Genomic DNA, 219,441 nt, shown 5'->3' with positions numbered 1-219,441 from the left:
TCCACCATCTGCAGAATTCCTGTTGTCAGCATATACCATCATATATATGCCGATGCCACAACTGTTGTTGGCAGAATGTCAGATGATGACGAAGAGGCATTCAGAAGTGAGACAGACTGACTGGTTGAGTGATCTCACATCAACTACCTTGTACTGAATATCAGTATGACCAAGGAATTGATTTCGTGATTAAAAAGAGGAAGCCCAGAGAACACTTGGTAGTTCTCATTGAGGGGTCAGGAGTAGAAAGGGTGAACAGTTTCTAATTCCTTGGTGTCAACAACTTAGATTATTTATTCTGGGCCTATCATATTGATGTAATCATGAAGGCACATGGCAATAATTCATTAAGAATTTGAGGAGATTTGATATGTCACCAGACTCTAGCAAATTTCTGCAGATGTACTATGGACAGTATTCCGACTAGTTGCATGACCACCTGGTATGGAGGCTCCAGTGCACAGGATCAAAAAAAGCTGTAGAAGGTTGTAGACTCAATCAGCTCTATCACAGAGACAACCCTCCCTACTGTCAGAGACATCTTCAAAAGGTCATACCTCAAGAAGGTGTCATCCATCATTAAGGGCCCTCACCATACAGGACATGCCCTCTTTGCGTTACTACCATCAGGAAGGAGGTATGAAGACTCACACTCAATGTTTTAGGGGGTGGGGTACGACACCACCTATCTGCTACTTACAATGCAGTCCTAATATCTCTACCCTGGCATCTCCACAACTGTTCACACCTCCATTCATGCAAATATAAGAGTAATGATCCTCTCACTAACTCTACGACTCTTAATGACCCTCATGTGATTGCTATAACTTTAAACACAGAGTTCATAAGCTGGAAAACTACCCACCATGGATCAGAACTGAAGAAGCCTTTCAGATGAGTGGTGAATTGGCTTCTAGACAACACAGCAAGTTCAGTTGCCTTGATTTACTACTGCTTGGTATACAATGATCTGGATGGCCGAGAACCTTCATAGATATGCTTTAGGAACAGTTTTTTCCCCCTCTGCTATCAGATTTCTGAAAGAGTCATTAACTCTACAAACTTGACGGTCTGGGTAGGCCTGTTGTCTCTGCCTCCTCGTGACCTCATGCCTCAATTCCATTTTATCCAGCTTGGTTCCGTCCCTTTCCACCTTCATCTATGACGCTTCTCATGCTCTTCATCTCCTCAGTAACTTCCAATTCCCTGGCCTAACCGCCTCATTTTCACCATGGACCTTCAGTCCTTGTACACTATTATCCCCCATTAACAAGGTCTCAAAGCTCCCATTTCTTTCTTAGCAAAAGAACAAACCAGCCCCTCTCCATCAGCACCCTACTCTGTTTGGCAGAATTGGTCCTCACCCTTTTCCTTTATTTCCTCCTACTTTCTCCAGACTCGAGGAATAGCCATGGGTCCTGGATATGCCTGCCTCTTCCCAGGCTACGTGGAAATGTCCATGTTCCAAGCCCTTCCTGGTAATGCTCCCCAACTCTACCTCCACTACATTGACGACTGCATTGATGCTGCTTCATACACCAATGCTGAGCTTGTCAATTTCATTGATTTTGCCTGTAGCTTCCACCCTGCCCTTAAAGCCACTTGGTCCATTTTTTGTCACCTCCCTCCCCTTTCTCGAACTCTCTGTCTCCACCTCTGGAGACAAAGTGTCAACTGACATCTTTTATAAACCTACCACAGTTATCTTGACTATACCTCTTCCCACCCTACCTCCTGTAAAAATACTATTCCCTTTTCTCAGTTCCTTAACTTCTGCCACATCTATTTCCTTTTCAGGACATCGGAGATGTCCTCCTCCTTCAAAGGTCGGTGTTTCCCTTCCTCCACTATTGTTGCTGACCTCACCTGCATCTCCTCCATTTCCCGAACATCTGCGCTCATCCCATCTTCCCGCTGCCTTAATAGTGATGGAGTTCCCCGTGTCCTCACCTACCACCCCATCAGCCTCTGCCTCCAACACATTCCACATTTTGGAAAGAAGTGGGTGACAATCTTTCCCCACCTCAATTATCACAAGAGTAAAATCTGCAGGACATTGTGGTCAAAGGTGCTTGCTTGGAAAAATGTTTCCATAAGGGACAGGTATTTGGCAATGTCCAGCTGACTGGGACTAGACCTACCTTTCACAACTCCAAGGGCAGATAGAACCTCGGCATGAAGTGACAATTGCCCACATACTTTATTTCCATGCACAACCTGATGCAGCCATATTTGAAGGTCACCAGGATGAATGCAACATTTGGAACACTTTTGTGTTCTTTGGGGACTTCTGAATCATGACCCATAGCACTCAATAATTGAAGAGATTGTGGAGGCATTAATAGTGATCTTTCAAGAATCACTAGATTCTGAAATGGTTCCGGACGAATGGAATATTGCAAATGTCACTCGACTCTAAGAACTGAGGGAGGCGGCAAGAAGGAAATTATAGACTAGTTAGCCTGACTTCACTGGTTGAGAAATTTTGGAGTCCATCATTAAGGATGAGTTTCGGGTTATTTGAAGCAGCCACATGATAAAACAGGCCAATGTTGGGACCACTATTCACTTTATATGTAGGTGATTTTGATGACAAAATTGGTGGCTTTGTTGCCAATTCTATGGATGATAGGTGGAGGGGCAGGTAGTACTGAGGAAGAAGGAGTCTGCTGAAGATTGGGGGAATGGGCAAAGAAATGTCAGATGGAATATGGTGTGGGGAAGTGTATGTTCATGCACTTCGGTAAAGTGTACATTCATGCAATTCTCTAACCAGAGAAAATCCCAATATCAGAGGTGCAAAGGGACTTGGGAATCTTCATACAGGATTCCCTAAAGATTAATTTGCAGGCTGAGTCGGTGTAAGGATGGCAAATGCCATGTCAGCATGTGTATTGAGAGAACTAGGGTATAAAAGCAAGTTTGTAATGTTAAGGCTTTATAAAGCATTGGTTAGACTGCACTTGGAGTATTATCAGCAGTTTTGGGCACCTTACCTAAGAAAAGATGTGCTGGCATTGGTAGGGTTCAGAGGAGGTTCACGAGAATGATTCTGGGAATGGAAAGGTTAACATTTGAGGAGCGTTTGATAGCTCTGGGCCTGACTTGCTGGAGTTTAGAAGATTGAACTCATTGAAACCTATTGAAAATTGTAAGGCCTAGAGTGGATGTGGATGGGATGTTTCCTATAGCTGGAGAGTCTAAGACCAGAGGGTTTAGCCTCTGAATAGGGGGATATTGATTTGGAACAGAGATGAGGATGAATTTCTTTAGCCAGAGGGTGATGAACCTGTGAAATTCATTATCACAGACAGCTGTGGAATTCAGTAATGGGGTATATTTAAAACAGAGGTTGATAGGTTCTTGATTAATCAGGGCGTCAAAGGTAACAGCGTTGAAGGCAAGAGAATAGGGCTGAGAGGGACAATAAATCAACCATGATGGAATGGCAGAGCAAACTCAAATGAGCCAAGTGGCCTAATTCTGCTCTTAAGTCTTCTGATCTTGGAACCCCAGATGAACCAGAATATGGGCCAGATGAACAAAGTAGTACAAAGTCAGCATGGTTTCCTACAGGGAAAGTCCTGCCTGACGAACCTGTTGGAATTCTTTGAGGAGATTACAAGTCAGATAGATAAAGGGGATGCAGTGGACGTTGCATATTTGGATTTTGACAAGGTGCCACACATGAGGCTGCTTACCAAGTTAAGAGCCCATGGTATTACAGGAAAGTTACTAACATGGTTAGAGTATAGGCTAATTGGTAGAAGGTAGCAAGTGGGATTAAATGGATCCTTTTCTGGTTGGCTGCCAGTGACTAGTGATGTTCTGCAGGGGTCAGTGTTGGGACCACTTCTTTTTAAGCTGTATATAAATGATTTAGATGATGGAATAGATGGTTCTGTTGCCAAATTTACAGATGATACAAAGATTGGTGGAGGGGCAGGTAGTGTTGAGGAAATGGGTAGGATGTAGAAGGGTTTAAGACAGATTTGGAGAATGGGCAAGAAAGTGGCAAATTAAATACAATGTTGCAAAATGGATGGTCATGCACTTTGGTAGTAGAAATAAATGTGTGGACTATTTTCTAAACGGGGAGAAAATCCAGGAATCTGAGATGCAGAGGAACATGGGAGTCCTTGTGCAGAACACCCTGAAGGTTAACTTGCAGGTTGAGTCGGAGGTGAAGGCGGCAAATGCCATGTTAGCATTCAGTTCAAGAGGTCGAGAATACATGAGCAAGAATGTGATGCTGAGGCTTTATAAGGCACGGGTGAGGTCTCACCTTGAGTATTGTGAACACTTTTGGGCCCCTCATCTTAGTAAAGATGTGCTGGCATTAGAGAGGGTGATTACAGGAATGAAAAGGTTATCATACAAGGAACTGGGTCTGTACTTGCTGGAATTCAGAAGGATGAGAAGGGGATCTCATTAAAACCTTTCAAATGTTGAAAGGCCTAGACAGAGTAGATGTGGAAAGGATGGTTCCCATGGTGGGAGAGTCTAGGACAAAAGGGCAAAGCCTCAGGATAGAGGGATGCCCTTTCAAAACAGATGTGGTGACATTTTTTTAGCCAAAGAAGGATAGAGGATTGAAGAGCAAGAGGATATGACGTGAGAGAATAGCACCAATCAAGTGCGACAGTGAAAAAGTGTATACGGAACTGGAGGAGATGGCAGAAGTACTTAATGAATACATTGCTTCAGTATTCACTACAGAAAAGGATCTTGGCGACTGTAGGAATAACTTACAGCGGATTGAAAAGCTTGAGCATATAGACATTAAAAAAGAGGATGTGCTGGAGCTTTTGGAAAGCATCGTTGGATAAGTCCCCGGGACTGGATGAGATGTACCCCAGGCAACCCTGGCTAGCGAGGGAAGAGATTGATGAGCCTCTGGCAATGATCTTTGCATCATCAATGAGGATGGGAGAGGTCCCAGAAGATTGGAGGGTTGCAAATGTTGTTCCCTTATTCAAGAAAGGGAGTAGAGATAGCCCAGGAAATTATAGACCAGTGAGTCTTACTTCAGTGGTTGATAAGTTGATGGAAAAGATCCTGAGAAGCAGGATTTATGAACATTTTGAGAGGCATAATATGATTAGGAATAGTCAGTATGGCTTTGTCAAAGGCAGGTCGTGCCTTACGAGTCTCATTGAATCTTTTGAGGATGTGACTAAACACATTGATGAAGGTAAAGCAATAGGTGTAATGTATATGGATTTCAGCAAGGCATTTGATAAGGTACCCCATGCTAGGCTTATTGAGCAAGTAAGGAGGCATGGGATCCAAGGGGACCTTGCTTTGTGGATCCAGAATTGGCTTGCCCACAAAAGGCAAAGAGTGGTTGTAGATGGGTCATATTCTGTATGGAGGTCGGAGACCAGTGGGGTGCCTCAGGGATCTGTTCTGGGACCCCTTCTCTTTGTGATTTTTATAAATGACCTGGATGAGGAAGTGGAGGGATGGGTTAGTAAATTTGCTGATGACACAGGGGTTGGGGGTGTTGTGGATAGTGTGGAGGGCTGACAGAGATTACAGTGGGACATCAATAGGATGCAAAACTGGACTGTGAAGTGGCAGATGGCGTTCAACCCAGAGAAGTGTGAAGTGGTTCATTTTGGAAGGTCAAATACGATGGCAGAATATAGTATTAATGGTAAGACTCTTGGCAGTGTGGAGGATCAGAGGGATCTTGGAGTCCGAGTCCATAGAACACTCAAAGCTGCTGTGCAGGTTGACTCTGGTTAAGAAGGCATATGGTGCATTGGCCTTCATCAATCATGGGATTGAGTTTAGGAGCCAAGAGGTAATGTTGCAGCTATATGGGACCCTGGTCAGACCCCACTTGGAGGACTGTGCTCAGTTTTGGTCGCCTCACTACAGGAAAGATGTAGAAACCATAGAAAGGGTGCAGAGGAGATTTAGAAGGATGTTGCCTGGATTGGGGAGTATGCCTTATGAGAATAGGTTGAGTGAACTCAGCCTTTTCTCCTTGGAGCGGCGGAGGATGAGAGGTGACCTAATAGAGGAGTATAAGATGATGAAAGGCATTGATTGTGTGGATAATCAGAGGCCTTTTCCCCAGGGCTGAAATGGCTAACATGAGAGGGCACAGTTTTAAGGTGCTTGGAAGTAGGTACAGAGGAGATGTCAGGGGTAAGTTTTTTTTTAATCACAGAGAGTGGTGAGTCCGTGGAATGGGCTGCTGGTGATGGTGGTGGAGGCGGATACAATAGGGTCTTTTAAGAGACTCCTGGATAGGTATTGGAGCTTAGAAAAATATAGGGTTATGGGTAACCCTAGGTAACTTCTAAAGTGTACGTGTTCCTCACAGTATCGTGGGCCAAAGGGCCTGTACTGTACTGTAGGTTTTCTATTTTCAATGTTGCAAAGTGTGGTGAGTTTGTGAAATTTGTTGCCACATGCAGCTATGGAGGCCAGGTCGTTGGGTGTATTTGAGGCAGAGATTGATAGGTTCTTGATTGGACATGGCATCAAAGGTTACGGGGCAAAGGCCAGGAACTGGGGTTGAGGAGGAAATAGGAAAAAATGATCAGCCATGATTGAACGGTAGTGCAGACTCGATGGGCCAAATGGCCTCATTCTGCTCCTATGTCTTATGGTATTACTGTCTTATTTCCAAGGCAGGGAACAGGCCATTCCTGAGCCAAATGGTTGAACGTTGTGGCAGTGTGCAACTTGGATTATTACTCATTGTGGGAATCAATTCTAAATGAAAGTGAATTCCAACACTAAATTAAATCACAAATTTAATTCAGAATTAGCCAAGGCAACAGGCATGAATTGGTATCTGTGGCTTTAAAAATCTGAAAGTATAAAATAAAAATATTAATAAGAACTTGGATAATATGAGGCTCTGGGATAGACAAATTGCATATAAAACACTGTAAGTAGTTAAATAGGGTAAGATGATAAAGTCAAGCCGTACTGTTCATTTCAAAGATATAAAATTGAAATCCTAAAAAGGTTATGTTAATCGTAATCCTACTTACAAACTAAATCTGGTCAAGTCTACTTTACAAAATGGTCATTAAGGGGCACTAGGAAAAGTACAAACATAATTCATTATAGCTTTGATAAGGGGTTCAGCAGATTGGTGGGCAGGTAGAAGTTGTATGTGGAGACAGTATTAATACAAGAAAACACCATGTTCAGCTGCCAGTTGTAATCGGAAGATTTCCTGAAGTTATGATACACCGTCAGGTCTGGATTCAATGTTTAGGTCACCTGGAGCTCCTCCTTTCCACCTGATTCCCTCTGTACTGTCATTTCTGGTGGGTGTTTATTTCTAAATCTCTGCGAGTTAAACATACACAGGGATCGTGATGGAGGAGTATAATTCTGTGAGGATGGCCTCATTAGGATGCTGGATGACTAGTCTGAGATTACTCTTTCAATGTGGGGTAAGTATTCAGGTGTTTACAAGGAGACATTTTTGAATTAGGTGTTAATGTTGATGCAGGTGACCTGCCTGCTGTCATCCCTTATCTGCTGCATTGTTGTGTTTCAATACAAGTGAGAAGGTTATTAGTCCAGCTCAGAGAGTATTTAAGATTTAACCACATTGCTACCTTTCTGGGGTCACATTAACCATAGGACAGAGGTGGCCAATTACCTTTGAAGTGTATTATTGAACCAGACTGTCATAAGTGGGCGTTGATGGCGGACCCAAATGCAAGACAGACACTGAAGTACTAGGAACAGGACTTGGTTTGTCAAGAAAGCAAGGGAAGAAACGACGCCGAACATTGACACAGGCCATGGACGAGACTAGGATTCAGGGCCTGGGCTAGGACTTGGGCTAGAAGCATGAGACCCAGACGTGGAACTAGGAACAAGGAGCCTGGACTAGGAACTCGAAACTCCGGAACCAGAGTCTGAACAAGGACCCAGAACCTGGGTCTTCACTCAGAACCAGAACCCGGGCAAGGACGCGGGAACAGGATTTTGGCAAGGACTCGGGACCAGGATCTTGGCAAGGACTTGGGACCAGGATCTTGGCAAGGACAGGACGAGGTACTCCAGCAAAGGACGAGGTACCCCAGCACAGGACGAGGAATCTCCAGCACCGGGCTGGGCAAGGCACCACAACTAGATGAGAACACAAAGCTCAGATGTGGATAGGGCTGGAACATGGCGCCTGGACTTGGTCTTGGAACACAGGAACACAGAGCCTTGGACTTGGACTGGACACTCAGAGTCTTGGACGTGGACTGGGCGAGGTACTCTAGGGCAGAATGAGGCTCTTGGACTAGGTTTGGCTCGGCTTGGTTAGGCTCTTGGGTATGGAGCCAGGACTCTTCCTTGGAGCGCAGGGCCGGGACCCTTTCTAGGACGCAGGGCCGGGATGACTGCCGAGGATTCGGATGGGGCAATCCAGCACAGGATGAGGAGTCTCCAGCACCGGGCTGGGTGAGGTACTCCTTGGCTGGGTGAGGCACATGGACTGGAAGAGGACACGAAGTTCAGACTTGGACAGGGCTGGAACATAGAACACAGAGCTGGGACCCCTCCTTGGAGACAGGGCATAGGGCCAGGACTCATACACGGAACACAGAGCCAGGACCCCTCCTTGGGAACAGGACCTAGGGTCAGGACTCTTCTTTGACATGGATACTAAACACAGGGACACTAAGAGACAGTTCCAAACTCAACGATAGATAGTTCCTTATCTTGGCGTGGCAAGGTTCCGGTCTCACTCCGGCAGTTGAACTAGACGGCGATACAGGCAAGGATGCAGGTGAGGTTGCAGGCGAAGGTAACAGACGAAGTAACTGTTGAGATAAACTGCCAAAGTAACTGCCAGGGATTCAAATGGGGCGGGGAAGGGAACAGTCCAGCAGGTAATCCTTGGGTTTGAGAGGTATTTATGTGCCATCCCAAAATGAGGATCAGAAGCCTCAATTAAGGCACCCAATGGAAAAAGGGAAAACAGGACAACCCGGAATAAGGAATCGACAGACCGGACCGTGAACTGGAATGCAGGCTTCACGGACCAGACCATGACATAGCCAGGATTTCACAACTAATTTTGTCTTCAGTTAAGACTAGTATTTGATAAATTAATGGAATTGAAATTTAGGATTTTAGCTCATATCCCTAGAGAATTATTCAATGTTCTGTTTTACTAGGCTGGTAAATTAACCACTGTATCATCATTGTACCCTTATGTGGTCCTGTCTATAACATGAGAACCAGAATTAAATGAAGCCTCATCAGTGTATTGTCCGGTTCAAGAATGATCTCTTTATTCTCACACTCTGTGCTTTGCTAATAAAAAAAATATCCAGTATGTCCTCTTGGCACTCATCTAACATCCAAAAAAATTATTTTTGCTTCACCTTCCAAAGATGCTGCCACGGCTTCTGGTGTTTACAACATATTCTGTTTTTATTTCAGTTTTCCAGTAGTGACATTTCATTTCTGATTTTCAATTCCTTCACACGTCTCCTTATTCTTCCACTCACTGCACATTCACTTATCTTCATTTGCAACTTATCTGTCCACCTGACCAGTACATCTTTATATTCCATTGGTTTTACCTATCAATATCATTGATATCAAAGTGTATATGTGCATATCAAATAGTTAAATTAAATAAGTAATGCAAAAACAGAAATAAAAAAGTAGTGAGGTAGTGTTTGTGGTTGCAATGTCCATTCAGAAATCAGATGGCAGAGGTGAAAAAGCTGTTCCTGAATTGCTAAGTGTGTGGCTTCAGGCTTCTGTACCCCACTCCTGATAGTAACAATGAGAAAAAGGCATGTCCTGGGTGGTGGGACTCTTAATGATAGATGCCGCCTTTTTGAGGCACTGCTCCTCAAAGATGAGAAAGACCAAATATACTTTCAGTTCTTGGCCCAAGCCAATCTTCCCTTTCCTTAGAAACTGTGTGAATCAGAACCAAACTGCCATTTTGAAATTTGGTTCATATATTTATGCATTCACTGAGTCTATGTATATCATCTTTCATAATGTTAACTAACTCTGAATCCTTGCTTCAGAATCCTGATTACTGCAATCCTCTTTGATGCTTTTCTTATCTCAAGACTTGACTTTTTCAGTACCCTAGACTGGTCTCCACTCTTACAATGTCTTCCACTATGATGCCAGCTAAAATGAGCTGCTTCACTCAGCATTTCTGAGGAAGTCTTTGACCTGAAATATTAACTATTTCTCATTCCAAAGATGCAGTTTGATTTGCTGAATGATTGCAAAGTTTTCCACTTCTATTTCACAAATGAAGTCCTAATGATGGATCGCTGCCAAAACGTCGACTGTTTATTCTTCTCCATAGATGCTCTCCGACCTGCTGGGTTCCTCCAGGAGTTTATATGTATTTTGCTCTGGACTTCCGGCAACTGCAGAATCTCTTGTATTTATTATAAGAGTAGATTATTGGAAAAGGCAAGTCCAGCGATAACAAAGGCAATTAAAGGTATTACAGTAGCGGATTGTCAAATGCAGGAATTAAGAGTTAAGTAATATTATGAAAGTCGAAATAGGTATTCTCAGTGAAGGCATAAATAACGCGAAGGAAATGTCAAAATGGTGTTCCCGCCAGTTAATATCTCATACTTATTTCACAATCTCTTCACAGCTTCACTTACCCATCTCTATAAACTCTCCGTGATGCCCACAATTCCTCAAATTCGTACCTCTTGCATTTTCATAATTTCCAACGTCCCATCGACCTCAGCTATTGGTTTTTAAGCTCTAGAATTCCTCCCTACATCATTCTTTTACCCCCATTCCTCTTTGACCAAACTCTTGGTTCTCTCACGTAATTTTTCCTGTATTATTCTCCACTCTCCTATAAGAAGTCCCGGGAATATTTAACCTTCCACACCTCAGGAAGGAGTGAGGGCGAACTGCAGTACGGAACGTCGTTTGGGCCGGAAAGCACGGTGGCCAGTTGAAGCCTCGCGCGTGCGCGGTGGCAGCATCGCGGCCGGGGGCCTGAATCGGGGGAGCAGCGATAATAAACCGTAACCACGATGAGTTCAGCGCTGGAGAAGCCGCAGATCATAGCGCACATTCAGAAGTCGCTTAACTACACCCTATTCGACTGCAAATGGATCCCGTGCAGCGCCAAGTTCGTGTGCATGGGCAACTTCGCGAGAGGCACGGGGGTGATGCAGATTTACGAGGTGTCTCACGGGGATCTGGTGTTGGTGAAAGAGGTTGGTGATCAGCCGTCCAGGCCTGCCGTTGTCATGGAGACGGAACAGCTTCTTCGTTAATTACAGTTCTCATCTACGACTTACTTTAAGTTGTATCTTGTTATTTCTGTGAAAAAAAACCCTAATATTTCGAATTAAATTTCGGTCTTAGCTGCAGACACAGAATTATGGTGGTTGAGGCAGGTACAAGAACATATTTAAAAGACAAGCAACACACATCAAAGTTGCTGGTGAACGCAGCAGGCCAGGCAGCATTTCTAGGAAGAGGTACAGTCGACGTTTCAGGCCGAGACCCTTCGTCAGGACTAACTGAAGGAAGAGTTAATAAGATATTCGAAAGTGGAAGGGGGAGAGGGAGATCCGAAATGATAGGAGAAGACAGGACGGGGAGGGATGGAGCCAAGAGCTGGACAGGTGATTGGCGAAGGGGATATGAGAGGATCATAGGACAAGAGGCCCAGGGAAAAGGAAAAGGGGGAGGGGGGGGGAACCCAGAGGAAGGCCAAGGGGTATAGTCAGAGGGACAGAGGGAGAAGAAAGAGAGAGAGAGAGAAAGAATGTGTGTATATAAATAAATAATGGATGGGGTACGAGGGGGAGGTGGGGCATTAGCGGAAGTTAGAGAAGTCAATGTTCATGCCATCAGGTTGGAGGCTACCCAGACGGAATATACGGTGTTGTTCCTTCAACTTGAGTGTGGCTTCATCTTTACAGTAGAGGAGGCCGTGGATAGACATATCAGAATGGGAATGGGATGTGGAATTAAAATGTGTGGCCACTGGGTTTCCCCCCCTCCCCCTTTTCCTTCTCCCTGGGCCTCCTGTCCCATGATCCTCTCATATCCCTTTTGCCAATCACCTGTCCAGCTCTTGGCTCCATCCCTCCCCGTCCTGTCTTTCCTACCATTTTGGATCTCCCCCTCCCCCTCCCACTTACAAATCTCTTACTAGCTCTTCCTTCAGTTAGTCCTGACGAAGGGTCTTAGCCCAAAACGTCAACTGTACCTCTTCCTAGAGATGCTGCCTGGCCTGCTGCGTTCACCAGCAACTTTGATGTGTGTTGCTTGAATTTCCAGCATCTGCAGAATTCCCTGTGTTTGCATATTTAAAAGGCAATTGGATAGCGGCATGGATATGAAAGATTTGCCCGGCCAAGCGAGACTAGATTAGAAGGAAATTTGGTCAGCATGGAACATTTGGGCTGCAGGGCCTGTTTCAGTGTTGTGTAACTATATCCATTGCTTCATTGAGACTGAGTCAAAACCTGGGGGCTCAAGAGGCAGCAGAATAATGGAATTTTTTATGTATTCGTATATTGACGCTTACAGGTTACTGACAAACTTCCCAGTGTCTTACTGAATGTAATGTGAGTGGGTATTCTGGGTAGATATTTTACAAGCAAAACAAACAGATTCATGTTTGTTTCTCACCCCTCTCTCTCACGTGTGTTATTCATGGCCACCAGGCTTCCCAATACCACAAACATAACAATTGGCGACGGTGTCACGTCCTTAAGCAGTATTTATTGTTTTGTTCCCTTTGGCATGAAAAGCCACGAGAAAACAGCGGCAGAAGCGTGATGAGTGAAGAATCCAAGGGGAGAGAACGAGAACGGGACGGTTAAGTAAAACAAGTAAGAGTGGGAGAGCGCGATGGATAAGGCTGGTTAACTTTTCTGGAACATGATTGTGTTTGAAAGTGGCGACAATGTTTCGGAAGTGTGAGGCCGCATGACGAAACGACGGAGCAGTGGAGTTCATGGTGCGAAAGATTTGAATATTTTGCATTGGCAAATCAAATTTCAGATGATATTCGTGTTCCAACTTTTCTGTCTGTGATGGGTGCAAAAACATTTGATTTATGTGCCATCTAGTGCAACCTGCTAAGCCTGGCGATAAGCCTTATGAGGACAAAGTTGAAGTCTTATAGGACCACTATTCACAGAAACCATTGGTTATTGCTAAGAGCTTTAGATTTCATAAAAGGAATCAAGATGAAGGTGAGGCTATTTTAGTTTATGGCAGTCCCTGAATGAAATGTTGTTTGTATGTGATCTGCCTAGTGAGGCAATCTAGAAACAGCCGCTTACAGAAGACGGAGACGGCAATTGAGATTAGTACATCTATGGAGATGGCAGCTAAAGAAACACAGCTGTTAAATGCATCTTCCCAAGTTTGTAAAGTTTCTACTGACTTTAAGAATTGGCAATCAGTGTTACTGTTATGACACAACTGGGCATTTGGCAAAAGAACACTGGTATAAGGGTGTGGCAAACAGGGACATTGAATGTACCTGTAAAAGTAAACTTAAAAAAGACTAATAAAGTAAAATATGAACAAAATGAAACATGCTAAGGACGAACTGAGTGACTCTCAGTCTGCGGTTGAATGTTCTTTCTGTTTCAGTACACAGAGATGGCTGTTTGGTGACCCTGTGGTTGGATGGGGCCATAGTGAGAATGCAGTAGACACGAGTGCTGCAGTATTGCTGGTGTCAGACACAGTCTACAAGGACAAATTGCAACATCTCCCCCAGAAGGGGCAAGGTTGACCTTAGAGACATTCATTCATGAGGCTGTTCCAGTGAGAGGTGTAGTACATTTTATGGTGGAGATTAATGAACAGAGAAAGAAACTTCCACTGTACAAGTTTAAAGGTTGTTATCCAGCGCTTTTGGGCTGATCATGGTTGGAGCAACTCAAACTCAACTGACATGAAGTGCACTTGTTTGGTGGGAGCACTGGTCTACAAGAGTTATTGAAGAAACACACAGAAATAATCAACAGTGAACTGGGCTGTATAAAAGAAATCACTGTTAAGCTGGCCGATAAACCTGACACAACATCCAAATGCTTGAAGACAAGACCTGTTCCATACTCTCTCAAACAAAAACTAGAGGCTGAATTGGAAAGTCTGTCCAGAGTAAGGTATTGGAACCATTGTGTGTAAGTAAAGGGGCAACTCCAATGGTTTCTGTACTAAAAGGGGATTGGTCTTTTAAGGTTTTGTGGAGATCTCAAGGTAACCATTAACTCAGTTCTTACAGCTGAACAATACCCTCTTCCTCTCATTGATGATCTTTTGCAGGATTGGCCAGAGGACAGACATTTCGCAAGCTTGACTTGTGTCAAGTGTACTTGCAGTTGCATGGGGAGCCAGAGTCACAGGAACCATTGACCATAGTGACTCACAAAGGGATGTTCATGTCCCGGAGGCTTCCATTTGACATCACCTCGGCTCTCGCACTTTTTCATTGAGCAATGGACCAGATCCTGAGTGGGTTGATAGATGCAATGTTATTTGATGACTTATTCAGTACTGGGAAAATGAGTATGAGCACCTACAAAACATGGATGCTGCACTACAAAGACTGAGTTCTTTCAAACTTAAATTCAATATTTTTGGCCATTTGATTGACAATTCGGGGCTTTACATGGTACCATCAAAAAAGAAGTCAACATAGAGACTCCATGACCACAGAATGCAAGTCAATTAAGATCTTTCTTAGGACTACTAGCATACTATGTAAAGTTTGTTCCTAATCTAGCTAGCACACTGAACCACTTCATGAGCTTTTAAATAAATCAACACACTGACAGTGGTCAGATTATTGTGAGGAGGCTTTTTAAAAGGCCAAAACAGCTTTGTCGCATTCTGAAGCGCTCAAACACTTCAAGCCATCATTGCCCATATAGTTGGCCAGCGACGCATCACCCTGTGGTGTGGGGGTAGGTATTTCACACATACCATCGAGGGAAGAGCATCCAGTCGCTTTCGCATTAAGGGCATTAAGCAAGACAGAAAGCCACTATGCCCAGATTAGCAGGAAGCACTTTCAATTGTCTTCAGAGTTACGAAATTCCATCAATTATAAACATTTGTATTTTTTGGTTGATGATTTACACTCCTGACAGATCATTGCTCCTTGATGTCAGATTTTGGTCCACATGTGGGCATGCCTTCCTTGGTTGCTAGTTGAATGTCATGTTGGCCTCTGTTACTATCTGCACATCAGTATGACATACAGTAGATCATTGGAGATTCAAGCACCATTCGAATGCTGATAGACTATCCAGACTGCAAGTGCTTGATGAGCTACAAGCAGAAAACTGGCGAAAGAAATTGCACGTGCCTACTTCTGGTGACCAGGACTGGATGTAACCATTGAAGAGAACGCAAAAGCATGCCATATTGTCAGTGAGTGAGAAATGTTCCTCAACTTTTTCTTTTACACCCATGGGAATGGCCTGAAAAACCATGGCAGATGATTCTCATTGATTTTACAGGACCTGTAGAAGGTCACATGTTCTTGGTCGTAATGGATGCACACAGCAAGTAGCCCGAGGCTGCCATCATGAAGAGCACCACATCTGAAAAATGCAGATGTGTATTAATAAACAATTTGTACAAACAATGGAACAAGCCCTTGACTTCAGTGGGAAGTGGATCGCTCAACCAGTGTCTTAGCACTTTATTGCTGACGTGCTGCGACACACCTCACGCCACCAATGAAATGGCTCAGTCACTTCACTGATGAAAAGACAGCTTTGAACCTTGTTTGATCTGCTTAGACCCGCAAACATAAAACAGACTGTGCTAAACGAACAGAAAACCCAAGAGAGGTGTGCCAAAGCGAAATACAGAAGCTTCACAGCAGGAGAGAGATACTTGCCTGTAACTGCAACTCTGGAACAAAGCAGATACTTGCGATGGTGGTGGTACAAACTGGTCCTGCATCACACACAATGGAAACTAGTCACCACAACATCTGGAGAAGGCATGTTGATCAGCTGTTGCCCACTTCTGAGGCTACTGAAAGCCAACACAAACAGACCAATCCAGATCCAGTTGTAGAAATGAGGCAGGATTCTGAAATAATGACTGTAGAACCCCCATTAACATCAAATGACACAGCCAATGTTCCTCTATCTGTGCCTTCTGAGGTGCCCCCTACTGACAATGCAACACCCAAGCCAAGATCTTTCAATACACCACCAGGAGATAAAATGACTTTGGTGTCATCCACAGTTCGTCAGTACCTTCACAGGAACAGGCGGCCTCCAAACAGATTGAATCTCTAGTTTAATGATTAATCCTTAGCACATGGGGCAGAATAATCTCCAGGATTACATCTGGGAATAGAGGCAGTCTACCCTCCTTCTCTAGTTTAGACAGAAGTTTTTAGTTGAATTTGATGATTACTCCATTGAATGTTAATAGTTCTGTGGCTGGTGTGTGTGTGGTGGGGGGGAGGGGAGGAATATATTATGTATTCAAATATATTTTGACTCTCATGGGTTACTGTCAAGCTTCCCTGTGTGTTATGTGCTGAACATAATGAGAGAGGACTTCCAACCAAAATAAACAGCAGCACATTTGTTCTTCACTGCTCTGTCTCTAGTGTGTGTTATTCACAGCCACCTAGCTTCCCAATACCATAAACATAACAGAATCTGAGGAACTCAGTGTGTCAAGCAGCATCTATGAAAGGAAAGGGATGGCCATTTATTGATCCACTCACCCCCCCCCCCCACCCCCAATGCTTCTTGACCAGTGAATTCCTCCAGAAGTTTCTTTTTCTGCCTCTGGAGCTCCCCAACAGAAAGGCTACCTTCTGCCCATGTTTGTCATCCATTTAAAAATATGCCAAGTTGTAGATTTTGCTAATGCATTAAAAGTTATTCTTTGAATAATAATTGTCTCTAATATCTCAGTTTTTTTGAAACCCTACTCTTGAATCCTGTAATTGAAAAATTACTACTAATTTTTATAACATGAGAAATATGTCTAATTTCAGATTGAGAAATCAAAACCCATAAAATGTGGCACCTTTGGAGCTGCCTCTTTGCAGCAACGTCATCTGTCTACAGGAGACTTTGAGGGAAACCTCAATATTTGGTAAGGGCTTTTTTGTGTGTGTTCTAATTTTGGAAGAGGAGTGAGAAATATTTTTATTGAAATGACTGCATTTCTGAACATTATCAATGAAATATTGTATAAAGTTATTTTGAAATCTGTGAGGCAATCCCCCTGGCCACCATAGCAGTATTTATCTAAATTCTAAACTCTCTGATAAAACTTGATTAGTATTTGTTCATCATTCAATGGATCAATTTTTCTCAGTTTTAGTTGGAGGAAAAATTCAATTATATGCTTCAACTGTGATCATCGATAAATACATCATAGATATTAACTTTGTCTTTTTAGAACTGTTTTTAAAATTGATAATGATTAAACCTTAATAAATGAATGTAATTTGGAAAAAAAATAGCAAGAACTAATCAGCAGGCCAGGGGCCAACTGTGGGGAGAGAAATGAAATTAACTTGGTACGTCAAAGACTTTTCATCAGAACCAGATAAACTAAAGTTTATGGAAACTATATACAGACAAAAACTTTGGAGCAGAAATGCAGAATGTAGCTATGGCCTTGAACTCTGCCTTTAACACTATAATTCCATGCAACTCATCACCAAACTCTAGACCCTGATAGTCAGTAGTTCCCTCTGCAATAGGCTTCACAATCAATAGACTGCAATCAGTATGAATAGGCAACAACAACATGATTATTCTGAACACTGGTGCTGCACAAGGTTGCGTCCTCAGCCCCCTATTTACACTCATGACTGTATGGCCAGATTCTGCTCCAACTCCATCTACAAGTTTGCAGTGGGCTGTTTCTCAAATAGCGATGAGTCGGGAGTACAAGATGGAGATAGAGAGCTTAGTAACCTTTACCCTCAATGTCAGCAAAACAAAAGAGCTTCAGGAAGGGAGGCGGTGGATACATCAATGGTGTTGAGATTGAGAGGGTTGAGAGCTTCAAGTTCCTAGGAGTGAACATCACCAATATCCTGTCCTGGTCTAACCACGTAGAGGCCATTGCCACAAAACCTCACCGACATTTCTACTCCTTCAAGAGGCTAAAGAAATCGACCTTTACCAAGACTATTAAATGGTTCTGCAGCACAATGGACTCTTGACCTTACAATCTACTTCGTTACGATCTTGCATTTTATTGTTTACCTGCACCGCACTTTCTCTATTGATATCTCACCGTATTCTGCATTGTTACTGTTTTACTTTGTTCTATTCTGTGCACAGTGTAGTGATTTGATCAGTGTGAACAGTATGCAAGATACCCTCTTCACTCTGTCTCAGTACACATGACAATAATAACCCAATTCCAATTTCAGTGTAATTAAATGCTGGAACAGGCTTGAGTTATCCAGAGGCCTATTCTATCTTATGTTCCTGAATTCTGATTTTTACATTTTATAAATGAAATGAGCAACCTGTACCTTGTAGGCAGGTTCTGATAACTTGCTACCAAATGTGTTTTTGATGTTTTTGAGGCTGACTTGGGCATAGAATTACAAGAATGGTGCCCTGTGGTAGTTGGTGCTGTCTGTGATACTAAATTACTAAATGTACTTCAAAGTTTATCAGTATTTCTTAACTAGGTAATCATTTAAACTGTAGAATATGTTATGGTGTGGTTAAATTATTCATTTGTACAAAATAAGCATAGTGTTCTTGATTTTGTTGAGTTGAGATCTTACCTGCTGCACGGATTCCTCATTCCTTGCCTTTAAGTGGTTTGGATGTTAGACTTGAGAACTTTCTTTACCTACTCAGCATGCTGTCAGGATTTTGTGATACAATTAGGTTACGTGGGCAAACTAAAACAAGCTCTGTGAATTAATCTGCTGAGAAAACCCATGACAGCAAAGCCAGGCACTCAGCTGTCTAGGTTTTGGAATGTTTCTGGAGGTCCCTGACAGCAAGCATATAATTCATTATAATTAATCATAAATGTAACTTCCCTCAGTTTGGCCTTTCTTTCTGTACTTGTGGATCCTGCACCAGGACTATCCAGGCAAGGGTCTATGAGGGGATTCTACCCAGCAGAAGTTGTACGGACTCTTTTTTTTTCACTAGATTACTAATGCTGAAGGGTTGTTTCCGTTCTGTTCACATCAAGTCTACTCATTTTAAATATACTTGCTCTACTCACTTTTCTTATTTTATTTATCCAGGAATCTAGAGGCTCCAGAATCGCCGGTCTACTCAGTAAAAGCTCACAAGGAGATTATAAACAGCATTGATGGAGTAGGAGGCTTGGGAATTGGGGAAGGAGCTCCAGAAGTGGTTACTGGCAGCAGGGATGGTAAACTGCATTTAAATTGTTCCTTACTTGTGTTTCCTGATCTATTTTCTGCAGAAATGTTGCACTAGTGTAATAATTGAATCTATTAACATACGATTGCTTAGGTGTCAAATCTTGAAACTTTTATACATTGGTATTTGAAAGTTTAGAAATAACGTGGTTCTTATCATAGAAAAAATTACATGGAAAGAAGCTATTCACTCAATTTCTTATGTCAGATTTTTGAAAGAGCAACAGAAACATCTTTCTTTCTTAACCTGAAAGCTTTTTTTCTTCCAGTTTTTATCTTAACTCCTCTTTGAGAGTTATTTCAGGCACTGCATTCCAGATTACAGCTGTTTACTGTGCAAAGTACATCCTCTTCTTTCCCCCTTAGATTTGTTGCTGGTTATTTTAAATATATGTTTTCAGATTACTGATCCTCCTACCACTTCAAACAGTTTCTTATTAATTATATAAGCTCTCAGAATTTTGAGGACCTTCAATTGCAGACTGTTGTCTATATGAAGTTCTTGACAATCTAATCATCAAAGCTATTTTCCCTATATTTATCATTTTCTCCAAGGTAAATATTGTGGCCAACCTGATGCTTTTTCTCAATACTGGATAAATGAAAATTAAGAATACAAGATCAGCAACTTGATGTACATGCTCTACCTTTATCGATTAAGAACTAAATATTAGTACAAATAAAGGCAGTGCAAGGTATACTTACCAATGTCTTGGATTGTTTCTATTGTCTATGGTGGTAATTATGTGCTACAGCTGGTCTTTGTATTCTGGGGCTTATAGATAATGAACTTTCTCATTTTTTTCAGTTTACCTCTTAATCCCTTCCAGAAAGTGTGTGTATAGTTATTGGCATCCTATTGGTTAGAATTCAGTATGATGTTCTCAATGATTGAATCAGTGTTTGATCTTGCTCTTAGGGGTTTAATGTTTTGAGTAAGGATAGTTTGCAGGCTGCTCTGAGGAACGAGTCAAATTTTCTCACCTGGAAGTTACTGACAACCTGAAGCCCACATTGTGTTCTGAATGCTGGCTGTAGATAATATTGCATGTTTGTATCTGTTACATATTAAATTACATTTATTGTGTTTTGTGCTTTTTTTTTGAAAGGAATGGTAAAAGTCTGGGACCCCAGACAAAAAGACACTCCTGTAGCCAATATGCAGCCTGCAGATGGAGATAACCAACGGGATTGTTGGACTGTGGCGTTCGGTATGTTTTGTTTATGACTATATTGGAGCCACTCATATAAGCCAATATCTTCTGTAGTCTATACTTTACACTTATACTTTGTACTTTATTGTCGCCAAACAATTAATACTAGAACGTACAATCATCACAGCGATATTTGATTCTGCGCTTCCCGCTCCCTGGATTACAAATCGATAGTAAATATTACAAATTTAAATTATAAATCATAAATAGAAAATAGAAAAATGTAAAGTAAGATAGTGCAAAGAAAAACGAGAGGCAGGTCCGGATATTTGGAGGGTACAGCCCAGATCTGGGTCAGGGTCCGCTCGGCAGTCTTATCACAGATGGAAAGAAGCTGTTCCCAAATCTGGCCGTATGAGTCTTCAAGCTCCTGAGTCTTCTTCCGGAGGGAAGAGGGACGAAAAGTGTGATGGCTGGGTGGGTCGTGTTCTTGATTATCCTGGCAGCACTGCTCTGATAGCATGTGGTGTAAAGTGAGTCCAAGGACGGAAGATTGGTTTGTGTGATGTGCTGCGCTGTGTTCACGATCTTCTGCAGCTTCTTTCGGACTTGGACAGGACAACTTCCATACCAGGTTGTGATGCACCCGAGAAGAATGCTTTCTACGGTGCATCTATAAAAATTAGTGAGAGTTTTAGGGGACAGGCCAAATTTCTTTAGTTTTCTCAGGAAGTAAAGGCGCTGGTGGGCCTTCTTGGCATTGGACTCTGCTTGGTTGGACTAAGTCAGGTCACTTGTGATATTGACCCTGAGGAACTTAAAGCTTTTGACCTGTTCCACTTGCGTACCACCGATGTAAATTAGGTCGTGCGGTCCGCTACTCCTTCTGAAGTCAACAACCAATTCCTTCGTCTTGCTAACATTGAGGGATAGGTTATAGGTCTACTGAGAGGATTTTAGAGTGATTGAATAACCAAGAGAATGCAGCACTCCATATTTAAATCAAATGAAAAATCGTGGACCCAATTTTGAATTTGTGGATGTCCTTCACAAAAGATTCAAATACTTTTATATTCATTCTTTAAGATTCATCAAATTGACTTTGTTTTCTGTGTTTCACTATGTGACTTTTAAAAGCAGGTGTTGTTTGCATGTGTTTTCTGAATTTGGGGAACTTACAATCCATAGATTCTGAGTTTTCCCTGGTCTAGAGGAGGCTGAGGAATTTATAAAATCACGAGGGGCATAGCTAAAGTGAATGGTGATTATCTTTTAGACCCTAGCTATGTTAGTCTAAAGCCAGAGGATACAGGGTTAAGGGGAGAGAAAAAAGATTTAAGGTAAATCTGAGGGGCAGGTTTTTCCATACAGAGGGTGGCAGGTATATGGAATTTGCTGCCAAAATAAATTGTAGAAGCAGATACAATTGCAATGTTTAATAGATGTTTGGATAGGTTAAGAAATTTAGAGGGATATTTTCAAATGCAGCTAGCTCAGGAAGACACCTTGGTCAAACTGCACAAGTCGATTGAAGGGCCAGTTCTGTGCTGTATAGCTCTATGATTCTATGAGAAGGGGTAGCTTGTTACACGATTTAAGTCTTGATATAAGGTCTTGACCCAACACGACAACTATTTACTCTTTTCCATAGATGCTGCCTGGCCTGCTGAGTTCCTCCAGCACTGTGTGTGTGTGTGTGTGTGTGTGTGTGTGTGTGTGTGTGTTGCTTGGATTTCCAGCATCTGTAGATTTTCTCATGTTTGTGATTGGACTTGATACATCAATCTGTTTTATTTGTAAATAAAGTACAGCTTTTTAAGTCTTTGGTTTAATCCACTTTCATATGTCAATAAACCTCCATTAATGTTTCATAATATTTTTCTTGTAAATGTCATTACTGAGCAATTATTGGTCAATGCTTCTGCCAGTTTTTCTCTTCCAGATCAAAACTTGAGAGAAATTACTTCTTGAGGTTCTGAGGTTTATTTGTGTCTCTGCTCTTATTTTAACTCATTAGCATAAAATGGGTGAACATTTTGATCAAAGTAGCAGACAAAAACTTAGTGCACTTTCTCAGACTTTCTGCAAGGATATGCCCAGAGGTTTCAATTTTTTTTTCTAATGTGCTCTGGGAGAAAGGGGATTAATCATACATATTTTGCAGATGGTAAGTTCAAGTTCAAGTTGAATTATCATTCAGTCATACACGAATACAGCCAAATGAAACAGCGTTACTCCAGAGCCAAGGTGCAAAACACAGTACAGGTTTCCCCTGCCATCCGAAGGTAGAGCGTTCCTATAAACGGTTCGTAAGCTGGAATGTCGTAAAGCGAAGAAGCAATTACCATTTATTTATATGGGAAAAATTTGTGAGCGTTCGCAGACCCAAAAATAACCTACCAAATCATGCCAAATAACACAAAACCTAAAATAACAGTAACATATAGTAAAAGCAGGAATGATATGATAAATACACAGGCTATATAAAGTAGAAATACTTTTTCACAGTCATTGCCGGCACTTCTCCGTAGAGAAAATCTCACGCAAGTGCTCTTGGCAGAAACACTCTCTCCAGTAACCTTTAAGCTAGGAAGCTGCCAAATCATACCAAATAACACGTAAAAATACACAGCTGAAAAAACGTAGAAATAATGTATGTACAGTGTAGTATCACTTAGGGGAATCAGGAAGACATCAAGCACACTGATGATGGTGTGTTAGGCTGAGTCGTTGGAAGTTGGGGTGGTGCAGTGGCCCCCACCCTCCTGGCAGTGACCCCATACCGATCTGCGAAGCATGCAGGGGTACAGCGGTAGCCGGGAGGCACACAGCACATCTTTAAGAAAAAAGCTGAAGTAAACATGCTAATTAATTAGGTGCCGCCCGGCCCGTAATTGTCGGCCCAGATCAGAGGCAATTGCCGATTGCATCGCTTCTGATCTGGGCCGACAATTATGTGCCAGGCGGCACCTAATTAATTAGCATGTTTATTTCGGCTTTTTTCTCAAAGATGTGCTGTGTGCCTCTCGGCTACCGTTGCATTCTCTGCGAATCGGTATCTGTCCGCGCGGCCCGGGGGTTGGGGTGGTGGGACACTGGAGTGTCATCTCATCGTCGTCTGTTTCCATTAGGGTAGGCAGCTCATCTTTTCCTATGACTGCCCACCTTGATGTCGAAGGTCGAGGTTCGTCATCTGCTGTGGCTGATGTGGAAGGTTTGAAAAACAAAAGTATGCTTGACTGCTGAGCCTCACGCATTTTTCTATCATACAGTTCTTTGTAAGCACTCAAACCATCTTGCAAATTTGCACACAATAAAAGTATAGTCCAAGACCCTGAGTCTGTGAATGTTGCAGAAATATTGCAATGAAATAGTTATGTTTACTCATCAAGCAAGCTAAACAGTCAATCATATTAAAGAATATCATAGGCAGAATATAAACTTTTATATCAATATTGCACATGTTTGAGCCCAAAATTAGCAGTTAGTAAGCTGCTGAGGATTGTAAGCTGTTTTATCATATATATTTTAATAAACAAAATTTTTATTGTACTTTTAAAATTAATCATTTTAATGCATTCTGAGCTTGAGTATAAACTAATTTATTTAAGATCAGAGTTTGCTAATAGGTGATTATGGCATAGGACATTAAAAACCTACTTTAGCCTTGTGCAATATTTCTCAGTATTTTACAATGAGAACAGTTGGTGTTCTGATCTATTCCCATCAGTTCTGTGATTCTGTTCAATTCTGTTCAAATTATTTTAATGCTTTATGTATTTTGATGAAAAACATTTGTTTTGCTGTGTTGTTGCATCCTTCTGGCTCAGTTCTGTGATCTCAGTCTTCCTGAACTTATTTTCCATAGAAGTTGCATTCAGGTTATTTACTGTTTTCTCCCCGTTCTGTTTGTTTACCATTCATTATTTTTTTTGCCATTGTTTCTGCATTAAGGTATTTATTTTAAAGCCACATAAATAAATAAATGGCAGTCAGTAAGATTACAGAAGTGAAAGGGATTAAGAATTACACAGCAGATGGCCATGCGCACAGGGCTAAAAAAGTAGTGCTAGAGATTTTGCCATGAGTCAAGATGATTTATTTCTCTTTGTCCTTCCCAACATTTGAATCTGGATGTAGGAGTATTGAGTAAAATAATCTGCATTATTCTTACTAGCTGTATTAAGAGTGAGCATATTGGGTGGGGAAAGGAGCCAAGGAAGAATATATAAGTTGCTCAGTGAAGTGAGATCATTGCTGCCTATAAATAATCACTGCATGTATTTGACCATAAACAGAAACACATATGCATTTATTATCATGGATCTGTCATCATTATCAAAGAGCTTTCATGCACCTTTAAAAAAAAATGAATACAATGAAGTTCTTCATAGCTGAAGAACACCAGATGCTGTATGCTGGCAAGTGTACATACTGTATATGTTAGATAACAGATACATAGATTTAAGAGTTCAGATAAATTCTTTGCTTTTTAAAATTCTTTGTACTACTCTGATCTCCTGGTAAGATCCTAAATGTTCAGTAATAAAGCAAATATATGCTTCAGTTTACAAGCACCAGTTGTGTGCAAAATGTTGCCATTTGCACATAACTGGGGAACGGCTAGGAGAAGGAAAGGAAAGTGGGATGCCAGTGCGGAGTACCCCTGTGGATGTTCCTCTCAATAAGTATACAGTTTTGGATGCTGTTGAGGGCGGGGGAGTGGCGTCATGGCTCAGAAGAGAAGAGAGGTGAAAAGGGCTGCAGTAGTGATGGGAGTTTCCATAGTTAGAAGAATAGAGATGAGTTTCTGTGGGCGTGATGGAGACACCTGGATGGTATATTTCCTAGTTGCCAGGGTCAGGGATGTCTCTGGTCTGGTCCATGGGGCATTCTAAAGAGTGAACAGCCAGAAGTCTTCATACCTATTGGTATCAATGACAGGAAGGAAAGATGAGGAAGTCCTGAAGAGAGATTTTAGGGGGCTAGGTTGAAAGCTGAAAAGCAGGATTGTTTGGGTAATAACCACTGAATTGCTGTCTATGCCACATGCCAGTGAGGGTAAGAGTAGGGGCATTTGGTAAATAAATACCTGGTTGAGGAACTGGTGCAGGGGGCAGTGGCTTAGATTTCTGTATCATTGGGATCTCTTCTGAGGAAGGTATGACCGTACAAAAGAGATGGGTTACATCTGAACCCAAGAGGGTTCAATATCCTTGTGGGCAGGTTTGCTGGAGCTGTGTGGAAGGGTTTTAATTAATTTGGCCGGGATGAGGACTGGAATGATAGGGCTGAGGATGGGCAGTTGGTTTACAAAGAGAGGCAGTGCTAGCAAGGACGGACTGATGACAGGGAAAAATTGAGTTCAGGATGAGATGCAATGTAAAGGGGGGACAAGATTGAAAAGGGTAATGAGTACAGGACTGAAGGTGTTATATTAGAATGCACACCGTATATAGTATATGATCTTGGAGTACAGTTAGAGATTGGCAGGTATGATGTGTGGCCATCACTGAGTCGTGGCTGAGGGAAGATTATGGCTGGGAGCTTAATATGCAAGGATACATGTTGTATTGAAAGGACAGGCAAGGTAGGCAGAGGGGGTAGGGTGGCTGTGTTGGTAAAAAATGAAATCACGTCCTTTGAATGACGTGACATAAGATCGGAGGGTATAGAATCCTTGTGGGTAGAGCTAAGAAACAGCAAGGGTAAAAATACCCTGATGGAAGATGTGTATTGGCCTCTGAACTATTGCCAGGATGTGGGCTACGAATTACAATGGGAGACAGGAAGGGTTTGCCAAAAGGATAATGTCATGGGGCACTTCAATATGTGGGTTGATTGGGATAATCAGATTGGTGCTGAATCCCAAGAGGGGGAGTTTGTAGAATGCCTACGGGATAGCTTTTTAGAGCAACCCTTGGTTGAGCCCAGTAGAAGATCAGCTATTCTGGATTGGGTGTTGTGCAATAAACTGGAATTGATTAGAGAGCTTAAGGCAAAGGAGGGCAGTAATAGTAATATGATAGAATTCTCCCTGCAACTTGAGAGGGAGGAGCTAGTCAGATGTATCAGTAAAGGGACTTAGAGTCATGAGAGGAGCTGGCCAAAGTAGATTAGAAGACGATACTATCAGGAATGACGGCAGAGCAGCTATGGCTGGAATTTCTGGGAGCAAGATGCAAGACAGATACAACCTAATGAAGAAGGTGCTTTCTAAGAGCAGGATGAAGCAACTGTGGCTGACAAGGGAAATCAAAACCAGCATAAAAATCAATGAGAGGGTAATGGTAGAGCAAAAATTAGTGGGAAGTTAGAGGATTGGGAAAGTTTTAAAAACCAACAGAAGGCAACTAAAAACGTCATAAAGAGGGAAAAGCTGACTAGCTTACCTTCATATTCCAATAATATTAAATGGATGCCAAAAGTTTCAGGTATATAAAGAGTAAAAGACAGGCGAGAGTAGATATTGGACTGCTGGAAAATTATGCTGGAGAGGTAATAATGGTGGACAAGGAAATGGCGGACAAACTGAGTAGGTGTTTTGCATCAGTCTTTACTGTGGAAGACACTAGCAGTATACTGGAAATGTAAGTGTGTTGGGGGCAGAAACCATTACTAAAGAGAAGGGGCTTGGGAAACTGAAAGGTCTGAAGGTAAATTACCTGGACCAGATGGTCTACACCCCAGGGTGCTGAAAGAGGTGGCTGATGAGATTGTGGAGGCATTAGTAATGATTCTTCAAGAATCAATATATTCTGGCATTGTTCCAGAAGACTGGAGCATTGCAAATGTCATTCCACTACTCAAGAAGGGGGAGAGGCAGAAGAAACAAAATTATACGCCAGTTAATCTGAGCTCAGTGGTTGGGAAGATGTTGGAGTCAATTGTTTAGAATGTGGTTTCAGGATACTCTGAGGCACATAAGCCGAAATCAGCATAATTTCCTTAAGGGAAAATCTTGCCTGCCAAATCTGCTGGAGTTCTTTGAAGAAATAGCAAGCAGGATACACAAAGGAGAATCAGTGGATGATGTGTACCTGGATTTTCCGAAGGCCTTTGACAAGGTGCCACAAACGAGGTTGCTTAACAAGTTAAGAGCCCATGGTATTGCAGGAAAAATACTAGCATGGATAGAGTATTGGCTGATTAGCAGGAGGCGATGAATAGGAATAAAGGGAGCTTTTTCAGCTTGGTTGCTGGTGACTTATAGTGTTCCATAGGGGTTTGCCTTGGGACTGCTTTTTATGTTATATGTCAATGATTAGTTGATGGGACGCTCTTCCCCGCCCCCCCCCCCCCACCTTTCAGATCTACTCCTCGTTTTTTTTTTTCTCCAGTCCTGCCGAAGGGTTTCGGCCCGAAACATTGACTGTACTTTTTTCCATAGATGCTGCCTGGCCTGCTGAGTTCCTCCAGCATTTTTTGTGAGTTGATGGCTCTGTGGCCATGTCTTTGAATGATAGGAAGATAGATGGAGGGGCAGGTAACATTGAGGAAGCAGAGGGGTTGGAGAAGGACGTAGGTAGATTAGGAGAATGGGCAAAGAAGTGGCAGAAGGAATACAATGTCAGGAAGTGTATGGTCATGCATTTTGGTAGGAGAAATAAAAGTGTAGACTATTTTATAAATGGAGAGAAAATTCCAAAATCTGAGGTGCAAAACGACTTGGGAGTCCTAAAGGTTGATTTGCAGACTGAGTCTGTGGTAAGGAAGGCAAATGCAATGTTAGCATTCATTTCAGGAGGACTAGAATATAAAAGCAAAGATGTAATATTGAGGGTTTACAAGGCACTAGTAACGCCTCACTTGGGGTATTGTGAGCAGTTTTGGGCCCTTTATCTAAGAAAAGATGTACTGACATTAGAGAGGGTTCAGAGGTGGTTGTCAAGAATGATTCCCGGAATGAAGGGTTACCATAAGAGGACTGATTGATGGCTCTGGGCCTGTACTGACTGGAAATCAGAAGAATGAGGGAGGATCCATTGAACCCTATTGATTGTTGAAAGGCCTCAATAGAGTGGATGTGGAGAGGATGTGTCCTGTGGTGGAGGAGGGCACAGCCTCAGGGTGGAGGGACGTCCATTTAGAATGGAGATAAGGAAGAATTTCTTTAGCCAGAGATAGTGAATCTGTGAAATTTGTTGCCACGGGCAGCTGTGGAGGCCAAGTCATTGGGTATATTTAAAGCAGAGATTGCTAGGTTCTTGATTAGCCAGGGCATGAAGAATTATTGGGAAAAGCCTGGAGATTAGGGCTGAGAGGGAGGTGGATCAGCTGTGATAAAATGGTGGAGCAGATTCGATGGGCCAAATGACCTAATTCGGCTCCTAAATCTTATGGTCTATATACAGTTCTTGGCAGATGGGTTGTGCACCAAGTTCAGACTTTCCTGACTTCATATACATAGATGGAGGAGTTGTAGGCTTCCAGACTGCAGTCTAGCCTGGACCCAGTGAACCTGACCAGCCGGCAAGGGCAGGTTTCTTGAGATATGGAACCATCTCAGGATATTGTTTGCCAGGTGTACAATGCCCCATCCAGAATATATGGTTGCCCCATAGTTAGAATTTTCTCTAACTTGAAGAACTCTTAAGTCTTAATTAAATTCTGATGATTATGATGCAATTCCTCATTGGGAAGGTGTACAAGTTGAGTTCATGTTTTTAAGTACACTCGAATTCTTTTGTGCCTCCTTGGACAGGTCATGCATACAATCAACAGGAGCGGTGTGTGTGTGCAGGATATGACAATGGAGATATCAAGCTATTTGACCTAAGAATGATGTCACTCCGGTGGGAGAAGAACATCAGGAATGGGGTAAAGAATAAATTAATCTTATAGCAGTGTAAACTCCAAGAATGATTTCCTTATGGAGTGGAAAATAATAACTACACGTTTGTATACAAGCTTTCTACACAAATACTAGCAGGTTGTTGAAGAAATATGTGAGGATTTTCATGGTTTATTTGAAATAAACTTTTAGAGCAGTACAACACAGGAACAGATCCTTTAGCTCTTGATGTTATGCTAAACTGTCCCTTTTTTCCTCCTACCTTTTAATATCTCCGTCTTTCATTTCTTGACTGCACATTAATTGCTTAGTTTTTGGCAGCACTTCTCTTACTCACATTTCGTCCTCCAGGGCCCAGGGGAGCATAGAAACTTCACACTTCCTGCTATTTGCAACAAGAAAATCAACTGACAAGACATTTGATGTCCAGAGTGACTTTTCAGATTGATGGACTTTGTAAACTGTTTTCAGCAGAGTACACTGAAAGTTAATAATGTCTTTAATGCTTCACTCTTTGCATTGCTCTGGAAACTGCAAGGGAACTTTAATTCTATGTATTGACCAAGAGCATCTGTTTCTAATTGTAGTAAATGCTGGAAAAACAAAGCAGGGCAACTTCATGTTCTGTGCATATACCCTTCCATAAAGGCCCTTTGATATTTGTTGAGAAGCAATATTTGAGACAAAGGCCGTGTTTAGTTGCTTTGTTTCTAATATCCCCATGCCATATCTTTGTGCTAGTGTTAAATGAGTTTGTTAGAACACATTATGAAGCATTTTTGAGGAAGAAAATTCTAATGTATTTTGCATTAATTCCATGATTAAATTAGTGTGATGCAGCATTTAGTGCTGCTTTTTGTCATGTCATGTTCAGTTCTGACCTTTGGTTCTGTCTCTGTGGAGTTTGCATTTTATCCTTTTAGTTGCCTGGATTTCCTGAGTGCTCCAGTTCCTTTGTACATTTCAAACATGTGCCACTGTAATTTACTCATTGTGTAGGGTTGGAAAGTCAGGATGGATTTCGTGGACATGTGAGAAAATACAGGTTACAGAGAAAAAGGCTGGGAAATGGGATTGAGGGGATAAATCCGAGAGCCAGCATAGGATCAGTTGCTTCCTATGTTGTAAAGTCTTAGGAATATGCAAAATCAAAACATGGGGACTTAGTATGTAACTCTTGTGATGTTAGAATATACTCCTATTTCAACACAGACATTTAACTCTTTTTTGCAGGTTTGTTCTGTTGAATTTGACCGAAAAGATATTACTATGAATAAGCTGGTGGCCACTTCCTTAGAGGGGAAATTCCACGTGTTTGACATGCGGACCCAACACCCAACTAAGGGTTTTGCTTCAGTTAGTGAAAAGGTATTTAATTCACTGTTTCTGTGCTTTATAACAACTGGTGTGGCAGGTTGTATTTTGTTGTAATTTAACTGCTAAATAACCCAGGGTGTAGGTTGCCATGGAACCCTCTTATCAAATAGCTTGAGTAGCTATTCTGATAGCAGTCAAAGTGGAATCCACTCTCAGCCAGAAGCGTTGTATTGAAAAATCAGCTTATGGAACAGTCACCTAAACTGTTGTCTGAACAGAATATCAGATATCCAGTTAATATTGCTATTCAGAAGGATCATATGTCGACTCTCCAGTTAATTCATGATTGCTCAACAATACATAATCTCAAGTAGTAGGTGTTGGGTAAGCTTCAGTTAATAAAGGTACAAAAATTCTTTAAGTAGCCTATTAAGTAAGTCCTGAAGAAATATTTAAATTGTGGGTGTAACTCAAATTGATGTGGATAATATACAAAATGAGCAAATGATCCATGTATAGTATATGATAGCACATCTGAATTTTTATTTACTTTCCAGAGCAGATTTGGGGATTTTGTTATTTTTAACTGCACTATTTGAAAACAAATTAAATGAGCACATTTGGAAAGAATGGTCAAAGGCTGCAGGAACTGAAAATATAGAAGCATAGGAAGCAGTACAAAGGAGATTCATGTTAGCTAATTCCTGCATTGAGAGGGTTGCTCTTTGAAGAGTAACTAAACAGCATGAGTCTATATTCTTTGGATCTTTGAAGAACGAAAGGTACAAGATACTAAGGGGGCATGACAGGGTAAATATCAAGAGTTTGAGATGTCAAGGGAGCAGTCATTTAAAGTGAGATGTGTAAAAAGTTCTTCTCTCAGAAAATAGTTAACCTCTGGAATTCTATCTATGAGGATGGTAATGTTGAGGATCATTCGATATATTTAAGCTGGATATTGATAAATATTTGAAGGACTGAGCAATTAAAGATTATGGAAATCTCACATAGAAGAGAAGTTGAGGCCAGTAGTAGATCAGCTATGATCATGTGGAATGGTGGGGCAGGCTTGAGGGTCTTGGTAGTCTATACCTATTCCTATTTTCTTCTGTTTTGAAGGGGTGTTGGAAATGCAGTATATGCAGTAGAAGAAGAGGTTTTATAAGTTGTGAGTCCTAGGGATTTAGGGGAACAAATTTGTAAAGAGATTGCAAATTGTTGCAAGTAACATGAGGTTGTTATAGTTGGTGATGTTAACTTTCCATATATTGACTGTGAGATAGATAGATATATATATATATATATATATATATATATATATATCCCATACTGTGAAAGAACTAGATAGGATAGAGATTGTCAAATGTGTTCAGGAAAGTTTCATTCATCAGTGTGTAGAAGTCCCAACGATACTCTGCATGCGATACTAGATCTGCTGTTAGGGAGTGAGATAGAAATTTGTGTCGGGCAACACTTTGCATCCAGTGATCACAATGTCATTAGTTTCAAAGTAAATATGCAAAGAAGTACGTCTGGTCTGTGGGTTGAGATCCTAGATTACAGGAAGGCCAATTTTGAAAGTATCATAACTGATCTGGCAAGTGTGGATTGGGACAGTCTGTTTTTTGGCAAAGGTGTACCTGGAAAGTGGGAGGCCTTCAAAAATGAAATTTTGAGAGTACAATGCTTGTATGTGCCTGTCAGAATAAAAGGTAAACATAACAAGTGTTGTGAACCTTGGTTTTCAAGAGGTATTGAAGCCCTGGTTAAAGAGAAAAAAGGGAGTGCATATCAGGTATAGGCAAGTAGGAATAAATAAGGTGCTTATGGAGTACAGGAAATGTAAGAGGATACTTAAGAAAGAACTCAGGAAGGCTGAAAGAAGGCATGAATTTGCTTTAGCAGACAAGGTGAAGGAGAATCCCAAGGGATTCTACAGGTATGTTAGGAGCAAAAGTATTACTAGGGACAAAATTGGTACTTTGGAAGACCAGAACAGTAATCCACGTGGAGCCAAATCTGATGTTGGGAGATCTTAAACAAGAGAAAATCTGCAGATGCTAGAATTCTGAGCAACACACAACAAAATGCTGGAGGAACTCAGCAAGTCTGGCAGCATCTATGGAAAAAAGTACATTTGACGTTTTGGCACAAAACATCGACTGTACTTTTTTTCATAGATGCTGCCTGGCCTGCTGAGCTCCTCTAGCATTTTGGAGATCTTAAGTGCATTCTATGCACTTGCATGTACTTGGGAGATGGATACAGAATCTATAGAAATGAGGCAAAGCGACATCAACTTCATGAACCCTGTACAGATTACAGCGGAGAAGGTGTTTGCTACCCTGAGGTAAATCAGGGTGGATAAATCCCCAGGGCCTGACAAGGTGTTCCATCGGACCCTACGGGAAGCACGTGCAGAAATTGCCAGGGCTTTAAAAACAGGAGAGGTACCAGAGGATTGGAGAATAGCTAATGTTGTTCTGCTGTTTAAAAAAGGCTGTAAACATAAACCAGGAAATTATAGGCTGGTGAGTTTGACATCAGTTGTGGGAATGTTTTTAGAAGGTATTCTCAGGGACTGGATACATACATATTTGGATAGACATGAACTGATTAAGGATAGTCAGCATGGCTTCGTGCGTAGTAGGTCATGTCTAACCAACCTCATTGAGTTTTTCGAAGAAGTTACCAGGAAAGCGGATGAAGACAAGGCAGTGGATGATGTCTACATGGGCTTTTGTAAGGCATTTGACAAGGTCCGGTGTGGGAGGTGGTCAAGAAGTTACAGTCACTCGGCATTGAGGATGAGGTAGTAAATTGGATTAGACATTGACTTTGTGTGAGAAACCAGGGGGTGGTAGTAAAGGTTTGCCTCTCTGACTGGAGGCCTGTGACTAGTGGTGTGCTGCAAGCATCGGTTCTGGGTCCTGTGTTGTTTGTCTTCTGTATCAATGATCTGGATGATAAGGTGGTTAAATGGATCAGCAAATTTGTGGATGACACCAAGACTGGGGGTGTAGTGGACAGTGAGGGAAGGCTATCAGGGCTTACAGAAAGATCTGCATAATCTGGAAAAATGGGCTGAAAATAGCAGATGGAATTTAAGACAAATAAGTACAAGGTTTTGCACTTCAGTAGGACTAACCAGGGTAGGCTTTACACAGTGATTGGTTGAACAAAGGGATCTGGAAATACATGAACATAATTTGTTGAAAATGGCGTCACGAGTAGGTAGGGCTGTAAAGAAAGCTTTTTGCACATTGACCTTCATAAATAAATGTATTGAGTACAGGAGATGGGATGTTGAAGTTGTATAAGATATTGGTGAGGCTTAATTTGGGTATTGTGTGCAGTTTTGATTACCTACCTACAGGAAAGATGTAAACAAGGTTGAAAGAGTGCAGAGAAAATTGACAAGGATGTTGTCGGGTGTGGAGTACCTAAGTTGTATGGAAAGATTGAATAGGTTAGGATTTTATTCCTTAGAATGTAGAAGATTGAGAAGAGATTTGATAGAGGTATACAAGATTATGAGGGGTATTAATAGGGTAAATGCAAACAGGCTTTTTTCACTGAAGTTGAGTGGGACAACAACCAGAGGTCATGGCCTAAGGGTGAAAGGTGAGAAGTTTAAAGGGAACATGAGGGAAAACTGCTTCACTCAGAGGGCTGTGAGATTGCGAATGAGCTGCCAGCACAAGTGGTCTGTGTGAGCTCGATTTCAATGTTTAAGGGAAGTTTGGATAGGTATATGGACGGTAGGGGTACAGAGGGGCTACGGTCCCGGTTCAGGTCAATGAGAGTAGGTAGTTTAAATGGTTTTGGCATGGACTAGTTGGGCCAAAGGGCCTGTTTCTAAACTGTACTGCTCTATGACTATAAGGAAAAGATGATTTGGCAATGGGGGATTAAACCTAATCGGATACTTTCAAAGCTCATATGGAAAGATAATAAAATCTATAATATGACTACGGCAATAAAATTAAGTGGACCCAGCACAGGTAAATTTCAGTGGGTTTACACAAGTCCTGCTCCTTTGCTTGGCTGGACCTGAAGGATCCCATGGTGCAATTTTGAAGATATGTAGGGCCAATATTTATTCCTTTGCTAATGCACAAAAACAGATTATCTAATAATTAGAGTTGTATTTGGGGTACTTGTGCACAGGTTGGTTCCTATGTTTCTGGCAGTATAACACGTGTATGTCCTTGGCTTAAATGTGCTTTGATGTATTCTGAGATAAAGAGTTCTTTATGAATGAAACTATACGCTTGTCTTTTATTTTTATTGCATCTTTTGTATTTTGAAAGTAGATAATTTGAGGAAGGTATGTGACTCAACTCTGTAGTTGTTATTAAGTGGAGCAGCTGGTGTTGCTCTCTCACTTGTTTTTATGAACACTATAAACACTATTTATGTGTCTGCTTTTCTCAAGGCGTATAAATCTACCGTATGGCAGGTCCGTCACTTGCCACAAAATAGAGATATCTTCATGACAGCAGGAGGAGCTGGCAATCTGCATCTTTGGAAATAGTGAGTAACTTCGTTTCATTTGTAAACATAGTAGGCTGCATAAATATATGTGAAGCCCATGCTTTGTGATTGCTTCCAAAGATTAATGATTGTGTGGTACTATATCAGAGCTAAGTCATTTTCTGCCTAAATCTGAGACCACTTTCACCTGGCTAATCTCTTCACAGAAGACTACTTTCTTCAGTGTTTGGTTAATGTCATCGGAAAACTAAATCGGTGAAAAAGAATAAAGATAACACCAGACAACAAATTTTTTTGAAATGTTATTTACCCAGAATTTTTTTTATGGTAGACAGCTTAAAGCTGAACACAAATATTATTTCAGACTACTTGTATCACATAAGAATTTGGAGAAACATGAAATTAACTTTTATTGAATATAATACATTTAATTGTATAATGATGTTGATGCTTTGCAATAGTTCAATTAAGCTAAAAATGTTTTGTTGATGATTTTCATTTGTTCTCAGTCTCTTAAGGCTTCTTGCTTAAGTGTCAAATAATAATCAGCCAGCATTGATGAATTCCAGTTGCTCTGATACATTTTCTCCGTGACAGCAGTGTCCTGGTAAAACCTTTCACCATGCTTGTCACTGACAGTGCCAGAATTTGCAGGGAGGAAGTCTAAATGGAAATGTAGAAAATGAATCTTTAGTGACATGTTGCACTTCATGGTTTTGTATGTTTGAAGCATATTGTCAACAGGCTGCACGTAATTTGGAGCTTTGTAGTTGCCAAGAAAATTTGCAACAACATCCTTGAAGGCCTTCCATCTGATTTTCTCCAGTCCCACTAGATGTCTTCGAACTGCCTATCATTGATGATCTTTTTGATATGTGGAAGAATGAAAATGCATTCCTTAATCTTGGCGTCAGTTATTCTAGCTTGAATTATGAATTGAAATGACAAATATAGGCGATTTCAAAAAAATTGTGCGTGATAGGGAAATTTCATGGTGATTTAAATGATCAGCAGCCCCAAATCCATAAGATTACACTCAAAAGAATTCAGGAAGCAAAATCTTTGTTGTTCAGTGTATGTTTTCTGAAATAACTATTCTGCATTATATGATTAGTAATATTTTGATTTTATATAGTTTTGATACGTATTTACCTCACAACCTGGTTTCCCTCATGCAATTGGAGAGTCCATTTTGAATAAAGTCAGCAAAATTTCTGGGTTTACTTTACTTTATTGTCGCCAAACAATTGACACTAGAGTGTACAATCATCACAGCGATATTGATTCTGTGCTTCGCGCTCCCTGGAGTACAAATTGATAGTAAATAGTAAAAATTTAAATCATAAATCATGAATAGAAAATAGTAAAGGGAAAGTAAGGTAGTGCAAAAAACTGAGAGGCGGGTCCGGATACTTGGAGGGTACAGCCCAGATCCGGGTCGGGACCTGATCAACAGTCTTATCACAGTTGGAAAGGAGCTGTTCCCAAATCTGGCTGTATGAGTCTTCAAGCTCCTGACCCTTCTCCCAAAGGGAAGGGGGACAAAAAATGTGTTGGCTAGGTGGGTCGTGTCCTTGATTATCCTGGCAGCACCGCTCCGACGGCGTGTGGTGTAAAGTGAGTCCAAGGACCGAAGATTGGTTTGTGTGATGCGCTGGGCTGTGTTCATGATCTTCTGCAGCTTCTTCTGGTCTTGGACAGGACAGCTTCCATACCAGGTTGTGATGCACCCTAGAAGAATGCTTTCTACGGTGCATCTATAAAAATTAGTGAGGGTCTTAGGGGACAGGCCATATTTCTTTAGCTTTCTCAGGAAGTAAAGACGCTGGTGGGCCTTCTTGGCAGTGGACTCTGCTTGGTTGGACCAAGTCAGGTCATTTGTGACATTGACCCCGAGGAACTTAAAGCTTTTGACCTGTTCCACTTGTGCACCACCGATGTAAATGGGGTCGTGCGGTCCGCTACTCCTTCTGAAGTCCACAACCAATTCCTTTGTCTTGCTGACTTTGAGGGCTAGGTTATTGTCTTCGCACCATGCCACCAGTTTTTTTAATTTCCTCTCTGTACTCAAACTCATCATTACCCGAGATACGGCCTACAATTGTGGTGTCATCAGCAAACTTATACAGGTGTCCCCCACTTTTCGAACGTTGGCTTTACGAAACCTCACTGTTACGAAAGACCTACATTTACCCTGTTCTCGCTAACAGAAGGTGTTTTCACTGTTACGAGAAAAAGCAGCGTGCGGGGAAAAATCAGCGCGCGATAAAAGGCAGTGCGCGTCCCGAGCAGCCGCTCTCCCCCGGATTCGGAACTGCATTACTTTAACACGTGCCTGTGAGCAGCCATTTGCAAGATGAGTTCTGAGGTATTGGAAAAGCCTAAATGAGCTCGTAAGGGTGTTACACTTAGGGTAAAACTAGACATAATTAAGCGTTTCGATCGTGGTGAACGAAGCAAGGACAAAGTGAGTTTGGCTTGTGGAAGCTGATGAAGATGATGTTGAAGAGGTTTTGGCATCCCATGACCAAGAACTGATAGATGAAGAGCTGATGCAATTGGAAGAAGAAAGGATAACAATCGAGACCGATGCAGTAGCGAACTGAACGTGAAGCAACTGCGTGAGATTTTCGCTGCAATGATAAAGTACGACTTTAATTTTGAAAGGGTACGTAGGTTTAGAGGATATTTGCAGGATGGTTTGAATCCTCACAAAGAACTGTATGATAGAAAAATGCGCGAGGCTCAGCAGTTAAGCAAACCTTCCACATCAGCCACAGCAGAGGACAAACCTCGACCTTCGACATCGAGGCGGGCAGTCATAGAAGATGAGCTGCCTGCTCTAATGGAAACAGACGACGAGATGACACCCCAGTGTCCCACCACCCCGCGACTTGTGGAGAATGCAGTGATAGCCGGGTGGCACACAGCACATCTTTAAGAAAAAAGCCGAAATAAACATGCTAATTAATTAGGTGCTGCCCGACATGTAATTGTTGGCCCAGATCAGAGACGCTGCAATCGGAAATTGGCGCTGATCTGGGCCGACAATTACGTGCCAGGCGGCACCTAATTAGTTAGTATGTTTATTTTGGTTTTTTTCTTAAAGATGTGCTGTGTGCCTCCTAGCTGCTGCTGTACCCCTGCATGCTTCGTGGCAATGTATCGCTTGGCAGCCTGGAGGGTGGGGACCACTGCACCACCCAACCTGCGACGACTCAGTCTAACACACTATCATCAGTGTGCTCGGCGCTGTCTTCCCAATTCCAGTGAGTGATACTACACTGTACATACATTATTTCTGCTTTATATAGGCTGTGTATTTTTACGTGTTATTTGGTATGATTTGGCAGTTTCATAGCTTAAAGGTTACTAGAGAGCGCTTGCGCCGTGATTTTGCCGAGAGAGCTTGCGTGAGATTTTCTGCCGACGGTGCTTGCGTGAGATTTTCACTACGGAGAACAGTGCAGTAATGATTGTGGAAAAGTATTTCTACTTTATATAGGCTGTCTATTTATCATATCATTCCTGCTTTTACTATATGTTACTGTTATTTTAGGTTTTATGTGTTATTTGGCATGATTTGGTAGGTTATTTTTGGGTCTGCGAACGCTCACAAGTTTTTCCCATATAAATAAATGGTAATTGCTGCTTCGCTTTACGACATTTCGGCCTACGAACTGTTTCATAGGAACGCTCTACCTTCGGATGGCCGGGGAAATCGGTATATTGAATTCGATGGAAACTTGGCTACACAATCATGGATGTACAGTGAGCACAGCAGGGGGCTGAGTACCCAGCCTTGTGGGGCACCGGTGCTCAGAGTGATTGTAGAGGAGAGCTTGTCCCCTATTTTTACAGCCTGGGTCCTGTCTGTGAGGAAGTTGAAGATCCAGCTGCAGATCTGAGTGCTAAGGCCTAGGTTCTGGAGCTTAGGAATCAGTTTATTTGGAATGATGGTATTAAAGGCAGAGCTGTAGTCAATGAAAAGGAGCCTTACATATGTGTCTTTATTCTCCGGGTGTTCTAAGGAGGAATGTAAGGCCAGAGAGATGGCATCTGTCATTGACCTGTTGCTCTGGTAGGCGAATTGCAAAGCGTCGAGGTTGACCGGTAGGCTGTGGTTGATGTGTGCCATAACCAATCTCTCGAAGCACTTCATAGCAATTGATGTCAGAGCCACAGATCGATAGTCATTCAGGCATGCCACCTTGCTCTTCTTCGGCACTGAGATTATTGTTGCCTTCTTAAAACACGAGGGGATCTTAGACCAAAGCAGAGAGCAGTTGAAGATGTCAGCAAACACTCCAGCTAGCTCGCTTGCACAGGCCCAGAGAACCTGTCCCGGGATGCCATCTGGGCTCGTCGCCTTCCTTGGATTTATCTTCGGGAAGGCCCTTCTAATGTCCTCCTCGGTGACAATGAATCTGGATGCCACCAGGTCCGGTTCATCCGGAGGGAGCAGGACGCTCCTCTTCTTTTTGAATCTTGCGTAGAATACGTTTAAGTTCTTCAGGAAGAGAAGCGCTACAGTTATTGATATTTCCAGCCTTTTCTTTGCGCCCAGTGATCTCATTTAGACCCTGCCATAGTCTACCGGCATCCCTCTGGTTAGCCTGGGCTTCCAACTTGGCTCGATATTGCCTCTTGGTGCCCTTAATGGCTTCCCGGAGTTCACGCCTGGATTCTGTGTAGCGACTGGTATCCCCGGACCTAAAAGCCGCAGCTCTAGCCTTCAAAAGGGACTGGACCTCATAATTCATCCAAGGTTTCCAGTTAGGGAAAAGTTATATTCAAAAGGTTCAAAGGAACATCTAAACAAGCCTGATGCATTTTAGAAACAAGTCCTGTGGACTGATGAAGTTAAAATACAACTTCTTGGCTGCAATGAGCAAAGGTATGTTTGGAGAAAAAAGGGTGCAGAATTTCATGAAAAGAACCCTTCTCCAACTGTTAAGCACGGGGGTGGATCGATCATGCTTTGGGTTTGTGTTGCAGCCAGTGGCATGGGGAACATTTACTAGTAGAGGGAAGATAGAATTCAATTAAATATCAGCAAATTCTGGAAGCAAACATCACACCGTCTGTAAAAAAAAAAGCCGAAGGTGAAAAGAGGATGGCTTCTACAACAGGATAATGATCCTAAACACACCTCAAAATCCACAATGGACTACCTCAAGAGGCACAAGCTGAAGGTTTTGCCATGGCCCTCACAGTCCCCTGACCTAAACAACATCGAAAATCTGTGGATAGACCTCAAAAGAGCAGTGCGTGCAAGATGACCCAAGAATCTCACAGAACTAGAAGCCTTTTGCAAGGAAGAATGGGCAAAAATCCCCCCAAACAAGAATTGAAAGCCTCAGCTGACTACAAAAAGCATTTACAAGCTTTGATACTTGCCAAAGGGGGTGTTACTAAGTATTGCCATGCAGGGTGCCCAAACCTTTGCTTCGGGCCTTTTTCCTTTGTTGTTATTTTGAAACTGTAAAAGATGGAAATAAAAAAGTTTTCTTGCTTAAAATATTAAAGAAATGTGTCATCTTTAACTTTATGCCTTTTGGAAATCAGTTTATCTTTTAATCGCTTAGTTATTCACAGTAACATAAATTTTGACCGGGGTGCCCAAACTTTTGCATACCACTGTACATATGTATTTTACTTTGAGCCTTTAAGTTCAAGGTTACCACTGGTACTAATAGATTTTGAAACCTGTGCCTGGAGATACTGTTAGCAATGTCCTTTCAGATCACTTGTGTTTAGAGCTTGGATGTCCACTAGTTTTAGTGTCTTTATTGAACCTGATTGTTGGCAAAGTCCGGGCTGAACATGCAGGACTTGGCTGGGAGAAGGCAGCATGTTTCTGGCGCAAGGCCTCGAAGATAGAGAGGAAAGCCATGGTGGTGGAGGAAGTAACAAGGACAGAGCAGGAGCACTACAGGATGAAGGCAGTGGCACAGGGCTGCCAGGGAACATGATCAACATGGGAAGGCACCATCAACAGGTCATTCAGCTGGTCTGGCCTGTGGAAGGTCCCACAAGCCGGAGTTTTCTCATCAGGGCAACCTATGATAATAGACAATAGGTGCAGGAGTAGGCCATTCAGCCCTTTGAGCCAGCACCGCCATTCACTGTGATCATGGCTGATCATCCACAATCAGTATCCAGTTCCTGCCTTATCCCCATAACTTTTGATTCCGCTATCATTAAGAACTCTATCCATCTCTTTCTTGAAAGCATCCAGAGACTTGGCCTCCACAGCCTTCTGGGGCAGAGCATTCCATACATCCACCACTCTCTGGGTGAAAAAGTTTTTCCTCAACTCCGTTCTATATGGCCTACCCCTTATTCTTAAACTGTGGCCTCTGGTTCTGGACTCACCCATCAGCGGGAACATGCTTCCTGCCTCCAGCGTGTCCAATCCCTTAATAATCTTATATGTTTCAATAAGATCCCCTCTCAGCCTTCTAAATTCCAGAGTATACAAGCCCAGTCGCTCCAATCTTTTGACATATGACAGTCCCGCCATCCCGGTAATTAACCTTGTGAACCTACGCTGCACTCCCTCAATAGCAAGAATGTCCTTCCTCAAATTTGGAGACCAAAACTGCAGACAGTACTCCAGGTGTGGTCTCACCAGGGCCCTGTACAGCTGCAGAACGACCTCTTTGCTCTTACACTCAATTCCCCTTGTTATGAAGGCCAGCATGCCATTAGCTTTCTTCACAGCCTGCTGTACTTGCATGTTTGCTTTCAGTGACTGATGTACAAGAACACCTAGATCTCGTTGTACTTCCCCTTTTCCTAACTTGACTCCATTTAGATAAAAATCTGTCGTCCTGTTCTTACCACCAAAGTAGATAACCTCACATTTATCCACATTAAACTGCATCTGCCATGCATCTGCCCACTCACCCAGCCTGTCCAAGTCACCCTGCATTCTCATAACATCCTCCTCACATTTCACACAGCCACCCAGCTTTGTGTCATCGGCAAATTTGCTAATGTTACTTTTAATTCCCTCATCTAAATCATTAATATATATTGTAAACAGCTGCAGTCCCAGCACTGAACCCTGCGGTACCCCACCAGTCACCGCCTGCCATTCCGAAAGGGACCCATTAATCGCTACTCTTTGTTTTCTGTCAGCCAGCCAATTTTCAATCCATGTCAGTACTCTGCCCCCAATGCCATGTGCCCTAATTTTGCCCACTAATCTCCACTAATACTTTGCCCTGCCCCCTGTCTGATACCACCATTGCCAACCTCCACCACATTCTGGCAAGATGCAAGACTGTTCTGTCCCAAGAGCGATATAGATGGCACATGACCAGGTCCTAAAGAAATTGGCATAAATCCACAGAGACCTATAGGAGGGATGCGAGAGGCAGCCTTTCCTCAGTGGGACGACAATTCAGCCCATTTGTTAATGCTGGTAAGAGCACAGATTGCACCCGCGCAAGGGCTCCTTCAGGACTCCTCTCCACAGGCAAGGAGTGGAGCATGAGGCAAGATCTCAGCCGATTTCTGTCCTTCCTCTTCAGCCAGACCTCAACCTCCTCAGCCAACTCACTAGTGACCCTCCTGAGCCTTGCTCCAGTCACTGCCGTATCACGGAGTAACCTTGTCGATGTGCTGATGAAGCCCTGGTATCCTACAAAAGGGTAGATGTTGGTTCTCCGGCTAGCTTCCTTACACTTACCTGCCAGGTCTGAGTATACAAGCCTCTTCAGCTCGTGGGCAGTCTCCACTCCTTCCTCTCATGGGGTAGTTAACTCAATGAGGAGGACTCTGTTGGTGACCATGGATCACAGTACTATGTCTGGGTGGAGAGATGTGGCGGTGATTTCCTTGGGGAACCGTAGCTGAGGAGGAAGGACAGAAATTAAAGGAAGAACTAATCCCATTGAAAGCTGCAGGATGTGGCAGGGAGACCACTGCTCCACCACCAGGAGATAAATCAGAGCCAAGGGAGTGAAATATCAATGAATGGTGGTCCCTGGCTGATGACCCTGCAGCTTACCTGTGGGCACTGTTGGAGGTGTGGTGGCAGGCAGCAGTGCCAAGCAGGAAATTTCTTTCTGTAAATCTCATTGAATATTAAACAGATACAAGGCATTTAAATGGTTCTTATCTGCTCCCATTATCTTCTCTTCTCCATTTTGGATGGGTTAGGGAGGGATTGGGCTGGGAGATCGTAGCTCCCATAAGCAGTAGTATGCAAGAATAGCTATTCTGTTTTTGAACGTAATGGTCTAAATCACAAAAGCAAACACCTCACTTCTGAGATATGTTGTCTTGAAATGCAACTTAGCCTTATTTTGTGTAGATGAATTTCTGTAAGCTTTCTTTTTTTTCTGTTCTTTGTTAACAAGGATGGAGGAATATAATAGTGTTTGATAGATATTGGATTTAACTTAATGTTGCTAAGCTAAAATTTGCATTGGCATTTACTGTCAGCTACAGAAAACTCCTTAGTAATTAAGATATGTGTAGAGATAATGGAGTGAAGTTAATTTGCTGGAGGAACTCAGCAGGGTCAGGCAGCAGCTATAGAAAGGAATAAATAGTCGATGATTTGGGCCAGTACCTTTCATTGGGATTGGAAAGGGGAAGGATCCAGAATAAATAGTCGATGATTCGGGCCAATACCTTTCACTGGGATTGGAAAGGAAGGCGGGAGGGAAGAATCCAGAATGAGAAGGTGGGTGAGGGGAAGGATTGCAAGCTTGCACCTGATACTTGAAGCCAAGTTAAGGTGGGTGGGTGGGGGAGAGGGATAAAGTGAGAAACTGGAAAGTGATAGGTGGAAAAAATAAAGGGCTAAAGAAAAGAAATCTGGAAGGAAGAGAGTGGACTATGGGAGAAAGGGGTTGCACCAGAGAGAGGTGATAGGCAGGAGAGGAGGAGAGAAGGGGTAAGAAAGAAGCCAGAATGGAGATTGGAAAGAAGAGGGATGGGGGAGAAATTACAGGAAGTTAGAGAAATTGATGTTCATGCTGTCAGATTGGAAGTTACCATATAGAATGAGCTGTTCTTCCTCTAACCTGAGAGTGGCCTCATGGAGTTGTTTATGAAGTTAATTTATTTCCTTTGTGTGTGTGCACAAACTGAAAAATAATCTAATCTGAAGTACTACTTCTTCTAAAGCCTTATGTTTTTTGCCTTGTGTTTTCCAGTGAATATCCAGCCCAACGCTCAAAGAAGGACTCTGAGAACGTGGATTTGGGAGTTGCTGGCACAGTCACACTGCTTCAAAATGTCACCATCTCCACCCAGCCCATTTCGAGTCTTGATTGGAGTCCAGACAAGCAGGGCCTATGTGTGTGCACTGCATTTGACCAAACTGTGAGAGTTTTAATTGCAACTAAACTTAACCGAGTGTAAGATTATACTAAGCTATTGCACAAATTATTATCCATGCAAAGGTGAAATATGCCCTTTGTGGAAATAAAGGAGGATTGTATAGAGAATAATAGAGGGTTCTTTTGTCTTGGAAAACATAAAATAGGCAGTTTAATTTATTTACTTAGTCACAGTCCTTTGCATGATAATTGAACCAATTTCCCACCACCTTTTGATGGGGAGGGTGCTATTGTACTGCATCATCAGCCAACAGGAGTCACTGAGGTGAATCATCCACATGTTGTTATGGATTAACTGTTTTCTTCTCATGGCACTCCATCTAGTGGTCTCAAATAAAACGTGTTTCACTGGAAGCTTAAATTCTAATAGGTAATTATCACTTGAGTCTCTTGTAGAATATGCTTCCAGTTTTGAATATATTTGATTTACATTACAGGAAAACAATACTATATAATGTACAGTTTTTAAGTAAATACTTTTCTGAAAAGTCCAGAAATATGGTGTGAAAGCAAATATTATCAATTATTAAATTTTCAGTAAAAAAAAACTTAAGGTTTGGAATTTTTTTGTGTAACATGTACAATGAAATGGTGTGGCAATACAGGACCATTTAGCTTTGGAGACTGTATTAAAATTGAATCTGAATACGCAATAGTGAAAGCTTATATATATATTTATATATATATATATATATATATTTTTAAAAAGTACAAACACAAACCTGAGGCTTCCTCCTCCCAAGCACAATAAAACAAAGCCCCACTCTTTCTCCCTTTTCTGAAGTTAGAAAACTGGCAAACTTCATGAAAGGATTTTGATCTGATTAGAAATTGTGTAATTTTGCTGAAATATTGCATAATTTGCCTTGTGTACATTATAAAACCAGTTTTCTGTTGATGCTTGATTGTTACTGGTGAAGGCTTGGATAGATCTAAATTCTTCAATGTTTTTCACTGAGGGAAATAAACTCTGATAGAATATTATCATCTCTTATTTGGGATGATTTTAAAATTTATTTTATCTACAATTGTAAATAATTCAAATCAGAAAAATATATCTTGTTATTTTCCTACTTTTCATTTAAAGGTTTTAATTTGATAATATTTTGTACAGTTTGGAAGTTTTCAATAATCTGTTACACTTCATAACTAAACTATGTGAAATGTAAAAATGTATTAAAATGTCTTTTGGATTTTTGGTGAAGTAATACCTCATATGTTACCTGCATTACTTGGTCAGCTGAGTATTTAACATGGATGGCTGTCTTAAAGTATTGCGCAAAAATATATTACTTTCAAAGTATACTGTCGTCATCATTATTGATATGGGGTAGGCTACAGCAGTAAATAAATGACCAGCTCTTTTGTTTTACTGATCTCTGATGTATGTATCCTGGCTGAAATTCATTGGCTTATTTTGTCATTGAGACCTGGAGACACCAAAGAGATACTTGAGGAAGGACAAAGAATTCTGTTAGATTTTGGTACAAGTATACTTAAGAAACGTACCCAATTGCCAAACGACACTTTATTGGAAGTAGCATTTGCAGGGACTGGATCTATTTTGACATGTGTCCATTGAAATCAGTAAATTTTCATGCTAGCAATTCTTACTTTAAAGTACAGCATTGGTATGAAGTTTCACGCATGCCAGTCACTCGTGTAATGATAATGACATGGATGGAATTTTAACCTAGATATTTCACCATTATTAGTTGGTGCTTTGACCAATTCAACCATGGGACCTCCATCATTATTTTAAAACCTGTTTAATTTAGTATTTACCACTTCTAAACAAAACATACCAACTTGGAATACTAATGCTTTTCTCAAAATAGATATTGCCTTTTACACATGGAAAATGCATTTCTTTTTTCTGCCCATTGCAGGGTTTCGAGCACTAAGTTTGATCTGATATAAGGATCTATCAGGACTTTATTCAGAGTAATCATAAAGGAAAATTATCTTGAGCACCATTACTGAACAAACAAATGAAGAAAAGACAGATTTGCAGTAAGAATCATCCATTTAGGCAAAAGAAGGTCTGCTTTCCAACTGGCCACATGGAAGGTAGTAAATAATGAAGACAGGCCAACCAGATGATAAATGAAATGAGGTACCATGTATAGTAATGAACAGATCTGCAAGCTTCCTCCTTCACAAGGCTCTAGTGTAGGATCCATGTGGATTGCTGTACCAAAAGGCAGTATTAGCATTGGATGGCTGACAAGTATCTCTTGCTCTCCAGATGATTGCACCATCAGTTACCCAAATCTATGAAAACACAACGATCAAAACAAAAACTACAGAGGCTCAAAATCTGAAATTAAAGAACAGGAAATGCTGGATCAGCTCAGTAGGTCAGGTGGCACCAAAGGAAAGAGAAGCAGTTAATATTTCAGGTCAAAGCTTCATCAGAACTGAGAATGCCCAGTTTTTATTTCAATGATGACATGCCTTTAAGGGGATATGACATTTTTCATAACTGTATCAATTAATAAAACTGAAGACTTCTTAAAATGATTGATATTTTAACTATTTAATTCAAGCCCATAGCAGATTAAACATCATGAATTATTTGTTTATGGAAATAAAGCAGAAGTGATTCATTATCAATTAATTGTAAGAGGTACTGCAGCTAAGTGGCATAACGTAAAATGAAAAGGCATCACCTGATGTACAGAGTATTTTGTATAAACCGAAGGAAAACTCTTAAATTGGTGCTTGTTTGGACTTACACAAACTTGAACACAATTTTCAAACTTTTGAAATGTTTGTCTTCAGCAGGATGCATATTCCTGCTCTGCTAACATGTTACTTTATTACTAATAGCAAGAATCCTATATCCAGTGCTTGAATGTGAAGAATGCTTGAAGATCTGGATCTTGAATAGGTTTCTCATGGATTCCTGCATAGACATTCATCAGAAGTTCAGTCTTCATTTTCTGGTCAAGAATGTTAATGTAACCATCTATGGAAGCTGCAAAACAATCTATATGTTACATGAACAGTACCAAAAATATATATGGAATAAAATGTAGAAGAATATTGTTTTCCTCCTACTTTCTAATGAACATATTAAAAATGGGTAAATGTTAAATTTTAGTTGTTTTAAGCATTTCATTATATTTACCATTGATGATTCTCTTCCTTTTGCACATATTAGTTCTGTACAATTTTAATTTCATTATTTATTTGCTTTAAGTATTAATATATTTTACTAAAATGTTACATAAGTGGATTGCATTGGGATATCTTGTATTGTGCTTTAAAGACAACTTAGGTCTGGAAAAAGGTCTTCAGCCTCTTTCACAGCCCCTGCCTGACCTGCTGGTGTTTCTAGCATTTTCTGCTCTTGTAGACCATTTCACAAAATTCCTGTTGATGTTATTTTGAATGTTATGAAATGATAGAACCAGCAGTTGACATATCACTGTAGTGGACCATATTACCAAACACTAAAAAAATTGTGCACAAAATGTCTGATTCCCATCTATCTAGTCATAGTCATACTTTATTGATCCTGGGGGAAATTGGATTTTTGTTACAGTTGCTCCATAAATAATAAACAGTAATAAAACCATAAGTAGTTAAATAGTAATATGTAAATTATGCCAGGAAATAGGTCCAGGACCAGCCTAGTGGCTCAGGCTGTCTGACCCTCCAATGGAGGAGTTGTAAAGTTTGATGGCCACAGGCAGGAATGACTTCCTATGACGCTCAGTGTTGCATCTCGGTGGAATGAGTCTCTGGCTGAATGTACTCCTGTGCCGAACCAGTACATTATGTAGTCAATGGGAGACATTGTCCAAGATGGCATGCAACTTGGACAGCATCCTCTTTTCAGACACCATCGTCAGAGAGTCCAGTTCCATCCCCACAACATCACTGGCCTTACGAATGAGTTTGTTGATTCTGTTGGTGTCTGCTACCCTCAGCCTGCTGCCCCAGCACACAACAGCAAACATGATAACACTGGCCACCACAGACTCGTAGAACATCCTCAGCATCGTCTGGCAGATGTTAAAGGACCTCAGTCTCCTCAGGAAATAGAGATGACTCTGACCCTTCTTGTAGACAGCCTCAGTGTTCTTTGACCAGTCCAGTTTATTGTCCATTCGTACCCCAGGTATTTGTAATCCTCCACCATGTCCACACTGACCCCCTGGATGGAAACAGGGGTCACCGGTACCTTAGCTCTCCTCAGGTCTACCACCAGCTCCTTGGTCTTTTTCACATTAAGCTGCAGATAATTCTGCTTACACCACGTGACAAAGTTTCCTACCGTAGCTCTGTACTCAGCCTCATCTCCCTTGCTGATGCATCCAACTATGGCACAGTCATCAGAAAACTTCTGAAGATGACAAGACTCTGTGCAGTAGTTGAAGTCCAAGGTGTAAATGGTGAAGAGAAAGGGAGACAAGACAGTCCCTTGTGGAGCCCCAGTGCTGCTGATCACTTTGTCGGACACACACTGTTGCAAGCACATGTACTGTTGTCTGCCAGTCAGGTAATCAAGAATCCATGACACCAGGAAAGCATCCACCTGCATCGCTGTCAGCTTCTCCCTCAGCAGAGCAGGGCGGATGGTGTTGAACGCACTGGAGAAGTCAAAAAACATGACCCTCACAGTGCTCGCTGGCTTGTCCAGGTGGGCGTAGACACGGTTCTGCAACTACTAGCTCCCAAAAGAGACTGAGAGACATTCATCTACCTATAGAGTAAAGAATCATTAAATAGTGCCAAAGAAGCTTTTTTTAAAAAAATTGTATGGAAATAAAAGGCAGAATTAGATTATTGGATGGAATATTTTATGTTTTACATTTTTTCAAAGCTCATGAGTCCATTATGAGTGGTCGGAGGAAATTAGTATATTGACAAGTTGCTCGTTTAACTGCTAGTGGACTATACTGCTTGGAGAGTAACATGTGCTGTAGTAAGTACATTTTAAAGATAAAATTGACATTCTCCAAAATTTCTACTTAATGTCACTTGCCTTTCTGCACTTAACAAATTAATAATTTTATACGGGAGAGATAATTAATACACATACCTATTCCCATTACTTTTCCATATGCAATCAGGTTTGGGGCCAAACGGGAGTCGTCATATTTTTCAAATTTCATTAAAAGACGAACTATTTCTCCAGTAATGAAAGCGTCATCATAAGTTTGCTCATTGATGGGTTTCACAGGAAATTTGGAATAAATATCCACAGCCCGCAAGGGGTCAGATTTCAGGAGAAGGTTTGCTAACTCAACGTAGGCATCATGAACCTGAAATCACATGTCATTACAGTAATTATAGTCACAAGTTTAGATTGGCATTACATGCTCATAATCTTGGTATATATTTTCTCATACACCAAGTGAAATCAATCTTATTGGTTAGTAAACTCTTGAAATCATTTGCTAAAGCGGATTCAGAATTTTTCTGGGTTAGCAGGAAGTTCATTTGACTTCTGAGCTTTAAAAAAACAGAGGAAACTTATCACAATCATGGGGTGGTGGTAAGCTTCTTTTTATCACTGCTTATGTATCAGCACACATTCCAGATCTTTCTCATTGTTTGTAAGAGGCTTACTTGAAAACCTCATCTGTGTGCCTGATAAAAATTATGTCCATTTCAGGTGGGCACTGTGCGATGTCAACAGATGTTATGACTATTGGATTTTGGGAGGGGTCAAGGTTCTTGCCAAAATAGTCAAAGACTCCCACTGAAATCCGTAAGTTGAAGCTTAAAATGTAATTCAGACGTTAATGCCTATTCTATGTCGCCTGTTGAAAGGTATACAAACTTTCACAACACCTTACCCTACCTCACTCCCCCAACACCAGTCTATTGTTCTCATCCAATGGCTTCAATGAGCTTCCTACTGTTTTGAGCAAGGAAGTCATAACGTGCCCTAGGATTTAAGATAGCTGGTGATTTCTTGTACTATGCCTCCCTGAATCGATGTGTTTGGCTTCCAAGGATCCTTTTCTGTCAAAGGATCTTATCAAAATGGTTGAACTACAGAAAAGAAAGAAAGAAGGAAGAAAAAAAGAAATAGAAAAGGAATTCTTGAACTTATTTGTCACCTTTAATATCCTCTTCAGATCATCTTAAAATACTTAGAGCCAAAACAGTATGTTTGAAATATAGTCACAGTTGTAAAGAAGGACATCAGTTGCAATGATAATGATTAAGTAACCTGTTTTAGTAATGTTGGGTAAGGGATAAATACTGACCTTACATACTGAGGATAAATACACTGCTTTTCTTTAAAATGTCATCATGGATCATTTATATTCACTTAAAAACTGATAGGCAAGGAAGTCTCAATTTAGGATTTCATTTAGAAAATGCCACATCCAGAGCATGGCACTTCCCCACATTGTACTGGAGCATCAACTTTGAGTTTTTAATCCAAACTCCAGGTAGGATTTAACTTTATGACTTTTTAAACATAGAAGCAAGAATATTAAATGAATCACTCATGCTTCTCAGGAAGACTCACATACTTAGGTTTCTTGACTCCAGTCAAATGTAGAATCCATAGACTCTGCCACAGGAGGGGCAGGAGATGCAGATGTGTGGCTATTTTACACTCCTTCCACTATTTTGTACGGCCTCTTCATGTTACTGTTTTGGAAGACTGCCTTTGTTAAATGCTTCCCCATTTTGGGCTGTAATGAGCTAGGGCTTCCATGTGCTAGCAAAGAATTATTTATTTTAAGGATGCTTTCAGACCATACTTGAATAATTCTCTGTTTCATTTTGGTAATCTTTCTGATACCAGAGCTTGGAGCTGACTGCTTGTTTTGGGAATGTGGTTTGGGAAGATCTTGCTGCTTACTGGAACTGGTTGAGTGTGACTGAAGCTTTGATGTTGTGAACATTGTTTTGAGAGAAGATACTGGCATAGCCTTCCCTATTCTGCCAGGTGATTTGAATGTTCCAAGCATTGATGGCATTTCTCTCATACTTGAGTCCATGTGATATGATAGCATTGTGAGTCAACACTCCCAATCAACCAACCATGTCATTCCCTCACCAGGTCCAGACAGATGGACATATTTATTGGATTGAAACTCACAAGATCAAGTCAAATGTAATGTGGGTCACTGTGTTCCCTATTGATCTGGCATCCCATTTAATTTGGAATTAGTAAAGATACCTTGAAATATGTGGTACTGCATGATCTTTGGACATCCGGAGATTCAATTATTGAAAACATTGAAAGGATAAGCTTGTACTACCTCTGGCGCCATTTTAATTACTTCATTGTAATAACGTTGAGCATCAGCAGATGTTTCATCAATGCGTGTTAAAGCGCGAGCCAATCCTAAACGACTTGCAAAGGAAACTCGATTTATGCCTGAGGAAATCTGTCGTGAATGAGCAGTCTGAGCTGCGTTACTGGCTAGACAACGTAAGAGAAAGAAAGTTGTTACTTGTTTGATTATTTTTATCAAAGACGCTTATTTGTCTTAATATCTTTATATTCAGATTGTAAATAAACAATTGACTGATAAGGAGCAATTTCACATTTACCATGTATGTGTTAAACAGCCATTCTATTTTAACAAGAGAGATAAAAATTTATGCAAATACATAACAACATAGATTGCACCTCACAATAGAACATTTCATAGACTCTAACTGAAAAGAGTAGAGAAAACCTGAAAGGAGTAGTGGAAGCTAGCAGAGAGGAAAATATAGTGGTAATATTTATGGTCTGCTCAAATGTAGCAAGTGATTGAATCTACTTTACATTTAGAATTCTTCTTTGGAAAAAAGAATTCATAATATGCTAGAGCAATTATTGTCATTTAAATGCAATCAGATATAGCACAAATAGTTATACTTCTGGCATACAATTTGTAGCCTGTATCCACAGATATAGTTCTAAATGAAGGTAGACTGAACAGATTATTTACTCTCACTCAACTATCAATCCTCTGTTGTTAAGTTTGGGTTCATATATCAAGAACAATAGGCTGCACAGATGCTAACTATGTACATGCCATGATGAATCTGAACAGTCAGATTTTTAACTTCAAGATGAACAAAATTCAAAATCATGGATAAGCAATGTTTTATGATATAATTTGAAAAGTTGTGGATACTTGAAAATTAATAAATGCAATTTGAATATTTTGCTTCCATACACATGAATATGCATACATACTGCATATAAATATAGAGAAATGTAAAGTAAACTATGTTAAAGATCACAGTTAAAATGAACATTAATGTAATTTGAGAAAGAAGATACATAGGAAGGTTTATCAACAATGAATCAATGAGATTTTCTGAGCTAAAATTAAGCCTTTTTTTAGTTCAAAGTTGATAGTGCATTTTTTCATTCTCGACCAGATGATTCTTCGAGCACATCACTACAATATGACTATATGTGTTGAGTCCCAAGTACAAGCTCTCTATAAATCAAATATGGATGAAATAATAGGCAGAAATATAAAAGGTAAAGTGATTCTCCTAAGAGTTCTTTCATAATTTCCTATCTATCATGAGTATTTTGGAAGGACCTGTTTCAAAAGAAGAAATCAGCGTGCAGAGAGACTGGTGGCAACAATCCTGATGAAGGGTCTCGGCCTGAAACATTGACTATTTACTCATTGCCATAGATGCTGCCTGGCCTGCAGAGTTCTTCCAGCATTTTGTATGTGTTGCTTGGATTTCCAGCAACTGCAGATTTTCTCTTGTTTCTGAGGAACTCAGCAGGCCAGGCAACATCTATGGAAAAGAGTACACAGCTGACATTTTGCGCCAAGTTTCAAAACTAGTGCAAGTGAAATTGAAACTCTTCCCTCACACAGAATGGCAATTTGAAAATTACATGCAATTTCCATTTATTGATCACAAATGCAAACACAGGCTGAATGTACATAGTCTGGACAGAACATAGCCAAATTCTTTAAAATATTATCTATGGTTAAGTGAACTCAGCCTTTTCTCCTTGGAGCGACGGAGGATGAGAGGTGACCTGATGGAGGTATACAAGATAATGAGAGGCATTGATCGTTGGAATAGTCAGAAGCTTTTTCCCAGGGCTGAAATGGCTAGCACGAGAGGGCATAGTTTTAAGGTGCTTGGAAGTAGGTACAGAGATGAAAGGGGTACGTTTTTTTTTACACAGAGAGTGCTGAGTGCGTGGAATGGGCTGCCAGTGGCAGAAACAATAGGGTCTTTTAAGAGACTCCTAGATAGGTACATGGAGCTTAAAAAATTAGAGGGCTATGGGTAAGCCTAGGTAGTTCTAAGGTAAGGACATGTTCGGCACAGCTTTGTGGGCTGAAGGGCCTGTATTGTGCTGCAGGTTTTTTATGTTTCTATGTTTCTATTTCAAATATTAAAAATTAATAAAGTAAAACACCAAATAGTCTGCAGGAAGAACTCAGCAGGTTGAGTAGCATCTGTGGGGGTGCGGAAGGATGTATGAGCCTTTGGGTTGAAAGCCTGCATCAGGACTGATATGTTGACAATTCCAGCATCTGCAGTCTGTAGTGTCTCCACCTATCTTCGTATCATCAGCAAATAGATGGCTTTGTGGCTAAGTTTGCTGATGATACGAAGATAGGTGGAAGGGCCGGTAGTGCTGAGGAAACAGTGAGTCTGCAGAGAGACTTGGATAGATTGGAAGAATGGGCAAAGAAGTGGCAAATGAAATACAATGTTGGAAAGTATATGGTTATGCTCTTTGGCAGAAGAAATAAACGAGCAGACTATTATTTAAATGGGGAGAGGATTCAAAGTTCTGAGATGCAACGGGACTTGGGAGTCCTCGTGCAGGATACACAAGGTTAACTTCCAGGTTGAGTCAGTGGCGAAGAAGGCGAATGCAAGGTTGGCATTCATTTCTAGAGGAATAGAGTATAGGAGCAGGGCTGTGATGTTGAGGCTCTATAAGGCACTGGTGAGACCTCACTTGAAGTACTGTGGGCAGTTTTGGTCTCCTTATTTAAGAAAGGATGTACTGACGTTGGAGAGGGTACAGAGAAGATTCACTGCAATGATTCCGGGAATGAGAGGGTTAACATATGAGGAACGTTTGTCCGCTCTTGGACCGTATTCCTTGGAATTTAGAAGAATGAGGGGGGACCTCATAGAAACATTTTGAATGTTGAAAGGCATGGACAGAGTGGATGTGGCAAAGTTGTTTCCCATGATGGGGGAGTCTAGTACGAGAGGACATGACTTAAGGATTGAAGGGCGCCCATTCAGAACAGAGATGCGAAGAAATTTTTTTAGCCAGAGGATGGTGAATCTATGGAATCTGTTGCCACGGGCGGCTGTGGAGGCCAAGTCATTGGGTGTATTTAAGGCAGAGATTGAGTAGCCAGGGCATCAAAGGTTATGGTGAGAAGGCGGGGGAGTGGGACTAAATGGGAGAATGGATCAGCTCATGATAAAATGGCAGAGCAGACTCGATGGGCTGAATGGCCTACTTCTGCTCCTTTGTGTTATGGTCTTATGGTGTCTCCCTAAAGTAAAACATAATCATTATATTATTCCAAAGACTCTGTTATAAATGCAAGGCATTTCTTTTAAAGTTCCTTTTGCTTCTTACAAGTCATGGCAGTCTGGTTTGTATCTTTAGCAGATGTCTTTTCAGTTGTTTTGCCAGCAGGAGCAGGAGCAGGAGCAGGAGCAGGTTTGGTAATGGCACGCCCCCTGGTGGAAAATTCAAAACATATTTATCATATCAAACACAACACTATATTAATAGAGTAGGCCCTTCTGGCCCTTTGAGCTGCACTGCCCAGCAACCCCCAACTTAACCTTAGCCTAATCATGGAACAATTTACAATGACCAACTAAATTACCAATTAGTACATCTTCGGACTGTGGGAAGAAACTGGAGCACCCTGAGGAAACGTACAAATTTCTTACAGACAGCGGCAAGAATTGAACCCTCATTAAATCAAACCTATTATACACACACATATCCTGCCTAGTTTAATCACACCCATTCTATAGTTATGGCAACCAGAAATGCACCCAGTATTTCAAGAATGGTCTAAGCAACATCTTGTAAAGCCATAACATGATATTATAATTCATTTACTCAATTATCTTACCAATGAAAGCAAGCATGTTCTACACCTCCTTTACACCTTGTCTATCTATGATACCACTTTCAGGGAATAATGCACTTGTACCTCTAGGTCACTTGGTTCAATAGCATTTTCCATGGCTCTGCCATTCACTGAGTATGTCATGCCCTAGTTTAACTTCCCAAAGTTAAACTTTGTACTTCTCTGCATTAAATACCATTGCCGTTCCTTTGCAATGGTTGATCTTGATATTGATGTAACTTTAGATAATATTTTGCATAATCCATCACACCACTAAATTTGGTGTCATCTGCAAAGTTACTAATCATGACACTTAAGTTCTCAAGCAAATAGTTAATGCATATGAAAACAACAGAGAACAGATTCCTGTGACGTACCACTGGTCACAGGCCTCCAGCTGGAAAAACAACCCTCCTTTACAACCCAGTGTCTCCTTCCACTAAGCCAATTTTGTATCCAATTAGATAGCCTGGATCCATATGTTCTAATCTTCTGGACCAGCCACCATACAGGACCTTGTCAAAAACCATACTAAATTCTATGTTAACAATGTCTACTGCCCTGCTCTCAGTAATCCTCTTCAAAAAAATCAATCAAATTTGTAAGACATGATTTCCCATGCACAAAGCCATCCAAACTATCCCTGATCAATCCTTGCCTTTTCAAATACAAATATATTCTGTCTCTCCTACTACTGTTGAATTTTGGCTGCCTCCTCCTTTTCCCTGACCAGAACCTTGTCAGCCAGGTTTCCCTAACAGGCCCACCTTACCTCTCCCTCAAACAAGAGCAGGATGACCTTGAACTCTCTCTATCACGTTTAAAACTCCCCCCTCCCACTTGACAGGCATCCCTCGAACTTCTAACAGCTGTCCAAATCTATTTTTGCAAAACACCCACCTGGTCACCCCTACAGTAGCCAAGCTGCATTTGGCAGCTTTGGGCCTGAACTCACTGGAATTTAGAAGAACGTGGGGGGGGGGGGAATCTCATTGAAATCTATTGAAAGTTGAAGGAACTAGATGAAGTAGATGTGGAGAGGATGTTTCCTATGGTGGGGGTATGCAGAACTAGAGGGCACAGCCTCAAAATTGATGGGCGACCCTTTAGAACAGAGATAAGGAGGAAGTTTTTTAGCCAGAGAGTAGTGAATCTGTGAAATGCCCTGCCACAGACAGCTGTGGAGGCCAAGACTGTGGATATATTTAAGGTGAAAATTGATAGTTTTCTGATTGTTCAGGGCATCAAACATTATGGCGAGAAGGCAGGTGTATGGGGTTGAATGGGATTCAGGATCAGCTATGATGGAATGGTGGAGCAGACTTGATGGGCTGAATGGCCTAATTCTGTACCTCTGTCTTATAGTCTCTAGAATAGCAATCTTGCCTGTAACAAAATGGAGCCCGTACTCTGCCATGCAACATTATGCTAATGAATCCCGAGTATATGACAAATTGCAGAAAAACAAGCGGATTTGGTTACTGGAAGAATATCAAATACACTGATAAAGCAAACGAATAGAATGCACCCTGTCCTTGAACTGAGGCACAGGTAACCAACACTTATGTATAAAGGAGTGACTATGCTGTCTGTTAATTTGAAGCCATCACTGTCTCTTGTGCAGTGCTAGTCTTCCCTCACTGCAGGTAAAATAAACAGGCTTATGACCAATCCACACTGAATTAATTGCTATTTGTCATAAGATGTAGCAAAAAGGTGGTTGACAGTGCCTATAGATCTACATAAGTTAGATCAATAACTTAGAGTGGTTTTCAAAGCTATACATGCTCTTGTCTCTGCTTACCTCTGCAATCTTATTCAGCCCTGTAACAGCCTGTGATGGCAGTGCTCACCTAACATTGGCCTTATGATATCTCCAAATGTAATCACTCCACTGTGAACAGCTGGGTCTTTAGCTATCAAGCTTGTAGCCAACTGTCATATTTGTGTATCTGACCTAGCATCAGTTTTTTATCTGATAACACCCCTCTGATAAGCCTTTCTTTGTAAAAGGTGTTTTATAGATAGAAGCTATTGTTAAAAAGCTTTTAAACAATTTATCCACAAACTCTGAATAAAATGATTACATATCGTCTAAATAGCAGATAGATTATATTTTTCAAATGGGTATATTATTTTGCCTCGTAGGCATGCTTAATGAATCTGTGAATCACTTGAAAATTCTACTGAGGCCACAATCAGGAAAGCAGTTCCTGTCCAAATGCAGCAAGCTCTTACCATTGTGTGTTCTCAAAATTTTAAGAAGCAGGTTACCTTTGTGTCACACTTGTTACCTTAATTTGTTTTGCCTAGAAAGACAAACATAGATGTCACTTGGGTACTTTGATACTTTCCAGATGGATAACAGGCCCAACAAATTCCTTATTTAAATATACCTCTTCCACTTTCTGTACTGTGACTCATTTCCCCAGTAAATCAATCTTGGAATTCCCTAACCAAAGATTTCTCATGCCTCTTTCCACATTCACCACTGTGAATAAAAAACACCCAACATATGAAATTTTGAGAGAACAAAGAAATGTGTTTCAATTCCCTTTCAAATGGCCAGGGGAAAACAACTAAGAATGAAAAAGGCATTTGAAAGAGATGGCATTTTAATCAAACTAGATTAGGAAAAGTGAATTCATGTGAACATTTCTGGTCAGAGAACGGGAATATGTTTAGTTATCTGAAAGGTGTATAGAATATTTATAATATGCAATAATATTAACGTTAATTCTTGCCTCTTTTTTCTTTATATACATACGCAGAAGTCTTAGGTACATGTAAAAATATCCATAAATCATAGATGCTTTCAAAAGTATTGAAATGAAAAGCTTCTGAATATCACCCGAATTACTACAAAGTGAAGTAAATAGTAAAAAACTAAATCAAATCAATATTTGATGTGACTGCCCTTTGTCTCTAAAACTGTATCAATTCTCTTACGTACACTTGTGTAGTTTTATAAGAAAATGGCTGGTAGGTTGTTACAAGCATCTTGGAGAACTTGCCACAGTTCTTCTGCATACTTTAGCTGTCTCACTTGTTTCTGGCACCAGGTAATCCCAGACAGCTTCAATGATGTTGAGATCAAAGTATATTTATTATATAAGTATGCATATGTTATTCAATCTTGTCATTTGTCTCTCTACAGGTGGCTACAAAAGCAAGAATCCTAAAAGAACCCACAAAAGAAAAATCAAGCACCCAATGTCCAGAGAGAGAAAAGACAATTTGTGCAAACAATGAAAGTAAGCAAATAGCATTTAGAACAAAAATGAGTCCATAGACATAAAACCAGGAGCAGCTGGAGCAGATCACAGCTTGGTGCAGAGTGGAGTAAACGACACAAAGCCCTCAGACAGGGAACCCAGAGTAGTTGGAGCAGGCCACAGCCTCAGCTCAACACAGAGCCAAGTAAACATCACAGAGCAGTGAGCAGAACCAGCCCAACCCTTGCTTCTTGTCCCAGCACTCTGCCTTTTCAATCCAAATGGCCTGCTGTTTAAATCATCCAAACACTGGGTCGTTCCTCGCACTAGGATACGAGCCCTGTCGTATTGATATGTTCTGGGCTTGGATCCTGCCACCACTTTTCAGCCTGTACCTGACGTTTCCAAATTGGCCTGCCACTTAAATCGACCAAACCTCATCCTTTGGTTTCGGTGGACTGGCTTTGAATCTGTTACTCCTCCGCTCCAACTTTGCTCTGCTCTGTTCAATGCAGCTTTGCTTTGACCTTGCCCTGACTTTGCCTCGACCAGCACACATTGGCCCTCAACTCAGCCTTGCCTTTGCTCGCTTCTCCATTGTTTGCAGTGATTGTTTACCATAACTTTTACAAAAAAAAGTGTTGTTAATAAGGTATTTGTATTCTTTGTTTTGTTTTCTGCCAGTAATCAGTCGATGGGCTTCACCAGCACCATCTTAATCAGGGCTCTATGGAGGCCGTACCATCTGTTGCAGGACTCAATGTTCTTCTTTTCACTGAAAATAGATCTTTATAACCTTGGTCGTGTGTTTGAGGTCATTGTCCTGCTGCAGAATGAAGTGTGAACCAATCAGACTCCTCCCAGATGGTACTGCGTGATGGGCGAGAATCTGCTTGTACTTCTCAGCAATGAGGATTCCAATACTTCCGACCTGATCACCAACTTCATTCACAGAAATGCAGCTCCAAACCTGCAGGGAACCTCCACCGTGCTTCACTGTTGGATGCAGCCACTCATCCACGAAATGCTCTCCAGCTGTTCTACCGACAAACTGCCTCCTGTTTGAGTCACTCAGTTTGATTCCTTCTACACCCATTTCTGCTTCACTTTAATCAGTTTAGTTCACTCAACTCATTGATCATTAGTACCTGTTTGCTATCTTTGTTTAATCATGCTCTGGGCTATATACCTACAAAGTAATCAAGTTTTTATTTGAAAAGTGGTCTATTACTTAATATGTTACTTTCTTCAATGAAATTCAAAAATTTCCACGTAACATTTAATCTTTTTGAAAAAATGAATGTTTGGAAATCTAAAATTTGCTCTTTTCTACTAACGCGGGAAAGACAAAAAAATCTTAAACAAAATTTATACAAAAAAATCTGGGCAGCCTAAGACTTCTGCACTGTACTATCTATGTATACACACACACACACACACTCAGACCGTTTACCTGGCACCTTTGGGCATCTCGCTTGCTCTACCACGGCCTGGAAGGGTTGTTTTTGATGGTACAGTGGATCCTCTTGTGGAAGTGCCTGTGCCTCTGCCTCTGGCAGATCCACCTCTTGCAGCAGCAGTAGGTGTAATGTTTTCACTTTTTACTCCTGGCTGCTCCTGCTCCTCCTCGACCCTCTGCTTTTCCTGTCGGTCCTGCTGCTGAACCTTTTGGCTTTCTTCCAGTTTAAAATCCTGCCACCATTTCTGTTCTGAAGGAGTGAAAAACAAATGTTCAGTCATGTCATGACACATTATTATTTAATATTGTTATTTCTCCATGTTTTCTTTTACTTTGCATGCAATTTCAGTTTATGATCCCATGTCTAAATATCGTCTAGGTCTTCTGCAAGCTGGTGTGAATTAGTTCTTTTTCTAAGGGATTGCAAATAGAAAAATACATTCAGAAAGCATCCTGCTTGCGATTTTATTTTGGAAAGAAGGTCATTGATGAGGCTGAAAATGGTTGGGCCTACAGTGTTGTCACTAGAAATTCCTCTGGGACTGAGACAATGGACTTCCAACAGACTCAACATTACAGGAGGTATGTTGTCAACCATTTGAGCTTTTCTCCTTGATAGTGTCATACACTGTACTGCAACAGCTAGAATTGCAGCCGTCTGTAATACTACTCCATCCCAATGGAGCACACCGGCTACATCAGCCCTCTCCTGTGCTGTAGACAGTCGACACCATGGCTTGAGGCCTCGTCCTTGCTATGACCAAGGCTTTGCTCCTGCTCTCTTCCAATGAATCAGTAAATCAAACTTACTGCATTCCACATTAACAATGTTCAAAAGGGTCTTGCCATCACAAGAAGAGAGACCAAGGCTGTCAGTCACCATTACTATAAGCTTCCTTCGACTCAGGCAGTAGCATTCTGCGCAGCTCCTTCATTTTTTCCGCTAGCGAGCAACTTGTTGATGGGGTGGACTTGCAGTGCTTTAAATTCTTAATATCCAGTAGGACCTTGTGATCATTAGAAATACATTTAAATATGACAGTAGCACCTTTTGGATACCCCATAGAAGCCACTGTGATCAAACGCGCCGCCATCTTACTGGAAGATGTATAAACTCTCGACACCATCTGAGATATTGCCAACAATCGTTTTATCATCACCAAATTTATAGATGGCATTTAAGCTGTGCCATGCCACATAGTCATTGGTGTAGAGAGAGTAGAACAGTGGGCTAAGTCCACATCCCTGAGGTTCACCAGTGTTGATGGTCAGTGAGGTGGCGATGTTATTTCCAATCTTCACAGATTGTGGTCTTCCAGTTAGGAAGTCAAGGGTCCAGTTGCACAGAGAGGTACAGAGGCCCATGTTTTGGAGCTTTTGATCAGAATTGTAGGAACGATAGTGTTAAATGCTGAGCTGTAGTCAATGAACAGCATCCTGACATAGCTATATGTGTTGTCCAGGTGATACAAGGGCACGTGGAGAGCCAGCGTGATCGTGTCCACTGTTGCCTGTTGTTGCAATGGGCAAATTGCAGTGGGTCCAGGTCCTTGCTGAGGCAGGATTTGATTCTAGCCATAATCAACCTCTCAAAGCACTTCATCAATGTAAAACGTTTGTAGATACGAGTGCTACTGCAGGAGAATTATAAATTTTTCCAGGTTTGCAACCAATCTTTCATATTGATGTCCTGTACCCTCTGATTTGGTTTATGTGCATGAGCAACTCCCTATTTTTCATGAACAGAAATTCTGCACATCCACTGTGTTAACAGAGAGTATATTGTGTGAACAGATCCCTTTCCTACAGGAAAACAGAAATAGCACACAAGAGATTCCTTCATGTCCAGAAACAGAGACAGAGCAATTTCTGGATGGTATTCAGATTCATTGTATCAACCTTTAAACCTGGTGCTGAGACACTGACAGACACAGAATCACAGGATCTGGTCCCTTCTGTCTTCACTCCTCCCTTTGGAGACAGCAGTCGACATAGTCAGACCAGAACTCTGCCAATGATAAAGAAGTGTATGAGGAGAAGTGCATGATAATAGAAAAAGCATATTAATCCTTCATTATGTGTCCTTTTGTGGGATTTTACATCATGCAAATAAATGTTATATATATATGCCACAAAAGATTTCTAAAGTTGGCTGTTTGGGAAATCAAGGTGCATAATTCCAAGTTCCTTCTTTGCCATTCCTTCAAGCTTTATAATATATTGTATTCTCATCATATCACATAAATGTATAGAAATGTAGAACTATTGACTTACTAGTTAGTTCTACTGGTGGTTTCCCAGATATTGGTTTGTTCTCCATGCTAATACTGGCTTTGAAGCTTAAGCAAGCATCTTCAATCAGTTGTTTGGCTTTTGCTGGAGAAGACTCATTGTCATATTCAACCATCTGTGCCAAGCCAAGCATGTAGAGAGCATTACTGTCACAGGGAGTTGTTTCTACTCTTAATTGGCACACCTATAAAAAGAGGATTTCGTTATTGTAGAGATCTGCCAGCCTTCCACCAAACTTCAAGCAACTGAGTGGTAATGTTGATCTTAACATTTCATAGATCGCAACATGGATATCAAATATTACAAGCAGAGTTATTTATTGGTACCCTACTGATGGGAATTTTATATATGTATCGCAAATGTTTGCTCAGGCACTAATTAATGGCCACAGATACTAAATATATTAATTTGGATCATATTCTATTGTTTCATGTGGTTATGCAGCACCATAAGTTAAAACCTTTTGCTAAACAGAATTTAGGAACAAATTTTTACACAGAGGAATTACTAAACCTAAAATGTTCTTGGAACTTTCTTCTCCTGTTTAGCTCTTTAATTGTCCACTATTCGTGAGTAAACATGGCAAAATTGCAGAGGTTTGATATGACATTTTGGTTATGGATCATTACCTCTGGTTATAGTAAGCTGGTTATGTTGCTTACCTGGTAAGTACTCCCATTTTGCAACTTTGTCAGGTTATTTTTAAGACATGCTTGTTGCTACTTCTGGCATAGTCATCTGAGCCGACCCCCTGGCTTGACTAAATGGTTGAGTGAGGAACAAGCTGGGCCACAAGGATACAGGTTGTAGGGATATATATTTCTGCTGCTACTGATCTACAGAGCATCCTAAAGGATCTGTCAGATCGGTTCTGAGCTAATGCCATTTGGTATATTGAAAGTGCCTTTGATAGAACAATACCACAAGAAGTCTTCGGAAGTCATTCACACATATGCTGTCATGCAAAAAAATATATGTGTAATAGGTAGACTGGTGAGGATGTTATGGAATAAGTTTATCCGTCAGGATGGTTGCTTTATCTGCTGCTGAACAGTCTGGCAGTTACTTATCACACAATTCAGCCAGCAGTGGTTGACCGCCCAAGCCACTATTTTCTTTCAATGTATTACTTATTCATTATTTATTATTAATTTTATTTACATTCCACATTTGTCATAGTGGGATTTGAAGTCACATCTTTATGTTATTGGTCCCAGGCCCACTGGGTGAGTCATCTGGCAGTTTAACGACTAAAACATTATTACCATACTTTTAACATAACAATGCAGAATATATCAAACTTAATTATGGAAATGGATGGTTGTATGGTAAATTAATAATATTAATATTGCATTAATATTTATAAACATTAATATAATTACCATAGACAATTTATCTTACATTGTGAAATTATGGGTCATATGAACAGTGTTATATTATAAATATATTGAAGTGAATTTCAGTAATTCCTGATGGTCCATACCATTTGCTGCATCTCTAGTAGTTCACTGCAGATTGGAATATTGGTATTTTTTAATAGTGAAGATAAATTCTGACATCTTTTACTGATCATCTCTTCATTCGGATTTGATTTTTTGGAATGCAACTCTAAAAGGGTTAAATGGGATTCAAGAAGCAGCCATTCCAATTTTTGACTTAAAGATCCACGATATGGATATTTACACAAAGCCCAGGCAGCTAAATCTACAGAACTGATAACAACACAGAAAATTAATTAAGACTTCGTCAATTAAAATTTTAAAAAGTTAAATAATATTTCCTTAGCCTTTCTTGTATGAGGTGAGTGTCATTAACTGACTACAATGAAGTACAAAGTCATCAAGGAGAATTCAATATTGTCTTTCAGAGTCTCAGGATCGTTCAAAGCATATTAATGCCAATCAATTATGCTGAGGCATAGTTACTGCTGGAATGTAGAAAATATAGCCAATTTGCATACATCATGCTCCAACAGCTTACAATAAAATAAATAATTAGATAATCTTATTTTTATATAGATAAAAAAGTTAAGGGGTAAACATTGGTCAAACTTGTATGCTATTCTGCACAACTTCACTTTCAACTGAGATAACAAACAATTTAACAGTGCATTGGATAAGTGATACCTCTGATGTTGGGCTTAGCATTCATGTTTTCTGAATTTAAATAAGTATTGAGTCATACAAGACTTTCATTCAAGAATCTTAGATGAGATAGTGATGAAAGATTGTAGCTCAAGCAACTTACTGAGGTAACAATTTAGACATGACCTATTGCTTTAAGGTGAAGAAGGAATAAAGCAGCAAAAATAGTATTATTTATTTCCTTTTATGGAATGTTGTATTGTAAATGAATTAAATTTTAAACATATCCTTAATGGAGGATGCTTTCAGCTCTCTATTAAATACATTTCTAAAAGCAATGGTATTCAATCATTTTGGATTCTTTTCTATCCTTTTAGTACTTAACTATGTTGTAGTGCAGATCTCAGATAACTCTTGTGGGCAAATGGCCTATATGCTTGACAACCTAACACAGATTTGGTTACATGTAAACAGTGAACAGTAAACACTTAGAGATAATTTTAGAATTTATGCTTTCTCCACAAGATCTCCTGGTCCTCTGAACTGATAAAGGATCACATTGATTTTTCTATTAACCATATATAAATGCATTTAATAAAAAATATAAACAACTAAAACAACAGTATGATAATTAAACTGTATATTTTCAGTAGAATGTGTGTGTTAAACTGATACATGGAAAACAAATAGAATCTCATGAAATGCCATTGCTTATTTGCCAACATTTACATAGGAAGTACAAAGTAATAGGCAATTCAACCCAGTTAGTCCATACCACAGTTTACAATCTACAGGAGCCTCTTCCTACCCATCCAATTATACTAATACTTTATTTGTATAATTTTCTATTTATTTTCCATGTCTTATGAAGTAATTTCTAAAAATGCATTAACTAAAGGATCTCTAATATTTTTCTTCTAACATCAATAGCAGTGAAATTAATTATGGTAGGTCCTCTGCATTCTGTACTCTAATAAAACATTGTTTTGTAATTCCCCCCAGCATCCACCTTTCTTATTTAGCCATGCCTCTTAATTGGAATATGTACAGTTCAAAAACTCGGATAATCTTTCCTGTCCATAATATCTTTAACATGAATATTGCAATCAGATGTATTTTCTTCCACTAATTCAGGTTTATGAAATACTTCAGCAATATATTACACATTTCCTTGATGCACAAGCCTTGCTTGATTGTGTTACCATACTTTTTGCTTTGATTTAGTATTGTTACTATTGTCAGTAAACGATCCAGTGATGTACTTTTGGGGTGTTACTAGATTATACACCATTAGAAATATGTACAAGTTGTTATCTGATACAATTGCAAAACTAATGATATATTACTACTTACAAGTGAAGCACTTGCTTAGGTGCCATTGTTTTTTCTGGCAGTCCAGCAGGTGGATTGAAGAGAAATGTTCCTAGCCTGAATATTCCTCTGAGCAACTGAATATTCAGAAGAGAAAATGTATTTAAAGCTCGAAGAAATGGTGCATCTTCACTGGAATGAAAAGAATTGATAAAGATATTATATACAATATACCAAAAAATAGTTATAATTAATCAGCTACCACATTTTTGACACTAACATTTAGTAATTGAGGTTATATAAAATAAATCAATTTGCTGTCTGGGAATAACATGAAGAATAATTGCTTAACAGAACTTGGTGTAGCTGGAAAACATTTCTTAGAAAAAATACATCCTCATTATTTCATTCCAGACACCACTGTCAGTAGATGTGTAGTGTGGAATGGCTCCTAGGTAGCGCTAGGTACTTCTGTAGTGTCATTTAGATTCCTGCTCATGTATGCACACGAAAGATGACTGAACTTTCTGCTAGAACTCCCAATTTTCATAATATTTGCCACTGAGTTTCAGAACCACAGAACATTATACATAAGAATATAAGAAATAGTAGGAGTTGTCCCACCATTCATCAAGATCATTGCTGATCTTCTACCTTAGAGATATTTTCCTTAAATCCCTTAATGCACAGATATTTATCTGCTGCTGTTTTGAATGAACTAACAATTGACCCATCATAGAACACCGGGTAGAGAATATCAAACACTGATGAAGGGTGATCATTTTGACTGGTATAGATATTCAAAGTCCATGGCCCTCCTAGTAACATTATGGCTCACACAAGATTCAGAAATCACTTTTGTAGAGCACTGAAGAAGAACAAGCAGTTAAATAGTATTCTAAAAGACCTGACACTAGCTTTATGTTGCCTTTTCTATTTGATTTCTTGCATTGATAAATCTGTTCTGAGCATGTCACGTTGCCACTTGTGGAGCCTTACCAGGTGTACAATTGGATTTGACATTTACCTCCATTGAAAAACTTACCATTTGGTTATTAAGTACTTGTCAACATCCTGTTGCTGTGAAACAACTTGCAGAAATGCAAACTCTTAGTATTTACTTACTCAGCTGAGCACTAAAGGCAGCTTATAGTGGATTCTTCCTCTAGTGCTTAAACAGGTTTTTGCATCATGCAAGTGTTGAAGCACTTTTACAGGTGATGCAACTCTTCATTTGAAATCAACATTTCTTTGTTTCCTATTTACATGGGAACATTAATTATCCTGTTGCCATGTTAAAGTTCTTAAAGGTATGAATATCAAATTCCAGAAACTGCGCATGATGTTGGTAATAATTAGATATAGGAAGTGATTAGAATCATTTATGTATGGTGCTTTTTGGGACTTCACAAAGTAAAAGCATCTAATTTGTATATGTTATAGCATTTTGTCCAATTGCAACTACCTTACTTTGGGGATATGAAAGGTTTGAAGAGGATGCAGTAGCATATAATTTGTGGACCCATGGATGAGAATTGTGGTTACTGGATAGACTGAAGTTTGATGGAGGAGTTTAAAATGATTAACTGTGTAGATAGAGTAAATACATAGACATTTCCATAGGCTGAAATGCTATAACAAGAAGGCACTGATATAACATGATTGGTAAAATACACCAGACAATTTAGTGCCTATAAAAAGTATTCAACCCCTTTTAAGTTTTCATATTTTATTATTTTACAACATTGAATCACAGTGGATTTAATTTGGCTTTTTTGACACTGATCAACAGAAAAAGATTCCTTCGTGTCAAAGTGAGAACAGATCTCTACTAGGTGATCTAAATTAATTACAAGTATAAAACACAAAATAATTGATTGCATAAGTATTCACCCCCCCCCCCCGCTTAATATGACACACTAAATCATCACTGGTGCGGCCAGTTGGTTTTATAAGTCATATAATTAAATGAAGGTTTCCAGCATTTGCAGATTTTCTCTCATTTGTGATTGGACAAAGTTGCATGGTGCCCTGAGTCTGGTATCCATTGTCATTTCAGCCATAAATATATCTTGTTGTGGAATGCGGGATTCATCTGTTTCTTAGGAGAAATATTGTGTCATTGTTTCATGATAATGGTCAATTGATCTTCCGTAACTAGTTTCTTCAATATCTTTTTTACCATGGAAACTGATCTTTTTGCTTCTCCATCTAAGGCAAGGTGGGTATGGAGAGGTAAACTGGCACCTTATTCCATTGTGGTTTATGAATTGTTTGAATGGATAAAATAAAACTGCAAAATGTTATTTATCTAGTGAAAATACATTTACGAGTATGGCAAAAAGAGGTTGGATGCCTTTCACTGTCAGCCTAGGGCGCTTCACAGCCCTACATACTTATAACAACTTCCAAATGGCTATCAATTATTGTAAGAAGCTGTTCGTCCTTTTTCTTAACAAAATAATCGATACAAAACTGCTGAGGTGGTCTTGTGTGTTATTTCCATAGTTGAAATGTCAGGTCTTCTATACCTTTGTCAATACTGAGCCAATAAACAAATCCTCTGACAATTGTCTTTATATTTACTATATGGGAATGGAGTTCATCAACAGCCTTCCTTTGTATTCTCTCTCAATCTATAGAAATAGGTTCCAAAGTTACAACTTTCCAAAATCTTTGTGGAACTTTGTTCAGCTGATTTTTTTCCTTTCCCATTCTTGTGATAAGTGGGTTTCAAATCTCCATAAGTAGCACTATATACACCAAAAATTTTGCTGCCATGCTTTTGACTCTTCTTGTGAAATTCAGTTCCATTCACTTGACAGAAACCACATTTCAGAAGTGGAGTAGAATGTAAATCAGGTTACTACGTCAAAATATGGAGCCTTACCTTGCTGGGTTCTGATCTAAAGATTCAAGGTCAGTCAGTAATTGTTCTAAACCCTGCAGTAGGTATTGAACAGCATATCGTGTCTGAGGACCTAATCCTTTATCCCGATCCAACACAACCAGACCTGCATAGAACCTGATGATAAATGAGGAAGCAGGAAGTTTACATCGTTTGTACACAGATCAGAATGTTAGATTAAGTTACTTGGCCTAAGATTGCAAAAATCCTCAAATGTTGGTAAATATTTTACATTCACTCACAATAGTTTGCCCCACCAAAATTTTCAAGAAATAGTAAAGGGGGGGGGGGGAGAGTGGGGGAGAGAATTTATACTGCATGAGCTCCTTCGTTTTCCTTTGTTCCATCAAGAAAATTTTGTCATTTACATGGAGATGTCATTGGCTGGAGGGAAAGCCTTAGCAGTTTTCCAACTTAAGTGCTCACATATTCAATTTCTTCCCCTTAAAAAGTACAACAATCCATTTAACATAATGCGCCAAAGCAAGAGAACTTCTCTTCACTATTTCCCTTACTGTTTGTTTTACCCATATAATTTAGCAAGCATGGAAATATCAATTCCCAAGTTGAGGATATGGATATATCACCACTTGTTCACTGTCTATCTCTAGCCTATTGCACTCCACACCTAGCATCTTTCTTTTTTCTTTCACCTAGAGATTTATTATACCTTGCCTAACTATGTCAAACTATTTCAAATCACCCACAGCATTACATAAACCATGTATTTATTCTAATTAACTTTAAAAATTAATTCTCTCAACTTCAAATCATCTTGCCATAAATAACTTCTAATTACTTTTCATAGTTGAGTCTTGATAAATTTAAGGCCAAGTCCTCTTGCACTTATTGGATAGCACTGCTCCAGTTAATTCTTACTTGTAATAGATAAAGGGAAAACTATGACTTGCCCACAACATCAAAAGCCCTTGATGGATAAACTTGGCATGCTTCGTTTCCTTACCAGTCTCCATTAATTTCCATCTACTGAGTCTCAGCAACAAAGATGGTTTTGTGTAGTTGACTCACATTTATGATGATCAGACTTAAAATATACTTCAACCCTTTTAAATATCATTGAGCATTTTCAGTTTTTGTTTAAATCAATGCATTCACTGCTAAGTAGATTACAGATTTATTCATAGCTGTACCCAAAATAAAATATAACAATATGCCTAATGAACTGAGCTACACAATTTCCAACCTGCTTAAAGAAATATTTTGCTGAGTAACTTACCTTAATTGCATTTCTTGATGAATAATTAAGAAATGCCCAGGTGTTGGTCTTAATCACACTCTTAAATGATAATTATATTGTTTTTTGTAATTGCTTAGAATCTACAACACAGAAATGGTTCATTTCACCCAGCTAGACCACAATTTCTGGTAAGATGGCAGCCTGCTTGGACACAGTGGCCACTCCAGGTCCAATCAAAGGTATATTTGTTAATCTTGTACAATTTTTTTAAAATAATCACAAGTTACTGCTGGATACTTAGGTACTGCAGGACTATCCCATCAGCGAGTCGCTCCATAGCAATGGAGCTGCACTGAGTATGTACCATTGCTGTGTTGTCGCCTGGACTTGTTGTGTACCATTGGACAGTGCACGGTGCAAGCGATTGACTTAGATGTATTTTATTGTGATTGCAAGAGCCTTTCGGACGTTGGTAACAGAATACTACAAGTCCGGTTCACTGGTTTGCTGGAGAGACTAACAGCGGAGGAGCTGCATTGCCGTGGTTGTGGAAAGGACTAGGCCCTCCTGCCAAGGAGGGTGGCCTGTTGCAACTGCTCAGTGGAGGAGACACCAACGCGGTGTGGGAGAGACCAGTGGCTTCTGTGGGTGCCCTGGAATCAATATTGTGTTGGGGGCTGGCTTCTTTCATCAATGCTGCTCTCCCGTTTTCACTCAGGGCTGCCCTCCAGTGCTCATTTGGTGGAAGAACAAGTTGTCGCAGGCCAACTTACTATGGGATAGTAAGGTTTGTATTGTCCTCATCTACCTCCCCAGCAGCCTCCGTGTCCAGCACATAATTCTCCATAACTTCCACCAACTCCAGCGGGATCCCACCCACCAAGTGCATCTTTCCCTCCCCCGCCCTCAACTTTCCACAGGGATCAGTCCCTACACGTTTCCTTTGTCCATACATCCTTCCCCACTGATCTCCCTCCTAGTATTTGCCCTTGCAAGTGGAACAAGTGCCATACCTGCCCCTACACCTCCTCCCTCACTACCATTCAGGCCCCAATCAGTCCCTCCAGGTGAGGCGACACTTCACCTGTGAGTCTGTTGGGGTCATCTACTGCATTTGCTGCCCCCAGTGTGTCTTCCTGTATATCGATGAGACCCAACGTAGACTGGGAGACCGCTTCGATGAGCACCTACGTATGCTCTGTCCACCAGAAAACGTGGGATCTCCCTATGGTCACCCACTTCAATTCTACTTCCCATTCCCATTCCAACATGTCAGTCCATGGCCTCCTCTACTGCCGCGATGAGGCCACACTCAGCTTGGAGGAGCAACATCTTATATTCCGTCTGGGTAACCACCAAACTGAAAGCATGAACATCGATTTCTCGAACTTCTGGTGCCTTCCCCCTTCACCATTCCCACTCCTGTTACCCTCTCTCACCTCATCTCCTTACCTGCCCATCACCTCCCTCTGGTGCTTCTTCCTCTTCTTTTTCTTTCATGGTTTTCTACCCTCTCCTCCCTCTTCTCCAACTCTTTATCACTTTCACTTATCAGCTTCCTGGCTCTTTACTTCACTCCTCCCCCTCTCCCAGTTTCATGTATTACCCACCACCTTGTACTTCTTCCTCCCCTCCCTCCACTTTCTTCCCCTAACCTCATCTTTTTTTCCAGTCTTGATGAAGTGTCTCGGCCTCGACTGTTTACTCTTTTCCAAAGATGCTGTCTGGCCTGCTGAGTTTCTCCAGCATTTTGTGTGTGTTCTATAACAGTTTGTGTATTTGTGTTATGGCTATGTGCAGTGTGCTATTGGCAATGTGTTTTGTACCTTGGCCTCGGAGGAACACGGTTTCATTTGGCTATATTCATGTATGGTTGGATAATAATTAAACCTGAAGTTGTGTTGATGCTCCAGATGAGCTTCCTCAAAGTCCATCTGTTTCTCTCTAATGTACTTTTCTCGCTCTTCCATTAATGCATCTGTTCCATGTACAATGTTTATAAGTCATTCTACAGTTTTGGAGTACTGCACAGCTGGAAACAGTGAATGGATGTAGAGATAAAAAAGTTATCGATTGAAATAATTGTAATTGTAGATCACAAAGGAAGATTAAAGAAAATCTAACTAAAAGGGTCATGGTCAAAGCAACTTATTCTAGCTGGAGGTCTGTTATTAGTGATGTTCTGCAGGGATCTGTACTGGAACTTCTTGTGTTTGTGATGTATATAATTGACGTGGATGAAACTGCACATGGGTGTGTTAGTAGGTTTGTAATTGATACAAAGATTGATGGTATAAATAGCATAGAAGACTGGCAAAGAATACAACAGGATATAGATCAGTTGCAGACATGGCTAGAGAAATGGCAGATGGAGTTTAACACAGATAAACGTGAGGTGATTCACCTTGGTAGATCAAATGTAAAGAGACAGTACACTGTTAAGTGCAAGCCCTTTAACAGGATTGATGAGCAGAGGGATCTTTGTGTCCCTGAAAGTGGGTACACATGCTGATACGCTGGTTAAGAAGGCATACGGCATGCTTACCTTTATTAGTCAAAGCATTGAGTGCAAAAGCCAAGAAGTTATGCTGCAGCATTATAAATATACTTAGGCCGCATCTGGAGTATTGCATACAGATCTGGTCGCCCCATTATAAGAAGGCTTTCGAGGCTTTGGAGAGGGTGCAGTAGAGGCTTACCAAGACGTTGCCTGGACTTGAGAGCATGTGCTATATTGAGAGAGTGGACAAACTTGGGTTGTTTTCTCTGGGGTGACATAGGTTGAGGGGGGAGATCTGATAGAGGTTGATAAGAATATGAGAGACATAGACTAGAGTAGACAGATAGTATCTTTTCCCCCAGGTTGAAATGTCTAATACCAGAGGGCATAAAGTGAGAGGGGGCAATTTTAAAGGAGATGTGCGGGTTAAGTATTTTTTTACATAGAGGGAGGTAGGTGCTTGGAATGGCATTGTGTAGGTAGAAGAGCTTTGTTTAGTTAGCCATTTGATTACTAATTTAATTGGTTTGGCACAACATTGTGGGCCAAGGGCCTGTCCTGTGCTGTTCTGTTCTATGTTCTATGTTCCATTTTCCAAAGCTAATAAAAGACAAAAAAAAACCATTGAAACAGTTACATAAGTAAAAAGTGTAATCAGGAATCCTTACCCAGGTTTCAAAGGCAAGTTTAACTACTCACCTAGTAGAAGGTTCTGTTGGTTTCTGTGCTAGTGCGGTGTGCAAAAACTTCAATGCTTCATTATTCTTCTTTTGAAATAACAGCAAACGTCCAACATGGAAATTATATTGCCATTTTTGAGGTTGCAGAGATGAAGCATCCATGTACTTCAGAAAAGCCCAGTCCATGTAATTTTGCCCATCAGATTGTGTTGGTTTCTTTTGACTGTCCTAAATTATATGTCCATCAATGTTAACAGACAGCATCAGTCATATGTCAAAAGCATATAAATTTGCAGTAAAAATATGAGAAGATATGGGGTAAAATCACGGTGGAGTAAGTATTATTTAATGCTATGCTTGCATTTCTGACATTACAGGCAAAGCTATATTCTGTATTCTTTCAAGTTATAAATATAAATATAATATTTGCTTATGAGATTTAAAAGAATATTTTACATTTAATCCTATTTATGATATACTTTGAACACATTAGCACAATTTCCACGGCTGACATCTTACCCCCAGTCTTAAATATTTAAAACTGAATTCTCCTCCGAATTATCATCTATTTTTGGAATAATGAATTTTAAAATCTGACCCCTACAAATTGCTGCTGGAAACTGCACTAGAATTATCCACTTGGAATTTTACCAGTTCTTAGAAACCATAGAAACCATAGAAACTACAGCACAGAAACAGGCCTTTTGGCCCTTCTTGGCTGTGCTGAACCATTTTCTGCCTAGTCCCACTGACCTGCACACGGACCATATCCCTCCATACACCTCCCATCCATGTATCTGTCCAATTTATTCTTAAATGTTAAAAAAGAACCCGCATTTACCACCTCGTCTGGCAGCTCATTCCATACTCCCACCACTCTCTGTGAAGAAGCCCCCACTAATGTTCCCTTTAAACTTTTCCCCCCTCACCCTTAACCCAAGTCCTCTGGTTTTTTTCTCCCCTTGCCTCAGTGGAAAAAGCCTGCTTGCATTCACTCTATCTATACCCATCATAATTTTATATACCTCTATCAAATCTCCCCTCATTCTTCTATGCTCCAGGGAATAAAGGCCTAACCTATTCAACCTTTCTCTGTAACTGAGTTTTTCAAGTCCCGGCAACATCCTTGTAAACCTTCTCTGCACTCTTTCAACCTTATTTATATCCTTCCTGTAATTTGGTGACCAAAACTGAACACAATACTCCAGATTCGGCCTCACCAATGCCTCATAACATTCCAGCTCTTACACTCAATACTTTGATTAATAAAGGCCAATGTACCAAAAGCTCTCTTTACGACCCTATCTACCTGTGACGCCACTTTTAGGGAATTTTGTATCTGTATTCCCAGATCCCTCTGTTCCACTGCACTCCTCAGTGCCTTACCATTAAACCTGTATGTTCTACCTTGGTTTGTCCTTCCAACGTGCAATACCTCACACTTATCTGTATTAAACTCCATCTGCCACTTTTCAGCCCATTTTTCCAGCTGGTCCAAGTCCCTCTGCAGGCTCTGAAAACCTTCCTCACTGTCTACTACACCTTGTTCAGAGTTATCTGTATGCAAGCCACTATATGCAAATGCAGAAAGGTTACCACTTCCAATGTGACCCCATAACTTCTAATTCTTTTGCTAGTTTTCAAAGGCACCTCTGGAACATAACCCAGAGATATTTAACATGTTGAAGATACTGTATGTCTTCTCAGGCAGTCTCCTAAGATCAAGAACTACTTAATTCCATTTTATTTTTGTAGATTTGGCAGTGGCTAATAAAGCTAATGTGGGATCTACAGAGTCTTCCACAAATTAAGCACAGGATAGTTCTTGAGATGGTCTGCTCCTTCTGCCACTTACAAAGTGTCTCTTTCTTCTTCCAATTTGTGGCTTTAATATCTCAATATCATCTGAATATTCCTTCTCCACTGTGAGACATCATGGGCCAGAGAATCCCAGTGGTCAATGGAATATTGCATTTGTCTTGAACATTTTCCATTGTTCCCTTGGTTTTCTTTCCTGAACAGAGATTAGAATAGTGTTTTGGGAGTCTGGAGTTGGACATAACCAATGAGGCCAACTGAGTGTAACCAGCATCTTAATGAAGAGGATAATTGCCTGGGACAGAACTTTGACCTTGCTTCTATTGTCTTTCCAGTGATTTTAGAGGATTTTGTGCAGTTAGCCAATGTTTTGAAAAGTTTGCAGTAGGTAGACCAGGTCTGTGCTGGTACATTGAAGGAAATGGTAAATTTCATCATTAACGTCGTTTGATGCTGAAAGGTGGCTCTTGAGATATGGTAAGTGGTTCACATTTTCTACTGTGAACTATTCTAGCCTGTGTGGTGCTGTGGTGGCAGGTAGGTAGAGATCATTTATTTTATTGGTGTTGAATGTAAGATCTGTTCTCTTGAATACCTTAGTGAAAGTGTTGGATGATCTTGAATCCTGATAGCTGAGAATAGACAGATATGAGTACCCTCTGCATACTGCAGCTTGACCACTGACATCTGTACAATCTTAGTTTTGGAGTAGAACTTCTATGGGTGAAAAGCTTCCTAATAGTTCTGAAGTTAGCTCCACTTCTGTGGGAGGTCTGTTGGAGGTCAAACAACTATAAGAAAGACTGAGAAAAGTATTGGAACAATGGTGCAGCCTTGTTTGACACCAGTACCCACTAAGAATGGTTCTGTTGTAGACCTATTGATGAATGTCACAACTTATATGCTGTTGTGGAGACAGAGACAAACTTTTGCGGGAAGCTGAATTTGAGGAGGTTGTTCCAAAGCCCTTTGCAATGATGGAGACAAAGTCTTTGGTGAGGTAAATAGAAATTACATATGCTGTTTACTGCATTTTTTTTTGTTCTTGTCACATGGTGAAAATCTTGTCCACTGAGCTTCTGGATGAATAGAACCCACACTGTGGTTTGCAGACCATATCTTCAGCCATTAAGGAGTGGTAAAGGAGATCCTGGTGATCACTTTTCCAGTGGCAGGCAGCCAGGAGCACCTCCCTTTACCAGACTTTTTTGAATTTGGTCATGGTTACTGCATTTCTGAAGTCTCTTGGAATATCCCCTTCCTTCGTATGATGAAGCAGCAATTAAAAAAAAAATTACTTACAGATACAGCATAGTTCCTGTCCAATAAGCCTGTGCCATCAGTTATATCCAGGTAATCAATTAACCTATTAACTCATATATCTTTAGAACGTAGGAGGAAACCCACACAGTCACGAGGAGAACATACAGACTCTTTACAGACAGCAGCAGAACTGGACCCGGGTTGCTGGCACTGTAACAGTGTTAAGCTAACTACTACACTACCATGGCACCCCAAAAATCCTAATTCCAGGAGTGGGATTCCAGCACACTTGGATTTATGTCCACCTAAGTCCAACACCTTAACCACTTGGCCATCATGGCTTTTTGTGACTAGTTTTTCACTGCTGAGTTTCAGGATTTCAGGGGAACTCTACTTGACCCAAATTGTGTCATTTTTAGTTGTGCTCTGTGACTGGTAGATTAAAATAGCCTCAGCCTATAGTTACACTTGGCAATGTCTCCACAAAAATTATGGTAATGTTTGTTTGCTTTGAAGTCCGGAGCAATTTTTCATCTCTCGGGATGACTGTGCATGAGAGCATCCTCTTGCAAAAGATCCACATTTCCACTTGTTTTGGAGAATAGCCATTTTTATCACTGATCTTGTTTCAGCTCCTTTGGAAAATTTTCTGTTGCCACTGTATCTACACTTGTTGTTTTCCCTGTAAAGTGAATATTATGCAGGCTTGAATGTTTCTTAAAATGTTCAAAGCAGCATTGGTGGCCTTTTCAGATCTATCAGCCCTTGTATACTTGTTCAAAACTTGATATAATAATCTTGTCGTTCCCTTGATTATCTTCGAACTCAGGAGCACATGCTGTTGATTCAGATCTAATCAGATTTCATTTCTTTTCCCCCGCAATATATCCACCACAATGTTACATAACAATCAATGGTCATTTTGGACACAATTTTTTTTGTCACACTGTTGACCCATTGAATGATCAATGTTCACCAAATGCTCATTTCTGTCTCTGCCCTTTCTATTAATTAGACTTAACATTCTGTGAACACAATAGTTTGCAGTGATGCCCCTGAGGAGTTGCAATACTCAGAACCACTGGTTCATTTCGAAGCCATCTTGGGGGATGTATAAAATGAATTCTGATGCATTCCGCAAGAAAAGCAGTGTGATCGCAATGAAATTAAAATGGTATGCCATAAAGTTTCGCACAAAATACATCATGGGCAGAAATTGATATACTTTTGTTCCAGGGACGAAACATTCTTAACATATGTGTCCTAAATAGTCAACAGCAATAATTCATAAATTGAGAAATAACTTGCAATTTAACTGTACATAGCAAAGAGCATATCAATATCAGATAGTAATAAAAAAGTGCAAGTTATCCCTGATAAGGGCATTGTTTTAGGTTAATAATCGATAGTTAAGGGAAATAAATTAATCATACAATGAAAGAGAGGGACATGGCAAAAGATTTCGGTAAGAAAGGATGAAAGGAGGCTCAAGTGGACTACAAGCTCTGACATGGATGGACCAAATAGTTGTTTCTGTGCTATACATATGGTGCAATTTTATGCATAAATGCCTGGGCTGATTTGATTGACTTATCCAAATGGCCACAGTCTAAATTCATGGCTGATGCACTGTTTATAACACAGCAATATAAAATATCTTGTTACGTTTGGAGGCACTGATGAATACTGTACATTCCCAAACCAAAAGCCGTGGATGAACCACGAGGTACGTCGTCTGCTGAAGGCCAGATCTGTGGCATTCAAGTCTGGCAATCCAGGCCTGTACCAGAAAACCATATATGATTTGTGGAGGGCTATTTCAAGGGTGAAGGGACAATTTCAAACGAGATTAGAGGTGATATCAGATGCACGGCAACTCTGGCAGGGTCTGCAAGACATTACTTCCTACAAAGCGAAACCCAATAGTATGAATGGCAGCGATGCTTCACTACCAGATGAACTCAATGCCTTTCTTTGCATGCTTTGAAAGGGAGAACACAACAAAAGCTGTGAAGATCCTGCTGCACCTGATGACCCTGTGATCTCTGTCTCAGAGGCCGATGTTAGACTGTCCTTAAAGAGAGTGAACCCTCACAAGGCAGAAGGTCCCAATGGAGTACCTGGTAGGGCTCTGAAAATCTGTGCCAACCAACTAGCGGGAGTATTCAAGGACATTTTCAACCTCTCACTGCTACAGGCAGAAGTTCCCACTTGCTGCAAAAAGGCAACAGTTATACCGGTGCCAAAGCAGAATGACGTGGGCTGCTTAACGACCATCACTCACATCGACAGTGATAAAATGCTTTGAGAGGTTGGTTATGACTAGACTGAACTCCTGCCTCAGGAAGGACTTGGCCCATTGCAATTTGCCTATCGTCACAGTAGGTCAATGGCAGACACAATCTCCATTGCTCTTCACACGGCTTTAGCCATAGTCATAGTCATAGTCATAGTCATACTTTATTGATCCCGGGGAAAATTAGACCACCTAGACAACACAAACACCTATGTCAGGATGCTGTTCATCGACTATAGCTCAGCATTTAATACCATCATTCCCACAATCCTGATTAAGAAGTTGCAGAACCTGGGCCTCTGTACCTCCCTCTGTAATTGGATACTCGACTTCCTAACCAGAAGACCACAGTCTGTGTGGATTGGTGATAACATATCCTCCTTGCTGATGATCAACACTGGCACACCTCAGGGATGTGTGCTTAGCCCACTGCTCTACTCTCTGTATACACATGACGGTGTGGTTAGGCATAGCTCAAATACCATCTACAAAGTTGCTGACAATACAACCATTGTTGGTAGAATCACAGGTGGTGACAAGAGGGTGTATAGGAGTGAGATATGCCAACTAGTGGAGTGGTGCCACAGCAACAACCTGGCACTCAATGTCAGTAAGACGAAAGAGCTGATTGTGGACTTCAGGAAGGGTAAGATGAAGGAACACATACCAATCCGCATAGAGGGATCAGAAGTGGAGAGAGTAAGCAGTTTCAAGTTCCTGGGTGTCAAGATCTCTGAGGATCTAACCTGGTCCCAACACATTGATGTAGTCACAAAGAAGGCAAGACAATGGCTATACTTTATTAGGAGTTTGAAGCGATTTGGCATGTCAACAAATACACTCAAAAACTTCTATAGTTGCACCGTGGAGAGCATTCTGTCAGGCTGCATCACTGTCTGGTATAGAGAGGCTACTGCACAGGACCAAAAGAAGCTGCAGAAGGTTGTAAATCTAGTCAACTCCATCTTGGGCACTAACTTACAAAGTACCCAGGATATCTTTAGGGAGCAGTGTGTCAGAAAGGCAGCGTCCATTATTAAAGACCTCCAGCATCCAGGGCATGCACTTTTCTCACTGTTGCCATTAGGCAGAAGATACAGAAGCCTGAAGGCACTCACTCAGCGGTCCAAGAACAGCTTCTTCCCCTCTGCCATCCGATTCCTGAATGGACTTTGAAGCTTTGGACACTACCTCACTTTTTTAATATACAGTATTTCTGTTGTTGCACATTTTTAATAATCTATTCAGTGCATGTTTATTTATTATGTTTTATTTATTTTTTTCCTTTCTCTGCTAGATTATGTGTTGCATTGAACTGCTAAGTTAACAAATTTCACCTCACATGCCGGTGATAATAAACCTGATTCTGAATAAGGGTGAGTGGATGGAGCTTCCACTCAAATCATACAAAGTAGATCAAGAGGAGGAGAAGATGGCAGCGCGCAGTGGCCACTCCGGTGAATATCTGTAATCTGTCAAGTAGGGTGCCGTGCACAATCCCGATTTGATGGAGACAGATGTGAGAGTACAGTGGAACATCTGGAGAAACTTCTGAAATGCCTTCTTCGCTGCCGCTGCTACTGTGTGATCCAGAATCTCCGGAGCAGAAGGCCCCTAGTCCTTGGCTTTGCCTGTTGCTCGGCAGCCAGGGTGGGCTCAAAGCGCTTGGCGGAGATGGTGCTCGGTGCTTGGTGTTGGAGGGCTGGTCAGAGGCTCAAAGTTTTCGGATGGACTCAGAGTCGGCTGTGGTCGGGTGCTTCCAATGCATCGGCAGTTGTCGGCGCCTGGAGGTTTATGGCAGGGAGAGTTTCTCCCTTTTGCTGCCTGCTATCGGAACTATCGGGAGTCAATTGGAACTTTGAGACTTCTTTTTACCGTGCCCATGGTCTACTCTTTATCAAATTATGGTATTGTTTTGCACTGCTGTAACTATATGTTATAATAATGTGGTCTTGTCAGCGTTAGCCTTTGGTTTGTCCTGTTTTTTTTGTGATATGACTCTGGAGGAACATTGTATCATTTCTTAATACATGCATTTCTAAATGACAATAAACGAGGACTGAGTGTCCTCATAATCTAATCTAAGTAGATTAGAAATTTCTTTACTGATGGTACAAGAACATTGAGGGCTACTCAAACTCTGTTCGTGAAAATCACAAAGATAGAGATTTATATTTGTGAGGATCACAAAATGACATTTCTCTAAGTAACATTGCTGAAATTGTCATTTCCCTGTTAATGCTTTGCAAGTTAATTGCAACCACTGCTATTTCTCACAGATGATGCCATCACCGCAGTGAGCTCTATAAAGAACATAGCATATAACACTCTTCCAGTTGAAGAGTAATGTTGCTTTGAATGATATTGCAATGATGTGAGGAGAGTTGGAGATCTTGGAGTAGGAGGCTGTGTGATTCTCGCATGGTTGGGGCCAGAACAAAGTGGTAAACAAAACACTGCAGGAGGTATGTTCTTTGTCTATGTGAGCCACAGAGATGCTCCTGGACCATGGTCAGGTACTCCCAGCAGTAGATTACCAGAGAAGTCTTTGCAAAGATATAGGTACATTTAGTGAATATATGCACTTTGCAGAAGCTTGTATGCAGGCAGATCTTTGTGTTTACTCTATCCGTTCCTGTGGGATTGAGGAAAAGCAAACAAAATCTTCTCTGCTTTAGTATGGAATTTAGTGACCTCCTTTGTACTGCAGGGAGTAGCAGACTCTGAGATGTGGCAGAGATCGACAGCAGCAGCCTAGAATGATCCTATGGATAGGAGGCTGAAGGCAACCGTCATCTCCATATCCACAACCATCCAGACACCTGTAAGTCTAAACTTGAGATCAGAAGTATAGAACTCAATGAATGTTGTTTGAGTGTTGAACTTTTAACACCATGGTTTTACATGAAACAAGGTTAGTTAGTTAAAGCTGGATGTTCTAAGAATATAAGAACTATTGCCTTTAGGGCAATAAAGTTGAAAGCTCAAAGCAGATAACTTTGTGGGTTGCATTTCCGCTGCCATTATTTGTAGGTTTTTTACTGGTAAAAAGGTGCAGGGGCAATTATAAACCTTAAAATTTGCATCAAAAAGTCAGGAATTGAGATCCTTGGCAAATGTAAAGGTATCCAGAAATATGTACTACTCCAAATTAAGCTAATGTTCAATGCAACAGCCTTTACTTATGTTCTTAAGGTTATGTTATAAGTTCCATATTATTGCATCCAAGACAAGATTTATAATAGGGAAGACAACAGCTAGGAAAATCACAGCGGATAGCTCTATACTGTTAAATACAGGCTATGTCAACAAGCAGTGCTGTTCCACACATGCCTATTCTCCTCTGCCCTACTAAGTTCATGTATTAAAGACTTCTGTCAAGTTGCTTGTCAGGCAAGACCTCTCTGGACCTGTTCTCTGATGACATGCCTTTTACAGCCTTTTACATTGATTGTGCGGAGGGTGATTAAACTAGCATGCCCACTTGGGCTATCATGGATGGGCGCATACATTGACAGAAAAATAGTGAATAAAAATCTTCAAAAAGTGATATTATATGATTCATTAGGTTTATTAGCAGATGACGGTGTATTTCTGGAGATTTATCATTCAAAATATTAGCATTTGCATTGTAAATGCTGCTGTTATACAGACTTTCAGACAATGTTTATACTTACTGAATATAGGAGACCTGCCAGGAATCGCTTTGAATAATAATGTATTGAGATAACTAAAACACGGATGAGGCTTTTAACAGCAGGTAAGTTGATGCTAATATAGAGGGAACTGATGCTACATAGGTGGAAATAGGTAAGCTTAATGAATAGTTTAAATAATAAATCAGGATTTGATATGACACAAAAACGGTTAAAAGTCTGGTTCAGGCTCAGAGTCAGTGACTGGGGAACAGGATCTGTTTTGAATACCAAATGCAATAGGTTTGATATTTTCAATATTTAGGTCAAATCTGTGTTGGACAAAAATGTGATAATATAAAACAGCACAGCATTTGAGTAAGTTGTAATGTAGCAGAGCTGATGGAACCTAAAATATGGAATTGATGTGAAACCTAAAGTCATAGCGCTACACAGCACAAGAGCAGGCCCTTCACTTTCCCCTGAAATCCTGTTCATATTTTCTCTCTCATCATAAACCCATGTCCTATTTTTTTTTGATACCCCAGCTTTGCAGTCATTACAGAATCAGAATCAAGTTTGTTATCACTGTCTTACATGATGTAAAATTTGTTATTTTACAGCAGTACAGTGCAAAGATATAAAATTACTATTCATTAAAAAATAAGCAGTGCAGAAGGTTAGATAAAAGCCGCTGGTGAACGCAGCAGGCCAGGCAGCATCTCTAGGAAGGGGAACCCTATTCCTCACCTACCACCCCACCAGCCTCCGGGTCCAACATATAATTCTCCGTAACTTCTGCCACCTCCAACAGGATCCCACCATTAAGCACATCTTTCCCTCCCCCCCCCCCCCGCTTTCCACAGGGATCGGTCCCTACGTGACTCCCTTGTTCATTCGTCCCCCCCATCCCTCCCCTCCGATCTCCCTCCTGGCACTTATCCTTGTAAGTGGAACAAGTGCTACACATGCCCTTACACTTCCTCCCTTACCACCATTCAGAGCCCCAGACAGTCCTTCCACATGAAGCGACACTTCACCTGTGAGTCGGCTGGGGTGATATACTGTGTCCAGTGCTCCCGATGCGGCCTTCTATATATTGGCGAGACCCGACGCAGACTGGGAGATTGTTTCGCTGAACACCTACGCTCTGTCCACCAGAGAAAGCAGGATCTCCCAGTGGCCACACATTTTAATTCCACGTCCCATTCCCATTCTGACATGTCTATCCACGGCCTTCTCTACTGTAAAGATGAAGCCACACTCAGGTTGGAGGAACAACACCTTATATTCCATCTGGGTAGCCTCCAACCTGATGGCATGAACATTGACTTCTCAAACTTCCGCTAATGCCCCACCTCCCCCTTGTACCCCATCCATTATTTATTTATATACACACATTCTTTTTCTCTCTCTCCTTTTTGTTCCTCTCACTATATCCCTTGCCCATCCTCTGGGTCTTTTTCCCCCCCTCCACTTTTCCTTCTCCCTGGACCTCCTGTCCCATGATCCTCTCATATCCCTTTGCCTATCACCTGTCCAGCTCTTGGCTCCATCCCTCCCCCTCCTGTCTTCTCCTATCATTTTGGATCTTCCCCTCCCCCTCCCACTTTCAAATCGCCTATTAGCTTTTCTTTCAGTTAGCCCTGACGAAGGGTCTCGGCCCGAAACATCGACTGTACCTCTTCCTAGAGATGCTGCCTGGCCTGCTGCGTTCACCAGCAACTTCTATGTGTGTGTTGCTTGAAATTCCAGCATCTGCAGATTTCCTCGTGTTTGCAGAAGGTTAGAAGTTGTTTCTGAATCCTTGGGTGTGTAGTAATGAGAAGAGGGTATGCAGATGGTGATGAATGCTGCCTTCCTGAGGCACTGTCTCTTGAAGAGGTCCTTGATGGTGGGGAGGATTGTATCAGTCCTGGATCTGGCTAGGTCTACAATCCTCTCCAACATCTTGCAGTCCTGTGAATTGGAGCCTCCTTACCGGGCTGCAGTGCAACCAGTCACAATGCTCTCCACTGTAGACCTGTAGAAATTTGCAAGAGTTTTGGTGACACACCAAATTTCCTCAAGATTCCCAATGAGGTATAGCTAGTGCCGTTCCATCTTCATGACTGCATCAATGTGTAGGGCCCAGGACAGGCACTCTGAAATGCTGACACCCTGGAACTTAAAGCTATCTGCCCTTTCCATGGCTGAACCTCTCAATGAGGACTGGTGTGGCAGAGCATGTTGGAGAAAAACAGGAGGAGCAAAGGATTAAGGGATCAGAAAGGGTAGACAAATCATTGGAGGTAGTTCTCTAGGTATGACTGGACAGATAGGATTGGGCCAGATGGGTTTAGTTCCACTAGGTCGGGCAATGGTACAGAGATGACAGAGGACAAAGATATCACGAATAAACAAATGAATGTTTATTTATCATACACACCAGGAAAGCAGTAGACCCTTTTTGACAAAGATATTGTTAATCATGCCAAAAAATGTGGATTGGTAGAGAATGTTAAGGCAAGTTAGATTATCACAGTTATACAATAACTCTTTGTGTCATTCATTAGGAGAAAGTGTTCTAAATAAAATTCTGTTTGTGTTGATCTGATTACTTTATTCTTTGAAAATATCATGTTATAGATTCATACCTTTACAGACTTTTGGGATTTCCAGTTGTAAAGTGTTTGAATGTAGTCAGCTCTTGCAGACTGTCCTTGTTCCTTCAAGTAATGATATTCCAAGTCTAATGCCTTCAGTTGTTCTATTGTGGTTGTTCCCTTCTTGCCATGAAGTTTACATATTGCCAAGATTTCATCATCTCTCCCAGCGATCTCAGCAGCACTGAGCTTTTCTGGATCGTCTTCTTTATCCTGAGGATAGTTACATCTCACTGTCATGTTGAAATATATAATATGCATGCTGTTAACAAAATAGTAATGCTCCTGAACAATAGGAATATCGCTATTTTTTGAATGGCTGTTAGCATGTTAGCAGCCCAAATCAGGATATGGTATTGAGATTTCCTGGCTAGAAAATGCCTCTGGGAATGATATTAAACAGCTTTGAGAGTCACTTTTAATACTGTGAAAAAAGAAATGAAAATTGAGAACTTCTGCAGCAAGATTTACTGACCATATAGTGCTGTTTAACTGCTTAATGCCATGCTATTAAAAAACATTGTTGGTTTCAGTGGTTCTCTTTTAATATGTATTGCAAGTTCTCACAGCTATCAGTATGTAGCTCAGAGGATGCAATCTATGGAACTGGGCCTAAAGAGGCACATCAAATTACACGCAATAAACGTCCAGATACAGGACAGGTTTGCTCTAGAATTATATATGCTGTGATAATGGGTGGAGAGGTTGGGGGTGGGAGTGCACCTGACGGTTGAAACTGAAATGAATAGCCTGAATAGGAAAATGCCTGTGCGTGTTCTGTCTTCTTCTGTGGGCTGAATGAAAAGTAGATGAAGTTTTGCTTGCTTAAGCTTGGCTGACCTTACTCATACAATAGTGAGCAGCAAACTGTGAGATGTTGTAGAAACCAGCAGTGTTAGCCTAAAATAATCCTGAGGCTAAGAAGATGAGAGTGAAAATAAACTTGCTTTCCATGGAAAAAAAAACAGATCAAGCATACATAAGGCAATATTTAAGGTTGCAGATGGTGATAGATTTTAGGGCAAAAAATGCAACAAGAATATTAGTCCTTCAAATATAATGTTCTTATGAGAAACAGGGTTATTAAAACTTAATTGTTCTGTGAATAAATGAGAACTGTCCTTTTTCAGACTCATGAGTTTTGTCTTTTACTCTACTAACTAAATCACTTGGGGAATTTTACCTCGAACTTAACTGGAGTGCAGAGGCAAATGAAAATACCATAACAAAATGTACGTATACAATTCTGTTTAATTGGGACACATTGGGACCAGTACATTTTGGCCCAATTAAGTGGCTGTCCCAATTAGCTGAAGTTTCATGAAAATAGTTAAAAAGGTATAAAGAACACAAACTACCATTTAACTAGGTAACAAATTCCGTAATTAAATAAAATACAGAACAAATTAGAACACTACAAATGCTATTACAGCATGATAAAACTGTTTATTAGTTCCTAATAGTTATCGACAGAGGAATTAATTCAATGTACGCTGCCGTGTTCTTTTGGTTGACTGTAAATGAACAAAATCAGTGCAGACACTTAGTGCAGATAATGCACTGCCTTCTTACAATACATTCAACAATATCATGTTGCAAATCTTCATTTTGATTGTAACATTCAAGATGACTGTTGATCCCTTCAAACTCTTCATTGTTCCTAACTTGTTGAAGTAGTGAAATAATTTCATTTTCACCCATGCCCATTTTTGGCATCTTCAAGCATGATTGCATGAACCCACAGTGAGAAAAACAGTTCTGAATTGTCTTCCTGTTTATTTCTCACCAACTATCAGTGACAAAAATCACTGATTTTTGAACACAAACATACACAACTGACACCACTTAAAAACCGTTGACTCTAAGCACAGTGTAGTGTGTAATAGCCCTGCAAGTGCATGCCACTGGCGCTAGCTAGAAACTATTCGGCAATAGTCTTCTGTCCATTTTAAGCAGTTGAGTGTCCCAAATAAATCCTGGCCTTTCTGTCAATTAATTTCTGTTCTTTGAGAGTTGTCCCAAATAAGCGGCTGCCCCGTTTCGCTGATGGTCTAATTAACTGGAATTAATAAGCAATAAGCTTCTAAAAAATGCACAAGATCACTCTTCATATTAAGCCAATTTTCTTGGAATGTATTTCTAGGACCTTATGTACGAAAGCGATGGGTGCTCTCCATCAATTACTCCAAAAGTTGTGTTGGGGCCTCATAACTAGCTTAGGATATAATTTAAATAATCTTAATACTACTTATCTATTTTAGATGTGAACTCCAGTTAAATCATTTGAAACCCATCACCTTGGACAGGCATTGGTCACGGAAAGGTTTCCAAGGAAAATAATTGGCTTATAACTACCAGAGCTTATCATGAGCATAATGGCTAGAAGCTGAAAGAAAAACAATCAAAAATTAGTCCACCCTTTTTACTGGAGGAATGCTATCAACAATTAGTTCTCTCACATGAAAATCCATTGTTTTTAAGCTATTGAAGAGCAACTCTATATTTTAGATAACAAAATATTCACTTTTTATTTTAAAAACAACTTTTAACAATATGCCACCCCCAGGCACTTCTCCTTCCCTGGAAGGGCTAATCTCTCTATGACTCACTGCATCATGTTTCCATCTTCATCAACACCCTGAGGTAGCGAGCATTTCCAAAATTCTCCTTTATTTCAGATTTCCAGCAACTCCAGTTTTACATATACAATTGTACTTTGTTTCCTTTCTTTCTTCATTCAGTTCTTGTTCCAAATAGATCAGCTGTAACTAACAAGCTTTGACTGCATTCACTCTGCCAGAGCTATCACCATATTCTCCACATAACACAGACATTTCCTTATTTACTCCATCCTTGCTCACCTCTGCAATCTAAAACATGTCTGATTTCTAGCTCTTCCTACTTCTGATGAAAGTGTTGACTCTGTTTGTCTCCACATATGCTGCCTGACCTGTTGAGTACTTTCATAAATTTCCATCTTTATTTCAAATTTTCCCCTTAATACTTTGTATAGTCATAATAATGACGTCTTGAAGAAATGAATATATTTTTGTAGATTATGGAACTTTAAAAAAATGGAGTCACTTCTTTTTCAAACATGCAACAACTGGGATTGGGTTTCCAGGTACCAGCTTTTCCAGATTTCTATCTTGCACCCAGTCTCTTCTTTTTTTGTCCTTGATCTCGTAAACTATTCTAAAGAAACTCAAATGTAGACCTGAAGGACAGTGCCTCATCTTCAACTGAATACATTATTTTTTTCGTGATTCAACCACAAGTTCAACAAAGTTATGTGACTCTGTTCCCTCATTTACACTTTAGAGCAACCTTTTCTTCTTTCAAGAGAAGGTAGGCCAGTCTTTTTTGGAGTTTTGGAGAAGTAACCGTATTCAAACATATAAGATCCTGAGGAAGTGTGACAGTGTCAATGTTAAGAAATTTTCGCTAGTGGTAGAGTCACAAACAAGCGAACATAACTAGGAATAAGGGACCTGCCATTTAAAACTGAGGTGCAAAGTAATTTATTTCCTCCAAAGGTAATGAGTCTCTAAAATTCTCTGCCACTTAGAGTGATGGAGGCTAGACCACTTAGATATATTTAAGGAGGAGATTGCAAAATTGAACATTATGGCAAACTGGCATAGACAAACCAAAGATCGCATTGTTAGGCAGGGCAAGGTTGAGGCACGTGGTGCTCTGCTCCAATTCCTATTTACTTTGTTTTTGTGCTTCTTTATTTGGCCCATTCACTCTTTCATTCTGTGTCATTATCCCTCTTGTAATTTAACTTTTCTGAAATTCTGTCCAAACATTGACCCCACTTGTTCTTTCATCACTTTCCTTAAATTTAGAACTTTTCTAACTTTCTCCATTTCTAATAAAAGGGAAACGAATCTAGAATGTTAGTGTATAGTTCTTGTGATTTTCAGTCATTACTTCAAGTTTCAAGCATCTATTGCATTTTGTTTTGGTCAATTTGGATTGTATGGAATTAAACAATATAGCAGCCTTACCATCTTCACAACTCCATATATCACTTTCACATAGTAATGTTCCTCCAACACCACACCCAGCTGGAAGTGCAATTCAGGGTCCTTTGGTTTCAATTTTATAGCCAAAGCATAGTTCACTGCTGCCCTATGTAGTAAATCCACAGGGGATTTCCCATCTTCATAGTAAGACACTGTGACATATTAAAAACAGTCAAAGTACATAAATGCAAGCCAATTACAGTTTTGAAACAAACCACAGCTAATTGAAAAATCTGCACTTTGAACACGATTTGTACTATCAGCCAAAATACAACACTACTGAGAAAAAAATATTATGTAGAATTCCACCCTTCTGGAAAGTAAATAGGCCCTTTTTAAACCTCAGTGATTTTCACAATAACCATTCTTATGGATAAGTTTCAGGATCATGAAACAATACAGCACAGGAAGTCATCACTTAGTTTATCACGCAGACCCAGGCTCTTTGGTAGAGATATCCAAACAATACTCACCTTCCCAATAGCTGTATCGTTTTTATTCCCCTTCAAATATTTATCCAACCTTTAAACTAAATCAGATTTCACTGTTCTTTGAGTGTATGCTACAGAATAATTCAGTGCATTCAAAAGGTTTCTTCATATTGTTTAATTCAATTGGAATCTTTTTTTATTATTTACTTTATCAAAACCATTCATGACTTTTAATACCGTTATCAAACTTCCTCTTGCTCTTCTATGCTCTAGGGAGAATAAACCCAGCCTCTCCATTCTCTCCAAATAAGTGAAGATTTTTAACCTTTGTGCCTTTCCAGTAAAAGGCATGTGCCTTATTGTTATGCTTCTCAACTGTTGTTTGGACCAGTTTTAATGAAGCCATTAGCCAAAGGAGGAGACACAAGCCTTTGTCACCCATTGGGCCGAAATACTGAGCGGAATTTTAATTGCCTTGATTGGGACAATTGTCATCAAATCTCAATATTGGCATCTGGCCTCCCTTGCTTGTTATGGCAGACCATGAACTTGCGTTGAAAATTTAAGAGTTTTATTAAAACATGGAAAGCAATATGATGGGATGTATTTTCCAAAAGTACTTAGGGATGTGAACAACCCTGTAAAATATATGATCTTTCACTACTGCTCTGATGTCATATGTCGAAAAATGATGTGTTTCTTACTTCTCTGGTAAACTTCATTCTTGGGCCCAATTATGGTCAAACTGCAGCAAGAACTATATTATGGAGATTAGCATGTGGCTCACTGAAAGACCTAGCTGCACTATATATGGTTATCGTTTACATGATGGGAATTCCAAGAATATCAAAGGCAGAAACAAAAGTAAAAAAAAAGATGCTGAGCCAAAGAGATACATATTCAGATTGATAAATAAAAGCTTTTTCTAAGGAGATGAGTGTTAAAGGGGTTGGTAAGGGACATAACTGAAAAATGATGGGGTTTAAGAAAGGAATTGCTGAGTATGGAGTTTAGAGTTATAAAAGGACTGTCGTGCAATGAAAGAAGGGGAATGTACCAGAGATAATAGTCTAGTGAGTTTTTGAAACAGGATTACTATAGGTGCAAATAATTTTGTCACGAAGTAAACTACTTACGGATGAAGTCTATAAATTGGGATAAAATAAATTCCTGCAGAATGATGAAGGAACTTTGAAGAAATAATCTGAGCAGGACCCAGTAGTTTGTTAGACTGGAATTATCAAGGAAATAGAATTTAAATAGTAAATTAGTAGTTTGAGGAGCAGAGGGAGATCCAGCAGCACCTGGATAAATAGGTAATGGACATCAGGTACGTATATTCAGAAAGGTTATGAAAAAAATTGCAGTAGCACAGTGGTTTGCATAATCGCTTTACAGTGCCAATGATCATTCATCTGGGTTCAATTCCCGCTGCTGTCTATAACAAGTTTATATGTTATCCCCATGACAGCGTGGGTTTCCTCTGGATGCTCTAGTTTGCTCCCACATTCCAAAGATGTACAGTTAAGGTTAGGGTTAGCGACACTTTCAGGCTGTTCTAGAACAAATCTTGGACTGTGTTGGTCGTTGATGTAAAACAACACATTTCATAGAAACATAGAAAGCCTACAGCACAATACAGGCCCTTCGACCCACAAAGCTGTGCCACACATATCCTTACCTATGAATTTACCTAGGGTTACCCATAGCTCTCTATTTTTCTAAACTCCATATACCTATCCAAAAGTCTCTTAACTGACCCTATCGTGTCCGCCTCCACCACCATCGCCGGCAGTCCATTCCACACATTCACCACTCTCCGTGTAAAAAACTTACCCCCCACATCTCTTCTGTACCTACTTCCAAGCACCTTAAAACTGTGCCCTCTTGTGTTAGACATTTCAGCCCTGGGAAAAAGCCTCTGACTATCCACACAATCAATGCCTCTCATCATCTTATACACCTCTATCAGATCACCTCTCATCCTCAGTCACTCCAAGGAGAAAAGGCCAAGTTCACTCAACCTATTTTCATAAGGCATGCCCTCCAAACCAGGTAACAGCCTTGTAAATCTCCTCTGCACCCTTTCTATGGTTTCCACATTCTTCCAGTAGTGAGGTGACCAGAACTGAGCACAGTACTCCAAGTGGGATCTAACCAGGGTCCTATATAGCTGCAACATCACCTCTCGGCTCTTAAACTCAATCCCACGATTGATGAAGGCCAATGCACTGTATGCTTTCTTAACCACAGAGTCAACCTGCACAGCAGCTTTGAGTGTCCTACGGACTCAGACCCCAAGATCCCTCTGATCCTCCACACTGCCAAAAGTCTTACCATTAATACTATATTCTGCCATCCTTGAATCACCTCACACTTATCCGGATTGAACTCCATCTGTCATTTTTCAGCCCAGTTTTACATCCTATCAATGTCCCACTGTAACCTCTGACAGCCCCCCACACTATCCACAACACCTCCAACCTTTGTGTCATCAGCACATTTACTAACCCAACCCTCCACTTCCTCATTCAGGTCATTTATAAAAATCATGAAGAGTAGGGATCCCAGAACAGATCCCTGAGGCACACCACTGGTCACCGGCATCCATGCAGAACATGACCCATCTACAACCACTCTTTGCCTTCTGCGGGCAAGCCAATTCTGGATCCACAAAGCAATATCCCCTTGGATCCCATGCCTCCTTATTTTCTCAATAAGCCTTTATTGGAGTACCTTATCAAATGCCTTTGTGAAATCCATAGACACTACATCTACAGCCCTATCTTCATCAAAGTGTTTAGTCACATCCTCAAAAAATTCAATCAAGTTCATAAGGAAGACCTGCCTTTGATAAAGCCATGTTGACTATTCCTAATCATATTATGCCTCTCCAAATGTTCATAAATCCTGCCTCTCAGGATCTTTTCCATCAACTTACCAACCACTGAAGTAAGACTCATCGGTCTATAATTTCCTCGACTATCTCTACTCCCTTTCTTGAATAAGGGAACAACATCTGGAACCCTCCAATCTTCCAGAATCTCTCCTGTCCCCATTGATGATGCAAAGATCATCACCAGAGGCTCAGCAATCTCCACCTTCACCTCCCACAGTAGCCTGGGGTACATCTTGTCCGGTCCCGGTGACTTATCCAACTTGATGCTTTCCAAAAGCTCCAGCACATCCTCTTTCTTAATATCTATATGCTCAAGCTTTTCAGTCTGCTACAAGTCATCCCTACAATCGCCAAGATCCTTCTCCGTCGTGAATACTGAAGCAAAGTATTCTCTGCTATCTCCTCCGGTTCCATACACACTTTTCCACTGTCACACTTGATTGGTCCTATTCTCTCTCATCTTATCCTCTTGCTCTTCACATACTTGTAGAATGCCTTGGAGTTCTCCTTAATCCTGTCCGCCAAGTGCTTCTCATGGCTCCTTCTGGCTCTCCTAATTTCCTTCTTAAGCTCCTTCCTGCTAGCCTTATAATCTTCTAGATCTCTATCATTACCTAATTTTTTGAACCGCTGGTAAGCTTTCCTTTTCTTCTTGACTAGATTTACAACAGCCTTTTTACACCATGGTTCCTGTACCCTACTATCCTTTCCATATCTCATTGGAATGTACCTATGTAGAACGCCATGCAAATATCCCCGGAACATTTGCCACATTTCTGCTGTACATTTCCCTGGAACATCTGTTTCCAATTTATGCTTCCAAGTTCCTGCCTGATATCCTCATATTTCCCCTTACTCCAATTAAATTCTTTCCTAACTTGTCTGTTCCTATCCCTCTCCAATGCAACGGTAAAGGAGATAGAATTGTGATCACTGTCTCCAAAATGCTCTCCCACTGACCAGGTTTATTTCCCAATACCAAATCAAGTACAGCCTCTCCTCTTGGAGGCTTATCTACATATTGTGTCAAGAAACCTTCCTGAACACACATAACAAACTTCACGCCATCTATACCCCTTGCTCTAGGGAGATGCCAATCAATATTTGGGAAATTAAAATCTCCCATCACAACAACCCTATTATTATTACACCTTTCCAGAATCTGTCTCCCTATCTGCTCCTCGATGTCCCTGTTACTATTGGGTGGTCTATAAAAAACACCCAGTAGAGTTATTGACCCCCTCCTGTTCCTAACTTCCATCCACAGAGACTCCATAGACAATCCCTCCATGACTTCCTCCTTTTCTGCAGGCGTAATGCTATCTCTGATCAGCAGTGCCACGCCCCCACCTCTTTTGCCTCCCTCCCTGTCCTTTCTGAAACATCTAAAGCCTGGCACTTGAAGTAACCATTCTTACCCCTGAGCCATCCAAGTCTCTGTAATGGCCACAACATCATAATTCCAAGCACTGATCCACGCTCTAAGCTCATCCACTTTGTTCATAATACTCCTTGCATTAAAATAGACAAATTTCAAACCATCGGTTTGAGCGCATCCCTTCTCTATCACCTGCCTACCCTCCTTCTTGCACTGTTTACAAGCTTTTTCTATTTGTGAGCCAACCGCCTCTTCCTCCGTCGCTTCAGTTCGGTTCCCACCCCCCAGCCATTCTAGTTTAAACTCTCCCCAATAGCCTGAGCAAACCTAAAATTTCACTGTATTTTTCAATGTTTCAATGCACATATGACAAATAAAGCTTATCTTTCATCTTTAAATGTGAGCCGTTAGGTGTCCATGGTGGGGTCAGGAAAAGCCCTAGCTTCCCCTATTCTATGTCTGCATAATTTAAAAACATGCACAGCTTTTTGGTGGTGAGCTACAGTGGTCTGTTTTGACACTGAAAAGCAAGAAGCTGCAGATGCTGTGAATCTACACACAGAAGAAGCATACAGAAGAAACCTACTATTTTCAGTAGATTAATCCAAAAACACTTCTTCCAAATATTACCCCTTTCTGGCACTTGTTGCCTAAAACCTGGAAGGAATGAGGAAAGAGGATCAACTTCATTTCTTTATCATGAGCTTGATTTTGATTTTGTGCAACAGGGTGCTAGCATAGAAATACACTCAGTGGCCACTTTATTAGGTACACCTGTACACTTGCTTGCTAATGCAAATATTGAATCAGCCAATCAAGTGGCAGCAAATGCTCAATGTATAAAAGCATGCAGACATGGTCACGGGGTTCAGTTGTTCAGACCAAACATCAGAATGAGGAAGAAATGTGATCTAAGTGACATTGACCGTGGAATGATTGTTGGTGCCAGATGGTGTGGTTTGAGTATCTCAGAAACTGCTGATCTCCTAGGATTTTTGCACACTAGGGTTTGTAGAGAATGGTGCAAAAAACAAAAAGAAATCCAGTTAATTGCAATTCTGTGGGGAAAAATGCCTTGTTAATTAGAGAGGTCAGAAGAGAATGGCCAGATTGGTTCAAGCTGACAGGGAGGCGACAGCAGCTCAAATGATCAAGCACTACAACAGTGGTATGCAGAAGAGCATCTCTGAATGCACATGTCGAATTTTGAAGTGGATGAGCTACAGCCGCAGAAGGCCACAAACATATATTCAGTGGGCACTATATTAGGTACAGGAGGCACATAATAAAGTGTATAACAATGATGGGAGGGGGTCAACCCACTTCCATACCAATAAATTAAAATTTCATTGTGTGAAGTTAAATTCAACAAAGTTGGAAATTGTGATTGATGTTGAGTAAAAACATCAGGAAAATTCTTTGTACTCCAAATCTTCAGAGAAGGAAATCCTATCTGACTTGGCTCACAGAACTTCATTCTCAAACTTTGCGGCTGATTCTTACGCTCTTTTACAGGTTTGGGATGGTTGATAAATCTATTTCAGATATTGACCACATTACAATAATGGATACAGCTTTCACAACTATTATTGTTTTCTTTAAACAAGTATCTCCCATTCTTTTTTTCTAAATATTTAGTTTTTTTAGAATTCAGTCCATCGAAAAATGCTTAGATTGCTATCTCCTGATTAAGCCATTTTTGTAGTCTGTTCCAGAATTACTGTGTCACAATATATTTAGGAAACTAGTCCTCTTGCTAGCAGGATTGAAGACAGCCATAATACTATTATTCCAGTTATATTAAAAAAGAGGGAATATAGTAAGACCATTACTTGGTAACAATGCATAGTCCTTAACTCAAGATAAAACTTACATTGCCACTTTGTGCAAAATAATTAAATAATCCTACAAAAGAAAGGTAAAGTACATGGAACATACAATCCACTGTCATAAAACATGCCTGATTTGGAAAGAAGTTCTCTGTACATTTTTATTTCATTTGAAGCATTGCTGCAGAGTTTCTCAACATTCCCATCATTATTAGATTGGTCGTGAAGATTCTTCTCCCAGGAACGCACCTTTTGCACAGCACAGAAAAAAGAAAATTATTGTGGTCTACTAAACAATGCAAATGTTCACAGAGTATTATCATCATTTCTTTATACATATTAAAACATATTGAACCACAGTGATATTGACTTTCCAAATGTGCTCCATTTGGGCATTACATTTATATCAATGAGGTAATTGACACCTATATATTTACAATTTATACCCAGTAAATTGGTGGCACAGGTAGAAATGGCAAAATGGAAATGAATTTTACAGTAAATTCATATTGTTGCAATGTATTTTCATGACAAAATTACAGAATGCCAAAGTACTGCAGTATGTCAACAAACCATGTCCATCAGAAAGTTGGAATTCATATTATCAGATATAATGAAGCATGTTAGCAACTTTATGCAAATTTTCACAGACATTACTGCAAGAAAAGTGCTTGCTTTTCACCTGTACAGTATGGTTGAGATGAGGTTTTGGCTTTGATGTAAGACCAAAGTCTGTTTGATACCATGAAGTCCCTGTGACGTCCTATAGCAAATCAAAGACATTATGAAAGAATAGCTATGAATATCCAATTCTTTAAAGTGAATCAATTATTAGGAGGAAATCTACAGTGATATTTCAATAAACTAAAATAAATAATTCCCATTTATTTCTGACTGTGTTTATACAGCAGAATACGACTGGCAAGATTGTATGGCCATGATGCATTTAGACTAAAAATATTGCTATGACATTATACATTCTGTTGTACTGTACTTATTTCAATGTTACAGTACAATGTTACAATATCCCATTTCTGCATGTTTCTTCCACCTTTCAATGTACTCATTTCTAATCATTTCCCGTCTTCAATAAAGATCAGCATCATTAGTATGGACCATTTGCTTCTGCAGCAGCAACCTGCATTTATATAGCGTTAACTTTAAAAGTGAGTTATTTGTCAAAATTCTGTTAAATATTGAGCCATGTATGAAGAAATCGGCTGACCTAAGCTAAAATGTTTTACAGAGACTCAAAAATGTTAAAAATGTCATATTTGTAAAATTGACATGAGTTTAATTTGTCTACTATAGTTAACTTTCTGTTATCTCAGGGCTATAAAACTTGTGGCCTTTTGTATTTTCCTCTATAGAAATTGTATTTTATGGTTACAAAGGACGGAAAAAGCTTGGGAAAGGCAGAGGAGTGATAAGTATTGATTGTCTTAGTGTCATAAAGAGGGATGAGCGAAGCTCATAAAAACAAGATGCATAAATATAATAAGAAATGATAAAGGCAAGAAGTCACTTATAGGAGTGGTATACAAGCCCCATAACAACCAACACATTTGCTTAGAGCATAAAAAAGAAATGATGAGAAATTGTCTACAAGGTATAGCAATAATCATCTGAGATTTTAATCTGTATAGAGACTGGAAAAGTTAGATGGATATAGTCTCATATATAGAGAGTTCATATACTGTTTTCAGGATAGGTTCTTTAAAAAAAATGCAACCTAAAACAAACCAGAGAGAAGGCTACACCTGGCCTTTTATTGTGCAATAAGATAAGATTAACTAAGAATCCCATAATGAAGGGGCCACTATGTGACAGTAATCAAATTGAGATTCAATTTTACATTCATTTTAAGGAGGAGAAAAATTAGTACAAGATCAGCATTTTAAACCTAACTAAGGGTAATTAAGAGATCTAAAAGCAGGGAAAACGTAAGTGATATGGAAAGTTAGTGTAACACCGGTGTAGCACTTGTTTTGTCCCATGTGACTGGTCACCGCACTCTTTATGAGAAAAATCAAATGACATAGTACTACACTAGGTGCTAGTAGGCCATCAGAAGCTCTAGATATCAGGAGGCAGTGAACAGAACACACACAATTCTGGAGGTAAGTTTTGTTTCTAAAAAAAAATATACAAAATATTTACATGAGTAAGAACAATTCAAAATTCCAACATTCTGTTTAGGTTCTAAATCTCAGATATCAACAAAAAACAAATTCCTGTTTCATTAGAATCAGTAATATTCATTAGAATAACCTTTGTTACTCCAATTTCTCTAGCTAATTAGATCTAGTGTTATTCCCTATTTAAAGGTTTGCAGACTAATATTTCCTTTTTTTTATCCCTAGTTAGAAAACTAATTGAATACCTATTCTTAAGTATTATGGTTAACTTCAATTTCAGTTCAAGTCAGTATGTCTACAATATCAAATTCAAAAATTATATATCTATACAGCTTAACTCCTTTCACAACAATTCTCCAACATCACAACTTTTAAATAAAGTAAATCTCATTCAGTAACTTATCAAAGTCTTTGCAAAAATAATCAGTTATTGCAGAAAATCCAATTCAGATCCTTCGAATTGAATTGACTTTATTACTTACATCCTTCATATACATATGTACAAATCTTTACGTTACCTCTCCATTTAAATATGCAATTTATCATAATTTGTAATAAATAGTATGTACAACAGGACAGTCAGTATAATATAGGAATACAATTGTGTCAGCATGAGTTACTCAGTCTGATGGCCTAGTGGAAGAAGCTGTCCTGGAACCTGTTGCTCCTGGCTTTTATGCTGTGGTACCGATTCCCAGATGGTAGCAGCTGGAACAGTTTGTGGTTGGGGTGACTCGGGTCCCCAGTGATCCTTCGGGCCCTTTTTACATACCTGTCTTTGTAAATGTCCTGAATTGTGGGAAGTTCACATCTACAGATACGCTGGGCTGTCTGTACCACTCTCTGCAGAGTCCTGTGATTGAGGGAAGTACAGTTCCTATGCCAGGCAGTGATGCAGACAGTCAGGATGCTCTCAATTGTGCTCCTGTAGAAAGTTCTTAGGATTTGGGGGCCCATGCCAAGCTTCTTCAACCGTCTGAGGTGAAAGAGGCTCTGTTTTGCTTTTTCACCACACAGCCGGTATGTACAGACTATGTGAGATACTAGGTGATGTGTATGCCGAGGAACTTAAAGCTGTTCCCCTCTCAACTCCCCAGATCCATTGATGTCAATAGGGGTTAGCCTGTCTCCATTCCTCCTGTAGTCTACAACCAGCTCTTTTGTTTTTGCAACATTGAGTGAGAGGTTGTTTTCTTGACACCTCTGTGTCAGGGTGATGACTTCTTCTCTGTAGGCTGCCTCATTATTATTTGAGATTAGGCCAATCAATGTTGTATCGTCAGCAAATTTAGTTAGTAGACCGGAGCTGTGGGTGGAAACAAATTTATACATCCAACTGTATTAAATGTCATGAAACATTTCATTCCCGTGCTGGTTCTTTATCTTGGGCGGTTCGTCTTTTTGTTTCCTGTTTCCTTGGATGAAATAGTTGATTATCCACCGAAAGTTGATTCGCAACATTTACACAAAAAAATCTTGATCAAATCTTGGTGTGATTTAACAGAACTAATTCCTGGTTACAGGGTAGAGATGTTGGACACTTGTCTCTGGTGATATTGTTTTATTATAGCTGCTACTTGTTACAGCTGTAGCTTTAATATATCTTTTATCGCTATTGTCTCTCCTCCGGGGGTTTCACTCTGAGGTTTTCAATTAAGTAGGATAGAGACACTCACTACTAATTCCACTTTTAACAGTTTTTTCTTAGTTTCTAATAGTTAGCTGTGTTTCTCTCCCTTTCCCGCGCTGCATCAGCCAAGCCTTGTTCTCGCATAGCATTTTTTCTCAAGTTATTTTAAAAAAATTCAGTAAACCTCGTTTTCATCCCTCCACAGGTGGAACTTTCTGACATTATATCCTTGGGTTTAATTAACCTGGATCACAGTAGGTTAAAGAACACTCTTGGGATCCAATGGGAAACATTTATAAGGGATCTTTCTGAATTCACAAAATGCATAGATTACAGTGAGACTAACAAATTCCAAGGGTGAACCCACCGTTTGTGGTTAACTTAATAAATTAAAGATAGCACCAAAATGAAAGAATAATTTTAAAAAATCATATAGAGTACACACGGAGTGTCTGAAACAGAATGTAGACCAAAGTTGTCAAAGTAACTATTACTTTAAAAGGCTACTTTGTAGCTTCTGGAGTTTCAAAGAGTAAGAAAGAACTTGACTGAACATATAAGAAGGGATCCTGACTCAGTGCATGCTGATACTTTGTCTTAAGAAAGAATCTTAAACTGGAGATATCTATTTAAAAATAAGGGATTTTCCTTAAAAGAATTGAAGCATAATTATTTCAATCAGAGGATTGTGGCTCTTTGGTGCTTTGTTCTTCAGAGAGCAGAGGAAAGACACTTTTTGAATATTTTTAAGGCAGTGATAAAGATGATAATCAAAGGTGAAAGATAACCATGATTTGATGGGAATGAGAATTTCTGGTTACAGTAACTAAAATCTTATTAAATGGCAGAGTAGCTTTAGCAGTCTACTACTGCTCCTAATTTGAATGTTTACATAAATTACTTGCTATATTGAAAACTACATCTTTATCTATGCAGGTTATAAAATTATTGTTTTGTAAAACTTAAGTCAAAATGATGAGGCATCAAGAAATTAAGGTTTAATTTCCACAAGTACTAACCTTAGAATCCAGTTCAGCTGGTGGTCGGTTAGGACACTGCTTTATATGGGGTCCAAGTTCCCCCAGTGGCATTACATTTGGACAACCTTAAAATCAGGAGTAAAATTGTAATCATAGGTTTAGACAAGGGTCTATATAAGCCTGATAGCCTAAAAGCAATTGCAATTTTAATGTTCAAAAAACAGGCAAGGACTTTGGCAGTGAGATTCATTAGAAACTAAAGTATACAAATATTTTCCTATGCTCATTTGTTCCATGTACTGAGGTAAAATGCAATTTCATTCCGTGATTCCAAACATGTTCAGTTCTCTTAATTTGACCTGCTGCTGGGGAAAGCATAGTATGCATAAATTATTGAAGTACTCATATAGACACAACTGCAAATTTAAATGTCATAGAAAAAAAACTTCTAAAGTGAATCAGAATCAGAATGATTGTCATTGAAATATGTTGTGAAATTTGCGGCAGCAGTACAGTGTAAGGCATAAAACAATACTATCAGTTACAAAATAAATAGTGCAAAAGATGACAAACGAGGTGGTATTAATGGGTTCCTGGACCATTCAGATATCAAATGGTGGATGGGAAGAAGCTGTTCTTAAAATGTTAAGTGTAGGTCTTCAGGGTCCTGTACCTCCTCCCTCATGGTAGTAATGCAAAGAGAGCATGTACCGAATGGTAAGCATGATTAATGACAGATGCTGCTTTTATGAGGTACCACATTTTGAAGATGTCCTTGATAGTAGGGAGGGTTGTACCAGTGATGGAGCTGATTGACTCTACAACCTTCTGCAGTCTCGTGTACTTGTGCATTGGAGTCTCCATACCGGGTTGTGATTCAACCAGTCAGAATGTTCTCCACTATACTTCTGGGAAAATCTCCTCAAATTCCTAATGATATATAGCCACTGGTGTGCGTTCTTTGTGACTGCATCAATTATTTGGGCCAAGGATAGATCCTCTGAGATGTTGAGGCCCAGGAACTTGAAGCTACTCACATAAAACATGACTTAAAGCTAAGATGAACATAATAAACTTTCAAATAAATTTCAGTAAGGTGATCAAGGTGCAATCAAAATATCTGACATTCTTAGAATATTTTTACAAATTCAATTATAATTTTTTTATATTTTCAAATTACCTTGATTTTCAGACCAGGGGAATGCAGGGAGGAGGTACAGGAACACTCAATATTTTAAGAACAGCACCTTTCCCTCTGCCGTCATATATCCCAATGGTCCATGACCACTAACTCACTATTTCACTTTTACTCATTCTATCAGTCTACTTATTGTAACTTATAGTAATTTTTTATGTCTTGCACTGTACTGCTTTTGCAAACAATAAATTTAATGACATATGTTACTGGTAATAAACCTGATTCTGAGGAGGCAGTTATTTATTGACTGATTAGAAGCAAAATAGTCTTGTTTTAATCACTTGGTTTAAAAATAATTAAAATACTGATTTTCTGCCTTTTACAAATTTGCTTCCAATTAATTTTCCATACAGCTCAGAGGCAGCATTCATATTGCTTTATTTTTTTTATCAGCAGCATGCTTTCAGTGACTTATTTCTTCACTTCTCATTTCCAATGCTTTCATTTAAAAAAGCATTTTCATTTAATGCTTTCATTTAAAAAAGCAAAGGGAGAAAATACAATGAATTACCAAGCTTAGATTCTTTTAAAATAATAATAAATGAGATTATTTGACCCCTGGTAACTGCAGTTGTCTTTAATTTTTCCTCCTTCCTTTTTTTTTGGATTCCATTTTAACAAAAATATTTTAAAAGCCACCCCTTGTTCTTTTCTGATTCAGCAAGAGAGATTGCAAAGAAGGGAGGCACTGTGCACATATTCAAGGTTAGGAGAAATTACTTTATTAAAGTAATATAAAGAATAAATACAGAAAGAAAATTTGTTAATGAAGTAGTAAAAGAAACAAATAATATTTATCAACCAATCATTTAGCCATGCTACACAGTGCACTGCCAGAGGGAACTACAAATGTCCAACAGCTTTTATATTTTCTCCCTCTCCTCACCCCCCCACCCCCACAACTCTTAGCACTAGTTATGACCCAGCTTAAGAGAAGATTTCCACTTGCACAAAAGAAATTTCCCCTTCAAGTCTGCTTACTCTAATACTTTCCCATGGAGCAGTACTAGGCGGTATCTGCAGAATCATTTTCGCTTACCCAGGCAAACATGTTTTGCACCATTATCTACTTTCAGGGGCTGTAAATAAGTACTCACATTAAGTTTTCAAAACATTCTCATATTCTTGACTGATACCACATTGCCTTACAAGCTTCCATTTTATGTCACATGTTTCAGCATGTATCAAGGAGAAATCAGATTTAACTCTTTCTTTACACTGAGGATTTCATGCATTTTTGTTTCAACAGTGTGGAATATCCCTATCTGTACTTTATTTGCAAGTTTATTTGCTGAGTATTATGATCCTCAGCACAATTAAACAATTAGACTTATGGTTGAATTAAAAAAAAATTCAGTGTCACTCTTCGTATAGTAGCTCAGAATTATGGGGACTGATTGGTTTCAAACAACTTCATTGGATGCACGCTGGCACAAACAATTCTCATGTCTTGATTCTATGTTGGCCTTGGATGGTGACTGTATGTAAAGATCTTAATGCAGGGAATGCCAGACTGACACTCATGTAGGCCGGCAAATAAAGCATTTCTTGACATTTGTAAGTATTATGTCTCCAGAACTCCACAAAATACAAGCTTTAGTTGGAGATAGCTGGTGCTATTTATCAAAGAAATGAGTCAGTATTATATCACACAAGATATTGAGCATGTTTAAACCCAGGATTTTTGAAATCTGAATTTTTGACCATACCAGCAATTGTGGAATTTTTGACCTCCAGGATATATGCTCATTTCTTCTTTTTCAATTTGAATATGATTGAACCCATTTAAGGTCAAGATTCCAGAAGCGAAAATCGATTGGGTGTTCTACACCCAAAGATAATGGATGTGAAATGACTGCACTGATTCCATAGATGAATACATCACAAGTAAGTCTCAGAACTTCTCCAAATTGTGGTGCATTAGCTATTTGTATTTCAAAAGTCAATGCTTGTATTGCTAAACTGCCTCTTCACTTTGTAGAGACCAATTCTGTATGGTCACTGCTTCCACAGCTCATGCAGCCAGGTTGAAAGGTTGGTAATGAAATATCTTAAATATGTTCAACAAGATTACGAATCCCCTAAGCTCAGCCATGTTGATGGTGCAGTAATTAATTAATTTAGAGATACGGTGTGGAACAAGCCCTTCTGGTCTAAGCACTGGACTGGCCAGCAATCTACTGATTTAACCCTGGCCTAATCATGGGACAATTTACAATGGTCAATTAACCTACTAACCAGTACGTTTTTGGAATGTGGAGGGAAACCAGAGCACCCAAAGGAAACTAACATGCTCACGGGAAGGATGTACAAATTTCTTACAGACAGAGTCAGAATTGAACTTGGAACTTTGATGCCTTGAGCAATAATAACGTGCATTAACTGCTACGATACAGTGGTGATAGAATTCATTTTGCTCTGTGTCAGATGTAAACCTTGTGCAATAATTCATCAGTCCATGTGTTTCACTAATCTTTGCAGAAAATTTGCCAGCTTAACTTTAGTTCTATATCACTGCTATCTGGACATGGCATCTCTAGGGTTGTCCGATATTGTAGGTGCTGAAACCAAAATGTTACCTGGGAAGCAGATGACATGGCCCAGCCCTTGAAAACCCTGGTCCACTGTGTGCTGAAAAATCACTGTGCCTTTGAAACTCCATATGCTAGGTGATGATATCTGTACAGCCCTTTGTGAGTACTAAAAGTGTGATATGAATCCAATTCTGGATCCAACACTATATGCTGGAATACAAGAGAAAACCAGTTTATCAAAAAACCTATTATCTGCATATTTACAAATAAATCCATTTGGATAATGGATAGCTTTTATCTTTCAAACAGAGATTAACCGTGACCTTGTAGTTGCCACTTTACTTTGTCACATGGTGTGAGCAGAATTATCAGCAGCTTAATGTGAAAAAGACTAAGGAGCTGGTGGTAGACCTGAGGAGAGCTAAGGTACCGGTGAAGCAAAGTTTAGAAATTTCTAGGTAGCTGCTGAAAGCTGTCTTCCCATTAATCAAATTGTTGACATGGAAGTATTGCATTATATGGGCACAGAGAAAGATACACAGGGAACAGCAGGATGTACGTATAGCTTTCAGACAATAACTATAAGTTGAAACTCTCTAGACTGGCCTCTCCTGTGGTCCAGCATGTTTTTAATCTGTAGTACAGTTCCACGCTATTTAACTAATTCCAACTATGATCAAACCAAGATCTAAAATTAAGATCTGTATTAAACTGTAACTAATCCAACTTCCAGTTCAAACCTTACTCAACAGTGATCTTAGCCGAGAGCATTTCTGACTCATGAGAACTTTGGATTGCGGACAGCTCTCAGAATCCTTTAGTGATCTGGGTGGTGTCCATACTTAGAGAGAATAGATTTCTTGCACAAAGGAAGAATCTTGGGGGCAATTTCTGTAGTCCAGATTTTCTGTAGATCAGCACCAGTCAAGTTCCAAGAATACCAGACTAGAGAATTTAACCTCTACTACCCCATTTTTTTTGGACCATAATAATTCCGCTGCAGTATTTTTTTTAAATTTTCAGGCACATTGCAATTCTCTTGCACCTTCAAGCCTTTAAATTTAATATCCCTTGCCTTCCATCCTACAACAGACCTTCTGTTTTATTCTCTCCTCTACTTGCCAACTTCCCCCACACATAAACTCGCTTAAAATTAATTACTTCAGGTTTCTTCACTGCCAATGAACAACATCAACATAGAATGTTACAGAAGCAGAATACATGTTGAAAATTTGGAATAAAGTAGAAAATGATGGACATATTAAGCAGACTAGGAAGCGTCTGTAGAGAAAAGAGCAGCCAGAAACCTTAGATGTTAACTATGTTTCTCTCTCTAGAGCTGGTGCTGACCTGCTGAGTATTTTGTAGCAGCAAAAATATGGCCACTGGAAGCCAGGAAGTCTACAGGTTCTGATATGAGTTCAGTCAAATCTTTACAGAGATAATTTTAAATTTATCACAAATGAATTAGAAACACAAGTTAAAAAGTTGAGAAATGTCCTTGGCATTATATATTTAGTTATTAAGTGGATGATTTGATTAAATTTTTACTTTTGTTTTCCTTAAATCTTGAAAATATTTGGAAAATATTGCCATAAGAATATGTGTACCTCGATATTTGAAGCAACAATAAACAGTAGCAGCTGACATTCTTTTGTCCAATTCGTATTCTGGAACACACCAATCTTGATCAAAGGGAGTTTCATCGATGGGATCACACATTGTCTTTCGAGTGAGGAATTTAACTCTTGATTCTGAGAAAATGTGCTTGGGATCACTTTGCAATAAGAAAGAATATCATGAATTAAAATACTGAACAATCACGATTATTGTATAGACATCAGAGTAGCATTGTGAGAGGAACAATATAGCTGATTATGATACCATAATCTAGTCCAAACTTCAATTTTCTTTTGGTCCAGGTGGCAACATAAAAATATTCAAATTTCAAGTTGTTGCTGCTACTTTTGTAAACTATTTACCCATAAAGCGAAAGATATGTTGATTCTTATTGCCCTTAACAACCTCTAAAATAATTCAATGTTCTGACTAAGTCGGTGAAATAGAAATCCTCCATTTGGGATTCTCAACCCGTCTCCGACCATGACCTATTCCTTGAAAGGTGAGCAGAGGTTTCAATCTTAGAAAAATCCATGGACTGATAGATATCTGATGCCTCTGATTCTTTACTATTTTTAGTATGCTAGCTTCTCACAACGATTACAACAAAGCTTAGAAGAACCTTTAAGGAAATTTAATGTCATTAGTTCTTTCAAAAAAGCTTTTCAAGTCTACTTGCTGCATTTCTGAAGGTTCACATGCCTTAATTCATTTTAATTTTAGAGTTACAAGGTGCATTTATGTACCTCATCTGAAATCACACCATGTATGGGTGTAGTATCTTGATTGAGTCTGATCACATCTCATAATGCATCAGTACACGTAAATTAGAACCCCATGCTTTTCATTTGCAAGTACTTTAAGGAACAATGGTGAATTGACTAACCAATTAATTATTTCATTCATAATTATATTATTTTGTGGTATCAATTCAGTAATATAGAATTAAAGTAAAAGTTATTTGTAATACAACTATTAATGTACAACCATGATTAATTAATTGGTGTGAATTCAACTTAATTGCTATAACACTGCCCAAGTCTAATCATCTATAGCTTCAGAAATGGGAATGTTCACTGATGATTGAATAATATTTAGTTCAATTTACAATTCCTTGTAAAAATGAAGCAGGTTACACCTGCATGAAGAAAGACTTAGATTTCATCCAGGTGTGGTCCAATCCAATACATGAAAAATGATAGCGGTAAAATAAAAGTGCCAGGCAATAACCATTTCCACAAAAGATAACCTGCCAGGGGTTCCCAACCTTTTTTATGCCATGGACCAATACCATTGAGCAAGGGTTCCATGAATCCCAGGTTGGGAACTCCTGCCTGACGCAATGGCACCACCGTCACCAGAATTCCATCATTAACACAATTGTCATTGACTAGAAATTCAACTGGACTATCTAGATGCACACATGCAAAAGGCAGTATAATAGTTGTCCAGTGGTTATTATCCTGTCTTGATCAATGGATTCACCTCCTAACACCCCAAACTGTTCACAGCCATTTACAAGACGCAAGTCAGGAGAATGATGGATTACATTCTGCTTTTCTAGATGAATATAATTCCAAAAACGCTTAAGAAGCATTATGCCATCCAGAACAAAGCAGCCTGCTTGATTGACTGTGATTTCAACATCCTTAGCATTTGTTTTCTCCAGCAATAGAACATAGTGACTCTAATGGGTGCCATTACAAAATTTTCTGCAGTTCTCCATCTAGACTATTCCAAAAGCACCTTCCCAACCTGTAACTGCTTTCACCAAGGACAAAAATAACTAGCACATTGGAACACCACTACCTTCAGATTCCCCCCCAAAGTCACATGTTCTGACTTGGAACCGTTTTTATTCACTGGGTCTAAATCTTGATCTCCTTCTTAGGTAGTCCCTAGGGTGTGAGACATGCCAATTTTCAGGCTTGCAGCTTTGTGACTTGGGTCTCAGCGCTGTGCAGGCTGGCTAGGGATAGAATTTTGACATTGGCTTACTTACACTTCCACTGACTTTAGAGGATTCTGCAGAGAGATTGTTTTGGGGATTAAGATGCATTACTACATGTCTCCAAAGCAAATAGGAGAGCAGGAATCACAACTACTTTATAGACTATGAGCATTATGCCTAGCTTGATCTTTTTTAGTTAACTAAAAGCTACAGTGATGTAATGAAGATAGTGGTGAATATCATCAATGAAGTCTGCCTTTGTGAGGGATGGCTCACAAAAAACATGAGCGATCCAACTTTTTCTGGGTCTTACCATGAATCTTTATTGTCAGAAGACAATGTGGTGCATCAGGGTCAAGCTATCAAAGGACAGCCTATCAGTTGTCTTATTGATATTGAATGCAAGATCCACTCTCACTGACTTTAGTGAAAGCATCAACCATGGCTTGGAACTCAGCCATGTACATGTATTCTCTGTACATTTACCAAAGAGCAAGACTATAAAAAGAATAAAAGTGATTTTATTCTAAAAAAACCTCTAAGCTCTAAAGAATGGCTCTGGATAAGAACTTCTAGTTCATTCACACAAGTATTGCAATATTCAACATAACTTCTTGTATTCCTTTTCTATTTCTGTGAATGAATTCGAATTGTGAATATATTTGATTAGGAATAACCAAGTACAAAATATTCAATTATTCTGATAATTCCTGTATTTCAAGTTGGAAGGACACATTCTATTCGCTCTCCACAAGGCAATTTATTGTAAGTGAATAATTCTTGAATCTGCTTGTACGAACTTAGAGAAGCAGAAAATTAAATATGCTGACTTGGGTCTGTATTTATCTAGTTCTAAAAATTATTAACACCTTGTTTAGAAAGCCACATTAACAATCGTATGAAAACAAAACAGATATTTTTATTTGGCTCCCATATCCCATGTTTTCTTCATATAGAATTGTGTACTTAATATGTGGTGGTGGAGCAATAATTTGAGTCAGTAAGTTCACAAAAACATTCTCACCTTCTTTTTATAGAGACCGGCTGGTAGAAAGCCTTAAGGGTTATAGGACACTCAAAATCAATGGCATCACTTTCATTTACAAAATTGATAGACCATGGAATGTATGCATGAGCAACAATGACCCGATAGATCTAGGAAAAGAAGTTTTAGAAGATTACCCTTTTTTAAAAAAACATGCTTCTTTCAAAGCTGACCCCATCTGGCATTATAATAATGTGTTGCTAATATATATTTACCAAAATTGTAGGAGGTTATTAGACAATGATATGAATATTGTTACTATTGGTTAATATGGTGAAAGGTTCTGGCAGTTCCCTAAAATACCAGTCCTGACCTAATAGACTCTTTTCAAATTCCACATTTGAAGGATGTATTAGACTCTGATGGCAGTGCTCTCTTCACTTTACAAAATATGTTGCACAACTTCTATTTGCTTTTAAATACTGTAGAATTTTAATCTAAGTAGTTCACAGAAGCACGATCAAAAGAGCTTGAAGCAAGAGAAGGAAAGGTGATCAAAATTTTGCTCAGTTGGATTGGAAGTTAATTATGACTTAGATGATTATTAATTACAAGAAAAAATGTTCCATTACCGTTAAAGCTTTCACAACCTCAGCATCTCACAAAGTGCTTCATAACTTAATGGGTCAAGGCTGTATATTTAGCCCCTACTCTATATTTTTTACGCAGGATTGTGTGGCTAAGTGCAGCTCCAATGTCATCTTCAAATTTGTTAACAACACTATTGTTGTTGAAGGAAACACGGGTGGCAATGAATGAGCTTCCTGGCGCGAGATAGGATACCCGGTTGATTAGTGTCACAGCAACAATCTTCTGCTCAACGTGAGCAAGACTTAAGAGCTGATTGATGATGTCAGGAAGGGAAAGGAGGGCAAACATGCACTAGTCTGTATTTTGGGATTAGCAGTGATGAGAGACAGTGGGTTTAAATTCCTGGGCATCGACATATGAGTTACCTGTCCTGGGCACAGCACATAGCATGCCAGTGTCTGCACTTTCTTAGGAAGTTAAGTAAGTTCAACTTGCCACTGAATGTTCTAAAAACTTGTACAGATGTACAGTTGAAAGTATCCTGACTGATTGCGTCATGGCAATCAATGCACAATGCACAAGAAGATAAAAAGCTGCAGAGAGTATTGTCCTGAACACATCCTTCCCCACCAGTGGCACATTTAGCATTGCCTCAAGAAAGCAACATGCATCATCAAAGATCCTCACCATCTGAATCATGCCAGTTTGACGCCTGAAGTTCCACACCAGGAGATTCAACAACAAAGTGCATATGACAATAAATTTGATTTTAAGTTTGGCTTTGATGAAGCTTGTTTAAAATTGAGACTAAGTTAACAATGGTAAAAGTAACCAATTAATTTACCACCAGAAAAAGTTCAAAACATTATGCTAAATAAATAATCTGTTTGAATGTTGCTGGTTCATTGCATTAGGAGAGTTTGGACACTTGGATAAATCTACAGTCCTGATGAAATGTCTCAACCCAAAATGTCGACTGTTTATTCATTTCCATAGATGCTGCCTAACCTGCTGAGTTCCTTTGGCATTTTGTGTGTGTTACTCAGGATAAATCTACTGCTTTTTTCCTGTCAGGGTCTTGAAATAAATTATTCTCATGTGATTATGATGATGGTTTAATGTCTCAGGCAGTCATTTATGTAGAGTCTTTCACAACTTCAGGATATTCCAAAGTATTTTGCAATCAATTGAAAAATATCTTTTAAATGCACTCACTGTGTACTGTAGGGAACACAGTAATATACTTGCATACAGCAAGCTCCTGCAAACAAACAATACAGAATTATAGTGTTTGTGGTAGTGTTTGAGGAATTAATACTGGCTAGTATACTGGAGAAAACCAATACATTCTATACCTTGTTATTCCTCTCCGCACCTTGTGGCACATGGCAATACCTGTTTTTTACAAGGCCGAGTTGCTAGCTTGATGCTTAACCCAGCAAGGAGCCGGCTGGGACCACTCATCTTGAAGTCCAGTGTTGATGCCACACCACTGGCCAGCTATTCTAAACTTCAGCACATTTTAATTATCTGTTTGAATCTTTTGCAGTGGATCGTAAATCCATGATCTTCTGATTCAAGGATAGTTACAACTGAGTTAAAGATAAATATTTCAAATAGCAAAAAAAAACGCTGGCAATCTAAAATAAAAGTAACAGATGTCGATAATATTGAAATTAATAAGTCTGAGGAAGATAGACATAGCATTCATCAGAAAGAATAGAAATCAAACATGCTTTAAGATGCAAAATAGGGGAGGTTTGAAGAAAACAAAGGAAATGACTGTGATAGGCTGGAAACCAAAAGAGATTGAATAACCTAAGTGGTGGTGCTGTCAGCTAAGCTCAGGTAATGAAGACCTGTCAATGCATCTAATATCTGGATGGATGTTAACCAAAGGAGATGATTGAAATAGAGGAAAAGGGATAAAAAATCTTGATATGTAAAATGTTACTGTAAATCTGAATCAGGCAATGGTGGAAATAGACAACTCAGATGGTAGAGAGACAAATAAAATGGTATCTACATATGGGCTGGTAATGTTTCAATAACATATTGTGATAACATATCCTCCTTACTGATGATCAACCTGGCGCACCTCAGGGGTGTGTGCTTTGCCCACTGCTCTACTGTCTGTATACACATGACTGTGTGGCTAGGCATAGCTCAAATACCATCTACAAATTTGCTGACGATACAACCATTGTTGGTAGAATTTCAGGTGGTGACGACAGGGCATACAGCAGTGAGATATGCCAACTAGTGGAATGGTGCTGCAGCAACAACCTGGCATTCAACGTCAGTAAGACGAAAGAGCTGATTGTGGACTTCAGGAAGGGTAAGACGAAGCAGCACATATAAATCCTTATAGAGGGATCAGAAGTGGAGAGAGTGAGCAGCTTCGAGTTCTTCGGTGTCAAGATCTCTGAGGATCTAATCTGGTCCCAACATATCCATGTAGTCATAAAGAAGGCAAGATAGCGGCTATACTTTATTAGGAGTTTCAAGAGAGTTGGCATGTCAACAAATACACTCAAAAACTTCTATTGTTGTACCGTGGAGAGAATTCTGACAGGCTGCATCGCCGTCTGGTATGGAGGGGCTACTGCACAGGACCGAAAGAAGCTGCAAAAGGTTGTAAATCTAGTCAGCTCCATCTTGGGCACTAGCCTACAAAGTACCCAGCACATCTTTAGGGAGCAGTGTCTCAGAAAGGCAGCGTCCATTAGTAAGGACATCCAGCACCCAGGGCATGCCTTTTTCTGACTGTTACCGTCAGGTAGGAGATACAGAAGTCTGAAGGCACACACTCAGCAATTCAGGAACAGCTTCTTTCCCTCTGCCATTGGATTCCTAAATGGACACTGAAGCTCTGGACACTACCTCACTTTTTTTTAATATACGGTATTTCTGTTTTTTTGCACATTTAAAAAATTCTATTCAATATACATAATTAATTTACTTGTTTATTTATTATTGTTTTATTTTATTATTTTTTTTTCTCTCTCTCTGCTAGATTATGTATTGCATTGAACTGCTGCTGCTAAGTTAACAAATTTCACATCACATGCTGGTGATAATAAACCTGATTCTGATTCAAAACTGTTACAAACTAAGTAGGTAAGCTATTTAAAATTGTTAAGTAAAACAAAAATAAACTCCAGATACTGGATAAATATCTGAAATTCTCTGCCTGAAGGATTCTGGATCTAAAGGTACAGCAAGTTTATATTGAGCATCAAATATACCTTCTTAATCACCTTACCTCTCCATCTACTACCTCCATTGATATGTGGGGTGTAATTCAGGATTCTTCTGTTCCTTGACACAAACTATGTATTCTCTTGTTCCATATGCCTTCTTCGGATGGAATAGTATTTGCCACTTTTTTGTCCCATCTGACCAGACTGTTTAAATCTTTCTCCAGTCTACAGCTTTTGATGTCAATATCAACCTTACAAACATTCTTGCATCATATACTTGACATCACTGTACATGATCATTGACTGCAATGTGTAAATCCTATGAAACATATTGTAACCGTAAATAACCTTCCAGTCACCACGACAGCCAATTCTTCTTCTTAAGCCCATTACCCCTACTGGGGCATTGGCTGCCGACAGCAGTCGCCGGAGTCCTCTGTCCTTGGCTGAAGGTGATTGGCCCTGTGGCTTCCGCTTTCACCTCACGTCCTCTGGGTGAATTTCCTTCCAGGGATGAGGTCTCAGCTTCGATTGGCATTTCTGTAGCTCTGGGTTTTTATGGGATGGGTTGCTAGCCCTATACACAACCCTCCTTTCACAACCAGGCTTGGGGCCATCCATGGCAGAATTACAACAACCAATGAACATTGCCTTTTGCTTCCTGGTGCACATGCTTGGCGGCCACAGGTGACTGTAGATCCCAAATTTCACTGAAGGTGCTGAGTTTTGATGTTTCCACAATCTCCAATGTAGGGTCTTCTTTGTAGCAATTGCTTTCATCCTAATCTACTTCTCTCCTGGTCCTCAGGCCACCAAACCCTCTACTTGACAAAAATTCTCCAACCCCAACCCCACCTATTCCTTCCGTACAATTTTATGATTGTCTCCTAAACAAATGAGAGGGACTTGTTTGGATATTACTGTTAACAAAGTTGTAGAAGCAGAAACCTTTGTCAGATTTGAAAATAGTAGAGTTAACACCTGAGTTTCTGTAATCAACGAGAACATGGACCAAAAAAAAGCGTGATTGGTCTCAAACAATAGCTTATTTCAAAACTGTATGTATATGGCGGACCAAAGAGCTTCCTTAACTGAGATAATGTTTCTGTATTACTTTTTCTACAATGGCTATATCATCTATTGAATATTTCTATTTTTTCTTGAGTTTTGATACTTCAAGGAACAATGCGGCTTAATAAGGAAAGAAGTAGCAATTGATCTCTCAAGGTTGAAAAGCATAGAGATTATGAAAAACTAGTTAGGGTCTTGGTTAGTCCACATAGAATACTGAACTAATTAAAATAATAATTAATTATTTTGTAAATATAAAATTCTGATTTCCAATTTACAAAATGGATCAAGTCACAGAACAAGAATCTGTAAAAAGAAGTTGCTAGAATGCTAAGGATAGAGAACCATTAGATATGATGCAGTTAATGTTTAGAATACTGTTATCAGAACTAAGTGGTTACACCCGTCAGAGAAGAATGAACAGGGTCTTAAGAAACAAACAAAACTGAGGAGTGACTTAAAGAGGCCTAAGATGGAGAAATATGTGTGGTCCCTTATGGAGAAAACATTCATTGAGCAGCATTATTGTAAACTAGTTACTAATAAGTCAAAAATAAAATTAAAGAGGTGTTTCTTTGTGCAGTGAATAATATTTTGAAACTCTCCATATTATTAAGTATTTGAGGCATTTGATGCATTTAATTAAGCTGAAATTAGAGAAACTATCAATGAAAAAGAAATTGAGAGACACAATGTTGCAATTGGATAAAGGATAGGAAGGGAATTATATGGAGATTAAATGTCAACATTGACCTGCTGGGCCAAAAGGATGATTTTATGTTGTAAATATTAAATAATGGAATAAACATATCATTTATGGTTTATTTTGCAAATTATTTTAAATGCCTTTGAATAGTTAGAAAATAAAAAATTATATGAAGTAAATCAATTTCATTATACCTGGGACTGTGTGCCATCTGCTGATGTAACATTCACTTCCACTTTGGTATTTCCTACAGATAGCTGTATTGGATTACTGCCTTTTGACCCATTAATAGTAACTTGCATTTTATTGTCTGGAACTGTTGGTTGAATATTTACAGTGGTCATATTCAGTGGTGCTAAACCTGGTACATAAATACAAAATAAATATTTTTGTAATATTCAGAATTAACTTTGGCAATACACTGAATAGTACTTTCATAGCTCCAAATTTTTTTAACCATTCTGAAGATTACACACTTGTGTAATTAAAATACAGTAACAAACCTCTCAACTCAAATACCCAACATTTAAGAGTCCTATGCTGCCTGCAATCAAGTAGACAGTTTTTACTAATATTACAAAATGGTGGATAGATTACATCAGAACATACATAGGGAAATGATAAGCTTCTTCCTTTGGATCCAAACCAAAAGCAATTGAATTTTGACTCTTCAAAGATCTTGCCTATATTGGGCAGGCTAAAACATTGCATTTCAATGCCATGACATATTTGAAAACTTGGAAATTTGACAAATTTGTAATCATGCTTTTATGTATTTATCATAAATTACATGCATTTTTTTGAAGTTTTCTAATCCAAAATGATATCCTTCTCTTCTCTATCTGATGATCTATAGTGGAATTTACAGCTGACAATTATTAGGATATTAAAAAGCTTTCTTCATGCAAAAAGTTTCCATTTCTTTTGAATGTATAGTTTCAACCTGAATGAAATTGTTAGCACAATTTTGTGTTGAATTTGTGTTAGAATAGTTGATGACAATAATTGAATATTGTTGACAATAATGTTGAAAAGATTGATGTGAGATGAGCTTTTATAAAATCAGATATGTATATAAAGATGGCTTTGGCAGATGATGCTGGCATTATCACATTTGTATAACTTCCAAATTTTAATTCCAGGTGGTTTTTAGCTGAAAGTTAAAATGTTTGGTAAATTATATCCAATTCACATCAAGATGTAAAAACAGTCAAGTTAAGAGATCTTGGAAAAACTGAGACTACGGAGACTGTATCTTTGTACTCTAGGATGGATGTGGTTGCTCTACAGAAAGTTTAGACGAGATTCACCAAGATGTTGCCTGGATTGGAAGACTTTAGAGATTGGATAAGCAGGATTTATTTTCTATTGAGCAAGAGAGGCTGAGTGATGACCGCCTTACTAGAAAAACAGGAGAGCACAGTTTAAGGTGAGAAAAGGGAGCTTTTAAGATGATTTGAGGGGAAAGTTTTATATATAGAGTGGGTGATATCTGGAACCAGAGAAGCTAGTGAGAGTGAGAAAGCTACTAATAATCACTTCACCTGTGAATCTGTTGGGGTCATCTACTGTATCAGGTGCTCCCAATGTAGCCTCCTGTATATCAGTGAGACCCGACGAAGATCGGGAGACTGCTTCACTGAGCACCTTCGCTCCATCTGTCACAAAAAATGGGAACTCCCAGTGGCCACCCATTTCAATTCTACTTCCCATTCTATTGTGTCAGTCCATGGCCCCTCTACTGCCACAATGAGGCCTCACTTAGGTTGGAGGAGCAACACTTTATATTCCAACTGGGTAACCTCCAACCCGGTGCATGAAAATTGATTTCTCGAACTTACGGTAATTGCACCCCCCCCCCGCCTCCTCTCCACCATTCCCCATTCTTGTTTCCCTCTTACACCTTATCTCCTTACCTGTCCACCATCTCTCTCTGATGCTCCTACCCCTTCCCTTTTTTCCATGGTCTTCTGTCCTCCCCAATTAGATTTCCCCTTTTCCAGCCCTTTATCTCTTTCATAAAACCATAGAACCATAGAACACTACTGCACAGTACAGGCCCTTCAGCCTTTGATGTTGTGCTGACCCATATAATCCCCAAAAAGAGTATTAAACCCACACTACCCCGTAACCCTCTATATTTCTTTCATCCATGTGCCTGTCCAAGAGGCTCTTAAATACCCCTAATGTATTAGCCTCCACCACCATCCCTGGCAAGTCATTCCAGGCACCCACAACCCTCTGTGTGAAAAAAACTTACCCCTGATGTCTCCCCTAAACTACCCTCCCTTAACTTTGTACATACACCCTTCAGTGTTTGCTATTCGTGCCCTGGGAAACAGGTACTGACTATCCACCCTACCTATGCCTCTCATAATCTTGTAGACCTCTATCAAGTCCCCTCTCATACTTCTACACTCCAAAGAGAAAAGTCCCAGCTCTGCTAACCTTGCCTCATAAGACTTGTTTTCCAATCCAGGCAACATCCTGGTAAATCTCCTCTGCATCTTCTCCATAGCTTCTACATCCTTCCTATAATGAGCTGACCAGAACTGAACACAATACTCTGTGTGGTCTCACCAGAGATTTGTAGCGTTGCAACATGACTTCTCTAGTCTTGAACTCAATCCCCTTATTAATGAAGTCTAACACCCCATAGGCCTTCTTAACTATCCTATCAACCTGTGCAGTGACCCTGAGGTATATATGGATTTGAACACTAAGGTCCCTCTGTTCATCCACATTCTTAAGTAACCAACCATAAACCGATCATCAATCAACTTCCCAGCTCTTTAAAAACGCAAACACAAGGAATTCTGTAGATGCTGGAAATTCAAGCAACACGCAAAAAAAATGCTGGTGAACGCAGCAGGCCAGGCAGCATCTATAGAAAGAGGTACAGTCAACGTTTCAGGCCTAACGTCAGGACTAACTGAAAGAAGAGATAGTAAGAGATTTGAAAGTGGGAGGGGGAAGGGGAGATCCGAAATGATAGGAGGAGACTCTCCCCCTCCCCTCCCACTTTCAAATCTCTTACTATCTCTTCTTTCAGTTAGTCCTGACGAAGGGTCTCAGCCCAAAAGGTCGACTGTACCTCTCCCTATAGATGCTGCCTTGCCTGCTGCATTCACCAGCATTTTTTATGTGTGTTCCCAGCTCTTTACTTCACTTCCCCTTTTCAGCTATCACCTGTATCCCTGTACTTCTTCCTCCTCTCCTCCACCTTCTTATTCTGATTTATTCCCTGTTCCTTTCCAGTCCTGATGAAGAGTCTTGGCCTGAACAGTTAACTGTTTACTCTTTGTCGTAGATGCTGCCTGGCCTGCTAAGTTCCTCCAGCATTTTGTGTTTGTTGCTTTTGATTTCCAACATCTGCAGATTTTCTTGTGTTTCCTCCAATAGTTTGTATGTGCTGCTCTGGATTACCAGTGTTTGGAGAATCTATTGTGTTTATGGGAAAATTTCTCCTCAACATTCTTTGTTTTGTTTATGTTTAGCAAACTCGAGTGTCAAAGGAATAATGTTATTAACATAGCTTTTCTACAATTACTTCAAGATGTCAATAATTTAATTTTGAAGTAATTGTAGAAAAGCTACAGTATTGTGCAAATATATATACTTAACTATATATACAGTATGTATCTAAAACAGTACCATATGTAATAATATTATTCTTTTAATACTCAATGCCAACTCTGAGACAGCATATAGGAAGTTAAAATTCAGTACAGTGGGAATGTTCTGTAAAAATGTTTAAGCCTCAGAAAGTTGCTGCTGGTGGAGTAGTCACAAAATAAGGTTAGATATCCTCATGCTATTGCTATGTTGTATGACTGTTAATATTACCATCTGTTTTAAAGCTACTAATAGTAGTAAATGAAAACTGTATTTAACTTTAACTTTCATTAAACTACCCTGGAAACTGGCCTTGGAGATGTTCAGATTAATGTAGTCAATGGTCAATATTAATCTGGAGATGTGACCACTGGAAGGCACCACACATAAAAAGTATACTTCCCTTCTTTGTGAACAAAATTTACTTATAATGATCAGTATTCAATCACTGAAAAGCTAAACAATACTGAACAAAATTGTTACAGCACCTGAATGATAGACTTTCTGACTTGGTACTCAACTAAAGACACAAGTTGTACTTTCACTTCTAATGGGGTCCTTATTCAAAATTTTCAAAATAGTTATGTTTTTACTTAACCTGCCATCTAAAACTACTGACCTATATCACTGGGGCAACTTAATAAACATTTGGCATTCAAATAAATTAGCCACATACATGTATATTCATACACAGACATTGAAAACGCGGGATCAAGCTCTAACTTTTCGGCTACTTTCAGTCCACTTAACAATGGAGTGCTTGAAGTGAGTTTGATTGCCTGAACTGTATATTGCTTCAGAGTTCCATCTTCTGCAGCAACCTCAATGTGAATTTTATTTACACCATCTTTAAGGACAACGGATTTACTATCATCTGCACCCTGGAAGGAAAAACACAGCAACAGGTACACAAAATTACATATGTTATGTGAATAGTTATTTTCACATACACATAGAAGTTAAAAATTAGATAACAGGTAACAGCCAAACATGATGCTCCTCCTCCATTAAAACATTCCAAAGTAATGAAGGTGTAAATGACACACAGTGAAATGCAGGATATGTAAAGATTAAGCGGACAAAGAAAGCACTGCTGTGTTTAAAAATGTTTGATTAAAGTTGTGTTAAAAGTTGTTGAAGTTGTGTTGAGAGCTGTAGCAGTCTTACATTTAAGCGAGGGTATTATGCACTCAAGACCCACTTGGATTTAAGCCTGTAACATAGACTGATTTTCCAGGGCAGAGCACGTCTGTCTAGAACTCCAGATAATTGTAAAGAAAATCAAATCACAGCATTAATTGAAAATCAGCAATTTCTTCAAATAGGTTGTGTGATTCATTTTTCAGAATCACCAAATCTTAGACTTAATTGTCTCTTTGTATTTCCTTGATGTGCACATATGGGTGAAATTGTTTGCCAAAAACATACTTAAATCTGTAATATCGATGTGCTACAAAGAATGAAAAGCATTTTGTAAACTAATTGTTCTTCAAATACAAAAATAAATGAAAAGAACTTTATTCCCATCTTTATGCATTTGTTAATCTCAATTTAACATAATGATCTCACGTTCCCTTTGATTATTTCCAGAATACATATAGCTAAGGTGCTTAAGACTTTTGCACAGTACTGTAGCAATTTTATGTATTGCACTGTACTGCTGCAACTGCAGCAAAAATAAAATTTCATGACATACGTGAGTGACGAGAAACCTGATTCTGATACGAGTCTTTGTTGTGGACTGAGAGAGGGACGGGCACGGTGGGAGGGGAATCATAGTTGGGAAGGAGGAAGGGAGAGGGGAGGGTGCTGGAAGCTGTAGAGAGACAGTTTGTAATGATCAATAAGCCACTGGTTTGGAATCAAATGACCTTGCCTGGTGTCTTATGGCTGGGTTTGTGTGCAACTGCACCACTCCCTACTCTTGCTACCTTTCCCACACCCTCCCTTGGTGCTCCACCCTTGCTATTCCGAACACCCTTTGCTCCTGTCAGATTTATAAACTTGCTCCCTGCTCCATGTTGACAAATAGAATACTGTGCAAAATGTGTCTAAGACTTTTGCACAGTACTGTATTCTTCACCTTTGTCACTGCAAAGCACTTTCTGTTCATAATGTTCATGTCAGTTCTAAGGAGAAGCATGAAATTCAGGAAGCTGGTAATTGTACATTGCAAGGTTTGATACAGCATGGTATCAAATCTATGTTAACACTGTTCACCACACATTATCTATCTTACAAAAGTGCCCTCAGTTCAAAAGCTAAGGGCTTTAAAATATTATGAAAAGGGTAATACATTAAAAATCTTGATTTATTTCTAAAAGTTTAGGAAGTGTGGACTTTCGGCACTTATGTCTCCTGATGAATTTAATTGTGCTTCTCTTTGCTCAAAGAGAGAATTGCCAGTTTAGTGGAAAGATATCTTAAATGGCTCAACACCATAGTATATTTGCATTAGACGTTATTTCAAATTCAGAACACACCGAAAATTTTTTGAAACACAACCAACATTCTGGGAAAGAAAAACTGGTTTAAGTGCAGATGCTGTGCCATCGAATTACTTCCAAGTCTTTCTCTTTTCAATACAAGCTGAAACACACAAATATCTCCGACCTTGGCCCTAGTGACACACTTGGCTCACACTGGTTCAATCTCAAGAGTGCAAGTTATGCATTTTGCCCCAATGACAGGTCGCATAAGCAAACGGACAGCAGAGAGTGAACGAGCACTGAGCCTTAAGCACACTTAACCACTATTCTGAACTGATTATAAGTAGTATGTAGTAACATATACGTACTTCGATAATGATAACTTTGAACTTTGAATTTTGAAATAAGACATTGGCAGAAAACATTTGACGTGGTAAAGAGCTACCATCAGACTGAGGAAAAGATTCAAAGATGTTCTCAGAATCTCGACTAAAAGTAACATCCCAAATAAGTCACTTGGCCCATGACGGCGGAAAATGTAGATGGAGCATTCGGGAGGACATTCATCACTTTTAAGTCCATTGTCAGATTGTGAAGTACTATAGGTGGGATGCACCACTCTCGACATCCCTACTCACCCGTCCAACACTTCCCAACTGATCTTCAGCAAATCCTACAGGTTCACATTGACACCACATCCCAAAGAACTTGAACGTAGGCAAGTAATTTGAAGGACCCCCTCTAAGAAGTCTATGATAATGTCTGAATCTCCCCCACCCCCCCCCCCAATCCGTGTATCTACATTTGGATACTACTTGGCCGAATGACATCTCCTCCTTCAGGTTATTGGTATCAGACAAGGGTAACACTTACAATGACTTGATAAGAGGCCCCGCTGTCGCTCGTCACGGCGTAAACAGTGATTTTGACAGCTTCACTGCCGACCATCACTTTATACAAAGTCACTTTGGGATTAAAGGGAGGATCCAAGGTCCCCGGAGTAACCGCGAGTTTCTTTAAATCACAGTCATCCATCGCCCGTTCGGTTCCCTGGGAAGATCCAACTGTCCTAGTCCGCTCTCCGCTCCTCCCCACCTCACCGTCCAAACTCAACGTGACGCCGCCCGCTACCGTGGCAACAGGCTTTAACAGACTCCTACTGGGCCCGTAAGAGGGTTTCCAGGTGATTATTAAAAGCCTAGAAGCCGATGGCCGCCGACTGCTCTACCGTCCAACTGAAAACTGATCCCACCGCGCGCCACCGACTCGTTTGGAAGAATTCGCCTTCAATTTGCCTTCAAACTTGCTACTATAGGACTACAGCTCCCGGCAGGCTGCACGGCTTCTACGTAGTGCGTTAGGGGAACTCTACGTACCAAGCATTGCATTGAATCTTCTTCTTCTTCAAGTGCCTTGCGCGTTACATGCTTGGGCGATCATGGCTTTCCTCATCGAACGATCCCATGCACCGTCAATGATATCTCGCACACTTAGATCCGTTAGTTCTTTCACAGTGTCCATGTATTTTCTTCTTTGCCTTCCTCTTCCGCGTTTCCCAGGTGTACGGCCTTGTAATGTAAGGCATTCTATTTCTACTTTTCTGATGACATGGCCCAGGAATTTAAGTTTCCTCTCATTTAATGTTCTCATTAAAGATCTTTTTGTATGGGCACGTTGGAGTACTGTCTCATTAGTTACCCTATCTCTATATGATATTTTCAGCATTTTTCTAAGAAACCACATTTCTGTTGCTTCTAAGTTTCTTTGGAGTTCTGGTGTTGTAGTCCATGTTTCGGAAGCATACAGCAAGATTGACCAGATGTAACATTTTAGAAGCCTAAGCCTTGTTGTCATAGAATAGTACAGCACAGTACAGGCCCTTCGGCCTACAATGTTGTGCTGGCCCTCAAACCCTGCCTCCCATATAACCCCCACCTTAAGTTCCTCCATATACCTGTCTAGTAGTCTCTTAAACTTCACTAGTGTATCTGCCTCCACCACTGACTCAGGCAGTGCATTCCATGCACCAACCACTCTCTGAGTAAAAAACCTTCCTCTAATATCCCCCTTGAACTTCCCACGCCTTACCTTAAAACCATGTCCTCTTGTATTGAGCAGTGGTGCCCTGGGGAAGAGGCGCTGGCTATCCACTCTATCTATTCCTCCTATTATCTTGTACACCTCTATCATGTCTCCTCTCATCCTCCTTCTCTCCAAAGAGTAAAGCCCTAGCTCCCTTAATCTCTGATCATAATCCATACCCTCTAAACCAGGCAGCATCCTGGTAAATCTCCTCTGTACCCTTTCCAATGCTTCCACATCCTTCCTACAGTGAGGCGACCAGAACAGGACACAGTACTCCAAGTGTGGCCTATCCAGCTGCATCATTACATCGCGACTCTTAAACTCTATCCCTTGACTAATGAAAGCTAACACCCCATAAGCTTTCTTAACTATCCTATCTACATGTGAGGCAACTTTCAGGGATCTGTGGACATGTACCCCGAGATCCCTCTGCTCCTTCACACTACCAAGTATCCTGCCATTTATTTTGTACTCTGCCTTGGAGTTTGTCCTTCCAAAGCGTACCACCTCACACTTCTCCGGGTTGAACTCCATCTGCCACTTCTCAGCCCACTTCTGCATCCTATCAATGTTTCTCTGCAATCTTCGACAATCCTCTACACTATCTACAACACCACCAACCTTTGTGTCATCTGCAAACTTGCCAACCCACCCTTCTACCCCCACATCCAGGTCGTTAATAAAAATCACAAGTAGAGGTCCCAGAACAGATCCTTGTGGGACACCACTAGTCACAACCCTCCAATCCGAATGTACTCCCTCCACCACGAGCCTCTGCCTTCTGCAGGCAAGCCAATTCTGAATCCACCTGGCCAAACTTTTCTCAATCTTCCTCATCACAATGCTAATTCTCACTTCAAGCTCATTTCCCACTTGAGTGGAACAAATATAAAGGACTAATGTGAAACTATTCAATCTACACAGACAGAATTTAGGAATAAAAAAGGGAGGTCATTTTGATGCAGGCCCCCTTACAGTCAACAGGTAATAGAAGATACAAAGGTAGACTGTGAAAATATGTAAAAGCAACAGGGTAGTATCAGAAGGGGATTTTAACTTTACTGGTATCAACTCAGATTACCTCAGAACATGGGATTTAGATGAGGAAGAATTCACAAAATGTATTCAAAAGTGTTTTCAGCAGCAGTATGTAGAGTCCTACTTGCCCTTACTTCAGGGTTGATATGTCTGTGGAAGAACCCGTTGGGACAGAGATCACAGTTCGGTAAGATAGTCATGGGTAAATGATCAAGTCCATCCATGAGTTAGAGATTAGACAGTAGTCAAGAAAGTTAAGGCACAAAGGATCAGAGGTGTTGGCAAACAGGATCCAAAATTGGCTGAGTGATCAGAGGCAGAGGGCAGTAGTGAATGGGTGTTTTTGAATGGAAATCTGTAATACACTCTATACCATAGGGAATCAGTACTGGGATCTGTGTTAATATATATTTTTCAATTGAGAATGTATGAGGTATGATTCACAAGTTTACAGATGATGGAATAATTGGAGGAGTCCTAGATAGTGAAGAATAGGGACATAAATCAGCTAGAAAGTTGGGCAGAGCTGTTACAGGTAGAATCCAGATAAGTGTAACGTAATCACAAACAACAGAAAATCTGCAGGTGCTAGAAATCCAAGCCACACACACAAAATGCTGCAGGAACTCAGCAAGCCAGACAGCATCTTTGGAAAAGAGTGCAGTCGATAGTCTAGTGACGCCTTGTGTAGAGTGAGCCTGATACAAACCAATCATAGTTGGAAAGGATCCAAATAAGTCTCGGGGCAAAATGTCCTTGTATGCCTATTTTGTGCAGACTTGTCGTGAGGAACACAAGAAGGAACATCCGGAAGCCAGTGTCAACTTTGCAGAGTTTTCAAAGAAATGTTCTGAAAGATGGAAGACCATGTCAAGCAAAGAGAAGGCAAAGTTTGAAGACCTGGCCAAGAATGACAGGGCCCGTTATGATCGGGAGATGAAGAACTATGTTCCTCAAGAGGGGGACAAGAAGAAGAAGAAGGATCCAAATGCTTCCAAGAGACCACCGTCATAGAAATGTGTCTGTTGGTAAAAATGGGTTTCATTTTTTGGAAGTTGGTTTTGGTAATGGCAATACTTCTTTATATTTCTACTTTACTTCTGGCAATCATTGAATAACAACGGTAAAATGTTAAATTGAACTTGAGTTCACATTTTTCCTGTTTTTTTTTGTTTTTTAAGTTTTTGTTACTTTTGTTACTTATGAACTTCGTAATTAACTACAAATACCAGAATACTCTATGGCATATTAATAACATGGGAATTTCAAATCGCTTTTGTTTAATTGTTTAACAAAAAGGCGTACAATTTCAATTATTCTTACGTACGCATTGTGTCCAAGGGTTTAATTTTTTCAATGACTACAAGTACCGTCGGCCATTGCGCCGCTTGTACGTGCGCGTTGCTGGGAGTCGATCTCACGAGGCCACAATTTTATAAGATGGCAGCTTCAGAAGTTTTTGGTGAGGAGTATCCGACTGAAATTCATGAGTATTTAGTGGCTTTTGAGGAATCTGTGAAATGTGCTGATGGGATGTTGAAGAACCTGATGTCTACTCCCAGGAGTGAGCAGCTCCAAAAGGTAACGGACGACCACGTTGTCGGCAAGATCCCAGTTGCTGATCTCAAAGTGTTTATTCCAGACGTTGTGAATGAAGAAGTGGAGGGTTGAGTAAGATGTGGTGGTTGAGGAATTTCGTAAGCCGGACAGTGACCACGGAGAAGGGACAAAAGTAAATCTAAATGACCGTGTGGACTCATAACCGGTCTAGAGACAAACAGAAATCTGGGTGATAGTCTAAGCGAATGCTGCGAGTATATTCCACGATTGTGGTAACTGTATTGGCATGAGAAGTTAATTGCAATTTGCCGACAGAGGTGAATGTGATAGGTTCTGTGAGGCTATTTTGAAAAATAAGGATGTGATTATCATAAATTATGATTTAAATGATATTGTGCTATGAAAATAGAGAAAGCTGGAAAGGCTCACTATGTCTGACAGCATTTATGGAAAGAGAAACAGAATCATATAACACAAAAGCAGGCCCTTCTTAAGCTTGTCCCATTTGCTGGAATTTGGGCCATATATCTTTAAACGTTTTGTTTCCATGAAGCTGTCCAATGTCATTTAAATGTTGTAGTTGTACCTTCACCTACCTCTTCCTATGGCAACACACATCAAAGTTGCTGGTGAACGCAGCAGGCCAAGCAGCATCTATAGGAAGAGGCGCAGTCGACGTTTCAGGTCGAGACCCTTCGTCAGGACTAACTGAAGGAAGAGTGAGTAAGGGATTTGAAAGCTGGAGGGGGAGGGGGAGATGCAAAATGATAGGAGAAGACAGGAGGGGGAGGGATGGAGCCGAGAGCTGGACAGGTGATAGGCAAAAGGGGATACGAGAGGATCATGGGACAGGAGGTCTGGGAAGAAAGACGGGGGGGGGGTGACCCAGAGGATGGGCAAGAGGTATATTCAGAGGGACAGAGGGAGAAAAAGGAGAGTGAGAGAAAGAATGTGTGCATAAAAATGAGTAACAGATGGGGTACGAGGGGGAGGTGGGGCCTAGCGGAAGTTAGAGAAGTCAATGTTCATGCCATCAGGTTGGAGGCTACCCAGACGGAATATAAGGTGTTGTTCCTCCAACCTGAGTGTGGCTTCATCTTTACAGTAGAGGAGGCCGTGGATAGACATGTCAGAATGGGAATGGGATGTGGAATTAAAATGTGTGGCCACTGGGAGATCCTGCTTTCTCTGGCGGACAGAGCGTAGATGTTCAGCAAAGCGGTCTCCCAGTCTGCGTCGGGTCACTCGCTATCACAGCCATGTATCCTCCACACTTTGACTCAAACTCGCTATCACAGCCATGTATCCTTCCCCATCTGTAATTTCTTCTTATGGCAGCTCATTTTATATATCCACCACCCTCCAGAAAAATTTGCCCCTAAAGTCACTGTTAAACTTTTCCCCTCTTACTTTAAACTTATGCCCCCTAGTTTGAGACTCCCCTGCCTGGGAAAAAGACTATAACCATTCACCATGTTTGAACCCCTCAAGATTTTATAAACTTCCTCAAAGTTACCCTTGGCTTCCTTTGCTCCAGCAAAAGCAGCTCCAGACTATCCAGACAATCTGTAACAAAACATTGCAGCTCTTGTATTTATTGCCCTGTTTGTTGAATGTAAGTATGTCAAACACCTTCAGAACTTTATTTACTTAAGTCACCAGTTATGGGGAATTGTGTACTTCATTTAATCATTCCTTTACTGAATGATGAACATTAATGTTGAGCTGAAATGTTAATTCTTTCTTTCTGCAAATGTTGCCTAATTAGCTGAATATTGCTGTCATTTTCTTTTTTATGATTTAAGAATTTGTAGTTTTTTAAATTAAGTTTTTGTGTTGAATTTTGAAAGGTTATGATATAATGGAATTGATTTCTATTTGTGAGGAGAAATAAAACTAGAAGGCTTGAACATAATCAATGCACACAAAATGCTGGAGGAACTCAGCGGGTCAGGCAGCATCTATGGGGGGAAAAAGTACAGTCGATGTTTCTGGTCAAGACGTCGACTGTGCTTTTTTTTCCATATATGCTGCCTGGCCTGCTGAGTTCCTCCAGCCTGTTGTGTGTGCTGCTTGGATTTCCAGCATCTGCAGATTTTCTCTTGTTTGTACCTTGAATATAATGTTAGGAAGACTAAACAAAATGCTTGAAGTGTACAGGTCTGAGAGAGACATACAAAGTGAATGCTTCAGCTTGTTAACTCTTACGATCTGAAAACATGATCCTGTTTCTCATTGTTGACCACTGAATATTTGTCATTCCAGATTTTCAGCATCTGCAGTCTTTTTGTCTTTTGCTGTGGAAGTTTCACATACCAGGAAATTGTCAGGAAAGGGAACCTTATCACCTGTACATTAGGCCATTAGTTTTACCACAAGGAGGTTGCCAGCATGTTCCTTACATTGACATAGGTAAAATGGGCACATGTAAATAAATCTGGAAGTTTAACTTCCTGCCATCTGCAAATGATGATTGGAAAGTAAGATTCCGGTGTATAATAGCAGTTATGGCTGTAGAAGAATTTGTGTAATCTGATTGCCTGGTTGGTAATGCAAAAACAAAAATAGCCTTTGACTATGTGTTTTAAATCTTTCTTGCAATTTGAGAGTGAATCGGAGTGTGCACAGTTCTGTAATACTTTGAGCAACACACATCAAAGTTGCTGGTGAACGCAGCAGGCCAGGCAGCATCTCTAGGAAGAGGTGCAGTCGATGTTTCAGGCCGAGACCCTTCATTGTTTATTGTTTCTCTGTAATACTTTGTTTCTTTTGAGAGATCCTGCTGTTCAAGATTCAACACAACAGGAATTCTGCAGATGCTGGAAATTCAAGCAACACACATCAAAGTTGCTGGTGAACACAGCAGGCCAGGCAGCATCTCCAGGAAGAGGTACAGTTGATGTTTCAGGCCTGAAGGGTCTCGGCCTGAAACGTCGACTGTACCTCTTCCTGGAGATGCTGCCTGGCCTGCTGCGTTCACCAGCAACTTTGATGTGTGTTGTTCAAGATTCAAGATTGTTTAATGTCATTTCCAATACATAAGTGTAAAAGAGAATGAAATAAGTGTTACTGCAGATCTGATGCAGCTAAGATAAAGAACACAATAATAAAAATAACAAATATAAAACATCAGAGTCAGGTTTAATATCTGGCATATTTCATTAAATTTATTACGCAGTAGCAGTACATTGCAATACATATAGTAACTGTAAATTGCTGTAAATATATACCATATTAAAGATAGATTAAATTAGTAGTGCAAAAAAAGAAAAGAAAGTAGTGAGATAGTGGTTCAATGTTCATTCAGAAATTAATGGCAGAGGGGAAGAAGCTGTTTCAGAATTGTTGAGTGTGTACCTTAAGGCTGCTGCACCTCCTTTTTGATGTAGCAATGAGAAAAGGGCATGTTCTGGGTGATTAGGGGTCCTTAATGATGGTTGCTGCCTTTTTGTGGCATTGCTCCTTGAAGGTATTGTGGATCCTGCGGGAGGGTAGTGGCCATGATGGGGCTGACTGAGTTCACAACTTTCTGCAACTTATTTAAGTTCTCTGCAGTACCCCCCCCCCCATATACCAGACAGTAATGTAGCCAGTTACTGTACTCTATGGTACATCTGTAAAAATTTGAGAGTGTCTTTGGTGGCATTCCAAATCTCATCAAACTCCTAATGAAATATAGCTGCTGCTGTGCGTTCTTTGTAACTGCATCGATATGTTGGGCCCAGAATAGATTCTCAGAAATGTTGACACTCGGAAACTTGAAATTGCTCATCTTTCCACTTCTGAGTCCTCAATGAGGACTAATTTGTCTTCCCTCATCTTACCTTTTCTGAAGTCCACAATCAGTTCTTTGGTCTCACTGACATTGACATTGTTTCTGCGACACCACTCAACCAGCTGATCTACCTCACTCATACGCCTTCTCGTCACCAGCTAAAATTTTGCCATCAATAGTTGTGATGTCAACAAATTTATTGATTGCATTTGAGCTGTGCCTAGCCATACAGTCATGGGTTTAGAGAGAGTCGAGTAGTCACCTAAGCACACATCCTTGAGATGTGCCAGTGTTGATTATCAGTGCGGTGGATGTGCTATTTCTGATCTGCATAGAATGTAGTCTTCTGGTGACAGAGTTGAGGATCCACTTGCAGAGGGAGGTACAGAGGCCCAGGTTTTGGAGCTTCTTGATCAGAATTGTAGGAATGATTGTGTTAAATGTTGACCTGTAGTCAATAAACAGCAGCCTGATGTCGGAATTAGTATTGTCCAGGTGATCCAAGGCCGTACGAAGAGCCAATGAGATTACAACTGCTGTGCACCTATTCTGGTGATAGGTAAATTGCTGTGGGTCCAGGTCCTTGCTTAGGCAGAAGCTGATCAACCTCTCAAAGCATTTCATCACCGTAGATGTGAGAGCTACTGGATGATGGTTGTTAAGGCAGCTCACATTGCTCCTCTTGGGCACTGGTGTAATTGTTTCCTGCGTGAAACAGGTGGGAACTTCCATTGTGTCACTTCATGGAAATAAGCTAAGCACGGGTGTCTGGACATAAGGTGAAACTGATAGGAAATGATAAAGCCGAGAAAATCTGCACATGCTGGCAATCCAAGCAACACACGCAAAATGCTGGAGGAACTCAGCAGGCCAGGCAGTATCTAGAGAAAAGAGTAAACAGTTGATGTTTCAGGCTGAGACCCTTCATCAGGAAACGATAAAGTAGTGGGGGGGGGGGGTTGTAGAAGGGTTTGCTGGGAAATAATAGTGAATTGCTGCCTGAACTGGTAGAATCATGTTAAAGCCCTTGACAGTGCTAAAATTTGAACTTCAGAAAAAAAGAACGTTGAACAGTACAGCAGCAGAACATGCCATTTAGCCCACGGTGTCAGTGTTTGACAATGATAACAGTCTCAACTTGCAACTGCTTGAATGTTGACTAGAGCTTGTTTTGTACATCTTTGAACTTCTCATCTTCTCTCTCTCCCCCCCCCCCCTCACTTAACCCTGTTTTCTTTCACATTTCCACCCTGGGAAAAGACTGTTTACCTTATTCATGTCTCTCAAGTTTGCTTCCGTCTTCTGCTCTATAGAAAACCATGTAACATCTAACATCTTCCTGTAACAACAGCATGCATTTATGGAAGCCCCTTCATGTAATAAAACAGATTTTTATCACACATTTTTCACTATTTACCATTTGTTTGTGTTCCTCTACCAGTATATTTTATTTCAAAAGCTTTTTATTTCCATCATTCTCTGGCTCAGCCATGCTCACTTGCCCCAATTATCTGCTTAACCCTCACCTCAATCATTAGCCTTACCATGTCCTGTCTTTCCTCTAACCTCCCACTTCCTATAGGAAATACTCAAACTTCACAAATCTGCTTTCATAGTTTTTCTTCTATCCCCCACGATCCCCTGCCTTGCCTGGTGAGAGTATACACCTGACTGGTGCTAAAACAACCCAAGGTACTTCAATGAGCCATGAGATTATATCCAAATCAGGTTTAATATCTCTGGCATATGTCATGAAATTTGTTGTCTTTGTGATAGCAGTGTTATATATTATGATAGAAGAAATTGTGAATTACAGTAAGTATATATTAAATAGTTAATAGAAATTAAAAAGTATTGAGGTAGTGTTCATGTGTTCAATGTCCATTCAGAAATTGGAGGGCAGAGGGGGAGAAGAGGTTCATGAATCATTGAGAGTGTGTGCCTGCACACTTCTGCACCTCCTTCCTGATGGTAGCAATAAGAATAAGGCATGACCTGGGTAATGGGGATCCTTAATGATGGATCCTGCCTTTTTGAGGCATCGTTCCTTGAAGATGTCCTGGATCCCAAGTAGACTAGAGCTCATAATGGAGGTGACTGGGTTTACAAGTCTCTGTAGCTTATTTTGATCCTGTGCAGAAGCCCTCCCCCCACCCCCCAATACCAGACGATGATGCAGCCAGTTAGAATGTTCTCCTTGGTACTTCTGTAGAAATTTCTGAGTGTCTTTGGTCTCATGCCAAATCTCCTTAAACTCTTCATGAAATACAGCTACTGTTGTGCCGCCTTTGTAGCTGCGTTGATATATTGGGTCCAGATTAGATCCTCAGAGATAGTGACATCCAAAAACTTGAAATTGCTCACTCTTTCAACTTCTTATCCCTTTGAGGACTGCTTTGTTTTCCCTCATCTCACCTTTTCTGAAGCCCACAATCAGCTCTTTGGTCTTATTGCAGTTGAGTGCAAGGTTGTTGTTGCGACACCACTCAACTAGCTGGTATCTCTCTGTTTGCCCTCTCGTCACCATCTGAAGTTCTGCCAACAATAGTTGTGTCGTCAGCAAATTTATAGATGGCATTTGAGCTATGCCCAGCCACACAGTCATAGGTGTAGAGGGAGTAGAGCAGTGGGCTAAGCATACATTCCTGAGGTGCGCCAGTGTTGATTGTCAGCAAGGTTGAGATATTAGTTTCTGATCCGCACAGATTGTTTTCTTCCAGTTAGGAGGTCAAGGATCCAATTACAGAGGGAGGTACAGAGGCCCAGGTTCTGGAGCTTTTCAATCAGAACTGTAGGAATGATTGTATTAAATATTGAACTATAGTCAATAAACAGCATCCTGACATGAGTATTTGTATTATCCAGGTGATCCGGGGTGCATGAAGAGCCAATGATATTATGGTGATAAGACAAATTGCATTTGGTCCAAATCCTTGCTGAGGCAGGAGTTAATTCTAGCCATAATGAACGTCTCAAAGCACTTATCACCGTAAATGTGAGTGCTACTGGATGATGGTCATTAAGGCAGCTCATTCTGCTCTTCTTGGTTGCTGGTATAATTATTGCCCTTAGGAAGCAGATGTGAACTTCCAACTGTAACAATGAAAAATTTATAATGTCTTTGAACATCCACCCCTACCAGGTACTTCACTGGGGCCTGTGGCCTTGTGAGGGTTCACCCTCTTGAAGGACAACCTGACGAGTGACTCCAAGACAGATCACAGGGTCACTGGGTGCTGCATGGACTCTCATAGCTGTAGTTATATTCTCCCTTTTTAAAGCATGCATGAAAGGTGTTGAGCTCATCTGAGAATGAAACATCACTGCCATTCATGATTTGTAGGTTTTGCTTTGTAGGAAGTAATGGCTTGCAAACCTTGCCACAGTTGACATGCATCTGATTCTGCCTCTAACCTCATTCAGAATTGTTCCTTTGATTTTGAGATAGCCCTTCTGGTTTTCCTGTACAGACCTGTGTTGCCAGACTTGAATGCCACAGGTCTAGCCCTCAGCAGGCTACAAATCTCCTAGTACATCCATAGCTTTTAATTTGGGTAAGTACAATATTTTCTCGTAGGTGCAAACTCATCCACATAGTTTTAAGAAGTCAGTGCCAGCTTTGGCGTATTCATTCATACTTGAAGATGAATCCCTGAATACAGTCGGTGCAGATAATAACAGAGTCAAGAGTGGTACAGTTTTTGAAGATTATCTTAATGGTGGGTGTGGTGGGGGGAGGGCGGTTGTATAGGCAGGTTTAGGACATCTAGAAGAGAAAGCTTGTGCAAATACTTTGATTAAAAGGTAAGTGAAAAATTTGGAGCAGTGTAGTATGAGAGCATTCAAACTGTTTGCATCACAGTCTAGTGTGAAGGGGCCACTACACAGGATCAGAATAAGCTGCAGAAGGTTGTAAACTCAGCAAGCTTCATTATAGGCACTAGCTTCTCCAGAATTGAGGACATCTTCAAAAAGCAATGCCTTGCAAAGGTGGCACCCATCACTGAGTTCTCCCAATCCTCAGGACCTGCTCTCTCTTCATTGGTACCATCAGGGAGGAATTACAGAAGCCTGAAGACATGCACTCAATGTTTCGGGAGCAGCTTCCCATCTGCCATCAGATTTTTTGAATGGACAAAAATATGCACCAAACTTTTTTTTTTCTTTTGCTTTCGTTTTGCACTGATTTAATTTTTATATATTCCTTATATTTTGTAGTATATTTTATGTATTGCACTACTGCTGCAAAACAATAAATTTCATGACATGTTTATAACAATAAACCCCATTCTTATTCTGATGCTGATTTTTATCTGAATGAGGATCATGCTGTCGAATTGTCCCGTTCAACACAGAAGGTCCATTGATATTGAAATGCTATATAAGCAGTGGAATTATTTTGTTTTGGACTTTTAAAGCAAAGTTCTTCCTGCTGTCCTGGGTGGACTTGAGTTCTAGTATTATTTTGAAAAAGAGACCAAGCATTATTTCAGCGTTCTGATCAAAATTTAGCTTGCCTAAATCTGGATGTCTTGTTGTTATCACCTATCTGTTAGTTGTAGCTTATTGTGTACAAAGTTCTTAAATGTTCTGTCACCTCTATAACATTTATTTTAAACTCTAAAGCAAATGCTGAAAATACCCATCAGGTCCGGCAGTATTTGTGAAGAGGAGCAGTTGAAGTTTTATGTCAATGTTCTTTCAACTATATGGGTTTTAAACTGCAGGAAAAAAAATGCTGAAGAGTTGGGGGGGGAATAATATTTGAAAGATTGGTAATAAAGAGTGAATGAAAAAAGTCTTTTGTCTGGTTGTGTTGTATTCCCGATTCTCAGTGGAAGGGCCCTATGTGGTGCCTAGATTGTGCCCAAGTAAGGACTATCATTGTGTTGTAGGTATGAGATACCCACATAACAGCTGAGAGTCATTTATGCTCACTGTCAAGACTGTTAATACTTGATATGCAAAGGAGGTGTAAGTGGACAGCAAACTGCAAGGTCAAAATGAGGTCAAGTATTTATCTTATTGTATTAGGGAGCCATTGAATCATCTTATAACAGTGGAGTAGAAGCTATCTTTGAGTTTGGTGGTCTTTTGACTGGTGAAGGGGGGAGAAAAGAGAATGTATGGAGTGGGGTATTTGATTATGCTGGCAGCAAGAAGTGTAAACAACAGGCAGTGGAGAGGAGGCTGCTTTCTGTGACGTGCAGAGCTTTGTTCAGAACTCTCTGCAGTTTCTTGTGATTATGGGCAGAGCAGTTGCCATGCCAAGTTGTGATGCATTGGGATAGGATGCTTTCTGTGGTGCAACGATAGAAATGGATGCAGGTCAGAGAGAACATGCCAATTTTCTTCAGCCTCCTGAGTAAGCAGAGGTGCTGATGACCTTTCAAGGCAACTGTGGCAGTGTAGTTGGACCAGGGCTGGTTATTGGTGATGCTTACTCCAAGGAACTTGACTCTCAACCTCAGCGTCGTTGATATAAATAGGAACATTTGCAATTGAGAGCCATGAGCAGCATCCAGTTCACAGAGGTAGTTTTTCAGTTGAGTCTGCAATTTGAAAAACTGCTTTATGGCTTCATCAAGGCCTTGTTTGAAGCTTCAGTTTGTCCCTCAAAATCCTTGAAATCCATCTTGAACTTTTTCCTGGCAGTAACAGCCAAAGACTGTTGCTTTCACTCATCTTTCAGCTCTGCCTCCATTTCATGAGCCCGCTTAATCAGTTGTCTCTTTTCCTCACTTTGTTTATCTTTGCACAGCAGCTCCCTATAAGCTGAGCTTTCATGGCTTGGGGACTGACTTCCAGGCGTAGCTTAGCATCTTCAGTGTCCTGGAGCTGATCCTCCAGCTCTTCCAACTGAATCTTCTTGTATTCCACCTGTTGCTCCAGAGCACGTTTTACTTTTCCGCTTCATGTACACGCTTTCCTACATCAGTTTTGGAATTAATGAGGTCTTCCATCTCTGCATGCAGCTGCTTATTCATTTTCTCCATCTCTTGTGTTCCATTGCCTCCTCTAGGGTGCGTGTCAGTGACAGGGTCTTAGTCTCCCTCTCGCGTGCTTCAGCCTGTGCATGATCCTGCTCCTCTGTGTTCCTTAAGGAAATGTTCTTTTCCTTAGCCAGCAACTGATCAAATTTCTTCTGTTTCCTTTCAAGATTGGAAACAATCTGCCGTTGGTTGTCCAGGCCCTCAACTGCATCATCCAACTCCTGTTGCAGATGGTTCTTGGTCTTTTCCAATTTATCATGGGCTGATGCTGTCTCTTCAAAGTGCTGAATTAAGAACTCCATGTCTTTCAGGCTCCGTTGACTGATTCAAAGCAGCACCAAGATAATGGTTTTGCATCACTGGAATATGCAGAGGAGGCTAAAAAGAAGCAACAGAAAGACACTTGAGTTCTTAATTCAGCACTTTGAAGAGAAAGCATCAGCCCACGATTTCTCACGGCGCAGCAGTAGCATGCTGGGCCCATAACCCACAGAGGTCGATGGATCATAGCCATCCTCTGCTACCACTGTTAATGCCCAAACAACATGGATACGTTTTTCTTTTGTTTAAACAACTTTACTTTCAATGCCTCTCTTCAATACCTGAGTCCTGCCACCTTTACAGCTCACAATTTCCCCTTTCTCCTTCCGTGCGTAGGTGCGTAACAGGGAGAGTGTACATGCATACTAAATATTTACATGCTCCAAATGAACAGAACTCAACAGCCCTTCCTAAAGTAAATGACTAGCTCTTTTGCTGATATTGAGGGAAATTAATTTGTTAAGCAGTACATTGACACCATATCACTAGGCTCTCTTGTCTCCATTCTGTACTCTGACAACAATGCTGTTTTAGTATAGAAGGGAGATGGAGAGCCTAGTGACATGGTGTCAATGTACTGTATATTGCCCACAACGATGGTGTCCCTTGCAAGCTTTTAGAGAGTAGAGTTAGAGCAGAATCTGGCTATGCAGTCGTGAGTATTCAGGGAGTAGAGTATTGGGCTGAGAATGCAGCCTTGTGGGCTCCAGCATTGAAAATAATTATGACAGAGACATAATTGCCTGGCCTTACTGATTGTGGTCTGATTGTCAAGATGTCCTGTTGCAAAGGGAGATTTTGAGTCCTAGGTTTAGGAGACTGGAGATTAGAGTGCTTGGAATTAACAGCACTGAAGATAGAACTGTAGTCAATAAACAACAATCCAACATAAATGTTTTACTGTCCAGATGCTGCAGAGTCAGTGTAGGGCCAGGGAGATGCCTTCTGTTATAAAACTGTTTTGGTGGTAAATGAATTGCATTGTCAAGGTTGATTAGGAGGCTGGAGATGTGTGTGCCATGACTAGCCTCTAAACATGTAAATATTATGTTCCAGTCTAAGATGAGATTGCATGATTTTTTAAAAAAATTCTCTTTCAGTTGGATCCTCTTGAGCAAGCCAAGCTGGATTTAGCCTCTGCTTATGCCTTGAATTCTTTGTTTTGGAGTAAGTGTTTAGTAATCTTTTGTACTTTGCTGTATGAAATTACATTATTTATTACATTTTGCTTTTATTAATAGAAACAATATAATTTTCTTTTAGTATACCTTGTCACGCAAGGAATCAATCCCAAAGAACATGCTGTCAAACAAGAATTGGTAAGAAGTCTGCAAATTATGCATGATAGTGGTTTTAACGTGGTTGGTTTTTAGTTAATAAAATGTCAAACCATGCTCACCAAATACTGATAATGTACAGTGATGTCTTTTTCCATATTCTAAAAGGAGTAGAATAAGTAAATAGTTCAGAATGATCTAGGTGTTGTCTTGTAATTTTGTACAATTGCTACAATGCGAGATCCATGAATACAAATCTGTGGGCAGGAATAATTTTATAATTTGTGGCTTTTTATTTACATATGACAAATGTTATTTTAGGAGTGTTCTGAATTTGTGTATATATTGTAGACTTAGATCTATGTTGCACCTTATCAGAAAGTAGAGCAGTTTACATGGAAGGCAGGGATTGGGGGTTGTAGGGGAGTTTGAATATTCGAGTTAGAAATTATGAAAAATATTTTCAAGTTGAAGTAAGTGGGATTAGGAAGGGCGGTCACACCTAATTTAACAGCAATTGTACTCGAGTGAGGTGCCAGGAACACTTGATTAAGGCCTAAATTTTGAATACTAGGAACAAATATCTTCTCTATTAGACGATGACTTCTGTTGTTTTTGTTTTAAAGTGTTCAGGGACATTTAATTTATTGGAAATATTTTAAATTTGTTTTTATTAAGCATTTAATATCACTGTAATTGGATTCAAATTTGATAGATAAAGAATCGGATTGTTTCCGATTCTGTATGTTACAAAAGCCTCTGAATAGACATGGTTGCCTGATATTTTGGTCTTTGGTTTTTACTTTTTTAAACAAGTGTTAAACATTTACGCAACACACATCAAAGTTGCTGGTGAACGCAGCAGGCCAAGCAGCATCTATAGGAAGAGGCGCAGTTGACGTTTCAGGCCGAGACCCTTCGTTAAACATTTACAGTTAGAATGATGTGAGAGGGGTGTCACAGTACCATAGTGGTTAGCGCAATACTATTACAGCTGAGGATATAGCAGTTGAATTCTGACACCATCCGCATGTTCTTTGTTCATTCCTCTTTGTTAATGTATGAGTTTCCTCTGAGGTTTCCTCTCACATACCAGTTTGAAGTTTAATTAGTCATTGTATATTGCCCTGTGATTAAGCCAGAGTTAAGTAGGTGAAGTGAGTTGCTGGGTGGCGTGACTTGTTTGGCTGGAAGGGTATTCTCCCCACTTTATCTCTATATTATCACTTAGGAAGGGAGTTGAGAAAAAGGACCGCAAAGGTAGTAATCTCAGGATTACTGCCTGTGCCACGCGACAGTGAGAGTAGGAATGCAATGAGGTGGAGGATAAATGCGTGGCTGAGGGATTGGACCAGGGGGCAGGGATTCAAGTTTTTGGATCATTGGGACCTCTTTTGGCGCAGGTGTGACCTGTACAAAAAGGACGGGTTACACTTGAATCCTAGGGGGACCAATATCCTGGCGGGGAGATTTGCGAGGGCTACTGAGGTGACTGTAAACTAGAATGGTTGGGGGGTGGGAATCAAATTAAAGAGACTAGAAGAGAGGAGGTTAGTTCACAACAGGGGGATGGGAACAAGTGCAGAGAGACAAGGGTGTGAAATGAGGGTAGAAGCAAAAAGTAGTAAGGTGAAAAGTAAAAGTGGCAGGCCGGCAAATCCAGGGCAAAAATCAAAAAGGGCCACTTTTCAACATAATTGCATAAGGGCTAAGAGTGTTGTAAAAGTGAGCCTGAAGGCTTTGTGTGTCAATGCAAGGAGCATTCGTAACAAGGTGGATGAATTAAAAGTGCAAATTGTTATTAATGAATATGATATAGTTGGGATCACAGAGACATGGCTCCAGGGTGACCAAGGATGGGAGCTCAACATTCAGGGATATTCAATATTCAGGAGGGATAGACATGAAAGAAAAGGAGGTGGGGTAGCATTGCTGGTCAGAGAGGAGATTAACGCAATAGAAAGGAAGGACATTAGCCGGGAGGATGTGGAATCGATATGGGTAGAGCTGCATAACACTAAGGGGCAGAAAACGCTGGTGGGAGTTATGTACAGGCCACCTAATAGAGTAGTAGTGAGGTTGGGGATGGTATTAAACAGGAAATTAGAAATGCGTGCAATAAAGGAACAGCAGTTATAATGGGTGACTTCAATCTACATATAGATTGGGTGAACCAAACTGGTAAAGGTGCTGAGGAAGAGGATTTCTTGGAATGTACGTGGGATGGTTTTTTGAACCAACATGTCGAGGAACCAACTAGAGAGCAGGCTATTGTAGACTGGATATTGAGCAATGAGGAAGGGTTAATTAGCAATCTTGTCGTGAGAGGCCCCTTGGGTAAGAGTGATCATAATATGGTGGAATTTTTCATTAAGATGGAGGGGGACATAGTTAATTCAGAAACAAAGGTTCTGAACTTAAGGGTAACTTTGAAGGTATGAGACGTGAATTAGCTAAGATAGACTGGCAAATGACACTTAAAGGGTTGACGGTGGATATGCAATGGCAACCATTTAAAGATAGCATGGATGAACTACAACAATTGTTCATCCCAGTTTGGCAAAAGAATAAATCAGGGAAGGTAGTGCACCCATGGCTGACAAGGGAAATTAGGGATAGTATCAGTTCCAAAGAAGAAGCTTATAAATTAGACAGGAAAAAGTGGCTCACCTGAGGACTGGGAGAAATTCAGAGTCCAGCAGAGGAGGACAAAGGGCTTAATTAGGAAGGGGAAAAAAGATTGAGAGAAAACTGGCAGGGAACATAAAAACTGACTGTAAAAGCTTTTATAGATATGTGAAAAGAAAAAGGTTGGTTAAGGCAAATGTAGGTCCCCTACAGACAGAAACGGATGAATTGATTATGGGGAGCAAGGACATGGCAGACCAATTGAATAACTACTTTGGTTCTGTCTTCACTAAGAAGGACATAAATAGTCTTCCAGAAATAGTAGGAGACAGAGGGTCCAGTGAGATGGAGGAACGGAGGGAAATACATGTCAGTAGGGAAGTGGTGTTAGGTAAATTGAAGGGATTAAAGGCAGATAAATCCCCAGGGCCAGATGGTCTGCATCCCAGAGTGCTTAAGGAAGTAGCCCAAGAAATAGTGGATGCATTAGTGATAATTTTTCAGAACTCTTCAGATTCTGGACTAGTTCCTGAGGATTGGAGGGTGGCTAATGTAACCCCGCTTTTTAAAAAAGGAGGGAGAGAGAAACCGGGGAATTATAGACCGGTTAGCCTGACATCGGTGGTGGGGAGAATGCTAGAGTCAGTTATCAAAGATGTGATAACAACACATTTGGAAAGCGGTGAAATCATCGGACAAAGTCAGCATGGATTTGTGAAAGGAAGATCATGTCTGACGAATCTCGTAGAATTTTTTGAGGATGTAACTAGTAGAGTGGATAGGGGAGAACCAGTGGATGTGGTATATTTGGATTTTCAAAAGGCTTTTGACAAGGTCCCACACAGGAGATTAGTGTGCAAACTTGAAGCACACGGTATTGGGGGTATGGTATTGGTGTGGATAGAGAATTGGTTGGCAGACAGGAAGCAAAGAATGGGAATAAACGGGACCTTTACAGAATGGCAGCCAGTGACTAGTGGGGTACTGCAAGGCTCAGTGCTGAGACCCCAGTTGTTTACAATATATATTAATGACTTGGATGAGGGAATTAAATGCAGCATCTCCAGGTTTGCGGATGGCACAAAGCTGGGCGGCAGTGTTAGCTGTGAGGAGGATGCAGGGTGACTTGGATAGGTTAGGTGAGTGGGCAAATTCATGGCAGATGCAATTTAATGTGGATAAATGTGAGGTTATCCACTTTGGTGGCGAAAACAGATTATTATCTGAATGGTGGCCGATTAGGGAAAGGGGAGGTGCAACGAGACCTGGGTGTCATTATACGCCAGTCATTGAAAGTGGGCATGCAGGTACAGCAGGTGGTGAAAAAGGCGAATGGTATGCTGGCATTCATAGCAAGAGGATTCGAGTACAGGAGCAGGGAGGTACTACTGCAGTTGTACAAGGCATTGGTGAGACCACACCTGGAGTATTGTGTACAGTTTTTGTGCAGTTTTGGTCCCCTAATCTGAGGAAAGACATCCTTGCCATAGAGGGAGTACAAAGAAGGTTCACCAGATTGATTCCTGGAATGGCAGGACTTTCATATGATGAAAGACTGGATCAACTAGGCTTATACTGATTGGAATTTAGAAGATTGAGGGGGGATCTTATTGTAACGTATAAAATCCAAAAGGGATTGGAATGGCTAGATGCAGGAAGATTGTTCCCGATGTTGGGGAAGTCCAGAATGAGGGGACACAGTTTGAGGATAAAGGGGAAGCCTTTTAGGACTGAGATTAGGAAAAACTTCTTCACACAGAGAGTGGTGAATCTGTGGAATTCTCTGCCACAGGAAACAGTTGAGGCCAGTTCATTGGCTATATTTAAGAGGGAGTTAGATATGGCCCTTGTGGCTAAAGGGATCAGCGGGTATGGAGGGAAGGCTGGTACAGGGTTCTGAGTTGCATGATCAGCCATGATCATACTGAATGGTGGTGCAGGCTCGAAGGGCCAAAAGGCCTACTCCTGCACCTATTTTCTATGTTTTTATTTTCTATGTTTCTCTGTAAATAAAATGTATTCTAGAGGTATTACCAAAACTACAAAATCTCAAGCCTTTAATAAAATCCAGTGGTCATTCAACATGGCATGACATTATTAAGGTTTTCAGTCTTTATCTTTGTATTTTAAAAGCTCATAATAAATCTGTGCCTTTTATTTTATATCAAATGAAGATGCTGTTTAAAAATTTAATGCAACTATGATGAGAACTCATGCAATTAGCATATGCTGAACAGTTAAATCTTTTTAAAAAGGTTGCTGTAAAATTTGAAAGAACTTTTTTTTTTCAGGGACGTTCTACATTAATTATAACTGCACCCATATCAGATGATCAGATCCGTTTTGAAATTCACATTTTATTAATTTAATATAATTCATACTTTTTTGGTATCTTTGTGTAGTAAGGTAAACAGGATGGTATACAACACAAGTAATAGGCTTATTCTGCCATTCAGTGATCATGGCTGATCCAATCTTAAGTGTTGCACTACTTTTCACACTTTCATTCTTGTCCTCTTCCTCGTCCTCCACCTCCACATATATTTAATGGTTTTTGCTTTTAACTTTGTGGTAATGAATTCCAAAGGGACATTATCCTGCAAGAGGAGAAATTCTTCTCTTATGTCTCTCATTTCTGATGGTTTTCTCATTAGACATAAGATATAGGAGCAGAATTAGGCCATTCAGCCTATCGAGTCTGCTCTGCCATTCCATCATGGCTGATCTCGGATCCCACTCAACCCCATACACCTGCTTTCTTGCCATAACCAATCAGGAACCTGTCAACTTCCACTTTAAATATACCCACTGACTTGGCCTCCACTGCAGTCAATGGCAGAGCATTCCACGGATTCTCTACTCTCTGGCTAAAAAAAAAATTCCTCGCATCTATTCTTAAAGGTCGCCCCTCAGTTTTGAGGCTGTGCCCTCTAGTTCTGGATACCCCCACCATGGGAAACATCTTCTCCACATCCACCCTATCTAGTCCTTTCAGCATTCGGTAGATGATATTGAGATCCCCCGCATTCTTTAAATTCCAGTGAGTACAGGCCCAAAGCTGCCAAACGTTCCTCATGTTAACCCCTTCATTCCCGGAATCATCCTCATGAACATTCTCTGGACTCTCTCCAATGACAACACATCCTTTCTGAGATATAGAGCCCAAAACTGTTGACAATACTCCAAATGCAGCCTGACTTGTGTTTTATAAAGCCTCAGCATTAACTCCTTGTTTTTATATCCTAATCCCCTTGAAATAAATGGCAACAGTACATTTGCCTTCTTTACCACAAACTAACCTTCTGGGACTCTTGCACGAGGACTCTTGAACCATCTCTCCATTTAGATAATAGTCCGCACTATTGTTCCTTTTACCAAAATGCATTGTCATACATTTCCCCTACACTGTATTCCATTTGCCACTTTTTTGCCCATTCTTCCAATTTGTCTAAGTCCTACTGCAATTGCATTACTTCCTCAACACTAGGAAACGGGGTGTATTGGTTTGTCATTCTAATGAAGCAAACAGTTTACCACTGGATTTCAGAAATGGGGGAGTAAAAAAAAAAGTCACGAACAATTTTATTGTCAGACTACCTTGAACATTGAGATGGTTGAAGCACTCTGGGTATTTAAACATTTGAGATGGTGCGGAGGAGGGTCATGGGTCTTATTCCTCTTCTGACTAATCTGTGAGAAGTCTCATTAGATTTTGGACTTGAAGGGCATTCCTGAGCTGATCTTTCATAAAAGAAAAGCAGTATGGAATGAGTTAACTTAGAACCAACAGCTAAGTGTATGACAAAGGAATAAGGCTCAGTGAGATTGTAACGTTTATTGCAAATATTGGGAAGAGATCAACACTTGGAATGAACTCAGATTAAGGGTTCAAATGGCATGGCAAAAACTGGAAGGTGAAAAAAGAGAATTTTAGTGTTTTTGGACTGGATGAGTTTCAATCAGTTTTAATATCACTGGCATATATTGTGAAAGCAACAGTACATTGCAATACATAATAAAAATATAAATTGCAATAAGAAATGGAGCAACAAAATTTAAAAAATGAAGAAATATACATGGGTTCATTGTCCATTCAGAAATTTGTAGATTTCCTGCTGGTGGCTGTTAAGAGTAACAGCAATCTGCCGTTATTCCAACTCTAATTATCTTACTATTTCCACCTGTCTTGAAACTTTTTTAAGTATAATATTCTTTCATTATGGATATAAGGAGGGCCAGAGGTACTAAAGAGGATGATTCCCCGCTTCTTTGGATTCTATTATGGATTTGCTGCAAAGTCGTACACGAGAAGCCTCTGAGAAGTTTCAACCATTTAGCTCTGAATTTAAACAAATAGATGGTAAATTGATTCTATTCAACAAACTCTTAATGAACATGATAAACGTATCAAAAAAATGAAGGAATTCTGTCGTCTCTGGAAACGAAAGTGGATAAATTGCAGAAGCTTTGTGAAAAGCAATCGAAGTCCAATGAAAAGTTAAGACAAGATTATCAACCTAGAAAATAGAAGTAGAAGAAACAACCTACGGGTTCCGGGTCTCGAAGAATTAATCGAAGCTAATCATCCTATGGAGTTTTTTGCAAACTTTTTGCAAGAATTATTTCTGGAGATTTTGACGTCTGTGCCTATGATCGATTGGGTTCATAGATCTCCTGCGTTTAGACTTAAGGGTCAGAGACCAAGATCAGTAGTAATCTGTTTTCAGGAATTCTTTCAGAAAAACAAAGGAACTCTTAATTTGCGAATCTCGTCGAAGAGGCATGATTGACTATAATGGTGCAAGATTAGAATTGTCGAAGATTATTCGCTTGAGATTATGCAGGAACGTATTAAGTTCAAAGAAGTTATGTCCGAGCTTTTTAATAAGGGCTTCAAGCCTTCCCTTCGCTACCAGCCCGACTCAGAATCATACTTAAAGACGGATCTTTCGAATGGTTCCATTTGACTGTTGAAGCACAAAGGTTTTTAAAATCCGAAGGCTAGCTGTTTAGTTTCTCCTTACATGAAGACACAAAATTAAATGAGAAACTTCTAATTTGCAAATCCCATCAAAGGGGAATGATTGGTTATAGGGTGGAATATTAAGATTCTCGAAGATTATTCACTTGAGGTTATGCAGGAACGTGCTAAGTTTAAACAAGCTTTGTTGGAATTTTTTTAACAAGGGTTTTAACCCGTCTCTTGGCTACCCAGTTGGACTGAGAATCTCATTAAAGATGGATCCTTAGATGGTTTTGTTTGAATGCTGAAGAATTTTTTTAAATTTGAAGGCTAATTGCTTAGTCTGTTTTTCCATGAAGATATAATATTAAATGTTTAATGTCTTTCTGTATGAATAATTGTATCTTTTACTTTTGGTAAACCTTGTAACTAATTTCCTTTCGTATTTTTTAATACTGTGTTTTTGATATACGAGAGTTGAATCTCTTGTTTGGATATTGTTTAGTCTAGGTTAGAATATAAATAACCTTGAAACTAATTGGAGCGATCACCAGGTTTTTTTTGGAGGGTTGTCCGTAGTTGTAGATGCCGACTTTCTATTGGTTGGTTTTCTTTCTTTGGGAGGTGGGCGGGGGTAGGGTTTTTCTCTCAGAAGCAGTTTTCGAATTTTTAACTAACTTGTTGCTTGGTTACCATTTCTCAAGGTTTATGGCTTGGTTTTTAACTTACATTTTAACCCTTCCTTTAAATAATATTATAAATGGACCAAACTATTAATTTGCTTGGTTTTAACATGAAAACGTTAAATCATCCTGTTAAACGTAATAAGATTTTTGCTTGTATTAGGAAATATAAGGTCCCTATTATTTTCTTACAAGAAACTCACATACACGGAATGTGATAATCTCCGTTATTTTTAGCCGTTGGAACAGACTTTGTTTTCACTCTTCTTTTCCGGCCAAATCTAGAGGAGTTTCGACTGTTATAGATAATACACTTTCCTTTGTCCAACATAAAGTAATGTCTGATACTAATGGATATTTTGTTATAGTTACAGGAAAACTAGATAATAAATTAATAGTATTCGCCAATGTGTATGCCCCAAATATAGATGATCCAGGATTCTTTGAGCGTTTTTTTTTGATTTTACCAGATCTGAATCTTGGTGATGGGAGGAGATTTTAACTGTTGGCTAGACTGAATTTTAGATCGATCGTCTTCTAAACCAGCATCTCTTAATAAATCAGCTTTGTTTATTCAATCCTTTTTATTGAAGGGTGGTATTGTTGATGTTTGGCATTTTTTTTACATCCTTTAGATAGGGAGTATTCATTTTTTTTCCCATGTTCTTCATACATATTCCAGGATTGATTTTTTTTTAATTGATAGTCAAATGATTTCATCAGTTTGCTCCTGTGAATATAAAGAGATTGCTGTTTCAGATCATGCTCCTATATTTCTGTCTTTTAAAACTCCCAGGTCTTCCTCAAACCAACAGATTTTGTTGTTTTAATACAACTTTGTTTTTTGATAAGGAATTTTAAAAATTTTTAGAGAAGCATATTTTGTTTTTTGAAGAGAACAAAAAAGAAGAGACTTCTAATCTTATTGTATGGGATACTTTCAAGGCCTATATTAGAGGACAAATTATTTCTTGTACTGCGAGTCTTAAGAATAAAGCTATTAAAGAATTGAATTAGCCAATCAATTGAAAAGTTAGATGAAAAATATGCTATAGCTCCAGATCCTGTTTTATATAAAAGACGTGTTGAAGTTAGAACTAAATATGATCTCCTGTTAACATATCCAATTGAAACTCAACTTCCTAAAGATAAAACTCAATTTTACATTCACGGAGATAAATCAGGGAAAGTATTGGCCAACCAATTAAAAACTTCTGTAATTAAATGACAAATCAAAGAAATTTGTAAACTAATGGTGATAGGACACTGATTACTCTGAAATAAATGATACCTTTAGAGAATTCTGTTCTAAACTTTATAGTTCTGATTCCCCTAAAGGTAATACTGTCATGAATAATTTTCTAGATCAATTAAATATCCCTGCATTTTCTGCAGAGAATTGTAATCAGATGGATCAACCCATTTCTTATGAGGAAATTGCCGAGGCTATACGTTCATTACATTCGGGGAAGGCTCAGGGTCCAGATGGATTTTCTGGAGAATTCTATAAGGCTTTTTCTTCATTAATTATACCGCAGTTACACTTAGTCTTTTTGGATTCTTTCAAATTGGGAAGTTTGCCTCAATCTTTTTATGAAGCTTCTATTTCGCTTATCCTAAAAAACAACAAGGACCCAACGGAATGCTCTTCGTATAGGCCAATTTCATTACTCAATGTTGATACTAAAATTCTTTCTAAAGTTCTGGCTGGTAGGATTGAAAATATTTTACCTTCTGTTATTTCTGATGATCAGACTGGATTTATTAAAAACCGACATTCCCATTTTAATATACACCATGCATTAAATGTTATTTACTCTCCTTCTCAGGAGATATTGGAATGTGTGACCTCCTTAGACTCTAAGAAGGCCTTCGATCGGGTTGAATGGAATTATTTATTTAAAACCTTAGAAAAATTTAATTTTGGACCAGATTTTATTCAACGGATTAAATTACTTTATCTCCTGCTGGGGTTCTTACTAATTTTCAAAATTCCAAACCATTTAAACTTCACAGCGGAACTAGACAAGGTTGTCCATTGAGTCCTTTGCTTTTTGATCTAGCTTTAGAACCCCTTGTCATTGCTTTTCGAGAATCTAATGACATCTGTGGTATTCTAAGGAGAGGTATCACCCACAAAATTTTGCTTTTCGCTGATGATATATTGCTTTTTATCTCTAATGTTGAGACCTTGTTACCTTGCGTACTTTTCTTTACTCTCCCGTTTTAGCCGGTTTTCAGGATATAAATTGAATCTACATAAGAGTGAGTTATTTCCTTTAAATAATTTGGTATCAATTAATACTAACCTCACTTTTAAAATTGTAAGGAATCAATTTACTTATTTGGGTGTAACAGTCACTAAGAATTACAAACGCCTGTTTAAAGAAAACTTACTTACTTTATTGAACCATATAAAAAAAAGATATCATTAAATTGGCCACCTCTTTCAATATCGTTAATTGGATTTTTTCGGCTTTACCTGTTTTCATTCCTAAATCCTTTTTTGACTCTCTTGAATATTTTATTCTCCTATATATGGAAAAATAAACGTTCTTGTTTAAACAAAGTTCATCTTCAGAAACCTAAAAAGTCTGGAGGTTTAGCCTTACCTGATTTTAGGTTTTATTACTGGGCAGTTAATATACGATATCTTACGTTTTGGCTATATTATATTAATCGTGTAGACTGTCCAGCATGGGTTAATAAATTTTCTAATATTTCTCTTCTTGGATCCTCACTTCCTTTATTTGTAAGTAAACTAACTGATAATTTAGTAGTTAGACATACTCTGAGGATCTGGATACAATTTAGAAAACATTTTGGTTTATTGAGATTTTCCTTTTCTAGTCCCATTTATTCTAATTTTTTTAAAACCCTCCATGACTGATATAGTTTTTAAAGAATGGGACAGGTTGGATATTAAATGTTTTTGGGATCTGTTTGTTGGAGGAAATCTTCTTTCATTTGAGCAATTGTCAGCTAAATATAGCTTAACGAAAACTCACTTTTTTAGATATTTACAAATCAGAGTCTTTCTAAGATCTCAATTATGCACATTTCCTCTAAGCTCAGGTAAGAACTTACTAGATGTAATTTTTAATTCAACACCTTTTCATAATGGTTCAACATCTAATATTTATGCTATGTTACTGGAGACAAAGAATGTTCCTTTAGACAAAATTAAGAATCTCTGAGAACAAGATTTACAGACATCAATATTTGAGGAAACTTGGAATGAAATTTTTAAACTGGTTAATACTTCATCGCTATGTGCTCGTCATTCCCTCATATAATTTAAGGTGGTACATAGAGTCCATATGACTAAAGATAAAGCTATCTCATTTTTATTCGGATATATCTCCCTACTGTGACAGATGTAATAATGGAGAAGCTTCATTAATTCATATGTTTTGGACTTGTCCGTGTCTTGAAAAATATTGGAAGGAAGTTTTTCAAACTTTTTCTTTACTTTTCAAAGTCAATTTTGAGCCTAATCCTTTGATGGCCCTATTCGGTATTGTTGCAGGACAAGGTATCAAGCTGAAGACATCTGATTTACATGTTTTGGCCTTTAGCTCTCTTACAGCTAGGAGGGTGCTTTTGTTTAAATGGAAGGATGTTTTTCCTCCTACTCATGCTCAATAGTTATGCGACGTTATGTCATGCGTAGATTTAGAGGAGATTCGTCTTGTCAAGACTTTCAAACATTGTGGGGACCCTTTCTGAAGTATTTTCAAACTTTCAAAACCCTCAATTTGCTGTTTAAATTCAGATGTTGGCTATTATTAATTTATTATACGAGAATGTATTTTACCTTTTTTCTCCTTAATAAACAGCTTCAGTCTTGGTAGGGGTTAGACTTTTTTGTAATAAATTAGTGTATTTAAATATAACTATTGACTAACTTACATGAATACTGGGTAATGAGATTGTTATTTTGAATAGATATAATGTAATTGGTAGTTTTAAAAAAAAATCTTTGACCTTTTGTATACACTTCCTTGTACTCTGTATTCTTCTTTGTAGAAACTAATAAAAATATTGAAAAACAATCTGGCAGGGTGAGAGAAGGTGTTTCTAAAATGTTGAGTGTGTGACTTCAGGCTCCTGTACCACCACCTTGATGGTAGTAATGCGAAGAGGGCTTGTCCTAGGTGATGGGTAACAATCTATAAAAGTTATTTTGATTAGTGAGATTGTTTGCAGTGAAGTAACTTTTACCTTTATCAAAACAGATGATACTCATTGGCATTATTAGAAGTGGAAATTTAAACAGGGGAATTGCAGATGTACAGACGATGCAGTGATACTGTAATCAAGCTATTTTTTTGAAAAAATAGAGACAAGACAGTGGATGCTGGAATCTGGAGCAAAAAAAAACTGGTTGATGAACTCAGCCAGTTGAGCAGCATGCTGGAGGTGGAAGAAGTCTCAATATTTTGAGTTCTGTGATTGCTAATGTACATAGCTAGATACCTGCAGATAAATTTTTGTGTTAATTGCTTTTCTTAAGAGTAGTCGGTATGTCCTCTAATTCATGCAAACACTCTGATAGGAAATTTAATTTGCTGCATTTAATAGTTTGGATAAAAGACACCTTTAACATCTAAACCACAGATCAGCATTTTCTAATGGAATCAATTCTTGAGTTGGATGGTAAGAAATTTTCTTTGGATTATTGTGGATAATCGTTGGAAGATGCAGAACAGACATAGCTTTGGAGCTCTGAAAAAAAGTTATCACAATAGACTGTTGTGGTTATGGCAGAATTTGACCATTACTTTAATTATCACTTAATTAACATTGCACTGATTTATAAATGACATGAAATTATAAAAAAAAAATTCTTGGTTTATGGTAGAATGCACAGGGGTTGATTAGAAATATTGTTTTTTTTTGGTTTAATGGAGGTGGAAAATCAACTCTTATGGGCTGTTTGACCTCATAAATTAGGATATTGACTTGCATTCTTTTTCATTTTGATAATGACCGTGCAATTTAAACTGGCCAGGTGTTTCAGAGTTCCAGCTGGTTTTTCATTGTGAAAGTACTCCCTGGGGCTAAAGGAGATAAGAAAATTATAAAGGCTTATGAAGTGGACAAAATGCCAAAGTTCTAACTATACAGTCATTTAATTTTGAAGTGAAACTTTGGAATAGTTTGTTCATCCCAAGTTAACTTGTTCTTTGGTGCTTTTAGTAAGATGAAAACCATGTTGTGAATGATTTACTAGTATAACAGAACTATAATTACCACTACTTATTCCAGATGCGACTTTCTCACTCCCTCATATATTTATTTCCTTTGCTGCAAAATATCTAGTTCAGCACTTAAGCTGAAAGCTTTTTTGGCATTCGTTATGCCTGTCCTGACCTGTCCAAATGACATTTTCATCTGGTTTTCATCACTTCAAGTCAACATGTCTCTTGATGAATATTTCAAAATGCACTTTTTTGGGGGGGGGGGGTTGAAATCCAACTGCATACAGTCTGCTTGGGTTTCAACAAACCTTTGCTGTTAGAAAAGTACTTTTACTATCGTTAAACTTCCGTGCAGTGGGATTGAGTCAATTACTCTTGTTGGAGAGGGTTAAGAATAACTAGTTACAACAATGATAAATTGTAGATTATTCAGCTGTTTAAGTCAGTTGGCAGCTATCCACTCAGAACTTAATCTTTAAATCTAGTCAACAATAAACAACAAATCTGGAAGAAATCAAAGGTGCACCTAAGTCATCAATTTCCTTCTGAATGACTGATAAAGTTTTAATTTGATCACATGTTCCTTTATGTTCAATAGTCATTTTCATAGTGAATGTCCTTTTCTGGACTAGAATGTTTTGGAACTGGTTGTTGGTAGTGTGGTTTGCATAAGTTGTAATATTTGAGGTGGTGGGCTGAAAGTGAAGAATATTTTGCAAGTTGCATTAGCTGATCAAAATTGTAATGCTTTTCCTATGGAAAGATTTCAGAAGGGTTTGGGTAGTGAGTATTTTGTGCAAACATTTGAGTTTTACTGATCACTAGGACGTAATTTAGAAGAATTTGTCCCATTGGTTGCTGAGATTTATTGGTTTCAGTGTCTTCAGTTTTGGAACATGAACCTATATAATCATGAATGGTACAGATTTTAAAAAAAATCTTGGTATGCAACAGTAATTCTAAATTCAAGAAAACATATGAAGTCCTTTTATTTTTACTGAATCTCTTCCTGCTAAAAGTTTATGTTTGTTATATGCTTAGTAATGGGAACAATTACATAATCTTTATAACATTCACTTGGAATACAGCAGTAGAAATGAAGCTTGATTTATTGTTTGAATCTTAAAATTTTCTGAAATCACTGTAGCCCATGTGTTTTTGTTATGCCTAAAATTCTTCATGAAGATTGCTTGTACTTATTGTATGGATTGTAATGGACAGAAGGGAATGATTACACAACATTCTAAATGAAGGTTAGGAAGAATAGTATAGAAAAAGTAAAGCTCAAGTTTGTTTGACTTGTTTCTTAAAATTAGTCTGGCCCATATGTTTTTGTTAAGCCTTTTTTTAAATGTGAATTTTGACCCAAAAAGTTCAAACTTCAGAACATGCAAAATGTTCTCCATTTATTTCATTCTCCATCATTGCATTTTGAGTAGTGTGCTTTTAAAACTGCTGAAACTGCTTTTGTGGATCCTGGCATTACTGAAGTTAATTTAATTTAAAAATTGATTGTACATGTGAATAATCAAATATATTAAGGCGTAAGTGATTTAAATACAAAGATGGATTCTGAATTTTAAAAAATTAAGAATATTAGATTATTGGTGTTTAATCTGTATTTGCATATGGATGAAAGAAGAGCATAGATCTTAGTACATTTTGTATAGAAAGCATATTCAGAGATTACTGTCACTTTTTTTGCTGCTTTGAACTATTTGGAGAAAGTGTCTTCAATTGATGAGAGTGCCTTTTAATGAATTTTGTGTTGCAGGAGCGGATAAGAACTTACATGAATAAAGTGAAAGAAATAACTGACCGAAAGAAGGCAGCAAAACTGGATAAAGGTGTGGCATCCCGAATTGTCCGAAATGCATTGTGGGAAGCAAAATCCGAAGGAAAGTCAAAAACAAAATCGCAATCTTCGCATTGAAATGCCATATTTGAGTTCCAAGAGGAAACTGCAGTGACTTTGACAAGAACTTTCTTTGACATGTCACTGGATGTCAGTAATGTTTTTTTGATGGAGAAAAAGCTGCCCATGGTTCACATATCTGGCTAATCTCACATGGAGAAAAAAAATGCATGAGCGAACAGTGTAACATTTATTCACTTTAACCCCTTTTTGTAGGTATAAAAGCAATTATACAGACAGTTGTTCCTCATTCTAAGCTTTTTGTTGTGGGGGGGGGAGAGAATGTTTTCTTTATATAAATGTACATTCTAGCATCATTTTACCAATGGCTCTTATTCACTTCAATTGATATTTCATTTGGAGAGGAGTGTGGAAAAAGAACAGACATTTTTCAAATAACCAAGAGATGCTGCTCTATAGAATCTCAAGAGTTTCAGCTGTTAATTTTTCATAAAATTATGGTCCTGATAGTCCTTTAAATATAGAAGTAATTACATGCCTCTTCCAGACAGAGTATTTTCTTGACAGAAAGTGAATGTACAATAAATTAATAGAATAATGAACTGGAAGCATTCCAGCTTTGGTTCTTTTGCTCTCAATGTCTTTAGCAAAAGTTGTTTCAGATCTGAAGTTTTTGTTGGACATATTTTTCTACTTGTTCTTTGCTTGAAGAAATTCTTCCTAACCCCTCCTGAATAGCTTGTCTCTGATTTTTTTTTTGCCCTTTTGACCTGGAAATATTTTCCTCATTAGCAGGACTGTCTAGTTATCAATTTTGAAAATCATTGAAAACCTCCTCGTTATTCCATCCACTTCCGTATTGAATGTTTTGTGTACTCAGCGATGCTCTTCTGCACTCTATTGTTGTAACACATAGTTATTTGAATTACTGTCACCTTCCTGTCAGCTTTGAAGCAATCTGGCCAATATCCTCTGACCTTTCATTAGCAAGGTGTTTTTGCCCACAGAACTGCCACTCATTGGATTTTTTTGGTTTGTTTTTTGCACCATTCTCTGTAAACTAGAGACTGTTGGGCGTGGAAAATCTAAAGAGATGAGCAGTTTCTGATGTACTCAAACCACACTGTCTGGCACCAACAATCATTCTAAAGTCACTTAGAACATATTTCTTCCCCATTATGATGTTTGGTCTGAACAATTTGATTGGTCTTTTTTATATTGTTTTGTGCCTTTTTTATATTTGTTTGCATAATCGCCTATATCTCTTTGGAGAAATTACTCATCTTATAACCTGGTTAATCTAACTTGTACACCAGGTCATGGCATATCACATTTCCATCTCTTTACCTCTTAGACACATCTAGGACTGTATTGCAAGTTTGCACTAAATCTTATCCTTGATAGGGAGGTGCAAAGTGTCAGTTTCTTTGGGGACTTAAGGCTAAGAGATTATAGCGTTACAGGTGGTCAGCCGATATATTCCTATGTTTTTTGAGCATTGTACCTCAAGGATTGAGTGAAGTTAGGAGAGCAGTTAACACATGGGGCACTGATGAGGTGAATGGTGTCTTATCAAGTAGCGGAGTCTAAAACTGGAGACCACAGTGTTGAGCTAAGAGAGCAAAGGTTTAAAGGAGACATGAGGGGTCACATGATGTGTATTTGGAACATAGAGTTGTTTCCATTTAAATAATATTTGGACAGGTACATGGATAGGAAAGTTAAGAGGGATAAAGCCCAAATGCAGTTAAATGGGATGAGCTCAGCTGGTTGGCATGGAAGGAAATTGGCTGAAGGGGCATCTCTAATCCTTGTGGACCCAGCTTTATAATGCTTCAAATCTTCTACAGAGTGAACTGTTACTGGTCATTCAAGTTTAATCAGCAAATAGGCTATCCAGTCTTTGGGCTTGGGTGGGCCTTTTCATTTTGGGATAGAAGATTGAGCTGGTGGTATTGCTGGCACTCCTGTCCTTGCGTTTGTCAGCAAGATACCTGCCATGATGTCAAACTGCATTTGTTGTCGCTCAGTGTCACGAGCACAATTGCACAAAGTATGTAAGCTTTTGTGAATTCTGAACCCCTCTTTCTTCAGATGGATTCCTTTTATGCTGAGTTCTCATATTACCCCCAATCATTTGCTTAAACCCTCTACAGTAATCCCACTTTCTTGCTCTCCTAGTCTTTTTTTTTCCCCCATCTGCTATGCCATCCTTTCATGGTCAGTTCCTCCATGATCTCTGGTGGGAGATTGCAGAGGGATCTATTATTTTACAAACACTGTCTCTGTAGATATGAGTTACAGCATGTAGTTGGGAATCTAAATTTCTGTAGTCTTCACTTGAGAATATTTGAATATTTTCCAATGCTCAATATCTATTTTGCATGTCCTTGCATTGAATGCTATTATTATGTACAGCTATCATCAATACATTGTGTTCAATGCTGAACACCCTAAATCAGAATTTGGTACTGAGAAGTAGAATTGCTTTGTGAAGTGAAAGTTTGTACAATTACATTGTGTGTGGAGCAGTTTAGCATTGCTGTTATTTGTGCGTGACTTCAATTGGAATGTATTGCATGGGGTTTTCACATACAAGACTTGCACTGATAATTTGAGGAGTAGTGAAGAAAGTAATAGAGGGGGAGGAAAAGGTGGTTAGAAAGAAAATTCACATAAATCAAGTGTATTTGCCGGGGCATGTTAATGATATCTTGTCATACACCATTTCCTTTCAGCAGATAAGGTGACTACTTTGGAAATGCTCATGGCATTCAGTGACCCTTTTATAGCCTATGCGTGATCAATAGGGGTGCTTTTAGTGATAGTGATGGAAACACACTGAGGTCTAAAGTAAACTCTGTGATAAGATGAATGATGACAATGTTTAAAGAATGTGGAAAGAACATGTCCTTTAAAAAGCAAAAGGCAACACATGCTGCACCCAAACCCAAGATACAATCCCTTTGTTCTTGTGAAATTCACAAAGTTCCATTATCGCCATGGTAATATCTCTAAGCTTAGTGTTGGTTGCTTGAACTATGGAATAATGTCTTTGAAATCTATAATATCCCCACTAAAGACATGAAGCTCAGGATAAGTAGGTAATTGCTCAGCAAAAAATATGAAGTTGAGAATTTAAGATAATTGCACAATTTTTTAGTGTCAGAATATAGTGATTGAATTCTTATTAAGTAGTCTTACAATTATTAAAGCAAAACTTTTAGAAGTATTATTTATTAGCTATGAATGTAAGAGGCTACCCCATGCCCTCCTACTTTATTTTGATACAGAGTTCCATTCCTTTTCCCTGTAACCCTGCAATCAGTTCTGCTTGTGAACTCCCCTTTGGTTTGTTTGCCACTTATCTGCAGTTGTAGACAATTTAAAGTAGCCAACTCACCTACCAGTAATGTCGTATAGATATGGGAAGAAACTGGATCATACGCTGGAAGATTGGTCTTAAACATGGTCAATATCAGATGAATAAAATCTATTTATATTAATTAAATAAGAATAATCTGAGATAAGGGGTGACAGCGGGCCTGTTCTTGAATTGGATTTTGCCAGTTTTAGATCTTTGGTACAATGTGAGCTAATAAGGAATGGAAACCAGATCAGACAGGTAAATAAACACAGTGCAGACCACCTCATTGTTATTAATACTGGATGGGCTAGTTGGGGGAGATCTTGGAGAAGCCAAAGCTGTCAAATCTGTATTCATACACAGATCATAATGCTAACAAAATGTAATGAATACAATTTCACAATGTCAAGTTCACTGATGATACAGTAGTGATGGGGCTCCTCAACAACGTTTGCTGCGAGGAGATGGAAGAGCTGGTGCCAGGCAAATACCCTCTTCCTCAATGCCAACAGGATAATGGGTTATCGATTTCAGGAAAACTTGCACCACTCATGCCCTCTTTACTTCAACAGCACAGCAGTGGAAACTGAGAAGTTCAGACTCTTAGAAGTGCACATCTCACCCAACCTTATGATCCAAGATCATAATGCAGACAATCGGGAAAGCTACTTTGAGGAGGTTGAAGAGAGCTGGACTATATACATCTATGTACATCTATATCAGCTTTACTGGTATAACAGCACAACTAGACAGTGGCAAACAGGAGGGCTCTACAATGGTTAGTCAAAACTGCTCAATACGTCACTTCACCAGCTTACCTACCATCAAGGATATATATGCCGGAGACAGGCCAGTAAAATCATGAGGGATCCCACCCATCCTGCTCGTGGACTGTTTGTCCACCTCCCATTGTGGGGTAGGCTATGTAGCATTAACAGCAGGACCACTGGATCCAAAAACAGTTACTTACCTCAAGCAGTAAGGCTGATCAATACCTCTGCTCACAAAACCACACCCACACATTTCCTCCCCTACCACCTCTACTTTATCATTTTCTGTCAGTCACTGTAAACAAACATTATTTAAAAAATTGTTTTCTTTCCTAGTTCAGCTCAGCTGTAAATTGTAGCAGTACAGAAATCAAAATAATATTTATCATCTTCTAAATGAGCTGATGTGTGGAATGCTGACAGACTTCCACTGTCTCTTGACATACTATGACTTTCCTGACGTGCAGTTTCCTAACTTAGCACTAGCCTCCAGCTGTGACCTAGCCTAGGACAAAACACTCTCCTCTTGTACCAAGAAGGTGCTCTTTTATACCCTTCAAAACCCTTGTACTTTTTCATGCATTTGTTACATGCACCTGCACAATGACCTTGCCTTCCCATGGAAAAACATGTTTTTCACCATCTTCCACTGTTATGACTGTAGACTTGAGCTCCCTTAACTTACTCAAAACATTGCTGTGGTCTGGTTGGCTTGTACTTTCTCAAAACAATCACACTCCAAGTTAATGCCAGTTTGCCTTACAGACTTCCATTTTATTTTTGCATATACCAAGGAGGAATGGCATTTAACTTCTTACAGTCACCTTGTGTACACATCTGTGCCTAGCAACATGTTATGGACCTACAATCAATATATATAAGCTGGCTTATGTATTTATTATTGCATTCTTTATCTTATTGTGTTGTTTTTGTGCTGCATTGGATTCAGAATAACAATTACTTCATTCTCCTTTACACCTGTGTACTGGAAATGCCATTAAATTATCTTGAATTTTGAATCTTCTCTAGTCCCTTTCCCTGCCTCATGGTGTTTTAGAGCACTAAATAGTCATTGATGCAGGGAAATTTGGCAGCCAATTTGAACATTCGATTTTTTTTTTGCTTGAAATTTGGAGAGAATCTTTATTGGTTGATTTGCCTGGGGAATTGTATGAATTGTCCTGATACCAAGAGGCAAAGTGATTAGCTTATCCTTCAAATGAAGCAGCTGAATTCAAGTAAGAAATCAGACATGCTTAGCACTGAGTATTTTTCGCTGGAGTGGCTGGCTATTTGGACATGATGTAGCTTGTGCTGAATGGAATCGTTCAGTTTGCAATGCCTCCTGCATGCACAGAGGCCACAATGAGTGCTAGAGGAGCATAGCTTACTGCCACAGAACCATAACAGTGAAACAGTATCTTTGGAAAGGGAAGAAATATGTAAAGCACCTTTCCCAGTAGTAAGCTAATGAACAAAAAGAACTAGAAATGAGATTGCATAGTTGAGATCTAGTCTAGTGCATAGCTGCAAACACTTTGTGTGCTGCTGACTCACATTATTTTCAAATCTATTGCTTCTACAATTGCCTGTCACTTTCTGTATTTTCCAATCGTCTCTATTAGAGAGGGCCGTTCACTGCAGAAACCTGAAAAACGTGGGCTCTGTGAAATATGGTGTCTTGCCTGCTGTGTTTTTTTAAAAAAAAATCAAACGTATTATCTGGAAGGATTTGAAATGTATTTTTGTATTTTACTGAAGCAATTGCAAATTATCATACTTGACCTCATCAGTGCAAATAAGTGACCAAAAATTACTTTAAAAAAAAGTTTCTTTGTAATAGGACATTGTAGAAACAAACAACTGAAGGAAGCTTTTTGGCTGATGGTGCCATAATCAGTATACCCCAATAATCTTGTGTGCTAAGGTTCTGCAATTATTTTTTTCCTGGTGAAGTATTTAGCCCCTGTATTCAATTCTGCTTTGAAATTTACTATTGAATTGACTTTCATTGCCCTTTTAGGCAATGCATTCCACATGGTGACAGCTTGTTGTGTTTGAAATTAAAGTTCACTTTGCTAGAGATTTTCTCTATCAATATCCCTCATAATTTTGAAACCACCCATTTTTTAATTATGCCTTTGTGAAATATTAATACCCTTTCCATGAAGAACTGCTTAAGGCTCACTTAGACTTTCTCAAATTTATCTAGACCTTAAAAAGGTGTGTAATGTTAGGATATAGATCAGAATGGTCTTAGACGATGGAACAGGCAACATATTACAGGTTTTGTCTCTGTTCCTGTCAACTTTTCATCTACAGTATACAGCATCACACTCTTATTAACACGCACAAAATGCTGGAGGAATGCAGCAGGCCAGGCAGCATGGATGGAAAACAGTACTATCGCCATTTTGGGCCAAGACCTTTCAGCAGGACTGGGGGTGGGGGGGGGTGGTGGGGGAAGAGAAGGAGAAGGAAGATAAGTAGATGTAAAAGGTTGGGGAGTGGGAGGAGAAATACAAAGTGATAGGTGAAACTAAGGGGTGGAGGTGAAGTCAAGAGTTGGGAAGTGATTGGTGAAAGAGATGCAGGCTTGGAGAAAGGGTAATCTAATAGGAGAGGACAGAAAGCCATGGAAGAAAGAAAAGGAGTGGGGCAGAGCACTGGTGGTGGTGGGGAGGCAATGGGCGGGCAAGGAGGTAAGGTGAGGGGGAAAAGAATGGGAAAGGGTGAAGGGGAGCATTACCAGAGGTTGGAGCAATTGATGTTCATGCCATCAGGTTGGAGGCTACCCAGATGGAATATAAGGTGGTGTTCCTCCAACCTGAGTGTAGTCTCATCACAACAGTAGAGGAGGCAACGGATACACATATCGGAATGGGAGGAGGTGTAACACTTGTTCCACTTGCAAGGATAAGTGCTAAGAGGGAGATCACCAGGGATATGGTTCCTCTTGTCTTCACCTATCACCACACCAGCCTCCGCGTCTAGCACATAATTCTCCGTAACTTCCGCAATCTCCAACAGGATCCCACCACCATTCACATCTTTCCCTCTCTTCCCGCCCCCCCCTCACTTTCTGCTTTCCACAGGGTTGGTACCCTATGTGACTCCCTTGTCTATTCATTCCTCCCCACTGATCTCCCTCCTGGTACTTTTCCTTGCAAACGGAACAAGTGCTGCACCTGTGCCCTGCACCTCCTCCCTCACTACCATTCAGTGCCCCAAGCAGTCCTTCTAGGTGAGGTGACACTTCACCTATGAGTCTGTTGGGGTCATATACTGTGTCCAGTGCTCCCAGTGTGGCCTCCTCTATATCGGTGAAACCCAATGTAGATTGGGAAACTGCTTTGCCAATCACCTACAATCCATCTGCCCAAAAAAGTGGGATCTCCCAGTGGCTACCCATTTTAATTCCACTTCCCATTCCCATTCCAATATGTCTATCCATGGCCTCCTCTACTGCCACGTTGAGGCCACGCTTGGGTTGAAGGAACAACACCTTAAATTCTGCCTCGAACCTGATGGTATGAACATTGATTTCCCAAAATTCTGGTAATGCCCCCCTCCTATTTCACCATTTCCCATCCCTTTTCCCTCACCTTGTCTCCTTACCTGGTTTTTGCCTCCCTCTGGTGCTCCACCCCTCCCCCTTTTCTTTCTTCCATGACCTCTCCTTTCTTATTAGATTCACCCTTCTCTTGCCCTGTATCTCTTTCACTAATCAACTGCCCAGCTCTTTACTTCACCACCCCCCCCCCACCTCCCGGTTTCACCTATTGCCTTGTGTTCCTCCCTCCCCCCCAACCTTTTAAATCTACTCATCTTTTTTATTCTCCAGTCCTGCTGAAGGTTATCGGCCCAAAACTTCAACTGTGCTCTTTTACATAGTTGCTGCCTGGCCTGCTGAGTTCCTCCAGCATTTTGTGTGTGTTGTTTGGATTTCCAGCAGCTGCATATTTTCTCTTGTTGGTGACTGTATCACCTCTTATTTAAGGTTGTGATACACAAGCTCATTTATCAAAGGACAGCAGTTATTAAGATTAGAAATTGCAATGATGAGTAATCATCAATTCTGGTATGTAGATACAATAGGGCTAGAGAGACTACCCGTTTTTTTTTCCACACACTGACTACCAGTTGGTCCACCAGGGTGTATGACCCATGTGACCATTATTCAGTGGGATCTTGCTGTGATTAAAGAGCCCACAGAAAACTAATTCAACAACTTTGCAATCAGTGTGTAACTTATGTGATTTCTGTTATTGTTTGTAAAAATGATTTAAAACTTTATAACATACTTTTATTCACATTTGAGAATTGCTTAAAAAGGTAAGTAATAGTCTTGTGTTGAAGGGGCACCTCCGTGATCTTAAAGAACAGATGTACTCTGATACCCTTCCTCTTTAAAGATAAATTTCTTGATTCAAAGCAGCTTTATACATGTACTCACTGAAAGTTCTGTGTTACAATACCTGTATTTATTTATTGGTCTCTAATTATTGAGCAATAAGTGATTATATATAAATAAATGAAGTAAAATATGTGTAGTATGATGTAACCTGTCAGCACATATGTTAACAATTAGAGCCATTTACTCTTATTGTCATCTGTACTTTTTAAATAAATGATCTGACTTCTGTAGACCCAGCAACACTGGATAATCAAATTTCCATGGATTATGTCAGACATGCAATTAAAACTGAACACATGAAATTGGATTCCTATTTATGAACCGAGGAATTATTCTGCCTTTCTACATTAAATTGAGCCCTTGTCTGTACTGTCAGGTGAATATTTTAAAAATAAAATCAAAACATGGTCACTCTTTTTGAACGAGCACAAGAGTTCACCTCTGTGACTTGACTAACTTTATTCCTCAATCAATATTGCTGAAATGCATTGAATGTTATTATGTTATACAGCATGCTTAAAGAACATAGATTGGATAATCATGTTAGGATTTTAGATGTTACAAAAGTGTTAACACTTCTGTTGTATCTTGTTGGCTGTTTGAGAAGTCCTGAGGCTGTGAAAGGAATTGAACAAATCCTAGACTTTCAGCATGAAGGAAAGACTGGAATACAGGGGTATACTTTTCAAGTAGTACATACAGGACACATGAGTGTCAGCCCAATATGTTTCTGTCAATTTTCTACTTGCACAAGACCCTTTTACATTTTGAAAATATTCACAATGCCCAAAGATGTAAAAAAAAAATCCAGCTTTATACATGTACTCTATATTGCTGAACTGCCTTTATGTATGCATTGTATAATACACAAGTACCTTAGAAAATAATTTTTTAAAATCTCATTACAAAGGCAGGAGTGACTCAGTAGAGGCCTTCAAAATTATCAAAGATTTAGGCAGGGTAGACATAGAGAAGATTTGCAAATGTTCCTAGAATTAGGGGCATAAATATGATCGTCTTCGATAAATCCAATAGTGCATGCAAGAAAATATCTTCACCCAGAAAGCAATAAAAATATAAACCACTAACGCAAGGAATGGTTGATGTGAATGGCATTGATGCATTTAAGTTTTATAATATAATAGAAGGGTCTGCTGCTCGGCTGCAATGGAAGCAGGTGGGAGGAGGCACAAAGTTACTAGCCTACACATTTGGGTTGGACTACTATAAATCTGATGTCATTTTATGTTAACACCGATACAAGTCGAACAATTCCCACTGGCTACTCAGTCTACATCCAAAAAGGAAATCTCCAAAGCAAGATTCTCTAAACTTGTAAAACTTCCCCATCTTCAAGGGTAAGGTGAGTTTGATTTCTTTGCAGATAATGTTCCTCACAACCAGAAATTTTAGTAATAGACTTGTTTTGATGTCAGTTACTAAACATAATTGTTTAATGGAAGCTGACAGATAGATATAATTTTAACAACACATTCAAAATGCTTGAGGAGTTCAGCAGATCAGGCATCTATGGAGGTGAATAAATGTTTGTTTTGGAGAGACTTTAGAAAGGAGTTGTAAGGTTGTGGAACTGAAAGTCAACTGACGTAAGTTGCTTTCTTCTTAAAATACACGGACTAGAAGGGCCGAGATGGCCTGTTTCCGTGCTGTAATTGTTATATAGTTATATATATTAAACTTTTGATACAAGCATGATAACTAAACACAGGTTATAATTTTATTTAATTATATTTTATTACATTGGTTTAACTCAAATTTGACCGAGTTCTTGGACTTCTTGAGACACTAAGACTGGATCTCTTCATAGATGCTGTCTGATCTGAGTGTTTTATGCACTTTCTGTTTCTAATCTAACTTCATGCTTTTTATTTTGTGTGTGATTCTTTTACTAAAGTGGCTGCTAGATTGCATTTATATCCTTCTGTATTTTAGTTTTCATTCCTCCCCATAGTGCATATGCTACTTCATCCATGATGTTGCTGTCCAGAGCTTGATTTTTGTTTTGATGTGACTTGTTTGATGGAATGATTGCAAGTTCTTTCCTGCTATTCATTTCCCTACCCTGAGGTGCACTTTGCTATGATTTCTACTTGATGAAAAGATTATTAATTCAAACTGCAGCCCCAAGTAGTAACCTCCCAAATGTTGGCAACGTAATTTCTCCATGAAGATGCACTTTAAAACCTACTTCTTTTGCTCATCTGTCCTGATGAGTCTTTGTGTTTTGGTAACAAATAGTGTTTGATATTTGATCCTGTGCTACATCCTGAGATCTTTATATAAATGTAAGGTATTCTTAAAACATGAACCCTTACCAACACCCATTTTTTCCAGTATGCCTTCCTTTCCACACACCTGTGCAGAAGGTTACTGGAAGGAATTCTGAGAGATAGGATTAAACTTAATTCGGAAAGGCAAGGACTAATTAGGGATAGTTAGCATAGTTTTGTGTGGGGGAAATCATATCTCAGAATTTTGAGTTCTTTGATGAGGTAACCAAGAGGACAAGGCAAGGGATTACATGAACTTTCGTAAGGGCTTTGACATAGTCCAGCATGATAGACTGATCCAGAAGGTTAGATCACATAGGATCTGGAGCGATCTAGCCAAATGGATACAGATATGGCTTTGTAGAAGGAGTCAGAGGGTGGTGTGGCATATTTTTCAGATTGAAAGCTTTGTGACTGGTGGTATTCCACAGAGATAGGTGATGAGTTCTCTGTTAATTGTCATCTATATTAACAATGTGAATGAGAAAGTAATTGGCATGATGGTGGCTATGTGGGACACAATACCGGAAAAAGGTGGGAGAGTTGAGTACAACTACAACTTCGGAAATGCATTTAGATTTATCCAAGGGTAGGAAAAAATTAGAGGGATATTGCCCATACTTGGGCAAATGAAACTAGCTCAGGTAGGTAACTTGGACTGCAAGCACAAGTTGGGCTGAAGGGCCAGTTTCGATGCTGTGTAACTCTGAGACTGGAAGGCAAAAGAAATAATGGCCTGTAGTTCCCTGTCATATCGTTGCAGAACTTCTTAAGTAAAGGCACAGCATTAGATTTCCTCCAGTCTTCCAATGTCTCACACATGGCTGACCTTCATACAAATATTTCTGTCAGGGACCGTGCAATTTCCTCCCTGGCTACCCACTCCTCTGTATTTCACCTAATTCCAGTTCCTTCCTTTTAGTTCTCTACTTAATTCTCTCCTCCACAACTTTTTTGCAGTTCTTAGAAAGGTCACTGATGGCCATTTAACCTTGTTTCTCTCACAAGGGTATTGGTCCACTGAGCACTTGCAAGTGTTTCTGTTTTTGTAATCGATTTATTAATGTGACTTTCCTAGGCCTTTCATGACAAGATTATACTGTTATTTAATGAAGTGCAAGCAAACTATAAAACTGAGGGACTTCTAATGGATCCAGTTACTTAGAAAAACAGTTAGTGCTCTTAGTCATCTGCCCTGCTATCATCTTGAATGACACACTATCACATTTTAGTTGATAAAACTTCTGTGAAACATCCTTCAACACACTTCACATTGCAAAACATTTCAAGCTGAAGAAATATTAAATCACTTGTATAAGCATTCTCTGCTTTATTCAGAGAAATACAAACATCAGAGAAAAATGGGTGTGGTAACAAAGTAGCATATAAACCCAGAGACCCTGGGCAATCCTTTCCAATATACATTCAGGTTTCACTGTAGCAGCTGAGTTGTTCAATGTTTCTTAAACAAAAATGTGATGAAGGAAAATGTCGGTGTATCCCCAGAAAATCATTCAGAGTCTTCCCCAACCAGAAGCCCTGGTTGAACAATGAGATTGGCGATCTGCTGAGGGCCAGATCAAGTCTGGCAGCCAAGTAAGTTAGAAGAGGTAGAGAATACGATCTCTGGAAAGGCATCTCACGGGCAAAGTGGTAAATCCAGGCTAAACTTGAATCAATGAAGGATGCTTGACAGTTGTGGCAGGGCTTGAAAGCTATCACCTCTTACAAAGTCATCATCATAATAGGCATCCGTTAGTCTCATGAGACCATGGATTCGCGCCTTGGAAGGTTTCCAGGGTGCAGGCCTGGGCAAGGTTGTGTGGAAGACCAGCAGTTGCCCATGCTGCAAGTCTCCCCTCTCCACGCCACCGATGTTGTCCAAGGGAAGGGCATTAGGACCCATACAGCTTGGCACCGGTGTCGTTGCAGAGCAATGTGTGGTTAAGTGCCTCAGCCAAGGCTTGAACTAGTGACCTTCAGATCACTAGACAAATGCCTTAACCACTTGATCACATGCCAACTCCTCTTACAAAGTAAAAGCAAGCAAAATGGGTGACAAAAAGGCTTTGCTTCCAGATCAGCTCAATAACCTCTATGTTCACTTTGACCATCAGATGATGGAGGATCCATCAGCCGTTGATGATTCTGTGGTTTCAGTCTGAGGCCAATAGCATCCTCCAGGAGGGTGAACCTATGGAAAGCATCCAGCCCAGGTGGTGTATCTGGCTGGGCTGTTCTCTGAGATCTTTAACTTCTCGCTTTGGCAGTGTGAGGCCAATAGCATCCTCCAGGAGGGCGAAAATGGAAAGCATCCAGCCTCGTTGGTGTATCTGGCTGGGCTGTTCACAGATCTTTAACCTCTCGCTTTGGCAGTCTGAGGTACCTACCTACTTCAAGCAGGCTTCAATTGTACTCCAAAAATCGTGCACCCTGGCTGCAGTCTCCACTTCCCTACCAGTTTTGTTTGTGTTTCCAGAATAAAATAGCAAGGTCCTAAGACTACAGAATTTCAAATGATTTGATAGGGGCTGTGGGTACACCAAAAGAAGTTGGTCATGGTTGGAGAAACCTGCCTCCAACTTTACTGGTTGCGCAAAGCTTTAATATATTCTATTGCTTTTGATGTACAAAATGGTTTAAAACTATTAAAATTGAAGTATATTAAAATTCTTTATTAATATTATTGAAATAAATCTGACAAAAACTTTAAAAAAACTAATTCAATCATAATTAAAGAGAACAGCTTCCATATTTTTCTTTCATTTTTTTAAATCCCACTGTCCTTCAATTGCAATTGAAATCAATAACTGAAAAATAACAAGCAGGACAGACAAAGGAGAGTCAATGGATGTTGTTTACTTGTACTGTAATTTCAAAAGACATTTGACAAGGTGCTGCAGATGAGGCTACTTAACAAGGTAAGATCCCATGGTATTATGGTAAAGATAATAGCATGGATAGAATACTAGCTGACTGGCAGGACACCATGAGTGGGAATAAAGGGATCCTTTTCTGTTTGGCTGCTGGGGACTAGTGGTGTTCTGCTGGGATCAGTGTTGGGTCCACTTCTTTTCCTGTTATTTGTCAGTTTTTTGGATGATGGAATTAATGGATTTGTGACCAAATTTGTGGATGATAAGAAGATAGGTGAAGGGCCAGGAAGTGTTGAGGAAGCAGGGAGTCTGCAGAAGGACTTAGACAGACTGGGAGAATGGGCAAAGAAGTTGCAGCCCTAATATAGTGTAGGGAAGGGTATGGTCATGCATTTTTGTAGAAGGAATGAAGATGTAAACCATTTTTTAAACAGGGAGAAAATTCAAAAATGAGAAGTTGTGAGTCCTCATGTAGGATTCCGTAAAGGTTCACTTGTTGGTTAATTTGGTGGTAAGGAAGGCAAATGCAATTTTTGCGTTCATTTCAAGAGGACTAGCAAGGATGTAATGTTGAAGCTTTATGAGGTTTTGGTAAGACCATACTTGGAGTATTGTCTGCAGTGTTGGTCTCCTTATCTAAGAAAAGATGTACAGCATTGGAGAGGATCCAGAAGAGGTTCACAAAGACGATTCCAGGAATGAAATGGTTAACATACGAGTTGTGTTTGATGGCTCTGGGCCTGTAGTCGCTGGAGTTTAGCAGAATGAGGAGGGGATCTCATTGAAATGCCAAGATAGGATGGATGTGGAGAGGATGTTCCCTATAGTGGGCAGTCTAAGACCAGAGGGCACAGCTTCTGAATGGAGGGATACCATTTAGAACAGAGATGAGGAGGAATTTCTTTAGCCAAAGGGCAGTGAATCTGTGAAATTAATTGCTACTAGTAGCTGTGGAGGCCAAGTCATTGAGTATATTTAAAGTGGATGTTGTTAGGTTCTTGATTAGTTAGGGTTTCAAAGCAACAAAAACAGGTTAGGAGTCAAAGGTTGGGGCAGAAGGCAGGAGAATGGGGTTAAGAGGGATAATAAAATCAGCCATGATGGAATGGCAGAGAAGACTCGATGGGCCAAGTCCACAAACAGTATGTCTTATGGCCAAGAGGCCAGTGAAACTAAGCTGATAAGATTGGGATTTCCACGTTCACATAAATATTCTGAAAATCACCAGTACTTATGGCAAACAATTTTCCTGGCATTTGCAGTAACATTCTGGCCATCATGTTATATGTGATATTCTATAGCACCACCATCATTAAGTCCCACATCATCAATATTTTGGGGTTCCACTGACCAGAAACTGAACTGCACCAGCTATAAGAACAGGTCAGGGGATGGATCTTCTGTAGGAATAATTCACACTTGACACCCCAAGGCAGAGTTTGATGGAATGCTCTTCACATACCTGGGTGTGTGTGGCACTAATAACTCACAGGAAGATCCACCCTGTCCAAATACCAAGAATCCTGGTTTACGAGATGCCCATCTATGACTCTAAACGTTCAATTCTCCATTAGCAGCACACTGTGGCTGTATTGTGAATCAGCTGTAAAATCTTTTGCAAGTTTTAATTAGGTAACTCCAACAGCATCTGCCCAACTTGCAACCTCCATCAGCAAGAAAAACAAGGGCAGCAGGTACCTGGGAACAGCATCATCTTTGGGTTCCTTTCCAAGGCACATGAGCAGATTGCTTGTCCTTCAGTGTTGCTGGGTCTAACTCCTGGAGCTTCCTCCCCATCTGGCCATGGGAGTACCTTTACCAGAAGGACTGGTTGGAAATTCAATCAACTTCTCAAAGCCACTTTGAGATGGGAAGTAAATGTTGGGCTTGCCTCTGATGCCAACAATGAAGTTAAAGGCTCTCTACTGAGGTTACTTATGTACTAAAACACAAAGCATTATTACACAATTACATAACCAATGAATTTTATACTCTATATTTTCAGCTTGTTAAACTGATGATCTGGTCTTTATTGTATGTTGGAGCTTGCGCTGCATTAATTAGCCAAGGTATTTCCTATGTTCCAACCGTGACTACACTTAAAATGTACGTCATTCTCTGCAAAATACGTGATGATGACTTCAGGTTATGAAATCTTTAACCTCTCACTTCAGCAGTGGTATCCACCTGCTTCAATTACACTGGTGCCTAAGAAGAACATGGTAACCTGCTTCAATGACTGTCGCCCAGTAGCGTTTACATCAACAGAGGTTGGTGATGAAACATCAACTCCTGGTGAAAAACCACTTAGATCAGCTCCAATTTGCCTTCCAGAGCAACAGGTCCACAGCAGATGCCATCTCATTGACTCTTCATTCGAACCCGGAATATCTGGACAGCAGAGATGCATACACTACATCGACTACAGCTCAGCATTCAATACCATCATCCCCTCAAAGCTAGTCCAAGACCTTGGCCTCAATGCTTTCTGGTTAAATTGGATCCTGGATTTCCTCACTTGCAGGCCCCAGTCAGTTTGGATTGGCAAAATCTCCTCCATCAGCACAGGTGCTCCGCAAGAATATATGCTTAGTCCTCTGCTTGATTCACTTCACACTTATGCCTGTGTGGCTAAGCACAGCCCCAATGCTATATTCAAGTTTGTTGATGATACCACCGTTGTAGAGCAAATCAAAGATGGTGATGAATCAGCATATATCAAGGAGACTAAAAATCTGGCTGAGTGGTGTCATAACAACAACTTCTCACTCAATGGCAGCAAGACCAAGGAACTGATTATAGACTTCAGGAGAAGGAAACCAGAGGTCCATGAGCCAGTCCTCATCAGAGGATCAGAGAGTGGGTTAGGAACTTTAAATTCCTTGGTGTTATTATTTCAGAGGACCTGTCCTAGGCACAGCATGTAAGTGCAATTATGAAGAAAGCACAACAGCGGCTTTACTTCCTTAGGACTCTCTGGAGATTCGGCATGACATCTAAAACTTTGACAAACTCTTATAGATGTGTAATGGAGAATGTATTGACTGGCTGCATCACAGCCCAGCATAGAAACACTAATGCCCTTGAATAGAAAATCCTACAAAAAGTAATGGATACAGCCCAGTCCTTCACGGGTAAAGCCCTCCCAACCATTGAAATGCTGTCACAGGAAAGCAGCATCCATCTTCAGGGACCCCACCACACAGTCCATGCTCTCTTCTTGCTGCTGACATCCACTAGGTTCAGGAACAGTTATTACCCCTCAACCATCAGGCTCTTGAACAAAAGTGGATAATTTCACTCAACTTCATTTGCCCCATTACTGAAATTCCCACAACCAATGGACTCACTTTCATGGACTCTTCGTCTCATGTTCATGATATTTATTGTTTATTTATTTATGGTATTGTTTCTTCATTATGCATTTGCACAGTTTGTTGTCTTCTGCACCCTGGTTGAATGCTGTAGCTGGGCGGTCTTTTGTTGATTCTGTAATAGTTGTTGTTCTAAAGATTTTCTGAGTATGCCCACAAGAAAATGAATCTCAGGATTGTAAATGGTGACATATATGTACTTGGATCATGAAATTTACTTCGAAATTTGAACTTTAAGAAGTATTACAAAAATGAAATCTCAGTCAGTTGGGGTGAGGCGAAATGTTCTTGCTCAAAGACTTGTGAATCTTAAAAAAAAACGTTCTACTCCCTGTTGTATCTTGGATGCTCAGGCAATGAATATTTTCAAAACTGACAACTCCAAATTTTTGAACACCAAAATAAATGTGAGTATGACATGGGAAAGTAGAATTAACTTGGATTATCAACCAATTGAAAGGGAACACAAGTTCAAGGGGATTGTATGATGACTCTCATTGTTTTTTTTTTGCGCGTTTGGGAAGGACAGTGGACCAGAACACGCTGAGGAATGCAGACATTCCAGAGCAGAGCTACTGCAATTTCTCAGCAGAAGTTGCAGTAAGTTTGGGACTTAACTCAAAATGGAAGTCTCAAGCTTACTGGCTGAGATCCATCTGTAGATTATTCAGTTCTCTCCCTTCACTGAACCTAGCACGGCACGCAAACTACTTAACTGCCATCATTTATGCTGAGTACTTGCTAAACTCTAGACCTGACACAGGATTCATTTCATGGGGATTTTACAGTTGTCAGGAAGTACAATAGGAATAAGGAAAGTTGCATTTGTTTTGTGTTTGTATTAACTTAAAAAGTTATTTAAGTATTTTTAACTTCGGGATATTCAGAAACATTGAAACAGAATTGAGGGAAGACAAAACCACAATTTCATTGCAATTACTTTCTAGAGCACTAGATGGCAGCAAAGGATAATGCTCTCACTAAATTTCTGGAGTTTAGGGAACTCATAAAAATCAATTGTGTTTATTAATTTGCAAGGAAACACCAAAGTAATTCATTTTTTTCACAGCCAGTAAAGTTCACTTACTCCTTTCTTATAGAGCACAATGTACATCAATGACTTGCATTTTACTATTAACCAAATGAAGCAGAACATTCCAGGGTGCCTCAAACAAATTTGACACCTGGCCACATACAGATACGTGAGGACAAAGAAGAGACAGAGAGAAAAATTTAGGGAGGGAATTCCAGAGCTTGAGGGTACAGGCTTTTGAAAGCACATCTGCTTTTGGACAACAAAGGAATTAAAATGATCCGCAAGAGGACAGAATTTGCAGAACGCAGAGACCTCAGGATCACTGTAGTACTTGCAGGAGGCTTCAGAGTCAGGGTTAGTGATACTTTCTGCAGTGAGACTCTGCAAAGGTTCTGTGAAAGGAATATACTGCATTGCCACAAAGTCTATTCATTTCTTGTACTCAGAGCATTTCTACAAGATTAATTTCAGCTTTGTTTTTTTGGCAAAATGCATGCATACCTTTGTAGTTTCTACCAGCCTGTCAAATTCTGATGGGAGCAGTGACCTTTGGGGAATAGCAGTTTACCTTCCCATGGGTTTTGCAAAGTAGGGCATACCAGCATTATCTACAGGTGATAGGACCTTGGGATCCCTGCCACCTGAGGCTGACATCTGCAGACAGACCCTGCCATTAAACCACCCCCCTAGGGCTTGGCAAGCAGCCACGACATACACTGACACATCCAAATACACACATTTAAAATGTAAAAATCAGCAAGTTGCTTTGCGTGCGTTCGGGTTTCTGTGACATCTAGCAGATAAGCAACATTTAAAATTGTCTCTCTTTAAAGAAAAACTGAAGTTGTTGATATCAGATAAAATTACAGGAAAAATGCTGTGCTTGTTTTAAAATTGGATGCTAAGGGGGTATTTTTCAGAGTTTATCTGTTCTGAATTTAATTTGCAGAGAAAAAAATGTAAGGGGGAACCTATGTAGCACCCTTTTGCAGCCAATTCCACTTTGGTCAAAAGTTTCTTAAACCTGACGGGGAGATTGAATAAGTACAATATGTGATTGTATGTGACTCAACCACTTTATATTCTAACTATGCACTCACTGAATCACGTATTCACTCTATTAACTGTTGCTATTGTTGTACAAGTTGTCAATTCATTCTCCAACCTGACCTTCGTAACTGGCATCAGATGACATGCACTTGCAAAGAGAAAGAGTGAAGGAATGAGGAAATAATCTTCAAAGTAGAGTTAAACTTTTTGTTTTCTTTTAAAAAAAATGATATGGAAACGGCCATGGTTAGGGAGGGGATTCTAGAGCTGAAAGCAGAGTGGAGCAATAGTGGAGGCCCAAATAGGGATCAAGGGGGACTGTAGCATAGGAGGAGGTTGATATGGTGATGTTAAGCATCTCCTTCTGTTCTAGACTTTGGATAATCTCAGATTTAATTATCCCTGAATAATCGAAAGGAACTGGTAACGTTTCAAGAGAAATTCCTCCTCCTAACAGTAATTTTGGGGGATCTAGTCCTATTTCTTTCCACTTGTAGGACTTTCAAAATACATTTCAGTGGTACAACATGATAAAGGAGCTAAATACAACAAATAGATTCTTCTGTGAACCTTTTTTGTTGCAAAGATAAATGAATTAATTGACAAGTGAAGGTTTTCCAAATTCTGCCCATATATTTCGGCATCATTAATTTCAACAGAAGGGAATTTGAATATATCTTCCAATTGCCTTGAGTTTCTTTGCCTCCTTCACTTACACTGCCAGCTGCTAAGAAGCTAAATTGTGTAATTCCTTTCCTAAAGTTCTCTGCCTCTCAACACACACTCCTCCTTTAAGATTCCAGAATCTACTTCTCTGACTAAGCTTTTGCTTATCTGTCCTAATCACTCCCTAGATGGGAGAATTTGTTTGATGATATTATGGTGAGATGCTTTGGTAATTTACGTGTGATTTACACATACAACCCTTTGTTCTCAATGCTCTCTGAAAGAGGAAAACAATCTAAGTACGATTAGGAATTATTTTATGAAATGAGGACACATTATGTTTCTGTTGCTAATGTTTTGTTATCTCCTCATCCTTGCCAGCTATTAGCTGAATAAAACATTAAATCTTACATTATTGCCACTTTAGCAGCACAGCATCATGTAACATGGCAATTAAATCAGAAAATGCTGCAAGTACTCAGCAGGTGAGGTTGCAAGTGTTGAAGGGTCCACAACGTCAAATGTGAACTCTGTTTCTCTTCATGCAGATGCTGCCTGACCTGTTGAGTATTTCCACCATTATCTGCTTCTATTTTAGTTTTCGACTGCCTACAGTCTTTTTGATTTTCACTTGACTGATGCTTTAAAGGAACTGACTGCAAATCTCAGGTGGGAGTTAAATCCACTTCCACATGAACGGCATCATATCAACACAAGCAGTTTGTTTAAAAAAAAGATTTTGTAGGACAGAGAGAGCATTGTATTTCATCTGGCTGAACTCCAAGTCCAAAAAAATACCATGCACCACTCTCGTACCTCACAGTCACCTTTTTCTGTCTGAAATTTACATAGTTTACTCATGGGATCTCTGGCCCTATGTGCTGGTACTGCCTCCTTAACATGTTCAAATTGTTCACCTGTCCATGAACAAACTATATTAGTCTGTTTATCATTCTTTGAAATCTTAATTGAATTGTTCCAATTAAGATGGCAGGACATTCTTACCAGACAGTCAGTGATGCTAGTATTCTTGTTTTCCTGCACGTACACATTCTGTGGAAATTGGAAAACCGAGCCCTCTGGGATTCACAATTCTATGAACTTGAGATAAGACACCTTTAATTTTTGCTTATTTATTGAAATCAAGCAAAAATTAAGAAGTGTCTTTACTCAGGTTCATAAAACTTGGGAAAAAGAAGCTATATTGGAATTTCTTCTCTTGAATTTAATGGATGGCAAAATCTATGGGCAGAATTTGGAAGATCTTTACTTGTAAGTTAAGTCATTTATCTTTGCATCAAAATGGTTCAGAAAAGAACCTTTTCATTGTATTTATCTCCTTTATCATATTGTCCAATTGAAATGTACGTTGAATTCCATAAGAATGAAAGAAAATAGGAAGAGGGCTAGGTCCCCCAAGTATAGCTTGTCATTCAATGTGATCATGGCTGATCTGCCCCAGGACTTGTCTCCAATTCTGTGACTACTAGACCTTTTTGTGGGTGGAAAATATATCATCAAAATTACTGTCGGCGAGAGGACTTTCTCTTAAAATATTATCAATTGCTTCTGATTATTTAGGACATTCCTTTTGACCATTCATCCACTTCATTAGGTACACCCGTACACCTGTTCATTAATGCAAATATCTATTAAGCCAATCATGTGGCAGCAACTCAATGCATGAAAGCATGCAGTCATAGTCAAGAGGTTCAGTTGTTGTTCAGCCAAAGCATCAGCAAGGGGAAGAAATGTGATCTAAATGACTTTGACTCTGGAATGAGTGTTAGTGCCAGATGGGGTGATTTGAGTATCTCAGAAACTGCTGATTTCCTGGGATTTTCACACATAATAGTCACTAGAGTTCACAGAGAATGGTATGAAAATCAAAAAAAAAAACAACATTGTCCAGTGAGTGCAGGTCTGTGAGAAAAAAACGCCATATTAATGAGAGAGGTCAGAGGAGAATGACCAGATTGGTTCAAGCTGACAGGAAGGTAACGGAAACTCAAATAACCATGCATCACATTTGTGAGTGGAAGTGCATCTCTGAATGCACACCATGTCGAACCTTAAAGTGGATGCGCTACAGCAGCAGAAGATCATGAACATACATTCAGTGGCCACAATATTAGGAACAGGAGTTACTTAGCCACTTATGTCTGTACTGGTAATATGAAAGAAGGAAATGAGTTATTAACTTCAAACTTTCTGCATAATCACTCAAAGAGTTGAACTGCACGTGCATATAATGAGAGCTGTATAACTCATCGCCTTCTACCTTAGGCCACAAACTTATCAATCACTCCTGCTGTGGACCGCTTTCTGGAGGTCCAAGATGCTGACTTCTACAAAGAAGGGATCCGTATGCTCCACAACCGCTGGACTAAGTGTGTAAATGTAGGAGGGGACTATGTTGAAAAATAAATGTGCTAGGTTTTCTAAAATTGACTCCTTCTGCCTTAGGCCACGAACTTATCAATCACCCCTCGTACCTGTCCGAACACCTTTTAAACATTGTATCTGCTTTCATTCCCTCCTTTGGCACCATGTTCCAGACATTCACTACTTACTTTATGAAAACCTTACCCCTTAGATCTATTTTAGTTTTCTCCCCTCTCACTTTAAACCTTCTGTTCTGTACTTCCCTGTCCTGAGAAAAAATTCTGACCATCTATCTCACCCAAACCTATCATAATTTTATAAACCTCTAGAAGGGCACCTGTGTGCCTTTTATGTTCCACTGAGAATAAACCCAGTTTATCCAATCTGTCCTTATGACTACAGTCTTTCATTCCAGGCAAAATACTGCTGAATCTCTTCAGCACTGTCTCTCTTGCTGTCACATTCTTCCTGTAGATTGATGACCAGAAATGTGTACAATATTCTATTTGCATTCTAACCAATGAGTCTCTTAAAAATTGTTCAATATCACTTCCCTATACTTGATATATGCTTCCTTCTTTTCCGTGATTGAGTATTAATATCCTTTGTTATCCAGGGTGCCCTAAACCTGCCAGCTTTGCCTTTTACTCTAACAGGAACATGCTGACGCTGACTCCATCTCGCCTTTAAGTTCCTCCCACATATCAGTTGTTGTTTCCCCTTCTAGCAGCTGCTCCCTGACTAGATCTCCCAAGTCCTGTCCGACACCATCAAAATCCACCTTCCCCAAGATTAGGGACCTAATTTGAGGACAAATTTTATTATTTTAGATTTAGATTTAGATTAGATTATGAGGACACGCAGTCCTTGTTTATTGTCATTTAGTAATGCATGCATTAAGAAATGGTACAATGTTCCTCCAGTATGATATCACAGAAACACAAGACAGACCAAGACTAAAAAAACTGACAAAAGCCACATAATTATAACATATAGTTACAACAGTGCAAGCAATACCGTAATTTGATAGAAGAACAGACCATGGGCATGGTAAAAAACGTCTCAAAGTCTCTTGAAAGTCCCAACATCTCACGCAGATGGTAGAAGGAAGAAAACTCTCCCTGCCATGAGCTTTCAGCGCTGCAAACTTGCTGATGAAGCATCCTGGAAGCACCCGACCACCGTCCAACTCTCAGTCCATCCGAAAACTTCGAGCCTCCGACACCGAGCACCAAGCACCATCTCTGCCGAGCACTTCGACCCCGGCCCTGGCTACTGGCAACAGGCAAAGCCAAGGATTTGGGACCTTCCCTCTGGAGATTCTGGATCGCACAGTAGCAGTGGCAGCTTCTTTTGTTAGTAAGTCTTGAAGCTTACTGAAGTATGGTCACTTTCCCAATCTCATTTCCTAAGATAAGGTCAGGCACCAGCTGCCTCTACCAGTACTCTCTTCATAATGCTTTAGAAACCCCCAACTGTATTTTTATGAATTCCCCCCACATCCAATTCTTTTGTGCTAAAGTAATCCCAATTGATATTGATAAATGAGTACTCCGGATTCTTCTTTCCTCCTCTCTTTTGCTAATTACCTAAAATCTATGTACCTATTGAAGATCCAATGGGGATACCATACCTGTTTCAAAGCTTCATTATATTGTAAGGGGGTTTCGACTTTTATGTTACTGCGGAGGCTAATTAAAATGGTGTCTTTGTTATGTTAATCTGGGGAATGCGGCTTTGTTGTGTTAAACGCTGAGAAAGTTTGCGCTAACGGCTTGTTTTGGTTTAGAGTGTGATAAGAAATATGTTATCAACCAATTGGGATAGTTGTTACATTTTTGGTTTATTTGAAGATACTGTATGCGCGGGGTTTTGGGGTCAGAAGGCGGGAGAGCGAGACAGAGGATGGACGAGGTGCTGTGATGTCCGCTAACGGGGTTGGACCCCGAGGAGGGCGTTTGTCGAGGAGACGGAGACGGACTCGTGTGGAGCGTCTGGTCGACCACCGTTGTTGGTCCCAGGTGGCCGGTCGAGGTGGTCCGAGGGGGTCGCAGGGTGAAGAAGAAGGTCCTTGAGCTCCAACTGTTTTGTGCATGAAGAGATTGAACTTTGATAAGTGTGGCGCCTTTTATTTTCCTTTTATATTTTATTCTCTCTTAATTATATAGTTCCAGTAATATCTATAAACTGTAAATCATTTAATTGCATTTGGTGTATTGTCTGTTATTTGGGCGGGGTGGGGTACATCACACAGCATCCACACAAACGAATTATCCAGTTTGGCGGGGCCGAGGCTGTTTCCCTAGACGACAGCGAGCCGAGCGACCCTGAGGGCGGCCGGGGGTGGGGGCTACATATTATCAATGTATATATGGAGAATACAACTCTGAGACTCGACTTCTCCAGATAGCTATGAAATACAGAAAAACCATGGAAGTCCTTGCAAGAAAAGACATCAACACCCCCCCCCACCGCATGAAAAAGAAAAAGAAACAAAAACTCAAGCAACACACATCAAAGTTGCTGGTGAACGCAGCAGGCCAGGCAGCATCTATAGGAAGAGGCGCAGTCGAAGTTTCAGGCCGAGACCCTTCGTCAGGACGTCCTGACGAAGGGTCTCGGCCTGAAACGTCGACTGTGCCTCTTCCTATAGATGCTGCCTGGCCTGCTGCGTTCACCAGCAACTTTGATGTGTGTTGCTTGAATTTCCAGCATCCGCAGAATTCCTGTTGTTTGCGAGAAACAAAAACTCGCTAACTCCAAATCCCTACACCTTCCTTGCACAAAACTAACAGATTGCCCATCGGAAAACAGCACCCAGAACATCAAACCCCAAGCCCCCAACCCTGTCCCTTGCATAAGCTAGCATATCGCCCACGAGGACATCAAAGCCTCAAATCCGAATATCCCCAACCCCCAGCATGCCAATCGGCAATGAAAGAAAACACAGGAAACTGAAGGAGATCAATATAAACCACATTTAAATGTTGAAAACTATTTCCTCTTATTTGTTTATTGAAAATCATTCAGGTTTTGAAGAACTCCATTAAACTTGCCTCACTATTCCCTGTTTCATGAACAAACCCCTGTTGTCTAGTTTCTTGGCTAGAAGTCTTTTATTCAGGATATCATTTGCAGGGTCTTGATCTGAAGTATCAACCATCTTTTTGCCTTCACAAATACTGCTTGACCGGATGAGTTCTTTCAGCAGTTTATTTTTTGCTACCGTTTTGATAAATCCACCTGCACCCTTTTTTATTAGTATTAGCATTGGCATTGGTTTATTATTGTCACATGTAACAAGATACCTGTCTCGCATGTTGTTCATAGAGATCAAATCATTACAAAGTACATTGGGCTAGAATAAGCTGAAACAATAACAATGTAGAATAAGGTGTAAAAGCTCCAAACTGTCTGATCTCATCCAATTCTCAAATTAATTGCCCCATGTTTAACAATTGTCCACATGTTCAAACCTTTCCCTAGTCTTGCTGTTCTCTACCTTTTTAAATTCCTCTGGAAACATTGCATTGGTCTACCAAGGCCCAGAATTATCCCTTGAACCCTTTTGACTTCCAATCTCTCTTTTCTTTTTTAAGGTGCTCAAATTGACTTTTCTTAAATCCACATTTATGTCAACTGACCTTCTATCTCCTCATCCAGCTCTGCTTTAAATTTTGTTTAATAATGTTCCTTGAGATATGTCACTATACATCCAGGGTGGTTGCTTTTGTTGGGGTAAAATAAGGTAGAAAAAGGCCGATGAATTGCATAAATACTGGCCTGGACCTATTGCCAAACACTTTATCATTCTCCATAGCGAGGATATACTCTAAGTGTTTTAAAGAAATTTGCACACAAATTTGCTTTAGTGTGCCCTCAGGATAAGCCTGTTTACCGTCCTTGTGTCAAGTCTACAAGTTCAGTTTGGAGTCTTAAGTTATATCAACAGAGCTATGGGTAAACATCATTGATGATCAGTGTAGGAAAGCTGTGAAAAATGACCCAACACAGAAGAGTGCAATGACAGAGAATGCTCGGAAAGTTCCTTGCAATCAGCCACATAACATTGGCCAAGATAAACTCAGCGCTTTGCATTGTGACACTTCTAGTGGCAAGGACACATACTTCTCATGCTCCAGGTGCTCAATGGCAATACGTTCAATGACCTGAAATTGAGAGAGAGGTGGGAAAACCTATTTGGTTAAAATGACAAGAAAATATTTGAGGAATGCAAGATTCAAATTGGCAGACATATCAAAGTGATTATTCCAGTCCATGTTAGCTGTGCTTTTAAACTTTTTTGAGTAGTTTAGCACATCTACCAAAGAAGAAACTGGATACTATCATTGCTTTCTGTTGTTATCAGCAAACTTTCCTTACATGGATGCACAAAGAGCTCGATCCAGTGTAACAAATGTGTCTGTCCTTACTGGGTGACCACACTTCACACAGAATCATCGTCATGGAAACATGAAGCATAGAAGCCGGCCTTTCAGCTTGCCATCAAGTACCTTACACTAATCACATTTTCCTGCTCCTAGTCAGCACCTTCTGACCCAGTTTGGCTTCTACCCTAATCTCAGATAATAAACTTTTCTATGTCACTTGGGCTTGTTCAAGTGAAGCTGCTGATTATAGACTTGTTTCTTTGAGCCCATACTTGCTTGTGCAGGCTGGATTCTTACACAAACTACAGGTGGTGGGGGTAGTGGAGAGGAGGAGGGAAGTATTTGAACTGTTGGTCACCTAGCTTATCCATTAAATCTAGCTTAAAATATTGACTGTTTATTCCCCTCTATAGATGCTACCTTACCTGCTGAGTTCCTCCAGCATTTTGTGTCTGTTGCTCTGGATTTCCAAGCGTCTGAAGAATCTCTTGTGTTTGTGGTATCCCTACCTACAGGTGGTCACAGTAGTGCTGTTTAAATAAGGTTCAAGATTCAAGATTCAAGACTGTTTAATGTCATTTCCAGTACTCAAGTGTAAAGGAAAGCAAAACAATTGTCACTCTGGCTCCGATGCAACATAAAAAGCACAATGAGATAAAGAACACAATAATAAAAAACATGATACATATAAATACATAAAATAACTTAGATACATTGATTGATTGTGTGTTAGGCTTAGGAGTGCCTGTGCATAAGGTGACACAGGAAATTATAAAGTGGTGGTGGTTGGGAGGGTGGAGGGGAGATTGGTGTCTGAAGGTGTTGAGCAGATTTATTGCTTGGAAAAGTAATTGCTTTTTCAGTCTGGTGGACTTGGCATGGATGCCATGTAGCCTACTCCCTAATGGGAGTGGGACAAACAGTCCATGACCAGGGTGGGTAGAGTCCTTCATGATATTTCTGGCACCTTTCTATATTTATGTCTCTGGCAGTAGGTAGGCTCATGCCAATGATGTGTTGAGCATTTTTGACTACTAGTTGTGGAGCATTTTCTCATCTTTTCTTCTTTATTTCTTTCCCCTTTCTTCTAATTGATGTTCTTTAATAGTTCCAGCACTCTGGGTGTGGCTAGCCCACAGCCAGCCACTTGGACTAGCTGATGTACTTTTAGTGATGTTGGTTCAGATGGTAAATAAAGACCTGTTATCCCTGTTGGAAAATTCTTCAAGTAGTGCTAAGGGATCTTTGAGACTAACGCAAGAGAGAAGAATCAGTTTATTGTCTCGCATAAAAGGCAGCCCACCCCAGTAGTACTCTGGTAGTTCTTGTCTACACTTCTAAGCTCACGTTCTAACGAGGTCTCAAGCCTTTAAAACTTTCATCCAGGAGTAAGTGTACAACCCGCTGACCCACAGCTGCCATACTGAGATCAGAACAACCTATCACTGGGAGATTTAATCACTCTCTGTCCTATTTTACTAGAATGCACAAGATCCATAAATTTTGTACTAACCAGATTTCTTCACTGAGGGGGTTCTAACTAAATGGGAAGCCTTGTCCCCACAAACTACCTGAAGCCAGTGTTGCAAGGCATAATTTTGGGGTTGGAAGAAATGATAGGCTTACTGAATCTAGTTCACGAATGGAGAAGGACTCATGCTTGGAAGAAAGACTTTTCCAATGCATAATATGGATATGGAGTGTGTTCCCCATCAGAGCTGCTATTTTATGATTATATAATTTTCTGAACAGTGCAGCTTCAGTTTTACACACTGTACAAGCCCATCGCTCTTGGCTGATGTTATTAAAAGGTAGGACCCATTATATCCAGTGTAATGATGGTTGTTATGCAAATAGAAATGACAGGAGCTCGTGTTTGGAGAATTGCCTTGACAAGCAAAAAAAAATCCTCTCAAAAATGTAGATACTCTCTCCCCATTGCCCTATAATTTCTTTTCTTCAAATGCTTATCCAGGTACCTTTGAAATTTACCTCTAAATCTCCCTCCATTTCTGTTGCTACCATTACATTCCATACACGAACTACTCACTCTGTTGAAAACCTATTCCTCACTTATAGCTCTTTTGATGATCACTTTATTCTATATCCCTCATTCTTGGCCCCTCCACCAATCAGAACAGTTTCTCTACATCTACTCTGCCTATGCTCCTTATCATTTTAATTACTTCTTTTTGATCCCCTGACATTTTCCTCCATTCCAAGGGTAGAAATCCCAATTTCTTTAGTCTATCCATGTTCCTGACCGATTCGTCACAATACTGCAGTTGTGGCAAAGCAACTGTTTTATGAAGAATCAACACACTTCCTTGCACTTATATGCTATGCCTCTATTTATAAAGCCCAGGATCCTCTAAGGTATTTTAATAATTTTCTTCATTTTACAAGTTGGTTTCAACTAACTGTACATAAATACTTCCAGATCTCTCTGTTACAGAACATAGAACATAGAACAGTACAGCACAGTACAGACCCTTCGGCCCACAATGTTGTGTCGACCCTTAAACCCTGCCTCCCATATAACCCCCCACCTTAAATTCCTCCATATACCTGTCTAGTAGTCTCTTAAATTTCACTAGTGTATCTGCCTCCACCGCTGACTCAGGCAGTGCATTCCATGCACCAACCACTCTTTGAGTAAAAAACCTTCCTCTAATATCCCCCTTGAACTTCCCACCCCTTATCTTAAAGCCATGTCCTCTTGTATTGAGCAGTGGTGCCCTGGGGAAGAGGCACTGGCTATCCACTGTATCTATTCGTCTTGTATACCTCTATCATGTCTCCTCTCATCCTCCTTCTCTCCAGAGAGTAAAGCTCTAGCTCCCTTAATCTCTGATCATAATGCATACTTTCTAAACCAGGCAGCATCCTGGTAAATCTCCTCTGTACCCTTTCCAATGCTTCCACATCCTTCCTATAGTGAGGTGACCAGAACTCGACACAGTACTCCAAGTGTGGCCTAACCAGAGTTTCATAGAGCTGCATCATTACCCCTTGAATCTTAAACTCTATCCCTCGACTTATGAAAGCTAACACTCCATAAGCTTTCTTAACTACCCTATATACCTGTGAGGCAACTTTCAGGGATCTGTTGACATGTACCCCCAGATCCCTCTGCTCCTCCACACTACCAAGTATCCTGCCATTTACTTTGTACTCTGCCTTGGAGTTTGTCCTTCCAAAGTGTTCCGCCTCACACTTCTCTGGGTTGAGCTCCATCTGCCACTTCTCAGCACATTTCTGCATCCTATCAATGTCTCTCTGCAATCTTCGACAATCCTCTACACTATCCACAACACCACCAACCTTTGTGTCATCTGCAAACTTGCCAACCCACCCTTCTACCCCAACATCCAGGTCATTAATAAAAATTACAAAAAGTAGAGGTCCCAGAACCGATCCTTGTGGGACACCACAAGTGACAACCCTCCAATTCAAATGTACTCCCTCCATCATGACCCTCTGCCTTCTGCAGGCAAGCCAATTCTGAATCCACCTGGCCGAACTTCCCTGGATCCCATGCCTTCTGACTTTCTGAATAAGCCTACCATGTGGAACCTTGTCAAATGACTTACTAAAATCCATATAGATCACATCCACTGCACTACCCCCACCTATATGCCTGATCATCTCCTCCAAGGACTGTATCAGGCTTGTTAGACATGATCTGTCCTTCACAAAGCCATGCTGACTGTCCCTGATCAGACCATGATTTTCTAAATGCCCATAGATCCTATCTCTAAGAATCTTTTCCAACAGCTTTCCCACCACAGACATAAGGCTCACTGGTCTATAATTACCCGGACTATCCCTACTACCTTTTTTGAACAAGGGGACAATATTCGCCTCCCTCCAGTCCTCCGGTACCATTCCCGTGAACAACGAGGACATAAAGATCCTAGCCAGAGGCTCAGCAACCTCTTCCCTCACCTTGTGGAGCAGCCTGGGGAATATTCCGTCAGATCCTGGGGACTTATCCGTCCTAATGTATTTTAACAACTCCAACACCTCCTCTCCATTAATATAAACATACTCCAGAGCAGCAACCTCACTCATATTGTCCTCACTGTCATCAAATTCCCTCTCATTGGTGAATACCGAAGAGAAGTATTCATTGAGGACCTCGCTCACTTCCACAGACTCTAGGCACATCTTCCCACCTTTATCTCTAATTGGTCCTATCTTCACTCCTGTCATCCTTTTGTTCTTCACATAATTGAAGAATGCCTTGGGGTCTTCCTTTACCCTACTCACCAAGGCCTTCTCATGCCCCCTTCTTGCTCTCCTCATCCCCTTCTTATGCTCCTTTCTTGCTTCCCTATATTCCTCAGTAGACCCATCTGATCCTTGCTTCCTAAACCTCATGTATGCTGCCTTCTTCCATCTGACTAGATTCTCCACCTCACTTGTCACCCATGGTTCCTTCACCCTACCATTCTTTATCTTCCTCACCAGGACAAATTTATCCTTAACATCTTGCAAGAGATCCCTGAACATCGACCACATGCCCATAGTACATTTCCCTGCAAAATCATCATCCCAATTCACACTCGCAAGTTCTAGCCTTATAGCCTCATAATTTGCCCTTCCCCAATTGAAAATCCTCCTGTCCTCTCTGATATTCTGATTATTTTGCTCCTTTATCTGGAGATGTGCACTCATATGTGTGTCTGGTCAGGGAGAGTGAGGAGGTGATAGAGAGGAGCTTGTGGTAAACCATATATATATGTTGTAACTCGGTTACCTGTCTGGACACACCCCTGTGCTGACTGCCCCTGTGGCTCTTCCCACAGAGTCCTGTATAAAGGTGTTCATCTTGCCCCTCCCCCTCAGTCCGGGGGCAGACACTCACTGTGGAGGTCGTATTGTACAGCAAATAAGAGCCTTTCAGTATTTTTACCAAACCTCGGTCTTTTGGAGTAATTGAAGGTGCTTCAGAGCTATAGGCAGGAAGTCACTCTGGGGCCTCAGGAGACAGATAAGTGGGTAACAGTCAGGACAGGGAAGGGCAAGAGTTGGATACTAGACAGTACCGCTGTGGCTGTCCCCCTTAACAATAAGTACTCCCGTTTGAGTACTGTTGGGAGGGACGGCCTACCTGGGGGAAGCAACAGTGGCCGCACACCTGGCACAGAGTCTGGCCCTGTGGCTCAGAAGGGTAGGGAAAGGAAGAAGGCAGCAGTAATAGGGAACTCTATAGTTAGGGGGTCAGACAGGCGATTCTGTGGACGCAGGAAAGAAACACGGATGGTAGTTTGCCTCCCAGGTGCCAGGGTCTGGGATGTTTCTGATCGCGTCCATGATATCCTGAAGTGGGAAGGTGAACAGCCAGAGGTTGTGGTATATTGGTACCAACAACGTAGGTAGGAAAAGGGAGGAGGTCCTGAAAACAGACTACAGTGAGTTAGGAAGGAAGTTGAGAAGCAGGACCTCAAAGGTAGTAAACTCGGATTACTGCCTGTGCCACGCAACAGTAAGTACAGGAATAGAATGAGGTGGAGGATAAATGCGTGGCTGAGGGATTGGAGCAGGGGGCGGAGATTCAGATTTCTGGATCACTGGGACCTCTTTTGGAGCAGGTGTGACCTGTACAAAAAGGACGGGTTGCACTTGAATCCGAGGGGGATCAGTATCCCGGCAGGGTGGTTTACTAAGGCTGTTGGGGAGAGTTTAAACTAGAATTGCTGGGGAGAGGGAATCAAACTGAAGAGATGGAAGAAGGGGCGGTTGGCTCACAGAGAGAGAAAGCTTGGAGACAGTGTGAGAGGGAGGATAGGCAGGTGATAGAGAAGGGATATACTCAAACCGATGGTTTGTGATGTGTCTATTTTAACACAAGAAGCATCATGAACAAAGTGGATGAGCTTAGAGTGTGGATCAGTACTTGGAGCTATGATGTTGTGGCCATTACAGAGAGTAAGTAACAGGAATGGTTACTTAGAGTGCCAGGCTTTAGATGTTTCACAAAGGATAGGGAGGGAGATAAAAGAGGTGGGGCGAGGCACTACTGAAGTCATGGAGGGATTGTCTACGGAGTCTCTGTGGGTGGAAGTTAGAAACAGGAAGGGGTCAATAACTACTGGGTGTTTTTTTATAGACCACCCAATAGTAACAGAGACATCGAGGAGCAGATAAGGAGACAGATTCTGGAAAGGTGTAATAATAATAAAGTTGTCGTGGTGGGAGATTTTAATTTCCCAAATAATTGATTGGCATCTCCCTAGAGCAAGGGGTTTAGGTGGAGTGGAGTTTGTTAGGTGTGTTCAGGAAAGTTTGCTGACACAATATGTAGATAAGTATACAAGGGGAGAAGCTGTACTTGATCTTGTATTGGGAAATGAAACTGGTCAGGTGTCTGGTCTCTCTTTGGGGGAGCATTTTGGAGACAGTGATCACAATTCTATCTCCTTTACCATTGCATTGGAGAAGGATAGGAACAGACAAGTTAGGAAGATGTTTAATTAGAGTAAGGGGAAATATGAGGCTATCAGGCAAGAACTTGAAAGCATAAATTGGAAACAGATGTTCTCAGGGAAATGTACAGCGGAAATGGGGAAAATGTTCAGGGGATATTTGCATGGTGTACTGCATAGGTATGTTCCAATGAGACAGGGAAAGGATGGTAGGGTACAGGAACCATGGTGTACGAAGGTTGTTGAAAATCTAGACAAGAAGGAAAGAAGAGCTTACAAAAGGTTCAAAAAACTAGGTAACAATAGAGATCTAGAAGATTATAAGGCTAGCAGGAAGGAGGTTAAGAATTATATTAGGTGAGCCAGAAGGGGCCTTGAGAAGGCCTTGGTGAGCAGGATTAAAGAAAACCCTAAGGCATTCTACAAATAGGTGAAGAGCAAGAGGATAAGATGAGAGAGAATAGGATCAATCAAGTGCAACAGTGGAAAAGTGTATATGGAACTGAAGGAGATAGCTGAAGTACTTAATGAATACTTTGCTTCAGTATTTACTACGGAAAAGGATCATGGCGATTGTAGGGATAGCTTACAGCAGATTGAAATGCTTGAGCATATAGACATTAAGAAAGAGGATGTGCTGGAGCTTTTAGAAGTTGGATAATTCTCTGGGACCGGATGAGATGTACCCTAGGCCACTGTGGGAGATGAGGGAGGAGATTGCTGAGCCTCTGGCAATGATCTTTGCATCATCAATGGGGATGGAAGTGGTACCAGAGCTTTGGAGGGTTGCAGATGCTGTTCCCTTATTCAAGAAAGGGAGCAGAGATAGCCCAGGAAATTATAGACAAGTGAATCTTACTTCAGTGGTTGGTAAGTTGGTGGAAAAGATCCTGAGAGGCAGGATTTATGAACATTTAGAGAGGCATAATATGATTAGGAATAGTCAGCATGGTTTTGTCAAAGGCAGATTGTGCCTTACGAGCCTGATTGAATTTTTTGAAGATGTGATTAAATATGTTGATGAAGGTAGAGCAGTAGATGTAGTGTATCTGGATTTCAGCAAGGCATTTGATAAGGTACCCCCTGCAAGGCTTATTGATAAAGTAAGGAGGCGTGGGATCGAAGGGGATATTGCTTTGTGGATCCAGAATTGGCTTGCCCACAGAAGGCAAAGAGTGGTTGTAGAAGGGAGTGGTTCTGCATGGAGGTTGGTGACCTTTGACGTGCCTCAGGGATCTGTTCTGGGACTACTTCTTTTCGTGATTTTTATAAATGACCTGGATGAGGAAGTGGAGGGATGGGTTAGTAAATTTGCTGATGACATAAAGGTTGGTGGTGTTGTGGATAGTGTGGTGGGCTGTCAGAGGTTACAGCGGGACATCGATAGGATGCAAAACTGGGCTGAGAAGTGGCTAATGGAGTTCAACCCAGATAAGTGTGAGGTGGTTCATTTTGGTAGGTCAAATATGATGGCAGAATGTAGTATTAATAGTAAAACTCTTGGCAATGTGGAGGATCAGAAGGAACTTGGAGTCTGAGTCCATAGGACACTCAAAGCTGCTGTTGACTCTGTGGTTAAGAAGGCTTACGTTGCATTAGCCTGGGTCAACTGTGGGACTGAGTTTAAGAGCCGAGAGATAACGTTACAGCTGTATAGGACTCTGGTCAGACCCCACTTGGAGTACTGTGCTCAGTTCTGGTTGCCTCACTACAGGGAGGATGTGGAAGCCATAGAAAGGGTGCAGAGGAGATTTACAAGGATGTTGCCTGGATTGGGGAGTATGCCTTATGAGAATAGGTTGAGTGAACTCGGCCTTTTCTCCTTGGAGTGGCGGAGGATGAGAGGTGACCTGTTAGAGGTGTATAAGATGATGAGAGGCATTGATCGTGTGGATAGTCAGAGGCCTTTTCCCAGGGCTGAAATAGATATCATGAGAGGACACAGTTTTAAAGTGCTTGGAAGTAGGTACAGAGGAGATGTCAGTGGTAAGTTTTTTACGCAGAGAGTGGTGAGTGCGTGGAATGGGCTGCCGGCAACGGTGGTGGAGGCAGATACGATAGGGTCTTTTAAGAGACTCCTGGATAGGTACATGGAGCTTAGAAAAATAGAGGGCTATGGGTAACCCTCGGTAATTTCTAAAGGAAGTACATGTTTGTCACAGCATTTTGGGCTGAAGGGTCTGTATTGTGCTGTAGTTTTTCTGTTTCTATGTTCTTCTACATGATGCCTTTTCCCGTTTTTCCTATCAAAGTGTAAAACTTCACATTTCTGAGTATTAAATTCTATCTTCTTCTAGCCACTCATTGCATCAGCATATGTATTCAAAAATATTGAAGGGTTCTATTAGAGTAAATAAAGATGAACTTCTGTACTTCCACTGGGAGAAGGGTGAATAATCAGATGGCATTGTTTAAAGACTATTGGCAAAATACCTGGAGGGAACATCAGCTTAAATGCTTTTAGGCAGTAAATTCTTACGATTTCTAATGCATTGCTGGAAACATTGGTGGAAAGTAAGTTTTACTCTAACTTCCTAAAGAAAACCAGACAAGTAAGAGAAATAACTTGCAGGAGTTTGGGGAAGGGCGCAGGCTTTATTCTGCAGATCAATGAGCTTCTTTTTGTGATTTCAGAAAGCTCAAGTCCGCAATCAGTGAGTTCCACTCCAGCGGCAGAGTTTGCTGAAAATTAAACCCGAACCAAAAAATGTTTGTTGACTTCATTGAGGTTGAAGAGAGCTTAGACTCTCTTACATGCAATTGTCTTTGTAGCCTATTTGATAAAGCAGGACCTCTGGAAGGAAAAAAAAATCATGATTAAACCAGCCTGCATCAAGTTATCTTAAGTAAACATGGCTTGGATTATATTTTTCTTTGCTGATGGTTGAGAAAGGGTCTTTTGGCATTTCTTGATGTACCTAAATGACTCTGCAAATGGACTTCTGATAAATAAACAGATAAAGATTATCTATAAATGCACTGTATTTTTTAATTGGTGGCTGTTAAAACAACAAACTTGTATTGAGTGAGTTTTGAATGCAGAAACCGTCAAGGATTGTGGTGCATTGCAATGAATACTGCTTGTTTTTATTACATTTGGAACAAATTTTGAAGACATACATGGAACTTATAGGCTTGTATTACTGTCTTTACTGTTGAGGTTCAGTGGGTCGCACTCTGAGTCAGAGGTTGTGGCTGAGTCAATTATGAAGCTGGGAATGTACCTCATGATCAGGGCCCTCAGCTTGTACGAACTGTTAAACCAAAGTCCTGTCTATCCTCTCAGGTCTGTGTACCATCCAAAATGATGCTTAGGAGTTAGAACATAAGGGACAGAAGCAGGAGTGACTCAACACTAAACCCCAGTTCTATCCTCACATCCCTTTGCTCCCTTGTTTAAATGTTTGTCAGTGTCTACTGAGAATATAATCAATCGTTCAATCACTACTGTAAGTATATTCAATAATTTAGTGAGTTCTCCCTCATTTCCAAACCAACATTTACTTCCAACTGACATGACTGGTCTTCATGTGATCTTGCTGAGTGCAAATTGGCTGCCTTATTGCTTTGTGTTGTAGAAGTGACTTCAGAACCACTTCATTGGTGGTAAAGCACTTAAACATGTCCTCAGGTTGTAGAAGGTGCCACGAAGTCCTACCTTTTATCATTAGTGCAAAGGATTTACATTCAAAAATTTAAATACTGAAAACTAATCAGGCCTGGGAACGATGACAAAAATGGGTAAGGAGTCAAAGGTTGGGGGAGAAGGCAGGAGAATGGGGTTGAGAGGGATAAAAATCGGTGATGATGGAATGGTGGGGCAGAGTTGATAGGCCAAATGGCCTAATTGTCTTCTATGTCTCATGACCTTATAGTCTTATAGATTAAGACAGGAATTATGTTGTTCAATGTAATGAAACATCGTAATGGATGATTATCAAAGAACTTATGACAGTGAGACAAAAAGGAAGGTGGACAGAGGCGTGGCCAGATAGGCTTTAAAGAATGAAGTAAGCAATAGGCATTGAGGGCCTGTATAGATACATAACTAAAGAGATGGAAAAGAGTACCACAGCTAGACAAACTGCTTCAGCAACATGGACACCACAGAGAGTGGAAGAGGGAGCTGAAATAGATCTTCCAACATGCCTGAGCTCTGCCAGAAGAAATACATGGTGCTAGTTTTTAAGAATCAGCAATCCTTTTTATATCTAGTCTGATATTTGTTTCCAATAACTTAAATAACTTGCTACTTCACTGAAGCTCATCTGGCTATACTGGGGATTTTTTCCTTTCTGTTCTCCAGATTAATTAATTTATTATTCTACATAATGTGTCTAAGGATAGGCTTGTGTTTATTTTAAGTTTGGCATTGTGGAGTTGAGATTGCTCAGTGCTAGGCCAGCTTGAAACTTCTTCTCATTTACTCTTTCTATTAGACATGTCATATACCATGGCAATTTAGTTTTTTTTTACTAGAATGTTAGTAGTATCTTGAATTAGTCAAAAGCTGCTACAGATATATCATTCATTTCATCATATGTTTCCTAATGAAAACCTGTGATCACATTGTCTGCTTTATTTTAAACATGAACCAGATAAACCAATGAAATAGTGAAATTATGACCTCATCTTTGAATTCCTTATGAATGAAGAAAGGCACACAACCTTCCCCCCCAAAGCCATGAAGCATTTGGTCACTTATTTTTTATGGAAAGGTTGTTATCAATGAGTCATACAAGCCTGCATTTTACACAGGGCTCTCCACAGTTCATTGCCAGAGCAAATCTGACTCCTGTCCCAGATACCCTGACTCCATAGCCAGCTGTTCCAAACTTAACCCTTTCAATTCCATATAAAGCCTTCCTGTGAACCTTGAACATTTCATTTGTTTCATTTTCTAATAATGTGCAAACGCTCTCCATTAAGAATTTAAATGCTTCAGATGAACATGTTTAAATAAAAATCCTTGAGGTGCTATAATAACAAAATCCTCATGATGCTAAAACTCCTCAAGATGCAATAAATCCTGTTATAGAAATAAATTATATAATAATTTTAAGACAGGAAGAATTAAGACAGTTATTTCACATGCTAGAGAGTGAGGATACCATATTATTTAGTATTAGTTTGAAGAATGTTATTTAAATACATTAGTCATCTCCTGGCTAATGTCCAGTATTTGAATTGTTTTCATCTCTTAGCTTTGGTTAATTCTGTGATAATGAATTTCTATAGAAACTTTTATATCTTAGACTATCTGTCTGCAACCTATTTTGCAAGGAAGAGGCAGAGTGACAATTCTGAGAATGGTGCAAGTACATAAAAATCTTGAACTTCCTTCGATGTTCTTGCCACTGTCCTCAGTACTAGACTCCTCATGAAGCCCATCATCAGAACAATAACTTCCTGTAGTTTACCAGTGTTATGGTTGATACAGGTTCAGCAATTCCTCTCCCATCCAGGGTAGGACGATAGTGCAGGTTGCTTGTTGGCAACCAGCTTGGCCACAGTAGGCTGAATGGTTTTTATCTGCGTTGAAATGAAAAAGAGTGAATCCATTTCAATGCAGAGGAATGACTTTGAGGGAGACAAGTAACTGGAATTTTTAATTAATTAAGTTAAATACACTCAATGGCCACTTTGTTAGGTACCCCTGCTCGTTAATGCAAATATCTATTCAGCCAATCATGTGGCAGCAGCTCAACGTATAAAAGCATTCTGACGTAGTCAAGAGGTTCAGTTGTTGTTCAGGCCAAACATCAGAATTGGGGAAAGAAATGTTATTTACCTGACTTTGACTATGCAGTGATTGTTGGTGCCATACGGGGTGGTTTGAGTATCTCAAAAACTGCAGATCTCCTGGAATTTTCATGCACAACGGTCTGAAGAGTTGACAGAAACTGTGGAGATAAACAAGAAAAAAACATCCAGTGAATAGCAGTTCTGTGAGCGAAAACTCCTTGTTAATGATAAAAGTCAGAGGAGAATGGCCAGATTGGTTCAAACTGACAGCAAGACAACAGTAACTTAAACAACCATGTGTTATAACAGCGGTAGGCAGAAGAGTATCTCTGAATGCATAACCTGTTGAACCTTGAAATGGATGGCGACATCGAGTTCCACTCTGGTAGCTAATGACTTCTGGCCACTGAGCGTACATCTATTAGTTAATAAATGTTTTCCTTGAGATGCGACTACTTCAACTGTTTTCCAGAGAATTATTTTTTAGCTTAAAAAGTAATATTTTTAAATTATTTAATAGTGTGAAGATTATTCTATTTTAGTAGATTTTTAATGTTTTTTGAATGCTTCTGAATGTCAGAGACAATGATGGATAGTCAAAGTCATTGACAACCAGTACGGGAGCATAGCACAGTCAGTAGTCAATGCACACTGGTGATAGGGTTAGCGGGAAGGCTCGATGCCGGCACACTGGTCAGAAGCTGGTTGCCAGGGCTAAATATTGGCCACAGCTATGTTCACATTGGGAAGTGATGAGTAGGGCAAGCTTACTGCTTGGAAAAGCAGATTGAATGTAAACCTTCTGGGGGCTCATTGTAGTTCATTTGCCCTCAGCCTGAAGGACATCCAAAGGCATGCTAAATAAATCACCTTTGTTGTGTGGGCCAGTTGCTTTTTGGATGTGATTCTTGAGACATGAGTATCAGCCAAGACATTCAGAGAATGATCCTGCTCTTCCCTGATTAACGACATAAGGTTTTTGATGACTACCAATAGATGGTGGTTCCTCCATTTCTGGTTTCCTGAGTTTTCCTGGTTTCAATCATTCCACCAATGATGCCAAGATCCTGTAATTTCCTCCCTAAACTTTTCTGCCTCGCTCCTTCTCTTTCTGTCTTTAGCACACTCTTCAATATTTTCTCTTTGCCAAGCTTTTACTCATCTTCCCCATTCTATCTTTGTGTGCTTCTGTGTCAATTTTCAAAGCTGCACCGTGGAGCTCAAGTGATGCCAAAGAAAAGTATTGACAGTTCTCTCAGTTTTTGTAGTGTGATTTGTAGTCCCTCAGTATGTCACAGACTGGAGCCATATCACAGGTATCAGCACAGAATAATTACTGGCTGCTACAGCACAGTAGAAGGCCATCTGACCCATCATGCTTGAGCTGGTTTCTCAAAGGCGCTCCTTCATTGATTGCATTCCTGCATAGCACCATAAATGTTTGCTGATGCATATGCCACAAATGAATTAAAACAAGAATCATTTAAACCATCCTGTTAAATCTGCTTCCACTTTCTTTTCGGGAGTGCATTCCTGATCATGATTCACAGGGTGAAGAAATGTTTCCTTGTGTCTTCACTGCATCCAGTGCTCCTAGGTCCCTTGGGTGCTCATAATGTAATCTCTGCTACTTTAAAACTCAGTATACTCAAACTCACACTCAACTGCAGAAGTTGCTTATTTGGTGCATTATCTATCCCTCAACCTGCTGCAGATAATGAGTTTTATTTTGCTTCAGAGATAAATAAATTTAATGTATAAAAATATAGAACTTAGAACAGTACAAGCCCTTCAGACCACAATGTTGCGTGAACTAATTAAATTAGTAATCAAATGGGCAACTAACGTAATCTTTTCTGGCTACAGAATGTGCATATCCTTCCATGTCATGCACATTCATGTGCCTAAGAGCCTCTTTAATGTCTTTATCATATTTATCTTCACCACTACCCCAGGCAGTATATTCCAGACGCCCATCACTCTGTGTGTAAAAAAACTTGCCCTGCATATCTCCTTTGAACTTACCCCTTCTCATCTTAAATGCATGGCTTTGGTATTAGACATTTTAACCCTAGGGAAAAGATAATGGCTGTCTACTCATCTATGTCCCTTATAATCTTATAAACCTTGATTAGATCTCCCCCGAATCTCCGCTGCTACAGAGAAAACAACCTACCTTTGTCTAACTCTCCTTATAGCACATGGCCTGTAGCCCAGACAGCACCTTGGCAAACCTCTTCTGCACCCTCTCCAAAGCCTCGGGATGCTTCCTATAATGGGGTGACCTGAACTGAATATAATACACCCAGATGAGAGTTTTATAACGCTGCAGTATGACTTCCTGACTCTTGAATTTAATTCCTCGACTAATAAAGGTAAGCATGCCAATGTCTTCTTAACCACCTTATCAACCCGTGTAGCCACTTTCGGGGATGTAGACTTGGACCTCAGGATTACTCTGCTCATCAACACTGTTGAGGGTTTTTCTACATTTCATCCTCCAAAGTGCAATACTTCACATTTGGCTAGGTTAAATTCCATCTTCCATTTACCTGCCAATATCTGCATCTGATTGATATTCCACTGTATCCTTTGCCAGCCTTTCTATGCTGTCCACATTACAACCCATCAGTATCATCTATTATCTGCAAATTTACTAACCCACTTATCTATTTTTTCATCTTGGTCATATATATACTGTCTATACCCTTTATCTTCTGTGGGCAACCCAATTCCGACTGCAAATGACCAATTCAACATGTTTCTTTTCTGGATCAGCCTTCCGTGAGGGACCCTCACTAATGCATGTAAACAACATTCTGAACTCTATCTCAATCAATCTCCTCAAAAAACTCAATCAAATTATTAAGACACGACTTGCCCTGCACAAAGTTAATATGTTAATAAGTGAGAGTGATGTGCATGTGAGATCTTTGGCGATGCACAGAACGAACGCTAATATATATAAGTTCCTAACTCAGTCAAAAACTGAGGTTGTTATCAATTGACTGATCATTCATGTAGTCTATCCCTTTAAGAAAAACAAGCTCTTTGAATAGGCTGACCATGCTTTGCTAATTTTGTCTGATCTGTACAATCACGTGTATAGCATTAGCAGTAATTTGACACCCTTACGTCCCTGTAGCAAGGGGAGCGGGGAAGTAACAACACTTTTTCTCCAAGTTCACTGGTCCCCCAGTTATTGTCTTACTATGGTCTGGATTTTATGAAGAAATATTTACAGTTTGACACATAACTGCTTGCAATTTCCCCATGAGAGGGGCAGGAATTTTAGGATATTTGTTCAAAAGTGTGTGAGTGCTGTCTGTATCTGGTGCCTTTGATTTGAATACTCTGCCCCTGCATTCCTCACTCACAGATCATCAAGTTGCAAAAATTCCCCAGCACGATTAGAAGGACTCTGCTCAAACAACCTGCACCAGGTTAGATTGGGAGCAGAGTGTCTTCTTCCATTGATCCCTCCGAAAGGGGAATGGGATGAAGGGGAAGTCTTAGTACCTGTACTTTGAGATTTTTTTTGAATTGCTTCAGTTACTTCGTATATTTTAAGTATTTATTTTAAACTATTTTTCAAATAATGTTTTATCCTTTAAATAGCTTGATTAATTTGTAATTATTTTTGAATATTTGTGGATATTTCTGATTTGAATTTTCAGAGGGTAGATGTAGGGAGGGTTGCAGCATATAAGAGGGCAGTGGACAATACCAAAATGATGATCAAGGAGTAGGCAGAAGATTTCTTACAGTTTTTTATAGCTCTCGCTGGTCCACTTCTTTATTCTGTCATGTGTATCTTTATTAGTTTCTTTTTCCTACTCTCTGAGTTCTAAAATGACTGATGAATGTGAAAAATGACTTATCTTTTGGAAATATTTGGAAATGTATTGTGGGATAGAAGAAGGTGAATGGGGAAAAAAAAGCAACTTCCTTGATGTCAGAATATCCCAAGTGCTTGTAAACATGAAAAGTATTTTGAATTGTATTAGCTTCTTTCACATCATACAATATTAACATTTTTAATGAACATAAAATCATGTGGTGGATTTGAAATATTTCAAATGCACTTAAAGAGCCTTTTCTTTCTAAAGTTTTGTTCTTATAATAAACATGTTCAGCATTAAAAAGACTTTCAAGTTATGATTAATAGTAAAGGCTTACAAGTAGGTTACAATTAAATGTATGAGAAACTGAGGTTATCCTTAAACACCTTGCTGATTTGAAAACCTATCCTTTATCAGTAAACAATGAGAAATCTGTTGTGAGGCTGGGATCTGTGTGAGAGTGACCTGATTTACCAGAGGAAGGCAAAGTGCAACTTAAAATTAATTGAATGTGTTAATAAATTACTTTCTTTCTTTGCACTGTGTAGAATTCCATGAATATGTTCAGAGTGGGTGTGGGTAGTAACTACAATACCAGTTTGACAAGTTAACTACCTTGAAATGAAAACTTCTGACTTTATCAGTTCCATCTCTGAAAAGGTTTGCTGCCATATCTTTCAAACCGATGCACTTATGTTTAAATTGGGACTGATATATTTCTTCTTACAGTCAACAAATTGGGCTATCCGATTGAAAGGAACAATGTTGTCTCAGGCCCCAGTTTACACAGCTCTTGATTCTATCTACCTGCAAAATATCATGCATAAACAATAGTGCTGGGCTGAAATGTTTTCATGACTAAATATTGACAATTGATGCAGTTTGTTCCAGCAGCTTTAAGTTAACAAATTTCACGTCACATGCTGGTGATAATAAACCTGATTCTGAAAATAAATAAATGGATTCATTCAGACCAAGTAACCACCCATCAATCCTTATCCAGAAAGGGACTGACACTTGTTAGTACTTGAGCAATCTTTCATGTTCTTAAGATGTTTTAAATTTAATTTCTGTTTATCATTCACAAGCATCCTTATTGTCAGAATGTGTTGGTGAGTGCTTGATTGACAAAGACTGCTTTTTATGATAGGTTGTTTGGTGAATGCACCCCACAGTTCCATTACTGTCCGTAGTTTGTGCTGAGCTGCCTGATCTCAGCTGGATGACAGCAGAGCACCCAATTAACTAGATTGCTACAGGCTAATGAATGAAAAAAAATTAGCCAAGGTCACTGCTCCTCAACTGATTTTCAATGAGGCCTGCTGAAAATTAAGCACAAGTGAGGGCAGAGTTGGGTTGGGTGTAACGTTGTTGATGATTTGGTCATCTATCGACACTCCTGGACTAAGGTCAAAATTAAAGAAATATATTAGTGGAGTGAAATTCCTAGGCCTTGCTGCTGTGCTTAAAGCTAGTCAATCCTCACACAACAGCAAAGATATTGTTTGAGAGATAAATGTTAGCCTTGACCTCATGGGAAATGCCCTGCTCTTCCTGATTAGTACCTTGGGAACTTTTGTAAGAGGGCAAAGGGGGCCTGAGATCAGCACTTTATTTAACTGTGTTATGATGCCTCAGTGCTGCACAGTACTCCCAGCCTTGATTATAAGCTGAAGTCCCAAGACTGCATAATACTGCGTGGCGTGCACAACACTGAAATCGACCATTTGTCCCAATCGACCCTTGCGAGCAATTGTGCTTTATTTAACTTTTTTCCCATATTTCCTTATCAGAGGTAGAACTTAGGAAGAATATCTCTGCTGCATAATGTTATTATCTAATTCATAAAAAAAATTATGGAAAATTATTAGGGGCTAAATACATTTAAAAAAATAGTATTAAACCCAAGAAAGTGGATTATAATGTTAACAAAAATAAAAATAGACCTAAGTATTGGATGCATTTTAGAACTCAGAGAGGAAGAAAAAGATATTAATAAAGATACTCATGACAGAATAAAGGAGTGGACTAGTAAGAGCTATAAAAACTGTAAGAGATTTTATTGGTATGTAGAAAGGAAAAGACCAGCGAGGGTAAGTATAGGCTTCTGACAGACAGAGACAAGCATAAAGAAATGACAGAGAAATTACCCACAACAACCTCTCACTCAATGTCAGCTCAACCAACGAGCTGATTATTGACTACAGGAGGAGGAAATCGGAGTTCATTAGCCAGATCTCATTGGGGGATCAGAGGTGGAGAGGGCCAGCAACTTTAAATTCCTCAATGTGATCATTTCAGAAGGCCCGTCCTGGGCCCAGCACGTATGTGCAATTATGAAAAAAGCACGGCAGCCCCTCTACTTCCTTAGAAACTTCTGAAGATTTGGCATGCCATCTGAAACTTTGCAAACTTCTATAGATGTATGATGGAGAGTACATTGACTGGTTGCATTACAACCTGAATTGAAACGCCCATGTCCATGAATGGAGAATCCTACCAAAAGTAGTGGATATGGCCCAGTGCATTACAGGTAAAGTCCTCCCCTCCATAAGCACATTTACACAGAGTGTTGTTGTAGGAAAGCAGCATCAATTATCGGAGACTACGACCACCCAGTCATGCTCTCTTTTCGCTGCTGCCACCAGGAAGGTGATACAGGAGCCTCAGGACTCACACCACCAGGTTTAGGAACAGTTATTACCTCTCAACCTTCAGGCTCTTAAACCAGTGGGGATAACTTCATTCAACTTCACTTGCCCCATCACTGAACTGTTTCCACAGCCTATGGACTCACTTCCAAGGACTCTGCATCTCATGTTCTCAATATTATTACTTTCTTGCTTATTTATTTGTTTTCTGTTTGTTTATTTATTTATTCATTCATTCATTCTCTTATATTTCCACAATTTTTGTTGTTTTTGCAAATTGTTTTTTTTCCAGTCCTGTTGGATGCAGTGTTTCATTAATTCTATCATGGTTCTTGGATTTACTGAGTTTGCCTGCCAGAAAACGATCCCCAGGGTTGTATTTGGCAATATACAATGTATGTACTTTGAGAATAAATTTACTTTGAACTTTGAAGAAGTTGTTCCTCAAATGTTGACTCCTGTACCTCCTCATTGATGGTTATAATAGAACCACTTAATAATCAGATTTCGAATACAGGTTAAATTCCCAAATCTATTGAACTGAAAAACCCATCAATAGGAACATTTTCCACTCCTTTAATTTATTTTAAAGATCAACACCAAGTCACCATTTGGAGATAGATTTAGCAAATTTTCATCTTTATATTTTGCTTCTCTCTGCATGAGTGCTTCTTATCAGAAATTATTAGAATCTCTGGGAATGCCTAAACTAGTTATACGAACACTCCGGTCATCTCAATGCAACCCTGAGCACCACCTGGCTCAGTATCAAATTCCCTGGCATTGCTGAAAGCCTGATAAAGAAATACACACAAAATGCTGGAGGAACTCAGCCAGTCAGGCTGCCTCTAGGGAGTCGACGGTTTTGGGCTAAGACCCTTCATTGGGACCAGAAAGAAAGACGAAAGATGCCAGAACAAGAAGGTGGAGGGAGGGAAAGGAGAGGAATGTGGCAGGTGAGGGAAAGGTAGGTGTATGGAGGAGTGGTGATGAAGTGAGAAGATGGGAGGTGATAGGTGGAAGAGACAAAAGGAAGAGCTAGGAGGGAGATTAGTGGGAAGGGATGAGTGGAGAAGGGATCATGTCGACAGCGATCCTTGTGGAATAGGTAGAAAAAAGCAAAGCAAGAGGGGCACCAGAGGGAGGTGATAGGCAGGTGAGGAGAAGAGAAGAGGTAAGAGGGGAGCCAGAAAATGGGATGGAAAAAGGGAGAGGGAGTAGAAGTTACTGGAAGTTGGAGAAATCAGTGTTAGTACCATCAGGTTGGAGGCTATCCAGGTAGAATATGATGTGTTGCTCCTCCAATCTGAGAGTAGCCTCTTCATGGCAGTAGAGAGGCAACAGAATAACATGTTGGAATGAGAATGGGAAGTTGAATGGGAAGTAAATGGCCACCATTTGTGGTGGACGGAGCAAAGGTGCTCAAAGAAATGGTCACCCAAACTACACTGAGTTTTACTGATGTAGAGGAGGCCACACTGGGAGAACCAGCTAGAATAGATGATGCCTGCAGTCTCGTAGGTTAATTATCACTTCACCCAGAAGGACTGTTTGGTGTCTTGAATGGTGGTGAGGGAGGAGGAGAAGTGGCAGGTGCAGCACTTCTACTACTTTCAGGGGTAAGAGCAGCCAGGAGGGGAATGAGTGGACAAGGGACCATGTCGAGAGTGATCCCTGTGGAAAACAGGGCAAGGGCGTGGTTGGGAAAGGTGTGTTTAGTGGTAGGATCCTAATGAAGATTTCGGAAGTTATGGAGAATGAATGTGCCAAGTGCAAACGTCATTGGGTGGTAGGTAAGGAAAGGGGAATTCCGTCTCTGTTATGGGGTTAAGGAAATGGAAGTGATGAGGGTGATGGCAGCATTGATGGCAGAGGGAGGAAAACCCCCGTTCTTTAAAGGAGGAAGACATCCCAGATGTTCTTGAATGGAAAGCCTCATCCTGAGAACAAATGCAGTGGAGAGAGAGGAATTGAGAGAAAGGAATAGCATTTTCACAAGTGCCAGGGTGGAAAGAGGGATAGTCAAGATAACTATGATAGTCTGTAGCTTTCTAAAAGATATTAGTAGACAGTCTGACTCCAAAGATGGTATAGAGATCGAGAAAGGGGAGAGAGCTGTATGAGATGGGCCATCTAAATTGAGGGCAGGGTGGAAGTTGCAGGCAAAGCTGATGAAATTGGCAAGCTCACCATGGTGCACGTGTTGTAATCTGAACAGAACCACTGGAGAGACTGAAGACAGTGAATACAGAAGTGGTTTATTCAACAAAATGAGACATTCTCTGGAGGATGAGGCCTGTTCGACCCAATATTACGTAACATTTTATATGATAAGGGTCAAAGGACATTTCTGTATTTACAATGCATCCACAATGCTTCCTTTGAATTACATACAAATTTCACTTCTCACCCACACTCCAGACACCCAAAATGAATATCAGCATTCATCAGCATGAATTAATCAGCATTGTCTGGTTTTTCAATTAACTGCTGTCCACAGCTCCAGGAAACATGACAACATTTAAAATTTAATCCATAATCAGGTCTAAAGATTGGTTGCTATATACCCTAATTCCAGAATATGCCCTAACACAGGAAATAACAACAATAGATAGAGAAACTGAGCAAACACATGAGATGAGAAATGAATAAGAAGACAAAAGTCAAATTTATTGTTGTATGCACAAGCGGAATGAAATACTTAATTTGCGGCAGTTTCAGATACACAACATTCACAGGAAAAACTCATTAAACATAAGTTATCCAAAATTATACAAGAAGGAACACAATCAGAAGCACATGAGATTCTGCAGATGCTGAAAACCCAGAGCAACACACACAAAATGTTGGAGGAACTCGACAGGTCAGGCAGCATCTATGGAAATAAATAAACAGACGATGTCCTTGGCTGAAACATCAACTGAATATCCATTTCTGTAGATGCTGCCTGACCTGCTGAGTTCCTCCAGCATTTTGTGTGTGTTTTGTGCAATCAGAAGTCTATGCTGAAAAGATTAATTAAAAACGTTGGTTTGGAGAGCAGCAGAAACTTGTGTGGAGAATAAATATAGTATGAATCAATTGAAGTGGCCTATTTCTGCTCTGAATTCAATATAACCATGTACTTACAGCTGATATTTGATAATGCTTTATAATACTAACTAACCAGAATCAAAAACAGAATCAGAATCAGGTTTATTATCACTGTTATATGTTGAGAAATTTGTTGTTTTGTGGCAGTAGAACAGTGCAAGTCATAAAAAGCTTCTGTAAGCTACAATAAGAAATATATAAAAGATAAATACTGTAGTGCCAAAAGAAAGCAAGATAGTGAAGGAATGTTTACTGGTCAAGGACTGTTCATAAATCTGTCAGCGGAGCGGAAGAAGCTATTCCTGAAACGTTGAGCGTATACCTTAAGTCTCCTATACTCCTATATTTATCTTGAATTACCAGTTTTACCCTATTTCTATAATGCAAGCTGAAACCAGGCACAGAAACGCTTTCCAGTGTTTAACATCATTATCCTTGTGTGTGGCAGGAATTGGCTGTTCAGCATACATACTTTCACCAAGCATTCCTGTGCAGTTATTTTGAGAGTGCTGAGAAATAAGACTGAGAAGCAGGGACTAGGTGATTGGGACAGCAGTAGTGTGTGGGATGGGATAGAATCAGAAACTGGGCATGTGGATGTAGCTGGATTGGAAAAGTTAAGATTACAGGGTTTATTTAAACGCGAATTCAGTAGAAGGTAAACTGCTTGTACTGGGGAAAATATTTTTCTACCCTGAAAATTGCCCTGCAAATATGCTGAGCTTATGTATACATATACACTACGTATTTAGGCCTCTACGCTTGCTCTGCACTCCTAGGGAAAATACAGCCTGGAGAAACCTAGTTCTCATTTGTGTGAGAAATCAAAACTCAATTAAAATGAAGGCATGGATGTTCTTTAACTGCTGTTGCCACCTGAGCTGCCACTTGAGGGTCAGTTGGCATCCTATCCCTTGAACCATCCCTGTTAACAGGAACGTAGGAGTGAGTTATCAGTTGAACTCTTCACATTGTGAAACAAGCACTGGTGTGATTAAACTCCCTCTCATACAATTGTACATGATACAATTCTAAAAGAGCTTATTTGGCCCATTATGCTAATCTTTATTGTTGAAAAGGTAACTCCAATCAATCCTGCTTCCTGAGCTCTTAGCCTTTAACCTGACAAATTATTCTTTCCGTTCAGCCAACTTTTCCAATTGAGTTCTGAAACTTTTCACTACTTTTGTTTTATTTTCTAAAATGAAACTCTTACTTCAGGTCCAGCTCGCTTTCATCAGTCTGGATAAGAAACTGGGCCACAATCCAAAAATTCAAATCAAGCTGTCAACATAGAGAAACTTAGCAAGCAAGGAAAATGCAGACTGAAAAATTATTGAAAGCTACAGACTAGATGGAGCTAAACTCTGAATCTGTTTATAGGCTTGTGGGAAAGAGAGGCCAATGGTGACACCTTGTGAATCAGAATGCAGGGTCTAAAAATTATAAAATATAATTGGAAAACTGAGAATCTAGTTATTTCCAATTTCACCCAGAGTCTCTTCATTCAGATATGCACAGTGTAGCACACATCCACTTTCGGACATACTCTTTGCTGATGCTTTCATGGCAAATATGGGTTCTATTATAGTGAGAATTAAAGGGGACCAAAACATGCAGGTTCCTGAGCATAGAGTACTGCACTAAAAATCAGATATGCTTCCTTTATTTCAAAGGTAAAGCTACCTTGCACACTTCCATCCCCTCATCTGTCTTGAGTTTGCATTGGTGACCCTGCAACAATACCCTACCCACCCAGCAACCAATTGTAATGTCCTGTTACACCTACACTATTCAGCAATGTCTTGAATGAATCTTTGTCCTGCTCCCACATTGCAAAACCTCTACTCGCCAACATCTTACAATCTTTTCCACAGCAATCTCAACCGGCTGCCTGCGGTGCACCTGTTTTACCTGTTTTCCTGGGCTTGCTGCACCTTCAAGCTTGTTCCCAGCACAAGCCTGGTTCTTTTGCTTGTGATTGCCTTGGCCTCGTGCACAATAGAATTTTCAGCAGCAGAGTCTTGGTCAAAGCACATGCTTTCCTCTCCCGGCTCTATTGCCTCCGCACACCCCAGAAAGTGTATGCTATCACAGGAGAGACGAAAAAGCAGTTAAGAGCCTGGACATCTTCAGGGAAATTTCATGGAATTCTTAATGGATGGCAGATGCTGCAGGATCTGTTGATTTGTGATTTGAAGGTTTCTCTATATAGATCCCAAACAAGCAAAATTCTTTGAAGGAAGCATGTACTTGCCAAGCTGGGCTATTAACCACTGAGCTGGTAAATTCACTGGTCTCCCTATTTCACCATGCACAAAGTTACTGATATCCCTTGATTCAAGTGTTCTTGAAATTTTTTTAAGTAAAGCATTTTAAATAGAGAAAAGCTTAATGCAATTTCCTATATATTGCGTACAATATCTTCCTATGGGCAGACAATGACGCATGTAAGATTGAAATAAAAACTTTCATAAAATGACGACATGCATTCAAAGAGTCAATCAGGATCAGAATGGTATCATAATAAAAACTTATAATACAGTAGACTGTTTGTAAATCTAGGAATTACAGGAGATATGCTAAAACAAATTAATCTAATCCATGTCAACTAAGGGACAAATGTGAAACAATCCCTGATGGTCACCTGGTAACCTACTCTTAAAAAAAAGTATACAGTACACGATTGTGTTTGGTGTGAAAGCTCACCAACGTTCACTGTCTTTATGACAGGATGGCTCTTTGATGAGGTGTGTGTGTGTGTGTTTCTGAAACAATAATTCATCATGACTTCTGAAGGAGAGGCGAGTAAACCACAAGGAAAAAAGGGATTTAAGAAAGAATGTTTCTTTTAAGACTGGCATATGTCAACAAGAATCATATCTTTAAACTGGAATGAGTATATTCAACTCCCACTCAGTGACATTTGCAAACTCACAGCAGGCCAAGCTTCCAGCAAACATTAATGCATGGCTTTGGAACTAATGCAGTGTCCACTAGCCCTGAGCAGTATCATCCTGCTGTACATAAAGCTTGACGCTGATAACTTATTTTCAACACCAGCGATTTGCTAATCATGTATTGTTAACCCCATTAATTCATTTTCACATATGTCAGTTTAAATTAGTTTATTTTCTTATATAATTTACCAAAGTAAATCTTGAATGTTATTACACCATTTTACTTTGCCGATGGCCAAACGAATGTGGAGCATAGGAAGAGGAGCTGACCATTCGGCCCCAGAAGGCTGATCTGCCATCTGATCTATGATGGCTGGTGGTCTTTTACCTGCATATATGTATTTTGGTTTTGTAACCCTTAATATACTCAACTAACAGGAGTGTATCTCATGAAATGATGGTATACATCAAATATCAAAAAAAAATAACTGCAAAGTGAAAAAAATATGAATAATTGCATTTTAATCTGTGTCACCATGTCTATGTGGACAATTCAAACAAAATAAAAGATATTCTAAGGCTGAGCATTAATCTTACAGTCCCAGTGCAGTCCTAAAAGGAGTTTCTTTCTGCCAGAGGTGCTGTCTTTCAGATGTAACTTTCAGTCAAAACCCTGTCAGCTGATAGGTGGATCTAAACTATCCCATTGCATGTATAAATTGAACAGGTGGTTTGTCACTAGTGTTCCTGAATCAACACCACCAAAACAGATTATTTGGTCATATTCACATTTCTTGCAACATTGACCACACAGGCTACATCACTGGCTTTGAAGAACTTCGGAATGTTTTCATGTCTTTACACATTATTAATGTAAATCCCTTTTAGCAATAAGAATTGGAAGAGGTGATGATAAAAAACAGACGTTGACCTCGATTGCACTTTTTTTCTTCTCATCTTTTCTTTTACACCCTGCTGCGTTTTATTACAGAGTTGTGCAGCATAGAAACATGCACCTTGCACCACCACTTACATGCTGCCTGTTGTACAGTCCTAGTCTCATTTACCATGTTGAGTCTGTGGTCCCCTATGCTTTAATGATTGAAGTACATGTTTAGCTGCTTCTTAAATTTAATTAATCTGATCTTTCTCTCAATTAAACCTTGTCAAAAGTAAATTGGAACCCAGAAATTGACTACAAGATGGTGCCAGAATATGACGATTTGTTGCATGCTGCTTTCTGCTGATTTGCTCATTACTTATAAATAATCTATTCTTTTAAATCTAAATTCAATGACACTACATCATATTTTATTCTGCATTCTTTTGGAATAGGGTGAAGAATTGTTATTTTTTGAGTATTTTCCTTGCAGTTTGAGTACGAGAGTTGCAAACTCATTTTCACTGTATTGGTGCATGACAAATTGTACTATGCAATGACAATAAAGATATTTTATTTTCATTTCATTTTTTTTCAGTTTAATTTCTCTATGCTTGCTTATAATTTTTATAGAATCATTCATATACATGTAATTGTTCAGTAATTTTCCAGTATTATTTATTTTTCTGGAAGCTTCTCAGTTTTCCTACAGCAGGTGTCACACCACTTGAATCTGCCTATTGAACAGATTAATTGTTATCATATGAATGTTGTTATCTCTGGTTTGGGTATGAGACAACTCCAGCTTCTTCTGTCTTATCTTTGTTCTTATAACAGTTAATAAAATGGCCATTGCCACCACGTTTTAAGCCTCATTCTTGACTTACAAAAGACCCCCAGATCCGACAATTCTGTTACTGTTTACCCCTTGTCCGACCTCAATGTGCTGATGTGAGGAAATGATTTACATGGATGGTATGCAAAACAATTTTTTTCTCGTTACATGTGACAATAATAATAAACCAACAATACCAAACCAGCTTCGAATGCAGGGCCACAGAGCTCTATAACATTTGCCACTGCTGCATTCTGGGTACATACTGTAGCCAGTGACGCTGAGCACTATTTTAATACTTTTGCCCTGCTCCCGCTGTTTGTGCAATATTTTATTAAAAGGTCTAAGTTCAAAAACCCACACAGGGTAAAAAAACCTTGACTTGAAAACAGGTTAGGAGCAACAGGATGTTCAATTTTTTTTCTCTGAGCTGATTGCATTGTAACATGCCTGGCAACATTCCAGTGCTTCAATTCAAAACAAGTTTCTTTATTGAATTCCATGCAGAGATATCATCATCTCAAAAAGCTACTGTTAGCCAGAGGGTTTCAGATGAAACAATTCAACTGTGACTTTTGAAATGTGAGGGATCACAATTGCCGTTTGACTGCATGGGACTTGTCAAAGGACTTCATTCAAGCAGACAAGTTGTTTACACAATCCTCTGCTTCTTGCCCACCTTACAGTGAGAGTCCTCAATGTCTGAGGTTTCGTCTCCAGCAGGTGCAGATACCAGAATAGAGTGGGTTTGGTTAACCCCTCTCACAGGTCCGTCATGCAAGAGATGAACATCAAATGCTTGAGCATGCATATGCAGCAGAGACAAGGGTCAGTTCGAGACCTTTAGATTCCTCACAGCTCAAATCTCACTCAATCCTTTTGAATTTGGGGGGAGGGGAAGCAAAAGAAATGAAAACAAGTTACAAGATGCATGAGGGCTATGTTAGACAGAGATAAACCTGATTTCTATCACAGCAGCATTACACAGAACCTTTGAAAGAGTGTACAGCAAATTAATAGAATGGAATATTTCTATAAGAGGGTCTCAGAATCTCGCAGTCTGATTAAAATATTACCCTATTTCCTCATCAATTGGCCCTACTTTGGATTCCAGGAAATCATGCCATTTGCTTATAAGTGTTGTCCTGCATCGGACCTCACATGCTTCCATTTTGGCCTTGCTCACTCAGATCTCTCTACACATGTTCTGATTATTTCACTCTTCCCAGAGCATCTATTCTTCTCATCGTCAATGCCCATATTTTCAGTCATGCCATATTCTTTTGGTTTATATTATGTTAAATTCTATAAGGGTTTGGCCAGTTCAATTCCTTAAAGGTGACGAAAATTATACAGAAGATGCTTCCATCTGTAAGGGCAGGTGAAGGTATGGTCCATAAATATACTAAGCTAATCACTAATAAACCCATTAGTGAATTCAGGCGCTCTTTCTTTACCCACCATACAGGGAAAATGTAGAAACTGACACATGAGACACTTCGGGTGAATAGAGGGTACCCATTTAAGTGGAAGCAGGATAAGTATGGATGGGAATGGGATAGGATTAGCTGGGGGGAGTTTCTTATGAGGGACGGTTGTTAGATTTAACCAGATAGAATGAGTAATGAGACAGGAAGTTCTACTGAAAGGTCATGCATCTGAACAATTAACTCTGTTTCTCTCTTCACAGATGCTGCCTGACCTACAGATTATTTCCAGCATTTTCTGCTTTATTTCAGATTCTCGTATCTCCAATGTTTTTTGGGTTTGTGTATATTGTACATTCAATACATTTCCATGTAGCTAATTAATAGAAGCTTAGGCCACCATATTTAAATTTTTACTGAACTACAAAAGTATTTTAATTGGTATTTTACCATTGAAGGCCTGATAAATAAATGCTGAAATGGACAATTCTGATCATGTAGTTTTGATTAGCAGGGAGCTCAAAATGAATTTGATACATTCCTGAGTGGAAAAGTATAAAGGACATTGTCCCCTTGTTTGCTGAGGTCAGAATAGATAGAAAAAAAGGAAAGTTCAGTGACTGAGGTACTGCTGATTTTCAGTGGTAGAAAGTTCAGTTTCCACAAAGCATCCGTGGACTCCTTCCACAATCAAAAGGGAAATTGAAGGTAAAAATTTTGTAGGGTTAAGGGGAAAAGGAATTGAGCAGGGGCATGGGACTAAAGGGGCTACGAGTGGCATGGACAAGGAGCTGGCATAGACTTGATGGACTGAAGGACTTCCCTGGGCATTGTAATAATTCTACCCTTTTATTTTATGCAAAAAGCCTTCACCCTAGCAGTAATGCAATGCGAGGGATTTCAGTGTAACTAAGTCAGCAGTACAACTCATAGCAACCAAAGTTTTCCTTTGCTAATTAACACTGAAAGCCAGATATATATCACTGGGGAAAGAAAGATGGAACGAACTTTAAAATATTTCTACTGTCAAAGTCAAACAGCCAAATACTATAATGGAGCCATTAAATTAAGCTAATAGCTCCTCTGTAGTGACATCAGCTGTTGGATCTAATTCTTTAAACTTTATTGATAGCACATTGCCTATAAAGGCTTGAGAATAATTCAGTAATAAGGAGAATTAATATTTGTAAGTTGAATGAATTCATGACGCACTACAAATGACAAAATTCATATTTTGTTGAAATTAATAAAATATACGATTCCTAAGAATTTGGTTTTGTCAGTGCTAAAGAAATGTACCTGCTATAAATAAAGTTTAAAACAATTCAAATAATGAATTAGCCACTTAACTGTCAAGGCAGTTGTTAATCCAGCTATAAAGTGTAATAGAAGTAGGAAGCGATTATTCAAGAACATTTTAAGACGTAAGTTTTGGCAATTGTGCAATGGAGAAATTGAGGAAAAATTCAAGTGAAGAGAATTAGATCTAAATATACCAAGGAGAGTAGGAATACATGATTAAGGTATGACCTTTTGGCTGGATATTCTGTAAAGTATATTGGGAAATGTCAGCTCTTGGTCAACTAGAAAGGCCTTGAACTGAACGGAGAAAAGAATTGCATTACTTAATGAGGAAGAGGAATGATGTAAGATTAAACCAGAGTGTAAAATTGCTAGTAAGCAGTATATTACCCTTGGCATCAACCACTTTTACCTTCAGTGGATTAAGACTGGTATTCTATGGCATCTGTATAGGATGTATGATGTTCAGTGCTGAGAAAAAGCTGTACTGTAACAAAGTAGTACTGATGAAGATACTGTTAAGACCTAATAGAAATACAAGGACTGGGTTAATAGGTTATTTTATATAGATCTATCTTAGTTCAAAAGACAAGGGTTTAGGATCAAGGTTTTGATTTTCTGAATGTCAGTTGTATGTGACCTTGTCACCACTGTACAGTGAGGATAGCAGTCCTATGCTGTATCCAAAGACCCTTGAAGAACAAAGTAGATGCCATTTAATAGGACATCAATATTACAGAATCATAATGGTCAGCAATGTCTGAACAAATTGAGGGATTTTGCCCTAGAAGATTGAATCATGGGTTTGACATGATAGTGGGCATAGTGTCATAGTCATACTGCATGAAACAGCTCCTTCAGCATCAATCATCCACATCAATCATGAGCTTGTCCTATTTGTATACGTTTGGCCCTATCACTCTAAATATTATCTATCCATGGACCTTTCAAAACGTCTTTCCTTTAAACATATTTGTACCTATCTCTACAGTTTTCTCCAGAAGATCGTTCCTTATACTTAATACCCTCTCTGAAATATGTCGCCCCTTGGGTCCCCTTTAAGTCTTTCCCCTCTGACCTTAAACATATACCCTTTTGTTTTAGACTCCCCTACCCTTGGATAAAGACTAACCATTTAACCTTATCTATGCCCCTCATGATTTTATATATCTTTATAAAGTCACCCCTTAGCCTCTTAGGCTCCAGTGAATACAATCCAACTGTACTCAAGAATCCTTCTCCTTATAACTCAAGTTCTACAGTCCTGAATGTATCCATGTGAATCTTTTCTCCAACCTTTTCAGCTTAAGTATATCCTTCATTAAGGTCTTTCAAACTATAAATGAATGCAGATGAAGCACATGAAGTCACTTAGCCTTCAAAGAATTCTCTGCAATTTAATAAGATCATGACAGGTCTGATCATAGCCTTAGGTCAGCATTTTTGTGTTTCCCCCATAAACTTTCACCCATCCCCTTGCTTAACAAATATCCACCTCCCTCAATCTTAAAAATACTAAAAGATTCTCCTTCCACTGCCTTTTGAGAAAGAGTTCTAAACAATCTCTGAAACTTTTTGGGAGTAGAAAATTATCCAATTTCTCTCTGGAAAGGGCAAGCCATTATTTTTAAAAAGTGACCCTTGGTTCTAGTTTTTCCAGTAACAGGAAACATCTTATCCACATGTATCCTATCAAGAAACTCTTGTCTGAACCCCAGCAAGCACAAACCTAGTCTGTCCAACTGTTCTTCATAAGAACCTTCCCATTCCAGGCATAAGTCAGATCATCCTTCTCTGAACTGCATCAAGTGTATTAATTTTATTCTTTAAATAAGGTAGTCTGTACCTCAGGCGTGATATTGCTAAGAATCAAATGGAGTTGAGAAAATAGAGAGAGATCAAAACCAGAAGTTGTAAATGTAAGATCATTACTGATAATCCCAGTAAGAAAGACAGAAGCGAGGTTTTGGAGACACAAATGGATAGCTGGCATTACATGTCAGGTCCTAATTCAGGATCTCAGCCCCAAACATCAACTATTCCCTTGCCTCCACAGATACTGTTTGACCTGTTGAGTTCCTCCAGAAGATAGGTTTTCACTGAGAAAGTATTGAACATGGTTACCAAGAGAACACTTGAGTTGAATGGCAAAGAAACATCTAAAGAGATGCTAACACATGCAAATAGGATTAGATACAGTGTGGGAGGGGAAATGGCTAATTGTGCAGTATTAACCTGTGGATGTACCTGATTCTTAAAATGATGTTGTTTTTGTATTGGAGTATGCAAAGGGGACCCTGATAAAACCACATCAAATAAGGCAAAGGTACAGATGATAAGGATTAAACAGGTTAATATCACACAAATTACATTTTCTGAAGAAAACTGAGCAGTAGAAAAGTTAGTCAGAATTTACAGAAGTAATTTCACTCTCCAGAACTGCAGGATAACGATGTGTACATGGAAGTTTAAAAGGCTGTATAAGAAGAAAGGTCAAGTGTTGAGAAGGTGACTATTAACATCATGAATTAAGTCTAGGAGACACTGGGGGTCTGATATAATGCCAAATTTATTTAAGTAACCATCAAAGCCACAAATTCTGAAGTTTAATTACAAATATGAACTCCTTTACAGATATTATGGAGATACTGTATGAAGATTCATTAAAAGTGGCTATATTCTCACTTACATGGTGATAAAAATTAAGAAATGGATGCTTCTTCTATAGCACAGGACTAAGAGACAAAGGCAAAAAGAAGTAACTTGTTAAATAATTTGATTTGTGGGGAAATTATACCTGGCCACAGTAACACAAAATGTTCACAAAGCCTGATCAACAGATCTTGATATCTTATTGTAATGAAGTATCTGGCTTTGAAGAAAACATTTTACAATTAAAAACAGGAGTTAACGTTCTGCACAATTTTTGTCACTTGTCTGTTGTATCAGATACATTATCAAACCAACTCAATGTAATGTAATGAAAAGGGCATCCGCATTTCCACATCTGGTTTTTAAGATACATGAATCGGAAGACGCCAAGAAACCGAGTTGCTTGTTTAGATCTTGTGAAGAAAGACAAGCAAATCAATGGCATTAACAGACCTTGCAGTGCAATGAAAGTGAGGCCAGTCGAAGTCCAATGTTCATTGCTATGTCAAGGGAGGAACAAGGAAGCAGTAAATGCAACATAATACAGACTGTGATTCCTTCTGAAAGGGTCTGTACAAAATAATGACTGTGAGGGTTACATAAAGCAAACAGATGGTAAGACTAGGAAAACAGGCAAGAGTATAAAAAGAACATTCTGAGGTCATCAGAGTCAAACCAACACTATTTTCTGAACTTGGAAAAAGCAGGCTTTAGGAATTGTATATGTTAAATGACCAAATACACTCAGCTTGCTCAGAAGGACCAGGTCAGCATATTGCATTACACTCAGCAGCAGAGGTTCCAGGCCTCTGATTAGGGGACTGGATTATTGACAACTTCTTTGATTGGGCTCAAGCTGGTTGGAACTATATCAGGTTCCTCAGACATCTTTGCCACTTCCCCTGATCTTCTCCTCCTCCTCAAATCGGAGTGCATGAAATCAAAGGGATTGCAAGTGTTTGGAAAGAATACTTAACCATTTTATGAAATTGAAGCTGCCATATCTGCTGGTAGTTTGTTGGTGTTTTTCATATTTCACATCACTTGCTATTGAGCAACAGTGAGTGTTTTAAATCCCTGTTGCTACTTGCAACCTCCATTTGATATGAAAATCTTTAAAAAAAATTTTCCCCAGAAAAAGCTGTGCTTTAAAATAGCAGGCTGCAGTAAACAATTTGAGAATTTAGTGGCATTCAAATGGTTGTACTGTGTAGTGGAAATTCTTTTGTTATGATCAGTACCGGAGCTCTTTGCTTCCTAATTTTACAAGACTGACAAATGAACATATAGTTAGGAGCAGAAAGAGACCATTAACTTCCTCACATCTGCTCTGCCATTTAATAAGACTGTTCATCTGACTTTAATCTCAGCACTGCGTTCCTATCAACCCAACAGTACCCTTTGTTTGTTAAATATCTATTTATTTCTTGATTTAATAATATCAAGACACTACTTCCATCACTCTTTGAGGAAGAGAGGTCAAAGACTCACTAATCTCTAAGTGAAATTAAAATCCGTTATCTTCTATTTAAAATGTGTGAAGCTACTTCATGAGCTTCACATAGGCAAGGAATTTCATTGCACCCTGTTCAGTTGACAATAAACTAATTTGAATCTGAAATGGCAGGACTCTTATTTTTAAGCAGTGAACCCTAATTTGTCCTGCAAGAGGAAACCCCAGCTGCACAAGACTCCTCAGGATCTCATGTTTCCTCTCACTCTTCTGAACTCTGGCAGATACAAGCCTAACTTCTCCAAGTTTTTCTCACAATGCAAGCTATTCATTTCATGTAATAGTCTAGAAAGCTTTTTCTGCTACCTACATGTTCATATCCTTCTTTAAATAAGGAGACCTATTCAGTAGATAATTATTCAGATGATGTATCAGCATTGCCCAAAGCACTGAAACCATATGCAACTGTTGCACTTCTGACAACAGAATAACAAGACTCTATCCATCAAGAAAGGATTGTCAGATTGAATCTTTTCATCTCTTTTGAGAAGAGTAGAATGAAAGAGCCTCGGTAAGTTTTGCTAGATCATGCCGAAGAAGAGTTCCGACTTGCAGAAAGGAATGCAACTAAAGGCTACCAGTTTAAGATTGTCATCAAAAAGCCAAATGGAAACTTAGAAGAAACATCAATGCCCAGAGAATAGTGGAAATATGGAGTTTGCTAGCATAAAGAAGGGTTACTTAGCATATGAGGAAAGATGACATGAGAACTAGGCTGATATTGAGCATTGACAGAAGGCTTGACTGGAGCATTAGCACCAGTCCTGGCGTGGTCCTCCCTCAGTGCTGTGAATTCAGTTGCTTGGATCAAATGAACATCTTTCAGCAATCTTTGTAAGAATCTTATTTTTCTTCTTATCTACTTCGTGAAGAGAAATTGCTGTCCATCTTTTACTGATTGGAGCCATTCTCTTTGTTACATTATTCACTGACCTTATAATTTGATTGGAATGCTTTTCAGCTATCTTTATTCAGAACATTCTGTATTTAATTATTTAGGTAATCTTGCTTGCCATAACATAATTAATATAATCTTTCCATGATTTACATGAGAATTATGATATCGACGACTCATGATTTCAGCTTAGAGCCCAACCTCAGCAGCATTAATCACTGAATTATATGAGACTGGTATCATTGGATGACTTTGCTTAGCTAAGTCCCCTGTGAATCTTTGAGAATTAGTGCTAAAGAAAACACCATGGCAAATCATTTTCCCTTAGAAGATGTACTTGAAGAAACAAAATAATAACTTCTGGTCCCACTGCCTTTGCCCTTGGGTGGGCTGGGAGAAGCTGGTACATTGCAGCCTTCTTCAGCCAGTGTCCACCAAAGGCACAGAGGGACCAGTCAACTCCAGATAAAAATCTTTTACTTAGAACTACAACTTTATCATTTGTTTCTCTCTAAATAAATGGGTGCTTCTATTAATTTGATTTTGACTGATGGCATCTACGTTAGAATGACAAGTGATAAAACATTGGTTAGAGCACTTTGCCTTGCTGATTAAACCAAATTGTTTTTATCTTGTTATTATATGCTATTGTATATAAAAACAATTAAATAAAAAATGTGACAAGCATATTTTTTTGACAAATCTATGTAAAGTAAAATGAATGTACTGTTTATAGTCTGCATGATGTTCTGCAGGTTTCAGGCTGCTTTGCAGGGACAGAAATCACGTTTTATTGTGTGATTATTTCAATGTTGTTAGTGACACCAGAGATCAGTTTGTACCTGCTTCACATCTACGTCAGAAAATTGTAGTTTTCATCTGCCTGAAAGGTTGGGTAGTCATATTTCCCTATGACATGGAAGGAGGCCATTCACCCCACTGAATCTATACTGGCTCTCACTGCAGTTCTTTAAAACCTACCGTTTGACTTTTCTCACATGCCTATTAGCTCTTCACTCACTTAGTCTGGAGGCAATTTACAGCAGCCAGTTAACCACCAACCAGCACATCTTTGGGATGTGGCAGGGACAGGAGGAATCCTACATGATCACAGGGAAAACATGCAAGTTCCACTCGGACACTGGAAGTCAAGTTTGAACCTGGGTCACTAGAGCCGTGAGGCAGCAGTGCCTTTGTGGGAGCAACTTTTAAATGAGATTTTGAACCAAGGCACCATTTGCCTCTAAGGAGATTGAGAAGGGAAGTTTTGTCTAATATTTATTGAATAGTTCACGTCACTGAAGAACTGGCCGTTTATCACATTGCTGTTTGTGAAAATTTGCTGTGTAATAATTGGTTGTTATGATTCTTATAGCACAATAATGTTCAGAAGTGTTCTATAACTTCTCATACACAAAATATAATTTCATTGTCAATGACAACACTTAAATGTCCTTTTCCTGACTGCCTTCTTATGAAAGTAGATTGCTAGATCATTTCAGAGTCAACCACATTGATGAACTTGGAGTCATGAACAGAGCAGGCCTGATAAGAATGGTTTGTTTCCTGCCCTAACACAATTCATTGGTTTCATAGAATCAGAGAGTCAAATAGTGCAAAAACAGGTCCTTCAACCCACTTTTATGACACAGGCTTTTAAATTCCAGGCATATTAAACTACTTGAAGTTAACTTTCCTCTTATGCTATGGTGACACATTAAATCATTTCTCTGAACCAATAATGCAGGAATCTAGATGTTTGTCCAGCAACTTAATCACTGTGTTCTGTTTAGAACATCTTGATGGCTAGGACAGAAGTACAGATCTTTCTACTACTTATAAAGTAAACATTTATCAAATTAAATGCATTAACTAATAAAGAATTATTCAGATTCCCTTGTTTTTACAGAATTCATTCAAAATTAATGGTATCCTTACAAACTTTCAGCTATCGTCATGGACTGTCAGTGCCTGTCAACTGCTTCCTCTTAAGTAATGACAGCATAAGGAAACCTTTCCAGACAGGACCCTGAATCACATTAGTAAAGATAGAAATGTCAGCTCCACATGTTTGATTTCTCATGTTACCTCCAACATAACTATTTAGATCATTGTGCAGGTGGAAAGGATTAGAACCTAAAGATATCTGGCTCTAGCTAGTTGGCAAAACCTCTGAAATCATCACTGTGGCTTTTACAAAGAAGCAATTTATTGCTTAATTTTAGCAGCAGATTCTGCTCTGGGCAGTTACAAGGAAAACTATTAATACTTGACTGAGCAAGCAGTGAGATAAAAAGTCTTTGTACTGCAGTAATACTTTCCCTTCACTTTCCAAGATAGGAAATTTCCAATCCAAACATTTGGAAATAAAATAGCAGGCTTGTTCACTGGGTAGAATTCACCTCAAAAAACTAGTGTTGTAAATGTGTGCCATTATCATTGCTTATTTCCAATTTCATTGTGTATGGGTTGATAACCTTATTATGGTGGAAAAAATCATTTACAGACAAAATAAAAAAAATTATAGAACAATGTAGTATACGGAATCAGGAAACAATTTGACCTTCTATACTTGCAGCGTGGAACAGTGACATTTTTAGCTAAAGGGAATTCAATACTGTAATGTAATTTATAAGAACATAAACAAATTATCCTTATTTGCATCAACAATAATGATATCATCTGTATTTTTAATAACATGTGGTATTGAAGTTTCCTGTGCGTGATTGGACATTTGTCCGTTCCACCTTTAGTACTTTATGATTAAATTACCGCTTACTCCCCCTATTTCACTATAATGAGCTGAAAAAGGAAATAGATTCTTATTTTTTATTTACTTAACTTTACTTATTCCAGATAGGAATCAATCAATTCTAACAAAGCACTAAAGCATACATTATGAAAACAAGGAAATTAAACAAAAGCTATTAAGAATACAGAATCTTAAAGCTAATATCAGAAGGATAGACACTCGGATCAATATTGCAGAGGTTTAGAGGTGCATTACTGTGACTGCTGATTGGAAGGAATGCCAGCTATCCCAACATTCAGAAAGTGATTAGGATTAGATCAAAGGATTGTAGGTTGTTGGCTCGAAAAGGAGATGAGGAGAAAATTGTTGAGAATATTTTATCCAGAGGGCCATTGATCTTCACTATAAGGAATACCAAATTGACTCAAAGACACTCAACATGGAACATTAGAATAGTCCACAAACATCTGCAGCAACTTATTGAATGGGACATTGACTGTGCTGGTTTAAGAGTGAACTAGAACCAAGGAGTCTTGTCTTGAGGCAAAGGCACATGCAATTAGGAAGCAGAAATTTCTTCTTTTGAAGGGTTATGAATCTTTGGAAGTTTAGTTATACTAGATATCATAGTGCAAAACTCCTTTGTGTATCAGCCAACGCATCTCTAAGTGAGATTTAGATCTGCTGTCTTTTGACAGAGATGAGGTGACATAAGCTGATATCAGAACATGGGGATGGGAGGGGAGAGGATATCGAAATTGCAGAGAATCAGTCATTATTTTACTGAGCAGCAAGGAAACAAGTGTCAAACAATGTGCCACAGTTCATAATTCTAAAAACCCTCGTGTTCTTATATCAATCCTATTAGTATGGTTTGGAGTATTTTTAGAAAGTATAACTAAAGAAAAGTCATACTCATGGAATTATGTACTGTACAAATCACCTAATTCAATGAATAAATAGGAAAAGATTTAATTGTTTTTGTTCACAACTGTGATTAGTCAAAGTTTTGTGATCCAGTGGCCCGTGGATTGGGCTAGGATGGGAAGGGGTGGCAGCAAGTGCACCTACACATTAAGAACGCGTGTGTATACATGCATCTCAAATGTCAGAATCAGAATTAGATTTAATATCACTGACATATGTTGTGAAATTCATTAAATTTACGGCAGTAGTACAATGAAATACATGCTAAATAAATATAGAGAAAAAAGGACTGAATTACAGTAAGTGTATATATATATGTTTATTAAGTAGTTAAGTTTAAAGTAAGTAGTGCAAATAAATAAATCAGATGGCAGAGGGGAAGAAGCTGGTTTTGAATCACTGAGTGTGCACCTTCAGGCTTCTGTACCTCCTTCCTGATATTAACAATGAGAAGAAGGCATGTCCTGGGTGGTGGGGATTCATTATGATGAATGCCGCTTTCATAAAACTTCTTCACGCAGAGAGCGGTGAATCTGTGGAATTCTCTGCCACAGGAAACAGTTGAGGCCAGTTCATTGGCTATATTTAAGAGGGAGTTATATATGGCCCTTGTGGCTACGGGGGTCAGGGGGTATGGAGGGAAGGCTGGGGCGGGGTTCTGAGTTGGATGATCAGCCATGATCATAATAAATGGCGGTGCAGGCTCGAAGGGCCGAATGGCCTACTCCTGCACCTATTTTCTATGTTTCTATGTTTCTATAAGGCACTGCTCCTTGAAAATATCTTGGATACTACAGAGGCTGGTTCCCATGATGAGGCTGACCAGTTTATAAGTTTCTGCAACTTACTTTGGTCTTGTGCGGTAGCCTCTCCCCCATACCAGACAGTGAAGCAGCCAGTCAGAATGCTCTCCACAGTACATTTGTAGAAGTTTGATTGTTTTATTTGACAAACCAGATCTCCTCAACTCCAAATGATATATAGCTTCTATCTTGCTTCTTTATAGCTCATCAATATGTTGCATCCAGGTTAGGTCCTCAGAAATCTTGACACCCAGGAACCTGAAATTGCTCACTCTCTCCACTTCTGATCCCTCTATGAGGATTGGTTTGTGTTCCCTGATCTTAACCTTTCTGAAGTTCACAATCAGCTCTCTTTGGTCTTGCTGATATTCAGTGCAAGGTTGTTGCTGTGACACCAGTCAACTAATTGATATATCTCACTCCTGTATGCCCTCTCGTCACCATCTGAAATTCTGCCAACAATGGTTGTATCATCAGCAAATTTATAGATGGTATTTGAGCTGTGCCTAGGCACAGAGTCAAAGGTGCAGGGAGAGTAGAGCAATGGACTAAGTACACCCCCATGGTGCACCAGTGTTGATTGCCAGTGAGGCGTAGATTTTACTTACAATTCTCACAGATTATGGTCTTCCCATTAGGAAGTTGAGGATCCAGTTGCAGAGGGAAGATACAGAGGCCCAGGTTCTGTCACTTATTGATCAGGACTGTAAGAATGATGGTGTTAAATGCTGAGCTATAGTCAATAAACAGCATGCTGACATAGGTATTTGCATTCTCCAGGTGATCCAAGGCTGTGTGGAGAGCCATTGAGATCGTATCTGCTGTAGACCTATTGTGGTGGTAGGCAGATTGCTGTGGGTCCAGGACCTTCCTGAGACAGGTGTTGCTTCCAGCTATGACCAACCTCTCAAAGCATTTCACCACTGTAGATGTGAGTGCAACTGGACGATAGTTGTTAAGGCAGCTCACACTACTCTTCTTGGGCACCGGTATAATTGTTGTCCTTTTGAAGCAGGTGGGAACTTCTGATTGTAGCAGTGAGAGTTTGAAAATGTCTTTGAACATCCCCACCAGTTGGCTGGCACTGGTTTTCAGAGCCTTACCCGGTACTCCATCAGGGCCTGTCACCTTTAGAGGGTTCACCCTCTTGAAAGACTTGATGTTGGTCTCCGAGATAGAGATCTCAGCATCACCGGATGCTGCAGGGATCATCATAACAGTGGTTTTCGTCTCCCTTTCAAACTGAGCATAAAAGGCTTTGAGCTCTTCTGGGAGTGGGGCATCGCTGCCATTCATGATGTTGGATTTTGCTTTGTAGGAAGTAATGGCCTGCAACCCCTCCCTTCATACGTCCTTCTGTTAGTTGTCATATTCAGTGCATGTCCTGTGTTAATTTTGTCAAACTTTTGGTCAAGTAGTATGCATAAGAAAGAGACCATTTGCAAAAAATATCGGGGTCAACAGGATGGCTGGTTTTTATCAAAATCTGAGTCACTTAGATTTACTCACATCCACAATATTATAAGATGGATGTAAGTAGAGCAAGAGAATATAAGTAAGTGGAAAGTAGATTTAATACAGATGTTTAGAATTCCTTCCATTCATAGAGTATTAAATATTTGGAATACAATGTCAGGCAGACTATCAGAATAATTTCATGAGGGATTTAAAAATTTTTGTTTATTATAACAACTTTGGTAAGCAATTTTTCCTTTTCTCACCTTTAACTTGCCTTGCATTCTTCTAAAAGTACAATAACGCATATAAGAACAGTAAAGATAAAATATAGTTAAATTTAACAGGAGACAATATAGACTGATAAAGTTCAAAACAATCCTGAGGACTTTCAATTGCAGAATGTGACGAGGGTTTCCGTAGTAGATAAGCTGAGGCAAGAGCAGAGGTGTTTTTAGATATGGTCATCTCAAGGTCAACTATGATACAGTAGTCTGGTTCAGTATGAATCTGTAATTGGCTCTTCGGGCCTGTGTGGGGAGCCACAGAGCGTTGGACTCCAAGACTTTTAGAGCACCTGAATTAGTTAATTGTTGTTTAATAAGAGTCGACAATCGTTTAGAGTTCCTTGTGTTTTCTTTGAGCAACCTGGTCTTTGTAATATGGTCTCCTGGTGCTTTCTGTTTAAATTTCTTAAGTTTATTTTGATAGGTTCAGGGATTTTGCGTTACTTCTATTATTTAAGCAGATGCCCAATTAGCGCTAACATGGGGCCCTAATTTTTGAGAATGTTATATCTTGGGATGTCATTTGGCCAAGTCACCGATGTTCTGCTGGAACTCTTATGAATAAACCCTGGTCTCCATTTCTACATTGGAGTTTGGCTTTTCTCCACACTTGGGTTCTGACATTGCCAGGGCACAACGTGACATGAATCAGCCTATGGATACAGTAGCACTGAGGTTAGGTTACTGCACCAGTTTCTGGTAACTTGTGCTACTAATCCACAGCTGCAATTTTTTATCACACTACTGCTGGGAATTTAATAGGTAGATAAACATGGAATTTAAAAGCTGTTATTAGTTATAGTGACCATGAAACAAATGGGTTGTTGTAAGCACCCAGCTGGTTTACTGATGTTATTCAAGGAAGGTTATCGCCAACCATCCCTGGTCTGACTTATAGATAATTCCAGGCACG

The 219,441-nt window shown here is 39.7% G+C and overlaps 3 protein-coding genes across 4 annotated transcripts; 2 read left to right on the top strand and 1 right to left on the bottom strand.

The window, feature by feature from the left end:
* Positions 1-10,955: 10,955 nt before the first annotated feature.
* On the top strand, positions 10,956-45,730 carry dnaaf10 (dynein axonemal assembly factor 10). Its single transcript, XM_063056120.1, has 8 exons — positions 10,956-11,207; positions 17,003-17,103; positions 19,244-19,374; positions 20,494-20,595; positions 29,243-29,358; positions 30,566-30,700; positions 35,088-35,185; positions 44,323-45,730. Exons 1-8 carry the CDS (start codon positions 11,022-11,024, stop codon positions 44,528-44,530), a joined length of 1,077 nt encoding a protein of 358 aa, XP_062912190.1. The 5' UTR covers positions 10,956-11,021; the 3' UTR covers positions 44,531-45,730.
* A 200-nt stretch (positions 45,731-45,930) lies between these two features.
* Positions 45,931-121,353, bottom strand: LOC134350634 (uncharacterized). Of its 2 annotated transcripts, XM_063056117.1 has the most exons (20): positions 120,986-121,353; positions 118,360-118,564; positions 114,263-114,429; positions 108,537-108,667; positions 105,552-105,718; positions 100,249-100,334; positions 96,144-96,224; positions 95,593-95,710; positions 88,907-89,076; positions 84,885-85,106; positions 73,256-73,464; positions 68,841-68,975; positions 65,993-66,142; positions 64,039-64,267; positions 62,538-62,739; positions 60,258-60,513; positions 55,082-55,185; positions 51,750-51,913; positions 49,562-49,784; positions 45,931-47,488 (listed from the first exon to the last, which is right to left on the bottom strand). In XM_063056117.1, exons 1-20 carry the CDS (start codon positions 121,145-121,147, stop codon positions 47,349-47,351), a joined length of 3,321 nt encoding a protein of 1,106 aa, XP_062912187.1. In that variant the 5' UTR covers positions 121,148-121,353; the 3' UTR covers positions 45,931-47,348. The 2 variants fall into 2 exon arrangements, with proteins under 2 accessions (XP_062912187.1, XP_062912188.1); XM_063056118.1 differs by lacking the exon at positions 96,144-96,224.
* Positions 121,354-124,648: 3,295 nt separating this feature from the next.
* Positions 124,649-158,088, top strand: c1d (C1D nuclear receptor corepressor). Its single transcript, XM_063056124.1, has 4 exons — positions 124,649-124,816; positions 135,985-136,051; positions 136,148-136,203; positions 151,414-158,088. The coding sequence occupies exons 1-4, from the start codon at positions 124,676-124,678 to the stop codon at positions 151,570-151,572; spliced, it is 423 nt and encodes a 140-aa protein (XP_062912194.1). The 5' UTR covers positions 124,649-124,675; the 3' UTR covers positions 151,573-158,088.
* The last annotated feature ends 61,353 nt before the right edge of the window (positions 158,089-219,441 follow it).

Source organism: Mobula hypostoma, chromosome 8 (genome assembly GCF_963921235.1).
Source record: "Mobula hypostoma chromosome 8, sMobHyp1.1, whole genome shotgun sequence".
Taxonomy (NCBI): Eukaryota; Metazoa; Chordata; class Chondrichthyes; order Myliobatiformes; family Myliobatidae; genus Mobula; species Mobula hypostoma.
The sequence above is the reverse complement of the archived record's forward strand: the minus strand, read 5'-3'. Positions and strand labels throughout refer to the sequence as shown.

What these genes read in the sequence shown, in the direction of transcription:
- dnaaf10 (XM_063056120.1), top strand. Translation starts at nt 11,022, where the DNA reads ATGAGTTCAGCGCTGGAGAAGCCGCAGATCATAGCGCACATTCAGAAG. An exon ending in GGTTACTGGCAGCAGGGATG is followed by an intron (nt 19,375 to 20,493) that starts GTAAACTGCATT and finishes TTTTTTTGAAAG; the next exon opens with GAATGGTAAAAGTCTGGGAC. An exon ending in TTGTTGGACTGTGGCGTTCG is followed by an intron (nt 20,596 to 29,242) that starts GTATGTTTTGTT and finishes CTCCTTGGACAG; the next exon opens with GTCATGCATACAATCAACAG.
- LOC134350634 (XM_063056117.1), bottom strand. Translation starts at nt 121,147, where the DNA reads ATGGATGACTGTGATTTAAAGAAACTCGCGGTTACTCCGGGGACCTTG. An exon ending in AGAACTTCTTTCCAAATCAG is followed by an intron (nt 89,077 to 95,592) that starts GCATGTTTTATG and finishes AATATGTCACAG; the next exon opens with TGTCTTACTATGAAGATGGG. An exon ending in AATCCCAAAAGTCTGTAAAG is followed by an intron (nt 73,465 to 84,884) that starts GTATGAATCTAT and finishes CATATAATTTAG; the next exon opens with GACAGTCAAAAGAAACCAAC.
- c1d (XM_063056124.1), top strand. Translation starts at nt 124,676, where the DNA reads ATGGCAGCTTCAGAAGTTTTTGGTGAGGAGTATCCGACTGAAATTCAT. An exon ending in GGAGTGAGCAGCTCCAAAAG is followed by an intron (nt 124,817 to 135,984) that starts GTAACGGACGAC and finishes ATTCTCTTTCAG; the next exon opens with TTGGATCCTCTTGAGCAAGC. An exon ending in ATGCTGTCAAACAAGAATTG is followed by an intron (nt 136,204 to 151,413) that starts GTAAGAAGTCTG and finishes TTTGTGTTGCAG; the next exon opens with GAGCGGATAAGAACTTACAT.